General features: G+C 42.8%; 6 protein-coding genes across 53 annotated transcripts in view; 2 read left to right on the forward strand and 4 right to left on the reverse strand.

The window, feature by feature from the left end:
* rnd3a (Rho family GTPase 3a) overlaps window positions 1–8,719 on the reverse strand; it is a 12,498-nt gene extending 3,779 nt beyond the window's left edge. Inside the window, exons 1-3 of the mRNA XM_085796700.1 lie at window positions 8,408–8,719; window positions 8,031–8,118; window positions 838–947 (exon numbers count right to left, since the gene is read on the reverse strand). Of these exons, the coding sequence (XP_085652826.1) occupies window positions 838–947; window positions 8,031–8,118; window positions 8,408–8,557 (348 nt within the window). The 5' untranslated portion in view covers window positions 8,558–8,719. The remainder of the gene's footprint in view (window positions 1–837; window positions 948–8,030; window positions 8,119–8,407) is intronic.
* A 23,325-nt stretch (window positions 8,720–32,044) lies between these two features.
* Window positions 32,045–35,278, reverse strand: LOC146990659 (uncharacterized). 2 transcript variants are annotated; one of them, XM_085796860.1, is made up of 3 exons: window positions 34,962–35,278; window positions 33,532–33,620; window positions 32,045–33,425 (listed from the first exon to the last, which is right to left on the reverse strand). In XM_085796860.1, exons 1-3 carry the CDS (start codon window positions 35,149–35,151, stop codon window positions 32,070–32,072), a joined length of 1,635 nt encoding a protein of 544 aa, XP_085652986.1. In that variant the 5' UTR covers window positions 35,152–35,278; the 3' UTR covers window positions 32,045–32,069. The 2 variants fall into 2 exon arrangements, with proteins under 2 accessions (XP_085652986.1, XP_085652994.1); XM_085796868.1 differs by having other exon boundaries at window positions 33,532–33,691; window positions 34,962–35,072.
* A 495-nt stretch (window positions 35,279–35,773) lies between these two features.
* On the reverse strand, window positions 35,774–79,291 carry LOC146990660 (R3H domain-containing protein 1-like). 47 transcript variants are annotated; one of them, XM_085796718.1, is made up of 28 exons: window positions 79,163–79,291; window positions 77,666–77,763; window positions 70,947–71,106; window positions 66,433–66,637; window positions 62,651–62,668; window positions 61,951–62,040; window positions 58,703–58,826; window positions 57,210–57,288; window positions 56,341–56,400; window positions 55,601–55,741; window positions 55,231–55,339; window positions 54,964–55,059; window positions 54,466–54,491; window positions 54,128–54,181; window positions 53,082–53,314; window positions 50,873–51,166; window positions 50,146–50,300; window positions 49,237–49,371; window positions 48,044–48,427; window positions 47,011–47,188; window positions 43,941–44,098; window positions 43,510–43,643; window positions 41,351–41,454; window positions 39,868–40,046; window positions 39,190–39,343; window positions 38,143–38,240; window positions 37,895–37,979; window positions 35,774–36,991 (listed from the first exon to the last, which is right to left on the reverse strand). In XM_085796718.1, exons 4-28 carry the CDS (start codon window positions 66,595–66,597, stop codon window positions 36,699–36,701), a joined length of 3,546 nt encoding a protein of 1,181 aa, XP_085652844.1. In that variant the 5' UTR covers window positions 66,598–66,637; window positions 70,947–71,106; window positions 77,666–77,763; window positions 79,163–79,291; the 3' UTR covers window positions 35,774–36,698. The 47 variants fall into 47 exon arrangements, 30 of the variants coding, with proteins under 30 accessions (XP_085652844.1, XP_085652854.1, XP_085652873.1 ...); XR_015037552.1 differs by lacking the exon at window positions 49,237–49,371 and having other exon boundaries at window positions 39,190–39,338; window positions 79,163–79,286; XR_015037531.1 differs by lacking the exon at window positions 77,666–77,763 and having other exon boundaries at window positions 39,190–39,338; window positions 79,163–79,276.
* A 7,176-nt stretch (window positions 79,292–86,467) lies between these two features.
* zranb3 (zinc finger, RAN-binding domain containing 3) lies at window positions 86,468–159,719 on the forward strand. Its single transcript, XM_085796879.1, has 22 exons — window positions 86,468–86,501; window positions 87,758–87,947; window positions 96,242–96,260; window positions 96,552–96,730; window positions 100,296–100,527; window positions 104,337–104,422; window positions 105,685–105,856; window positions 109,338–109,472; window positions 115,084–115,203; window positions 118,238–118,357; window positions 118,775–118,954; window positions 119,333–119,506; window positions 120,025–120,496; window positions 126,314–126,628; window positions 132,047–132,201; window positions 140,383–140,487; window positions 143,685–143,827; window positions 149,881–150,021; window positions 153,658–153,825; window positions 154,698–154,890; window positions 158,145–158,276; window positions 158,975–159,719. Exons 2-22 carry the CDS (start codon window positions 87,802–87,804, stop codon window positions 159,071–159,073), a joined length of 3,486 nt encoding a protein of 1,161 aa, XP_085653005.1. The 5' UTR covers window positions 86,468–86,501; window positions 87,758–87,801; the 3' UTR covers window positions 159,074–159,719.
* A 15,587-nt stretch (window positions 159,720–175,306) lies between these two features.
* On the reverse strand, window positions 175,307–182,455 carry ccnt2b (cyclin T2b). The gene is made up of 9 exons (XM_085796889.1): window positions 182,252–182,455; window positions 181,597–181,678; window positions 181,377–181,505; window positions 181,016–181,076; window positions 180,711–180,773; window positions 180,520–180,565; window positions 178,747–178,910; window positions 177,970–178,040; window positions 175,307–177,422 (listed from the first exon to the last, which is right to left on the reverse strand). The coding sequence occupies exons 1-9, from the start codon at window positions 182,407–182,409 to the stop codon at window positions 176,340–176,342; spliced, it is 1,857 nt and encodes a 618-aa protein (XP_085653015.1). The 5' UTR covers window positions 182,410–182,455; the 3' UTR covers window positions 175,307–176,339.
* Window positions 182,456–185,044: 2,589 nt separating this feature from the next.
* LOC146990663 (transmembrane protein 163a) lies at window positions 185,045–204,749 on the forward strand. The gene is made up of 8 exons (XM_085796894.1): window positions 185,045–185,440; window positions 187,346–187,465; window positions 194,132–194,175; window positions 194,296–194,387; window positions 197,255–197,351; window positions 202,901–203,012; window positions 203,413–203,554; window positions 204,343–204,749. Exons 1-8 carry the CDS (start codon window positions 185,215–185,217, stop codon window positions 204,401–204,403), a joined length of 894 nt encoding a protein of 297 aa, XP_085653020.1. The 5' UTR covers window positions 185,045–185,214; the 3' UTR covers window positions 204,404–204,749.
* Window positions 204,750–214,171: the final 9,422 nt, after the last annotated feature.

A 214,171-nucleotide genomic window follows, 5' to 3' on the forward strand; every position in this document is an offset into this window, starting at 1 on the left:
GACCTGGACCACCAAAGACGTGCGCTGCTGCCCTCCTGATCTGTGGGCAAACAAGACCTTCCTCTGGACTTTCTCCCCGTGTTGACTCTCTCACTGATGTAAAACCAAACCGTGGGGAACGTCTACCAACCAGTGAACTTTTAAAAAACACCATAGGTCTAATTGGGACCGGAGTGGCTCCTATTCTCACAGGTCTTAGGTCTGCGTGTCAATGCACTTGAGCTTTATCAGCTTTCACATAGTTAACTGGTCTTAAGCTTTTACTTTAAAGCTAATGTGATCGGTTTTGTAACTTTCATCAAAGCAGCTTTGAAAAAAAATCATGAAAACAGGAAGTTCCTTTCAAAAGAAGAGCACACATAGAAGAAAACAATGCTTTGACTTTGGTTAGGAACCTCATGTCTCCAACCCGTCATCTGTCTGACGCTCCCTGACCTGCCTCATGTTCAGTACACGCTCTGACATGTGGTCGTCGGCCGTAGCCACAGTCATCAGACATGTGAGTAACTGCTGCTTCACCAACACCTCAGTGGGGCTTTAAAGCAGCGCAGAGTGTTACTTCCTTCTCCTCAGCCGCTCCGAGGGTTTAACCCAGCGACCTTCCAGTCACACCACGGCTTTACAACCTCACATCACAAGATCTGACCAAGGCTGGAGGAAAAATAAACGCCTTAAACTTTTGATCCTGTTTAATGCAAATATCCTTCTGTCAGCACATTAGACAGAATCAAAGTCTTTAAAGTGGAGGAGTGTTTTCGAGTTTAGAGGGTAAGATCTCCACTAAGTACAAATCAAAGGCTTGCTGATGAATCAATGAGGCCGTGAAGAGGAACAAACCTTTTTCAGAACGCTGTCGAGTGTTTCAGGGCGGCTGATGTCGAAACAGATGAGCACGGCGTCCGAGTCTGGGTAGGAGAGAGGCCTCACGTTGTCGTAGTACGGAGATCCTGGAACACAAGGAAGGAAAGCACAAAAACATTCAGATTCAATCGGGCTGCTCTTTGAAGCTGTTACACAAGAACACGGAGCTGCACACACCCAGGTTTACGCAACCAGTGTGACCCCTAGTTTCAGTTCATCCGTGTAAATTGATGCAGGAATCACTGGAACCGCGTCCCCCTTGTGACCATGCAATGAGCTTCAGGACACATCTGAAGAACCGGCGGCGGAGAAATTATCCAGATTCAATTTCCCATTTTCTAAAGAGGAAAAGCTTGGCATCCGTGCTTTGGAACAGAAAATTGAACAATTTGTGTCACAAGTCTGATTTAGCAGAGGATGTCCAATTTAAACCTGCTCTGTAGACAAAGGGAGGGCCTTTACATTTTTCCAAATCAATCTAATTGAGCACAGGAGAAACATTTTTTGCATGGCTGCTCTTGATGTAAAAAAATACCTATATTCAAATGAAGAGCAACAACCATACAGGGCCAAATGATTGGTTTGCATTGCAAAAGAATTCCTGACAGTCTCTTATGACATGATTGCAGCTCAGCCATAATCCATGGCAACCAGGCGAGAGAAAAAAAACAACAAATATGCCGCATCAGTAGAAAAAATGTGCTGACTACGACAAGATCACTTGTTGAAGAAATCCTCTCCGGAGGAACGGAGAACTTCAGAGCGAGGAAATGACTCCACTCCCTCCTCCTCCTCCTCCTCTAAAATTGGAACCATGTGTAAGAGGGAGACGCCCATCTCTCACCACCACGTTCAAGCATCTCCGGACAGGAAGGGCAAAGGAGGGAGGGAGGAGGGAGGGGGGAGGAGAGGGGGAGGTGGTGGCGTCATGTCAAGGTGAGTCAAGATCACATGACGACGAGCAAGAAGAGCTGACCACACACAACCCGCCTGCCAAAGAATCTGGAGAATTTTGTTTTTGGGTAAATGAAGGCTTCCATGGGAGGTCCTCTCCAAACACTGTGGTGGAGAAAAGCCAGGAATGTGCCGTCACACACACACACACACACACACACACACACACACTTGGAGATCGAGTGTTCCTAATCTAAACAGTCTGGGTGAGAGACGACACCGTTTAAACAAGCCACGCTTCCTTCCAGGCCCGGGCCTCAATCAGCAGAGCGCGACTCCGCCTGATGTGAGCACTGAGCACATGCACAATCTGAACTGTATCTACATCCATGATCAAAAAAAGAAAAAGAAAAAAAGGTACATAACATGTGTTTAGCTCTGCCTGATAACAGAAAAATGATACAAGAACAGGATAGGACGCAGGATTGTTGAGTAACTGTAGAATGGGTCGTCTAGATTGCAGCTAATTTGTGTTTTAATGCTTAAAAAAAACTGAAAGATGCCAGGAAGTACACGGAATAAATTGTTTTAAGGTCTTGATTGAAATATAATGTGTTTCAGATGGGAAAGCTGCAGACTTGCGACGACTTTCTGCTTTTCTCCTCCCTGAGAATCTCTCCGTGAGGTGACGGCACCTCAACAAAGAGCGGCGGCCGTCGACACAGGACAGGAAGTGCAAGGCGAGCAGGAATGCGGGATCCCCCCCACAGGAATTTATTTTACCGTTTTTCATGGTTGTCTTGCAATCAATCACAACCACATTGCATTGTTGGAAGTTTTTTCCCCCCACTTTTTTTTTTTTTTTTTTTTTTTTCCAGCCCTTGCTGCCTGGTACCAATCAGTGGAAAAATAAGACCGTGCGACTGACGGGATAAGCTGTAAAGTTGGTTGACATTTTGGAGACACACACACACTGGGTAGAGTGTGTGCGTTTTATTTTTTTTGTTGACATCTCCTGAAGTGTTTGCACATATTCCGATGAATTTACCTGGAGGTTTTAAGTATTTATAGCTGCAAATCCTCCCGAGTAAATCCTCGCAAACCGTCCCAGGCTTCACAACATAAACAGGAAAACAGAAGCAGACACACACACACTTCATGTTGGAGTGTGTGCGTGTGTGTGTGCAGCTCTCATTGCTTTCCAGGATCAGCGGAGTTGTAATTTGCATTAGAGGCCTGCGACTGGGACCAAACTCTGCTTTGAGGTCATCTTCCTGCCGACTGGAAAGATAAGAGGAAATCCCACAGCTAACACACGTACACACACATTCACACACACACAAAGACCTGGTGACTGTCATCTAATTAGCTCCTGTCATTGTTCTCCCACAGGATCTCTAAATCTGGAAGGAAGACACACACCCTGTGTCCTTTAAACACACACACACTCCTACAGCCCCTCTTTCCTTCGTTTAAACACATCCCCTCTTGTGCAAATGAACACCATTGTGCACAGTGACACGGGAGGATACAGTACAACGTGAGACAATAGCAAACTTCCACTGTGGTCTCCAAATGAATGAAAAACCTTTTTTTTTTTTTTTTCCATGACCGAGTAGAAGAAACTCTTCCAAGATGTAAAAATGTTCTTCCTTCCTGAGTTTTTTTTCTGCTTTCCACAACAGCTGGGATAAAAAGCACCACTTAATGTAATAAATATACATGAAACATGGTGGAAAATCTATTCATGCAGTGTGACTCATTATTCAAATTCCCAGATGTTTCCGGCGACTTCCATCAAAAAAAATGAAAGAAAAAAACCTATCCCATGATGTTCAAGTCAGACAACTCACGTTCACACAACGACGGTGAAATTAAACACTTTTATGTCCCACCACCAACACACATGAGGCGGGCCAGCTGCAAGCGACAGCCTGGAGGTACGGCCAACAGGTCTGCAGGCCTGCTGCTTTACTGCATAGCTGACATAACTGAGCCGAAGGGTGCTACGCATGTGTGTGTGTGTGTGTGTGTGTGTGTGTGTGTGTGTGTGGAGAGGCGTAAAGCCTGCAGAGACACCTGTGGAAACAACAGACAGACAGACAGACAGCGACAGGCTCGTCCAGGCGTCCTTTCACCATCCAGCTACAATATAAAACCCTCCCAGCAGCCAGACACATTCACCACTAAACAGAGCAGCTTCAACTGAACCGTTATCAGCTGTAGTTGCTGTGGTTACTGAGGGATCTGCTGCTTCCTCTGCCATCTCTGAACAGGCAACACTGGCAATGGAAACACAGTATGACTGTACAATACACTAGGATGGGTTAGTTATAATACCTTCAAAGTCCCATCTTGTCTATAACTGTTTTACTTTGATACAGATATGTTTTTAAATGTTATTAATCAGACCAACAACTCTTCACATCTCACATCTTCACATCCTGAAGTGTGCAAACCCAAAACACCTGAACAACCAGAACAATCTAGCTATCCATTTATAACCACAACGTACAACTCCGCATCGCAACTAGTTAGGGCTGAACGAGTTGGGAAATAAATCTAAATGCGATTTTTTTTTTTACCAATATTGCGATTGCGATTTAATATACAATTCCGTTATTATCTCATAGCGTGGTGAATGTCAGGTCACAACTTGTCCACCAGAGCGTTTTGGAGTTGTTGGATTGTGTATTTGATGAGGGAAACCAAGAAATGCCATGAGCATTGCCTGAGCAGCTCACGGCTCTGCTCCACCGTTCTAAAAACAGCTTGCACCGGCAATTAAAGGTAACAAACCTACTGCTATGGCTATAGGGATTATGGCAATGGGCCAATTTGCCAAAATGTTGAACTATCCCTTTAAGAGACACAAGCAATACCTGTTCTACATTATAGCCAACACAACAATCGAGTCATTAAACATAAATCGGTCTTCCCTGTAGGATTTGTTAAACTTACAGGCTTGTATTAATTATCATGACAACATAACAAGAACTAGTACAAAAAAACCACAAAAAACATGGATGACCTTTAAACAGGAAGTGGAGCTGGTAATGGTCAGCTTGGTTTTAATTTCACACCAGGTCCTTCCATGACATTAGCAGGACAGGAAGCCTATTAATCTCACTGTCCCTTCAGTTCACACGCTGTATTTGCCACCGCTGCTGCTGCTCGGCCAATTCCACTGTGATTCAATTTCCCCTTTAGAAGCGAGGTAGAGCTTTGGTGAAACCACGCCACTTGTCTCTGGCTCGGCTGAAGGATCTGGGGCCTGCTGGGTACAATAGGGGTCTTTGTGGAGGAGGAAGTAGGAACCTTTAGTCTGAGGAATGCCAGACATGCGGCTCCAATTCGCTGAGCCCAGAAATGTGATCCAATGCAACAATGGCTGCCGACGGAGGAATGAAGGGGGCACAGTGTGTGTGTGTGTGTGAATGTGAGCAGCAGAGGAGCTTACAGCGAGCATGAAAAAGTCTCATAACTAAGCTGTCCAGCGTTATACAGGGGAGGGAGGCAGCACATGCAACATGCTCCATGGAGACCACAGAAGGAAATGATAATGTGGGGCCGCTCCAGCCAAACTGTCATTATGCATCTTCCTTTTAAACTCCCTTTATCTGAATTTCTTCCTGTTTTCAAAGTAGGTCATCTTTTCATGTGCAGAGGTGGCAGCTGTTCAATAAACACACACAAAACACTTTCTTTTTTTCGCCCCACAAGGTTCCCAGGAATAAAATGTTGTCAAATGAGATCCACGGGGTCCAACGCACGTCTCCTGAGTTTCAGAGGTTCCTGTGTTGTTGTTTTTTTCTGATGAGATTGCTATTGGAGCTTGTGTTTGTCCTAGCTTTGGGAAATTTCCTAAGAGAGTTGGAGCGAACATCCTCGATTGATTCCTGCAGCAGGATAGGAAGAAGACTGAGCCAATTCCTGTAGAACAAGACGTGCAGCAGGGAGAGGAGTGTTGCTGTTGCTGTTTTAGCGTCTTTTAGCTCATTGTTTTGGTTTTTTATGCTTTTTTGCATTTTTGTTGCACTGTAATTTTGATTTGTTCTGTTGGAGACGTAACCTTTGGCACTGGGAGACTGTGATTGGTGGTATTTGCTTGCAGCCCAACCCGAGCCTCCTGCCCCGAGGTGCAACTTTTCTCATTTCGACTGTGGAAAATGAGAAGACGCCTGAGGCACACCGGCCCCCCGAGCCGAGCTGCTCTGTTTACCTTTGTTGGCTTCCTATCCTCATGTTTGACTCTCAAACAAACACCTATACAGCCCATTCAGACAGTCAGACAACGGTGAACCGCCGCTTCCTCTGCCGGTGAAGCAGCATCAAAGGCTGCGGCCTCGGCCCCCAGCGGACCCCACCCCTCAGGCTGTGGGAGGCAGAAGCCAGCACAGACAGACAAGCAGGGTGTGGGCTGGGGAAGGGGAGGGGGAGGGAAGGGGGAGACAAATGGAAAGCAACACAACTGGCAGGCATTTACCTTAATGACCCGAATTACTCTCATCATCAACCTCCCTTTTAAACACACACACCAGGCTGCTCATTAAAGCCAGTCATCACTGCAGAACAAAGACCACCACAGTGTGTGTAGGTGTGTGTTTGTCATGAGGAGGAGGAGGTGGAGAAGGAGAAGGGGGGGGGGCGAGGCAGTCTACCGTTTGTCTTCATCACCGCATCCTGGTCTTTGTCTGAGTGCATGCTGGGGTCACACACAAACACACACACACCTCTGCAGCAGCACACCTCCAGCAGATAAAGCCGATGGGCGTCTCTATAAAGAGAGCGGTCAAGCCTAAAGCTGTATCAATCAGTCACTGGGTGTGTGTGTGTGAATGCTGGCTGGGTGGGGGTTAGGATTGGAGTTGGGTGTGTGTGTGTGTGTGTGTGTGTGTGTGTGTGCGTGGGGGTCTTGGCTCTATCTCTCAGACTCAACTGATCTAATAGGAACCGCGTCCCACCACCCCAGGCCCCCCCTTGCTGTTTTATGAAGCTGAAAGAAAAAGAGAAATGGCTCCAGGCGACCGGCCAACACTGTGCAATAAAACATAATTCTCACTCTGGCCGACTTTCATTTCTTCCAATTTCCACTTCGACAACACACACACACACACACACACACACACACACTCTCACTCTCTCTCACACACACACACACTGTAGGGGTGGAGGAATTTGAAATCTGAGCTGGTTGTTTTGCTTGCTTGCAGTGTTACTCAGCTTGGAAATGAGTATTAACTGCTGATGCATTTATTTTCATTTTATTCTCAAAGGAGAAAAGAGAGAAAAAAAAAGGATATCAAACTTGAAGATGCTGCTTTCTGCTTTCGCTCCAGCTGTGGCTAACATCTGTGTCAAATGAGAATTTGTAAACCGACTGTGTAGTTATTTTGCTCCGTGCGGATTCTCCAACTTCGAGAAAACTCACTCACTAACTCAGGAATGCCAGGAGGCCAGAGACCCGCAACAGCTGGCTGTGCGCTCGTCCCCGCCCATCACACACACACACACACACACACACACACACACACACACAACATACGCCTCACTCACGCCTGACTGCTGTGCTATTCACTGCTGAGGCATTGATGGATGGGAAAGTGGGTTTGTTTACTTACACACACACACAGACACACACACAGTGGGGACGCAGCAGCTGGTTTGGACCCACAGTCCAACCACCAGGCGATAAAGCCACAGTACACATGTTGCACAACAACAAAACTCCCCCGAAACAGCAAGTTGTGTTCTTCTCCAGATGTATGAATAAGCGCCCAGCACTCTGCATGGTCATCATACACTATTTCCTGTTTCTGGTTTGGCCTCGCTCAGCTGGGGAAGAACCCAACGTGAAATCCATCGCACTGATGCGTTAGGAAAATAATACTGGACATTTCCATGTAGGCAAAAAAAAAAAAAGCAAAGCAGTGGGTGCCTGATAATCTGAGGGGGGCTTGTAAGAGCAGCGACTCCAGGATTAACCCAGCTTTATTGATTAAAATGGGTCAGAGAATAATTTCATTTATCAAAAATACAACTAGATCTGTTCATATGGTGGTTTTTACCCCCTTAAAGTTAACAATTATCCAGTTTGACATGAATCTTATCAGCTGTTTGCATGTCCTCTGAGGGCCACAGAGGAGTGGGGGTTGTGTGTGTGTGAGAGCTGCATGTCTGGACACGTCTGGACATTTCAGCACAACTGATTAGGTCTAATACACACACACACATGCACAAACACACAACAGTGTGGTGATGGACAGAGTGATTACCTGAGGTGTCCCACAGGCTGAGCTCGATCCTCTGCGTGTCAATCTCGAAACTGGCTGTGTAGTTTTCAAACACTGTGGGGACATAGCTCTGCAGGGAGGGAGGACAGGACAGAGGACATTAGGGAGCAAGAATTATGGGAAATGAAGTGTTTGCATATTAGTTTGCTGTTTAAAAATGAAGCTTATGTGCTATTAATGTACATAAGCTTTTAATACATAGGCAGGCATCATATAGAAAGACAGTCCATGTCTATTTCTACAGCATCTACCCGTCTGACACAGAAAGCACAAGGTGATAGGATGTCATGTGACTGTGTGTTATTAAAACCAGGTTAATTAGCGTCATGTTAATCAGTGTGAGGCGTTCAGGGTCTCACCTCAGGGAAACAGTCCTTGGCGAACACGTGAAGCAGCGCAGTCTTCCCGCACTGGCTGTCCCCCACCACCACTATCTTGCACTTCACACTCTGACTGGGCTCCATGCCGGATTTCAGAGATAATTTCTGACACGAGCGTCTCTCCTTCATTGATTTAAAACCGGGGTAATGTATGGGGAAAAAAAGAAAGAAAGAAAAAAAGAAAGAAAACGCGAGTGAAATCCTTTACAAAAGTGGAGTGAGTCTGTGAAAAAATGTCGAGATGCGGTCGTGGTTTCTCTCCTGTCCGTCCAAGCCTGACTCTGTCCTCCTCCCTCGGTGTCTCCGCCTGCTCTGAGCCGGTAAATGCCATTTGCCTGTATTTATAATGTCGCAGGAGCCAATGGCAGCCTCCTCCCTCCTCCTCTTCCTCCTCCTCCTCCTCCTCCTCCTCCTGCTGCTGCTGCTGCCGGGATGATGAGGCTCGTTCCTCCTGCGAGCCTCCACACTGGGGCTCTGCTTCCAGCATGGCGCCCCCTGTGGACCCTACAACTTCTATCAATATTCAAAACAATAGCAACATATTACAGAAGAAAGTTCAATAAAAACACACATTCATTATTTTGCTTGTGGCTTCCGGTTTGTGAAGCAGTGACATAATAAAACCAAAACAAACCAAAACAAAAACACCATAATATCCAGCAGGGTGAGCAGGCCTCACCATGAAGCCTGCTCTATTACTGCAGTTAGTTAGCTTTATTTACCACTTAACTGCTCTTAAGCATGTAAGTTGTAAAAGCACATGTGTTAAAACAATAATAAAGTGTAAAAAATGAATAAATAAAAATACTATATAAGAAAAAAAAAACAAGATATGCTGTGTTTCAATGAAAGGACAGAGAATAGCTACAATTCTAAAATAAATCCTATTCTAAATAAATACAACTATTCTCTATTTATATTCTCTAATTATCCCCCAAACTAGGTTAATTTTTTGTTTGATCGCACTGGAGACTACACAACTAAATCAAACACCTCAAAGGTTTTTAATTGGGGCATCTTCCCCCATCTCACATAGAGTAGATTAGAAGTAAATGTAGAATAAAGAGTAGCCTGCATGGTAAGAAATATAACATAAAAACATCTATCTTACTATTATGTTGTTACTATTACAAAAAAACATTATATGTTTATTATTTCCTCAACATTTTGACATTTTTGCAACATTTATATTATTTCAGTTTCAAAATTACAACATAGAAATGGAAATCCTTGATATTTAGAGCACCCAAATACTGTGAAGCAAAGTGCAGAGTGTATACTGACATCCTTTTGTGTTAAAAAAAAAATCTGTAACCAACAATCATCAGTTTTCAGTCGTTGCTGTTGCTGATGACGAGTCGGTGCAGCATTAAAAAGCTTTCTACTGTGGCAGAGCACAGCAACGACCGTGTTGAGGCTCTTCTCACTAACTCACCTTATTGTCTTCATTCTTTATATTGTACACACTGGCTCACACTCAGGCTGCTGAATAGTGAGCACGGTATCGATCGAGTCACATACATAATGTGTTTTTCCTTCTATACAACTAAATGAACCCAGTATGCTGTTTTTTTTCTACCAGGGAGCAACATAAGTAGTTTCAAGTGAGGATTCCCTTATTATCTGTGAGTAATACGTGTTGTCTTTGTACACAGCCAGAGAAAACACATTATCTTTTCACAGAGAAAAGGCTAAAATGGAAACTAAATTTCCCCACAGAGTTGATAATGCACCACCCGTCCCTCACCTTTTTTTTCCCCCCATCTTTTTCAGAGTGTGAACAGGAGCCCTTATTAAAGGCCTCATCTCTCAGCCTTCAGGCTACATCCCCAACTCAGCATCAGCACTAATTTTTTTACACAAAAAAAAGGGAAAACAACAGCGTTCTGCATCAGCTCTCCCCTCTGCGACAGAGCCGTTGGACGCTCGCTGTAGCTCTCGCTGGCAGCGTTTTTACAGTGAGACAGCTCCACCCTGCAGGCTGTGTGGTGGGAGTCCCGTCTGTTGAGTGGGAGCTCTGCCTCCAGGACACAACGCTGCCAGGAGAGAAGGGACGGGGGGATTTTACACACTCCAGCTCTGCTATCTGTGCAGCTATCTCCCATATGCATTTGACCTCATTCAAATTCTGGCTGAAACTACATAGACTGTGCAGTTTTTACCTGCATGTTATTTTGTGCTTTTTTTTTTAACCTTTGCATATTAAGTGATTTTGCTTTCTAAACAGGCTAATCTGATATTCTTTCTCTTATCTTAATGTCCAAATAAACCCAGCCACCCAGCTGTCGGAGACTGAGACTGAAGGGGAGAGGAGACAGACATAACCACATTAACTGAGGTGTTTACACATTATGCCTGTGCCCTTCCCCAGTTTTATTCAGGCTGCCTCCGTGTGTGTGTGTGTGTGTGTGTGTGTGTGTGTGTGCTCTGCTATAGCCTGCAGCGCTGACAGTCTCACTCGGGTGCAGCCAGCACATTTAGGCCAGAGTGAGACTGTGCAGACTGACATCATCCTGAAACATCTTCAGAGGAAAATTCCACCCATTTACATCTATGATACTATTAGTCTGTAATGTCTGATTCACGCAGGGCATTCATTTTTAGATTCCCTACATTTCCCAAAATGCATTGCAGCTAAAACAAAAAAACGAGAAGGAGGACAAATCTGCTCAAAAAACCACTTTAGGGAATTAGAGGGTAAAGATAAAGCTTATAGGTCAATATGTCATGTATTTGCAATGCATTCTGGTCTATCTACCTCCTTTTCAGTATGTTCAAGAAACAAGGGGCAAGACGGACACACGCAGTCCGTCCACATCAAACGGGGTCTTTCTGCTACTGGCGTTGGCAGACCAGTACAGTTGGCCCAACACTGTACACGGCTCCCAGCTCCCAGAATAGAAATGAGGGTGCCACCTGTTTCTGGTCACATGGTGCTGTCAATATCCTGTAGGTCCATGTGGACATGCTAACACAACCCCCCCTCCTCCCCCTCATCACATGAGCTTCACACTTTCATTGTATTGACATTTTCATTTTCATTATAGGCTCCTTAAGAGGCTTTTCACAGGGAGCAAAGTGAATAATCCTATAGAGGAAATAATGTGGGTCAACATACACAGCAGAGCAGAGCAGCTTGGCTTCATCTGACGGATGATGATGATGATGGTGTGAAACATCGATGAAGTGAAATACTGTATATGCTTCCTTTGGGATTCTCTGCAGCGTGTTTGAAGCTACCTATTATCTCCACTACCTGTCATATATGATATAATAACATAATGCAGAAGTGCCAGTGGAAACTAATGGATTCCTCTTATAGACAAGAGCTGTATATGAATACATTATAATTATGAGATGAATACCAGATGACCTTGCTCTCTGTTTCTCATTTTTAACATTGCTGTTTGGCGTTAGAGTAAATGTAGTAAAGAACGACATTAAAGCAGCATCAGATATTTCTACAGCAATAAATAATCTGAATTATTCACGCTGAAAAATACCTCAGAGCAGCAAAACTGTAGTTTCCTGTGATAAATTCACATTTCGTGTGCTTTGTACAGCTTCTATCTGTGATAGCACAGTTCAGGTCTGGGTCACGCACCGGTGCACACAATTCCTCCTCTCTCTCTGTGTGTGTGTGTGTGTGTGTGTGGGAGCGATGGCGCACCACAACAGAAGGGGGTTTTGCCATATTGCTGCAACAATTTCCAGAAATTCTTTTAGGCAGCTGCACGGATTAAAAAACAGTACCGGTAAAAAAAAAAAGGAGTTTCTCATTCACCAAACAGGTCAGAGGATGATGATGAAGAGTGAGTCACAAACAAGGCAGAATTTGACCCAGGTCTGAGGTGGTTTGGTTTCAGCCAGCAGGCGAGCAGAGCTGGAGGTGTGTGACGAGTCTAGGTCACTGGGTCTCTCTCTCTCTCTGTCTCTCTCTCTGCCCGGGCAGCACGTTGCCCCACAGTTATCTCTGTCGACGTGCATTCAATCAGCGGGGCACTGACATTTACTGCTTGGGCAAATACAGCATACATTCACTTGTTTCGGCTGCAGAGAGAGAGGGGTTTTCCTCGACGGTTAGTCACGGCGACTGGGAAATTAAGGGCAGATTCAAGGAAAAACAGCAATGTCTGCGTCTGCTTTGTTTTTGATTCAGAGGAATAAAGGTCCAGGTTATCTAACATGGAAGAATGGGAATTAAAAACATATGCAATCCACTTTCAAATCACTTTGCATCCACATAGTCTTTAAATAACGCTTTAACTGCATCGTCCGTCTGCCGGGTTAAAGGCCTCAATAAAATCTTCAAAGTCCTTCTGTAAAGTAAAATACATCTTGCTGAACAAGAGATGTCAGGGAGCGGTGTGACCTCTCTCAGTGCTCGGCCTAACTACCTCGGCTCTCGGCTCTCGGCTCTTGATCTCTGGCTGACAGCAGCAGGAGGCTTCGCTCTCAAAGTGCTCCAGTTTCAGAACAAGCAGAGATGTTATTTCACACCAGCTGGGCCGCCGAGTGACCCTCAATGACACATGTTAGTGTGTGTTTTTTCACATGTGTGTGTGTGTGTCAATACTCCACATGTAGATTACTGTTCCTGGATGGAAAGTAAATGTTTGCGGATAAAAAAATGATGATTTATCTGATTTAGTCGTCCCAAAACAAGATCATACAAGAGATTTTACAGCTCTGGAAAAAATTAAGAGACCACTTTCACAAATGTTTCTTAAAAACATCTCTACATGTATGACAGTCATTCTTTTCTTTTCTTTTCTTTTTTAAATACCAACACAAACACAACTCATTCAACTTAATGAGACACTGATGAGGTCATCACCTGAACCACATCTGGTTTTATAGGAAGATTATAAAAACCACTGCTGGGATTAAACCTTGACATTATCCCACAAAAGCTAATTTATAAACTCTTCCTGAGTTGAAATATTCTTGCTGTGTTGTTTAGGAATAAATATGAACATGTTTTCTTTGCATTATGATTATTCAAGGTCTGAAAAGACTTGATATTTTTTTGTTATTTAGACTAGTTTAGTCATTTTCAGCCAATAAAAGCTCCAAATGACAATGTGTTTATTTCAATTTTGGGAGAAATGTTGTCGGTAGTTGATAGAATAAAACAAAACAAAAAAGTAATTTCATTTTACTCAAACACAAACCTATCAATAGTAAAACCAGAGAAACTGATCATTTTGGGAGTGATTTTTTCCAGAGCTGTATATATGAACATGATGTATAAAGCTGAAGCTACTGCAGGAAAATGTGGTCAAAGGGTGTGGAGATGAAGTAGCCTGCAGTGTGGAGCCACAGTATGATAAATATAAGATCAGAGCATAATGTGTTGAATGTCAGATCACATACCTGAGCAGGATGTGTGCTGCTGCTGCTGCATGATCCAGTGGTAGAGAAACAGCAGCCAATCCTCTGTCTGTAAACAATATAAAGTAAATATGAATCTACAATATAGGCTACTATGAGACCAGTGCATCATGATGCTGTGCAGCACCAGGGGATGAAATGACTTCCTACAAGCAACAATAAAAAGTCAGCAGAGTGTGAATGCTGCCTCCAGGTAAACACACCTGCTCCCTGTGAGCCTTTTAATTAGTTTGCTGCGCTCTCATTGGCTGCCGCTCCTCCTGCCCGGCTCCTACGGTGCTACACTGATGGATAACAAGACTGGACGTATTTACAGTAATGAATTCCTTATGACGGTTGTTTGTTTTGTTTTTATTCGAGGGTTTATACTAAGTACTAAAACTTCTCTTTATTATTTCTTTTTCCAAATGACATCACTGGACTCTCCTGGATTTCACTGTAAAAATCCTCCCGTTGTTTTGACATCAGTGTTTCTCTGATATCATGATGGACACGTGGCTATATTTAGAGTTATCACTGCAGTGTAATAGTGACATCACCGTTACTATGAACACACTATCGTTTCATCTATCTGGTAAATCAGGAATAATATAAAAGGAATGTGGGTCGGAGCATCGTGAACATCTCTGAAAAACACAGCTGGGAACATTTCCAACATTCCTCTCAGTCTCAGCTTCAGAAATGTCTTGAGCAACAGTTTTTTTTTTTTTTCCAGAAAGGCTGTGAGTTCATCATCCTGCATCCTCTCTCAACGCCTGGTGACAGAGACACTTCCAAGCAGAGAGAAAATCAACATGAACATCTGCTGATTAGTGATTACTTCACGTTAACTCGGCTGTGTCTGATATAGATTTCATGATACTCCTTTAAAGGGATAGTTCACCCAAAATTCAAATTTCACTCATTATCTACTCACCCTCATGTGGACTAAGGGCTGGGAGAATCCTAGAGTCCTCCGTGCCTTCTCTGAGTTACAGCGGGGCTCGGCGCAGCAGTATTTGTCCATATAATGGTTGTTTTCTTCGTTCAAAAAGACACACCAAAAAACATCCAAATACCTCCATACTGCTCATCTGTAATGTCCATCTTGTATTGAAGCCCCGACATGAGAAATTGTTCTGCCGGTCAGATTTGCACTGACACAGGAAGAGCAGTGAACTGAGACACTGGGAGCTTCCGCTACAAACAAGCTTAAAACATTGACTTATTTAATTTTTTTCGAAACAATTTCTCATGTTGGGGCTTCAATACAAGAGGGACATTACAGACGAGCACTATGGAGGTATTTAGATGTTTTTTGGTATGTCTTTTTGGACGAAGAAAAGTGAGCACCATTCACAACCATTATACAGTATGGACAAATACTGCTGCACGGACCCCGCTGTAACTCAGAGAAGGCACGGAGGACTCTGAAACTTCTACCAGCCCTTAGTCGACATGAGGGAGAGTAGATAATGAGTGAAATTTGAATTTTGGGTGAACTATCCCTTTAACTCGGCTGTGTCTGATATAGATTTCATGGTACTCCTTTAATTTCCATTGCCAGCAATTATGAGTAACTAATCCAAGGGCCGTGCTGTCCAAACATTTCATGGGAGTACACAGCTTTACCAAATACAGTACGTTGTGCACTCTGTGAGTCAGCGGCTGTTATTCCAGATAGATTACATCAGATCAAATGCTAGAGTTTAATAGGTAGACTGCCAACAGTGCAGTCTCACTCCACTTGTAAAATTTACAGGAAAACAAAGAGAGTCATTCTTACATCTCGGGGGTTTCTAGTGCATGAAACAGTGGTAACTGACTGGAACCCCCTAATGAACCCTAATAAGCCTCCGCTCCCTCCCCTTTTCCCCTTGGCTCCATCCTACAAACACATGACATTTACTTTTAATAAACCATTAGCTTCATATCCTCTGCTGGACCTACTGTAGGGCGCCGGCGAGGGCACATGCAGCGCACACACACACTGCGATGGTCGTGCACACACAGTAGAGTACAGTAAAGTCTGCTAAGTGTCGCCCATCAGTCATTAGGTCCGTTCAGGCTCGGCTACACACGCTGATGTAATGAGGCACAGTGAATGTGTGCAGTCTGTGTGTATGTTTAATAGATTGAGGGATGAATCATTCCTGCGATGACCTGGTTCTTCAGGGAAGTTTGAGCATAAGTGTGTGTGCATGTGTGTGTGTGTGTGTGTTCCTTCTATGTGCACATTTGGGGGTTAATGGCGCATGAAATGATGTCTTCATTAGCATCTCCTCAAGATAAAACCACATGATGGGACAATAATCATATCTGTCAGTTACATGACAGGAACAAAGGATTCAATGACAACGCTGGAAAAAAGATCATTAAAAAATGTTGTATCTGTTTTTAATTAGACCTGAACTGATCAGATTGATCCACAGCTACATGCACACACTGTAGGATTAGCATTAACATCTTCACCCATCCTTATTGTAATTGTGAATCTGTTAAAGGCTATCCCACCAAAAAACATCCAAATACCTCCATAGTGCTCGTCTGTAATGTCCCTCTTGTATTGAAGCCCCAACATGAGAAATTGTTCCGAAAAAAATTAAATAAGTCTATGTTTTCAGCTTGTTTGTAGCGGAAGCTCCCAGCACTGCTCTTCCTGGTCCGTCCAAATCTCGCGCGATTTGCATTGACATCCAGTTCACGGCTCCGCAAATCACGCAAGATTCCGGCAGAGCAACACTGGGAGCTTCCGCTACAAACAAGCTTAAAATATAGACTTATTCAATTTTTTTTCTGAACAATTTCTCATGTTGGGGCTTCAATACAAGACGGACATTACAGACGAGCACTATGGAGGTATTTGGGTGTTTTTTGGTGTGTCTTTTTGGATGAAGAAAAGTGAGCTCCGTTCACAACCGTCATATAGACATGCAGTGCTGCACGGAGCCGCGCTGTAACTCTAATGAATTCAGGGCACGGTCTGGTCTTGGGATTATCCACATAAATGTCAGGAGTTTACTCCCTAAAATGGACTTAATTAAAATCTGGATACAGACAACCGATACTGATATTCTTGTACTCTCAGAAACCTGGCTGAATAAAAATGTTCCAGACAAGGACATCACTATCAGTGGTTATAATGTTTTTCGTTGTGATCGGCCCAGGAAAGGAGGAGGTGTTGCCATTTATATAAAAAAGAAATTTCAGGCCACACCCATTACCTGTATTTCCTTAACTAAACAATTTGAATTACTTGCCCTAAAACTTGAGTTTTCTCATGATCAGTCTCTTATAGTTATGGGCTGCTACAGACCTCCTTCAGCCTGCAGTGAGACCCTTTCAACCCTATCTAATCATGTGGCAGGGTTTAATTCTAATGAAATTGTTCTTGTGGGAGATCTAAACTATGACTGGCTATCCTCAGCTTCAGACTGCCTAAAAAGTGTCTGTGATTCTCTGAATCTAACCCAACTCATTGATAGCCCAACCCGACCTAACACAAAATTTCCATCTAGATCCTCACTTCTTGATCTTGTCTTGACCAATGTACCTCATAAGTACAGTAACATAGTGTCTTTGCGAATGATCTGAGTGATCACTCCACTATCGCAGTGGTTTAGAAATGCCAAACTCCCCAAGACCAAGCCTCGCATTATATACAAGAGAGATTTTTAAACATTTTCATGAACAAGCTTTTATTCGTGACGTGTATAATTGTAAATGGGACAGGATCTCCTTATTTGATGATGTGGAAATGGCCTGGAGTTATTTTTATGATGATTTCCTGAATCTAATTAATAAACACGCCCCCTTTCGGAAATTCAGGGTGAAAGGGCGTAATAATCCCTGGTTTCACCCAGAAATAGGAAATCTTATAAAAGACAGGGATGCTGCTTGGGCCAGAGCTCGGAAATCAAAATCCGAAAATGATTGGCTTTGCTTCCGACAGTTACGAAATAAATGTACGGCATCAATTAAGAAGGCAAAAGCTGAGTTTTATCTAACAGAAACTACAAATAACTTAAATGACCCAAAGAAATTTTGGAAGGTGGTGAAGTCAACATCTGGTGTTGTTCAGCAAAATGAACTACCAAATTTCTTGGTCCATGGCTCTGTCAATTTAACAGATACTTTGTCTAAGCTAAATTTCTTTAATGAGCATTTTGTCTCTGTGGGTCATTTATTCGATAATTGAATATTCCAGTCAATAAAATCTGACGTGGCGAAGGAGTCCTTGGATGAGGCTGTAATAGCCCCCCAGAGAACTCCTTTTACTTTGAACCTGTGTCAGCTTCTGAGGTGTCTAGAGCCCTAACTGGCTTGGATACTAAAAAATCAGCTGGTCCTGATAAATTGGACCCTATCTTCCTAAAGGTGGCTGCAAATTATATAGCTGAGCCCTTGACACACATTTTTAATCTTAGTCTCAGCACCAATACACTCCCAAAAGTTTGGAAATCTGCCTTTGTCCTCCCCCTGTTAAAAGGGGGTGACCCTTCTGACGTAAATAACTACAGGCCTATTTCAAAATTATGCATTGTTGCTAAAATATTTGGAAAAATAATCAGTGAACAACTAAAAGATTTTTTAGACTCAAATAGTATTTTAAATAACTTCCCAATCTGGCTTCAGGAAGCAATCACAGCACGGTCACGGCTGCCCTGAAAAGTTTTTAATGATTTAATTGAAGCACTTGATCTTAAAAAAGTATGTGTTGCCCTTTTTATCGATCTCTCTAAAGCTTTCGACACAGTTGATCACAAGATATTGATCAAAATCCTGAGAAAAATTGGCATTTCTAACCAGGCTTCCACCTGGTTTGCTGATTACCTGTCTAACAGGACTCAGGCAGTCCAGTTAGCCAATGTCACATCATCCTCACTCGAGATCACTAAAGGTGTGCCCCAGGGGTCGGTCCTTGGACCTATTTTATTTTCTAATTTATATAAATGATCTCTGTGTCAATTTGTCAAATGCTGCTTACCACTTTTATGCTGACGACACTGTCATTTTATTGTTGTGCGTCCTCTGTTGTGCATGCATATGAGCTGTTTACAGTCTGCTTTTAATGTTGTACAGGCCCCGACTACAAAGTCTCAAACTGGTTTTAAACACCAGCAATCAAAAATAATGGTCTTCTCAAAAGCTACCTACTCAACTGAAAACTTACCCTCTGTAATAACTGCTCAAGGAAACCCATTCGAGGTTGTTACTAAGTATAAATACTTAGGTTTCCTCCTAGATACGGAGCTTTCGTTTAAATTGCACATTGATAACTTGGTAAAAAAACTCAGGCTAAAGCTTGGCTTCTTTTATAGAAATCGTGTGTGTTTCTCTCTGCGTGTGCGTAAATTGCTTGTGTCGTCAACTTTCCTACCAGTAGTTGACTATGGAGATGTGTTGTACATGTGTGCTTCGTCCAAAAGCCTAGCAGCTTTGGACACTGTATATCACAGTGCATTAAGGTTCTTCACTGGCTGTGGTCGTCTCACTCATCACTGTCAGCTCTACTCGAAGTCCGGGTGGCCATCTCTGAGAACCCGGAGGAGAAACTCATTGTTTGCTTATGATCTATAAGGCTCTCCTTGGTATGGTTTCCTCCCTACCTCTGTTCACTCCTCCGTCGAACAGAAAATCGATATGCCTTAAGGTCCAGTGATATCTATTGTTTGAGCATTTCTAGAGTGCGGACCGAATTAGGGAAAAAAGCGTTCAGTTATGCCGCTCCATTAACATGGAACAACCTCCAGGCCGAACTGAAATTGTCTGAACTTGTATCTCTTGGTGTTTTTCGACACTTCTTAAAGGTCCGACAACAAAAATCATTTGAGCGGTGCCTTTGCTGACCAACCTTGTCACCTTGACCTCCTGCTCCCTGCACTTTTTGTTTTAACCTCCATTGTAACATGGCCCTATTTAATATAATGTAATACTGTAATGTATATTGTTGTATATTGTATTTTGTAATTTATAATGTTGACGACGTGTGCTGCTGCCCTCTTGGCCAGGTCGCCCTTGAAAATGAGATCTCGATCTCAACGGGTCTTTTACCTGGTTAAATAAAGGCTAAATAAAATAAATAAAAGAGAAGCCACGGAGGACTCTGAAACTTCTCCCAGCCCTTAGTCGACATGAGGGTGAGTAGAAATTTGAATTTTGGGTGAACTATCCCTATAATGCAGGGACATGACATTTACCTTTAGTGTTTTTTTGAAATTGCATGTTTTTATTCATATCGTTTTATTTCAGCTTTTTCAGCTTTTCGACTTTCATCTAAAATGGTTGTTGATGAAATGAAACGGTTGCTCCCCGGTTCACCCCGGCTCCTGCTGCCTGAGATCAAAACCAGCTCCTGCTGTTGTAAATTCCCCTTCATCGGAAATGTGCAACTGCCGCGCAAGGATGTGGCTTTTTTATTGTACAGACGTGTGTGGACCCACCACAGCCACTCTGAGGAGTCAAATCACATCATAGGGCGATACAGATCTGAGGTGGTGTGTATGTGTATGTGTGTGTGTTTGTGTGTGTGTGATGTGTGTGGTGGAGATCGAGGTGACAGCCAGGACTCGGCCTCCAGCCTCATCCAGCTCTTTATCACAGTAATGACAAATGAGAAGCTCCATATGTGCTGCGATGAGTTTAATGTCAGGACGGAGATTTGCCCTCAGAGCTCAAATTTGAATGTGAATGTATTCGCATTTAGACAAAAGGCAAAAAAAGAAAAGAAAAAAGAAGACACCATCAATGTCAATCTAATGAAAAGCTGTTAAATATTATAATTACCTCTGACTGATGCTGACAGGATGAGAAGGGGTTGATGTGGCCTTCAGGTGACATGACGTGCCCTCTGGCTCAGGTGTCCGCAGCTGTTGATGACAGACACAAGCTGATTGTATTTCTACATGTGAGACCATGCGGGGCGTCATCATCATGCATACAAGATTTAGACAATGACATCATCATGAAGATAACACAAATTATTTAGTGCATTGGAGGGAACGCCTGCTATTAGTCTGTGTTGAAATACACTGTTGAATTTCTTAACGACAGGCTTCGATGGAGCTCCTCCGCTGCTTTCACTCACTCGCCTGTTTTCATTTCGCATTTGATTTGAGGTGTTAATAGAAGTTTGTGGTGTCAAATCTGTGTGGAAATCAGCTTTAATCACACTTTAAATCAGGGCCTCCTGCGTCCTCACTGAAATAATCCGCTCAGATCGTTCATGTTCTTCTGACTAAATATAGCTATAGCGGACAACCAGGCCATCTCTCTGGCCCATATATATGTGCTACCTCTGCAGCAGCAGACCTATATGAAGGTGCCAGACGAGGCTGCCGGAGGAGCGGAGAGTCTCTACAGGGCTGTGATGTGTTAAAGCACACAGCCTGGTGATGAAGTCAACAACTGCTGTGGACAAACTTGGAAGCATGTAGTCAGACAAGATCATGTTTGTCTTTATAGCTTATGAGTTTATATGGGTTTTAAAGGGATAGTTCAACATTTTGGCAAATTGGCCCATTGCCATAATCCCTATAGTCGTTGTAGGTCTGTTATCTTTATTTGTCGGTGCAAACTGTTTTGAGAACGGCGGAGCAGAGCCGCGAGCTGCTCAGAGCTACGCTACGGAGGCTCATGGGATTTCTTGGTTTCCAAACTGAGTTGTTTTTGAGGTAGATGCAGAGACTGCTTGCCGAAAAACTGCCCCCGACGGGAACGTGCATCAGTGGTTTTGCATGAATTTACCTCTAAAACAACTCTGTCTGGTAACGTTCTGTTATTATCTCATAGCGTGGTGAATGTGCAGGTCACAACTTGTCCACCAGAGCGTTGTGGAGTTGTTGGATTGTGTATTTGATGAGTTTGATGAGGGAAACCAAGAAATCCCATGAGCCTCCGTAGCGTAGCTCTGAGCAGCTCACGGCTCTGCTCCGCCGTTCTAAAAATAGCTTGCACCGACAATTGAAGGTAACAAACCTACTCCTAAAACTACAGTATAGGGATTATGGCAATGGGCCAAGTTGCCAAAATGTTGAACTATCCCTTTAACCACTGGTTTCATTATTGATTGATTTGTTATCTTGCAAAATAAATTCAATTGTTATATTTTCTGAGTGAGAAAACTGTGAAAATAGCAATCAAATGTCTGAGAGGTGCACCACACAGGGCCACTCAGCTTCTTCCTGCTGACTGCAGTTTAATCAAATAGTACATCAATCAATACTCCAAAATCCAATGATATTCAACTCCCTGTGATACAAAAAGCAAAAAAAAAAAAAAAAGGCAACAAATCTTCGTTTTGTTGTTGAGATGATGATGTAAATTGCTCGGCTAAGTGTTTCAGCACCGCCGTTTAATGACAAGATGCTATTAGAGAGCAGAAAGTAGATCACCGCTGTCATCTGGATCCCTCGCTGTGGCGTGCCTCACACTCAGATGAGAGCTCCCTAATAACCCAGACCTCCCCCATCCTCCTCCTCCTCCTCCTCCTCCTCCTCCTCCTCCTCCTCCCCCTCTCTCTCCCTTTGTCAGTTCATGAGAAAGTTTGGAGCTCTTCCACAGCTCAACCCTCCCTCCCCATCCTCTCTCCTGGCAAGCCTCTCTACACCACCACGGCCTGGCAATCAGCAGCAGATATGGCGAGGACGCCGTGTGGCAAGCCAAACCATAATGCTGCCCAAACTGATGGAGGCAAGCTCAGAAAGAGGGAGGGGTGGGGTGGAGTGGAGGGGTGGGGGTGTAGATGGAAGGAGGAGGAGGTGTGACCGTGGCGTCATCTGTGAGTGAGCATTAATCTGCAGGACTATGTGGCGTCCTGCACAGGAGAAGATGAGAGTCTGGACGTCCCAGGCGGGATGCACGGGAGCAGGCGGTGTGAGCTAACGTGCATGCAGAGATGGACAGAGTACTCGACCCCAGTACTTGAGTAAGAGTACAAATACTACTGGTCAAAATTTACTCCGTTACAAGTAAAAGTAGCTCAGCTGACATGTTAATCGAGTAAGAGTAAAAAAGTACTTGCTTTTAAAGGTACTTAAAGCAGAAGTAGGCGATCCGGTGGTTTTAGCTAACTTCCTGTCAGCAGATGGAGTTAGCAGTCCCCGCCCTCGTCCCTACGTCACCACATTCAAGCGCATCCCTTGGCTGCACACACAGAGAGGACCGCCCCTTTATGCCGTTCTCTCTCCTCATTGGATAAAGGTTGTAGGATACAAGGAAAGTTTTCTCCTTGGCTTACAGTGACTGACAGACCCGTGTTTCAGACCAAACACTCTATATAAGTGATTGCTGTCGGAAGATATAACTATTTAAGACTTATATTAACACAAACATTCCGCTTACTTCTGCTTTAATTATCCAAAATTACATGCTTTTAAATTTACTTTAAGTAAAAGTACATTTCTTATTTTTCACATCAATGAATTACTATAGTTTTTTCTAAATGAATTTAAGGAGCTTTTAACTCTTGTTTCTGAGAATTCACTCTTAACCAGCTGCACTGATGTGCTGCTTTTAGGGGTTAGGGTTTCCTTCTTTGACAAACACAGCTTGTGTCCAATAGGATTTTAGAAAAAAAAAGAGCAGACCTGAAAGTAACGAGTACTTTTCAGCCTTCCTAGAAATTAACTCGAGTAAAAGTAAAAATATTTGTCTTGGAAATGTATTCAAGTAAGAGTAATAAGTACCAAAGATATCTAATACTCAAGTAAAGTACAAATCCTCTGGATATGTATTGAAGTACAGTACTCAGGTAAATGTACTCCGTTACTGTCCACCACTGCATGCGTGTGTGTGTAATACAAGACATAAAACCAAGGTTACACATTAAACTGCTACAACGCAGAGCATCACTCTGAAAGGTACAGTAATTGTTTTAATGAGATTATGTGTCAGGTGAGATTTATACGAGAGGCTGTTAAGTTCATAAATCTCACTTGTGCACACACAAACACAATCATTCCCTCTTACACAAACTCACACCAGCGACATGCAGATTATTAGTTTGTATTGTGACAGAGAATTAAATTGTTTATAAGAGAAAAACACAGCGTGAGTAGGATTTGAAAAAGGAGAGTGTTTGTGTGTGAAATGAAGATGAGTGTGACAGTAGGTTTTAATGAAAACAAATCCTGCACTTGCTTCCTGCTTTATGGATAATTAAACATTAACCAAGTTTAAATCTTTATAAGAGTAAGATCACATTATTTTGTTTTGCAGATTTTGCATTTTATCACAACCCGAGTATCTGCAATTATTATTATTGTAGCACACACCGGCTGAACCACACGCTGTGTCTGTTTCACGTGCACCTATTTCAATCTTAAATTGAAGAAATGAAGGAATAAATCTTACATTGCCCCTTCTCAAATTGAATAAATGTCATATTCATACAGTAAATGGATCAAAATCCAATCACAGAGATGATCAATAATGGTCCATTACCCACAGCACATCACTGATGCTTGTTTGGTAAATGACTCATTATTACCAAATGATTACTCTCATAGTGTTTCTTATAAGGATATGAATGAACCATGTGGGTTTGACGCATGCAGAGTCTGTGCATTGATGAGCTCAGGTTTGTAAATGTTGTAAATTATGAATGAGGAAATACATTCAACATGTTTGTGTTAAACTCACAACACATTTGGGAAGAAATACTGGATGTAAATATATAATTGTTCACATTTAGGATAAAAAACAACATCTTTTCCTTTAAGACTTGTAGTTTCTCCACAGGTAGTGATGTATGTGTGAGATTAAAACGCTGATGCTCAGTGTGATTGGCCTCGAATTACTGAGCTTAATTCACACTCATGGTGACGAATGTTTTGCCGGCCTGAAAGGAGATTACTCGCTCAGTGTGACTCGGGGCGCTGCAGGAATCTACCTTATCTTGCAGATGTGGCTAATGCAGAGAAAGTGCATTGAATGTAATGTACAGGGGGAGAGGAGGGGGAAGAAGGGGCGTGGCGGCACAGTACAGGCTGAGCAGACAAAGAGGGACTCCTTGTAAAACAAGGGTGATATCACGCAAAGTACATGTGACACATTTGCAAATGCAGCAGCGAGTTGGTGGGCCGAGGGTGTAGCTCAGAGGAGAGGGGGGGTGTCACTTGTCTCTAGCCCATTTTGGGCCTGTCTCCACTTATAAACTCCCATAAAAAACCAATAATGTTGTGCAGATGTAGACGTTTTGCCCGTGAGCTAACAATATAGAAGGAGCAGTATGCCGGGAATGTCTTTGATCAAGGTTTTATGAAGGAGACGGCCTCTTTGATGATTTTGCTGACATTTCCAGGAGACTTTAAAGACTCAGGGTCGGGCTAATCAAATCAGCCTGCTCTTTGAGGTTAGGCAGCATGGATGCAGCCAGGGTGGGGTCCCTTTACGGTTTGGAGACGAGGAGACATTGTGTCTAAGTGCTTTCTGAATGAATGAAAAAGACATTTGCATCCTCTGCACAGATGTGCGCGAACACGGTGCACATTTGCATTCTGCAAAAGTCACTTCATTCATTCCCACGGTTTATTTTCATATATTTGCATCTGTGTATATTCCTGCGTACAGGAAGTGCATGACCTACTGACCTGCTCTGACTCTCTTGTATCATCTGTTTACATTTGTGCATCCACATCCTTTGTCTGAGCTGTAACATTTCACTTATCGCCGCCGCCATTCATCCTCACCACGGTGCTGATTTCTGATGCTGACAGCCTACAAATGCTCTCATCAAACACACACGCACACACACACACCTGCATGTGCAAACACACCCATGCTGGCACGTCCTGTTGGCTCAGTGGGCCGTTAATGTATTCACAACCTTTTCTTACACGCCGCCGCCTCTCTCCTCTCCATCTGTCCCCTTCTCTTTTTCGCCATTTGGCCCAGACAAACCTAAACCGCTCAGATAACACTGGTGTGGATAGAACAAGCCCAGACCAATGGGATTCGGTTTATGTAATAAGTTCCCATTATGATTATGCAAATCTTCCCATTGTCAACTGGGACTGGATTTCTTGGATTTTCTATTTGGCTGTCACAGATATTAAAATGGCAGATTTATCACCTTTTTTTTTCGTGGAGGAGGTTTCTGAATCACTGCCTTTTTTTCCAAGCAGATGACATGATATGAACCTTCACAGTGTTATAATTTTATCACCAGCCTGGGGTCCTATTATGGTCAGCGCTGTGTGTGAGAGATGCTGCCACTGATGCCATTTCTGCTGCTGCTGCTGCTGCCGCTTCAATTTTGAAAAATGTCCAGGCCATTAAACAGCTCAGGTGCTTTCACACAAATCTAAATTATCAGACCTATTTGTGGAGCGTTTCCACCTCCTGGACACGTCCACATACAGTTTAAAACAAGACAAAGTGCCCGGGTCCTCTAACGGCCCACGAATCATCCGATGCCACCTGACAAATGTGTGTGTCTCTCTCTCTCTCTTTCTCTCTGTCAGGCTGCTGGTATCTTTTGTCGGCTAATGGAGCTGAGAGACCGGGGGGATAGGGTATTGGGGGATTGGAGGGGGGCAGAAATGGAGAAGCTCTCCCATGTGTGATATTTCGGGCCAGCTGCAGCGATTACAGCAGTTTGTGTATCACGTCTGGAGCAGCAAGTCTGACACTGTGTGACTTTGTTTCCTCCTTAAAAGTTGGATTCCTGTGCAGAATTCACCTGAACATGTCACAGTGAGTCTGTGCACTGTCATCATCATCCTCATCCTCATCACCAATGGAGGTGCTCTCTGTCTCTGTCTCAGGGTGTTTTAAATGGATATATCTGGCAAGATCTCTGGAGGCTTGAGTGCTTACAACAGCAGGTTTGGTAGTGGAGGGAGGCTCAAATACAGATACACACACACACAGACACACAAACGTGTTATGTACCTACTTGTTCTGAAGGTGTGTGGTTCGGTGGAGCTTCCTCCAGGGAGAGACCTTTGTTGTAGCTCAGGTCCAGCTCGTCTGAGGTGTCGCTCTTTCACTGTCTTCTTTCTGTCAGTGAAGACAAATCAAAGGTGAAATGTAGCAGCCACATGTAAGGATGAAGGATGCAAACGTGCTTCCTGAATCAAAAGCAACAGATTCACTAAGAATATAGACTAGACTCACAAAAAGAAAAAGAAAAAAGACAACAACAACTTTGAAAACCTCATTAAATCCAAAAACAACGTCAATGGGATAAATCTGGAGAGTTGGTTCTGTCTGAATTACACTGGAGAAAAAAAAAGAGCCAGCAGGGGGTCTGTGTCACTGTTCCCATAAATAACCGTACACCAGCTCCAGCCTTGACAGCTCCTACTTCAAATATCCAAGTGCTAAATAATAGTTGTATATTCAGGTGGTGGTGGTGTTGGCGACATGTGGTGCCCGTGTGTTGAGCGCTGTGGCCTGCGGTGTCCAGGTTTTAACAGGCAATCATATTTCTTCTTCACACCCCACTAACCGTAAAGCTTTTAGAAATGGTCAGAGGAGACGCTGATGATAATTACAACGACACTTCCTACATCGGCTCATAAAACAAGGCGATGGCGAAAGTGGCAAAGACAAGAGATGGAGCAGAGCAGATGATGTGTGGTAACAGGATAATACCATTTTATTATGACTGCAGACTTATTTTAAGAGGAGTTTCATTACTATAACAAAGACTGGTTGTAACTAAGCAATCCAACTATCTTCATCCTCAGGTTGTGGATAACCTGAATAACATTAGAGTCAATCAAACAACAGGTTCCTTCTGGTTCTGTTTCGTATTTTGCCATTAAAGCCTGGTGCATGCGCATGCAAACTGCACCAAGTGTTGATGAGGAGGTTGAATTCAATTGAAATATCATTTCATTATCTGGCTATATGAAAAGATGCATCCCCTCAGGGCTAATCGTCAGGCTAATGAGCAGAAACAATCCCACTGTGCAGCACCAACCTTTGAAACAGACTGTGTGAGTAATGGGTTTATTATTATTTGCTGCCATTCCCTCATCAAAATATGTTTGGCCAATTCAGGGTCTTTGTTGAGTATCATTCCTAAATCTCAACAACAGATATTAAAGGGATAGTTCAACATTTTGGCCCATTGTCATGTCAGTGCAAACTATTTTTAGAACGGCGGAGCAGAGCCATGAGCTGCTCAGAGCTACACTACGGAGGCTAATGGGATTTCTTGGTTTCCCTCATCAAACTCATCAAATACACAATCCAACAACTCCAAAACGCTCTATTATTGTCTCATAGCGTGGTGAATGTGCAGGTCACAACTTGTCCACCAGAGCGTTTTGGAGTTGTTGGATTGGATCATTGTGTATTTGATGAGTTTGAAACCAAGAAATCCCATTTGCTCTGAGCAGCTCGCGGCTCTGCTCCGCCGTTCTAAAAATAGCTTGCACCGACAATTATAGGTAACAAACCTACTCCTAAAACTACATGGATTATGGCAATGGGCCAATTTGCCAAAATGTTGAACTATCCCTTTAAGAAAGAAGAAACTCCAAGCTGTGAGAGATAAGAATCAAATCTAATGTTTGAGACAAAGGAGCCTGGAGGTTGTGGTGTACTTTGTGGCTAATGGGGCAATGAGGGGGCAGGTGTGCAGGCGGAGCAGCCAGCGTCAGGTGACTGACTTGCCCGGGGTGGGGAACTCATGGTGGAGAGATGGAAAGAGCGAAAGGGACACGAGGGAGGAGGAAATAAAAGGCAAGGAGTGTGCACCCCGTAAATCCAATCTGGCACAGACAGTTGTAGACGTTCAAGGTTAAACTGGTCGACCTCTGCCTCCAGCTCACACACCAGCAGCAGGTGGAGGAGGGAGGATGAATATTCACATCTCATCCTGCATCAAGAAGAAAACACATTCCACTAAATGTCACAGTGTTTAATTAACATGAAGACGCTGCTGGGAAAAGGTTGTTTTTTTTTGTGTGGAGTTGATACATGAACAGCTTCACACGTCTGCAGACGGGCCGGTCATTAATCACACGTAGGTCACATCATTTGGGATTGAGAGGCGACTCGGCGTGTTTACATTATGGGTCATATGTTGTGAGCCCAATTAAGCAACTCTCACACACACACACAAATCATTTTCCTGCTCTGTTGCCCCCAATTTCTCCTTCAAGGCTCCTCCATCAAAACTCCCTAATACCCCGAGTAGTGGGTGGGTGGTGGGTGGTGGGGGCAATCTCATATCCCTCCCCACTGTCCCTCTCCTCTTGTGGGCAGGGTGATGATCTGTAAAGAGAATCATTAAGAGGCAATTTGTGAGCACGACACGCACGCACACGTCGCCCGGAGAAGGCGATCCATCAGCAGCACCAACCCCATCCCTCACCGCCAAAAAGACGCACAGGCCTTGTTGCCCCACCGCCCCACCGACCGACCTTTAACCACCTGATATATGTGTTGCTGTGCATGAACACGCAGGCATGCACATGAAATATAACACAATGGGCGGGCGGTCCCATGATCCAGTCCATGAGACACTGTCCAACAACAACAAGCCTCCCTCGGGCACAAAAAATACAAATCATTATGTCAGTGACTTGGCAATTGTTTTGTCTCTTTGTGGTTTTGCATGTCTGAGCCGTTTAGTCAATGTTTTGCTTCCCTTTCCCCATCATTTTGCACGTCTTTGTGGTCATTCTGTGTCTCTTTGTGGTTGTTTGAAAAAATGTGCCTTTTTGTCATCTTTTTTGTCTCTCTGTGATCATTCTGCGTCATTTTTTTGTGTCTCTCTCTTCCAGTTGTTTGATTTTCAAGTCTCTTCACACTGCACTAGAAGCTCTGCAGCCCAGTAACCTTCTGACCTCTTTGGGGCTCCCGGGGGGGCTGTTCAGTAATCCATCCATGGATCCCATCGCAGGTTTGGTCCCCAGCAGAGCTTGTCCCAGATGAAAATGTCCTTGAGAAAGACACTCGGGCTTCCTTTTGTGTGTGTGGCCTGCTGCTGTTTGCGACCTCCATCATGAAAGTCACACATACATGCTTAAAGGGATAGTTCAACATTTTGGCAAATTGGCCCATTGCCATAATCGCTATAGTCATAGCAGTAGGTTCGTTACCTTTATTTGTCGGTGTAAGCTATTTTTAGAACGGAGGAGCGGCGCGGCAGGCTGCTCGGAGCTACGCTATGGAGGCTAATGGAATTTCTTGGTTTCCCTCATCAAACTCATCAAATACAAAATCCCAAAACTCCAAAACACTTTCGTGGACAAGTTGTGACCTGCACAACCACCACGCTATGAGATAATAACAGAACGTTACGAAACGGAGCCGTTTTCAAGGTAAATACAAGGTAAATACAGAGTCTGCTTGCTGAAAAATTGTCCCTGAACGCAACACGCATCAGCGGTTTTGCATGAATTTACCTCGAAAACGGCTCCGTTTCGTAACGTTCCATTATTATCTCATAGCGTGGTAATTGTGCAGCTCACAACTTGTCCACGACAGCCTTTTGGAGTTGTTCGGTTGTGTATTTGATGAGTTTGATGAGGAAAACCAAGAAATTCCCTTAGCCTCCATAGCATAGCCCTGAGCAGCCTGCCGCTCCACTCCTCCGTTCTAAAAGTAGCTTACACCGACAATTGAAGGTAACGAACCTACTGCTATGACTATAGCGATTATGGCAATGGGCCAATTTGCCAAAATGTTGAACTATCCCTTTAATATATTCAAAATGCAATTATACCTAATTAGAGTTTATGCATAATGATGAGGCAGGAAGAAAGGGGATGTAATGGAGGACCAGTGATGGGACCATTTCGGGAAAAATAATCCATGCTCTCAGCTTGTTGACCCTGCTCTGTTCCTCCAGCCCCCAGTTCAATAATGGGTAATTGTTGAAGACGTGTAATCAGAGGGGCAGCGGAGAGGCCCGGGTGTGAAGAGGCACCGCTCGTCGTCTGTGATCAAGGGTTCTTCCTCCTCCTCCATCCTCCCGGTTGTTGTCATTGTATTCAAGAGCTTCCTCTATATAACGACGCCCCGGTGCTGCTGCAGCTCAGCAACCTCTCCCCACCATGTTCCTATGGTAACAACCCAGAATGTGTGCGTCTGAGAGGAGATGAGCGATTGTCTGTGTTTGTGTGTGTTCATTACAGCGGCGTGGCTCATTTTTACATAATGAATCAATTATCAAGGCTGTGGACGAGCTCATTTGAATAATCACCATAGTAAAAACACACACACACACACATCAGGATTTAACTGAGCATCTTCACACATGTACAGATTAGACTTTCCCTAGAAAAAGACACAACATTCTGGGTGTGTGTATGTCTATGTGTGTGTGTGTGTGGAGGGGGAAGGTGTATTATGGGACATCCTAGTGACATCATTCGCCTGCCAATCTCCACCCTGCTTGCCAAACTCATCCGCCATAATTGCCTCAGTGGGCAGAGCTGTAGCATCTTAATGGTCCAACACATGGATGGAAGAGCCACACCGCCCCCTGCTGGCCAAACTGCTCCATGAGCATTCATGAACGCACCATCCAAGCACTTAACTGTGACTGTGTTATTTTAAATGTGGACCACAACCAGTTTAGTGGTTAAATATACAACTTAAAAGTAAGATATTATGTCTTTTTAATGATGGAGAAGACACTGATAATTTAATCATTTTTTATCATAGAAATTGAACTCCTTTATAGGGGGAAAAACAACAAATTATAATGTAAAGAATTCAGTCTTAAAAGAGGATGCCTTCAAATTGAGTTCTGTATTAAAACAAATTAAATAGAAAAATGGGATAAAGGGATGTAACAATATCTGGACCAGAAAACTGAAAAATGTGATTATGTTTGACAGGTTGGCATCTGTCATGTTTGCTTTTTTAATTAGAAGCTTATCTTTTGTAATTAAGATGTGAGGAGGGTTAATTAAGTCTTACCCCTGCTGCTGTTTGGTCTTTTAAAGGCCTAATTATCAACACATGCATGAAAAAGGGGGGGAAGCTTCACCATAGAAACAGACAAAAGCAAAAACACTGGATGGATGATGTTTGAATTTTATTTCATTTCATGAGAACACATAAACATTTCATAAACACAGATTCATTCATTTCTCTTGTTCTAATTGTTTTATTTACTCAACACAGGAATCAAACATGTGGCTGTGACACAAGAAGTAAATAAAAATGTGGATTTCATACACAAACTGAACTGTAGCTGCTTTTGTGAAGTCTCTGTGCAGCACAACTGCACCCCCTTGTGGTCAACGATTAAAATACAGTCATTGATTTCAGCTCCAACAACAATATTCACAGTGATTTACCAATACGTATTAGAGATCAGTCGGCGCTCCAGACTTTTAGAGGCGAGGAAACCACCCACTGAGGGACCGACCACTTTAATGCAAGAGTCTTCAAACAGGAAGAGAACATCATCGTACATTAAGTTCATATAGTCAAAGATCCTAACCAGTTCCTGTGTCGAAGGATGTTTTTTCTCATCATACAGGATCTGATGAACTCTTAAAGTCGTCGTCCAATTCTCCACCAAACTCATGATGTCTTTCTGGGCCTGCTGGATCGCCGTGGTCGACTTGGAGGTCAGTGATATTCTCATGAGGTCATTTCCCTCAGCACATCTGACAGACATCTTAACGCCACTCAAGCATCTGTCCAGCTGCACCTTATCAAACTTTTCGATGTACCTGAAGGTGCACGAGTCGACCCAGACGCTGCTATCGTCCAGATCCTGTGGACCAGCTGCAGACGAAGGTTCCTCTGTCTGCAGCGCGTCGCTCTGGGAGGACAGCGAGACATCTCTGAGTCCAGTCTGGAGTAGTCCATCAATGCCGCCGACTGCTGAGCTGCTCTGATCCCATTCTTTCAGATAGTCAGTGCTGTTGGTGCTGTCGTTGTGGTGGTGGTGTTGCCGCCGGTGATGGGAGCTTGAACGACTCTCTCTTCTGGTCTTGGTTGGTGAAGTCCTGTCTGCTTTGGTGTGTTTTTGTGAAACGTCGTCTACTCCTGGATGATTTGCTGAAGATCCAATCCCTGCATCGATCTCCTCCCAGAACATCTGTCTGTGTCCGTCTGTTGCTTCCTCGGTCCTATGTCCCGTTGGGCTTCTACCCGTGGAACCAGCTCGCCGCCTTTCCTCTTCGCCGCCGCTACCCGTGACAGCAAAGCTCCCTACAGTCGAGGAAACTTTTCTCCTGGAGGGCGGGGGTGTGTTTGGAGTGTTTTTTGTGTTCTGGCGCAGGCTTTGGACTTGAGTTGCTTCACCTGTGCTCTGCGGCGGCGGCGGCGTTGATAAGCTGTTCGAGTCCACTGGTTCCCGCTTAGCTTTAGAACTGCTGCAGCTTACAGGGCTGACAAACTTGTGATGAGATATTAGCCCCGGATTAAGAGAGGATTCTCTTAGCTCGACAGCAGCAGCAGCAGCAGTCGGGGATGAGGCGGCGGCGGCGGGGGCTTTAAGCTGACCGGCCCGGCGGATGAGGTCCTCTCTAAGGGCCTTGAGGGCAGCAAAGGGCCCTTCAACGCACACTTCTCTCCGGTGGGGGTCAGGCTTGAAACGTACCGACTTGTGAGCTGAACGAAGACTTTGAATCAGCGAGGCTCGATTGCTGCCAAACAGGGAGAGATCGACCTTCGCGTTGGAGACATAGAAAAACACCTGCAGCACAAGAACACATCTGGATCAGTCTAAACGGCTGGATTCTGGTACAATGGAAGATTATTTCTGGTGCCTTTTTTTTTTTTTGTCATTTATGGTTACTTACATCTCTGGTGAAGGGGAACACAGTGAGGAGGTAGTGTTCAGGAAACTCTGTCATGATCTGTTGCTCCTTCCCAACCACCTTCGCTGCATCTGTTCAAAGAGTTTGCACTGCACTGCTGTACTCGTCTGTTGTTGTTCCCATGTCAACACTCATAACGATGCTTCATGACCGCACACAACAAATCAAGTTGTTTCTCGTCACACAAAATCTGAATCTGCTCATTTTCTACCTGTCAAATGCCGCCCATAACAATGGGACAAATTAAAACCATTTATCAGCTCGGTGTCGGCACTTCCTGTAAAATAAATCTCCTACCTCACCTCTCCACAGTGTGAGGGGTTCCTATGGCAACTGCAACTCATTCCCCTGGGAACCAATTATGGCATAAAACAGAGGATATGACTGCAGATAGATTATGTTTAAAGTCTTCCTGAATTTCCATTTCCATTTCCATTCACTTATGAGGCAGCTTCAGTTTGTGCCCGTCGTGTATCCACATTACAACTGAGTCACAGATATAATACACACCACCTGGTTATCAGAAAAATATATACCTACCTAAAAAAAAATCTATCACAACCTTTTCTCAAATTCTGATTTTATTTCCGCAAATAACATCCTTCATGTTTTGTACAATAATATATAAAATACATAAAATATTTCATTACATTTCATTAATTTATGCACACAAACACAAAAATAACCCCTCAAAAGAATGTGTTTTGCTCAAACATCCGACTTGAATGTGTGATTGTCACTGTGCAGTTTGATTTCACAGAAGTCGTAGGCCTACTGAGTGTGCACACAACTTAAATCTCAGTCAACACTTGATCATGACATGAAGTACACAAGTTGTGCACTTTAAGGGCCTCCAAGCACACAAGAAAATGCTTTTGTGTAAAAAACAAAGGGAACAGTGTTGTGTGAAGTCACACTATTAGATATTTTTGCATAGCCTAATCATTTTTTACTGTGCATATTGTTGAGTTGGATGTTATTGTTGAGCAAGTTAAACGTTTATTTGTGGGTAAACCACTTCACAGACGACTGATTAGTTATCTATTGATCTGTCTGGAGGGGGTCTATACATTTTGGTTTTAAACAACAAGTGCACAGATTCCTATGGCAAGAACAGTTTTACTTCCTGCCACCAACTTTGTTTAAATATGAAGAAGCTCAGCTGAAGAGGAACATTGCACTTCCATATGAGATTTTAACAGTAACTACGTATTTATTTTTCTGAAAACCGGTGACTTGAATACTAAGTCAATGGAAAATGGAGCAGGAACAAACTGGAGCTTCTGGTGCAGCAGAGGGGATAAACCTGGATGTTTTTTCAATGCAGTTCGTCGTGCACATAATAAATATTGACCTGTTTAGTATAGCTTTTAGCTTGTTTTTTATTAGCTACGGCCTGTTTTTTTGTTTACCTTCAGCTCTGTCAAAAGTGACGAAGGCGACTCCCTCCATGTTGGTGGGGTATGCGACCACTTCCACGTCGCCGCCGTCGCTCCTCCGCCGGCTCTGGAAGTGAATCGTCAGCTTGTCGACCATCCGGCTGGCGGGGAGCAGCTGGCCGGGGACACCGGAGACCACCACGGTCCGGGACTCGGTCTCCATTGTGGCTGTGGCCGTGGAGCCTGGTGCACATTACAGCTACACTAACCCGCCTTTTTCCCCTCGCCACGCCGTTGCTACAGTTTCCCAAACACTAGCAGTTGCAGTTTCGCTTTCACTAGCAGGCGTCTTTAGTTTAGTGGTTGTAGTACCGCGGTTTGAACACTAGGTGTCACTGTTTCTCTGCGCGCACTGAGCAAGAGGCCTTCCCTTTGGAAAAAAAAAATAATAATAATTTATGCAGCTGGAAATGAGGCTACTAAGCAGAGCAAATATCTCTGCAATGCCCAGAAGGCAGAGATACAAACTTCATGGCAACATTTCCAAAGAAGTTGCCTCATCTGTTGCTTTTCTCTTTTCTTTTAAATCACACACTTAAAAAAAAGGCTCTAAAAGAAACATTTGAGGAGACTTGTCGATTTGCTGACTGTGGGAGACAGTTATGTCAACACATGTGATGAAAACATTTATTAGAGTCAAACAAAAACAAAACAAAACAAAAAAACAAACACAAAAAAGAAAAAAAAAAGAAAAAAAGAAAACCACACCAGACACAGATCACCTCTCATGATTCACACAAACAGAAATCTCAAAAGAATGAAGCCAAGTAGAGCGACAAACTCGATTGCATTTTTCTTGTGCATATAAACATTTTAATTAAATATAAAAGAAAGTGGCCTGGCTGAGTGCAACAAACAGGTATGAGGGGTTAAAAGAAAATCCAGGCCCTAGTCTCGACTCCTGTCAAATCTCCATCTTGGATCATCACTTCAGTGCAAACGCAACATTCACTGTGTATAAAAGTGACCTTAAATAATTCAGGTAGTATATCTATTATTCAGTGTTTATTATTGTATGGGCTCACATGGTACAAGTGCTGCGGCGTGTTATTGTAGAGAGCGTGTTACATGAGAGGAGAAACCCATTCCTGTGTGCCCAAGGTGAGAGAAATGCTGCTCACTGCATGGGTCGGCGACTGAGATTAAAGTGGGACACGGCTGAGGAAATGATTGATCAAACTCAATTAAATAAAACAAAGTAAAATACTTGCTCCGATATGAATGCTAACTTTAAATGCAATAGTATCCTCTAATTTTCAAAAGTGGGCACAAAAAACGTTCTTGAACCAGAGTCAAGTAGATTGTGTTGTGTTTTCTGCCATTAAAAGAGCCACAGTGGAGACACTAACATCTTAGCAGGCAAATTAATTCATAAACTCTCTGAACACTTTCACTTTCTAACAGCAAACTGGATCTTTTTTTTTTTTTCCTTTTTTTTTTAAAGAATAAAGGGGCCCTCAGCAGCCACAGACACGTTTTACAAAGAAAACTAAAGTGGTAGGTGGTGCTCAGTTTCCACCCTGAGCAAGACCTGTTGGCCAGAGAAGAGAAGAAAAGAAACTGAAAAGAAAGAAATGTGAACATTCATTCTTCAAACATTTGTTTTTGATTTGGATAGAGTCTGGGAGAGAGTCCAGACTGAGGCAGCAGAGGCAGGTGGTTGGATGTGCGTTCATGTGGCGCTCCTTAGATGCACCGAGATCGTAGCAGCTATGAGCCGGCTTTGTCCGAGTCCCGCGGCCCCCCTTTGTGTCTGGTACTAGTTCGGGGTTTGAAGGTGGCCTGGGGGCCGCCGTGGTGGTGGAGTGCGGTGCTCGACGGGGCAGCGTATCTGGAAGGGAGCATGGCAAAGATAGAGTATGATGAGGCCGGGTCTCCGGGCCGACGGTCCGACAGCCGCAGGATCAGTTCGCCCCCTCTGCAGAGCTCTGCCAGGAGGCGGTGGGGGTCTGTACAGCTGATCCCCTCCGGAGGATCTGTCACTTCCAGGATCTGACTGCTCACTGCAGACACACACAGACACACACAGACACACACAGACACACACAGACAGATCCGTGAGCAGCAGAGCCGGTAAAGAAAACAACTAACTGTCATGGGCGGAGAGAAAACTCAGCCCTGCACCATCGGGAGGCTTCAATCAACTGCTGCTGTCTGTCTGCGTCAAAGCTTTTACAATTTTCGATTGTGTAAAAATTCTCCAAATGGCACCAATTATCTGAATTATTCTTGACCTCATGTTTAACTTTCCACCAACACATCAGGGTGCATGTACTGTAAGCCCCCCCCCCTTCCTGTTGATTGTTGACAAGAGCACCTGAACAATGCAGAAAAACAGCTCGGCGAGTGCATTAAAAAAAAAAAGAAAAGAAAGTACGTCGCAATATTTGAAATCATCAGCACATTTCTTTCTGCACAAATACCGCCAGGGCTGCAGGTTCCACTGCCAGGTGTGGATTCTGCCCGGTCTGTGATTTATTCTGCTTACATTCACAAACAAGACGCTTTTTTTTCTTCCCACAGCTGTGGAGCGCAGCAAGCAAATTCTGACACCAGGAAAAAAAAAAAAAAAACGTGCTGTTATTTCAGTTAATCTGCAAAATAAACCCCACCGCAGCTGGATTTATCATACGATTCATCTCGACACCAGTTCCCTCTTGTGATTGACATCTGAACCCTGAGGTTTTCTTTCTTTCACATCGCCGCTCTCGCAAAGCGCTCGCCTGAATGTCCTACACAACACCGAGTAGGAAACACTTCATAACGCACCAGATTAACCTTCCTGCTTTTTTTTTTTCTGCAAGAGAGGAGGTGAAGTCACAGTCAAAAACGTCCGATAAAGTAAAAACGACTGCTGTTAGCTCAAGCTTCACTAAACTCAAGCCTCCCTCTGGACTTCCTATTACCTGCTTCACCTACACTGAGATCTGAAGACAAAGACTTTCTGCCGGCCTTCCTCCCATGACCGCTACGCCAAACCCCGAGTGGACCCTGAGGAGACAGAGGACAGCGTAGGTCGTTAGAAGAAGGCGAGGGACGGATGTTTGCTGACCTGAAATCGCATAAACCAACTTAAATTTGATTTTAAAAAATGGAGAAAATATAACAACGGTGAGACTTTTATATGTGATAAAGGACTTGGTGTGTGTCTAACCTGGTGTTTGGTCACCATGTGGGCAGTGTGGATCAGAGGAGGTCTGATGGAGGGTTTGAAATGCAGAGGTTGGCCCAGGAGGGAGTAGTGCGCCTCACCTGTGGGTCACAGCAGAAAACATCAAGCCATCAACCAGAAGAAGCTCGAAGTTAAAGGTCTAGTCTCGTTCTTGTGTTTGTGCGTCATTGCTGGGAACACAATGACTCATGATTCAAAGTTTTTGGGAGCACATGAATCATATTATGTAAAAAAAAAAAAAAAAGAAAAAAAAAAGTGAGACAAAAGATCCACTCAAAGTTTTTTCAGTTGATAATAACTGAGAGAGAGCACAGGCTGTTGTTGTTGTTTATCTGAAATGCAATGACGTCGTCTCTCTGCTGAACAGAATTAATTTGCCTCCAGACAAAAATCTCAGTGATTCTTCTCAGGACTGAGGCGCAAAATCTTATCTGGTAACACTTTACTTGACGCCTATCTCTATAATGCATTATAACCATACTTATAATGAGTTATAATGCAGTTATAGCAACTATAGTTATAAACACTCATAAATGATCATAATGCTTTATAACAATAAGCATACACATTATAAAGCATTTTATCATGACTTATAAGGTTAGGTATTATAATACGTTATAATTGTTAGTAACCTTGCTGATAATGCCCATATCGATAATGCATTAAAAATATAGTTATAATGTGTTATAATTGGCTTATAAACGTGTATAACTATCATTATAAACACTCGTAAATCATCATAAGGCTTTAATAAGCATAACACATCATAGAACATTCTATAATGGCTTATAACGTCAAGTATTATAATAGAGTTATAATGCTCTATATATAATGTGTTATGCTTATTGTTATAAAGCCTTATTGTAATTTATGAGCGTTTATAATGATAGTTATACAGTGCTATAACTGCATCATAACTCATTATAAGTATGGTTATAATGCGTTATAGAGATAGGCGTCAAGTAAAGTGTTACCTATTATTTACAGAGTTTTTAAATCACGTTGCTGTGTTGTGGATGAAGCTCTGACCTTGTCCACCGTGGCAGAAAGCTGTAGGGAGCTGCGGGTGGTGGTGGTGGTGGTGCGCCATGACAGGGATGGCCGAAATGCCTGATGGGAGGCCCTTGACGCTGGGCGGATGGCCGGGCGAGGGAGTGAGAGCCGGGGACGAGGGCAGGCTGCTCTACACGCAACACACCAGACGGAGGCGGCGAGAGAGAAAGAAAGAAAGAAAGAAAGAAGAGGGGAAGGAGAACAAAAACACTTTCATTCAACAAAAAAAAAACCCTCGGCTGCAGCTTCTGCTTCCACAAAGTCATTTTGTCGTTCAAGTTGGTGCATTAATGTCCCATTCCAGCCACATTAGTCCCCCTAATGTACCATTACACCCTAATGCTGAGGACTATTTTCTCCTCATTTTCAGGTTGCGGCAAGTGTTGACTTCATTTGCGGAGCCTATTCGCTACGACACTTAACCTGCCTGGCTGCAGGGAGGCTGCGTTTGGCTCAAAGAGACCAACCAAACTGAAGTGGCTTTAAAACTGTTTCCTTAACTTTTACTGCATCATTGTGCAACGTATTTGGAAACTCATCCCTAATATACAAATTCTAAGCTGAAATTTAAAGATTTTCCGTCTTGTATTGAAGCCCCGAAATGCAAAATTGTCACGAATATATATAATAATATTGTTGTTCCAGCCTTTGTACCTGGGTGCTGTCTGGGGGCGGGGGGAGCTCCGGGGGCCGGCGGCTGCGCTGGTTCTCGGGCCCCGGGTGTTTGTAGCTGGGCTGTTTCCGCTGGCAGGGGGAGGGGGCCCGGGGCTGCTGGCAGGGCGCCGTCATCTGCAGCATCACCATGCCGCCGCCGTGGGCCGCTGGTAACAACCCTGCACACACACAAACACAAACACACACACATGCATTTAAATAAAAAAAATAAAATAAAAAAAGACCAAAACTGGATATAGAGTTGTGGTCGACAGGAGGTAAATGTTGTCTGACTCTTAATACGACCCGTTTCTATTTAATTCCACACATCAGCTCGGGTTTATCCACCAGAGTGAGCTAACAGATTAAATGTGTTTTTTCGCCAAAAGCTCCTTTTCAGCACTTTTGTTTTGTTCAGCTACACACACCTCATCAGTGAAAACCCACTGATGCTCTCGCGCCGTTAGCTGCTGCTGAGCATTTAGGTTTCTAAGTGCCTTGATTACAACAGTGCACTCCCCTCGTCTCCCTGCTAAATCCACTGCAGTGATCCAACAGATCCAATTATTTAATTCATTCCTAATGCACAGCTGTGAATGATGTGACTTTAAAAACAAACTAACCATCAAACAATTCAGGTAGAGCTGTAACCTCCTGCTCTATGAGCTCAGAAAATACAACATATTTCCGTCTAATTAATTTCTGTTTACACCAATCTCAGGTTATTAGGGGGGAATCACAGCGCAAACTTTGCACAGCTGCCACTGCTGTTGATATATGAATTAATACCTAATAACAGTAGCAAGGACGGTGGATATTTGGGCTTAATCTGAGGATTATTTCTGGCCCTGGCCCGGCCAATTAAAAATGTTTACTGGTGACGCTGTAGGTGAGGCCGCCACCACGAGACCTTCATCTGACCCTCATTACCGACGAGCCCGCGATGACGGCTGCCTCGGTAATACAGCGGACATGAATAATAAAGGTCATTAGCGGGGAGACGGCCCCCGCCTGGGTCTCTGGCCCCACAAACACCAAACAGCTATCACATGAAAACTAGTTGGTGAAAAAGCACAAGGTTGAATTTTTTAGATATTGTCTTATCTGTTATGGCTGATTGCTATTACTGTAGTAAAGTATAAAGATGGACGACATGAATGACCATGAATCCACCAAAGCATCCTGATCATTAGCCCCGCCCCCTCCATGTTAGCAGATGGGGAAAATAATTTAATAAATAAATAACAGGATAAATCTGTGGTTCATGCCTAATAAAAAATATATCCCCCACAAAAACATGTTTTTATTATTTTAGGTCGCACTTCTCATCCAGTGCAACATGGCGGCCTCTGTGTTAAAGACCCTGAACCAAACAAACGTCAACACAACATTTAAAAGCTTTAACATGCAGACTGTTGAAACACGTTTTTTATTTTTTATTTTGAACAATTCAGAACTCAGAGCGGAGAGAGAGAGAGAGTACCTGCGTACTGCTGGCCTGGGTGCTGCTGGGAGACACACGGGGACGAGGTCTGAGAAAACTGGAGCTGCTCCATCATCGGGGCGGGCAGGAAACTCACTGTTGAACTGTGTGAATGAATGAACACACACACACACACACACACACACACACACACACACACAGGAAACCATTTTACAACAGGGCTTCTTCTCTTGTAAACAGAATCAATGAAAACCAGCAGGGGTGGTGGTAAGCATTCATAAAATGCATGAATTTATTCACATAAAACATTTTTTCTGTGCTTTCTGGACATATTGAACTATATTAGAGCTGTGAATAGAAATTGATTAGTCGATCGACAATTTATTTTGATAATTAACCAATCACTCAGGTCATTGTTGAAGCAAACATGCCATTTAATCGTTTTGTTTTTCTATTTTTTTTTCCCATTGTTGCACAGATTGTGTATTGTGAATTCCCTCATAAGCAGCACAACTATGAATTGAGAAACACACATTGACCCATTTACTTACTTATCGAGTCTAATATGATTGAAAAGCAAGTCTAATATGATTCTCACGTCGCATCAGCAGGTTTTTCTTTCCTTTTTTTTTAAATGATCAGAAAAATCCCTCCTAAAACCTGCACAGCTGAGGTATTAAACGTGAAATTTAGCTCTCCAAGTCCATCTGTACCGTCGGCGCTCTGCTCGGTAAGCAACCTGCCTGCAGGGGCCGGTGTACAGCTGGCGGAGGAAGCCGGCTGCAGGTGGACAGTTGGTCCTCGTGGGAGAAGAGTGAGCCGTTCGAAACGCTGCCGCATAAATCATTTCCACACCGACTGCCCTACTAACGCAGCCTCATTTTACAGCTGGGACAATGAGAAAGTGACCTCTCCTTGCATGTGTGTGTGTGTGTGTGTATATATGGGTTCATTGTTCTTCTGCAGGTGATGGTTGTGTTCATGTCTGGTGTTTGTTATATACTATATCTGGGTATGTGCATGCACAGTGGTCCCGGCAGTGCCCCCGCTCACCAGTATCCAGATTGATTGGGTCCATGGAGGTAGAAACTAATTACATGTTTTGCTTTCTGTGAACTAGTTCTATCAATCAGCTATAATGAGAGAGAGGGAGCACGGCGCTGCACACTGCTCCACTGCAGCACAGTAATGGAGGAAAATGACTCCGGCTCTTCGAGAGGGCGTCAGAGTCGACATTCATCAGCCGTACGTACGTAGGCCCAGTTCACCAAAAAGCATTCGGGTAATAACTTCATTTTTTTTCCCCCCGCGGTGAGCAAAGATGACCTTGGCTCGGAGGTGCGGTGGGGATTCACTCATCAGGCTTGTTAGGTCTATAAATAAGAGGCACCTTCAGCATCAAGTGCCTGCAAATCGGTTTCTGGGACAATGAACGTTTACAGCTGAGATGATAATTCAATCTAAATCCGATTAAAAGCAACTTGCTGCTATTAGAAGCTGTCATGATAGGAGGATGACCATAAATCACAACAAGTTTATCATCAGTGTAAATATGACTTGTGCTCATTTTGGAGGGGAAAAAACAGCAGATAATGTGATTAACTGGTAAAGATTCGGGCAGCTGCTTTAGGCCTTTACACTGATTATTAAATATTAGTAAAGAAACTGTGTTAATACAAGATACAGACACATTAATGTGATGCATCACTTTAAACTAATTACTCCCATACATCAAAGTCAGACTCAACTATTTCTTAAAGCACAACTTAAAGCACCAACATATGATTTCATGTTTAGTCAATTCAGTATTCATCAATAAATGCAGTTATATTGCAAATGTGTTTATTCCAATTAAGTGAAATATGAATTCATCTTGTTTTCATCTAGTGTCCAGGTGATGTTCTCAATCAATCAACGCATCGATTGTCTCAAACATTCCCTAATTTCAGCTCACTTTATGATCAATAAAACACTAAAGCAGCTGATAAAAGCGTGTGTTCACCTCTGCTTCATTTAAATGTTTAATCAATCATCATTACAGCTGCCCATTAATTTGCTGTCGATTGGCTAAACAAATCGTTTAACAATTATTTAAGCTCTGGTTTTATTTCCATTCACAATATAATGTGAGTTTTTCTTTCCTTCCGCTCGGTGCTGATAGTTTGTGTGTGGTGTGGGTGTTAGATTACGGCTCGTACCTCATGGTGGTGTGCTGGTTGGAGGGGAGCAGGCTGTAGCAGGGCTGCATGCCAGCAACAGCCACTGCTCCCTGTCCTGGCTGGCAGGACACAAACACTGGCTGCTGGTACGTCTGCTGTGGCACTGAAACCTGCTACAGAGAGAGAGAGAGAAAAAAAACTAGATGAAAAAGCTGTTGAAATAGAAGTAAAAGACAGAAAACATTGATTTATGAGCTAACCCTTCATTTTCTTAAGGACAAATAACTGAAATGTCAACGCTGGCATTCTCCATTCATAGAAGGCTCTCGCTCTTATTTTGAAATCTCTACATCGACACAAAGCTAGGGGAAGCTTCCTTTGAGTAGCAACAAAAAGAAGTGAATACTCTTTTTCATTTTTCGTCAGCTGATAGTAATCTATCTGACAGAGGCGTCCTTTATCAAAGATACCTGATAAGACTGCATTGGAGGGTACTGGACCATCATGCCTTGCATCTGGTTGCCCATATTGCTTTGCTGGTTGCCAGTGAGAGCGAGGTTGGGTGTTGGCTGCACGCCCACTACGGTCTGGTAGCTGGACGCTGGGTTTGGCATCACGGCTTGGTGCACTGGGGCAAAATGAGAAAAGGCACAACGCTGTGACTGGATGAAAAGAGACTCCTGATAGGAGCAGAGTGATAATAACACGACGGTCATTAATATTCAGGATTCATATGAAAGATAGAAGAGGAGGAGACACTAATAAAAGCCATGAGGGGGGGAAAAAAGCTTTGTTATCAAGAAAATAGTGCAGGGTTTTAATGATTTTATTGTGAAATTTGCTGAATACAATTACAATAAAAAGACACTGAAGCTCGATTAGAAGAGCAGGCGGCAGATTGAAGATTGTGGCGGATGAGCCTTGACTCGGGGAGTTGAGCTGTTACAGCTAAGCAGGTCTGATGCACTTGGAATAAAAGAAAATCAATATATTTGATTTCGCCCGCGGTGGCCTGAACCTGCAAAACCTGAGTGACCGAGCCACTCCTCTTCAGACGCCGCCACTTCGCCGTGTGATTAAGTTCGGAGGAGGGGGAAGAGGAGGAGGAGGAGGAGGGGGCTACAGTAGATCACATTTCTACAGTACTTGTTGAAAACCCATTTGGAGCGGCCAAAGAAAGCGCCCCACAAAAGACGCCACAAAGTCACACATCCAGCCATTTTCCCAGAATGGACTAAAATGGCGGAGCTTATTCCTTCGCCGGAGGGAAGGAAGGGGACAGTGGGGGTGTGTGTGTGTGTGTGTGTGTAGGGGGCGGGTGGACACTTAAATGTCAAGGTGACAAAAAGAGACATTTGAAAATACTGTCCCTGGCGACACACACATGTGGTAATCCAGGTGACAAAGGAGAGGACGTCCTTTTGTGAAGGTGTCTTTACAGTCTGCCGCCCTGGGAGAAAAGTACAGCGAGACAATGAAGGCGCTCCGCGAGGAACAGAACAGAGACAGGAGGAGGAGGACTATTTTTATCCACCTCCGTCTCCCACCTTCAACGTACAAACCCAAGCATGAAATGACCGTCATATCAAATGCAGACTGTTTTATTCCGTCCCAGCGCGCAGCAGATGAGGTCGGCGATTGTGACTTAGGAAAATTCCTCCACAGGCAGATAACGTCCGGACGCCGCTGACTGACCGCTCTGGTTTTGTTTTGTTTTTTTAGAGGTTTTTTTTAGAGGTTTCTGTACCGAACGTCCGTGCAGGTGAGGAGTGAAGGGCTGGAAAAGAGACCGGTTCACTGTGAGATTCTTAAAGGCCTCTCAGACAGCGTCCCGGCCCCGCCTCCCGCCTCCCAGGCTCAGCGCAACGCCATCTTGGTTGTTTTTTTTTCTTTTTTCTTATTCTGAATAAATATGTCGGACAAGATGCTGCGGTACAGGAACAAACTACTGTACAAAGCTACACTGGGAGAATCTGTGAAGTGAATTTCTCTATCGATTCCTTGCAAAAATATGAATGACTGATATTCACTGGATTCTTACATCTCACATATTAGATATCAGTCTGAAAAGTTAGACTATGTGTATATGTTTCAACTAAAACACTAAAACTCTTATAAATAAGATTTAACAAATTAGTTGAGGTGTTTGTCATGTGCTTTGTTTTTGTCTCGTAATGAGATTAAATTTCTGTCATCACCTGATTCATTTGGCACAAAACAAAGAAGAAAATATATAACATCAACATGGAGTCTAGGAAACTATCCTGGACATTTTCAATCATTTTGCTTTTTTTTTTAAATATCATGCAGCTTCACATAACCGTTAAAGAGTGTGGACGATCCATCATCAGCGGCCCTCATGTAGAATATTAAAACGCTTTTCCGGAATGACCATGACTGAAGCTGAAGCCCTGTGGTGGCGACGGTCTGATGCAAGTGAGTGGAAACATTCACTAGTGTGGTTTCTCTGTGGACACCGAACGACCGGGGCCATCAGAGTATTTCCCTGATAACGTATTTATTATGCGTGAAACCTGTGCAGCAGTGTCTTCTTCACCTTTAGATGGTCTTATATGTTTTTTTCTCTCTTTTTTTTTTAATTAATGCAAAGAACAGAAGGGAAACGAGGTGCTCCAGAGTCGTTTTTTTTTTTTTCTTCCCTTGGTTTCCCTGAGAAATAATTGCTTGTCCTTTGCCTTTGTAGGTCAGCTTCATTTGTCCGCTGTCTATTCCCCGGGTCCCCAGCAGGGAAGCCACATTTGCTGCCTACGGATGACAGAATAGTGCCGCAGCCACTTACAGAGACGTGTGTTTGTGTGTGTGTGTGCACAGCTGTACGAGTTACAACTGTACAAAGATTACATCCAGTTAAGCAAGACTGTGTATGTGTGTGAGTTGGGAGAGAGAGAGGCAGAGCAGGAGCTAACAATCTCAACTCCTGTGGTGAAAGGGAAAAAAGAAGAAGAAAAAAAAAAAAAAAACACCAACCCAGAAACAGAATAATCAAGCTGATGACTCCCGGGGAGACATCTGAACTTGTAAAAAACAAACAGTGAGCAAAAGCACGGGAGAAATATTTGTCCTTCACCGAGAGCCGACGGACTGCGGCTGGCAGGGCTCCCTTGTGAGGAAAACAAACAACATCAACAACAAAACAAAAATGCTATCTAAGAGCTGAAAGTGGTGGAGTAACGAAGTCTATTGATACAGCGAGGCCCCGGCTTTGCAGCTTCGCTTCTGACAACAGGAAGCCTGGAAATTCAAAAAGATAAATACGTCGCCTCACAACAGAGACCGTGGATATTATTCATTAAAGCCGCCTTTGATTTGTCCTTTTGGATCTGCGTTGTAACTATTTCAAAGCTTTGTTTTTAAAGGGTGACCTGCTGCTTTGTGCTATCCAGGTGCATTTGTCACGCAACAAGACTAGGAATCGGATATAATGACAGAGTATATATGCAAGAGAAGCTTGTTTTAAATCAGGCTGTGTGTCAGATCAGATGATGCATATGACACAATGGATCTTTTTGCAACACAAACCTTGTTGCTGGGGCAGGTTTTGGCTCTGCGGGCAGTTGTAGGGTTGTAGCGGGTTGACAGGCGGCCGGTAGTGCTGCTGCTGCTGCTGCTGCTGCTGCTGTTGTTGCTGCTGCTGCTGCTGCTGCTGCTGGGTGGAGCAGTGTGGGTGGTGGACTGAGGAGCAGTAACACGTGGACATCTGAAGGGGGGTGGGGGAGAAAACACAAATTCAACGACTTGTATTTTGCACATAGGATTGGATGGTTAAAAGTACAAGATCGAGTCTCTCTGTTACAGCTGTGGTAACGTCCACAGGATCGTTCTACTACTACTTCATTCATTATTTTAATTGGGTTACTGAGGTCCATACGCACTCTACCAGGGGCAGTTTGACAGATTTTGTGCCCCCAAGAGTATGGGGTAATGTGGGGAAAGAATCTTTTCTGTACGTTGGAACCATCTTGTGGAATCGCTTACCCAGAACTCTTAAGTCTGTTAGCAGCAGTACAGAAAGGTTTAAAAAGGAACTGAAAAAATGGCTCAGACACCAATCATAGTTCATTTACTGTATGTATGTAAACTCTTGGACTACTGTGATTTGTGATATTGTTTGTAGGGACCACAATGGAAATGGCTTTATTGTGTTATCCCGACCTTCTGTTTTAACTATGGTGCAGAAATGTATCATGTTTTCTCATGTTTTTTCATGTGGGCATATGTGAATGAATGGATTAATGTATATTTGAGGTTATGTGATGCTGATATGAATGTATATTTATGATTCCAGTTAGTGTAGCGGTGTGGATGCATGTGAATGGTGGCCTGAGTGGACGTTCACATCAGTTTGCCGTATGTGCGGGATTGTCCAGTGTGGTCTGTTTTTTACTCCACCAGTCTTTTAACCTGATGTACGTTTTGCACTGTATGTGTTTTTTTATGTATGCAACGTGTTCCCGGTCTCCGCGACAAATTTCTCCCTGGTGGAGACCAATAAACCTAACCTAACCTAATGTTTTATAAGAAAGTGTCAAATAAAATCAATCAATCAATCAACCTGCTGGACAGGCTGCTGGATGTACGCGTGCTGCTGCAGCAGCGGCTGGTTCAGCGAGGAGCCGGGGAAAGCGGCGGCGGCGGGGCCCGGCGTGGAGCTGGGGTAAGCGTGGTTGTGGTTGTGGTTGTGGTTGGGGCCCGGGGTGGGGAGGGGGACGTGCTGACTCTGCAGCATCCCGGGGTGTCCTCCCGACGGCCCCGTCACCATGTAGCCGGCGAGCTGCTGCGGAGCGCCGGCCTGCAGGACCAGGTGGGACGGGTGGTGGTGGTGGTGGTGGTGGTACAAGGTCGGGTAGTGGCGGGGGTCCTGAGCGGACGCTCCGCTGTCGTTGGGGGGCTGCTGCCCCAGCGTCATGTGACTGAACTGGGCGTTTAGGACGTCAGGCTGCGGAGATGAGTCACATTAAATCGTTAAATATGGATCAATACGGTCTAATCTGATCTCAAAGACATTCCATAAACGGACTTTCTTCACTCGAGAGTTCAGATCTGACCCAGGTCTCCAGTGAACTACTCATCTGTATCACCAGCGCTCACCACCAGTCCAGGTCATTTCTGACATGTTGTTGGAAAGTAGTGTTTTTAGTCATGGATTATTCAGCGCTAACATCTGGTGATGAATTAAATATTAATGGAACTTTCCACAGGCATAATTAGTCACAGAGGCATGTCTTTCACTAAAACCAGGTCAAAAATGAGGTTAAGCGAATGCATGATCTATATATGTGGGTAATGGCCCCTGCTGGATTTAGATGCACCTTTCCACCAAAAAAGAGAACAAAATAGCACTGGTAATTGGGGGATTAACAAGGTGCTTGATTTTAGATTCCACTAAAAAGACCTTGTGTCAAGACCAAATAATTAACGACAACAAATATGGCTACAAAATTTGATAAACTGCATTTTAAATAATCACATGATGGGATAGTTTATTTAGAGCTTATTCAAAAGGCACATTGATACAGTATGAAGACCTGGGTCAAAATAGAGCTCAGGGTGTTTCTTTAGTCTGACAAAAGCTTCTTTTTCTTTTGGACTATGTGGGACATCTGTGTCAGAGTTTTAATTCATTAATTTCACAGCTCAGAGAAAAGTCTCCACATCAACTCTTAATGAACCAGGTCTGACAGGAGATGGAGCAGAGGGGAGGGGGGAAGGATAATAAAAAATGGAAGAAGGAAAAAGGTTCGGTACCACAGTGTACTGTTGGTTAGGACAGATGGGCAGGAACTGAGAAGGAGGAGGAGGAAGAGGAGGAGGAGGAAGAGGATAAGAGGCCATTGGGTTGTGGACAGGCTCAGAGGACGGCTGGAGAGGAGGACAGACCGGCTGAGGAGGGAAGGGAAGAAGAGACGGACAGAAGGGGACAGGACGTGAGATTTCGACGAAAGGCGCTAATCGAAAACGGTGGGAGCTTCAACTGACCATTTGCTAAACCCCGCCCCTTAGTTACTGTTGCTATGCCTGTCATGTATGCAGCAAACAGGCACATGAAGCGTCCAGTTTTTTGTAATATTTGAAAAAAACTGGGCTTTCATATTTGAATATATGAGCTACAGCCAGCTCATTAATAAAATCTCCATATTGTCTCCATGAGTTTGTGTTTATTTCCATCTAATCTGTTTAAAATGTAGTCTGTTAAAGGTCCAGTGTGTAATATTTGTCAAGGTTTATTGGCAAAATCTGAATATACTACCAATGAATATATTTGTATGAGTGTATAATCGTTATAAAATAAAATCCGCCTTATAATTCCTCTTTTATATATACATATAGCAAGGGTCTTGCTTATAGAGTGTCGCCATCTTTGCCGCCATGTTTGTACGAAATGGAAAAATCCAGTCAACCAGAGAGCACCAAGAGTTTCACGTTCATAAATAAAGAATAGAATTATATATTTAATAGATAAATAATAGAATCGGCATGCTGGATGTCACTGTTTTTCCCTCATTTTACACATTGGACCTTTAAATGGCTCAGCGAAGCTCGAACCGACCATCAGCTTCCATTTGAACGCTGTAGGTTAGTGCAGTTAGTTAAAAGTCAACACTTCATTGTGAATGAGTCCAACTAGAAAATGAATTCAAAACCCCGCCCACTGACCTGGGAGTGCAGATGATTGGGTGGCTGTTGCTGGCTCGCTGCAGAGATTGGCTGCTGTGGTGTTTTCCCCTGCTGTGGGTTCCTGCCAGCAGCCGGCATGATGCTAGCTGGGTTATAGACTACAGTGCTGCCATCAGGATGGATGAAAGGCTTGCCTGTCAAATTAAATTCATAAAGAGACCGGAGAAAAGAAAAAAAGCACAGTGTTGTTTACTGTACTCACACTAATAATTCAGCATCGTACAAAGGGAAGCACTTGAATCGTGTTCCTCGTGCTGCTGCTGCTGCTGCTGGTGGTGGAGGACACACCCAAACATGGTGCACAAGAGCAGAGTCGAGAGGATTTGGCAGCGTCTGAAGTTCAGTTCGCAGCCCAAAAGTGCACAACTGTGTGTTAGGGCCCGTGATGAATATTTACAGATTTCTCCCATCTGTTCGATGCATTTTGATCAGCACGCTTTTTGGTCTGACTACTAATTTGACAGACAAACCGAGTGCAGCCCCATGCCAACCTGTAATTCTGTCCCCGAGTCATGAATATTCATTAGCAAACCAGGAAATTACAAGACAGGGAAATTTATTTTGGGGAAAATTTTACTTTGATTTAATTGCGGCGGATTGAGAATGAGCCATCGACCTCGGGAAAAGAAACAATTAAGACTTGTTTTCGTTGATTTTTGATGGAATGAAAAGCAAACTCTGTCTTTCATTGCACTGCGTCACCCACCTGTGTGTGGGTTGACCAGGACACTGCCAGGTGGTATCCCTGAGGCCTCTAATGGCAACACGTAGTAGTTGGATGCGTCTGTGGCTGGTGGCGGCTGCTGCTGCTGCTGCTGCTGCTGCGAGGGGACGCTCTTCATCATCTCAGGGTGTCCAGTGCCTCTGGTGTCGGCGGCTGGATGGATTAAGGACGCGTTGGTGGCCACGCTGGACCGGGACGAGGCTGAGGCCGGGAGGGGCAGCTGGGGACGGGATAGCGAGCTGGACGAGGACCCGACGCTACTACATGATTCTGAACCTGGAGGAAAAGGCAGAACAAAGAGGTTACAAAGAGGATCTCCACTTCCTACGTTTCCCAGAATCACCTGAGGAGAGAGAAGTTATTGCTTTCAGCCTCTCAGTTATTCACATGAGCGTGAAGAGTCGGCGGTGATAATGAAGCAGGGGAGAATAGTCGCAGTTGTGCCTCTTGTTAATAATAATGCTACATCTCCAGTGACTGCAGTGCATTCTGGTCTCTCCAGGCAAACTACTGATGGAGAAATTGGGTATCTGTGCTCCGCCCGTGATGGATTACTCCACTGTGTAATTACTGAACGCAGTTGCAAAATGGCGAGCGCACAAAGGAGCTCTTGATTTTGGGGAGGAGGAGGAGACTGACAATCGCAATCTGGTGTTTAGGGTGAGAGAGGATTTGATGTTCCCGTCGCCATCGAGCCACAACGTAACCGACTTTTCCAAGTGACTGGAGGAGGAATTCAATCTTTTAAAGCCTTTTTCACGAGAGGTGGAGCAGGTGTAATATTAAAAACTAACAAAATGTCATGGTTTGATTATATTAATTATTATTTCTGAGTCAAGATGAAGCTATTAGATCATCTTCTACGAGCTGGTCATATGGTTTAATGTTGCATTTTGAATATCTGTCAAATAAATGCAGTGAATTACAAAGTAGAAAAGAAAAGTAGTAAAAAAAAGTTGGTAGTAAATGTACAGTACTTTGCTACTTTCCACCACTGGATTCAGGAGGAGAGAAATTGCATGATAAAAAAGATTTATGTCTTAAAGCAAAAAGTCCAAAAGGCTCAAAATAATAAATACATTTCTCTCTTTAAACATGAGTTCATGTTTGAAGCTCGCAGCCTGTTGCAGAGCGAGGTTGTGTGAGGGCGAGTGTAGGAGAAGACGGCAGCACAGGCGAGATGTCTCCTCGACTTATACTCCCCAAACACACAGTGAGGGCAGCCAGCCGCCTCGTAAACAACTTAAAAAGCTGCTCAGGCAAGAAGCCTGCTGCTGCTGCTGCTGCCCCCTGTGAACAAAAGAAATCTAGGAGATTGGTAAAAATAGAAAAATGTCAGACGGCAGGCAACAGTGGCAGAGAACAAAATGGAGAGCAGAGGCCAAGAAAAGGAGTTCTACCCCGAGATAGAGGAGATGAGCCCACGGCGCAGTTACACATTTCATTTAATCTCAGCCAATCAAGTGGCAAACGGATCATATTGTGAAGTAAGAACTCGCAGCAGGAGAGGAGCTGCGGCTTCATCTGGGTGACGAGCACGCCACTTCTCCACTTCTCCACTTCTCGGTGCTCGCGCTTATGCATTATGCAGCAGCTGAGTTTTATGCTGCTTGTTGTTACAACACTTTTTTAAGGAGCCTTCTCCATCACCGTGTTGCTGCGCAGTAATTAGTCGTGACAGCTGTCCGGCTACGGCGGCGGCTCGTAGACTTTACTGACCACACGGCAGGACGTTCAAACAACAAACAACTTCTGATGAGACCTCAGGTGCCTCCACTGCTGCAGGATTTTGCTTGAATACGCAAAAAAAAAATGTATTTGTGTTCCCCTTCTGCCCACAGTCGCATTTAATTAGTGGATTTTTTCCTCTTCATGTTGGGATGTGGGTTTCCTTTCCCTTGTCTCAGTAACTGAATAAATGACATGTTCGCTCGCTTGGCAACCGGAGAAATCCCTCCCTCACCTGTACAAGATAATCAGCATCACTCACAGAGCAGCTGCATCTTTCTCCTAAGAAAAACAATTCATTAAAAATACCACCGGGATGTATTTCTGCACTGCTTCATTTCCTTTTAAACAAACTGATGACACCGTCTCCAGGATCTGGGCAAATACTAAATATTGTATCAGAGCTGAGATCCAGATCGGGCCTGTCTGCCTCAAGTCGCAGCTGTCTCCTCTGGTCTCTTGCCTGTTTTGGAGAGCCTCCCGGTGCTCTTGCTGCTGGCCGTGCTGTCCCCGCGGACCAGGCCCGGCGAGATGCCGCTGAAGCTGCTGGCCTTAGTGATGGCGGGCCGCGGGGCGAGCCGGTTGGAGCTGTCCGAGCTGTCGGTGCTGCTCCACGGCCGGGGCTCGCCGTGCCGAGGCAGCGTCTCTGTCTCGGAGCTGCTCTGCCGGCTGGCGCCCGACCGACCTGCCCGTAACCTGTACGAGGGAAAGGAAAAATAAAAGAAGATAAAAAAGTTGTTTTCTGTTTTTATTTTCAATGTTTCTCATTTTCTCAATTAGCTGACTAATTATTTTCTCTACAAATAAGCTGGTGAGGTTAAATGAATTGTTTGTGACCAGCGGCTGAAAAACAAAGGTGATTGAAATTAAAAAATGAGGGCACAGAAGAAATGTTTTAACAAATTCTGTGCTTCTTGTTAACAGGTTTACTGCTGCTCTGCCACCAAATTACACATGAAAAGGAGGAAGCAAAACAAGACACCTACGTAAAGCTGTTTTAAAAAAATAAAAGGATGTATCTGTGTTTTCTGAGGCCTCTGTCTGTCTTAAACATGGCCTGCAGTCATCTTGTTAAACCACATTCAGCCATGATAATTGTAGATTTAACCACAGCGGGGCTGCATCTTCCCCCACCAAACATTACAGTACATTCCTGTATGATCAATGCTCGATCAATAAAAGATGACATCTTCTACAAAACATTGGTTTGGTTTTAATTGGTAAAGCTTTTGGTCCGAATCGCCTGTCCCACATGAAAGGAGGGAGAGGAGGCCTGGGCAGAAAATCCTATTTAACAGAAGCTTTCTTGAGCAGCAGCAGCAAAAACAGAAAAAAAAAAAAAAAAACAAATCCTCAGATCAGCAGTCCTGTTCCTGAGCGAGCCGATTAATGCAGACGGCCATTCAAAGGCTTTTTTTTTTCTTCCTTGTCTTTTTTTTTCTTTTTTTTCTTGCCTGCGGTTCGGTCTCTGAAAGTAACTGAATGATGTGACAACGGGGGTGGTCGTACCTGAACATTTGCCGCCTCTGTTGGGTGCTCATGCATGTGTCTTCATCCTGAGCACTGAAGGAAGGAGGAGGAGGAGGAGGAGGAGGAAGAGGTGTTACAGAACAGCCGCTTGACAAAATGAGATATCCACCATTTTAAAAACATGACAGAGCTGACTCTAATTAAACCTCTTCGCTTTTACATGAATCACTCTCCTAGTTTTTTTTTTTTTTGAGGGGGGGGGGACTAAAAGGAGCCATTCATTAAAAAAAAAAAAAGTGAAGCGCTTTAGTTACAGAAATCAGCTCTTCTTTGGCCAATTAACCATCAATTCATCATCCACACCAGACAAAGCTTACCTTCTATCGAGTATGAAGTGATCTCCCTGTGGGTGAAAACGACATTTACAGTCAATTACAGTTCATTCACATCTTGTTCCCTCTGTTATTTCAAGCACGTCTCTTTGCATTTGAGCTCAGAGACCCTGAAAGCTAAGAGCCACATCTCTGAGGGAGGGATGAATAAAAAATAAAAAAAATCTTCTGTGTCCTTTAATCTATCAATAAAATATATTTAACGTTGCATCAGGTGCTTTGACCCTGATACACCTCAGAGGGGAAGAGGAGGGGGGGGGCTCCAAATCCAAATCGGAGCAAACCCCGGCTATAAATTCATAAATCCACCGGAGGTAATTGGTTGCAAGAAATCTCACTGAATTTGCACATGAATAGAAATGACACAAAGATTTGTGCAACATGCCCCCCCCACACTCCCTCTTCCTCCCTCCCTCCCACTCCCTCCATCCCTCCCCCCTCCCTCTCCAGCCCCCCCGGCCCGCCTACACTAACAGCTCTCACATCATGTGCAAATATCCTTTCTCTGGCTCGCTGGTACTCCTCCTCCCTCTCCTCCATCGATTTGCTCCTCTTGTCAGCTTTCAAACGCATTCGAATCTGGCAAGGACACACCACACATGCACACACAGACACACACACATACCGACACACACACACACACACGCTTCTTTAGCAGCTATGTCAGCGACGCCAGATTGTCCCACTCTTCCCAACATGTCAGAAATGAAAGTGACAGCTTGGTGGTGGTGGAAAAAAAAAAACACCTACCGTGCTGTCTTCACGATCAAAGCTGGAGTTGTCTCGTTTGAGAATGTAGCGTTTCTGAAAATCGTCCGCCCTGTCTTCCTTGATGTGCTCTGAGAATTTCTGATCGGGTCTGTTGGTGGGGAGGGAAGAGGGGGTGGGGGGTTCACAGGAGTTTTTTTAGTGGCAGCTTAATTTCATGCAGATGCTGACAGCAGCATATGTTAACCAACAGCACGCAGGCCAGGAAACCAACGTTATCTGTCGATTGATTGCAAAAAAACTGCAGCACAGTGATGCTATACTGTAATTCATGAAGTTTGGATTTGAAGGTTTCACTTAAAAACAAGGTCAAGTAAAGTTCACACAGCGGGGAAACGGACGAGAGGCTCACATTCTAGTGTTGGTGGTTTTGTTGATCACCACTGATTTTCCACTGGGGTCCACATTGTGGTCCATGCCGAAGTAGGCCGCCACTCGGTGTAACAGCATCCTGTGGTAGGAGGTCATGGGCGGGAACTTTCTCTTTTGGCTTCTGGAGAGAGAGAGACACACACACACACATCAGTCATAATGCTGAATGTCTGAACATGAGGAGTCCAGCGAGTGAAGCTTCATCTGTTTCATCAGCTCTCCGTCTGTTGTTGTTTGACCATGTAAGGGCGAATCTGCTCTTGGGTTTATTCTTCAAAAAAAAAAAATGTTTCAAAGCACAAGTTCACTGGAAGCAGAAGAACATTAAACTCTGAGTAACGCTGCACAAACATCAGAGGTACTAATTCAGACTCACAGAGACACTAAACGGGGGAATTTGAAGACCGCAGCCAATAGGAAGTTCAGTGACTCCTACTGTATCTCTACAGGCTCTGCAAAGCAGTCGCCGCGGAAACAGCTGGGACGACAAACAGCTGTGCGTCTTAATTGTGTGACATCAAGCACAGACCATTTCCAAGTATCTCAAAAACAACTTAATGTTACGAGTTTACAGGTTTTCACTTCTGCTAAACAAACAAAAACAACAACAAACACGACAGCAGCTGCGTTTCCTGTTTCCACTTCTTATTCTTCTTATTCTTCTCTAGTTAAATGGTGCAGTGGTGTTTTAGTTTGGGATTAATAATAGGATCATCTCACTCGTTATTGCTGATGAAGTCCAGGATGTCCTGTTCCAGCTTCAGGAGCAGGATTCGATCCCTGGAAAAAACAGAAATACAGCATGAAAGTGTGCAGCGTGGGCTGGAGGCGTTTCAGACACTTCAAACACAGGTTCAGATCCATACTGTACTGGTTTTCACTCCTCAGGTTGAAGAGGGATGTTTAGAGAGGGATCAAAACAACGCTACAGGCCAGGACACAGCAGACAGGAACACAGGGAAAACCACCTGGGAGTTCAGCTTCATCTAAAGTTGGTGAGCTTGTTTGCTAATGGGTCAATAAAGTTCAAATCGCTGTCTACACAACATTATTATTTCAACAATAGGAGATGAAATAAAACTGGGTGATGTAACACAACTAATAAACCACATTAGCTTTCTCCATTTTGGAAACTGTTTCTCTGTTCCATCAATTTCTTAAGCAATTACAAATATTTTACCATTTCAATTGAAACGGATTGAGTTAATTGCAAACACTGATGTGACAAAGTCTTGAAAGGGATAGTTCACCCAAAATTCAAATTTCGCACTGACCGGCGGAACAATTTCTCATGTTGGGGCTTCAGTACAAGAGGGACATTACAGACGAGCACTATGGAGGTATTTGGATGTTTTTTGGTGTGTCTTTTTGGACGAAGAAAAGTGAGCTCCGTTCGCAACCGTCATATGGACATGCAGTGCTGCACGGAGCCCCGCTGTAACTCAGAGAAGCCACGGAGGACTCTGAAACTTCTCCCAGCCCTTAGTCCACATGAGGGTGAGTAGATAATGAGTGCAATTTCAATTTTGGGTGAACTATCCCTTTAAAATGCAAGCGCATTTACATTCGGGGCCGGTGTTTCAACGTACCTGGGGTTACCCTTCAACGTGTTGACCAGGAACTCATGCAGATCGATGCCAGTTGAATCTGTGTAGTCTTGACTGGAATCTAATAAAAAAAAAAGAAGAGGCATAACTCGTTTGAATAATCGACATGGTGACGTTTGAAATGAAGGAAATGCATCATTATTTTTTAATCAGACCTAGATGAGGATGGATTCGTCAAATACGTCCTGATTTATAAACAGTCTGTGGAATTTTTTTGCAAATACAAATTTTATTTCTATGAACAACAAGGAGCTCCAAACGTTCCACCTCGTTAACTCAACGCAAATTAGTGATAAAGCGCTAATGAAACGCCCATTGTGAATATTGATATGCAAATGAGCCGGCCTGTCATTCAACGGCTTGTGAGGGGGGAAAAATGGAAGAAGTCAAGACTGCACATGAGAGAGTTTGATGGTGTTTGATGATCGTTACTAGTGAGACCAGTATGAAAAAAAAAACTACTAAACAGACGATGTGGCAGCTTGAATCTGCAGCGCCGTCAACTGAACCGTTTGAGAAATTAAGAAGTGGACACATGACGAGGTTGACACCGGAAGAAAAAAACAAAACATGTTCCTGAGCACCAACAAAAGGATGGGAGCCATCAGTGGGAGTCAGGGACCACCGGAGCTCCTTCCCCCTCGGTGGGTGTCTGGTTTCTATAATTGGAGGCTGCCTCATCAGGAGTGTTGCTCCACAGAGGGAAGCAGACACCTTTATACGCCTGTGGGAATCTGTATAATTGCTTCACACCTTGAGCTTGTCGCAATTAACTGAATCACGCCAATTATCGGCCCATAATGAGATATCATTTAAAACGGAGAAGTGCTTTTGGACAAACTGGAGGGCACTGCGCCAGAGGGAAAGGAAAAAAAAAAAATGTTTAGGACTGGATGTTCCTCGTGACATGGTAAAGGATATAATTATTAGAAGGCTGTAATTTGGCTGAGTGACATGGATTGTATGATAAGTATCATTAACGCATTTGGCTTCCTTTTAACACTTTGCCTTCAGTGCTGCCACCAAAATGATATCATGATATCATGGGCCGTATAAAAATATTCTACATATGCATATTTTATCCTGCCATATTTTCTATGTATAATTTCCAATATTTGGATGAAAAAAAAGGATGCATCTTCTGTGCACCTTTTTTTGGGAGTAAGCAATGTTTATAAATGAGGCCCCAGGTGTTTGTGATGTAAAGAAAGCTGAGGTGTTAATGGAAATGTCTTAGCTCCTGTGACCGTGATGCCAAATCTGTTTCACCGACATCGGTCCCATCAGGTCTCCATGAAAGTTTCTAACCTTAAAAATGAAATGAAACTCGTATAAAAAAAATCATTTCCCCCCCCAATATTTAAATAGAGCTGCTGCCACTGATGGCGCGAGGACATGAATATGTTAAAATGTGTCAGGAGGATGAGAGAGGAGAGGGTGAAGGCATTCAGGGGGAGAGAGTTGTGATCTCTCACCTCTCGACAGCCGTTTCCTCTGCGTTTTCTCAGGTTTGTCCACCTTGTCACAGCTCTCCTCTTTCTCGGCTTGGTCCTGCGTGGCTCGTTCTTCCTTTTCAAAGGGCTGGAGGAGGAATCCATCCTGTTCAGAGAGGGAGAAAAAAAAAGACTGAGAAACTGCAGATTGCAGAGAAAGAGCAATGTGTGTGTGTGTTTTTGGGGCGTCTTCCACTAGTTACCATTAACCACACACAAGTGCAATAATGTCAGCATTTTTTTTTTATAAGAGTGTCAAACGTTAAATGTGACCTGGGTCTGTTCTGAATGATGAGCAGACATGAGACATTAATTTAGAAAGGAGGCATTAAATATGAGGCATTTAATTCTCTCTGATCTTGCCTGAGGTTCTAGGTTAATTAGAGAATAGCACAGGCAAAAGAGGCCACTGTAAGACATTTAATAAACTCTCCTGGTTTATCATGGAAAACCTGTTTCCTCGCTGGTAATAACGCGCCTGCGTCCATGAATTCCAAATCACTATGGCAATTAATCTGCCAGATTACTTGTTTTTATTAAAGCACCTGAATAAAACATGAATTCTGGGGCTGAAGTTAAACAACACGGCAGATTTCAATCCTTCAGACTCAACAGAACGAGGAGTTCACTTCACTGTAATCCCTTCTCCAGTGTAGAGAAAATAAAAAATAAAAACCCTAAAATCAACGGTGTGGATTTTTTTTTTTGTGTGAGATTTATTAGAAATGGCCTTGGTTTACCCCCTGGTTCCTTCTCCTCCTCACCACACACACACACACACACACACAGTCAGACGCACACACACGACTCAGAGCGGTATCTGATTTGCTTTTCAGGCGCCTCTACAAAGGCTGAAAAGGAAAGCTGAATAGAAAAGAGGGGTTGCCAGTGCACCGTAAGTGGATTAAACACAACTCTGGAAAAGCTAACATCAGAGAGAGCGAGGGAGAGAGTGTGAGTGTGAGTGTGTGTGTGTGTGTGTGTGTGTGTGTGAGAGAAAGGGAAGGAAAGAAAAAGAGGGAGGGAAGTAAATGAAAGAATAAGTGAAGGGAAAGGGTGACCTGGTGGTGGGAGAGCAGCTCATATCCAAAAAAGGTCATGAGTTTGATGGCTGTAACAGCTGCGGAGCCAGATAATGAGACGCCATGTTTCTCCTTCATTCTAAGACGCTCTGAATCTATGTGAAAATGTAAAATGCTAATGAGAAACGTGACTGACTAATTGCCTGAGCGCGACTGGGAGAAAAGTGAAAATGAGTCTAGGATTGCGTGTTGTGAAAGTGACAGCGAGTACATATGTGTATGTGTGTGTGTTTTTCAAAGCAGTGGGATTTTTTCTCTCCTTTCTTTCTCTCTCTCTCTCTCTCTCTCTCTCCCCTGGCAAGACGCGGTGATGTTTTGCTACTTAATGCCACCCTCGGCATCACATGGAAGCCGCCTGGTTGATGTGCAGCTGTTGCGAGCTGCCTCATTTGTTTCCTGACATCCATTTACCTTGAGATAAAGGAAAAACAGCGTGAAAATGATGGTCCTCTGAATATGTAATGAACGTGCTGTCAGTCTAAAACAAAAAAAATAAAAAGCGCGGGCGCGTATTCAGAGGCCCCCTCGACTATCGGCCATTGATTGGAATTGACAGGCGAGGCGTGAGGCGGTGAGAGGACGGGCAGATGTAGATTTTCAGGATGTGGCGACGGCGCAGAGAGCCTATGGATCCATAGAGCCCCTTTGTTCGTGCTCACAGTGTGACAGTGGAGGCAATAATGTAAAAGTGGTGAACAATGGGAAATGTTTAGATTTGATAATCATGTGTTTCTCCACTAATGTGTTTTTTTTTTTCCTGCTCCGTCTTTATTGCTTTACCTTGGCCCTCTAGGTTAGTTCAGCACAGAAGGAGTCTCGACTCCGGGCCCAATAACAGTGGCGGGGGAAATATCAGGAGTATTCAATTAGAGCGCTCCACAGCTCTCTGTAGCTGACGTGTGGAAATTGTAATTTCCTCGACATGATTGATGGCAGTAATACAGGACGTCGTGTGAGTGCAGACGATGCGAGACTGTTGTGGGAATAACACCCGCCCTGCGGTTATGGGGCCTCGGCTGCTGACTGGCTGAAACGCCTGGAACAGATACACCTGTGTGTGCATATGCATGTGTATGTGTGTGTGTGTGTGTGTGTGTGTGTGTGTGTTAAAGCATGCCAGGGGCTGTGCAGAGTGGCATGTAATGGAGAAAGTTTGATCCGACGGGGGCTGTGCCCGGAGATACGGCGTGTAAAAAAAAAAAAAGGAAAAGGAAAGAGTTGATTTAGCAAAGTAACGTCGGCGGGCTCGCTGCTGGAGCTCTCAGTCTCCACTTTCTGTTTTGATGATGTGATGTTTTCATCAGGCGGTCACGGCCAGGTATTTAATCACAGCTGTCAGACGGAGGCCGCTAATCAAGCATCGTAGGTCTATCTGCTCAATTATAATGAGCTGCAATAAAGAACTCATCCCAGGTCAGCACTTCGGCGCAGTGTGTGCAGCGTTTACGCCGAGGCGTGTTTTTTTTTTTTTTCCCGAGAACCGGCTACGTCACACTTGATGAGATGATGGAGGTGAATCAGTCTTTCACAAGAAATTTCTACTCCATATGAACAGAGTGCGTTTGAAATTAGAGATGTGCCAGTGTGAGATTTTCATGCTGTGATTAAATAGTTTCAGAAAAAATAACTTTTCATGCATTCACAGTTAACAGTTGCACAGGATACTGAACCACCATAACCCAAAGCAGGCTGGTTGTTTAGAGCTGTTAAATTACTCTATATGCAACATCTGTTTCTTCAAATCCTGCACACTGGTCAAGTGTCTGTTCACATTTAGTCCAGATTTTAAATAAAATTCTCAGAAAATGTTCATAAGGAACCACACACTGCTGTTGTGTGCATATAAAGGAGATAAACAACTGCTGGCGCTGATTCTCTAATCAGATGTAACCGCAGGCAGAGGAAAAGGGTGCAGTCATTACAGGAGACTCAAACTAAGTTGCATATTGTCTCCCAGTGAATATTACAGTTTGGCATCGCATGACCTGGACTCTCTGGGTCCCGCTGTGGTCATCCTGCCTCTGACTTGTACACAGTTGCTGCTAATAATCACAGAAAAAGCAGATTTCGACACAGCAGATAGTAAAAAATAATAAACTGGCACATCTCTAATGTGAAAACACTCTGGTTATTGAGGGAGACTGTTACCTGAGGTGCTGCTGAAGGCTCAGGAATAGGGCAAGGAAAGGACTCTTCACACACTGCCAGGCTCCGCACGAGCTTTAGCCTGGTGTTGGACTAAGGGTTGCAGGTACAGTAGGTGGGCACAGTTAAAAAACCATGCACACACGAGAAACGGCATCAATATCATCACGCATCACAGTGACAAGCCAAATAGAAAAATAAAAAATAGAAAATAAAATAAAAAAAACAAGCCAGCGAGCACAATCAGTTCTTGCAAGCAAATCAAAAACACTTTCGGTGGTTCACATTTAAGCTGACAAATCTGTTTCCACAGTGACTGTGGACCTGTGGCTGCAAGTCCTCTCCTATAACTTCATCACAACAATCATAAGTAAAAAAAAAAAGAAAAGAAAAGAAAAATAACTAAGAGTAAGCAATTCTACATTCGCTCAATCCCTCTCATGGTTTTCCTGAGGGAGCATCAACAGCAATGCAGCAGGCACACGGAGACGTCCATTTCTAACTGTTTGTCCTCCACTCTCATTCATGTCAATGGCATCTCAACATATGAGTTCATTTTAAGGCGCATGATAACAACTTGCTTGACAGGAAACACAGGTACAACTTCCAAGTCAAATCCAAGCAAACAACGCAATCCAAAAAAGTGCACGAGACATGAGGTCGGAGCATCCTCGCACAACATGCACGTCGAACGTTACCGTACCTTAGAGTACTTCACAGGCTGTCCATAGGTAGAGGAGGGGAAAAAAATAAAAAAAAGTTTAAAAAAAAGAAATCAATCAAACAAACCAGGGAAGTTTGAAGGGGAAAGAGGACTGTTACTTTAAAAAAGAAAGTGGAGAAGTTTGAATTAAATATGACTGGCCTACATTTTGTGCATGCGTGCGCTACCAGCTCTGCAAAAGAGCACAGCAATTCAAATGACAAAAAAAAAAGACCCAAAACATATATCCTCCTGTAATGCCTGAGATTTAATGTTTGCTCCTTGGCTTATAAAAAAAAATTCAAGTGCACGGGACGAGATGTAGAGGGGAAAATAAAGTGAAAATCCCCTCTGCAGCATGAAATCTCAAGTTGAACATTCACAATTTCCTGGGAGCATGAATTAATTTCTGCAGAGCATATGGTACCAAAGCGGTTGCACTGTAGGGCCCCGTCCTCACAGACACACACACACACCGAGCACACATACACACACTGCAGAAAACAAAAGCCAGACATTTGGCTGGAAGTGATTCGGGTCAGTTTTATGCGTTTGCTCTCAGCTCCATTTAGCTGTCATGTGAATCAGACCCAGGCGCTGGAGGTGAGATGCAGAAAGCAGAGAGGAAGCAGCCACCCAGCAGTGTGTGAGACAGCTCGGTGCCTCTGTGCTTTACGCGCTACTGGCTGTGTGTGTGTGTGTGTGTGTGTGTGTGTGTGTGTGTGTGTGTTCGTGTACGTATAAACAGAAGGTCTCTCAGTAGCACGCAGAGGAGTGGAGGATGGGAGGAGGAGGGGAGGGAGGGGGGCGACCTGGCAGGAGCCATTTCAGTCTAAATTGTAACAGAGCCCAGTCCTCGGCTTCCTAATCCCAACATGCATCCACACGTGTGGCACACACACACACACACACACACACACACACACTCTGTCCTTCCCACCTGTCCTCTAAAAATCAAAAGGACAACCCCTCCCCCTTCCCTCCTCTCTCATTGAGCTCAAGGGCCAAGTAACACATATAAAAAATAAAAAAAACCCAGTAATGGACCAGTGTTCGCCCCGTCTCCAGTGCCTGTGACCTGCCGCACCCCGTCTCTGCATCAGGTAATATGGATGTAGGGGGAGGAGGAGAGGGAAGGAGAGGGAGGGCTGGGACTGTGAGCGCACCGCTACACCGGCTAATTGAGTGGCGTGGGGCCGGTGGGGAATGAACAATGCCGGCAGGAGATAAAGGAACGGGAGAGAGGGGGGAGAGAGAGAGAGGGAAAGGGCTGAAGTCAGCAGAAGTAGGACGGCCACCAGCCACCTGTCCTCCTGCCGCAGAGGACGGAGCTGGAGGCAGATGGTGGCAAAGTCACCCACTCTTTCCACCCTCCCTCCCTCCCTCCCTCCCTCCCTCCCTCTGTAGGAATGCTTTTCCACCTCGCCATCGTTTCTCATCCCCCCTCCCCGTTCCCCTTCCTCCTCCATTATCAGTTCAATGAGCAGTTTGGGCGACACCGAGCGACTGAATTCGCTGCACCTCCTCTGCTGCTGGAAATTACAACCGGAAAGGGGTCGGGGGGTGGAAAGTGGAGGGTGGGGGGGGGGGTTAAGTGCTGTCAGCATCTCTTGATACGAGGTCCCAAAAAACATTACAGAGAGGCAGGCAGGGACACGTGGGGATTGAACGACGGCGTTTTAATTGAAGTGATATGAACTGACTGTTTTTTTTCTTGCCCGTCTCTTTATTTCTTTTATTGTCTGAACATAACGGAAGAAAAACTATATAGAAACGACGCTGTCAGTTCCTCTGTGCTGTTGTAGCTTTTGCTCAACAGCAGCCACTGTGGCCACGTGGAACTACTGTATGCAAGTCTGGTTGCTTTTCCTCTGTTTTGCTAACCCTCCTCCTGGCCATGTGCATTTGTTTTCAACAACGTCAGCGAGAAATCTATCAATAGAGCCATACATAATGTTATATATCATATACGATGTTACAACGTGTGTATTTGTGTGGTCTTATCTGTCATAAACAAGAAATTACGGTTTACGGGGTGCAGCAATGATCTTGCAAAGTTGTTTTTCAGCCGGGAGACTCTAGGTGGAAGGCCTCTGCCTCCATTCTCCCTCGTAATAGGTTACATGTCATTTATTAAACCATCACAATTACTCCAAAGCTGTTTAATTAAGGTAAAAATGTAGCATACTTCAATCCTGCATAGTTCCTCTTTAAGACTGGAAGCTAGGGAGTAACTGTTGGAGTTTGGTCATCTTTCACTGTGAACCTGAAACTCATTAAAACTCTTGGCAAGAAAGCAAACAGGCCTGTGAACACGCTGACAGACAGACTGGAGTAAAGAAGTGGCGGCCTTGTGGAAACCGCTCGTAAAAACTTTAAAAAGCAGTATCTATGTTGTGAGTTAACACCAGCTGCCAAAAGTTAGTGCTCATGCTGTTTGCAGCGGAAAAAAAAAAAGCCGGGACTGTATTGAACTGAGTAATGGTGCGTTTTACTGCTTACAAAGTCGATTTTTTCATTTCTGAGAAGGAAAACGTTTCATCTTTCAAAAAGTTACGCCGTCTCTCTCGCAGCTTTGCTGGTGTGCGGCTGGTTATTTTTAGTCGGTAGTTAGAGGAATGATTTAAGGAGAAATCATTTTTCCTGCTTATTTTCCCTCCTCCCTCTGCTTCCCCTCGTGTCTTCTTCGACACCATGTCTGCCGTGTCCCTTTTACCTTCCTCTCCTCCTTACAACCTCTCACCTCCTCCCTCCCCTCCCTCTTACTCGCGGGTCCCCTCCTCTCGGCTGCGGCTCCCCCATGCTGGTGTCATTCTGTTCCTCAGGGTAACAAAGACGCAGGAAGTTGCTAGATAAGCCAGGATTTGAGCTCCAGATTATCTGCTTGCCTGACTCCCTCGCTCTGCCTGCCTCCGACCACAAGGCCAGATTGGCCTGAATCCTATTTTTAGGCTGCAGCCAAAGAGACAATCCTTTTCCTTTCCTGGATTTTGTTGCCTTGACCACACTTTGGATTTGGAAGATTTCTCATTGTGTCGCCCTCTTTTGCTTTTTTTTTCTCCTTCCATTATTTCCGCTCATCTGCGGGCACAAACCAGTCAGCACCAGTTTTTACTTTGAAAGCCAAATTAACAAGTGCAAATTTTCTGCGGTCCCAAAGCACATTTGTAGCGATGACACAGAGACCTAATTAATTAGCAGTTTATTTGAAAGTGATCTCAGCTGTCCCAAATCCCCAGCAGATCACCGCTTAAACGCCTCCCATGGAGGATACAGGAGATTTCACTTGTTCGCAAGCCCAAATGATTTTGTACAACTTTCTCAACAGACCGGGCAAGACGGGGAGCGACTGACCCTGTGGTGAAATAAGAGTCGAGCCCCGCATTATTATTTCAGTCTGAGCAGATTATACTTTTCAGGGATAATTTGGTTTGCTGAAGCAGCCGGGAAAATCATCTTGAAATGCTGCAGGTGACAGGAGATCCCCCGGGCAGTTTGTGTTTGACGCTGACTGCTACTGAATTTTGATGGCGGTGGGAGTTGGAGGAAAGTGAAAAAATATCTGGTAAAGTGTCAAGTGCCCTCAGCTCAGTCCGAGTTCGATCCGGCTGCTGACACCTCAAACCCTCCACGATTAGCTTCTTATAAGTAGGGTCGAGGAAACTGACACTTTCTCTCACAAAAGAGCTCAATCATTTAGTCAATACAATGCCAACCGGCCAGTGGAGGAGAATGAGGCCGTACAGGGGAGTTTCTATGGGGGGGACGGGAGTCGTCTTTACCTGGGTGTCCCTCTTGTTGCTGTTGCTGCCGTGTTCTTCTCTGCTGCTCTGGCTCTGCTGCTCCGAAACCTCAGACTTGGTGGCATTGTCTTTTGGAGATGACGCCGGGTCGGTGGCCTCGGAAACCTTCATTGTTTCAGTGTCAGCGGTATCAGACATTCTCATTGCAAAGTCTTACTGGGAGATGCTGGCAAATACAGAGAACCTGAAAGGAAGGAATATTGTCTGTAAGGACGCTTCTTTTTGGCAAAATCTGAAATGTTTAAAACATACAGGTTTATAAGAGGACACACAGGTTGTAGATCTTGATTTTTATAATCTTTTATTCATATTTACAAGCCTCAAGTCACAGGAACACACAAATAAAAGACAAAACAAGTTATAGTAGCTGGTGAAATCTCATTACCTATTATGACTGTTAAATGTAAAATATATGGATACATCATTATAGGAGTATTCAAACTAAAATACTGCTGTCAGTATCAGTCTCAAATTTCTGCATTGGTAGAGCTGCCATTAAAAGATTTTTTTTTTTTTACTCTCTATGAATATTTCAGTCTTTTTCCGTGTCTTAATTTGCTTTTTCAAACAGCACATGAAACTGGCTGTGAATGTGTAAATACCACCATCACTGTGCACATTTTCACAGATTGGATCTGATTTATCGTTTCAGAAATAACACGGCCTGACAAGTTAATCATTTCTCAAACGCAGAATTATCAACATATTGAACGAGGTAAAGATCAAAGCAGGAGCAGCTCTCGCTCTGCTGGTGCGGAGTTAGAAAATAAAAACATTGAGAAATTGGAGTGTGGAGGCATCATCTTCATCATCATCATCATCATCATCTTCTTCTTCATGCTCCTTGCCTTTAAAAACTGTGACAAAGATGAAAAGGGACATTTAATTTGTCTTATAATAACTAACTTGCCCATTTATTTTAAAAAATACAGACAGCTATGATGCAATAATATGGGTCTACATTTTGAAAAACAGCCTGTATATAGATTACAGTGTGTTGTTATGACATTAATGTCCATAAAAGGAAAAATAAACACATCTAAATAACATCTGTTTATCCAGAAAGTAAGAAATTAAACTTACTTGTCCATATTGGCTCGTTACAGCCGGCCCACAGGAAAACACCTGCTCTTCTTCTGCCGTGCCATCCACATGTTGGTTTGACAAGTGTTTAATAACGGCTGTTTCCTTTGTCTCATTATTTTTTCTTGTTGTCGGTTTTATTTAGAAAGACAAAGCATCGACGCCGCGGCAGCGACAACGACAACGACGACAACGAAGACGTCGAGCAGCTGTCGGACATGACGGATGCGTCGCGTGGTTATTATTACAGAAAAAGAAAAGCGCAGATGTAAGTCAGTAATGACGTGGCTGTAAATGTAATTCAGCCGTTATTAATGCTGTTAGTCACACCTGTGCTCGGAGACTCGGGAGTGAGTGTGGCGAGAGAGAGGCCTGTGAAGTAGCAGCGACAGAAAGAGGAGAGGGTCATCAGTCACTACTGTCTGTCTCAGCTCTGCAGCTGTTCACCACCAGACAATGGACATGACTGGACAAGACACAGCAGGACGGTTCTCTCCTATGAGATCAGACAGCTTTAGATTACAGCCTCTGTCTACACTCGGGGCCCCAAAAACAATATCGCTTTGACAGATCCACTCCCGCTGCCAAATCATTTTGCATTAAACTTACTTTAATTTGTGATATTTAAAAAAAAATATGATTCATTATGAGTGAAAAATGCAGACTAGGCCGTGTTTTTGAAAATCCAAAAACATTGTAAATTAATTAGCTGTTCCCATTTGATTTACATCCCCAAACAGAAAGTTTTTAATTGAATCTGTGCGTGCACTCACTCAAAACTTTAATTAATAGCAGAAAACAATATAAAAAGGTGATATCTCTGCAATGACATGAAGGTGAACGGCTCATATCTTGATGTTGCCCCCAAGCACAAAGGTTCATTTTCAATTTTCTAAATAAAAGACCCTCACGTAACGTTGTTGATCATGATGCTGCAACACGAGCCGTTTCACACCTATGGTCTGTTGTAGGGAAATATCTGTGTAATGCCACGACCTCCCTATGTTGAAGTCATGGTGCGAGATCATCCTGCTGATACACCCTAATTATGCAGTCAGACCCCATGCAGGGAAAACACACATGCAGACACACACACACACACACACACACACACACACACACACACACACACACACACACATAAGAAGGCAGGGCAGACATCTGGTACATGAGAGCTATGATTAATAGGTTAATTAGAAATGGGCTCATCAAATTCACTTTGCACATCAAACCTGGATCCACACATGACAGCACTTACTCTGTGCTCGAGTGTCTACGTGACTGGCTGCATGTGTGTGTGTTTCAGCCCTCACCAATCAGCGGGGGCCTCAACCTATTCGCCCGGCAGTGATCAGAGCCATTTTCCTATCTGATCGCCGAGCGGCAAAAGCGGCCGGCTGAGACCTGATTGTTAATCTCCGTCCCAAAAAGAGCTGAGACAGCGAGCGGGAGCCACTCTCTTTAAAAAAAAAAAAGGTGGCATCCAATTCCTCTATGTCAGAGTAATTGACTTCTAGTGGGGCCGCTGCTCTCCTGAGCTCCTCTGCCGGGCAAATGTATCGCTAACCCGACGCCACGTGAGGATGAGAGGTTAGCTAAAATTTAGCCGAAGGGCTGGAGAGTCAAGATGTTGAATTTCAACGACCTGTCAGAGGTTTGACAAAAGCAACGCCGGCTGCTGCTTTACATTATTTTTACATTCTGAAGGAAAACAGCTTAATACTCCAGAGTGCTGCGCACGCCTTTGAATATTTAGTGTCTGTTGCTGACATTTTGATGAGTGAACTCTCTTGAGTCGCTCAGTTGAAGATTTGCAATATTGGACAGATATTTTCAAGAGCCCGTGCTCGTGATGGATAGCTATTTTGTCCCTCACCGAATCATTCATTCTTCCAAACACATTTCATCATGGGACTGGAGCGTTGGACTAAATTTGGCTTCAGCCTTTGATGCATTTGAATTTTACCATCTCGTCTCTCATGGCCGAGGTAATTGCACCGTGTGCCTGTTTAGAATCCCTGATGTTTTGACTGCATAAGTAATATGGATCATTATTTGATCCGTGCCATTACATTAAAGAAACGTCTGGGAGTTTAGGCACTAGCAAATTGGTCTCTTAGGAGTGAGACTGAAAACGGACATCACTGGGTTTTTCTTATACATATATCTATGTCTATAATATTTATGACTCCCCTAATGTTGTAACGTCGTATTATGGATAATAAAGTCAGTGCGATGAGAGCCAGGCGCTTTCATCAGCAGAAAACTTGATGAAAAAGTGCTGCAGAGTTACTTCCTGCACCACACCTGCACTTCTTTACCGATTTTGTGTTTAACCTGCACCGAAGCCACACAAAGACGTCTCAGTGTCCAAACACAGAGTCTAACTGTAGTTTCTTTTAAGTTTCAAATAGAAACCACATTATGTTGAATTGGTGCAACACTGATAACAGGACCACAACACATCCTGCTCCTGTATACTTTCATGGTTTGATAAAACTGTAGTTTCCACATCTCAATGAATCTGAGGTGAAATGTCACCATGAGAGATGCAATTATGAAGCACAACGTTAGAGATAATTAATAAGATAGTAGATCTGTCCATCTGTTTTTATTTTATTATTTATAAGCATGTAACTGAAGGTCTTAGTTAGTTTTGTCTATTATAGATCAAGTCTAAGTTACATTAATACTGTGAAAGTATCAAAGCACTTAGTCCATACATAAATAGTCTGTATTCAGGACTTGTAACTTTGTGATGTCACTGCCTTCAGCTGTGCCCCCCCCTCCACCCTAACCTGTCCCAGCAGGACCCACCACCCAGCCTTGCAGGATTTGCTTACTCTGAGCATTTTCTTGAAATATGCCAGTCAGCCAGTCAGAGGAGAGGCCGAGCTTCCTTTCCTCTGACTGGCTGACACCAACCTGTTGTCACCAGACCTCTATGGTCAGTCAGCTTTAAAAAAAAACTCCCCAAATAATACATCTTCTCATGAATCAACACTTCAAATAAAACAAATACAGAGACTCAAGGAAGAATAGCTTTAGACTTAAACTTCAGGTCTGTGTGGAGCAACAAGGAGACTGTAACTTTCTTCACATTAAAACACGACACGTCGACTCCAATCAAGTTTTCCACCATTTGAGATTTGATGGGTGCTCTTATAATTACCATATCTCATTATGTTCTCTTGTTCTGCAGTGGTTTAATTGCACTGATTAGATTTAGCTCCACCAACTATTTCAATCTAGGCTCATCCTAATATTCACAGTGGATGGAATTTAATTTTGTTTGGTAGTTTTCTTTAAATTCAGTTCAAAGTCATGCTACATTTCCATAAGAAACTAAGTTCATCGTGTTCCCTGACTGACTATTCTTGTCAAATAGTAATCAAAACAGTTACACGTACTTGATACGTAGCCAGTGGTGGTTGTGGCAAAGGAGGATGTGGCTGGTGAAGTCGATGAGGCTGAGCCTACCGATGCCATCCGAGACTTCTCTGCCCATGTCTGCTTCAGCTGCTCTGAACAGCGACCGGGGCCTCCGGCGCCCTCATGACCCCTGCTGACCTGCGGATGAAAGAGGCGCAGGGTTAGCGCTGTGGTGTTTGAGAGGTCAGAGGTTTCGTAGCGCCACTGACACTGAGGTCGCGTGGACTGACAGCAGACGGGATGTCAGCAACTCTGACATATTCGCCAGTCAAAAAAAAAAAAAAAGTAAAACTGTGGCGAGCGTGTATTTCTGGGCCTGTGCGTGCCTGTGCGCCATAAATAATGGATGAACACAGAGATGGGAGAGCGGCGGAGGCAACAGGAGAAGGCACCCCTGCCAACCTCGTAAAAAACCGAGCATTAGGAATTCAGAGAACAGTGTGGGGGAAGATAGCGCTTCTCAGCTGAAAATCCTCTGCCATTTGGTGGCACATAAATTTCAAATCGCCGAGCGCACAATCTCTATTTTCCAGCAAATTCCTTTTCCGTGCTGAACTAGGGGGCGACGCCGGTTGGGCAGGGCAAACATCTGAACGCGCCGCCGACAACAAAGCAGCAAAAAAATTGACACAACATTAAAGAGGAAGACTTTTGGCGGTGCCACGGTGAAACATGACTTCCAGCTTCATTACTGTTTCTCCATGAACTTCTCATGACATTTCTACTGATCTTTAATTAACACCAGCCTCGTCCAACATGGCTGCAGATGTGGCCGCTAAATGAGGCTGCTAAAGATCAGATTATCTCTATTTTTATTATTGATTAATCTGCTGACTGTGTACTCTATTATTGATTGTTTGATCGATTAGATGTCAGAAGACTGGCTCAAATGATCATATTTAAAACATAAAAGCAGCTGAGACACCTCAACCACTGCTTGTCTGAGCTCTGCAACACATCACTTCACACATTCTCCTACAGCTAAGTCCATAACTGACCCACGTCCGGCTCCTCATTGTCTGCCTTTCTCCCCTCTCTGCCTCCTCCTCCTCCTCTAATCTTCGTCTCAGTGAGCAGGCGAGGTGCCACGCTGACTCTGGCACCCGACCGTGCCAAGGCCTGGCGGCTGCTCCCTACATGGTCTTGGTGCGACCCCCTCCGTGCCAGACAAAAAAGGTCAAGTGGAATCCCTGCTCACTTTCTAATCTTCCTTCTCGCGGCGCCCGCGGCCTGCGAGCCAGAGCTGCAGACCGGGATGATGATGATGATGATGATGGTGATGATGATGGGTGGGAGAGACGAGACGACGTGCCACGGAACGGTCGCCATTTGGTGCATCGCTTTTGTTCCTGTTGAAGCTCACGGGGAGACATTAACGGCGCTCATTAATGTTGATCTACAGCTGTTTAACATGCGAGACGGAAACGCGGCGATGTAATGTGAGTCCAAGAGGAAATCAGTCTTGAAACTTGAATATTAACACCCCCCCTTTAGCCTGGAACATTTCTACTTGGCATTGGCAAACGGTCGAGTGACGCCCAAGGCGGAGGCCATTCATCAATATTACATCTGGGGAGTGCAAGACCCAGTATGTGCAGTTTGCAGGCAGGTAATCTATTACTGTGTCGGACATTATCGCCTATATCTCTTTCCTCTTAAACCAAGATGCCCTTATCTTTACCCCCTGCTCCTCTTCCCCCCCCTCTTATCTCTTTCTAAATGCACCCGGCACTTTTTTTTTTCTCTCCACGGTTCCTCATGTGTGACAGAAGAATCATCTCTGAGCTGTGGCTCCACATTTTGCTCCTTGTTGAAAACGCCGATTCAAGCTGCCGCAATGGGATCGCCTGCTCAACGTCTGGAATAGGGGATGTGTAGAGGCTGCTCTGTAATTTGGTGTGGGTCCCGCAGCTATCACACACACAGACACACAGACACACACACACACACACAGACAGACACACACGCAGAGTGTAAAAGTTGCTCTGACAGCGGTGCGGCTGAGTACGGCCGTGGGCGCTCCAGGTTTTATGACCAGAGCTGCTGAGCGGACAGTGCAGCCGCGGCTTAGCTGGCTGGCTGCAGGACTTCACACTGGGCTCTGTGTGTGTGTGTGTGTGTGTGTGTGTGTGTGTGCAGTATGGTAGAGACAACGCTATGAATGCTAATGGCGCAAACAATGCTCACCCCCCTAAAAAATGTTTTGACAGACGTGGACAGAGGGAGACATCACCTTCTGATAGAGGCTCAGCAGCTTCTAACACACACGCAGCAGTGAACTTGTAAGGGACGCTCTGTGGTTGTGTGGTTGTGTGTCTGTGTGCGTCCTCCAGTATTGTGCTGTGGCTGACAGGGAGTGGTTCATTGGTATTACAGTCGCCGCAGAGCGCAGCAACCTTAAAGAGGCTCCCTCAGGCATCGTTCAGTGTCACGCCACCTTTATCGCCACGCTTGATGGCGTATCTGCAGCCTCACACACACACACACACAAGTATGCACCAAACCATCCTTCTGCTCTGCATACAATCAAAATTAAAAATATTAATATAGATAATAATAACCTGCACACATACAATCACAAAAAGTCTCTGCGCATTTGTTTTTTGTTGGAAATTAATTCTCAAAAAATAAAAAAAACATCCCAGCGAGGGGTCACGAGGGCGACCGTCGACTGAGCCGAGTTAATCATACACCGAGGCTCTTAACGCACCACTCTCACGGACAATTATGTTTGATGGCAAGCTAATGAGAAATTTCTCAATCACTGTGAAGCGCATAAGAGCCTGCTGGTGATGGCACATGCACACGGACACATGCACGCACACGGGAACAGGAAAAGCAAAAAGCACTCTCCAGTATACTTATTTTCTTTCCCCTTCACACAAGCACAAACACACGCACACCTGCCTCTCTTGCAAACGCTGACCTTTCCCTCCCACACCTCTGCTCTGCTCTGTTCTGTTCTGCCCAGCTCTGCGTGCATGTGGGTGGAGGGAGGTGGGTGGGTGGGTGAGGGGGGGGGGCTTTTGTCTGGGCTACAACCAGCTCAACTGGAGGTGAAGGACCCTCAGTCCCTCCCTCTATGTGCTGCTCCATCCCCGGCTCTATTCCTGGCCCCCGAGGAGCGAGGAGATGAGTCAAACACGGGGCGGAAAGAGAACGAGCCATCACCTTTCGCCCGCTCCAGAGCCATCACAAAGGATCCGATGATTTTTTTTGTTAAGCGCCGTGCGTTGGGGGAAATTAATTCATGCTTTATTGCGTATGACGAGTGTCACATAAAAAGAGGACAACAGCAGGCGCCGAGCCAAACAGCTGGCATATTGTATGCAGAAATGTAGAATACTAAACAGAGCTCCATTCAGAGACAAAAAAGCCGGAGGGATGCAGCTTCATGTCACCTGCTTCTTCTCACTGACCGGTTATATTCTTAGCTCTTTTCTGAAACTGAACATGCCAACCAGCGGGAAACACACATGCAAACATTTTTACAGGTTTTAAAATTGCCGACTTTCACACAAACGAACAAAGACAGCCTGGGAATAAGTCAGCTCCAGCACAGAGCGCAGGAACGTGCACCCCGGCAAATAAAATCAGACATCGCATAAACAGTTAATTAGGTTACTAATGCTGGTTCACATCCACGGTGCCACAATAAAATTGATTTCGGTGTTTTGCTTAACTGAGTAACTAATCTCCCATTTTCTAGCCATTTCTCCTAATTGCAAAGCAAGAAAAGCACTGACAGGGGAGCTGTATAATTGAACCCAAAAAACGATTAGTGTAAAGCCTATGAAATTATACCACTTTCGCTGCTCGCCTCAATTTCAAGGCGACCGAGGCAGAGTCAGTTAAAGGAAGCGCCTGTAAAAGCTCCGACTGAATTAACCAAAAAAAAAAAAACATAAACGGGCACAAATGAGCCTCTAATTGCGCTGCTCGCTCTGCCTCCAGGTCGCACAAGGCGGTGTGAGCGCGGTTGCGGTGCAGCCAGCCAGCATTAATAAATTAAATCCACAGCAGAGCATGTAGGTAATCCATTACCTGTCCCATAGGAGAGCTTCCAGGGAATATCAATCTAGGCAATTAGAGGAGAGACAATAAACACCGAAAACTAACATGCAAGTCTAGCAGTTTTAAGCTACGGAGCCTTATGAGAAAAGGAATAACTCAAAAAGTCTGCCAGAGTCATTAAAAGTCCATTTGCAGGCAACACCTGCAGAACAAACCAGGGGGAAACAGGGGAGACGGAGGATGAGCTTGGCTGGAGAACAATGCGGAGCCGAGCCTCTTATTGGCTCATCTTGGTTAATTATCCCCGGTAATGAAAAGCAGAAGCAGCACTGGCAAAACCGGCGTGGAGATTTCGAAAAAAAAAAAAAGAAGCTCTGGCTCAGCTCACTGCGTAACACGGCCCACTGTCGGCACACCAAATCTCACATTATGCTGAGTTTAACAAGCCAAAAAGAGGGGAAAAACAAGGCTGCACACTTGCTTACTGACTCGCTGCCATGCAGTGATAAAAAAAAAAAGAAAAAGACAGAGAAAAAGCTGAAGATTCTTCTTATGACAGCTTTTAAACAGGACATGTGTTCACTTTATGTTGCAATAAACAGCAGATAAATGAACAGCCTACAAAGGAAATGAAGAAATGAAATAAAAATGACAGGAAATTAGGAATGAGAAAGAGGCATGTGAGATCCGAGGCTGCAGGACCTACCTGCCCGGCAGCTCTGCCCTCCATCCCTTCTGCTACTCGACCGTTTAGTTTCCATTGTACAGGAGGCACTATCTGCTGGAGAGGAGGCTGGAGACAGTCGCCTTCCAGCTCGCTCCTCGGCAGCTGCCTGCTGCCTCTTGTACGCTCGCTCGACTGAGTGAGAGTGTTAAGACGGGGAGAGGGGAGTGTGAGGGAAAAGGGTGAGGGAGAGTGGGTGTCACAAAGAGAGAGAGAGAGGAGGAGGAGAGAGAGAGAGGGGGAGGGAGGGAGAGGAGGGTGCTGTGCGAGCACAAGTCTACCTGCCACAAGCCATCAAGCCAGCCAGCCTTGGAGACAGCGCCAAATCAACAGCTGGCCCCTGTGTGATGTCAGAGCCTGAACAGCCAGTCACGGCAGCCGAGGCCGGGCCGGCGCTACGGAGCACTGACTGAACCAAAGTCACCGGCTAAATGGGGCTCTTCATTAGCTACTCCGCTTTAGGATGGAGGCGGGGGTTGGAAGAAGAAGAAGAGGAGGAGGAGGAGGTTGGAGGAGGAGGAGGAAAGGGCAGTCAGGGACATGGGATAGATAGAAAGAGACTGAGAGGAAGAATAGAGGAAGATGAGGAGGAAGGAAAAGAAAAAGGGAGGGTGGGTGGTAGAGCAGCAAGAGAGAGAAAAGGCGAAGAAAGGCACAGAGGAGGCGAAAAGAGGGAAGCGAAGGAGAAAGAGAGGCAACACACAGCGAGGAGGAGAGGATGGTGGGGGGGGGAGCGGGAGCGACATGTCTACTCTGTGGCCAGCTAGGTGCTCAACGACCAGGTGGAGAGTCGATGGGGAGGCGCTGGCCGCTGAGAGGCCGAGCTGTTCGCTGGGCTACCTTCCCATTTCAGCTGGCACCCTGCTTTTTCCGCGCAGGAAGACAAGGCTACAGCTAATCCCACTGACTCAGAGAGGCAGGCAGACACCACCTGAATTACCACCCATTACTGAGACCGAGCGGTGAAAACACTGCAATGTAACATTTTGCTTTTGGGGGAACATTATAAGATAAGCTTGCAGAAAAATAAGAGGCATGTGCATGAAACCACACCCCTCACCTCCTCCTTTTCATCTCTTTCATAGGATTTAACAGTTAAAACAATAGGAGGGCCTCCACTTGTTCTCGCTTCCCTTGTTTATCCCAGTCGAGATCAAGCATCATGTCCAGAGGAGGAGAGAGCGTGGAAAACATAACTGCGCTCCTCTGAGAAATAATCTACTTCATGACGCTTTACTTTCATCACTAAGTGACTGACAGGCTGTCAAAGACACAGGAAGTCACAAAACAGGTCTGGAGAGCGCAGCCGAAGTCTAGACCGCCATAATGTGATTGTTTTTTTTTGTCCTTTCAGTCACTCAGACTTTAACAGCAAACACAGTGGGTGGAAAAGTTCCTGCTGTCACTTAGCAACCAAGACCAGGCTGCGACAACCGATCCGATCCAATCCTTCCTCATAATTGTACCATTCGTTATGCCGGGGTCTCTGAAGAATTTATTATTGTGCTTCCTTAATCCCATGAAAAGGTCACCAATTGAACAAACAATTTATGGATAGGCGGATGAATTATTTAATGGCCCTGACCAAATATTATAGCAAAGAGAGATTTTTTTTCTCTCCCCCCTGGAAGACGATGAATTATTTAGTCACTGGGCCACATCTTTGGTGAAAGCTATTACACAGCATCCTCAGCCTCAATATCTGATAATGTCATCAGTTCCAAATACGACCTAACCTGTGTAATGAATGGTCAACAGAGGGGCCGCCGCAGTGGCCCGAGCAGCAGCGGGTGAAAGATTTTCGACAAACAATTATTAGCATTTATTTTAAGCCTTTAGAGACAGAGAGAGAGCATTTGGAAACATAACCCCTGCAGGAAACCCAGATGATCGAGGACACACACACACACACACATACACACAACATTAAGAAAAGTGTATGTTGCACAGTTGCCAAACCTGTAGAGATGAACAACCACCGTCTCGGCTCTCTTAAAACAGCAGCTGCAGGGACTGAACCAGCATCCACTCTCCACCCACCCAGGCTCCGCTGGCACCTTAATGAAAACGATACCATCATGATACTCAGCCCTCTGTGGTAGCAACTTGTACGCTTTCACTTCCATCTTTTTTTCTTTTTCTTGTGTCTATATGCGAGCTGGTAATTGGTCAGGTTAGTAGCGCATCGCAATGAAAAGTGCATATGGTTACTGGGTAAACAAGCACATGAATGAGTTATTAGATGAATAATGAATGACGTCTAACTGACATAAATTTACTTCAAGGTTTTGCTGCGTTTAAAATCTGTCTGGCAGCAACAGTAACTAACAAAACACATACTCACAAGGAAGGTTTTAACATTGAATACATCTGCATATCTACACCTTATCATTCATTCATTTTAATTCATATCATACTTGCTTGGTATGACACAAATTTTGCTGATAGTGATCTTATTCTTATTTGGTAAAGTCTCCAGCTGGGCTCCTAATGCACCTTCAAAAGGTAAGTGTGCAGCATTATGTGTGTTTTATTAATGAATGTGCTTCACTAATATGTGTCTTGCTATGCTTTAAGTCCTAGAAGAAAAATGGTACAGGCACCGGGCATGCTGTCAACGCACCATAATGACAGGAGACCATAATGAGGTATGGTGTGAATAAACCATTTAGAAAGCAGTGGGACTTGAATGCACCACTTAGTTTTTGCTTCCTACTCTCCCTCCTCCCGTCACACCAGACTCCATTTACAAATTATGGCTGTTTAATGTTTCCCTAAATGTCGGTAAGCCCACAAACCACCGACAACAGGTAATATTGCTGTATGATAATTAATATAACGGTAGCTGAAATTCGGCCGTTAAGACATTTCGCCAAGCAACGCGAGGATGAGATGAAAGGTCAATTTATTGAAAATGGCTACCAGTTAACCTTAGTACACACTGTTCACTATCGCATATTGGCTGAGAGAGGAGCAGGCGGACCAGGCCTTTAAAGTTGTTATATTCTGCCGTTTTATTATTTAATTATTATCATTATTAATAAATAACTGCTGCTTTTTTTTTTCTCCAGACGAACGCCGAATTAAAAACATGGCCGCTTGCAATTTGGACACGATGTCTGTCTGCTTGTGAGGTGTGTGTGTGTTTCTGCCGGAGAAGAAGACAATATATTGAGCTAAAAAAAAAAATGCGCTAGATCGTGTCGGGGCTAGGCTAGGCTAACCATTAGTAAGTACCTGGTATTGTGGCTTTGCTAACGCCTTTAAAAAAAATGGCCAAACACCGGCGCCCCGAGCTGTCACGGACTAGCAAGAGAGATGTTTACTGCTAACAAGCTCGTGTTACATGATTACAACAACTATCCGGTGAACGTGTTTGTTCTCCTTTTAGCTAAACCGGTGCTGTCAGTGTTGTATGGGTTTCCTGCAGATGTCTGATGATGGATGTCGTCTTACCGCTTAGGTTTTTACAATCGGTGTCGGTACAGCCGTTGTCTCTACCGAGGGTGAAGTAGCTAGTGTTTGTGGCAGAGTGAAGGAGGAGAGGCAGCAGCAGCAGCAGCAGCCTGGGAGAGAAGCGTACGTATGACGTCAGCCCCTTACGCACGGCACGTAGGGGCGTTCATCCACTCATCACTCACTCCCTATTAGGCCGGGAGCCAGGTCCACCCCTCAGGATGTTTTTTGCTACCTTTTTTTCACTATTATTTCTTGTTATCCCATACATTGGGCCATCACAAGTTGATAACCTCCACCCCCAGCAAATGGCAGTTAATCCCCAGGGGCCAAATAAACCCCTTTTTGGGAAAAGCTTCTAAACAAATGATTTAATGCCATAAAATAGGGTACAGCAACTGCATACATGGTCAGATAACTCTGAAATTTTGCATGGTGTATTGGAAAAAAAAATCAATAGTTTTCCTGTTTACTGCCTTTCTATTTTCAATATCAATCAGTTTGATTTCAAAAAGAAAACGTCAGTTTCCGCCGGACAAATTGTCATCAAATGTGATCATTTACAAGAATTTATTACGTATCACTGCCTTAGATGGATATGAAAAACTTCCCACATTTGTAAGCCTCACATTTAATTCAATGACCTCTATCTAGAAGATGGTCTGCCTTGACCAGGCTCACACAGTGTCCTACGCCTAAATCAGAGAAAAACGGAACTTTCAGCATTACCATTCCAAATGGGATCAAGCATGATTTCTTGCACATATTAGTGTCTTATGGATTGTCTTAAAGCAGAAGTAAGTGGTCCGGTCGTTTTCGCTAATGCTGTTCCAGGCAGGCTTTTGAAATCGTAAATTACAGCTTCAAGTGACAACTTACGACTTTGTAGCGTTTCAGGCAACCCACTCGTGTTTTTCCGACCTGTTTTACCGGTGAAAGTCACTATAACGCCACTCGTAACTCCGACCGGTGAACTCGTACAGATTCGAACTGGTACTTCACGGTCGGAAAAATACGAGACTGCCTTGAACGCACCATAACAGTCCTCGTCCCTACGTCGCCACATACAAGGCGTCCCTTGGCTGCACAGCCCATTTGCATGCCGTTCTCTCTCCCTCATTGGATAAATATCCAAATTACGATAAATGTTTTCTCCTCGGCTCAGAGCAGAAAAAGTGACTGACAGACCCGTTTATAGACCAAAACACTCTATGTAAGTGATTGCTGTCGGAAAATATGTAACTATTTAAGACTTATATTACATACAAATATTCCGCTTACTTCTGCTTTAACTCTGGACTATAATCATGATGACGATGATAGATAGGGCAAAGATATAGAAAACTTAAAAACTCCCGAGAAATACAGAGGAATAAGCAGTTATTGACAATTCTCGCCTGCCCATGTTTCACTTTAAGACCCATAATCATCCACATAGTAGGAAATTATAAAGATTATACATTTCCTGAATTGTCACAGTCCTGTGTCTATTTCAGTTTTTGTTATTTGTGTCAGTGCTGTACATTTCACTGTGCTATAAAAAATACTACAGTTTAGGCAAAAATAGTGGAAAAATAGTTGTTGAGACAGATTGACCTTTGACCATGTGACCTTTATATTTTTTTTAGATAGGCCCAAAACGTGCGTCTAAATGAAACAGATCTGTGTGCTTTAAATCACATGTTAGTGTGACATGCCCTCATATCAAAAACATGAGAACAAGGTCTGAAAAGCACAAAACAAGATATGCCCCCTATGTTTAGAGTCCTATTTATTGCAGGGGTTTGATAACTTTGAGTGGATTTAACTAGTCATAAAGCTACCACTTAGTGATGGGTTATCATACCAAAATATAAATGTGTAAATGTACCTTTTCAAAAAATTGACTTAGATTTTGCCACCTGAGTGGTACTCAAAACGTGCATGACCATAGACTACTTTTGTTAAAGTGTGTCAAAGTAATGTGTAAATCGGTTAGCATTTACTTTTATATTGTACCCTGATACCCTGGTCCACCTGGGGTGTAACATTATTCACTTTTCATGTAATTAACTTCAGATATATTGATGAGTAGCCTACAACTTAAGTCTCCAATCTTGTTAATGATACAGTTTATGTGCAAGAAATCATGCTTGATATTTGGAATGGTAATGCTGAAAGTTCCGTTTTCTCTGATTTGAGGTAGGACACTGGAAGACTTTGGTCATAGCAGGGCAAACTCTTCCACAAAGGGTTTTGGGCTTAAATTGAGTTCCTACAAATGTGGAACAGTTTTTGACCAATCAAGGCAGTCTGACGTGAGATAAAATTCTTGAAAATGATCACATTTGACAAGTCTGGTGTGCACTGTTTGTCTTTTGGGATAAACTGAGGGTGACACAATTTGAAAATAGAAAGGTAAGCCCCACGGCTGCTCTGATAGTTTCACAGGTGTGTCAGGATTTGCCTCTGCACAAATTTAAGTGGGGTTATCTGACCATGTATGCAGTTGCTGTACCCTAATATGGCATTACATCATTTCGCCAGAATCTTTTCCCAAAAATTATCTTTTGGCCCCTGGGGCCAACCTTCCTTGCTGACATTCAACTTGTCGAGTCTTTGATGCAGATAACAAGAAATAATAGTGAAAAAAAGTAGCAAAAAACATCCTGCTGATCATGTGGCAATATCCCCTACATACAATGTAGGGAAAGAAGATGCCCCCTCAAAAATGTCAAATTTGGGCAAATACCATATACACCGTTGTAAATGGAAAAGTAAATCCCCGTCAATAATCTGTTTTAAAAATGAACTAAACAAATATTTTAGTTCCTTAAATTCACTGGTATGATAGAAATTGCAATACGATGTAATTTGTTTATTTGTGAAGAGTCCCAATAAGTACAATGCCTTCAACTTGTGTTATATCTTTTATTTTATTTATTTATTTTTTTCACACATTTAAAATAGCTTTTTATTTATTCAGTACCAAGCCTCGTAGATTTAATTTTCTATTGGTTTGGAAAAAAAGAATGCAACAGTTTTCCTGTTTGAGAATGTATGTACATTTTGAACACAATAAAGTTTGAAAAAAAAAATGTAGGGAAAGAAAAAACGATATACACGATGTAGGGCCTACATCGTGTATATATGATATCGTTTTTTCTTTCGGAGGAATAGGAAGTGTATATTTATCAAAAACTATATTGCATAAGAATATGCTATAGTTTTTGATGCAATACTTTGTGGTGTGATTTATGTTACTGAAAAATGTTACGTTACCTGAATCTGACCCTAACCTCTGGAGCCTGTGGCCTGTTGGTCGAATCTGCCACTCAGCAAAAAATAACAACAACCGTACTGTACGTGCATTATTTCAAAAAAAGAAAACGTCAGTACTACTCAGTGTCGTATCCATACAGTCTATGGTCGTATCATACTGGAATAGTGTATTCATAAACCTGGCGAGGCCATCCTGATCTCGTGAGCTCACATTCAATTCTGCTCATGCTTAAGGCAAATGGTCTGGCCTTGACCAGGCTAACACACAGCATACGCCTAACTAGAAAAACGTTATTTATAGATACATGATTACTTGATTTTGCTATTAGTTTATGGATTTGTCTTAGCAAGACGATCAATCATTTGTGACCCTGTAATTCTCATATTTTAGGAATGTGGTGTACTGGCAATACAGTGGCGGGAAATGCATGATCTGATTTTAATTGTAGGTTGGATAAGTTGGTAACACAACTATTTTTTTCAGGCTGAAGAGGATCATCCCTACTCCAACAGGAAGAGATTCCTTCTGCAAACCAAGAAAGTAGACTGCCCTGCCAAGATCTTTATCCGATATAGCCTATCACAAGGTAAATGTCTCTTAACCCATTTAATCCCAAATTTTTCCCAGACATGAAAATATCCAAATTATTATTATTTATTTTCATGGAAAAATAGGAGAAAAAAATGTGTTTTATAGTCGGTCACAATTGTGACCGGTGGGAAAATATGTATACTAATTTTACATACAGTATCCATCATAGCTATCAAATTGCTTATATTCAGCCCAATTTTAACTGGGCTGTACTACAGAACTTTTTTTTTTACTTTTACCAGTGCCAGCATACATAACAGATGCTTGTGTGCTTTATCACATGTTAGTGTGACTATTTACATATCAAAAACATGTAGAACAACTAAAAGCAAAAAACAAAAAGACACCTATCAACATTGCCATTATCACTTTTTGTGAAAAAATTTAAGACATGCATATTGTAACTTTGTTATTGGATTTCCATTTTAGTGCAATATTGCTTTAGTGTACTTTTCATTTTACCATTGTAAATGTGTAAATGTACATTTTTAGTGCAATATTGACTTATTGACCTAGGGGTCACTCAGAATAGAGGTAACCTGCATGACCTCAGTCTTACTTTTGTTCAGGTTCAAATGTAATTTCAAAAGACATAAAACCAACATGACTACAAAATGCACATTTTAACAAATTTGATGCAAGCTTTTAAAATAGTTTTTTTTAAGAAAATTGATGAATTGCTCATCTTGCCAACCCTTATTTGTCAATGAAGAGGTGGCTGCTTATGAGTGGAGCAGCCACAGAGAGTAGATGGGCCCCACCACTTCTTGGACCTGATTGAGATATGACACCTCATGAAGTTTGGTTTGTTAAATTTTTGACCACCTGCAACTTGGTCCTTGGCTCATCTGTTCCTGCATCCTCTGGTGCAGGCATGGGCAAACTCTTCCACAAAGGGTTGTGTGGCTGTAGATATTAGTTCCAACCAATCAAGAGCACAAAGTTTGACCAATCAACTGTCTGAAGACTGAGATCAGTTGATGAAATGAATCAAGTCTGGTGTGCTACTGCTGCTTGGTTGAACAGAAACCTGCAGCCACAAGGCCCTTTGTGGAAGTTTTGCCCACGGCTGCTCTGTGGGTACACTGAGTAGAGAGATTTGCCTCTTCACCAACAGTGGGTGGAAGTGGGGTTGTGATGATATATGTCAATACTAGACACCTTAAAGATGATGTGTCCCAAAAATCTTTCTCTTATCTTTATGTCAACCTTCTTTACTGAACATTGTCGAGGCTTTGATGCAAGCCATGCATCTTACAGATGGTGCAACCATGAAATGCATCAGCTCTGATAATGTGGCAATTTACACTTTCTCATATGAAACTGCACATTTGTGATCAGGTCAGGTTCTTTTAAGTATTTTTTGGAAATATGTTGATACTCCATTTACTGCTATTTTTAGGGCCTTTCAACTTGAAATATTTTTTACGGTCACTTTTGTGACCAATGGGATTACTGTTTACAGTGTTACACTTTTTACCATGAACATGCATGTCCTATCTCTACTGAGTTTTCATTTATGAAAATGTTATTGTTTCTTCCATATTAATAAAGTTGCTGTGGAGATCATAACCATAAAACTCCCTTTTGCAGACGCACACCAGAACCATAACTTTTGTGGTTTCTCAAATAATATTCATAGCTGAACGAGGACAAGATACAGTGGGTGACTGCAATGACTGCAATGAACAGGAGTGTATAGGAAACTGCATGGCAGCCCTAGCAGTTTTTTCATTGGGATGTCCGAAGGTTTTAAAGGATCTTCTTATCTTTGTAGGAGTAAGGATGCCATTCAGAATTGCAGTGAATTCGTAATCTTTCTGAAATGTTGAAAACTTTAATTGAGTGAAACTTCAAGCTCCCAAAGAATCAAATCAATGTTGAGCCAACCAAGAGAACAGAGGACCAAGAGAATTACTTCACCAGAGAAATTGAGTAAAAACGAATTGGTAACAAAAAATTTCTACAGTTTGGAACAGCTCTTTTTTTTTTTACAGTGCACAATTTTCATGATTTAGGCTCTGCATGTCACCACATTGGATTTGAAATGAAACAACAGATGTTGTGAAGTACAGACTTTATCATTAAAAGAAATAACTGGGTGGCATGCCCGTGAGAAATGCAGGCTCCATGTGTGTTCCCTTATTTTCTCCCATAATATCCTCCAACAGTTCCTCTTGGTGTCCACCCTCAGCTGCAGATGTCATCCTGGTGGACAAAGATCCAGAGATGGAACAAAGAGGCCCTGCTGACCCAGTTCATCGACGTGGCTCATGAACAGTCGCTACGGATCTCCTCACTCTCAGCAGCCCTCCAAGACACCGTGCCCTGGGATCCCTCCAGTCCACGGCCGTGCTCCTGCTCCTGCTCCTGCTCCTGCTCCTGCTCCTGCTCCTGCTCCATGGTAGACCACGACCACTTTTCCCACCCTCCACTGCAATCATAGGAGACTCGTACACCCTAGAGCACTGGAAAAGAGAGTAACGACACGCATTGGTTCAATGGAAGCGCCTCCTGATGGCGGAATATGGGTAGGCTATTGCAAAAGCGCCCAAGAAATGACATCTCTGCATTGTTTAATATAATACATCCATGGCATTTACCTGCCAAACCCCCTCACCACCTTCCTCTACGCCTCCCTCCCTCCCTCTGTACTTCCTCCCGTAACAGCTCCCCCTACAGGCACCAGCAGCCCACTGCTTCTCACTCACCACCACTTTTTTTTTTTTTTAAATTCAAAACTTTGTTTCACATTACAAAAATGGGTTGGGTGGGGGGTGTTTGTTTGTATATGTGTTCTGAGAAAAATCAAAAATATTGTCTTTTTATATTACTGTCTCTTTGTACCTTGTTTTCAATAAAAAGATAGTTGAAAAAAAGCAAAGTATATCTACAGTATATTATACGCCAGGGGGAATTTATAAGTTTACAAAAAAATGTTCAAGTTTTCACATATATTGATAGCCTTGGTCGCTTTCTGGTTGCTTGAAAATTTGATGGAGGTTAATTGCTTGAGCTCACCGCTAAGAGCAGTAAAGGAAGGTTTTTTTTTTAATGAACTTACATTTGTGAATATGAAATTTTGCCATTAAAATAATAAGGTTGATAATAAAAGTTATGTTGGCTTTTTCCTTGTTTTTTTTTTCAGGTCAGGGAGCAGGGAGGAAATCACCATCAACATTGATAGCAACAAAATTACAAATATCACTCCATAGTTTTTGCACAATAGGGCAGAGCCAAAACAAATGGGTCACAGTTTCAGCATGTACAGAACATAAAGTAGAATTCACATCAATGTCTTTTCAAATCTTTTTACAATGTGGTCAATGGATGGATAAAATCTATGAATAATCTTAAATAATAATCTTCTTTGGCCTCACTGTCTGAGGTTCCTCCTCCTCCAATCACATGACGTCAGACTTGAACGACCTGGGTTTCTTTTTACAGTCTTTGGTTTTAGCAGAGACGAGTCGACTGTATCCCCGGGTAGGCAAACGCACTTCGTGAAATAACATTGCTCCCTCCCTTTATTTTATAACATAAATATGTAAAAATGTATGCAATATGAATTAATAGTGTTGCTGCTGTCGGAGTCGTACAATAACAACAGTCCGTGCGTGGCCAGCTCGTCTTTTCGAGGAGCAACACAGAAAACACGGAGATACTGTTGCGTTAGCTTGCTAGTTACTAAACGGCGTTGCTAGGCAGGAAGTTGACAGCTATGCTGCTGGGTATGAGTTTAACCATCCTACGTCCAAATACATTCACGAGTTTAACACAATGTTTCTATGAACCAAAATATATTCCCGGTTTGAACATTCAAAATAATAGAGACAGCAGTTGTGAACACGAGTGGTGCTTTTATTTTTACAAGCATGTCACCCAACTTCCGGTTTGTGTTGCTAGCGCTAGCTAAGGATGCTACACAAACACAAGTATGTGACTTTTTTTTAACCAAGTTTTTAGATATTGTGTGCAGCTGTTCACTTTGCTGTAGGTCCTTTAGCACATTGGAAAGAATTATAAATATTTTTCCTTTTCTAAATGAATATATAGCTATAGTTATATAGTTATAATTATAGCCTATAACTGTAAGATACTGCCTTTAGGAATTAATTTGTTGGTTATTACAAAATTAAGCATTGTAGAAATACAGAAAAGAAGATGCTAATGTGCTTTAAATCAATTGAAAGTTATAGATTTTTAAGAGAGATGATAGGCGTCTTAAAACAAACACAAAACAAACAAATAAAACAAGTTTTATAGTAAAAAAAAAGAAGACATTCATGACGTGTGTCCTCAGCTGTAGACAGCATCTTGTGCTCCTCGATCTGGGCAGTTTTACATTTTGACACAGTACTGATTTCTGTGGGGTTATTAGTGTCCTGGATTGACCACAACTGCACCAGGTGTGGCAACACAAAGGAGATGCTGTTGCAGGGTCTGGAGGCAGCTGAGACAGGCAACTTTTACCATCTCATCTAAAATTCACACTTTCTTTGTCCACTATGCTGCATCATCCAGCTTCTAATAATGGTGCTCCTGTCAGGGCTCCTGGACAGCAGAGGAATACTACTTACCATTAATATAAAATATGTTTAAATCAGCAATATACAAAGTAAAAGGAATGCGCTCTTGTATCCTATAGATGTTTTGGTTAATATTTACTTGAATTAGCCTACATATACATGAATATTCAGATGGACGTTGTGTTTCAACTGTGTTTTTTTTCCCCTTCCCAGCTGGCTGACTGAGCAAGAACCAAGAAACTGATGAGGACTTACTAATGGAAATGGATGATAATGGCCTACAGACCTCTCACTGTGATACAAGATGGTCACAGCAACTGTCAGGCCTTCCTCACAAGCTCCTGCAGCGCCTGATGCCTTTCCAAAGAGAGGGTGTGGAGTTTGCTTTATCTAGGAATGGACGGTAAGCAGTTTGCCAGTCAATAACAAGAAAGGAAATGCACAAATTCGTAAACTAAACATAGAACTACAGATAAATAGTAAGTTCTGTTATTTGTTTTTGGGTGGCTCTATTGGAGTACAGCACTGGGTTTGTCCCACTGTGTGTGTGCAGCGGTACATTCGCCTCCACCACTGCAGAGTGTAAATATTGATTTATATTGCTATGAAGACGCTTTCAACTCAAGCCTATTGTCTGAGCATTTCAAAGCTTCTTGAATCTTTACTCAACACTCGTCTTTACACTTTACTTTACAGGGAGTATTTATCAGGCTTTAATGACAATCACAATGCTTCTTTATGAGAAACTGAATGTAACAGCTTTGTTTACAAAAAAAAATCACAAGTTACCATTTAAATATCAATAAATCCTGAATGTCAACATTCTTCAGCAAGATAAAATCCTTCCACGTTTACTAAACCCCTCAGTTTTTATTGCAATACTTCAAAGTTTCTGACATTTTGTGATCTTCCATTTCCTGTGGATGAAGATGCTCAGTTTGTGAACACACTTAACAGAAATTCATCTAGGCATGCATAACAAATGTGTAGCATAACACATTCCTCTCTCTATTGCTGCACCAGTGTGTGATTTAGTTTAATAGAATGGCATTTTTACTCAGACAATTTGCCTAATGGAGCTTTAAAGTAAGGAGCTCCTCCCCACCTCTATGGTGCAATGGGTAAAATGTGATTTCCACCCAAGCTACATGGCTCAGGAAGCAAGTAAAATGTCAAGAGTGTATGTGAATATATTCTAAATTCAGAAGGTCAGATAGAGTCCAGCTTATATCTTTGAAAGCAATTACCAGTCCACGGGAAATTTTCTCAGTTGCCCTTAGGACTGTAAGTGTTTGGCTATGGTGAGCATTAGCTGCAGGAACGGGCCGGGACTCGCCTTCCCGACCAGTCGATGTACACTTGGGTTTTTGCCGGAAGGTCAGCACAGGGGGAGCCAATCTGAACACTGCCCCTGTGTTGCGGAGCAGCCATATTGATTCAGGAACACTGGGAGGCACTGCTTTGTTACACGGGTGGGTCAGGAGTCAATTGGCTCACGCTGCAGCATGTGGACAGCTACCTCACTCAATTGGTGTTAGTGTGACAGTAAGAACAACAGATATAGGAAATCTGGAAGCAGAATTGAACTGACATGTTTGATGTGCAGCCGAGTTAGGTAGTTTACCTACGGTACAGATATAAACAACCAGAGACAGTTACAGGAATTATTCAGGTGGTCTGTGATACCATCTTACATCTAATCTTTAATTTAGGGTCTTTGTACCAGGCCAATGATTGATCTTACTTCCGACCTTGGCCCATTTTTCTCCCACTAAAACATTTACTAAGAGAGCCCTGCCTCTAACAAACAGGTGAGAGTTTGGAAGTCCTCGCTCCAACTTAAGCTTTCACCCCGACGGTCTTTATAGATTTAAAATCAAGACTCATCTTCCCCAAAAACAGAAGGAGATAAAGCACGTTTCACCATCTCTTACAATAATAGCAGCTGATTCACTACTGGAAACTAATCATTTTGATACAATAGGTCTTTGATTTCAGATAAAGGTAAGCAGCTCCTCATTTCTCGCTGATTGATAGCAAATGTGGCCTGCAGAATAAAGCGGATGTTTGCTCCATGGAAATACTGTCTCCAGCAGCTGTTGTAATAATGCTTTGACTACAGACTTGTTTTGAGACAAGAATATTTGACAAGACTCTTTAATCTGCACTCCATGACCACGTATAGGATGTCATGCTAAAGCTGTGTGCCGTGTCCCTGGTGAAAAGTCACTCGTCACCTGTTGATTAGATATAAGGAACATTTTTTGTTGTTGCACTGCACTGTAGAGCATGATGCCATACTTATTACATTCATTATTTTTATTTTTTCTCTACACAGTGTCATGAATTAGCATTAAAACGTGAAACCATTTTAAATCAATCATCCTCTCTACTTCCTTGTTGTTACAAACCCTTCAAGCAGTAATGTGAGACTGGTTTCCATCAAAATGTAGCATAAACCACCTGTTGAAGGATTTTTTATCGGCATTTTGTTTGAACGATTTTTATTTTTACACACAAGTGCTTAAAAGACGGTGGATTTTTTTAAAGCTCACCCCAACATCCACATATATCCACCACTGCACTTGCACATGCAGACAGACAGTGAGGGTGATTGTAGGCTAAAAATGATATGATGATAATGATATGAAATGTTATTGACAGTAATCTTGATCTTCCTAAGTATTTGAGGTTCCCTGCTGTTCTTTATTTGTTCACTCAATATCCTTGGAAAGAGCCTCAAATTGAAGCAGTCTCTCTCTCTTTTTTTTATTCTGATACAACAGAGACTTGTTGTAGAAATGACAATATTTCTGCCTGAACACATCAGAGTGCAATGGAGTTACAGACTTTTTGGATTTTTAGGAAGGAGCGTAACAATTGTGGGAAATGTAGGATATGACTAACCGAGGTGGGACCAGATAGGGCAGGCTGACTGACAACAAAAATAAATGTCAATGCTTTTCATTATGAAATAACTCCTGAAATGCGCTGAACATCACAGATTGATGTTGGATATCTACCAGTGTGGGAGGATCTGTGGGTGGATTTTTTCCTTTAAATCTCACAGCCATTGTGTCTTTTCACAACCAGAGCATCAAGAGTACCGAACCAAAACATCAAAATGTTGTTGCCGTACTTATGGAGCCCACTTGTATCCGTTTGTGTAGGAGGGTGGGTGAATTTTATGGAGTCAGATGAGGGATAATGTGGGAAAGTTGTTGTACAGTATGATGATAAAAAACCCTGTGAAATGTGATTGTGCTGTTTGGAAAGTTGAAGAGAGAAGTTTTTCATTTCTAAAATTCAACTCTGTAAAATGTCGACTCTAGATATTAAAAAATATATGTATCACCATTGAGGAAAAATACATCCAGCTTGCAGTTCGTGTCCAGCTCGCTCTGATTTACCTCAAATATTTTTGTAAGGGCTCGACTGTGCATCTTGTTGAACAAGGCCGAATCTGCTGATGCGATAGGGGATCAATAAGCAGACTGTGTCGTTTCTTTCCGCAATGCTAAAAAATGACTGAGAGAAGTCCATTCAGAAATAGAGTTTGTCTTCTATACACCTGCAAGTTGATGCATTTACGCAGCATTTGTCCTCCTGGACCACAGTTATTGTTCATGATACACTCAAGGACGGCTGCATTGAAGCGTTAAGGGGCCAGTCTGCTTTTTAAACACAAGTAAACCTGCTAACTTTGGTAGAAAAAGGTTCAAAAATGGTTAAAAAAAAACATAATATTCTCAGTTTTTCACGTCTGTGTCACATTTACTTTCAAACATGACAGTGAAATATGTCAGTTTTATGTGCTCGGTGACAATTTCAATGGGCCTGTCAACGGTTCTTTTCCCTTGTCAGTTTTTTTTCTTTTTTTTTTTTTGCTGGAAAGCGCACGTGTCGGTCTCGCCTTTAATGCGTGAAAAATAGGCGAGAGGGCAAATCCAGGCAGTGTGTCCACTCCACTCTAATCTGTTAATATGGACACCGGAACGACAACCACGACGTTTCACAGCCTCATGGAGCCTTCAAATTATTCATAGTTCTTTAAAACCTTAACGAAATGCTGAACGGTGAACTCGGGAGTGTGTTTATTAAGATTGTCATTCAAATTTGGTGCTTGGAAATCCTGTACGTTATGTTACCTCACCTTTTCCCGACTGAGGACCACCCACAGTTTCTTACTGTATATCCTACAGCCATTTAATTTTATAATTGCTTATGGAATCTCTTATTTGAAATGTAAATTAGCACTGAAGTCCATTTGTTTTAGCAGAATAAGGGGAAATAGTTAATTTTCTATCACAGGGAAGAGTCAAATTCGAAGCAGCAGAGGCAGAGATATTCTGAATTTTAGTGTCTAGTATGTGTCAAACTCTGGAAACACTGACTCCTACATTTCCTAGAAGGGAACATGATTTATTTTGTTACACCCTCCCCTTGTAAAAATGTGCTAATGTCTTTCAAACTCAATGTCCCCGACTGTATCACAGGTTTTCAGTTATAAATATGTAGTCACCCAGCCTCAGCTGAGGTAACCCTGATGACATCATCAGAGGATGTTTATTCACACCTTAGAAAGCCCCCCTCCCCTCCTCCTCCTCCTCCTCTTCCTCGATAAAGGCCACAGAGGACGTTATGGATCTGTTTTTAACATACTGAGCAGTCCGCCTCATGACTAAATTGATCTGATCTTCATGTGTAAAATCAGGGGAGTGCCCTGTAAATGGAGACAAAATGAGATTCAGTGCACACATCAGTCTGAAAGCTGCTTTAATGCTCCATGAATTATTCTTTCTTCAGTGACAGTCGTGGCCAGAGGCGTTATGTTTCCAGGTTGTCTGTCTGTGCATGTAACACCTTCAGGGAATTTCTGTAGACTCGCTTTAGTCAAAGGTCAGAGGTCACTGTGACCTCGCAAAAACGTGAAGGCACTTTCTCAGGGATGCCTTCATCTGAGTCCAGTCCAGTTGTTTTTTTATTGATTTAATGAGTAGGAGTTCATTTTCCTCCCTGTGGATGACAGCCAGGCCAGAGGGGGTCTCATGTTTCTCTGATAGCCCATCACAGGATCATTGTTTTGATGATGCTGAACGTCAGGCGATTGTAGCATCAACCTAATTTTGCCGAAAAAGCAGGAGTTTCCAGACTTTTCTGCCTCAGACAACTCCTGTCCGCTCTTACATAATGTTCACTCACCCGCTCTCATTAATACTTAAACCAGGAGCTTTTTGCCTCTTGTTTGATAGCAGCAGTACTGTTTAACGTCACAGTTGATGCGTAGCTACGAGGCACCACTGTGCACATGTTGCCAGATGTTATGAGCTAGTGATACTTTGTCAGAGTTCAACATGGCTGCTCAGCTACAGTATTCACTTTACTTGGGGCTGTAAATTGCATTCCCTTCCTAATTAAGCATGAAATCTATATAGGTTTTAATGTAATGGGATATTATATTTTGTGGAGATTCTATTATACAGCATGAAAAATGTAATTTTACTCATGATCAGTAACCCGTATCCTTAAAAAAAACATTTTCTATTACTTGTATGGTTCCCAGCCAGGATGTAAAGAAGAGTTGTTGTTTTTTTTTTTAACAAAAGCAAAGTAAAGAGGCAACGCATGATGAATAAACTTTGAATTAAGTTGGAGGGAAATACTTTCAGCACATTCACTTCACTTATTATCATCTACAGTTATAGATCCAGGAGGTCAAGGATTATAATTAATACATTTATTTGTGTAGTTAATTAAACACAGCAGAAGAAAGTTCAAGGATCAGTGAAAGACCAGTGAAAGAGTGCAGTCACACAACATCCACAGACCGTAAAGCAACTCACCAATAGTACAGTACAAGATGCAGGTTTTACTGACTCAATTAATTGCTGTACAATCTTCCCTGAAATCCTGCACATTGATATTTTAAAACTTTAAATCATTACAAGACTATTTAACCTTTTAAAAGGAGGAATTACACAGAAAAAAATGCAATCATTAGCAACTTGAAGGGCACTCAGAGAGCACAGACCTCCTGCTAGGAATCACTGTTGTAATACAAGACGAATATTTCAATAAAGATAACACATGATAATACATTTATTTCCTGCATTAAAATGTAAATCTATGACTAAACGACATGTCATGGCAGTAGCACAAAAGGAAGGTGCACAAACTGATTCAATGATGTCAGTTTCACAGCAATATCCAGTTCACCTTTGCTTACTTGAGCAATAATTAGCTTTGTGTCACCGAGTAAGACTGAGGTGTAAAGTCTAGTTGCAACAAACAATGATGACAGATGTCAGATGATGGAAACTGTGTTGCCTCTCCATGACAACTGGCAACCATAGCGTCACAAGCACAACTTCTTATTTACTTTTTTTTTTTTCATTTCTTAATAAAGTTATTGCTTATTTATTCTGTTTGGATAGGAGAGAGAAGTTAATATAAAAGCGTAGCTCATGTAAATGTCACCCTGTGGTGAAACTTTATTAAATATTTACATTAACTGACGTGGCAGACACTTATCCAAAGCGACTTACAAGTGAGGGACATCACTAAATCATCAGTGCAGGAGGAGACCTTGGTGTAAGTTCTGCTATGTCTCTTCAATATACAGTAAAAAATTGAAATGAATCACAGTGGAGAAGAGATGAAGCCGGAAAAAAGATGTAATGAACACTGCACAGAAGACCAGAAAAAGCTGGGGTGTGTGTCAAAGTACATCAAGTACTAAACTTTTTTTTTTTTTTTTTTTGAGTGTGTGTTTTTATATTTTAAGCACCACTGAAGTTTGAGGGGAAAAAAAAAAAAAGAAACGTAAGCGAAACACTAGTTGTGGACTGCCCCACATAGCTTCTCCTTTCAAAGTCATACACACAGTTGTCCTCCTACCAGCAGAGAAATAACTTTAGCCTCAAACCTTTTCCGCTAAAAGCTCCTTTATTTGGATTTTACGTCCGTACATTCAGAGTAAATGGTAAAAAAAAACCGCACTCTGAACCGTGACCGTGTGCGAGGAGGACCCAGTGGGTCTGAGCCCGTCGCCCTTTAACTCAGCCTTTTTGTGCCACGTCGTCCAACCTCTGAGCGGTTTCTCCTGCTGACCACGCTGCACCCAAGGTCCAGTCCTCAGAAGAGGACTTGGAAGATTGGGGTTAGACGCCGATGGGTGGATGTGGTGGATGTGGTGAATGTGGGGGTGGGGAGGGGGTGCACAACACATCACTGCACAGAGGTCAAAGCCATCAAATCGTCGTAGCCGGCTTGGGAGGTAGGAGAGCCCATTTCCTGACACTTTGGGGCTTGTGGGTTTCAGAGATAACATTAGAGAGAGAGATGCGGTGACGGGGACCGTGCCGTCGTCAGGCAACAGCACTGCAGCATCCTCGCAGTCTCAAACCGTCAAGACGACACTCAGGTTATTTAAAGGAGGATGATTAATGTGTTGAGAAATGGCAAGCACCTGCCCCAGCCGCACTCCCTCCCTGGTTTGTGAGTGTGTGGGTGTGTGTGTGGGTGGATGTATGCGCAAGCACACACACACACACACATTCATACATATATATATATATATGTGCCTGCATTTGTGCGTGGACTTCCTTTTGTGCATGTGCCTGTGTGTATTTTCTGCATGTTTCTTCCTTAGTGTCTATTTTTCACACACTTAATGCCTCTGTGTGTGTGTGTATTAGTGTGTGTGTGTGTGTGTGTGTGTGTGCATGCATTGCGCTGACTGGGCCGGTGTGCTGGCAATTAGAAAAACCACCAGTGGCAAGGTGCACATTAATCATGTTCCTCAGCTGAAAGAGAGAAATGGGGCGGAGATGGGGGGTTGGGGGGGTGGAAGAGGAGGAGAAAGAATAATGAGATAGTGTGTCTGAGGTATTCAGCGCCGCTCCGTTGCACTGTTTTGCTCTGACATGATGTTGGAAGCGTTTATGAATAAGCAAGGTCACGACAATAGGCTGAAACCCACTGGGCAGAGAGAAGCAGGGGTTGATCTATCTGTACAGATTCAGCTGAGGGGCCGTGTCGCACTCTCATTGTTCATTATAATGCGCACTGTAAAGAGAAAGTAGTTACACGGTTTCAAAAAGACCACGGCTACAGTGACTTGTTTAAGGTTCAGCTGCAGGTGAATATTACTCACAATGTTTTATACAATTCAATTTTTTTAAATGACATTTTCCTGTGTCATTATAAAAGCAGTATTATTTTATATTAAAACCAGCCATGTTTCTCTTATTAGGAACTGGATGAACCCGCAGACAGTCAGCGCTCTCCAGAGTCTCGCAGCTACAGTACACATGAGAAACACAAACATCCAATAGGAACAACAGCATAAATATTGAATACCAGCAACAGCTCTCGAACCCAAACAAAGTAGCGCTGCATCCTCCTCCTAAATCACAAGTGACAGACTTGAAATGTGTCCAAGACGAAGCTGACTCTGAGGTGGCAAGTGCCTCCCCGCTGCGACTCTGCGGGAGCCTTTGAGAAGTCAGGTTGTGACAGGAGGATTTCTGCCGTGCCTCCACAGTTACTGCCCTTGAGCAAGGCCCTCGCTGTTGAAGCTATAGACTCTGTAGCAGCTAGGTTTTTATCATCGCCTGCTGGTCAGCTCTACAAAGCAATTTCCTTCGTCTGAAACCCCCAATCTGATAAAGTTTTCTGTTTCCTTTTGTTTTACAGATGTATGATTGCTGATGAGGTAAGCACACACAACGCTGGCTCAGGAAATCTATTTTCCCCCAAAAAAACAAAAACCAAACCTGAGACTTCGCTGCATGCCTTCCAAATTAATTTGTCAGCCCTGTGCAGCACTCCCACGTGCCTAATCTGTTTTGACACAAGAATCATTCTGAGACCTTATTACTCTTGGGCCTCACATCAGCTCGGCCGTCATATGCAATTTATTGCAGAGTCTGTGTGCGATTGACTTGTTTTTCTCCCCCCACCCTCTCTCCAACCCCTTCGCCGGGTGTCGATTTGGTCGGTCCAGATGGGTCTTGGGAAGACAGTGCAGGCCATCGCCACGGCGTACGCCTTCAGGCAGGAGTGGCCCCTCCTGGTGGTGGTGCCCTCGTCCCTGAAATATCCCTGGATCGAGGAGCTGGAGAGGTGGATCCCCGAGCTGCAGCCCGGAGACATCAATCTGGTGGAGAACAAGAGCAGCACCATGTAAGGTCGTGGCACCACGCCACCCTCCACCAGGCTACTACACATCTCATCACATGAAGTCATCAGCCTCATTGTTTTCTGTTTGATCACATCTCTAACACTGGTTCTGATCCTCTTAAAGTTGCATCAGATTTGTATTTTTAAGCCACTTGAAGGCAGCGAAAACAACCCATAAACCCACTATTTGCACATTTACTTCTATATTCACACAATCATTAAATTCAAAGCAACTTTGGCATTGTGTCTCTGGCCACTAAGCCCACTGTTCACTTGCCTTTAATCTCTGTTTTGGTCTCCACTACCTCCTGAGGGACATATTAGGCTCTTTAGCTGCTAAATGCTGATTGCTCTCTCTGTCTGTGTGATGTTCTGCTGTGTAGCAGGTAATGTTCGGTTGGTTTTAGATAACAGCTGCCTGCTGCTGTGGGAAAGGACACGGTGAGTGAAGCCAAACATTAAATCAGCTGCCCTTAAAAACCTAAACAGTGAGCTTTATGAAGTGTTGCAGCATCATTTATCTTATTGTTTTCTACTATATGTTTCCCGTCTAGCAGCAAACACAGGAAAGATAAAGACGGTGACTCGCTGGTGAACATTAAGCACCTAGAGAGCTACGTATTTCCTCCACTCGCCTGATGCTTAACATTTTTCCATTTAGCTCACTTCGCCATGTATTTTTTAAATATAATGTGATTCTTCTACCACTTTATTCGCATAGGGAATGAAATCACAAGAATCCTCTTCTCACTTTATAGTTCACAGTTTTATTATGAAGACTTTTAGGCTCTATAATAAAGTGCATGTTTATCATCAAAATGGCTTTTTAGAATATATTTCAATTATAGGCTTCAAACAGACAATGAAGTTAATTTTATTCTCCATATCAGTTGTGGATGACACTGACTGGCCAATATCTGTTTTTAATGAAAGACTAATATTGGCAAACTGATAAAGTCTCAGTATGAGACAATGGTAGCTTGACAGTTTATTAAAGCTGTGGTTTCGGAGCCAGAGAGTTGAAATTTAAAGGGTATATGCAGAATATCATACAGTTTAGTATCATTTTAATGGTTTTAATGGGTTTTTGGCACATGTTCAATTATATAACCAATGATAAGTGACACATCTTATTTTTAGGGGGGAAAAAAGCAACTAACAATGAAATAAATTATCTATTGATTATTTTTGATTAATAATTAATTGAATATTGAGAAATATAACCTTTACATTGTTCTAAAACCTAAAGCAACATAAGCTGTCCACAACTGTATAACTGTATTCAGTTTGCGATCACACATGACTATAAAATCCAGTGAATATAAATACGTGCAAAATTAGAACCTGTGAATTTTGGTCATATTTGCTCGGAAAAAGCCTGAATGATTCATCATTATCGGTATTGAATTGACTCTCCATGTTATTAAGCAGAATGAGGCATGTTTTGCACATTCAGACCTGTAGTCAAGGTCTCTTTAGAGTTAATAAATGTGTTTGGGATATCTATGCAAAGGATAATCCACAGGATTATGGAGGCGAAAAGCTACAGCCATTATTTGAATTTCAAGAGGAAGTCGTTCCTATAATGAATCGTGCGGCAGCATCTCCACACAGATGGAATAAAAAAAACACAAACACACTTGGTCACACAGCGTAAAAAATGCGACACAGAAAAAAGTTGCAGCATGTGGCAAATTAATCTTTAACGTTTGACGACGCTGACAGACAAATCCTGTCAAGGTGACGTCTGCAATATTGGAACAAGAGCTAAATTTTTTCCAACGCAGGAGGTGTAAGGAAAATGTTATTGTCGTTGGGGGGGAGGGGAGGAGACGTGTTTCATTTGCACAGCTGTTTGTATCGATTCCAGTGTTTCTCTGCGTTGTGGACTAATGTGGAGCATCAGCCTCGGAAGCAGCTACTTCTCAACTTTCCCCCAGTTCTCAGAGTTTTTATTTTTTATTTTTGAATGAAACAAACTTTCTATATTTGTGGTTGTGATGGGGAGGAGGCGGGGGGGAGGCTCCCCACCTCACATCACAGATGAGGCGCAAAGAGGTTGTGAAAGCCCTCTAGGGGAAATGTGTCCTTGAACTGGATGTGTTAATGACTGAATGAGGAGGCAAGAAAAAATTATGCAGCGCCTCTTCTCAGTATTTTGACTCACTTGTTTTTTGTTGAACATGAATGGCACCTCAGCTTGGAAATGTTGTGTGTGTGTGTGGGGCGAAGGCAAAGAATTAGAGCCTGACAGATGCTGGAAATGTTTTTGATTTCTCAGAGATCCTTATTGAGTTTCATGCAGCTGAATGTCGCTTCTGTGTTTGTTTGTTTGTCTGTGACGGCGCCTGTGTGTTTGTGTTTGGGCTGCGTATAGCTTGGAAAATATAGAAATTGCAATGCAGCCCAGGAATGGATTTTTTTTTTTTTTTAAGCGTTCAAGGAGAGGAGGATTTATGAAAGAGCTGCGCCGGTGCAAGTTTGTGTTCGGCTCTGTGTCCACAATGGTGTGTCTCCCTTTGTGTGTCCACACAACCTCTATTTAAACGGTTTACTTTAGCTTGATGGCTCGGTTGCTTAGTCAACACTCGAGCACATGTTGAGTTTGTATTTAAGTATTGACACACACTTGTCAACGTTAAAGAGCTAATTTTATTTATTTTTTTACATGGAGTTGTTTGAAGTAGTCGTGCATATTTATATACAATAGAAATCAGATCCTGAGCAGGCGGCTCACAGGTAGGAGCCGCTAGCAGAGCCATGTGTTGCAGTGCACGGGGAAAAAGCTGTCTCAGACCCTTTTTACAAACACCCAACAAAACAATATTATATCCATTTAAGTGTATATTGTCTACTTGTAGGTGCCTATCATCATCCCCAGTAGAACACAGTGTATTACACCGCAGCTGAGGGAATTGGAAAGCGATATGTGTTTTGCAGCATCCCTTTAAGGTGACCACAGGAAGTCTGGCTGTGTTTTTCTTATCACCAACAAATCCAATATAGATTTGATCCAACATGCACTAATAACCATTATGTAACAATTGCCTGATATATCGTGAAACCTACAGTATGAGCTCCATTACATACCAGTAAATGAACACTCATAATGTTGACTCCATCCAATGTGTACTGTGTGTACTCTGTTTCTGTTTTCTATACTATATACTTAGTTTCCATTCATTCAAGTATAGTTCCCCAACCTCTTCTTGAAATTTTACCACTTTTTTCTAGAAATATTACATTTTTTTCCCAGAAATTTCTCTAAATGTTTCCAAAGATTCATGCCATTGGCCCTAATTTGAACATACATTGACTAAAAAAGTAACATTATTCAGTCTCAGAACAAATGTTTGTGTATTTCTGGTGTTTGTTTCAAAATGTTGTCCAATGGGGGGTCTGTGGTCTAATTTGTGTCACTGCTGTATCTTAATTTAAAATCCACTGGTTTTAGGTCCTGGAAATTTATTATCTGACATGTTATTAAACAAATAATTAATTGTTCAATGAAGAAAACAATCTGCAGAATATTTGATTAGGATATGTGTGTGTTTTTTCTTTCCTCCAGGGGCATCAGCAGCAGTAAGGTGACAGTGTTGGGTTATGGGCTGCTCGCCACAGACTCGCGCCCCCTGGTGGAGGCTCTGACCAGGCAGCGGTTCTCGGTGGTGGTGGTGGACGAGTCGCACTACCTCAAGTCCAGGAACGCGGCACGCACAAAGATCCTGGTTCCTCTCATCCAGAGCGCCAAGCGGGTCATCCTGCTCACCGGCACCCCGGCCCTGGGTCGACCTGAGGAGGTAAAAACACAACAACAACTTTATAACGTCTTCAACTGTGGAACAAGCTTCCATCGAAAAGGGATTGTGGGCCCAAACTCATGAAGATCTGCTCAGCTCAGCTCAGATTTTCCTTCTCACAAAGGTGTTTGACTCCACAGTGCAGGTGGATCGCCATAGTAACTTGCTCCAGAGCAGGTAATACTCAGATCCAACATTCAAAAAGCCAATTAACTCTCTCCGGCATCACTTATCCTCGAGGATCCCGTGGACTTATTTCAATAACCTTTGTTGCAAAAACTTCATTTACAAAGCCCGATATGAACAGACAGTGCAGCGCAATAAATGAGACAAGTAATAAAAAGAAGCACACAGGGGGGGCAAACTATTGAATTTAGAGACAATAAGAAGGGCTGTTCACAGGACAATGGTGTTTGGAGAGCAGCGGAGCCGTTCCCCTCTCCATAATGATTTATTATATCATTTTTATATATGTTATATTGAGGCTGTAGATCGCAGGCGTATTCCATCACTGCAGCTGCAGCGGATGAAGTGAACTTTGTGAATAGAAAATCTTTTCCCAGTCCCACTGTGAAGACACAATATGGCATCAATAACAAGCACTGCACGTCCACTGCATCACATAATAACAATGGGGCACTGATGGAGCTTTGTGCTTCAATTATCGTGAATATTTGACAAATAACTAAGAATTATGAGTTAGTGTGTTTAGTGTATGTATAGGTTACACTGTTGGACATACGGTACATACAATAGAGAACATACTGTTTATGAATAGCTCTGCTCTCCAGTATACAAGGCCTCATAATTATTCATAACCTACAATGCTGAATATTTTTTTGACTGTCAGTGTTGCATACTGAATAGCATGAAACTTTTCTTAACAGCCTCACAGAGTGCTTAACAGATAGAGAAAATATATTAACTGAAAATAGCTAAAAAAAAAAGAAAAAAAAAAAGACAATTTGTTGATTCACCTCTTTGGTATTTTTCTATGACAAAATATTCAGGATTGGATAGACAAAGTTCAGAAAAAATAACTTATTTGGGGATTTAAAAAAAAACAAACATCTAACAGTCAAGAGATCATCAGACTGTGTGGGTGTGATAAATGTTGCCACTGTGCTGATGAAGAAATACACTTTTCAATAATAGCATTACTTCCTGTCTCCTCTACCAGGTCAATGGCAGCTCACGCTCAGAAAGTTTGTTTTGACACCGTAGTTTGTCACTCTATAACAAAGACAGCAGTACAAGCAGTGTCATTGGTAAAAGATGAAATAAACATCCAGTCTACCAAGTGGGTGAAGTCAAACATAACAACAAAACAATACAACTCCTAATAGAGCACTCATTTGTGCCTGATCTTTTAAATGATAATAACACTAATAATATTATTACATTTAACTGTTAGTTGGCTGCTGAGACATAAGAGATTGGTCTCAAACAGAGTTATTTTTCTCCTGATTCATCTGATAAATGGAATTTAGAGTCAGAACGATATGAAGATACGTAGCTGTGGAAAAATGAGATCTGTATTTATTCCAGTGACTGCGATCTAAAGTGCGTTATCTTCTATCTCAACTCGAATGGCGCGTGCTCGGGACTATTTTCAGTGGCGGATTGATACACATTTGAGTGAGTTAGTATTCCCAGCAGCAGGATGTATTTGGGATTGAGCCAAAATAAACTACAGTGTGTGTGTGTGTGTGTGTGTGTGTGTGTGTGTGTGTGTGTGTGTGTTAGGATCAATTTGATCTTTTCATGGGATTTGTTGACAATGGTGGAAAATTCAGAAGAACTTGTTCTTATGAAAAAAAGAAATAATTAAAAATCTGATTAGAATCATAAATAGGCCTGAAAACTGATGTTTTTTAAAAGTGACTTAACAGCTCACAGCTCACACACATACGATCAGGACCTTGGCAATGTAATTAAGTGTAAGCTCTTGAATAATAATAATTATTATTATTCATAAAATATTGAAAACAATTCCTAAACTGCCCAGCATCTCCTGTTATCAAATCAAATCAAATCAACTTTATTTATATGGCACTTTTCATACGTTTGAGTCGCGCAAAAAACCATGAACACCATGTTCAGATGGTTATGTAAAGAAGATGGTGGTGAGCTGATAACCAGAGGTGACATCATAGTTTTGTGTTGACTGTGTTTAAGTATCACAGATGTCACTGTCGTCTTCGCTGCCACGGCGTTGTGAGCAAAACTTAATTATTGCCTAGACCTGATCTTGATAATTAACTGATGAGATTCAGGCAGCTAATTAATTCCGAAATGAAGTGAAGTTAGTAGTTGTAAGAAATCTCAGGAAGCTGTGAGTGTGTGTGTGTGTGTGTTACATAGCCTATAGCGCAGCATATGTGCATGTGTGATACATGCCATCCTGTCTGTGCCGGTGTCTGCCTGCAGTGGTGAGGTGAGCTCTCAGATATCTCTCTCTCCCTCTGCCTCTGCCACTAGACTCTGAAACTGAATATAACATTTTATCATCCGCAGCATAAACCTGATAAGCCCTGTCCCTGCCTCTGTGCAAGTCTCCTCACTGCCATCATTACTCACTGTGGCACTGACATCGAGTTAGCACACAGCTCAGGGCATGCTGCACTGTTCATGATGTGCCCTCATTCCACCCACCTATTATATCAACAGTGTGAGGGGGGAAAATGCAAAGCTCCTGTTGAACAAGCGCTGAATTTAGAATAGCACTCTCACAGTGGCTGCTTGTTCAGATCGCCTTGCTGATGATTACCTGTCATTACTTCAGAAATTGCTGCAAATACTGAAAATTGACAGGGAGGTGGTGTGTGTACACACAGAGACACACACACACACAGAGTCTTGCAGCCTCTGATGATGCACATGCAATCTTAAAGATACCGTATGTCCACCGATGACAGGAAACAGCAGCTTGAAATTTATCAGCGTTTCAAAAAAAAAAAGAAATCAAGATCTGGTGATGACTCATTATTTTCATGTCCAGCAGCAGTAGGTTGATATTCTCAGAGCGTATTTCATTTCATTTTGCGAATCAGTTTCGCCCATATCTGTGGCTGCGCCGCAGTTTGACCTGGTTAATTGGCGCTGACACAAATTACCGCGCGGGGTTGTACTACACAGGACCGGTAAACTAGGCGAAGGACGGCGGGACCTTGAATAAATTGCACACAGGATCCGCCTGGTGACAGCAGACTAATCGTGAGCACAGGTAAGGTCTGTGTTTCGAGCCAAAAAAAGGTTTGAGTTATGGTGTGCTTTTCAGCTCTCAGAAAGCGAAAAGTTGAGAAGTTGTGGGAACTAAAACAGTCTTCATGATGCATGACTACATCTGCCAGCCGAGACTTTCTATATTTATATGATATAATAGAGAAATAAGTCAAGGCAGTGAGCAATGGTTGAACTTATCCCATAGTTTAACCAACACCTGAATTAACTTAGTCATGTTTATTAAGTCAGAGCCATTCAGAGGGCAAAGGTCATGATGTCAGACGCCTAACCAGCCTCTTCATGTAGAGTTTCCACTTCTGCCACACTGAGGTGTTGGAGCGACTTGTTCTGTCGACTGTTCAAGTTGTTGGGAAACTGTGTTTAAAAGGAGAAGTCACAGGATCGGACTTCTCCTGAGATACTGTCATACACATCCTTCTGTGGCTTGTACAGAGTCTCTGTGTCTCTCTGCCTTAGTGACACACACACACACACATAAATACACACACAAACACACCCTGCACTGTTTGGTTTAGTACAGAACTGCGGTTAAGACCTTCTTCCCTGTCTGTGTATTTGCGCAGCTGTTCATGCAGATTGACGCCCTCTATCCAAAGAGATTCGGAACCTGGACCGACTACGCCAAGAAATTCTGCAATGCCCATTACAGGTAACATCTGATTTAACAGCTAGATATTTAAGCTGCAATAATGCAATTCATATTTTATTCTCTATTTCACATCTTGGCATGCTAATTCACTTTACATCAGCTGTGAAAAGGTGCTAATTTTGTAGCTAGAGCCAGATGACCATTGGCTTTGCCTTGCATCTAGTTTTGAATTGAAAGTCGATGGGAATATTTAGGATAATCTAAGTACACAACTCAAGAAATGTATTCTCTAGGTTTTTTTTTAGACATTTGAAGTTACATATTGTGCTTTTGCTTTGGTCTGTTTTCATTCATATGCTCCTAATTCCTGCTCAGTTGAAGTTTCAATAAATCTCACCTGCCTCAGTGTGGAGTGGAGCGGTGCTGCCGTGTCGAGGGTTTGTTGTCAGAGCCAGACCACGACCGAAGCCAAGCGTTAAATGCCAACTGGCTGCCAGTTGCCAGTGACGATCAGTTACATGTGTGAACAAACACATCAAATGCATTGTTTTGGACGTCCATCAAAGTCAGTTTGGGGATAGGCCCGGCGCCATTAATGATAACACTTTGTATATAATAGCACTCGGTGTGGCTGGGGAATGCCTACCTGAGCCACACACACACACACACACTGAGAGAGAGGCATCATCTGAATAAATCGTCCCTATTGCATCCCCTTCATAACATAACAGTGACAACCAGGGGACAGTGTGCAGCGGCGTTACAGCTGGACGGTTGTTGGTTTGAATCCCAACACCAGGCACAAACGTGATTTTGAGAAGGAGCTAGTTTGTCTTCCTTCAGCAAATACAAGTTTCAGCACTGAAGTGTGAAACAGCGAATGTTTGGCAGCGCCTTGTTAACTTTGTCCACACTTCCAGCCAATATGGCAGATAACCAGCCTTTGTATGTAGGGCCAGTTCTATTCTAAAAATCCATTTGGCTGATAAATTGTGAAAGTTGCCGGCGAGTTTTTTGGGATGAACCTGCTGCTGTGGCCATTAAACAAAATAGTTTCCTGCTCTGCAAATCGCCCTTAAGCAAAGAAGCGGATCCCCTGACTGCTCCGGCAGAGCTGCTCAGCAGTAAACGATGGGAGGCTGTTGTGGTGCTGGGCAGCTCCCTGGTGGGAATGTTTAAATGTGTTTAACTATTCCCTCAAGGCAGCGCTGTAAATAAGTATGTTTTCTTCTGCAGTTTAAATGCGTGTAAAAAAGAAAAAAGAAAAAACAAAACACATGCATCAGCAGGCACAGCTTCACTTCTCATTCACTCTCTCACAGGTACTTTGGGCCTCGCAGGCAGTGGGACTGTCGCGGGGCGTCCAACCTGGACGAGCTGCACCAGCGGCTGAGCCAGATCATGATCCGCCGTCTCAAGGCTGAAGTGCTGACTCAGCTGCCTCCCAAAATCCGCCAGCGCATCCCCTTCGACCTGCCCAAGGAGGCTGCAAAGGTGACGCTCAGGGAAACTTATCATTACGTATTCATACAGTATGTTTCCACAGTTTCTTACATGGACAGAAGTATTAATTAGACTTGCGCTGTTTACCAAAAATAAGAATTCTCCGGTTTCTGGGTTTGTAGATTTTTGAAACACACAGAGATTAACTGAGCTGCAAACTGTCTCCACCACCATTTGGTATTCTGCTTTCATTGTCTCTAAATTTGGATCAGTCAATAATAGTTTTAAATCATCATTTTTCTCTCAGGTGTGATGATGATGGTTCATAAGTGGTCCAGGACTTGTATGAGGCTTTGTGTCCTGCCTCTTAATCAACAGATAATCAATAGGAGGCTCATTTATGCCACGCAAAAATAGCTTCACAGATATAAAGATTCAATTCAGTCACACTATCTTGGGTTTTTTTTGACTGGTTATTCAGTGAAAACAAGACATTTGAAGATGAAAAATGTTGAAAAATGAGCAACAGATGAATCAATAATGGAGATAATCATTAGCTGTAGATTGAGACATCATAGCAGCATCATTTGTTTGGGTTAAACTGACTGCTAAAATGTTTGCAATGCTTCTTAAATACAACACTGCTGTAAAAAGGAGCTTATTAAGAAAGGATAATTCAATGATTCATCCATTCATTAAGCCCATAAATATCTGTGTGGTGTTTTTAATGCTGATGACTGTGCAGTCGGTAAAGCTGCTACCTGTGTTTTTCCAAAGTAGCCTGTCTTAACGAGGACGCCCCCACTCCCCTTTTTTTTGTTTTACCATCAGTTATTCCGCTAATATCCGTCAATCACTGCAGACGAGTCGCTGCTTTCTGTTCTGGCAGGATGCAACCTCTCAGCTGTGCGGAAACACACTCATGTGGAGGCGGCATGGATACAGACAGATTAGCACGTTTCTCTATCATTAGCATCACTGGAGGCTAGCGGCTGCAAAGCAAGAGCAACTTGTTAACTAGAATCAGCTGTTATGTCCGGCTGCCTCTGTATTTTCTTGAGTACGTGCACTGCTGTGTGTGTGGGTGTTTACAACTGTTTCAGTCGCCCTAAAGTTATGGTTGCAGTTGGTTCTCTCCTCCCACGCTGTAATGGATGCGTGGGAACCTCCACGTGAATGCTAATGCGGCTCTGACCTGGCCTTTATCGCCGCCTCTCCTCCACTCTCCGCATCGGGTCACCGGTGTCAAGGCTGGGATGGGTTAGCTTCCCATCACACACTGAGAACCCTTTGTTATATTTTGTATCATATCAGCAGGAATGCAGAAACACTGGAGGAGCTCTTTCAGCACTAATTATGCACCGAGCCGCCATCCCAGGAATAACACAACAATAAGGAAGCTACTTGGAGAAAGTGATGATGCAGGGGTTTTTTTGTTTTGTTTTTTTGTTTTTTTCGTTTTACCTCAGCCTCCCTAAATGTTAAAGTGACACTTTAATTGGGGGCTAAATATGGTCAGTGTTTCGACATAGTAGTGCCAATTAAGCCACAGAGCGAACATTTTGAACTGGTGGAAAAGTTCATGTCATGTCTTATAGTTGCTCTGTTATCTCAAGTTGGCTGAAACAGCAGCTTCCATGCGTGAGATCCTCAGAGGATTGAGCTTGGAGATCATTTGTCTTTGGTGAAAACAAAAAGGGAAAAAAAAAAAAAGACGCAATTCAGCTTCACAGTTCATTGCTTTTTTTTCCCTACATTTCCACTGAGAAAAACGCACAGAATTTTTTACTCTCACAGCTAAATAGCCTGTTTTTTTTGTAGAGAGAGATGAGAGGAGGGAAGGTGTGAAGTGGCCGGTTCAGCCAAATCTCTCAAATGCAGGAAAATATGAACAAAATGAAACAAACAAACACACAAAAAAAAGACCGTGTGGACTTTATTTTCCTCTAAACAAACTGTGTTGATATATGCTGTGTACCAGGACCATTCACCAGTTCATTCCTCCTATCTCATTTTACTCTCTAATGATGGCTTTTATCTTCCACAGCCAGACACTTTTTATGCCCCTCCTGCCCTTTACATTTTCAGGCTTGGCCTTTTGTCAGCGTTAGTCCAGTGAATATCCTCGAGGGTGGAGTGTTTAGCCATTCAGGATTTTTTTTTTTCTAGCCGATTATAAAGTAATGCTCCAATGTATAATTTTTAATTGGAGGAAGAAGAAAAAAAAAACAACCAAAACAGAGACGGACAAAGCTGTGTTTCTGCAGGTGCTGCTTCGTGGAACATCTGAGGAAAAACCTTAAAGGAAAAATGCAGCTTTGTGCTCCTCCAACGTGATACTGTTTATTCATTCAGCCGTCCTTGACTTTGACGAGGTTTGAATCCACTGAAATGCTAATTATTGCACTAAATGGTGCAACGCTTTCATGTTCCACCACAATCTTCTCATTGTACCTGTGTCGAACGAGACGCAGTGGTGAAACCTGCTCTCTGAGGAAGCCTCCATTGTATACGTGTGTGTGTGTGTGTGTGTGTGTGTGTGTGTGCATTAATAAGCCTTCACTCTCTCTTTCTCACCCTCTTCCCCATCCCCCCCCTCGACATCTCATCACATCACACCCACCCGTGATCCTTGCGGCTGTATGTGCCTAATCACGCGCAAGTCACCTCTGCCTTCAGCTCGCCATATGGTTCACAGTTCCTCGCTCAAAGGAAAGTGCTCATTCCAATCGAGATCTCACACATTAATGCTGAATTCAGGCAGATTCAATTGAGAGTTGTTAACAATCGGTGGAGAAAGAGCCTCTAATGACGGAGCGGTTTAAAGTTAGGCAATTTTCAAGAAAGTCAAGGAGGTTCACTGCTCTTCTGAAACTCTTGAAATTACACGCACGCTGTAGGGAAATCGAATCAAACTTGCTGCACGCTGCTTTTCATACATAACGTGCTGCATTGTCTTCCAATAAAATGACAAGATGTGCCAACGCCTGCTGTTAATGGACTGTTTTTTATGACAAACAGTGCTAAACCACATGCGGACGACAAATGCACGGCCTCTCTCTGTATGTCTTGTTTATTAACAGAGGGGGAGCATATGCTGCTCCTCTCCTGCAGCCTCTCCCACTGCGATCCTCTCCGCTCTCCACTCCTGCCTTTAAATACTCCTCGCCAATCACCTTGAGAGCACGCGAGCCGTTTTTGATTTATTGTACCGGCCCGGCTGCTTCTCCATCTTCGACCCCAGCTTGTCACAAGGCGGCTATAATTGGGAGACGCTCATGACCCACCTAACACAGCAGCCCAGTCAGAGGGGGTGGCATCCTTGGGAATTCTCCCTCTTTCTCTCTCACTCTCATTTTTTTTTAACTTCTTTTTTTTTCTTCTTTCTCTTCCAGGAAAAGTAGGACACCCAGCAACACTATTAATTGTTTTGCCCTTTATATCTCAAAAAAACAGCAGAAAGAGAGAGAGAGAGATGAAGAAATAAAGGACGCGGCCTCACTGTCTTTGCTCTCCCCTTGCTTGCTTGCAGGAGGCCTCGGCCAGCTTCGCCGAGTGGGAGAGACTGATGAGGGGCATGGGGTCGGGGGGCGCCGCCACGGACAACCCCTTCACTGAGGTCATGGGCCTGGTCACACAGATGTACAAACAAACAGCGATAGCCAAGGTAATGGGAGACCAGGTGGTGTGTGGAAGTGGGAGCGTACTGTATCTTTGTTTTAGCTCAGCTTATGTCATTACACTACACAGGAATCCTACTAGTAAATGTAGCGTGTGTTCATACTGTATTTCAAATGTGTATCAATCCGCAGCAGAAAATAGTGCCTAACTTCAAGATTTGCGCTGTTACAGTGAATTATTTAACCTTTAACAAATAACATACAGCTGTGGCCTATTTTTCAAAGACCTTTAGCAGGAAGTTTGAGGTTTGGGCTCCACAGACAGAGTAAGAAAGTCAGACAAGTTTTATGAGAAGTTGTTGGTTTTGGTCTTTTCATGGGCTTTGCTGACGATAAGAAAAGTGCAGAATAACATCAGCCCTCCCCTTTAAACATCGCAGTGGTTTAATGCCTCGATGCTGACAGTGATATTTCATCTCGGGGCATTCGTACATAATGCACTCAAGCCTTTATTGGCGGTGAGCTGCAGTCGACATCTAACATTAGCTGCTTTCACTGCTAGCCCCCGCTCCCAGTTTTACTATATAACAGGCAGTAAAAAAAACGGTGAACTTTTCAGCAGCTCAGAAAAGAGCAGCCTCGCTTTCACTTTGACCACCATGGATTGTAGATCATTATAGGCAGTGGGGTTTGTTCTCAAAGTGTTGATGGAGAGCGGCAGGCCAGGGGTGTGGAGCATATTAATCAGATACACAGAGGATCAATAAACACACGATCCAGGTTGAAGAAGATGAGAAGTACAAGACGGACAAATAGAAAAATCAAAATCCAGAGTATATGATGAAACTTGGTTTTAGGATTGCTGTCTGTCTAACAGGAGAGGCTTGTATCTTTTATGACTATAGAATTTAGCCAGCAGTGTGTGTGTCCTGTGTGTACTGTAGCAAGGTGAAAGGGGTGCATGGAGAGTGTTGAATCAGGAGACATAAAGGGATAGTTCAACATTTCTGCTAATTCTCCTATCACCATAATCCCTATAGTCATAGGAGTAGGTTCATTACCTTTAATTATCGGTGCATGTTGTTTTGAGATCAGCGGGGCAGAGACGTGATCTGCTCAACGAACACAGTGGAGGTGAACTGTACTGATCCCCTGTCCCTCATCAAACTCATCAAATACACAATCCCACAACTCCAAAACGCTCTTGTGGACAAGTTGTGACCTGCACATTCACCACGCTATGAAATAATAATGTAAAATTACGAGACAGAGTTGTTTTCAAGGCTGTAATGTTACGTAATTATACATGATTATTTCACAGCATGGTGAATGTGCAGGTCACAGTTTCTCCATTAGAGAGTTTTGGAGTTGTACCATTCACCTCCATTGTGTTTGTTGAGCAGCTCGCACCTCTGCCCCGCTGGTCTCAAAACAACATGCACCGATAATTAAAGGTAATGAACCTACTGCTGTGACTATAGGGATTATGGTGATAGGAGAATTAGCAGAAATGTTGAACTATCCCTTTATGTCTCCTGATTATGGATTATGGCGATAGGCCAATTTGCTAAAATGTTGAACTTTCTCTTTAAAGTTCAGTCTTATTACAGAGCTCATATTTTGATTAAATAAGCTAAGTCTTGTTCTTGCAATTGCTACATAGCCAGCATTAGCATTAGCATTAGCATCAGCAGCTGTTTACTTACCAGTCTAGAGGAATTCAGCATCGAACATCATTGATGCACTCACCAAGAGCCGTCTCCAGCACCAGTGTTAGAGGGGGCAGAGGGTTCGTTCTAACCTCTTGTCTTATCAACACAACGAAGGCTGAGGCAGTTGTCGAGTGACAGTCACCACCACCTGCTCACCGGCAGAGAAAACGTACAAACAGCATCTTTAACTATAACCACTATCTTTTCCCTAACCTCAAAGGATAATTTCACCCCCCCCCCCCCCCCCAAGTCTGCCTTCAAACAATAGCTGGGAAACAGGTTTTGCTTGCTGTAAACATTCCTCGTCTTCAAAGTGGCTCCTCCTAATGAGCCTCCAATGTAAGAGACAGAGGATGAAATCTGCAGCAACAAATACAATCCAAAGTTTATGTGAAGTTAATATGAGGCCTTGGCAGATAGAGTTGGGCAAATCAGATGGATGTCATCTAAAGTTGTGAGGGTTTTTTTGTACAATGTGTTTGTGTTACTATCTCCCATTTCTTACACTGACAGCACATTAAGTAGAGTTGCTTTAATGCCCAGTAATCTCAGTTTATTTCGAAGATTTCCTTTTGTTTTAAATGTTTGCTCACAACCAGACTCCAAAAATCCAGATAAACTTTTAAACAGAGAAACCAAACATGCTGTTTTTAATGCAACGGTTGGTCTGTCTGTAGGCCGCTTCAGAAACATTATTTGACCAAGGATATCTATACTCTAACTCATGTAATAGAGTTATGTACTTTGTCCACTTCTGTTTGTGGTTTACAAAAGTTAAATTAGTTCACAGAGGAATCTGGGACATGACTTTTATGACAGAAAAAAAATCTGGAAAACATTCTTCTCAGATATTTACATCCTTAAAATATCTCCTTGTAATGCTGCAAAGCTTGAGCTGCATCTGGGTAATGATAAAAAAGAAAACATGACGCATGGCAACAACAAAAGTATTCTTATATTTTATGGTTTTAATGGTGTTTGTGTTAAAAGTAGTCGTGGAGCTTCTCCGTAGCTGCAGAAGCTGTGCAGAGAAACAGGCGCCATTACATCATTAGTGCCGTATTGACATGTAGTCGACAAAGCAACAACACACACTTCCCTACAGCGATGTGCCCTGTGGTTAACATTACAAAAGATTTCTAACCTCTAACTCCCCTGAAAGCTGACAGCTAGAATAAACACACACACACAACACACACACACATACTATATATTATATATTATATATAATCCTAATTGGTTTACATAGATTGAAATTAGCTAAGGAATGTAATTTGTATTCATTTTGACGTTTCAGGAAATGGTGAATTGATGGTAGCTACAGCATCATGTTCTGAGCGCTTGGCCAACCACTCAGTGAGATCTCATGGGAATGCATCGCCATGGTAACAGAGCCTAATGGTCGCCCAGTGAAAGCACTTATACAAAGTAGGGAGTTATAACTGAGGTATTATTTAGTTGTGTGTGTGTGTGTGTGTGTCCAGCCTGGCATGATTACACCTTATCTCTAAAGTTACACACCGCACTAAAATAGCATTTCTGTGATGTTGTTGCTATGGAAACTTAGTCCGCTCTCTGTTATAGAAGTGACTTTTTTTTTCTTTTAATGAGAGAGAAATCAGCAGTGTGAAAAGGTGGCCGCTGGATGCATACAGTATGAGGAAGGTTGGAGAGGTCAGAGCGACTGGTGACAAGAATCTAACAAGCGTTTTTACATTCCCTCTTCCCGGGGAAACATCTTGAAGGCAGCGATACAGTTTTCAACCTCTGATCAGTTCCCAGCCTCTCTAATCTCAATACGCGAGGAGGAGAGGGGAGGCAGTTCCTTAATAATCTCTTATATTTGTAGCAGAGTAAACATTTCCACCAAATGTAGTATCCCCCTCTCCAATCGTCAGCCGTGTTCGAGGGGCTGGGTATTCCTCTCAATTAGCCCGGCGCCCTCAGCCATGAGGAGCGCGGCCCTGAGGTCAATGAAGACCGGAGATAACCGGCGAATGCAATCATCCTCACGCTACTTCCTCAGCCTGCCTCCCAGCTTGGATCTTTTTCCCTTTTTTTCTTTTTTTTTTGTGCGCTTGGCGTTGTTTGCTGATTGGATTTCTGCTCAGTTTAGCCTAACACTGGACCTCCTTTCATTACAAAGCCCCCCCCCCCCCATACACACACACACACACACACGCCACCCACCCACTCGCCCACCTCAAAGCCGATACTGTTGGCCCATTCTCATTTCCTCCCCTATTGGTTTTTAGAGTCAGACACACTTTCTCTACTTCAGAAAAAAAAGAAAAAGAAACGCGCTCTCTCTTCTTTTTTTGGATCATCGGGAGGGGTGGGATGGTGTGATAGATTCACACATCTATGTCACTCTGACGAGCATCACGGCCCCTGCCTGCCTGCCAGTCTGCCTGGCGACGGAGCTGCCAAACGCCTTTGGGGTATTTTTATTGCTTTACCCGCCAAGCATCTGCTCCCAATTACCCAGAGAGGACAGCTCTGATGCTGGACTTTAAAGCAAGCTAACGGGCCGCTTCAGACAGCCGAGAAGTTTGTGCACTAATTAAACTCAGCGGAAGGAAGCCGGCGGAGCCAAGCCGTCAGTAATGAGGACCCCCCAGATCAGAACGGGGTCGGCAGGCCTGGCGGAGAGATTCATTATCAGGCGCATCGGCTAATTATCAGCAAGGCAAAGCAGAGGTTCTCCCACCAGAGCAGGTGTGATGGCTGCAGAGGTTGTCAAGTTGCAGGAGGTGTGGGGAATATGAGGGTGGGGATTCACACCGCGGAGAAGGTCCTGTCTCCAAAACCATCCAGTAAGGGCTCTGTTTGACTCAAATCAAAACCTCAGTATTTCTCACTAGTTGGTGCTATTCTTGGCAGCTTTTTGGCCCGGGGGCTCTGAAATGAGCCGAGCCCCGGATGCTCAATGACACGCTCGTCGTACAGCACATCCACTCAAGCTTTGCAAGGGAAAAGGTGGCGGGGAAACGGCCACAGCCATCACAGTGTGATCGCTGGGCAGCAGCGCGCGGTGAAATGATAGATACGGATACCTGCAGGGTACGGTTAACTCGCCGGCACTTCTGCCCGCTTTCTCTTTTTAGATTGTTAGCTTCACGCTGTCAATCAAGGTCGCTGGCTTCAGCAGAAGCATGTGAGGTGCTATTAAATTGGGGCTGTGATGTTTCTAAAGCATTGTTAGCATTTGAAACCATAAATAAAAACAAAGCCAAGAGACAGAGATAAAAGAACCCAAAAAACTGGATTATGTAAGAAAAAGAAGAAACTCAAGAATAACATACTGTAGGTGAGAAACTGAACTTTTACTTCCTGAGGTAAATGTTACCAGCCGAATACATCTTTTTCATTTTTTGGGTGTCTGCCAATCCTGAAAATATCAGAAAATATTCAAAGTACAGTCACATATAATGTTTGAATATACATGAGCCCAGCCAGTTTCTCAAATTGACAGATTACACATGTTTAAATCTGCTGTTTAAGAAGACTTTAAACTTAATAAAAAAGGTGCTTTATCTTTATGAAGTTGCTGTAAATTCAGAGCTGGTTCCCGCGGAACAAAAGGTGAACTTCTGTGTATCTGGTGTCACCACAATCCCCTGGAAAAAAAAGGAGTGCAAACACCAATCATACATCGCGTTGTGAGTTATTGATTTGCTCTCACTATCTGCGCACTGACAAATGCGCCCCAGTCGCTCCGTGTGCTCTCGCCTTTTAAAGTCTGGATCCTTGCCATTCAATAGGGAATCGATCACACAGAAAGGATGCCGCGGTGATTAATTGACTTCTTCACTGATCTAGCCGATTCCTCCGTGTGGGGTCGACCAGTGAAGTGATGGATTCAGTAGCTCTCTTTCATCTGTGTCTATTTCTGTGTGTGTGTGTGTGTGTGTGTGTGTGTGTGTGTGTGTGTGTGTGTGGCCAGGCAGGAGCTGTGAAGGACTACATAAAGATGATGCTGGAAGCAGAGCAGCTGAAGTTCCTGGTGTTCGCCCACCACCTCACCATGCTGCAGGCCTGCACCGAGGCCGTCATCGAGGCCAAGGTAGAACATGTTACGTACTCGGTGATGATTTACCATCTATTTAAAGCAGACCGCTCACACACACTGGTCACCCCTCGACTACAGGAAGCTACAGCACGTCTTTGCAGGTTTCTTCTCCCCTGTCATAAAAGGCCTCAACACTATAGCTGCTTAATACAGGGACACGTTCGTCTACGTATTTATGGATGTACATGTACTGTTTATTAGTCTTTGTGTAAGTGTTAGTACTTAGAACTCTGCACAGTACTATGTGACTGTCATGTATGTTCTTCATACATGCTTCATGCACATAATTAGCCTTTTCACAGCAGGAGCTGCTACTTGGAAATACTGTACATTTGCATGGAAGTTTCCAGGAACTGGCAGAGCTGCTGATGGTAATGACTTCTTCACTTATACAGAAGACTCACTTTAAGTGAAGACTCAATGGCTGCTACATCTACTGTAGGAAGATAACTGTAACCATAACGATGTCACATCATTTTCTTGCTGTTCATCAATTTGCAAAAGTTTGCACTGCAGAAACTCACCTGCAAACACACGAGGCTCTGAACGCTCAGCTTTAGCACGTCTGCCTCAAGCTCTCCAGGCCACCGTACATGGTTCTGTCCATACTTTATCAACTGTGATCAGTCAGACTCAGGACCAGCTTCCTGTGCACTAAGCCTCTGTGTAATATAGTGCTCTTGAAATGTTTCCATCTGGTTTCCTTAAACCTCCAGGGGGTGGTTGTAAAAATCCTTGAATTTGTATTGTTCATATGCTATTAATCACTTTGCAACAATAGGGAGCACTGTATTCAAACTGCTGTTATTTCATTTCGACACAAATGTTCATTTCTGTCATTTCCATTTAAGGTTTTTCAAGTTTTTTTTCCCAGCCACAGACATGAATTGCCCATTAAGAGCAACCTGGAAAGTATTAAATGTGCAGAACGTATTCATATTTCACTCCTCCTTCCAGGCTAACCAGAGGTAATTGGCCCAACACTTACCTTTTATTCTTTCTTCCACAGCCCCGCTGTGTTTATAAGTCAAGTCCCTGCCATACCCATGATTAAGTTAGACAGAGTACTGAACTCTGAGCTCTAGAGTTGGGCTTTAATAAATAGTTGTTAGAAGTTGTGCAGTATTTGCTAAACATACATCCTAAATTCAGGTGTGCACTGTAATGCAGGTACGATTTTAGATAATTAACAAACACAGTAAAATAGGATTTTATTTGTCTATTTATCTTCATCTTCAGTGTTTGTTTTCTAATTTTTTCTAAAAGTCTACTTTTTCTTTCCAAGAAAGTAAACTTTACTTCCACATCTAATCTCTCAAGGCATATTTCACAAGTCGTCACAAGAAAACGGTATCTCTTAGTTCGGCGCCAGCAACCTGTGAAAGAGTTCAAGTGTGTGTCTGCGTACGTGTGCGCTGTATGTGTTCGTGCGTGTCACAGGGGTCGAGGAGGTGTCGACTGAACGTAGTGCTGTCGTACGACGTGTGATAACACATTCCACTGTGAGACGCTCGTTCTCTGGTGCGTTCGCACTCACCAATTAACTGAGATGGGCTAAAAAAAGCAACGACAAGCAACGCGCTGCGATGAGAAGCTTGGCAGAGACAAGCGACTGCACTCCAATCACATGACATTAACGCTGTTTTTATGCTCCTGGTTGGAGGGTTTGTTTGATGAAGCGTGAGCTTGTTAACATGGTGCGCTAAATGCAAGAGACAAACCACTCTGTCGAACCAGCAGGTTGATTTTTTTTGGAGCGTTTTTATGACTTTGGGATGTGGTTTGAATTTATTTGACCTTTTATTTCTGCTGGAGAAGTGGAACGGACCTCTGTGTTCTTCCCCAGCAAGGCTCTCCTTCATATTCATGCAGTTACAGTTACATTCACATGTGGGAGCTCCACAGCACCAACACACTCTGCCGCTGACGGCCACTGAGCAGCTCTGCAGGACCAGCGGACCAAAATCAAAAGAGTGCGGTGGCCACAGTGCATTAGCGGCTCAGTGAATGTCAAGTTCAAGTTCAGGTTTAATGAACATGGAGCCACTGCTGTCTTTGTGTGCTGTTGTGGAAATTTACAAAATATTGTGTTATTCCTACTGCTCTCGTTTTCTTTGAACGAAGCCGTTTTATTCACTGCAACCGGTTCAGTGTTTTCTTTTGTGCATTTATTCACATCTGTCATTGAAAAATCTACAGAATAGAAAACAGGATAATGAAACGCTCCTCGCCTTTAATGTTCCAACACAACTCAGCACCAGCTTTTTACAGACGGACAATACCGCCCCGTGAAAACTGTGTGAACCTTCAGTGGATTGAATGACACCTGCAAATAACCTCACGTCCAATTATCCTCTACAGATGCACATGCATAAATGAGAGAGAGCGCTAAACATCCAGGCCGGCGCATGTGGGACTATTAGGCACTAAAGATTTTGTTAACCTGGCCCTGAAAATCATAATTATGTTTGAATCCACATTTATAATGCTCATCTGGTCATTTTCCGGGTAGCAAATCAGTGCGGCCTCAAACCTGCTCTGGTCAGAGGGGGTAAGTAAGTTTTTCATGGCAGAAAAAAACATTCAAATAGCCCCTTTAATGTTTGCTGTTAGAAATATTTTGCATATCCAGCAGATACAGAACAACACAAGCATTTATTTGGAGTTGTGTTTGTGGCCAGCTGATGAATCTCAGCTATGCTTTACTCTTCTCCTGAGGGAAATATCTGGCTGTTCAGCTGCTGAGTGTGTTGTATTTAGCGCCGGGCATCGAGCAATACAGTGTGTTCGCCATTTGATCCATTGTTAATATCCGAACATGAATTACAGCAGCTTTAATATTCAAATCCATCGTGTTTATCCTACAACCGCCACAGCTTTACCTTGTTGATTCTCAAAAAAAGGCATAAAGCTACCTTTTCTTTCCTCAACTGACGGAGACACGATTCTGCCAATCACCGTTTCATTCAAAGGTTTCAGTGTCGCTTCTCCACCGTCTGAGTTTTCCTCTCGTCTCGTCTCTTGTCAGGCTGGTTACATCCGTATCGACGGCAGCGTCCCGTCCTCCGAGCGAATCCAGCTGGTGCACAAGTTTCAGAATGACCCCGAAACCAGAGTGGCCGTCCTCAGCATCCAGGCTGCTGGTCAGGTATTCACACACGGACACTCATTACAGCTCGACATATTGTTTTTGTTCATGCATTTTCTTAGCTGTTGTTACATATTTGCAATAATGGCAGCTATAACAGGTTGTAGTGAATCATAATCTGGATTTCTGTAAATAGAAATAAATTCTGAAAAATGGGTTTTACTCTTAATAACAAACTTAATAAACACATTGACATCAATTATTCCGAGTGACCGAATGTTTTGCTTCCCAGTCAAAGGAAGCGCGTGTGTGCTTGAAGCAGTTATATTGCAATTAGCATGTAATATTCTCTTATTAGATAAACAGGCTTTTACAAAATTGAAATGTCATCGGAAAGGGGCAGGAGAGTTTCATTTGCAGTGGCTGAACAAGGTGTTTTTTTAGTGATTGGGTAATTATTTTGTGTGTCCTCTCCAGGGTTTGACCTTTACCGCTGCCAGCCACGTGGTGTTCGCCGAGCTCTACTGGAACCCCGGTCACATCAAGCAGGCCGAGGACCGGGCCCACCGCATCGGGCAGACCGCCTCCGTCAACGTGCACTACCTCATCGCCAAGGGAACGTTCGACACCGTCATGTGGTCCATGCTCAACAGGAAGGTAAACATGGGAAGTGTTACGGCAGCAGATGAGCCGTCGAGCCTTTGATTTGTCATCGCGTATCCCATCAGCGATGTCCTCTTTAATGTAAATGCCTCCGCTTTGATTGCACCTCTGCTGCTTCATTAAGACACAAAAATAGCTTCAAACATGTCTTATACACTCTGTTTTTCTCTATATATTGCAATGCATCCTTGGAATTGTTTTGCATATAAGAGGCAGGCTTTGGAACTTCAGTAATAATGAGAGCTGTCATGATTTGTAATGATAATGAAAACTGATTCTGCTCATTATTAAACCATCACCATCAAAACAAGTAGAAACATGATCAACACAAAAGCTGCAGCGTGGAAACTTTAACGTCCCATCATCCTCCAGGAAACGGTGACCGGCAGCACTCTGAATGGGAGGAAGGAATACCTGAAGGCGGACGTGGGCGACAAAGACAAGTGGGAGTTCCTCAACTTCGCCAACGTGTGGACGCCGAGCGAGATGGTGCTGCAGCCGGACGGAAGCACGGGAAACCGGAGCGGTGATGTGTTCTTCACTCACGTGAGTTCGCAGAGAGACGACAGAGAATAAATGTGGAAATTAAATCTGTTAACGTCAGATTTATGGTTGCACCTTCGTGACTTGGCGCCCTTATTCCTCTTGTTTTCTTAGTTTGTTTTGTCTACTTAAAACACCATGGCCATCATATCATTTTTATCCTGTCATATTTCAAAGATTTTAATATTGTTATCTTTTCATCTGTTGGTGTCAGGTGGAAATTAGCAAATGCTGCTATAACCTGGCTCAAGACGTCTTTTCTTGTCCTACAATATTACATTATTTGTGCAGTGTCCCTGTTTTAAATAAATAAATTCCTATCCTATCCTACATGCAAAAAAAAATATTATATCAAAATTATATGGGCAGATATTGTGATGGTAGCAGAAGGAATGCATCTTAGCTTTGTGTTGATTTGTGTTTCCACAGGTGGAATGAAACCGATCATGCATGTGTGAAAAATCTCAACTGGGTGCCATACCAGAAGAGTAAAACTAACTTTGCAACTTTTATTTTCTTAGTTTGAGAAAGAGAAGCAGCACGACATCCGTTCCTTCTTCTCCCCGGGCGCCAGCAAGGACAAGAAGAGGAAGAGAACAGGAGATGGAGGAACATCTCCCTCCATCTCCTCAGAGACGGCGGCGGCTTCACCAGCCGGGAGACAGACACGCTCTGAAAACAGCGAGGAGAGAGGAGAGAAGTCCAGCTGCCAAACCTCCGCCACCGCCACACCCGACCAGGACTTCTCCCCCCACGTGAAGAGGCTGCGGTCACAGCAGCCCACTCCCACTCCCAGCCCCAGCTCTCGACTCAGGGGGAAGAGGAGGTCCACAGCCGGCGCTCTGGTCTCCGTCATGGCGCCGCGGAAGCTGTCTGAGCCGGAGCCTTCGACCGCGGCGTGGAGCTGCGGCGCCTGCACCTACTCCAACAGCAGCCTGCTGCCTTACTGCGAGATGTGCGAGTTCCCGCGCTCCTCTTCTGCTGTCACGTCAGGTACGATAAGAGACGAGAAACAAATAACAACAAATCACCCTCTCCTGATGTGTGTGTGTGTGTGTCCATGTGTTCCCATATTTTCTCTTTTTATTAATGCAACAACTTCATTTCACTGATTGCAAAACAAACTGGACTCCATTAAGAAAGAGACAACAATTCCATCGTCTCTCGCTTGAAATGAAGCACCTGAAGCCGAAATCCATTCATTGCTTTATTTTCCCTCCCGTCAATATCAATCGTAGCAGTCTGTTGACATAATACATTTGAACAGCATTACAGATTTCACCAGATGGAGATGCATGATAGCGAAAGATGGAGGCAGGTTTGCCAGAGTCTGAAATAGCTCTGTTAGGAGAATATTGTCTGTCTGCCGCTCTCTCCCTCTCTCTCTCTCTCTCTCTCTCTCTCTGCAGATGACAAGGACACAGTATAATTCTCACCTGTCAAGCTGAGGGAGAGAGAGAGAAAGCAGGCACCTAGTATTGCTGCAAATGTCTCGCACAAAGTTGGGAAAAGTTGAGCTGGCTCTAGTTGATATCTCTGACAGCCTATGATTGTATCTAGCGAAAAAAAAGAGGGGAGGGAAGTCATTATGACCTGGCAGACTGCAGGTCCATGCTCTTTAAATGTCTGAGATGCTTCAGATCAGCTCAGAGATGACTTAAAAAAAAAAAACCCTAAAATGTCGCTGCAGTTTCAGCAGCAGTAATATTTAGGCAGAATTAGTTTTAGTGCCTCTTTTTTTTAATGCAGTGTGAATTTTATGGTGCACTGACTCCAGTGGCCTTGTAATATAAAGTCATACAAACCTATGTGTCTTCACAGTCAGATGAAACTTTGCTCAGACATCCACTGAAAATTAGCCGGAAAAAAAGAAAAGAAAAAGCATGATTAAAAGTTCAGTGTTAGAAAAAAAGGCATGAAAAGGTGAGATACTAAACACAGAGGCTTCGCTTCCTGTGGCTTTGTGCAGCTGTTTTTATTTGAGAGTTCGCCGCCCCGTTCACATTTTGTCAATGCTCAACACCGCGACTTGTTCTGAAAAAGGTTCAGAGGTCAAAATATAAAAGGAAATGAAAGGATTCAAGGTTTTAGAATATTTACACGTCAGAAATGACAAAGAGAAAAAAAAATATTAATGTGAGTTGAGTCCAGGCCCATGAATTGAACCCAAAACCTTCTTGCTGAGAGGATTTTATGTTTCAAATGTGTCAAAGTGTGTGCACAGGGAAGCAGAGCAACCATAAATGATAAATACAAGATAAATACACAGTGATTAATAGTGACTGACTGCAGCAGCTCTATTATGAATTGCTATTTAAAATCAATAAAATGAGATAATTAGTCCTACTCCTGTGTAGGCGAAACATAAAATCCTATAACAAGTCAGCGTCATTATTTTACTAATAAACATATGGTTCATGTTCATTATGTTAATATTTTATTCATTACACATTTTATTTCTCACCTGTCTTTTGAAAAAAATAAAAAATAAAAAAGCTTGACGCTGCATTAATGACTCTCAACTCTCCTCATGCTAATATAGGATCTATATTTAGTGCAACAGCACAGCAAACAGTGGCTGAGCTGAAGGTCTGTTTGCTGCTCGGCCCACTGGATGTGAGCGCGGTGCACTTAAAACACACAGTTCAAACAGCCACTACCGCGGCTTTTGAGCAGCACACACACTCAACCGCCCACACACACACACACACACACACATACATTTTAACCAAATCTGCCCCCCCCCCCCCTTCCACCTCTCTTCCTCCTCCTCCACCCATTTCATGCTTAGCTACAGCAGATGCTTGATAACTATTCAGCAATCACACTCTTCTTTGTCACAAGCGCCACTCTGCATTCACAGCAGCGGGCTGTGTCAGCTCACTAGACAGGGAATTTAACAACCTGCTAAATTTGTAAATCACAGACTGTGCTGAAAAATAACAACTGTATTTATGGAGATATCTCTCAACCTGGCGCCGTCGTCCTCGGCTCGTGCAAATTTGACAAAATAATCAGTTCAGAGACGATGGTGTGACACGAGGAATGCGAAGAGCGACGTTTTAACGCTATACATATAAAGAGAGCTGTCACACCGTGTCACAAGTTGTGTCACTAGTATTAAGACATGATCTGGAGAATCACGGACCACCTGCACGTGGTGCCACGAGGACGTCAAAGCTTTATACGAATGTAAGGGAGCAGGTTTTTGAGGCATTTGGCTTCCACTGTTGGTGGATTTGAGCAGGATGGCAAAATACAGCACGCCGGCAGCTGTAGAGGAAGAAAAGTCAGCATGCAGAAGGATATTGGTCTGTCGCACCATGAGGCGTTTGTACCGGAATGAAATGTACCAGAATATGAACCATGACATAAAAAAGGAACGATTTCTATGATTTGATTAAAACCATTGAAGCTGGATGTGGGAATGGGCTGAAACGGCAGATTAGAGGCTGGCAACCAAATGTTAGAGTGGTATATTGACCCTTTGCGGAGCCTTGTGTTCCCTTAGCAACTGCTGCTACGTCTGTCAAGCTTATACAGCACAAATGCAGTTTACAGTGATTATGGAGGCAGATTTACCTCTCGGAAGCAAAAAAAAAAAAAAACAGAATCTCATCTCTGGACAAAAACTGTTTTAGCAACTTTAGCAACTTTAGTCAGCAGATTTCGTCAGCTGTAGCCACCCAGTGTTTGCTCATTCAGTGGAAATGAATTGGTTCCCCAGTCGACTTTAAATGATGCACATCATGTCAACATGTGTCACGCTGAAACACTGAGGTTAAAGCTTAATGTTGCCAGCCAAGCCTTGCCAGTCGGTTTTTTAGCAGGGTAGAGCCTGTTTCTGTAAGACAGGAAGACAGGAAATACAGGAAATACGCGGCTCTGCTCCGCCGTTCTAAAAATAGCTTGAACCGACAATTAAAGGTAATGAACCTACTCCTAAAAAACGATAGGGATTATGACAATGGGCCAATTTGCCAAAATGTTGAACCATCCCTTTAAAGTGTAGGCCCACTTTTTTTTTTAATAATTCAAAACATTTAAGACGTCTTTAGCTTAGCTGTAGCAGTTTCACAGTGTCCCATTATCTTTTTTGGATGTGGCATTTCTTTCTCCATGTCGGTCATCACTTCTTGTACTTAACATTAAAACTGATTTCCTGTGCAGCAGGTAGGAGAGCCGACCAATTTCCAGGTGTGAAATCCCTACAGCTTTCATTAATTTGATACAAATTGAATCACCGTTGTGCAGTATTGTCAGTGCTGGAGTTTTCCTTTTTAATCAAACTGTCATGGATTATTACTGCACCTCCTTGTGCAGCAGGGTTTGGCATCTCAGGTGCTGTTAGTCCGAACTGTTTCCCTGTAGTGGGTTTAGCACCGGTAAACAACCAGACAGCTTCTGTTCAACCATTTTCGGGTCAGATTGGTGGTGTTGAGTTCCTGTGTTTGCAGCTTTTTCAGGCTCGGAGCGTGGGCACGATGTAGTCCTTCAGCTCTTTCAGCAGTAGACCAGCAATTTGTCTCTTAGCACCTACTGTCAGAGAAGTACACAGGAAGAGGGCAATTTGGTTATCTCTTGGCTCTCTGCACCTCTCAGCCAGAAATCCATCTCTGCTCAGATTTTTTTTTTTTTTTACAAAGTCCAACTGAATCTTTGTTGGACAGTTTGATTTTAAAGATCATTTGAGGACGCACTACTTCCTTTTTCCTTGATACATCTTTTAGCCCAGGCTGCAGCTGTTTGATTCCCTGCAGACTGAGGATCACGTGTTTGTGTACAGTCGTAAATTGTGTCTGGATTCAAGACTCAAACCTTATCAAGCCACTACAGACATAATGGGGACCTGATTGTGGGGGGGGACAAGGGGGATGACTGGTGGAGTCGAGGCACGGCCCTGTAGGATTTCCCCGTTAACATCTTCCTCAGTGGGGACAGCTTAACACAAATTGAGCCGTCTCTCTGCGGTCTCGCTCAGCTTGTTAGTGGAGGGGGGCAGCGGTGGGGCCAGGAGCCCGGAGACTCAGATGACATTTGAAGAAGCCGACTAGAGGCTGGCCTTTTGAAGAAACGAGCCACAAAGAGGCAGGATCACTAATTAGCCCTCTGCGTCCCGAAGTCTCACAACTTACTGTCTTGTTAGATTTCACACCTCAAGTTCAACAAATAATGTGAAATATGATTTAAATTTTTTTTTTTTTTTACCAGAAAACTCGGGAGAAGAAATTGTGCTGTGCTACTTTTTGAAGAAGTTCTGTGCAACAGACTGAATGTGAGATTTCCAGCCTGTTAATTTTACCTTGAATTTTACCTTTACAAAACACTTATTTAAAGTCTGCAGTAATGGCATAATCCCTGCATTCATTAACATTTTTGTGGCTTATATTTCTGCCTGACCTTCATAGAGTTACAACATTGTGCATGAATGAAAATCACATGAATGGTCCGAGAGTGGGACCGCAGAAACAGGCTCGGTAACCCAAGTCCACGAGGTGCCCTGAGCTGATTTCCTTTAAAGCAAGGTCTGCGATTGGCAGTCGGCCACTATCAGCTGTTTGAGTTACCGCCCGGGCGCACAGATGCGGCAATCGCTGACAATTATTTTGTTTAGATTTGATTGCGCGTGATGCAGGCGAGCAATTAACAAAACAATGTGACACAAGCATAACTCATTCTCCCAGCAAATTATATTGGCTGTTTGATCTGAGGGGAGGAAGAAGAGGAGGAGGAGGAAGAGGGGAAGACAGGTGTTGCATCTGCAGCTCACTGCTTCACTGCCGGTGTGCTGCTGAGCAAAGGATCTAAAGACGATGTTCAGTTAGTTAGTTAGTTAGTTAAATTTATTTGTCTTGCAGGAAATTAGTCTAGGATATGCATGCAGGCTGCTACATATACGTACAATGGTGCATGGTGCATGTACAGGACATTAGTGCATGTACAGTTATAGTGCATCACAATACGTCTATGAATAAAAATACAAAACCACAATCATACAGTCACTATACATTATACTCAGCGTCGACACTGCTTTGAGTTCAGGAGACCCACCGGAAGTGGGATGAAGGAGTTCCTGTATCTATTGAGGTCACGTTTTTGTACTTTTAACTGGAACTCTACAGTATAGCGTCTGCCGGATGAGAGCAGCTCGTATTCACTGTGTAGGAGCCGGTGTTGATTTTTCTTTTTATTTCAGATTCAGATTCAATTTATTTGCCATTTTATGTGTTAACATAATAGGAACGTGCTGCAGTGATGTGTGTGTGTGTGTGTGTGTGTGTTAAATTCTTTTCACATTAATAAGTGCAGGACAAGACAGGACAGTAAAAACCACAATAACAATCAGTGCAATGCAATGCCTGTCTGATAATGATTGTATCAAAATGCACCGGTCTGCTGATTTGAGATCTTAACGTAACTAAATTAGTGGTTGGTTTGCAGCAAGTGGGATCGTCTTTTATGTGCTCTGTAAATGCTTCCTTTTAAAATGAACATCCTCCCAAACACACAGGGGTGTGTTTACACATTCCACTACATCCCTGCTAATGTCAATCCCATTCACACCTCTAAAATTGTCAGTAAAGGACTTATGATAGCTAATAACATCACTAATGAGCCATATTGAGTTTTACTTTCATGTCAGCAGTCATTCTGTCACACTGTCACACTCCTCAGATGATGGATATCTCGCTTGGGAATGAAACTCTTCAAAGTCTGATTACACTCTGTGGCTCGACCAATAAAGTCATCTTCATCTCTCCCTCCCTCCCTCCGCTCTCCCTCTCTCTCCATCTCTCTCTTCTCTCTCAGCTGGCTCAGAGCCACCCGGGCCTCAACAACCCCCCTCGCCGGAGAGGGACCAGGCGTGCGTCGTCCTCTCCAGCTCCGACAGCGAGCCAGAGCTCAGCCAGGGAAAAGCCCGGCCTCAGAAGCCATGCAAAGGCAAACAGATCCAGGAGGAGGAGGAGGAGGAGGAGGAGGATGAGCCTCCGAAAGACAAACAGAAACTAGGAGAGGCAGAGGAGGAGGAGGACCAGCGGCGGCTCAAAGGCAAACAATCAGCGGGAGAGCGAGGCGACAACGTTGCGGGCGCCGGCGGCTGCCTTTCCTCTGACCACACACAGGGTAATCCCACCTGCAATCTCCTCCTTTTCATATCTAGGGAAATTGGCTGGTGCTGCCTTGTCACCTGCCCATATAATGCTGTTTAATATCATCACTTCAAACCAATAAGGGATTATATCTCATTCCATATGGGGCGAGGCATTATTATTCTCACTATTATTAGTGTCTAGTTGGGGATGCGGCCTATTTCCACACTCAGGGAGCTACAGGAGATATTGAGTAAAACCTCACTAATCTCCAGAGTGCCGCTTCTGAAACAAGTGACCTGCTCAGTGTACCAAAATACACAGCAGGTCTGAGGTTCAATCACTGTCCAGCAGGTAACTGATGAGCTCCTGACTGGCTGTTTTTTAATAAAGCAGGGCTGAGGTCTAATTACACCGAAGGCACAGGTTCCCCCCTCCCTTGCTCCAGATGATGCCGGAAACACGACCTGTTTTCCCCCGTCCACTCCGGTTATATGTGTACATGTCTGCCCAATCTCTCAGGGCTGTGAGGAAACAAATTCCCAATTACACAGTGTGTAATATTGCAAATTAAGACCTCTGTGTTCAAGCACTCGTGTCTCAAAGGGATACACAAAGCAATAAATTGCGCTAATTACAAAGAACTAATTACACCATGTGCAATATGAAGAGCCCCTAAAAAAAATTGCCAGACTAGCAGAGTCTAAGAAAAGCTTGTGACCGGGGTGTTGCCTCTGAAACCGTGCAGACATTTTGGGTCAGAGGCACTGAAGGATGAAACTGAGCTGGTATCAGTTACTTCACATGAGAATGAATATTGGCCCAACCGTTTAGGTTTTAACAGGCCAGCCATCAACCCCCATTACCCTCTAACACCCCAGGATTGGTTCTGCAACAACTTGGCAGATTCCCTTTCTCTCAGAGCCGCACACACAAACACACACTCACACTTTGACGTCTATTAGTGCCCAGAGATTGTCAAGTGCTTAATTTCTCCTCCTTGTAGCTACATGTGGCCCCGGCGGTCTAGGACCCGCTGCCACTGCCCCCTCCCCTGCAGAGCCCTCTGCATTCTGTGCGTCCTCTCTCTCTCAGGGGGGAGAAAAAAAAATACTAAAGGTGAGTGAAAAGGGGGCCGCTTTCTTTCTTTTTCTTCTCCAAAACACCTCCGTTTAGAGCGACTCCAGGGGAGAGATAAAAGCTTCAGTGTCGATCAGAAATGGCAGCACTAAAGACACAGCTGGACGCCAAGCTGGCCCCTGTGTTGCCTTTTCCTCAGAGCCAACTAATATCTATCTATCTATCTATCTATCTATCTATCTATCTATCTATCTATCTATCTATCTATCTATCTATCTATCTATCTATCTATCTATCTATCTATCTATCTATCTATTATAAAAAAAGTGTTATCTATCTATTAAAAAATAGTGTTATCTATCTATCTATCTATCTATCTATCTATCTATCTATCTATCTATCTATCTATCTATCTATCTATCTATCTATCTATCTATCTATCTATCTATCTATCTATCTATCTATCTATCTATCTATCTATCTATCTATCTATCTATCTATCTATCTATCTATCTATCTATCTATCTAACCAACCATCCATCCATCCATCCATCCATCCATGTAAAAAAAGTGCATACTGTACTTCTTCCGACTTCTAATTTGATGAAACTTATAAACCTATGTGTATATATATGTATATAGTATATATATATTATCATTATAGACACGTTCAAAATACATTCATCTATCTCTCCTCCCGTCTGTGTGCCTGTCCCTTTGGTGGTTAGTCAGTGTGTTAGTTACATGCTGTTGTCAGTCTGTCTGTGGCAGTGTGGATTTAATACGAAACACAGCAGTTGTCCAATAAAAGTGACCTATGGGGTCAGGAGCGGTGCCTAATAATTTTCCCTCTACCTGCCCGTGGTTTTAGAAGGCAAACCGCAGAGCTGTCGGCCGCCCCCACCTCTTGATTGCTCTGAGATTACTTTCCTCAGAGCACAGACAGGCAATCACTCCTCCTCCTCCACCTGGTCTCTCTCTCTCTCCCTTACTGTCTGTCGCTCCGTCTATCTGCATGACCCAAACATCTCAACACGGATACTCAGAGTTTTTTTTGTTGTTGTTGTTGTTGGTTGGTTGTTTGTTTGTTTTCTAGGAGGCGACTTCCAACACTTGAGCCGCGCCAAAACGTCTTCATACTTGAGGAACGCATTTAGATTTTTTTCATATCTTTTTGTTTCGATCCTGCAGAAGATGAGATGACTCAGTCCAATTAGGCGTTGTTTTCTTTCTCTTGCAGTAAAATAACAGATAAATCCCTCGGGGTGTTCTGAAGGCACTGTTCATACTGTGTAAGTGACAGTCTAATAAGACGGCTTTGTAAGATGAATTGCCCCCATCGTATAAATGGCCCACTTAATGCAGCTGGCGTGTTCTGCCACTGCAAACAGGAGAAGGGGAGGAGGAGGAAGGAAGAGGGGGGTGCTTACTACAAAAATGGGGTGCACATTGCAGAGCTGCTGGGAAGCTTCATGACAGATGTGGAGGGACAGAAAGATGGGATTTTTGTGAAAAGCTAGTGTCTTAAAAATGTTTTGGCTCCAGACTTGTAGCCTTAACGCTTTTCTCTTAGCTGGTCGCTTTTATATTTTCAGACACGGAGTGGCTGGCCCCTTCACACGAGATCAGAACAGCTTGTACCAGATCGTGCAAAAAAATTACACCTCTAAGACTGGAGCAACATAAAAATGAAAGATATAGACGCGGTGCAAGCAAAGGTCAAGGGAAGGAAATTACTCATTAGGATGATCTCACCTTTAAACCTCTTACCTTAACATCAGATTGCATCACAAATATATATATATATATATAAAAAAGAAGCAGTGGGAGCAGCAGCTACCATTTCAAATAACAGCAAGTTTGAAACTCTTGACAGTCAAAAACGAAAAAGTGACAGGGATGAAATAGTGGATGATGGAAGCAGTGTTTGTGTTGAGAGACAAACGTGGAGCAGCGGGGTGGTGAGCATGACACGGCTCTGTTGTTGTGCTGCTGATGGAATTAATGCCGCAGAAATATACAACCAAAATACACTCCAAGCTGAATTTATCAAGGCAGCAGATAAAGGATGGGAAAAGCTGAATAGAAATAGAGTCTGATATATAAGTCTGCTTACTCTGCAGATGAGGTAGAGAAGAGATGATGATATAAAATATGATTCAGTGATCATACACAGCTTCCCCACTGTTTCTGAACTAGTTAGATGAGCTGCATCTCAACATTAAAGTGATAAATAGTTTGCTCATATCGGTTGAAAGCGGCCGTAATCTGAATTTCTTGGCTGTGATACTGGGGAGTGTATATATATACTATATATTTGGTTCGGTCTGGTTTTCCATCAACTCAGACCTTCTCAGACAGTGTTTCTGTACAAAAAGCTGATTTGTCCCATGACCACCGGAGACCCGGTTCAGGTACATGGCAGCACTTGTTCATCAGAAACACTCAGGCGTCAGGCTGTGTCGGTATTTTCACCCTATTAGCAAGCCAAATGGACACACACACACACGCAGACACAGGCGCGTGCACACAGACAAGGCAGACAACTGGCCACGCAGAGTGATTTAAGGCAAGTATCATTGGAGTGTTATAGGTCATTGTCTAAATGAAGCGTGGTCGAACGGCGGCGGTCTCATTTCCACCGCCTGACCTTTTCTTGCTGGATGCTGGCAGGATGAGCAAGCTACATCGCTGACATTAATGACCTACTCTCTCTTTTTTCTCTTTCTCTGTTTCTCTCCGCCACTGACTGTCGTTTCATCACTCTCTCTCTCTCTTTCACTCTCTCGCTGTCGAGTGAACTTGTGAAAAATGGATCGGGACATTTCTGTCAAAGAAATAGCATTACATATTAAACTTTGAAGGAATACTTTTTTCCTTTTCATTTTTCTGTCTACAGAGTTAGATTTAAGGTGCAACTAGCCTTGGTTAAGTAATTTGTTTAACCTTTACAGAAACACAGAGAATACACAACACACAATTCCTAAGAAAAACTTTTGGTAACACTTTATTTGACGCCTACGGTATCTCTATAACGCATTATAACCATACTTATAATGAGTTATAATGCAGTTATAGCACTGTATAACTATAGTTATAAACACTCATAAATGATCATAAGGCTTTATAACCATAAATGCTCTATAATGTGTTACACTTATTGTTATAAAACCGTATGATAATTTATGAGTGTTTATAATGATAGTTATACACATTTATAATCCAATTATAACACATTAACTATATTTATAATGCATTATGGATTTGGGCATTGTCAGCAAGTTACTAACAGTTATAACATATTATAATACCTGACCTTATAAGTCATGATAAAATGCTTTATAGTGTGTTGTGATTATTGTTATAAAGCATTATGATCATTTATGAGTGTTTATAACTATAGTTATACAGTGCTATAACTGCATTATAATTCATTATAAGTGTGGTTATAATGCGTTATAGAGATAGGCGTCAAATAGTGTTACCAAACTTTTTTTTTTCTGAATTATTGTTTGCTGGGGAAATAGGACAATATATTTTTTTCAAAGTGTAAAGGCACACTTCATAATTATGTTTAAATTGTGGAAATACATGATTCCTTTGCAGAGCTACTGTAATAATTTTGTTGCACAACACGAGCAACATCATCAAACTTCCCAATGACAGGACCCTCCATTAGAAAAGCATGATTCTTTTGATGCCAAGCTAAAATCTAAAATTGACATTTTAGCATCTGGAAAACACAGATCAACAGCTGTGTGTTGGACCAAGTATCAAATAGAGGACATGACTTGCTGCCTTTTATCACAGGGTGACAGGTAAAGTCTCAGTCATGTCTCATTTATCCGATCAGACTTCCGGTCTTTACCCGGTGCTCCTGTCTCTTCGTTGCTCATTGACAGTGTGGCACAGTCAAAACCACTGTGGGAGCTAAGTGGGCGGAAAAAAAGAGGCATAATTGAAGATTCACTGGGTTTTTTTTTAGACCCCTGCATGTAGGTTCATTGTTATATCACCTGGTGATAGCAACAAGCAAAGTCGTTTATATGACAATGTCACAGATAACTACTTCAGCATTCTCATTTTAGATTCTATGATCAAATGTTTAAAAGCATTAAACATAAATATAAGGTAATTCTTTGCCTTTCTCTATATGCATACACATTTAGATGTTCTGCTTCAAATGTCAAATCCTCCCAATATTGTGCTCGGTATGAATAAATCTGAAAAGCTGCTGGAGTTTTATGTCCCTGCTAGTCATTGCATCACCAGAGGAGCAAATAGAGGTACCAATAAAGCTGTGAAAGCCAGTAATGAGCCAATAATATATACTCTGTGAGATATTAGTCAGCCTCCTTCTCTCTCCCTGCAGACCGGAGCGCTGCAGTGTGTTTGTCTTCCACTGCTGATGCTAATGATGATGATGAGGACAATGATGGTGATGACGCCAGCACAACCCATCCCGTCTACGCGGGCCTGCAGTTCTGCGCCAGCCAGTTCACAGACCGAATATATCTCTACTCCAAGGTACAGTACTACACTGTGCACAAATTATGGATAAGGCGAGATTTTTTGATAATGATTTTTTTATGAATAGACGCTGTCATGCCTTTACCCCAAGCTGTGTGACACTTAGGTGTTGGTTTTGTGTGTGTGTTAATGCCAAAAACAGCAGCCAGGTGTCTGTGGTGAGATCAAACCCAGAATAAGAATTTAACAACAAACCCTGAGGTTTAGGTTCATGAATCGTCCGTAGAAAATCAAAAAAGGCTCACAACTCCACTTTGTCCGGAGTCACCAGTGACTTCGCTTGACTTTGAACGACTCGATATCTTTCCCAAGCACAAAGATTAGAATTTATGTTCCGCTCTGAATGTTTTCAGACCCTGGATGTACTTTGTGTGACTCTGACAGCAGCTAATCATCACGTTGCACATGCAGGCAGGGAAAGTTTGTTTTTGGCAGCGTTATCATATTCTGACAATCGACACATTCAGGTAAACACACTTCTGATTAAATTACTTCTTTTTTTTTGCCAGTTTAAATGACAAATGGCAAATATCAGCTATGGCTAATTGAGGTTAATGGCGTTAATTACATCCCCAAAGGCCAAAATGAAACTTGGCTGAGGTCAGAGCTCCGCTAAGGATCATTTGTGAGGGAAAAGAAGCACAAGTGAGTGAGTACACTGCTCATCACATCAGTTTACAGTTGTTCATATTTTCCAGTTCAACTTGACAAACTTAAAAAAAAAGTTCTGAATCAGGAGGGTAGAGTAAGTCACCTATGAAAAATAAGCCACAGCTCTATTTTAAATTATAGGCCCTCAGGTTTCATCTATGGGTTGTGACCAGAAATTATATCAGTCACAGTTTGGGTTTCAGGTTAGTGGAGTGTCCTGTAACGTTCAGGTAATGACAGGTACAGAGAGAGAGAGAGAGAGAGAGAGCCTTTAAAGAGACAGATGGACAAAAACCTCAGTTTTCCCAGTGACAGGTTTAACCATGAAAGCTGGTGTACACATGTAGTTACGTAGGTTAGGTTATACTTTATCCATCCCTGAGGAGAAATGTGTTTGTCACAGCAGCATCAAAGACGAAGAGGACATTTGAGTACTAAATAAATATCATAAACTATATAAAATTGTACAAAAACTAAAATACATAATACATAAAATATTGTGCTCTCTGCTTGCTGGATTGAATAACAGATTAAAAGTACTTTGGCAGTCAGAGTATTTATCAAGAGCTACTAAAAATCTTGCTTTTCGCCATGTGTCGCCACTTCCTGTTTCTGTAGTTTCACTGTAGGGTCATGCAACTTCATTACATTGCAGCAGACTTAATAATTTTGAAGCAGTGGATCGCTGCTACATGTGTCCGTCTCTACAGTGAAACATTGATTCATCAGAAATAATAGATTTCAATTAAATTTCTGACTCTCAGTAATGTTTTATTTGCATCTCCAATTTTCAAGTCAAAGAAAAATGGATTCAATAAGAGATGTAAGTGCTCCAGATTTGATAAAAAAAATGCTATTGTAGCCACAGGAATAGTACATCAAAGTACATCTGATAATATCACCCTAACCCTATTTCTGTAAATTAACTTCACTAATTGTTTCTGTTTAAAAACTGAAATTAAATCAGTTGAAGGACACATTTGTCGTTTTGTAAAATCGTATACAGAATTCAAAACCAAATCATCACTGAATCTCATATCAGTTTCCAGGCAGTAGCTTGTTTTTTATTTGAACAGTATCAACAGCCTTTACGTTCCCTTATGTAAACTGCACTGAGTCCTGCCAGTGAAAAACACAAGAGTAGAAACACTGGTGTGGTGGTCGGCCTGCAGCGTAGTAAAAAAACACAAAAAAAAACATAGTACCACACAAAAAAACAAACATCTACTCACATTCTGTGTTGCCACAAGGCCTTAAAATGGAAATGCATCACTGAAAGCTGCTCACATGTTTACAACTAAAATATATTGGAGTGTATGTGATCTATTGTTTGTCTTTTTAGAGATGCTACATCTACGTCTCCCACATCTCAAGTGCTAAGTGGGGCCAGTGTCATCAGACGCGACCTCACACATTCCCCACACATTGATCACAAGGTCATGAATGCATCCTTCCATTCAGAGGAAGCAGGACTCAACAATGTCACATTTATGCTTCAGCAAAGTGAAAAAATATTCAAATATTGGAGTAAATTCTTGTTGATATCTTGTCACGTCTGCCTGCTGGGCTTTGAATTAAATTTCACTTATCACTGCAGCCATTTAAGAAAAAAAAAGAAGCAAATGTGTAAACCTATCTCCAAAGTGTCAGGAAACAGGAGCTCCTCTGATTTCCTAAATGAAAGTCACAAGTGTCTGGTGTAATAAGTGAAACCCAAAGGGCACGTGGATTTTTGATACCCACTCAGTGTTTTGTTCCTTGCCGGCGTGTTCCTGTCGGATTCAGCTGAAGTGCGAACACAACATAATTAATTCCCTCTTTCTTTCTTTCTTTTTTTTTAAGAGGAAGTCTCATTGACATCAGGATCTCTTTATTAAAGATAGAGCTGTGAACAACAACTCAGCTATAAAAGTAAGAGACGTGGAGTTCTTTCAAACATTGCCAATTAGCAAATAAGACAGACGTGACAAAATAGTTAAAGACAGCATTAAGAAAGTCAGAGATTGAGAATGAAATCATTTCTGAACTAATATTAATTACAGAAAAAAAGCTGCAAATTATTCCAGTGTGTTTGTTTTTTCACTTCGGATTTAAAAAAAAACATTCGACAGTTGAGTGTCTGGCACAATAAATACTGAATAACCTTGAGACTTCATTCTTACCTAATTCACTCCTGCCTATAATGACAAGAACAGGAAGCTGCTTGAGTCTTTTCAAATGTTTTTTTTTCTTTCTAAGATAGTTCGAGGCTGTGAGGTGAAAGAGGGGGACAAGAGAAGCTCTTCAAATCCATTCCCATTCTTTCATTCAATGTAAATTAAAGGTTTAGGAATTACCAAAGGATTACCAGAACGATTTCACAAGGGGCCGCCCCTCCGTCAAACCCTCTCCCAACTATTTGTGTTTCATCTACACACCCCCTCCCCCTGTTAGTCCTCAGCACTCAGACAGTCGGATCAGGATTTTATTCCAGATATTAAGCACAGAAATAAGTAGTAGAAATAAGAAGTATTTTACATATCCAGACCATTTTACTCGACATAGGCCTTCTGGTAAAAGAAAATATTGAGAAAATAACCCATGTCATACCCATGCTCAATACATACCAATATCATGGAAAAGTTAATTTATTTCAGTATATTGTCCAATTCAAATAGTGAAACTCGCATATTAAATAGATAAATTACACACAGACTGGACTATTTCATGTCTTTATTTCTTTTAATTGTAGTGATTATGGCTTGCATTTAACAAAAACTCTAACATTAGTATCTCAATGTGAAAAAGTTCACTATTGTAACCTAATGATGTCATACTCTAATCAGCTAATTAACTCAAAACACCTGGGAAGGTTTGAGATGCACCAGTGTAGTTAAGCATCAAGTCTCTTTTACCTACAACAACACAAAGCACCGGACTGTAAGGTAGGCAATGTTTGCCTTTAGGAAATGTATACTAGTCTATATGAATTGATCAGCGCTGAGACTCATGAATTGTGTTTGCAGATGTCTAATATTGCTGGTAATGGCTCCTGGAAGGTAAAGGACAGAAGCAGGAATAGAGCAAATGAAAAAATGCGCAGCTCGGGTCAATACGAGTGACTAAGCCTCGCTGCATCGATTTTTCACCATTAATTTTTTATGCCTCTCTCAGGTCCCCAAACTTAATGCGAGTGAAATACTAAAACACCAGAGTACCGCCTTGAATATTACTGTTTCCTCTTTTACTGACAGATCTTTGTCGGGGTGAAAATGGGTGGTTGGTACTGTACTGTATGAACGCACGGTTCAAACTGATATCCTGTGACTGCAGCTTCTGTTGATTTATTTTGAAGGAGCGACCTATCGTGTAGCGGCAGACTGTCGCCTGCTGGGGCCTTTTGTGTGAAGCCTTCAGGGTTTCATTCAGTCAAATGCTCTTCCAGGAGCTTTTGTCACTGACATCTCAGGAGCTTCCTGCAGGACAGACCATAGTTTAACCCCAGTCTGGCTCTGATTACACTCCTGTGCATTCTTGGCACTCCTCGTTGAGTGCCACTTGCCAACAGACCCTCCGTATTGATCAGATTGTGACACTTGACGCCCTTTTGTTTCATTCATGAGGGATCAGATTCCTTCAACGCTAATGCAGATAAGAGACAAGGCGGTTTTACATAGAGAGGACCGAGGTGTCGGACTGAATCTCCAATGGAATATTACCCTGACGGCAATAGACAAGTGTCATGTACGCGTGGCTGAGACGATAAGCCGCGGAGATAAATGTCCCCCACTGTCGTTTAAATGATAAACTGGGGGAATTCTGGCTGGAAAGCTGTCACGTCGGGATAATCCTGGACCCGGCGTTGAATTCACACAGGGGGCCGCTCAGTGCACAATCAAGAGGAAGATTTGTCACCGGGGATTGAAAGAGAAATATTGAGAGTATTAGGAAATTTTATGTCCATTTTCTACACATCAAATAGTTGTTTTATTCAAGGATTCAGTGTCCCTGCTCGGAGGCAGGGTGGGCGTTTTTGTTTCATGTCAGGACGAGGACTAGCAGATGGGTGGGGCTTCCCACATCAGTATGATTCAGACACACATAATGCTGTGTTAAACTTCATTTGAAATCCTCTGCTGTGTGACTCCACATATTTTGTTTAACTCCTCACGATGTTGTCGTATCTGAGATGTTAAGATGACACTATAACAATCCATAATCACCACAGCCCATACTTGCAAAAAAAATATAGACATGCTGTATATATATCATGTTATCTATTTGGACATTGTGGCAGCATGCACCATGTATTATATATAATATAAAGTACACAAACACTGAGACACAACACTTTATATATGAGAAAGGACAATATACTGCACACCAATTAAATTGCATAACGCCTTTCCTTCAAAAATCCTTATTTGTTTGGATATTAGACTTCATGTCGTATTTTTTTGAAATGTTTGTTACCTGATTTTTGGAATGAAGCCATAATATTGTTGTTGCTCATGAGCTTGTTAGTGGGGAGGATAGTATGCCTCTTTTCAATCACATCTCGCACAGCTCTAATCCTGCTCCATGCTGTTACAGCACAACCCGCTCCGCCGTTCCCCTGACTCCCCATGATATTTATTTTACCATAATCCAAATAAACACGTGGGCCTCAGTGCACTGAGGGTTACAGCACAGCATAGGAAAAAACTTCCTAATGTTGATTTGTATCTCCAAATCCATGTGTCGGCTGCCAGCAGGTATTAACCTTTAGACTTCATCTTTTCTCCTGTCTCCCGCCTGTCCTCTCCGTCCGCCATTCCCGTGCCTGAAGTGGCTCCGGCAGCTGAAATCCAGATTGCGGCTTTTATGCCTAAATTCAACTGGTCAGCTCCTTCCTTGTGTCTGGCACAATCACTGTGGACTGAGTGAAATTAACACCGGGGGTAATTGGCTTCTCACGCTTCAAAATGGCAGTAGTTAGCACTAATGAAGCAGCAATAACTGAGAAAATGTTTTTTTATCATGGTTAGCTTTTTATTTTTTTACAGTGATTACTTGGTTACCTCCAAGGCGCAGCAGTATGATTACCTCTAATAACAGCCGAGCACATTCTTGTGGGTATAAGGTGCTTTTTTACACTCTTCATAATCCTCATTATTTTTTGCTGCGAATACATGTGTTCTGTCAAAAGAGAAGCATTATCTTCAAAGTAGCGGAGGTATATATTAGAGGGAAGAAAACAAGGGAGATCACTAACAGGCGCCTTGGTTACCACAAGGAATTGCCATGGCAACTGATAAAGAATAAAGAGGATGTAATTAGATTTAAGTTCTGCAAGTTTAGTCATTAAAGATCTGATTGCTTGGCTGAAGGTACCTGTAAATGTAGCACAAACCCAGCTACAGTCAAACTAATTACATGTAAACGCAACAAAACTGGTGACGTGGTGGTTTATTATCATGGAGCGACAGTTGATCCTATTTTACATGTTGCATCCAAACACATTATGTTTTACAGATGATCTCACTTCTGAACTAGTTTTGTAGCCGACTACAGTACAAATAATATTCTCTTCATGGTCCTACCTTGTAGTAATCAAGGTGATTCAGACAGAATCAACGTTCCACTTCTTACACAAAAACACAAGTGTCTTTGCAAGTTGTGTCTGTCATTTTTCCACCCGGCACCCATTGACATATAAATATCAAATCCACTCACACCTATCTGGTGTGTGATGAGGTGTGGTTGTTGGCCACACTGTTAGTTTGTTGCTATCTTGACTGTCCAAATAGAAACAAGGTCTGAAGTCAATGACGCAATATTTCTGTGATTCTAACCGTGCATGATGAAGATACCGAGCTAATTCGGCGTGGAGGACACAGACAGTCAGACAGAGTATGTGGTTTTCTGGTTGATTTTCATGGTTGAAATTAACATTTTTGGTGCTAATTTCTCTTGTTTTTTTTTTCATTTTGTGAGAGAAATAGAGAGTGAGCACCGTGAGCTATAATCAGCCTCCTGTTGTGTTTCCTCTGCAGAGAGACAGTCTGTCTTACTACCTGGACAAATCTACCAAAGCGTAAGCAAGACCTGGCTGCAAGGGGAATGGGAGATGCTGTTCTGATTGGCCGATTGAATGTCACACACCCAGAGTATCTTATTCCTATGAGTGATCAATTTAACGTCTTTTGGACCAATGGCTCTCTACAATTAAATCATAAGAAGTGGGTTATATCAGTCAAGTAGAGCCAACGGCCATGCCTTGCTTCTCTGTGAGGATGCTCTTGTTGTGTATCCTGTTTGGTGGCCTGATGGGATGCATGAACCCAGTCGTTAATTCTGTCCATTCATTTGATGTCAGCCGAGTTAGAAGCTCAGTAATTACCTGACCCACTGTGGAAACTTTTGAACTGTTTCATGAGCTCAGCATGAAGGGAAATGTCCCTTGTAATTTCTCATGACAGTTGTCTTCATGGCCCTTTGTTGACTCATAAAGGTGGTGCTTATTCGATAGCATCCGGTCGGTTTGTCTCCCTCCCTCTCCATTAGTTATATATCCACAATATTACACTGACATTTATTCTTGTCAGGCGAGGGAACAAAAACAACAACGTCTCTGCTGCCGCTGCGTCGTCATTCACTTCGAAGGACACCGAGCGAGTAAACGCGCGTGGTTGTTGCTGTGTGTCTGTTTGCTTTGATTACGCCAGTGAGTCAGCAGCAAAGTCCCACGCATCGCCAACTGTTTGGGCAGGAAAAACACGAGGAGCCAGGCAGGAACCTCCAAAGAACCATGAAGGGACCGTGTGTAGAGCGGTGGCGCCACCGAACGCAGGGACATTTACCGCTTCAAAGACCCACTGAGTGCATTTAATGGTGTGTGGGTGAGAGAGAGAGAGACAGACAGAGAGAGAGAGGGTATTTCAGCCGTTTACCTTGACCGTATCACACTCAGTATCATAATACGCAATGAATTTCCCTTTGGGGATCAATAAAGTTATTCCTATTTGACAATTTCAGCCAAAAATACTGATATTTCTCACTAAAATAGGTTTAAATACTTAAATTACCAGCTGCCATTTACCTGTAGTTCCTAAATCATCATCATATGTGTGCCTTTTTGCTTTTTTTCACTTTTAACCACATTTCTTTAAACATAAGTAAATATAATTGATATATGTCAAATTTAACATCAATATTCAATCATATCCTCCTTCATTCCTTCAGTTTATACACCACTACGTACCGAACAGGAGGAGTTACAGCTGCTTACAACCACATTAAAATCATTTATTGTCTTTATATGCTGCTTAAATCTGTTAGCATGTGCATGAATTAACCCCCTCAAGATCATAGCACAGTAAAAACGTTCTAAAACCAACAGACCAGAGAGCAGTACATGTGTATTTTATATATTATATATACAGAGTAAGAGGAGGCTAAGCCACAGTGAGAGTGATGGTGGTATAAGTAGGAGCAGTGGTGGTAATAGCGGTAACAAATCTTTGTGCTTAAGGCTGTCTTCTCCGTCTCTGTCTCTTCATCTGTTAGGACGGTACCGCGTTGAACTTGAGCTTCGTCCCTCTGGACATCAAACTAACCAACTGGGACGAGCTGCCCGAGGCCTTCAGCCGGCGCCGGGAAAATCGAATACAGGTCTGCCCTTCCCGCCAGGCTGCGTGTATTGTGTGTATTGTGTGTGTGTGTGTGTGTGTGTGTGTATATATATATGTGTGTGTGTGTCTCTTGCATGTGTTTTGATATTCATGAATGTGTGTGGGTGTGTTTACTCGTGGGAGGTGTACCCAGTTAATGTCATTACCGTAAAAACGCCTTAAAGGATTTGGCTTTTAGGTTGGTTAAAAAAGAAAAAAAAAAAGCCAATATTTTCTTCTCATGATTGATTAGAAAGACGGGTAAGCTGTGATGTGATATTGTTTCCAAGATGACAGGAAATTCAGCATATCCTCACGAGTGCAGTTGAAAGTTTTTCCGTTTGTGCGCCTGCAGGCTTCTTCAGAATCACCTTAATTTTAGACTAAGATAATTCAGAGTGATATCACAGTCGCAGGAGCTCGCTCCCCCACTTCCTCTGACCCGGTGAAGATGAAGATGAAGCTGTGGGGGTGATTAAACCTAACAGATATGTTTGTGTCACCGCCGTGTGAATCTAATGACAGCACCACCGATCACGATGGAAGAGAAGGAGGAAGAGGAAGAGGAAGAGTGCGGACGCCCACCTCCACCACTGCAGAGCCCGGAGCACAGAGGGAGGAGGAGGAGGGAGGATTGTGGGATGATGGAGAGAGGAGAAAAGAGAGGGGGCGGTTTGGGGGTTTTGAGCAGCCAAGGAGACCGGCAAAAAGAGAAAGTGCCGTTTTATGAGGGTCGTTAAAGGAGACGGCTCATCACCTCAAACGACCCCGCACGCCAACCAGCTAATATTAAATCCTGCAATCTGCTGTGGCAGTAATAGAGCCGCTGACGGACGCCCCACCTGTCACTTGTTTATGTCGGTTTGTAAAACCAAGGCGTGAGTTGCATCCCTCCCCTGACCCATCATTCACGCCCTGTTACACTCCAATCGTCCATCAGAATCAATACCGAGCACGCGGTTTAACGTGGGCAGCAACACGTCTTGTGCAAACTCAGCTCCACACTCCAGACCGAGGCTTCCCAACAATGGTCAGTCATTAGGAAACTGAATATTATAAGAAATGTGTGATACAAGTCTATTATAATTCCATATTTTCCTGCCTATTAGTTCCCACTGAAGCCACAAGTCTTTAAAATTAGACCTTGAATATATGGTTTTTGGCAAAAGGCGCTCAGGAAGATGATTAGATGGCTCACTATTCATCAACAAGCCTTAATGCATGTGTCAAAAGTTGAAGTCAACCTGAATATATTTCGTCCCTGTGAGTGAATCCACTGAGCACTGTAATTATGTGGAATGAGCTGATTTTTGCTGTGGAAATGTTATTTTAAACGCTGCTGTAATTGGGTCTTGATGAAGGAACGTGTCAGCCAGTGCAACAGTGTGGTTAAATCATGTCTCTTTAATAGTTTCTGGACAAGTATGGAGCATGCAGGATCTATTATGGACAGTAACTGCCCACTTATCCAAGAAAAGAAGAAAAATAAGACTGTATGTTGTTATTTAATGTTTAATTTCAATACAGCTGAGTTTACACTATTTAGATATTCCACTGATATCCAATTTTGCTTCATATGGGACCTGTTTTTTTTGTGATTAACATGCAGCTTTGTCCAGATCCTCTTTGATAAATCAAAGCCCTCCCGGTTTTTCCGCCCACACACCGTCTGACACTCACCTATTAACCCCTGTGACTTTATGAGCAGCTGGAGACAGGAAACGCCATCCCACTCTCCCCACTTAGTCACGACTTTTCACACCTGATTCGACTCCTTGACTCCTTCAGGGAGCGGGGCGAGGCCTCATGAAACTGGCACCGTCTCAGGGCATCGCTTAAGCTTACTGTACTGTACCTTCAGCGCACTGTATGACATTTACATCCATCCTGTCTGCAGTGTTTTGACATCTTCTTGGCTGTAAATGCTTCTTTAATAATAACTAGAATCTAATACAGCATCATTATGGTGTTACTTTTGGTGGTGCAGTATATATATCAGCTGTAATTAATCCTGGAAGAATGATTCTCATCACATATTGTTGTTTTATTTTCTTATTTGCAGTGTTTCCCACAGGTGCAGAGCAGGAAACCGGAGAATCCCACTTTACCGATGTTCCATAAATGCCTCAGACACACGATTTAATGGCACTTGCAGTAAAATAAACCTTGAAAAAAGAAAGAAATCGCCAAACCAGCTTTGATTAATATTTTAAACATGAGTAAAATATTTCACAGCTGTATTTAATTTCCACAATAAGCGAGGCCAAGGGTTTACATTTCACACTCACTCCTTGAGTTGCCTATTACAGCCTTTTTATCCTCTGTAGCGAGTGGGCAGCTGACAAATGACAGGAGACATGAAGAGAGGGAGGGAATGAAACGCAATATGTTGACAACAAAGGCATGAATCTTACCCATAATGCAACCTGAATGCCTGATACTTGAGCAACGGTTTCACATAATTATGTATTGAGTTGCTTGCAAGATTTACAAAGACACAAACATGTACTATAACTCGTGTTTTTTTTTCTTCTCATCTTTTTTTGTTTTTAATTTGTTCTCTTCTGTATCTGTGCTTGTTACAAGAGAAGGAATTTGTCACACTCCTTTTGGGATCGTTAGGTTCTTGAGTTTTGTCATATTTCTGTCAAAATATGAACAATTCGCCTGTTAAAACGCCAACAAAGCACAAACTGCTGTTATGATAGCTTTGAAAAGTGTCTTTATGATGCATATTGAGTTTTATCCTCACAGAAGTAATCTTTTTGTAAGCGAAGGTATCATTCATGGGGTAAAAAACACTCCTCAAGTGTAATATATGGAGGTATATTGCCCATTAGGACTTGGTGCTTCGTGTGCTATTTGTCATTTTGCCAGGGGATTTTCTTTGAATTCTTGATTTGGCTGAAAACGTATACGGCTCTCTCTGGGTTTGATGGCTTTTGTTCAGCTAGCTGGAAAACCTGTGTGTATCAGTGTGTGTGTGTGTGTGTGTGTGTGTGTGTGTGCTCTGCAAGGTTCAGATTGTTTGTTTTTAGCCCAAGTGTTTTTATTTTTTTCAAAATTGAAAAAGAAAAATGTTTTGCTTTTGAAGAGGCGCCAATGTCCAGACTATCAATTTGTGCTGAAGATGAAGGCTCCAGTGGTTTTTTTGGTTCCAGCCTGAAATTGACTATGAATGTTGCGTCGCCCCTGCAGGTGCTGAGGTTCGTGCATGAGTGGAGCAGCCTGGCAGCCATGAAGAAGAAACTGCTCCGACGCAGCGGCCTCCTCTTCCACAGCCCCACTCTGGGCTTGCAGCAGCTGGCCTCTGCCCAGCGCCCTCACTCGAGCACCAAGAGGTCAGATCCTAGCTGGAGATACCGCTCTTGAAGGGAAATGCGCTGCTTTTGACTTTCAAAAATCTTAGCTGTGATTCAACATTCTGGTACTAATTTATGGTGCGTTGAACCCTCCTCCCTCCTCGGAGCGGTGATTTTCTAAACATAGCGCAGCAACTGAGGCTTCTCCTCGCAGCTCTGTCAAAACTATGGATTTCTCCACATGTTGGAGTGTTTTTCTTGGGGCTATAGTTGGAGCAATACTTGGCATTTACAGAGTTTGGAGGGTTTTGACCCTTGCAAATCCAAAAAAAATACACTCAACACATAAAATAAGTTGAAAACTAGTGTAATAATAACATGCATAATAAAAAAATACACAATATGTGAATAGCAATTCTCATCATGTAATACAGGAGCAATGCTGATTCTGACTGACAGTTTAGCTTTGTTTTTTTGACACTGTTTCATGCAAGCATCTATTAAGAACTCATTTACACCCCCTTTTTTTATTATTATTTTCCTTAAAAGACAAACAAGTCCATTGGAAACAATCAAGTCACTCAGATGTGTTGTCAATTATTTCTTGGAGCTCACTTAATCAGAAAGCTTCTTAATTGAGCTTAAGTCGAAAGATCAAAGCTGTCAGCAGCAGTCGTCATTTTCTTGCAAGAATTAATGAATATTTTTCATGAGTGAATCAGTAAAGAGGACAGATTGTCTTCCCCTGGCGAGTCAGACATGTAGTTAGTTTGTAGCGTTAGTGTAAATTTTAAAACGGTGGATATGCTGATGTGAATTAGTTGCCGACGTTATGTCAGAATTCAGGGAGCGATGTGTAAGATTTGCAGCGAAATGAGAGGATTAGTAAATACTAACTGCCCCGAGCGTCACAGAAGGCTGAATAGAATTTGTGCATGTATGTGTGTGTGTGTATTTGTGTGTGGGTGTATCAAAGGGTGTCAGCTGAGGGATAAGAGAGGATGGGATGAACACTGTGTATGTGCACGTGTGTGTATGCATGTGTGTGTGTGTTTTTTGACAAACAAGCATTGTTGCTGGCACACTAATTACAGCTGGCGTGGATGGAGGCAGGGAGAGTTTGCCAATTACAGGGTAGACTGGTGTGTGTGTTTGTGTAACTGAGAGAGAGTGTTTCTCAACTGGGGGAACGTGTTTGGGTGCATGAACCTAATCAAGGTGTGAGTAGGAGGCAATTGGCCCGGGTTGATTTGATACCTGTTTGATTTATTCACTAATCAGAACCAATCAAGCTCCAGCTTCTGCTCAGCGGGGCGATCACGGCTCACCTTCGCAGCGCTGAGACGCTCAGTTTTCAACTACTTCAAACTTAATGCACTTTGCTGGGGCCTTCCAACGGCGTGGATGCTTTTCGCTGTGAGCCACTCGTGGTGATTTACGGTGATTTTATACGAGTTAAGCGCATTTTAATCTGGTTTGCATCCTGCCTAAGCGCGCTCCATTGCGGAAATTGCCGCAAACAGTGGTGATAAATGGTTTATCGTTTCTATTATCGTCCATTGTGATGAAGAAATGCACAGATTTTATACATATTGCTAAAGAACACAGTTTAATGTGCAAATTAACAGTTATTTAGTTGTATTTGTCACTGTGTACATCACCCATCACCCAGGTATTTCTATAAAAGTAGGATGCCATAAACTCACACATTACTCATCTACAAAAACAAGCACAGATGGTATTTGCCACCGTTCACATTGACAATTAAAGAAAAGTGTTAGAAACATCAGATGTAGTAGTCAAAACATTAGGTTCAGAGAAAGTAGTGGACAATCTGTCATAACAACAGGTTATATTAAAGCACTTATGTAAAGTTAAAGAACCTGTGAGAAAGAGACTTTTAAAAAGAAAAAGTCCAAATCGAAGCAACAGCAGCCAAGATATTCAGAGTTTTACTCCCCACCATGAATCACACCACGGAAACAAAACAAAATAAAGGCAACACTGGATCCTACACTTCCCATTATGCAACTTGATAGCATCTTCCTCCCTGATAGATGCCCACATCTTTCAAACTCCACACGCCCAGTTGGTAACACTGTGGCTCCTGTTGTAAATGTGAAGTCTCGAGCCAGAACAGAGAGAAGGCAGATAGTTATCGCAGCTCCTCCAGAGCCACACAAAACATTTCCACTGGCTCAGTGGCCCATCTTATGATGAGTGTAACTCATCCTCTAAATTCTTCTCATCACATCAGAGTCAGTTTTAGATACCGCATGTTTACTGGTTTTTGCCCGCGCTTCATTATGATAACTTCAAGCCTGCCATCGCGTCTGCCAGGTAAATGCTTGAACATATGCACCTCCATGTTTTCTTCCTCCGAGGCTGACTGAGAGCAGCAGCTTGTTAGTTTGATTTCACAGCTGAACGGGGTCTGCCGGCCCCCGGTGCTGAACCGCAGGTCGGCCTGTTTCGGGGGCCCCGGCTGCTGCTGCTGTCTGTCTGCAGCTCTGTGGGGCCGCAGGTACGTCGTCAGCAACCTGCTGCCACCACAGGCCTGCAACAGCACCCCTGCAGCTGGCCGCCATGTCCAGATACTGTAATCCAGTGAAGAGCACATGAGCTGCTGCATTTAGTCAGTGGAAAACGCTTTATTACTTAAAATACATACAGATTAAATTAATAACATATAAATTATTTAGTACTGAGCTTCAGAGAGGCTGATTGGTGGATGTTATTGCACTAAGAAAGGGGCAGGATACCGATTCCCCCTGTTTCTGGTCTTTATGCATTAGTTATCTGCTAGTATTAGCATCGTATTTAACATACGGTCATAGAAGTAGCATCTTTAATCTTGTCTAAAGTAGCAATAACATGAATTGTATGGCTCTCAAAATGTCAAAATCTTCTTTTAAAGATGTGAACCAACTGTGTTTACAATAGATTAACAAAAAATATTATTGCAAAAATGCCTTTTTAAGATATTTAATACTTGCGTCCATGTTTAGCAGCTTGCAGGTTTCTTCTCCTCTGTCTTTGTGTCTGTTGGCACATGATTATGCTCTGGTACATACCCAAAACCTCCACAGGCCAGCCTCAATGCATCATATTTAGCATTTTAATGGACTGCACCTTTAGTAGTGGTTGTTTACCCTCTGATGGAACATTTTCAAAAATGGTTTTGTTTCATACGTGTCTTAAATTAGACATGTCCTTCCCTTAAGGATGAGCCAGAGGAGGTTAGGATCGTGGCAGTGGTGAAGGAGCAGCAGTCACCTTAATGTACAGAATCGCTGTCCAAGCTCCGAGCTGTGTGAAAACATGCAAACACACAGATCCAGACTCTCCCAGAGGCGCAGTTGGACACCAGTTTAGTGTAAGGTATCTTGTTTCATGCAGCCTCTGTGCTGGGACTGTTTGAAGCAAAGGAAGCTCTTGTGTTTGATGGAGACTTACCTTTTTCCTCATCTCCCCTCAGCTTCCACAGAAACCTCTCCTCTTTGATGTGTCTCCCTCCTCCACTTTCTGCCTCCTGTCATCCATCTCTCCTTTATTTTTTTCCCCTACCTTCTTTCCATCTCCCTCCCAAAGAAAGTAGTCCGTCCAGATGGAGGTGTTGGAAATGCATTAAAATGCTGCTACACAGCCTGAAACACTTAAAGCAGAGTTTAACAGTGGCACTGCCTTCCAGTTTAAATAGCAGGGTGTTTTTCATGGAGGCTACAATTTCATTTGTAATCAGCACAGGAATGCATGGTGACATTTCTCAAGTAGAATTAAATAAGCCGTTTGCATTCAGACTTCTCTTTGAATGAAGTGATTACAATAAGTCTTTGATTGTCCTTTGAGTTGGAGAATATAAAAACTGTATATATATTTTTTTTTTTCTTTTTTAAATTATTATTATTTTTTTATATATATATATTAAACGCTTGAGCGTAGAGATTAGGTTATAAATTAGGAATACTGTAAAAGTATCAAAGTCTCAGTCCACAGAGAAATACACACAACCCGTATTCAGAAACTGAGCCTTAGAATGAGCTGTTAGGACTTCTGTAACTTTGTGATGTCACAACAAACCACCTGGACCGACCATTCAACACTTGCACGATTTAGTTTTTGGTTCTTAAAACCACAAATATTTTTTCTCATAGATCAACACTAAAAATAAATCAGAGGGAAAATGTACAATATGCCAATCCAAATTTTACTATATTTTACAAAATGCTACTCTTATTTATCTTAAAAAGGAAGATAGAGAATGTATATACATGTGAAAATAATATGACACATTTGGCAATCTCACTCTTGATAAAGGGGCATATATGTTACATACTATATTTCTGATTGGGGATTAGACCAAAGACTAAATAAGTCATTCTATATGTAATCACTGGAAATGTTTATGTCTTTTACTGTGTAGCAAACGTTTCCTTGTAGTTAAACAGTGTAAGTGTATTTTTCTACATGTCCTGCAGTTCTAGGAGCCGAGCCAGATATTGATTTTATTTCAGCGGTGGCAGAGCAACTGTTTGTCTTCCAGCAATAAAGTTTCAACAAACTAAGTTCAAGAATTGACGTAGCTGTCAAAACAAGTGCTGGGAAAATATACCATTAATTATTGATTCACACGACAATTAGTGAACAGTTTCATCACCAGAGTTGATTGTCTGTGAAATAGCCACAACACACCACAGCTGTCCCCCGGTCTCTCTGTTCATTTTCTTCTTAAAGCCTTTAAAATCCTTGGTTTTTTGCTCTGGCACCACCTCACAACCAATATCTGTTAGACTTTATCCAAGCAGCAATAGGTTGGGCACATTATAGATTGTCATAAATGTAATCCATCTCTCTCTCATCAATACAGCATTAACATTTTCTCTCATTTCATTATTGCAGAAGATGTTTATCCCAATAGACTCCCATGTTAAATCGACAAACATGTTTACAGTTCGATCCCCTATTTCAGTTTTTCTTACTTCAGAAACAGAACATGCAGCTTCCATTTTTACTCTAATGGTGTTTTACTGGCAGTTGGTCTTGGGCTGGGTAAAAAAAACACACACTTTGTACACACATGCTGAATTTTTGACAGTCATCCAGTTGGAATAAGGCTCATGCTGCTTCTCGAACGTGGAAACTTCAAAATAAAAGTCCAAAAATTTAAATTTAAAGCCTGGATGGCTTCATCAAATATCTGTAAGATAACCATAAAACACCAGCAGCTGCGTGATGTCTGACCTCCCTGTAGAGGAGGAAATAGAAAAGATAACTGCTCTACTGGGACTATTAGTTTGATCCATCATCCCTCTTTGCAAAGCCTTAATGTTACCTGGAGACATTTGGTCGTTGTTGGTTTCCTTTCTCTCAAGGTATTGAATATTTTTTTACACCCTGAACAAAAGAAGTCAGTGCTTCTTTCACCCCAAACCCCCCGTCTCCTGTATTTCTTGTCAACTCAGACATCCTTGGGTCATTTTAATCCTGCACAGATTGACATGTAGTGTTTCATGCAATTTCCAAGCTGCACACCTAGCATCTGTATTACAAGGGCCATAAAAAACAGTGGTGGGGCAGATGGATTAGATTAGATGATTGACGATGCCTGTGGGGAAATTAGATTGCTGCGGCAGCAATAGTAATGGGATTCAGCAGGGGAAGAGGACAAACAGAATATAAGCACACAAACAGAACAGAAAATAAGCAATGAAAGGAGGATTTTTTTTTTTTTTTTTTTGCATTTAAACACAGATCGGTGCCAAGAAAAAATATAAAAGTGCATCTGGCTCCGCACCGAGGGTGTTTGTGGAGTTTTGGCAGTCCTGTGAGTGTTGGTGTGTGTTATATGGATGCGAGTGAGTCCCAGAAAGATTACCAACAGTCCCGAGCAACATTAAATTCCCCATCTTGCCCTGGCCGGCGTTAACGCTATCAAGAGAAAGTTTATGGATCCATCTCCTCGCAACTGCTCCCCCATGCTCAACCTGTGAATCAGCTCTCTTCATCAGGCTCTCAGGTTATATAACATCCACAAAACCAACCGTCCACTCCGCTCTCACTCACAGCCCTGTTTATCCCGTTTTTTTCCACAGGTACCTGAGCAGAGACGAAGTGGCCGAGGCCTCGCTGAGCAAAGTCCAGCAGGAGGGGGGCAGCGTGCGGATGGTCACCAAGGAGAACTTCTTCACAAAGAGGAGGTCTGCCTCTTCATTAACACCGCCCGCTGCAGAGAGGTGGGTGAAGAGGGCAAACATACGGCTCTTTAAAAATCCTCTGCACTCAGGGTTCAACACAACTGATCTGTATTTTACACCCATTTAGATTTAAATCCTCCTCCATCTCCTCGCCGTGTCGTCCATATACTAAGTTGTATTTATGCTCTTTTCAAAGACGAGGTTTCCGTACGACGGCACACATGAAGGCTTTTTACTCTTTCAGGGATTCAGTGTATTTTCATTTTCCTTTTCCTCAGCTGTCGCCATGGAGACCTGCATGCGCCTTGCAGTGGAGGCCCACTCAGTGTGTTAGTACAGTAAATATAGACCATAATACAATCTACCGGGTGAGATGTAACAGCCAGCTCAGCTCAGGGAAGGGGAGGGGGTGGCATCACCATGGAAACCTGCAACAAATACACACACTTATTTGTGGAGACTGGCATATTATGGCACTGGTGTGCAATGGTTCATGGGATAGGATGGTCTGAGAAGGCGTTCTGCGTCGCCTGGTGAATGACGGACACATGAGTGAGTGGTGATGGGAACCGAACCCCAGTAGTCGTACCTTTACAACCGTATTGATGCCCATCTCCCATATCTGAGAGAGTTCAGGGTGGAGCAACCTCAACACAATCGGTCTTTGAATGCCGCCTTCTAAGGATAAAGCCCCTAATTAGAAAAAAACTAACAGCTCAACATGAAAAAAATATTTTATAATCTACGTTAAAGCTTTTACCTCAAAATGAAAAACCTTTTCTGTTTCTCTGAGGGAATTATAACATGTGTCTATATTGTTTTTCTGCCTGTTCACATCTCTAAAGCTCAAGACACACACACAACAACACGATGTTCACCAAAATCTCTTTTTTTAAACCAAAAACTTTGGATTTATGTGATTGAAGTGCTCACCCAAGGTGAAAGTATTGATACTGGTTAAAGTAACACATTTCTCACTCAGTGAAGCATAAACACCTTCTCTTACAGGTTTATTATTGCTAACGCTCAAACCGAGAGTCCACAAGAGGCGCTAACGCAAAATGTATAAAACAGACCCCTGACCAACAGTGAGCGAGCACCGCATCGACTGACAGGTGGACTTGCCCAGCGTAAGACCCCACCCCCCTCCCCCCTCCAGTGCCTTTGGTTTCCTTTGGTATGAAGCATCAGAGATGAGCTGCAGTGGTAAACATTAGCCGGCTGTGTGCCGTTTGCTGAAGGCATGTTGCGTGATTTCTGGGGTTTGAAGTGTGAGTTTTCAGAGAGTTACCTCATGCTGCGATGCAGAGCTGCCAACACGCTCAGCTGCTTTGTGCATATATGAATCTGAATGACTGTGACGCGTCATGTAAAGTATATGCAATTATTCATTTTAACAAATTGTCAGTCGTATATTTGAGGCGCAGTCGTAGTTTTCTAGCAGTCACTAGCAAACCAAGTATTTCTGGATTCGTTTTTTTTTTTTTTTTTTTCTCCAAGTGCCATGTTTTAACCAGTCTCAGTTTGGGCACACCAGTAAAAACTCTATTTCCGTCTCTCTTTCATCCACAAGACGATGCTGGCACAGCTTTTGTCTCTTGGTACTTCCAGTTTTTTTGGTATCTTCTCAACTTTGAAGCGGCAAGGTTCCTTTTTTTAGAGGGTTTTTCTTCTCCATTTCAATGATTAAATCTCCCTCTGTAGCGCTCTCTGTCTCCTTGGCTCTTTGTTCCTCTCTCTGTCTGTCTGAATTGTAAACCACGGGGAAAGAGAATTTAGTCCATCTGTCCCCCTCCATCGTCGCCCTAGCACCCTGCTGGGACAACATGGCAAGTGCCCAAACTCGCTGTCCTCTGCCAAAAGGGCGGACACACACACACACACACACACACACACACACACACACACACACACACACACACACACACAGAAACACACACACATACACATATTAGAAATGTTCTGGATCCCCTTCCACTGTACTGTACATACACACATTTCACAGCACTGTAGGTCTCTCAACTCTGCATCTGCAGCCCACAAAGCAAGCACAGGTTGTTTTTTTTCTTATGGGACAAATGGATATTGAACAGTGTTTGCTGTTCTGCTGAGGTTGAAAGAGCCGAGGTTTACATTGAATCTGGATGTTTCCCTGCAGATTGAGGTCTGTCAAACAGGTCAAGGTAGCTGCTCTTTGAGAATTTACTGCACAAAGGTCTCAAAACCTCATCATGTGCACATAGAATACATGTATTTAACAGCGTTTTATGTACCACACCTGTCTGGTCGATAAACGTAGACCTGCTGCAGTGTTGAGATGTGCACTGACCTCATAAATTCTCAAATATATTAGATTGTATCAGACAGAGGCTGTTCTAATCCTCACAGATTCACCAGTATGTGTTATTATATATTTCTAATATTGTTTCTGATCTAACTCTCTTTTAAATTCTGTTGTTTGATGTTGTTTACTGTCAATGCAAATCCAACAAAGCCTCTTGTGTTTACCTGTTAGCTTGATTTCAGCTCTCTTTAAAGGGTTACTGCTGCAGTTTTGTGAAGTGAGGGGACTTGAAAGAGAAAAGTGTCAGATATTTATTGCATAGTATTCAACCAAACGTATGAAAGTATGAAATCCCCCATCATGCAACACAGCAGTATCTTCACTTACATCGACTGCTCCAAGTGGTAGACTCGACTCTAGAAGGTCCTGATCATTACCGTTATTTCCTCTCACTCTCCAGAGCCACAGACGACATTTTACAAACTGTTCGCAGCTCGCAGAGGCTGAATTGTAGTTTCCATGACAAGTAAAACGACCTTTGTGTGAAATCGATGTTGTGACCCTTGAAGAGAACCACTTTTGTCCTGCGCTAACTCTTTCCGGTGGCTTCTACTTTTCTGCATTAACTCCACTCTGCTGTGATGATTTACATGATTCAGAGAAGTGAAAGTTATTTCACCTCATCCTGAGACGTTCCTGACATTTCATCCCCAGTACGGGCCCATCGCAAAAAACTCTGTGTCTTACACTTCCCATCATGCAACTCAGTAGCTCCTTTACTCAGATTCACCAGGTCTGTACCCATCCCATGTTTCCATCGTCAGGGTGATGGTGAATATTGGATCTATATTTTGTGTTGGAGGTCTGGCTTGATTTGTACGTTGTTGCTGGACTGCAGACTCCTTTTAAATTAAAAAAATGTTTTGTTGTTGCTGTTTGTAAAGAAAAAGAAACAGAAAAGGGACACAATTTATGTTTTTCTTATTCATGTAACTGTAATAATGTAACAGTTATTTGTATTTGCCTGACCAAAACATCAATAAAAATGATGATAATAATAATAATGATGATGATGATACTAGTGAGTGTTGTAGTGGCAGATCTGAATTGTGCTGCTCCAGAATCAGATACCTGCACAATGAGGACACAGAGGAGATGATTGTATTATTGTATATAATTCGACAGATCCTCACAGTGCTGCACCTCACACTCACTCTGCTTAAACCAACTCTCACATTAGATCTTTACATGCAATGTACGTTATCGACTCACTGATAAAACAGTGGTGGTCTCTCTTTGAGGTTAAGCTTGAAGGTGAAGATGAGACTGATAAGAAACTCAACTCCTTATCCAGTGTCTAAATGTGGTCACTCTATTTTCTGTCTCTGCAGCCGGGACAAGGAGGACAAGGAGTCCTGTAAGACAGCGGAGGAGCAGCCGCCAGGACAGTCCGGTTACCTGCAGGCCGTGGACAGCGAGGGCGTCCCTCTGTGTCTGTCCTGCCAGCAGGCCTGCTCTGCCACCGGCGGGGCCTGGGACACGCGGTTCTGCAGTCACAGGTGATGCAAAAACATCCAGTTAGAGGACAAATTGGAGAGTGTGAATCAAACAGCAGATGCATGTAACTCAACACAGCCTCAAACTGAAATGTAAATCACAGAAGAGCATGTTAAATTTACTTTGGAATAGTTTGTGAATGTGATTTATTAAACTTTCCACGACTCACTGTTCTCCGTGCCTTAAAGCCCGCCCATCTGGCACCAAGAAAATTCAATTACAGTCGAAGCTCCGAGGGAGTTTGCACCAAACAAACGGAAAAAGACAACAGTACAACGATGACGCCACCTTGGTTTGCTTTGTTGAAATGATGCCGTTTGTTGTTAGCAGACATAATCAGACTCTAATAGTAAGAATGGCTCATTACTTAATCCTTTCCTGTCATCCTCACTTCCTCATCTCTGCTTTTTAACACCAACATAAAGACTCTTTTAGCACTAAGTGGAGAAATATTGTAGGTTCATTGTCTGAATTTTTCTTTCTATCCTTGAGCGAGACCCTGCACCTTTCTTCGCTCGGTCTGAATAAGACTGTCTGCTAAATTCTTACAACTCGAAAAACGTGTTGTGTCCATGTGTGCCTTTAGTCTTGCTACCTATTTAGGGTGGAAATTCAATTTCCTGAAGTGGCTTTCAAGAGCCGACTGCAGGTCATTCAGTCAAGGTGATGCACTTCACTTCTCTTTGGCTGGATGTTATCAAAATTTAACACATGACTCTTCTGAAAGCAGCACAAACACAGTGGTATCTGCAGTCCGGTAGCAAAAACACACCTTTGTTTGTGAACAGAAGATGATTTTTTTTCATGTTAAAATTTAAAAAGGATGTAAATTCAGTCCAGATGTTGCCATGTTTTGTTTTTTTTCCACCCGTAGATGCCAGGAGGAGTTCCAGTTGCGCTCCAGTCAGACGTACATGCGCTCGCGGGTGCTGGAGGTGGAGCAGGGGATCTGTCAGCTCTGCGGCCTCCACGCCCACGACCTGTACCTGAAGGTCCATGACGCTCCGCCTTCCCAACGCAAAGAGATGCTGGAGAACACCTGGCTGGCCCAGCTGTCACTCAAACAGGTGAGGGAAGCCAATATTTAATCTTTATATACTTTATAACCTATATTAAAATACTAATTTCACATCCAGCACTTTACTTTTCTTCCTAAATCCTTTAAAATCAACAAATACAACGCATATACAAGGTTGTTGCTTTGAGAAACAAGCGCAGTGGCAAAGGTGTTTACATGATGGGAACTTGGTTTTATCCATAACCATAAAGCTGACCAGCCCTCGCTCTCCTCTAGAGGTATTTTTTACAGCGCTCCAGCTGTGATCTCTGCCGTCTCCACAACAAACTAAACCTCCATTTGCTCTTGAACTCACCTCTCGAGCTGCCTGTAAACATCAAGGCCTTGTGGGAGATGGTGTTTGTAGAAGGCTGCGCACAACAAGCAGACTACACAACAATATTAGATCGCTTTTCGAAAAAAAAATAGAATAAAAAATCTCTACCTCTTTAAAGCATTACATTAAGAACATAAATATAAAATACATTTTCTCTTTCCACTTCCTTGATGATTTCTTCTTTCTTTAATAACTGTCAGAGACCCAAAGATTTCAAATGAAGAGATCAGAGAAAAGGTTAAACACGTCTAAGCTGCAAAACTTGGTGTTTTTTTCCCCCCATGATTAATCATCTGATGATCCCTCAGATTTATTTCAATCTTTGGAAAGGTCACGACCCCTCAGCAGGAAAACCACTGGAGTAAACTCAATATAAAGTTAAACAAAGCCAAAGTCACAGCAACAGAAGAGTTTTTCCTTTCATGTTGTTGCATTGATATTAACAATAATGACGTATGTATACTGTAACAGTGTAAGCAGCGCTTTATTGGATCAACGCATTTAAAACACTACGATATAAAGACACTCCACCAGTCTCCTGATGGGAGCTAAATAACTGACAAGGGAAGCCTTTTTTGTCTTTGTGTTTGTGCAAGTGCAAAAATAAAAGTGCCCTGTGCTCTGCATCCCACCCACCCACGCACACATGCGCACACACACTGTTTCTCACACACACACACACACACACACACACACACAGGTTGATCTGCACTCCAAGGGGCCAGCTCCCAGTAAATGGATTGCTGGGCCCATTGATTTTTTCTCCCAGTGCCAGGCCTCGACCAGTAAGCCTGTTTGATTTGGTTGGCTGTTATCCTGCAAAGCCAGCCCCCCCTCCCTCACCTTAAACACACACACACACACACACCACCTTCCTTCCCAGTGCCGCCGGCAGCAGCATCAGCACCAATCGATGCACCGAGCTTTAGAGGAAACAAACTCAGCCACATGATAAGACGCCGCAGCGGTGGAGGAGCCTCAAGATTATAGGCTCATTCTTTGGTTCATGCTGGGGGTTCTGGTGTGTGTGTGTGTGTCTGTGTGTCGGTGTACTGGTCTTTATATGTACCTTGGGGTCCCTTTCTGTGTGTGTGTACCGTGCATGTATTGGTATTTTGGGTTGTATTGGCCTTCAGGTGCCTGCAAGCAGAAGTTTGTCTAAGTGTGTATCAGTGGGTCTGGTGCAGCAAGATTCATGGGTTTCTGCACAAAAGCAGGATGAATCGACTGAAATGTGCAAGAGTGTGTGTGTGTGTGCGTGCGTGTGTGTGTGTGTGTGTGTGTGTGTGCGCGTGTGTGTGTGTGTGTGTGTGTGTAGGGATGTGAACTCTGCCCCTGTGAGCATGCCCGGTCTTTAAATCTGTTGGGATCAATTCCAGCTCGCTGCCTTAATGTCGGCAGAGGAGCACTCAAAGCAGGAAAATGGATTTTTGGCCCTGAACTCCTCCCATCAGGCTCCGCTCTCTCTGTTTCTAATTCTCTCAATCATCATTTGCTCTTCCACTTTCTTCCTCTGTATTCTGTCCGTCAGTCTGCGTTTCTTTCTTTCTTTCTTTGTCCTTTTTTTTTCAATTTCTGCCTCTCCCTCCTCATTGTGTCTTTTCAGTTTTTCAAAATAAAAGATTGCGGTAATTCAATTTCCAGGTCACTTTTGTTCACAGTGTTTCCTCCCCGTTCTCATGGACCTTGAGGTTTATATGCAAAGAAACTGAAAAAAAAAAAAAACAAGGTCCTAGCAAGGTCGGCTATTTTGTGTCACAGCTTCGACTTCCATCTCATCTCCTTTCATTCATATGTATTTTCTGTGTGACTTCACTGTGACAATAAGTGACATTAACCAGGTAGGTATGCTCCATATTAAAATCACTGAGAAGCTGTGGCAGAGACTTTTGTTGAAAACATAAAGAAGCTGCATGAAAAGAGCTTTGCTATCGCTCCAACGCCAGCGTTAGCATGAACAGTTGTTCGCCTCAAAGTCCAAAAGAAAGTTGTGGGGTACTTTTCACAATATTCTTTCATTTTATAGACGATTCATAAACGACTACACACTATGTAGCCCATTAGTTCAGGATGCTAACATCAGCTCAGTGTTGGTAGGTTTCTTTCAAAGAGAAATTGATGGACCAACTTACGAAGGAAAATCAAGAAGCGTTTTGTCACAAATTGACAAAAATGTGAACGTAGGAGCATGCATCCTGTTGTAAATCGTTATTCCCTGTGGTTTATTTAACCTCATTTCTGTGCCTTTGTCTGTCACACACTCACAACTAGTCACTGATTAAGTTTCCCTACAGCTGCCCATTATGTAGGCCATAAGCATTTTGGTGATTTATAAGGCTGCACCTGAGGCATCTGCTGGGTGTGATGGATAATAGAGAGCTAAAGTTCACTGTCATCGATTTGGTGCAATTATTATTTTCATCAACTGGTCTTATCCTCACAGTCACATGGGCTTACATTAATCTCAGCATTTAAACCTTTATCAGAGGCATCCTGCGTTTTGTTTTCATTATTTACTGCTGTAGATTTCTGACACTTATGTGCTTTGCTGTCTCATTTATTTTTATCTTTTTGTTATTGTGGAGCACACTGCAGAAGTGCCCCTGCGGTGCAGAGATTTGTTTGATATGAATGATTTTGTGTGTGTGTGTGTGTGTGTGTGTGTGTGTGTGTGTGTGTGTGTGTGTGTGTGTGTGTGCATTGGTGTGCTGTAAAATAACAATTTGGGTCACTATAGAGCTCAGAAACACTGAGCTCTACTGAAGAAATAACATCAGTTCAACAAAAATTAACTCCAGCATAGATGGATGGTTTGGGAAGGCCGTGCAATCACAGCTTGTTTTGGGCAATTTGGAGCGCTTTATGGAACCATCCAAGGGTAGTCAGTGTACCGAGACGCTCACTGCTCCACTCTGTGTGTTTTCTAGCTGAATGAAATGATCCGCGCTCCGGTCGAAGGGGATTTCTGGCAGGTGGACCACATCCGGCCGGTCTACAGCGGAGGAGGACAGTGCTCTCTGGACAACCTGCAGACGCTCTGCACCGTCTGCCACAAAGCCGTACGTGAACAACCCGCACCGCTGCACCCATAACAACCCCCAAGGGCTTAAGGGGCAAAAGCAATTTATCTAACATTTAAGGTGCACACTGTGGATGGACCTCTCCTTTATCCACGTATGAAAAGAAAAACTCATCACTCATGTTGAGGATCATGTGCGATGGCAGTAATGTGATACATGGTCAAACACATAGATCAAAAGTCATACCATCGCTCACAAAGCTATATAGATATTCTCTGTAATAACATCACATGATGTGGTTGTATGACATATTGATATATAGCGTTTGTGGCAAAATACTATATATCTGTCTTGGGAACATTTTCCTCTGTGGGCATCTTAGGCCAATTTTTCATAATCACTGGCAATTCACTTCTTAAAAACAGAACTGATTTGAGCCGCAGAGGTTTCAAAATAAAATACAGCTTTTATTGTAACCATAAATGTGCTTTATTGTCACGCCGGAGAGCATTTTTGTCAGAGTGGGTGTCAGTTTGGACGGAGATGCTTCCTCCATTGACGTATATAAACTGATGTGGAGAACTGGGCGTTCTGATAAGGGGATCCTCTTCGCTGTTTATGCCACCGCTCAGACACTTTAATCTAAAGATGCTCGATATATTGATCTCACTTTTTTTTTTCCTTCTGCGCCGACTGCAGATTTAACCTCTTACATCATGTTCCATTTTTCTCCACAGAGGACGGCTCAGCAAGCCAAAGAACGGAGCCGGATGAGGAAGAGTGCCGCTGCCTCCAAGGTTGCGTCAGACATCAGTAGGTTCTTCATCAGGAAATGAGACGACACACAGGTTTAGTAAGGGTTGTATAGGTGTAAAATCTCCTGAATCAAATTGGTGACATGATTTCTGACAGTTTGGACCAAGATGCATCATGATTTTTTCAAAGACAAGCTTCACATTACGGTATACCGCAAATGCCATTCACTGTGACAGATTAGGATGAAAGGCCAGCTTTTCTTTTGGAGTCGCCTCTGCTTCTTCTTCCTCACTTTCCGATGATATCACTGGGCGCCCTGCTGGACCCCGCTGCAGGGAGATGCTGTAACAGTGGAGATTTACCTGAAATAAGAAAAAAAAAAAGGAAAGAAAACACTGACGACTACATCAAATGCAAATTCAGCCAGCTCCTCTCTCGTCCCCGAACCGTCACGAGTGCGGTAGTTTTGATTTATGACGGCCCCCTTTTTTGCTCGAGGCTGAAATGGAGCAGGTTGTTTAGAAAGATGCTGCTATTTTAAGATTTTGCAAACTTGGTGGAAAGTAGCAGGTGAGAGATGAACCAGGGGGGGCTTTGCGATTAAAACTCTACGCCAGAAAGCACAACCAAGTGTCCTCAATGACAACAAGTAGCACCTTGCGAATCTTCCACCCCTGGATGATAGATGCATTCTCCTGAGTGAAATAAAAACCTATTTTCATCATGTTGCATGTGTCTCCTTCTGTTCTGCCGGTGCTTTAACCACGGTTCGGACTGTAAATACACCAAGACGTTGGTTGTTCTGACAAGCTCGCAAATCGTTTCATTGCCTCAAGTCAGGAACATCATTGTCCACGTCCACGCATCTACCTCCTCTTCAGCTGTGCTTGATGATCTGAACAGAGCTAAAGTCAGTCAGGAGGGCTATGTTTAGAGAGACGGAGAGCAGAGTTACTATGGAAACAAGGCTTCAGGTTCAGCGATGTCGGGAATATTGAATCTGTTCTTGTGAGAGTTATACAATGAGCCAGACAGACATCAGAAACTCCAATCAATACCAGCAGGCTCCTGTGAAAATGAGGCCGTCACATTCCTCCGCAGCAGAATTTCACTTCCCCCCTCGGAGGCCGAGGCTCCGTCGACAATGTCGCAGATGTTGTCATGTCACGATTTGTCTGTTTGTCAAACTCCCCAACTCAGCACATTCCTGCCATCGCTGGAAAGTTTCAAATTTTTCTGGCAGGCCCAACTTCTCCCGGCCAATGGAAGCGCTCGGTGGAAGCCACAGCCTCAAACTTTCTCAGAGCCCATGTGGGTGCGAGCGTGGGTGTATGTGTATTTCCCCTACGGCTGCTCCAGGTCTCCACTTAATAAGACCGTTGTTCCTCTCCTGTCCAAACCGACAAGCTTTGTGAGTAATGAACATCTCCCAGGCAGCCTTCCAACAACAGCAGGTTTCAGTGTCAGTCCCTGTCAGCAGCCAATGACTCTGATCTGCTGTTTTATTACACCCAAAAGGTGTGTGTGTTTGCACGTGTGTGTGTGCAGAAGAAAGTGATTGAAGAAGGAAGGCGGAGAGAAAGTGTAGCCAAGTGTGTTTCTGCACGTTACACAAATAAAGCGTGTGTGTTTGGCAGAGGAGAAGTGTATATTGGAAGAGGGAGGAAGTGTGTGTGTGTTTGTCAGATGGAGCCATAATGAGGCAGCGCCCAGATGAAGACGTCTCATGTTCTTCCCAGAGGGTCTGCTGGGTAAAGAGCGGTTATGCATCCGCGTGACACTGTTTGCATTGGACAACCTATCAGCCCAGAGGAAAAACATTACCTCTGCAGGTGATGACAGTAATAAAGATAGACTGGAGCACCGACAGACGGCTGCAGAGGTCTGCCTGTTTGCTCTCTGTCTAACACACCCCTCCTGTTTTTTTTTTTCAAGTCAGCATCACAGCAAAACCCAACTCACTTTTCTTCTTTCTTTTTTTCTTCTCCATCAAGTGCAATCAACATCTTTGCCTCCGCGCCACTGCTGCAGACATATTTCAACATGTTCCATAGCAACACGGCATACAGTGAACGTCACATGGCCAAAATTAGCGGGGGCAAACATGTAGCGGAAATAATGACTTATAGCTCGAAAAGGCACAGAGTATAGTGACATGAGAAAGACAGAGGAGGGAGAGAAGAAAAATAGCGCCACCTGAAGAAAATCCAAAGCAAACAGAAGTCAAAGGAAGTGCAGTGGTGAATATCAAAGTTAAAGACAGTTAATACAAGAGCAATATAATGGTGCTTTAATATTAATGTATATAGAGCTGAAAATAGTAAAATAATATAATATAATAAATCAAAAAATCCTATTTGTGCACTTAAGTATCAAGAAACATTTGGATATCAATGCAACACCTCATGTTAACATCAGACTTACACCCCCAGTGTGTCACAATGTAGGCCACTGAACCTCCAGGGGCCTCGGCAGGGCTCATGGGGGGTCCAAAGAAAATTGAGAAATAGATTAACATCGTTATGACTCAATTCCATATAGGAATTTACTCAATTAAAGACGTTATATTATGTATAAAAATGTAATTGTAGGTTTCACTCTCAGCACCATTCCCCTGTAGGTTGTGCTGCTAACAGTGTGTCCTTTTAGGGGTCTATGACATGAAAATGTGTGCTGCTCCGACCAGGCAGGAACTGACAGTAAACTATACAAATCATTCATAATTCAATCATGATTTGCATTCAGACAGCAAGGCGTTATATTTGGCGCCATTCCACTGGTTATTCCATTTCAACCTCGCCTGCCCTCATAATCTACTTTGGCCTTTTCAAGCTGAAGGAAGCGCTTCTACAAACCCAATCTTGTGTGACAGGTGTGATGGAGAAGGGCCAATAAAAGCCTGCACAGAGCGCCGCGTGCAGCCGTTGGCTCTCCAATCCGTGGCTGAATCCTGCTGTGGTTTGATTCCTGGCTGCCATACTCTCCACTGTGAACCCTCTGTGCCTGTGACCCTCGCTGCCCTTCAGCAAGGAAGAGGAAATAGACGCGAGGGAGGCCCGAAACCTCCCCTGCTGCGCTCTTCCAGCAGTGGAATAAAAAAAAAAAAGGGGATGGCAGCTCTGATGTTCTGTCGTCTGGAGGAATGTGAACTAGAGAACCTCATTACAGAAAAGGAGCGGACCTTTAGTCAGACCTCTGCGGTGTTGTGTTTCAACAACCAGAAAGCTTGTACTATAAAAGGCCGGACCTGTATCGTCTAATTGAACTCTCGAGTCAACACCTAGGAAGGAAGTCTTGGCTTTAAACAGCCGCAGCCGACGAGAGGCTTTTGTCTTTATTGTCACATTATCTCTTGGGATGGTGATGAGATGATTAATCATCTCCTGCTGCAGCCTCGTGCTGGCACCGCTCGGCGGAGCGCGACGCCCTGGGTGGAGGAAAATGGTATTATGGCCCAGGTAATTGGTGGAGGACCATCACTCATAAGCGATCTAATTAATCTCATTAAAGCACCCTCTCTGGTTGCACGGAGTTTCTTGAGGCCCGCTGCAGCAGAAGGCGTTTTTTCCAAAATGATACTCCAGGAGGAAAGGAAAGAAGAAAAAAAATGCAGCTGAAGCCAGTAACAGAGCAATCGATACAACAATCCCATGTAAACCGTGGCGGGCTATTTTCTAATGTCATCCGGCATAGTAGGGGATGTGCAGTGCTAAAAGGATGCTTTCTCATTGCTCAGCTGGAGATGGCTTTTGTCAAGTCCAAATTCTATTTATTCAAGATGGCTCCCTGGTTGTCTCCCAAGATGCATGGCATGCTGCGGATTAAGACCAAAAACGCAATCAATTCACCCAGCAGGAGATCAGGGGAAATAACAGATAAGGTTCTTAGCATAATTCATACAGTCCCCAATCTGGCTAGGATTAATGTATGTCTTCACTGTAGCTCGCTCTCATTTGTATGTTGGAGCTGGTGTGGGGCTAAATTGGCGCCTCATGTGGCCCATTACAATCAGGTTTTGTTTAGAAAGGCGCCTGTGAGGACTGGATCTGACCACATTGTTTTACATGGCATCTGTACCTAATGCAATTCAGGACTGATGTGACCTCATCTGCATTTTATTATCATTAAGAATTTATTCTCTTGTGTCAGTGTGTTAATCAGTGTAGAAGCAAATGATATATATGTATATATAATGGAAAAGGTCACATGCATGAAATATTTAAGCCTCATGTTTATGGCATTAACACGATATATCTTTGATCGGTTAAAGGGTTACAGTTACGTAAGTGAGTCCTGGCGGCACTTGACATCAGAGGGAAGAAAGCCACAGTGGGCTACTCTGTTATCGCTCTCCCCTTTCATTTATGCCATGTTCAGATGATTGGGGTTAAAAATGGAAAGCAGAACAAAACCCCCTCCAACAAGTTTCCTTTTCATGAGCCTTAAAAGTCGTCTTTTCATCTCCTGTTTTATTTTGCGGCCATTGATCAGCCATCTTTCATAGATTGCTTCCAGACATCTATTCAGCCACTTTGTCGCTGCTCAGCATGCCTCTATTTCATAGGTCTTAATGGCAAGGTCTGGCTTTCTTTCTTGCCTCGGATTAAAACCTGAATTGCAATCACTTTAATTGCCAGCAAATTCACAGGAAAGGGTCTTTGTCGATTTTTGTAAAAAGTGAATAACACAACGGAAAGTTTCACAGAGCATGCTGATGGAAAAATGGGCATTTTTTTCTCATTTGGGGGCAAAACAGGGGTTCTCTTGCCTCATTCACTGAAATTAGGATACTTTTTTTTTTATCCCCTTCAGCGCATGAGCCAGAAAAAGGTCATGTCAGTCTTGTGACAAGAGTGACAGGTCTGGGGCATCATTACTGAGACTTGGAAGGTCTGTGTAAGCACCTTTGGTCACCTCAGGAGAATAGATCCCCACTGCGCTGCCGCCGGCCTAATGAGCACAGTCAGCCCTGCATCTAATGAGGAGAGGGCGATTGCGACTGTCTTCCATCAGACCTCCTCTCCGTCCCTACAACATCCCCATAATGCCTTGAACACACAGCGTGAGCAACCGAACAGCGCCTGATATCTTGTTACAGATCAATGCGAGGGGCTGCTGCAACGTCTTAAATCGCACGCGTACATTGTGACTTGAAGTTGCCTTCAGGTTCGACTCTTCGACGGTATTTACCCGCGCTTCTTACACAGTCACTGAGATCATGTGGTGGCGGTGTGTCTGCGCACGGCTGTGAGGAATAAATCAAGGCGCTTTCAAGTCATTGTGAAAAAATATCAGCAGCCTGTCCTCTGTGCCATCACTTCTCTCCAGTTGGCAAGACATGCTTGTGGATTACATCTACTAAAGCAGTCCTTTTTTAGCTCCTAGTCAAACACTTTGTGGATTCTTGGCACGTCAAACTCTTTTTAAAAAAAACAAACTCCACACTCCTGATAACTTACTTTTTGGTTGTGTTCTCAGGCTCTTTGAATTTCATATTGGAGTGTGTGTAATGCTTTATAGATGCCAGAAGGGAACCTCATCCCGTCCAAGCAGCTGAAAAACAGCTCACCTTCTCACACATGTTGCGAATCATCCTGCTTCGTCTACAAACACAGCTACAGGTTCGCCACTTTAATATTATATTTCAGCAGAGTTGAGCAGCAACATGAGCTCTTATCTCTCCATTAGGGTTTTCTTAAAACTGGATGAACCTCTTTCAGTGGGTATCGGTGGACAGATTGGCTTTGGACTCTGCAACAATTGATTTGCCTTTGGTGGTGATCCAGATCTGGGATTTCTGCCACTAGATGATTATCACCTTGTAGTCATAATTATAAAACTAACAACAAAAACACAGAGTTGACTCCCAAAACTTTTGGGATAAGTTTGCAGAGGCCAGGGTTTACACTTGTAAAGTGTGAGGAACACTTTCTTGGGGTGTAAGTTGGAGAGTCGCTCAGCGTTGGCAGAAGATTTCTGTGTATTTTATAGTTTATAAATTAGCCCAATTAAATCAGGAAGGAAGGAAACACCTTTTGCTTTTGCAAACACAATATTGTACATTTTTCATAGTTAGGCTGGCATTTCAGTGTAAACAGTTGGCCAAAGCTTTTTAAAAAAGCTGTGTCCCTCCCTCATACGGCAGCAAAGAGTTGGACCTGTTAATACACAGTTGGTGCATTTACTGTAACCAGGAGCAGTGTTTAATTTGGCTCTTTCCTTTTTGATTTTCTATGACTTAACAATATTAGAAAATGATGGTCATTCTCAAATTAGTTTGTAAATGATCTCATTAGCTGTTGCTACACAACCCGGCGCTAAAAATACACATGAATGAAAAAAAAAATGTGCAGCCACGTGAAATGCAACCAATCTGTCATCAATCTTTCATCATACATATTAATCATGCTCCATGCTGATGCAAAACCAATTATACCTGTGTCACAAATGTCTATTGAAATTTATTGATGAGCACTTTCACAATTGGCTTTTCGAGTGGGTTGAATTTGGCCACTTCAACCGTGGACATCTTCACACCCACACTACATTTTCTTTTTCTTCTTCTTTCTCTTTTTTTTGTATACACAGTTATGCCAGTTTCTCAATTACTGTGTGAGTGGGCTGGTGCAAAAAAATAAAAAAAGAAGGGGGGAAAGTTGGCTATAGCAACGTTCACCACCGGCCCACACAGAATTATTCTATGTGATGATATAAATCTTATTTAATTATATGAGAGCGGGCCGGTTTGCCAGCAATGATGAAAGGAGCGAGGTGTTCAGATATACCTGCAGAAGCGAGGGCTTTTCACGTGGCAAAAGCTTCGGCGCTAATCCTGAGAGTGTAAAAACCAAGTCAGCACGGTGCCAGCGTTTATATAAGTCCACACCGTTGGATAATTTAACTTTTAGTTAGTTAGTTTTGAACACATGATGTCCTTGATCTGTGTTGGGCGCGTTACAGAACAGGCAGCGCTGGTACCAGCAATTAAGCAGCAGCAGCCACTGGTGTTGGCTGTGTGGTAGCAGCTGGGTGGTAACATGGGTGTTGTGATCCACTTTGACATCAGACGTATGATAGTCGGTGGGGATTTGAATCACGTTGGTGTGATCTAACATCTGCCTGTGTGTGAAGAACGAGAAAAAGGGTCTCTGCCTCCGAATCTTTAAAGACAAGGACGACTTCAATCACAAAGTCGAGCCGTAACTTTTCTGTACTTGCGGTCTTGTTCACGGCAGGAGTTTTCTTCCAGTGAATCGCTTTGTGTGACATGATGTCTTAAAGGACGGATGGTTTAAATTCACCATTCGACATCTTAATCCATGCTTACAAGTGGCGAAACCTTGATGTACTGTAAGCACTAAGCATACATCGGTTTAACAAGTGCAAGGTAGAGGTAGAGAAGTGCATCGTGAGTGCATCTCAGGTATGTTGGAGGAGATGAGGAGATGCTTTTCACTTGTGCTGAATGGCCTCGAGTTAAATGAGATCTGAGTCTCATCTGTCGACAGTGGAAGATGGCACAACCAGGATTCCCTCTGGGGAGAGTGACTCTGCAGCAGACGCAGATATTCATCCACACTGATACAATAACACGCTAATTTTCTAACACAGACACTCTAAACACGCCTGTCACCACCTGTCCAGCACAGTCTGCATGAACCGAGGAAGTCGACACGTCTTTGTTTTTTTAAAGTTGTGTAAACGCCCAGACAAAGCCCGATGTTTTTGAAAAGGTGCGAGCAGAGGGAAGTTTCAATTATCCGTCAAACACTTTGAAACTTAAAAAAAAAAAATTCCCTGACCTTCCCATCTTCTAAAAAATCTCTCTGCTGAACGTTCCTCACGTCTTTGAAGCCCACAGTTGGTAAATTGACAGAAATATTAGGTTCAGCTGCCTTTTCTTCTTCTGGTTTGTCCTTGTTAGTCACACACTGATCACTCCTCTATTCTCTACAGTTTCTCCCTTCAGCCTTTGCCAAGTATATAAAAGGAAAAAACACACAGAGGCATATATCGGAAATAATAAAATCAGATTTTTGAAAGAGAGACTCATTCATGTCATTCTCTTGTTTAATTAGTTTCCTTAACGAGAGCTTAGACAGTTTGTTCACTACACTAGAAATACATCGCAGTTTAATTATTTGATCCATTTATCTGTACACATTGAACTTCCAGTGCATTCCTCCATGTCTCCACATGCCGTGCAGCGTCGTGGCTGTGGCCCTTTAATAGATTAGCTAAGTTCAGATGAAATTTTAATAATGTCTGTGGGGGAACTTTGCTTTAGCTAAAGAGAAGAAGAGCAATAAAGATGATACAACCGGTAAATACAGCAATCAAACACACTCAGGGAAACGGAGCAAATGAATAAAGATACAGCGTCTTTGGTTTGGGCGCACTGTATCAGGAGGATGTCATATATATAAATATATCCGCACATGGCAAGCGCTTCATAAGCTATTCATAGCGTCACATGTACTGTAACATATGTGCTGGAATGAGTTAATGAGTCGTTTTAAGTTAATGAGGGGCTGATTCAAAGAGAGAACGACGACACACTGAGGAATTATCCTGCAGCAGGTGCCTCTTTGGGATATTTCTCTCAGACACACACAAAGGATTAAGCTTTGTTACACCCACAATGGACACACAAACACGAATCACTACCTCACACACACATACACACACACACACAGACCTCTGCTGTTAAGGACATGTGGACAGATGATAAATAATCTTTTGGCATCATTATCTCAATGTCAGCGTTTTCGGGAACCGTAGGCGAACAAAGGCAAACATGCTAAATATGAACACAAATACAAAAACCCTTTTAGTGTTGTGTGACAGTGGCTGCTTTTTATTTCCTGCTGTGCTTGCCTCTGCACAGCAGGAAATAAAAATATATAGATTTTAGTGTTTTTCATTATTGTGTAATATATCTTATGAAACCGCAGTAGTTATAGAAGCAAAATACCATTATCATATCTCAAACCCAAAACCAGAGTCACTATTTTCATCTGTGCTGCTTCACCTTAAAATATCAATAAACCCTTGGCAGCACCCCCACTGCTTCACCCGACTGCTGCGAACACAGAGGAACCAGATTTCTATGCTCTGTCGACCCAAATCCAGCTTTGGAAAGCCTCAACTCCTACCTTTCCAATTCAGCTTTCTCAATAACCAACTCATCCTCCTCCTCACACTCCCACTCGGCCGCATAATCCATAGCGTTTTGTTTCGCTGCTACACCGATGACACCCAGCTGTATCTCCCGCGGAAAACCTGGCGATCCAAAAAACGCTTCTGTCGCGTCGAGCACATAGGACGTCCTGGGACTTGTTGAGATTTATTTTATCGGGTCGTCTTCTCCACAAAAGACTGATCCTAAACAAACGTCACAGTGAAAATGGCAACTTAGGAGAATCTCGTTTAAGTCCTTGTGCAGCTTATGAAACATCAAAGGCTGTTCGCTTTAGACTATCAGAACATTTTACCAATCATTATCAATTCATGTCAGTGTTTTTTCCTGCTGTGGAACTAAGTGCCACGCGAGGTTGCTTGCATAAGTAGACTCCAGATAGACATCAGAGCTCATTTTGTTACACAAAGCTGTCTAGTCCTGTCTGCCTTTTTTAGCCTGGGCAAATAAAAAACTATATATTTTGCCTACTGACGAGCGTCTTTGAGAACAAACTAAATCAATTATATTTGTATATTTCTGCAGAGTTTGTGAAGTCTATAAAAAAAAAGTTTGTCTCGTCTTTACTTCTTACTTCATATCTATGGTAGACAAGGTCAATTTGTTGCCTGGTTTGATTGAAAGAAGACAAATAGTCGGGGATTTCAGTGTTCAGTCTGTCTGGTGTTTTATACTGTAGGTACTTTACAGTCAGTGAGGTCTATCCATTGTTGTTGTTGGAAACCATGCAGGTAGATGAGCATGAAAGGAAACTAGAGGCTGTGTGAAGCCAAAACAATGAGCTGAAAGATACTAAAACGCTGCAGAAACGTTGATGAGTGCAGCTTTAAGTTTTGCAGCTCTGCAGATACTTCTCCCAAAATCGATAATTCACCAATTTTCTACTCACCGTCATGCCAAGGAAGGGTTCGGAAACACTTTTGGAGTTCCAGGGCTTTTGTGCAGATAGAGTTCACTTTTCAATCGTCCAAAACACACACTATGAAAATACCTCCATACTGCTCGTCTGTACTGACCCAAGTGTCCTGAAGCCGCCACATGAAAAAGTTGTTAGGAAAAACTTAATTTGATCTCTGTTTTTAGCCTTGTTGTAGCAGTAGCTTGCGAGATGTTCTTCCGTGTTTACATCATGCATCCAATGGTTTACAACGACGAACGAACATCTCGCAGCAAATCAAGATCAAATTAAAATTTTCCGAACAACTTTTTCATGCCGCGGCTTCAGGACACTTGGGTCAGTACAGACGAGCAGTATGGAGGTATCTGGATGTTTCGTAGTGTGTGTTTTGGACAATGCAAAAATGAACTCTATCCACCGCCATTATATGAAACCCCGTTGCCAGCCGGACCCCCCCTGGAAATCCTAAAGCGTTTCCGAACCCTTCCTTGGCATGATGGTAAGTAGAAAGTTGGTGAATTATCAATCTTGGGTGAAGTATCCGTTTAATATTTTAAAAGAGCCCACGCTCTAACTTCTCCACACACACCTGGACCAACCCAACCCCCCACAGCCCAGTCCACCCTCGCCACACACAATCAACCGACCCGTGGCGTGCAGATGAGGTCGGCAATGTCATTTTATATTCCAAAAATAAGTGTAAAATGTGTTTTGATAAGTTGACTCACACGGTGAAACACAGTCAAACAAAACCAGGTCACTGTGACCCGTGAAGGCCGGCGGCGTTACGTGGACTGTTAAGTGGACTCTGCAGTGACTGGGTTATCAGAAAGTGACAACATGGGACAACTTGACATCCATCCATTAGTAAAAACCACTTATCCATATCGGATTGTAGAGGGGCGATTACAACACACAACGACACCGACTGTGTCTCTGTGTCTTTGGAAAGTATCGAGCCACCGGCGACTTCAGCGTTACTTTGCATCGACTCTCTCCAAGTCTCTGAAACTCTGAGATTTGTGACAGCAAAGGCCATTCATGTAATTTTCACCATCATTAAACCACTCAGTGAGGCATGTATGGACGTATGTATACTCATTTATTCAGTTTTTTCTTTTAGATTTAAAAAAAAAGAGAGAAAAAAGACACACAGGATTTTTATTATTGGCTGCATGACTACAGTCTTTTCAGTTGTTGAGGCGCTGATGACAAAAGGCATAGCAGAGTATAAACTGAACCATTAGGAGGAAAAATAATTATCAGGGTAGGTATTTTCTTGGTGTTGTGATTGCAGGGTCATTATGCTCTCCCTAATGAAACAAACCAGCAGAGAGCCTCCATCTCGGCTCTAGCCGTTATTGTCGCTCTTCAGAGAATATAAAAAGGAAAACACTTCAGCAGCAGGCTAATTAAAACCAGAGAGGTCTGGATGAGGAGGCCAAACAACCTACACAGGTGGCGAGCATGTCACTGTGAGTGTGTGAGCTACTGTAGCATCATGTTTATGCATGTCTGTATGTGTCTGTGTGTGGCAGTGATACATGTATGTATGCGTTTCTTTTTTCTTTACTTGCGTGTGTCAGTGTGGTATGAGTGAGGCCGCAAATGTGTTTGTGTGTAACAGAAGCAGCAGGTCTCATGTATGTGTGTATGTATGTGTGTGTGTGTGTGTGTGTGTGTGTGTGTGTGTGTGATTGTTAGAGGTGCTCTCCATTCATTTTAATGGCTTCAGCCTCCACCGCTGTCGTTTCGTTCCGCAGCCTCCACCGCTGACAGGAAGGACCTGGCAGCTTTCATCTGACAGGACCCTGCTCAAATAGGCCATTGGTGCACCATAATTAGTTCAAATGTCGAAGCTGGTGAAATATTGATGATTGGGGACGAGTGGGGAGGAAGACATTTCACATCAACTGTGTGTGTGTGTGTATGTGTGTGTTTTTTTTTAGCTGTCTCTTTTTAAAGGACAGCTGGTGCTCTGCGGTTCCCACCACGAACATGAATCTCTGGTGTTCAGGCCACTAGAGGATGCATTTGCATCGGGCAGAGAAATAAACTGGGGTAGTAAAAGGAATAATTACAGAGGAAAACTGTGAAATAATGTCTTGTTTTTCTCTGAGAACAGCTGGCTGAAGAGAAGAACGCTGCAGATTTTTTCCTTTTCTTTTTTCACAATGAGAAAAACAGATACCTTAGCACTGGTTGGAAACAAAAAAAAAAAAGTATACCACACTACGAAGACAGAGGCTAATTTATGCTCCTGCCAATCATTGGATATAATTGCGCTACCATGGCATAATGGCAGCCCGGGCCCAGTCATTTTCCCCCTCCGGCTCTATCTCAGGTACTTAGAGGGGTTTCCATCAGCTCCTGATTTTTCAAGAGAGACCTCTCAGACAGGAATGACAATGGACTTTCAATGGCTTATAATTATGCCACTTTCCTGCGCAATTTCCTGGACATCATTTGCATTAAGACTCATATGGATATAAGTGCACGGAGTGCCGCTCTGCCGAGGCCTTTTGATCAACTCCACCAAGTGCCATGACATTTCCTGGAATGTGTCTGAGCCTCCGCCGTCCGACGGTTATCTGAATCTGTTAATTAGATGGATCACATCCAAACTTTGTGACAGTCTGTGTGTGTGTGTGTGTTTGTGATGGAGGATCACTGAGTGTGCAGAGAGACACCTTGGATTTATGGCATAAAAAGCGGCGTCCTTTCTTCAAGGTTATTGAATGCTGCATCTTGTTTGCTTTTTTTCTTTTTCTTTTTTTTTTAAAAATCCTGTAAAAACAGAGGAAATGATGCTGGATGTTTGTGCTGTCCATCTGCTCTGCTGCCACTGAAGGCCAAAGGTAATACTGCCATCTAGTGGACACGAGGCAGTAGAGCAGCAGAGGAATTTGTGCTGAACACTAAAAACCTGAATTCAGTATATTAAAAAAAAAGGGCTGAGATTGCTCTTATCCAAAACAAAATGAAGTCAAATGATGCATCAAGTATTGATCTGGCAGAATATTTAAAAGCAGCATCCTGGCTTTGAGTCAGCCTGTAAAGTTGGATCATGTGTTCATGTGCTGCTCACACAGTCATAGCAGGGGTGCAAACTCATCAGGGGTAAAAAAGGTGACAAGATACCGACCCCCTAGGGTGTCCGGGGGCATGCTCCCCCGGGGAATTTTTAAAAAAAAACCAACTTTAAAGGTGAATTTACAGTCAATTTTAGCATGAGACTAGGGTCCAGATTTACTCAGGTTTGCACAGCTTTTGCTCCTGTTAAACCTGCACAATCTGTCTCTGTTTGGTTTTGAAACATGTGAAGAGGGTCTTCAGCCTGTGCAGGTTTAGCATGAGTAAAAGCTGTGCAAAACTTGGAGAATCTGTCCCTTGATGTCCATCAGATCAACCTTGCAAACCTTGCCTTCAAACTAAATAAAATTTAATACAGACTGATTGGTTCATTGTGAAACATTTATTTATTGATGTAAATGTGTTTTCTGTACGTAGGCTATGCTCTGAGGCAGCGCTGCTCTTTCTGTCCAATAACACGCATGAAGCTTAAAAATGCCATAGGTTACATAAAACATATTAAGCGGCAATATGTATTTAAAAGATGTTCAAGCAAACGGTTCGGTTCACGGTTTTGTGGTCATGGTTTTCGGTTCGGTTTCGTATACTCTGATTGTTGGGAAAATCAATCATGTCTTTGAATATTCAGGTTAAAACTGAAAGAATGAGGCAGTCTGACATCTGATCCATCATTGTGACAGTCTGAGGTTAAAAGTAGCTGAGATTCTGGCTGCAAGAGAGGAGACATTGATAGTTCCAACATGTTTTAATTTATTGGGCAAAGAAAGTTATCTAACAAATGCTAAGAATAATTAGATATTCACTGAAATATATAACCTATATTTATTAATTGTGGTTCTTACAAAAAATATATCTTATAAAATATAAAAGCTAAAATATCTCTTAAAGCTCTGCCCCTTTAATTAGTGCATACAAAATAATTTAACTTTAGCCTACTACTTTTACAACCACATTATTTACCAGCAACATAAAGTGAAACAGAGGCAGAGGTGTCCTGCCACAGTCAGTCAACCTCCTCCTCCTCCTCCTCCTCCTCCTCTGCTGCTGCTGCTGAACAGGTCGCTCTGGAGCTAGTCTCGCTCGCCAGACCCTCCTCCAGAGAAGAGGGAGACACTGGAGCTAATAAATGCTAAACGCGCTAATCGCTAATTGGCCGCGATCGCGATCATCACACACACGCGGTCCCATACAGCACCTATACAACGCTGCTGGCGCATCTTCTAGCTCCGACTCTTTCACTCGCCATGCTCAAAAAGTCGCGTTAGTTAGTTAGTCTGTATTAAAAGAGAAGCTTCAGGTGTGTATTGCTGGACAGAAGAGCAGCGCTGCCACCACTTGTTGTCATCCAGATAAGGTGCATGCGCCTTAAAGAGACAGGTGCATTGCTTCGCCTCGCTTCGCCTCGCCGGACCCCCCCCCCCCCCCCCTCTCAAATTTTTTTTATTGCGGATTTACACGAATCACACAAATGACCAATTTGGGATCCAAAACGGCGAATTTCGCCGAAAGGTGACAAGTTTGCACCCCTGCATAGTGATGATAATAATGGTATTTGTGTGTGGGACCTCTGCCTGCACTCGGCTCTGTGCGCTCCTGTTCTTTGAGTTGTAATTAGAGCTTGGCCGCTAGTTTTCCTTTCAGATGGCTTCTTAATTCTGGGATTTGCTGCTCACAAAAGCCGCTCTCATATCTCCTCCTCTCTGCGGATTTTCGAGCAGTAGGCGTCTCTTATTCAGCTTGAGAGGATGCTGAAAATAAATCATCACCCTCCCACCAGTACGCGAGAAATGTCCAGATGGTTGAGTTTTCACTGACATCCTCCTGCTGAATTTCCCCATTGTCTTTCCACGCTAAAATTAGAAGGTAATACTTGGTGAAAGCGCTGCGTCTGCTCTGAGGGTGCTAGTTAATTATCAGGAACTGGATTTATGTTCCACCCGCAAATGAACCATCAGCGCTGTATTGTGTGAGAGTGCAGAAACAAAGATAAACCTTGAAAGCCCCTTGAGGTTCTGTTGAAGGGACCAAATAGCAGGTTTCACTGTCAAACACAAAAGTGTCTTCTGCTTGTTTCTTTTCCGAAGAACAAAAGAGAGGGGGGAAAAAAAGAAAAAATGCCCTCAAGGTAACTCAGCGATGAAAAGAGGATGAACACATTTTTCACCCACAGCTCCGATAATTATGAAGACACAAAAATCCTGCTAAGATGCAAAATGCAAAATGCAAAAAAAAAAAAAAAAAACCACTCATCTGAATATGGTGCTCAGGCAGCAGCTCAACATGCATCTCTAATCATTCACATTAACATTTCTAATACAGTGGCACAGCAACCCAACTACTTACTAATCACTTCAGCACTCCTCTACTTATTGCCAATGATGTGGTCAGTTAATGTAATCAGCATTTTTAGGGTTATTGACCTTTAACAATCAATTAATCAATCAGCTTTCTGTAACTAGACAGCAGGAAATGACCATTATGAGCCGCGTTTTGATGAGAATTTTCCTTGGCGGCGTTTGACAAATGACTGTTTTATCTTCAAATGCAGCGAGGGCTTAAAATTCAATGGAGAATAAATCCAATATTATGAGGCTGGGATTAAACCATCAGCATGATTTGGCAGTTCTCTTCAATTTTTTCATGCTGCGTGTGTTTTCCAGGCCAAAATTAAGGGCTTTCGTTTTTTATATTTGTTTTTTCTGCTGAGTGCTGTGTGCAGAGTGTTTTTACACTCAGCAGCGAAAGAATCCCAAGTGCTTCATATCATCGATTTTATAACGAGTTTAGAGGTGAAGACTTTGCATGGCTGTCAGACCGAGATTGAAAAATGGTGAAGAGACAACTCCGTGTGAACAAAAAGGTCCATATTTAGCTTATTGTACCAACTGTAAATGATACATAACTCAACTTCCACTTACTACCTTTTAAATATTTTGCCAGTGAGTCGGAAGTGGTTGAAAGATAAAGATAGTCGCACTTGAGAAGCTCAAAATACTTCACTTATTATCAGCTGAAACCGGCTATAGTAGCTTTTAACTGAACATTGTAAAGGTAAATACGCTTCAGGATTCACACCACACACAGAGGAAGAGAAAATGTGGTGTAAAAACCAAAAAAACCAAACACTTTTACACCTTTATTTGGGCTCCCAATACACAAATCGAGGATATGTTCATCAATACAGTCTGCTTTAGATCTCATGATACACTGAATGGAGGAAGGTCTGGACTGATGCAATAAACCAACAGTTTTTAAATCTGAACTACAGTCCTATATACACAATTGTATTTTAGAGATCTGTATTTTCTGATAGTTAACATTTATCATACTGAATAGCGATTGACGAGGTACAATCACAAGGCCTTTTTGCAATTTTTAGCCGATATATCTTGAATGCACTTTCACAGCAGATGTAACGTAAACTTCATTTGTAGCTCTATAATGAGTCTGCACATTAAGTTCAGGTGCGGCTTTGGACGTCCCAATAGACAGCAAATAGACAGCAAATGGAGTCGGCCTCACATTTGTATTCGTATTTTTTTGTCGTTTTTTTTCTTTTTAAAACTATCGATGCACTCTCTTGAAAAAATAGGCAGACCACGTGTTCCTAAGACAGATAACCAGAGATCTGCCGTCTTCGTCAGCAAACGGACGAGGTGATAACATCTCCACAGATACAGGTAATAAACCCAAACAGAGGAAGGTTCGTTCTCATATCAAAAAAGTTCAAGACCTGAGATTTTTAGTGGAACATAACATCTTAACGTACAAAAAAAAAAAAAAATGAAAAAAAAAAAAGTAACTGTCTGTAAACTGTCACAATGGCTGCGAACACTAGCTGTCTTCCCTTTTGTGACTGAAAACATGCACGTTAAAATCATGTCATCTCGCCTTAAAACATTTAAAACTCAGTTTTTCCAGCCGCGTTCTTAAAACTTCTCCATGGTTGTTTTTTTTTTTGTTGCAAGCTAGTAGTACACAGCTCTATGCATATAATTTTACATTTGACAGCTCAACGAGGATCGTCAATGATCAGTGTGTAGACACGACTGAGGGTGATGCAGAATTCAAGATAACTTAAGACAAATAAAATTTTTTAAATTCTATTAAACATGGTAATACCTTATTCTAGACAACACTGGGGGCTCTCCGAGGGTTACAGGTTCATTCCTTGGCCCCTTAGTAAAGAGTCCAGCATGTCAAAAGTGTCTTTGTAGTCAGTGTGTTGGCCGTTGGTGGTCAGCATGCCGTTGGTTCCGTCGTGGCCGTGGTGCTCCATCATCCGCTGGCCGCCCTCCGAAGCGTAGTGGGCCGAGCTCAGGCCTCCTTTGGAGCTCCTGCTGCTCTTGGTCGAGTGGTGGTGGTGGTTGTGGTTGCCGGCGTCGGAGTGGGGCCTCTTGCGGGACGAGCCGCCGGAGGAGCTCCCGTCGTTGCCGGGAGCTCGCAGAGACAGCGAGGCGTTGTTGTCTAGCGTCCCTCGGTTGTTCCCGCCGAGGGAATACGAGTGCGAGTGTCCATGTTTCGAGTGGCGGTGGCCGCCGTGCTCTTTGTGCTTGTCTTTCCCCGGCAGAGTCCCGCCCTGCTCCGAGCCGCCGTGGCGCTCCGACGAGACTTTGATTCTCATCTTGAGCTCCTCGCTCGTGGCCGAGCCGTTCTCGGCGAAGGACGAGGGCTGGCGGGGCTTTTTGGAGCTGGACTTCTCCCGCCGGCCGTCCCCTGATTGGCCGGCCTGCTGCGGCTGAGAGCGTTTCTTGTGGTGGTGCGAGGAGGAGAGGGCCGGCGGCGGCGGCGTGTACATGTCTGTGTTGAGCTCCTCCTTGACGCCGTTCTGCAGGGCCAGCTCCGCCGCCGCGTGTTTCTCCCGGTACTTTTCCAAACTCAACACCTTCTGCGAGCGCGATAAAGCCGCGGCGGCGTTCGCACCGAGCTGCTGGTTTTGTTGTTTACCGCTAGACCCGCCAGACCCGCCCGCGGATTTGTGTTCGTGTTTGACCAGAGTGAAGTCCGAGTGCGGGGGCTGGGAGAACTGGTCGTAGCCGCAGCTCTTCGACGGGTCGCTGAGCGGCTGGAAGGGGGGGTAGGGCCCGGCGATGCTGGTCAGGGAGGGCATGTCCGAGTCCGACGACGTGGAGGGGAAGAAGGAGCCGGCGACGCCAGAGAGACTGTCCAGGGACGTCCCCTGGAAGGCACTGTCCACCGCCGAGCCCTCGGTCTTTGGCTTCTTGGCTGCTTGAATGGCCTGAGAAACAGCAGAGGAGCAACGATTCAACATCACATAGTGACACAGACACACTATAAGTCCTGCACTGCCCTCGTCGTCGTGGTATTAAACGCCACAATTATTTAATCGTAAAGATTCCCAAATACCGTTACTTTCACAAACATTTGATTTTGGAACCTTATTGGCAGATGTGCGCAAAAATAAAGGTAAATTTAACTAATATAACACTGAATTGGTAGGAATTTAAATGTTAGCGTGTCATTTTTAAAGCAAAACAAAACAAAAAACGATTAAAATAAACGCAAACATTTGGTATAGATAACAATTCATGACCTGAATATTTCAAACATTTCCCCTGGGGATTAAGAATTGGTCATATAGTAATAGATACTTGAAATATTTTGCAATGAGTAATGTAATTATATATTTTTTATTTGATTTTACACATTCATAGTGTTGTGAAATGCATAATAATCATAATTATTATTATTTATCTGGCAATAATCGTACCAAAAAAAATGTATAATCGTGACATCCCTATTGTCGTCTAACATTCATGACGTACCCTCCAGTTTCGTATCCTCTTCAGCCGGCTGGGCGTCTTCTCCAGGATCTGAAGAAACTCGTGTGTGAGCTCTGAAAACAGTGCGGACGGAAAACCACGTCAGTGACTCATTGACGGAGAAAGCTAAAACCAACTGGCGTGGCTTTGTCCTGCTACTTTCAAGATCTTGTCACATCTGATTGTTTTATTCTCCAGGATCTATCCCGACAAACCAGTTCACGCACACACAAAAAAGAAAACACAAAAGGTGTTTAAAAAAGCAATTTCACAGTCACAATTTCCTTAATCCCGATGTGATGCCTTCAATGTCTTTTTGTAATATCTGTCTTTTAAGATGATGAAACAAGTGCGTGTGTGGCATTTTTAATAGTGAAATCTCCGAAACAACGGATTGATGATCAAAACAGTTCCTAATTAATTTTCTCACTGATCGTCTAAGCCAGAAGCTTTCGTAAAGGACAAGCCCGCTCTTCTATTAACTCTGATGTAACTCATCCCCAATACTGATCTGAAGCACTCAGTCCAGACTGAGCGCCAGTGAAGGGAGCAGCTCTTCACTTCATTAGCAGCAAGACAAAATTAAAAACGATAAATGATGATATTTAATTTGCAGATCCGGTTCGAATTGAGCTGTTGGAACAATAGAAAAACGCTGCTGCTTCAGAGAGCACAAGGCTTTTATGTGACTATTAAACAACATTTTATTATTTGTGACAAAAAAAACCGCAGCAGTTCATGAATGACAGTTATCTTTCAGGGAGGATAAGAGGCGCTCACCGTCCAGCAGCTGTAATGTTACGGTGCGGTCCACGTACTCCCACCAGTGTTTGCCATCTGTGGACACGGGGATCTCCCAGTTGGACCACTTGCAGGCCAGGTGGATGCAGACGCACGCGACGACCGTGGGCCGATACTGCAGGCAGAAGGTGGTGAGGTGCAAACTGCGGGAGACAGGAAACACAGGAGAGACATGCAGACGTCAGCTGAAGAGGTTTTACACTAAGACACAAACACATTACACATTTTAAATCAGCTTAACAAGGCACTAAACACACCATCAAATGAATAGTTTTAGAAGTTTAAGCCAAGGCTGACAACCCAACGCAAATATGTCCACGTCACATACACACAGCCTTACCTTACAGAACAGGAACATGTAAGAAAACCTACGTTTGTTAGGACATGTCCCTAAATGCCTGAATGAGACAGTTTCATATGATAATGTAGGGATGTAGATAATCTGAACCTCTACTGGGCTTCATTGGGTTTTGATTTAATATAAAGTGGGGAAATTATCAAACATTAAAACAGTGTTTCTCAGTCTCTTCATTAAAAGTAACAACATTTTTACAAAAAACTCTCCACTCAAGCATTAATATAATATATTTACTGAATTTTAACTGTCACAACATCAAACATGAGAGCGTTGAGCCTGAGAAACACTGATGCCGCTGGCCAAGACAGTTGATTATTAGGGTTTAGGTTTATCAAGGTTAGTTTCCCCTGCACCTTGAATCCCAAACTACACTGCAAACCGACTCAAGCACTCCAACTAAAACGTGAATAAAAGCAACATGGCGACACAATCTAAAATAAACTGACTGAAGTTATTTTACCACATTGATGATTATTATGTTTGATTTAATAGATTTAAATCTAACTAGAGGCAGATCTTCATCCACTGCGCATTTAAGTTGTGAAGACCGCCATCATCAGTCTCTGAAGTGAGTGAAGTAAATCAAAATCATTGTGTAGCAAATCTACCACAACTAGTTCCTCTTTAAAAAGAAATTGAGCCTCATGCATGAGAAAAAACTACTTTAGCATTCTCCATTAACAGCTAATATCTAATCTTTTTACTCTCTGGGGACATTTGTGAGTCTGCGCTGTGGCGTTATTTAAGCTAATGATCAACTCTCTACACTCAATAACACCCAACGATCCGTCTTGGGACACTTGGGTGAACAAACCTCACAGAAACTGAGATGTTTAGATTGAGAATTTGAGCAGGTTTTTGCATGAGGCTCAATAAAGCGAACACAGACGTGCACTTGCACTACCACAGCATCTTCCCCTGAATCAAAAACCAAAACCCACAGACAGCACATCCAGTTTGCAGTATAGTTTGGTGTTTCACTGTTAGCTATTTTTGGGGGGGTGGAAAAAACCAAAAAAAAAAAAAATGAAAAATTTAAAGAGAATTGCAAACTATACTTACCAAAACACTCTAAAAGTTTAAGAATCTTTAGTGGCAATCTATATTCAGGCTACCGTTTGAGTTTTTTTTTTTTAGACATATGCACTCCGTACCAAACAACCTTGAGAGGTAAACAGCACCACTACACTCCACATTGTGCATTCAACCCCTCTGTGCCAACACAGAGCCCTTGTACAATACACCGCACACAGCAGCCGGGCCGGTACTTCCCCGACTCTGGGGGTTCCCAGGACCCGGGCGCAAACAGGGCGTTGGACACAGGAAGGGGGACCCTGCAGGACAGGAAGCTATAGTGTGCCATTACAGTGCAATAATGGGAACAGGGTAATAACCTGTTGGTAGCCATGAAATAGGAAGTCTGTGCCAAATCCTTGCTTGCTGCAAAAGAAAAGGAAAGGTTGTTTTAGAGCTAGGACGTCACTTCATTTAACATTCATATTTCCACATTTCTAATTGGATTTTTGAAAAGGCTTCTGTAAAAAAACTGATAGAAGAAATTAAATGTAGAGAAAAAATGTTATACCTCGCACTAGCTGGGAACACCTCACAACATCTGTGTGTGGATGATCAACTGTTATTTCAAAACCTGCAATCAAGAACGTGAATGACATTGGTCATCATCAGCCACTGGTACATAGAGATGTGAAAAAATATATATAAAAAATAAAAAACTTCAAGCGTCTGATCAGTCGTTGAACACACAAAATGGTGCTTGTCTCAATTTCTGCTGCAGTAACGACTGTGAGAACAAGTACCGCAGTTCAATACACAGGAAAAAGAGCAATATACAATGTCAATGCAGCTCTGAAACTTTTTAAGAGCACTCACCCAGTGTTTGCAGCACTATTGTTTCCAGTGCTACAAGCTCTTGTGCCTGCTGCTGGAATGCCTGGGGAAGATAAAAAAAAAAAAATCAATAAAGAATTTAAAAAACTGCTTCCCTACAACTAGAAAACACACAATTCAGCTTCTTATCAGCAGCTACGAAAAGAAAAGCGCTGCCAGCCAGTGTACAAAATTGCACAGGCTACTTAAGAGCTTAGGACCTGCAGCTTTTAGCCTTGACGCACTGCTTGTGGTTTAACATCCACACACTGTTTTTTTTTTCTTGTTAGTTTTTGTTGTAAGAGATAATCAGTAGAAATGGCAGCAGTAATTTAATTGAAAGCTGTGTCTTTACTGTACTTACATTGCCTTTAGTGTCTAGGGCAGGCTCTTGTGGGTTAATGCAGGCATGGGCTATTTTAATGACATGCTCCAGCTTCCTGGGCTGCTCTTCGACTTTAGCTGCCAGGAACAACGTGGTTTGGGAAATAATCTATAAAGAGAAAAAGCTTGGTTAGTTTTTTTTTCTAACCCACCCCCACCTTAGTAATTATAGTATCAAGCAACAATGCTGTGGTACTTACATTTCTATGGAATTTGGAGAAAGAGTGAATCATATAAAACCTGTGCATATATACTATAGCAGTGTTGATGATCAGTTGAGACCTGGGTGCAGCAGAGTCAAGGCAAAACACGTGGATGATGATGATGATACATCTTAAATATACAGTGACAAGCCATTTTTTTAAGACCAAAAAAAAAACCCTTGGTGCATGATGAGCATCGTGCTAGCAAGCAAGCGTGTGTCCTGTAAGTTAAAACCAAGCGTGGGATCAAATCACTAGTTAAGCCTGTCGGACGGCGTGGGAGTCGATCAGTGACACTGGTTTATAGGTTTATAAATAACGCCGGTGGTGTTTTGTGAGTGTTATCTCTCAAGACACCGCGCTAACAATAGGACCTGCAGCCTAAAGAGACAAAACAATAGCTAAGCTAAGCTAAGCTAAGCAGGCCTCGGCACTTCAAATTGAGGCTTATAATCGTTGATTTAAGCAAAAGAAAAGGATAGATCCAACAGTTTTAAGAAATAACACATCTGGGGGTGAGAACGACGCGTTTTCGGGGCATTTTAAAACGCGTAATGATTGATTATAACGAGCCTTATCATCCCCGGATCAGTCTATGAGCCGATGCTAACGATGCTAACAAGGCGCTGCTTCTTCCAACTAACAAGGATACACGTTGAGTCTCTGGCCGATGTCTTGGATGAGGTTGGCGGCCTGTTGCCGGTAGGAGAGCTCCCTGTCGGCCTCGATGCCGCAGCGTCGCGACGGGGTGTTGTCCAGCTGCTCCCGGGTGAAGAGCCATTTCGTAGAGGGTCCCCGGTGCACCGCCATTACGCTCCCACAGCCAAGCCCGACGGCGCTAGCACCGGGAGGGAGTGGGGGGCGACGGGGGCACCGGAAGGACGAAATGAACGGCCGCAGCTGAGCCAAAACCGGTGCTGTGGTTTCTGAACAGCGGCCCCCGGCGGTCGGAGGTGCAAACAGCCGTCTCCTAATAATAATAATAACAACAACAATAAAGATAATAATGTTGATGATAATAGTAATAATAATAATCAAAGCGTTATCTGTCTTATAATTAACATAATATACTATATAGAAATGTCATTAGAGTAGAGCTCTGAGATCTACTGACTCAGGTCAGATAGTGGAGCACAGAGTTCAAACTAGACATGGTGAAGCAGCATTTGTTAGGCTGCTCACAACAAACTACCAGCAGAACTGAGATCAACCCCAACTGTAAGCACTTTTATATCCAGGTTAAAAAACATTTCCCTTTTCATGTGCTTATAGCTGAGCTCTTTTTAATAACTTTAAACTTTATCTATTTTCTTTTATTTTACTTTTTTATTAATCTTTGCTCCTGCTTTTAACTCTGTGTTTTTTGTTTTTATGCTGTTTTATGCTGTTCTTTAAAAAAAAAAGAAAAAAGTTTTGTCTTTATGTAAAGCACATTTAGTTGCCTTGGTATGAAATGTGCTATATAAATAAAGATGCCTTGCCTTGCCTATTATGGATAATAGGTAACATGTTTAGTTTGGGGATGGGGGGACATGCTTTTTTTTTATGGATCCCTGATATGGCTTCACTTCATTATGTCATCTCTGCCCTCAAAGCTTAATTTCTCCCTCTTTCTTTCTTAAGTTAATATATAAAAAGTACAATACAAATTAATCTGTACTTATAAATGAATAAAAAGATAAATATGCTCTTGTAAGGCAGTTAAAATAATTAAACAAACAAAAACAAAAAAACAACCTAAACAATAAATCCAAATGGACAATGGACTCTTGCTGTGGCCTTGTAAACTGGTCTGGATTCTTTTAACTTCCCTTTAATCCTTTTAAACCTTTTAGGTTTTAGTATTGTAATTTATTTGCTGTCTCTTTTTTATTTATTATGCATATTGTGGAGCATCCACCCAACTCAAGCTTTTCACAATGTATGTACTTGTACATCTGAGTGACAAATAAACTTCTTGAACTTGAACTCTTGAACTAAATAAAATCATGGCAGTGCTAAAAGTAGGAAGGGAACTAAACCAGCTAAGGGAGTAAGGGTACATTATGATGGGGGATAAAAGTGATTGGAAACAAAAGAAAAACAATAAGAAGATGATTAAAAAGAATGAAAAAAGAGAAGATTTCATCCCCAACAAAGATGTTCATTCTGATCTGTTAGATGCACATAATCAATACTTAAGCCAACAGGAACTTTATATGTCCCCTGGTCTTATTTTAAGTTTATCACAAGAGGGGGGGGGGGCAGTTAGTGTTGAAATATCCAGATTCTCCACCACAGGGCGTAAGTGGACTTTGGCTCAGTCCTGCGTGATGGTTATTGTTAAGAGAATTTTTAATGCATTTATTAAACAGAATTAAACAGAATTCTGCATTGCTTTCATTTCTCTTTTTAATGAATAGTTCATTTCATTTGAGATTTTTTTTTTTTACATTTATTTTTGTCAAGATGTCAAGGTTTAAAACATAAACTGACACAATACAATCAAGGAGTGTCAAGGCATCTTGTGTTTGAGCTTCATTCCTGTGGTGTCCACCAGAGGGAAGCAAATACTAAGATAAAAGACTTGGATCTCCTGCTGTGTAAGAATCTACTCAAATAACTACATCTAATCATGCCATAATAAGGGTGGAAAGCATCACAAGTCTAAGGCACAACAACCGGCTTCATTGACAGAGATTGAATATGTAGTTTGCATCTGTTTTACCCTGAGCACCTTGCACATGTGTGACAGACAGGTGAGTTAACAACAACCGTCTGCCTTGGCACCTTGGCACGAGACCTCGCTCACGTGAACCACCACCGGGTTTAGTGGGCCTAATTAGAGACCAGGTGTGGCATTCACGACATCGCGACTTGCAGCCTGTTGAATTTTTTTTTTCTTTTTCTTTTTTGCTCGTCCAGTCTTTGCGCAACATCGATTTTCAGGTGTGAGCACATAGAGATACTAGTTCCGGTAAGTACCTTCAAAATAAAGAGCCAATACTTTAGCGCAACACAAATGTCGTATGTTAGTCTCCACGTTAATGTATTCATAATATTAGATGCAAAATTGTGTAGGCTTAATTATTGAAAGAGAAAACAACACGGTTTCTGTTTGATAAAGTAAAAGTTCAACTCATTTTAGCAGCAGCCCTTTGGTTATTGTGGACTTCAGGTAAACATTAGCTGTTAAACATAGAGTATACAACTTTAAGATAATGTTTCATTTATCGACTGATCTATTAAGCGGTATTATAAGGCTGTCACTGGTTCAACTGTGGTTTTAGTGCTTGATACTTTGCAATTCAAAATGTAATCTGAAGTTTAGGTAGCATGTATTTATCAATGCAAATGTTGTTGTTTTTTAATCAATGCAAATGTGGTGTGGAGTAAAACGGAGTGGTGACGGATTGGCGTTTGTTTTTCTGTCCACATCTCCTCATTTCCGGTCTCATTCCACCTTACAGTGTCTAATTTGGCGCAACTGGACCTGCAGCCGTGCGAGCAGCCTCCCAGCCTCCCTCCCTCCCTCCAGCTCCGTCTCGGTCTCTCCCCACCAGCTCACCGCCCGCACTTCTCGCCCAGGTGCGAAATTGTTGGAGTGCCTGACTTGAACCGCAGCCTGCCGAGAAGATGATGACGGACTGCACACAGCCAACTAACCCCACCGCCGCCGTCCCATACCCGGCTGTAGTTGTGGACCCCAACAAGGCGGCGAACGGCCAGTGCGAGCAGGCGGACTCCCAGCAACAGCAGCAACAGCAGCAACAACAGCAGCAGCAGCTCAACCCCGAAAGTCAGGGAGAGGGTTTCAAGATGGACCAGGAGATGAAGATAACAGACAGCATAGATGACCGAGGTACAGTAGGCGGTGTGTGTGTGTGTGTGTGTGTGTAAGATAGCCTCAAAGTTTAGGATTAGGTGTCCAGGGTGCGCGCTGTCTGTGCGTAATGCCATGGAGAGAACCAGACAGACACATATTTTACTGTATAGCTGCAAATCTGTTTACACTTATCTCCATTCACCTATAGTGATAAATGTTGCAGTCTCATGTCTTATAATTAACCCTGTGAAAGGTGGTGTAACTAATGATGGCTGATATGGTCAATATGTTAAATACTTTACACAGATAAGTAGACATAGAGTGGGCAGATCTGCATTCTGCTCGACTCATATGTTGTCTGAACTCCTGTGCTGCTGCGACTCCAGATTTAGTGAATAAATTAGTGGGGTTGCCTTTGGGGGAGAGAGAGGAAGCCACAGGCAGCCATTTGAACAGTGGCAGGTGCTGTGTTAGTGTTTCAGATCAATCAGACCACAAAACATAACAAACTCTGACATAAATACAAGTGGATATTCATTTTAATGGATTTTTATTGTCAAGCATATTCAAGCTCCTTCAGACTCTTTGTCATGGAAGTGAAAACAGTGGGACATCAGCACACATCTGAAGGACTGCTGCAGCATTGCTGCTTTTGTTATTTAGTGTGAATGAGCTCAAATCACCAGGATAGACGGAAACGACAGCCTATACCTGCTTAAACCAGCTGTATCCACACAAATTAAGGTCAATAACAACAGTGATGGATCTGAGTTTATTGTTGGTGCAAATGTCACATGCTACTTTCAGAGTCAGGGAGCAGAGATGTTCAACAACACCAGCAGGCAGAGAGAGAGAAACCATAGTGTGTGGAGATTCCTCTGGTTCAGCTGTTAATCTGTTACTGGTGACAAGCTTTTCAATGATAAGCAGTAATATGTTAGATCAGCTGATAATCACAACTACAGTTAATTATTTGCTTTGAACTCACAGCAGAGTTGTATAGTGAAGCTGCTCTGACCAAGATGCGGTATGTTTATGTAAGTATGTTTATATGATGTGTTTAACCCAGAGAGAATTATCATCCAACATCATCCAGCTCAGTATTTTAGTTTCCCAGGCCTTCCCATTTCACATTGAAGGGGGTGGGGGTCTAAATGGTGGACATGATGGAGAATACTGGGCCCAGCGCCACGGTGTCCACTCCCACTGACCCACAGACCCTGAGGGTCCCGGTCGGTCTCAGTGTTAGTGGTGCACCAGGAGACTCTCCAGCAGACAGTCTGGGCCCCTCGTGGACACTTTTACACAAATCAGAAACATTTTTTTGCATTTGCTTGAGGCAATAACCTGAGGTTCATGGCATTGTGACATCATTGTGACATTACCGTGGTTACCACAAGTCCCCAGGCATGTTAAAAAAAAAAAAAACGGTCCATAAAAAACAGAAAACAGACAGTTAAACACAGGGCTGAACTCCAAATACACTTTTCTTTTCATTAAATTGTATCATCGTTGGGGCGGTGCGTGGCGCAGTGGGTAGAGGCTACAGTCCTCACTGCAGGCGGCCCCGGTTCGAATCCCACGTCGGGCAGCCCTTTCCTGCATGTCATTCCCTGTCTCTCTGCCTTCCCCTTTCCTGTCTATCTCTACTGTGTGCTATCAATAAAAACGCAAAAAGCCCCCCCCAAAAAAAAAAATTGTATCATCGTTATTGTTTGCAAACAGGAAGTGAAGAAAGGGAGTTAAAAAAAAAAGTAAAAGTCCCAAACCCACAGTTGTATGCAACATGTTTTAATTTCTGTCCTCTTCCTCTTCATGCCATTTTGTCTCCATTTGTAACGTTGCAGGAAGTGAGAAAGTGACCACAGCCAGTCTGAGTGCTGCTCTTTGAGTTATACCTGTGGTCTATGGGTCACTGTGCCCTGTGTTGTGGTCTTGCAGGTCTTCTGGAGAGCAGCATGCGTCTGAAGCCTCACGAAGCTCAGAGTTACCGCAAGAAGGCCCTGTGGGTGTCCTGGGTGTCCATACTGGTCACCATCATCCTCGCCATCGCTGCTTTCAGTGAGTAACTCTCTCTCTGTCTCTTTGATCAGCCTCACAGGAAGAGTTGCTTTTTACATTTACCAGTAAGAGATGCCGGTGCCTGCTGGCGCTGCTGCACTGTCCTTTAGGTTTGTCAAATACTGTGACCCCCTGTTGGTCGATGTGACACCCAACAGTGTGATTCAAAGTGAAAGACAGCATGAAGGACGAGCAGCACTTCATACCTGGCTGCCTTCCTGCGTCTCTCCACAGCTCCAACTTTAAATAACGATTTCTCTCAGTTACGAAAACTAAATCAATTTGAGCTTTACTTGACTTTTATTATGGATCCCCATTAGCGCTTGCCCAATAGACAAAATAGAATAGAAAAAGAAAAGGGTGTGTCATAACATCTTACATTATTTGGTCATACGCAAACCGATTCTGTCGAGGCAGAACAAGCTTGAGCGCTCATGTTGATGTTTTTCCTTTTCGTTGAACCTCCACATGTCAAGGATGAGACCTTTCATATCTCTATGGATATGGTGACTCATTCTCGGTTTTTTAAATGGAGAATTGGAGAGATGATTACTTTATTTCCGGTTAATTTCTCTGTGTCAGAGGTTTCTCTCTTTTAGTCTAATGTGGGATAAGAGACTTGGTTGTGTTTTTCACTCTCAAAAGACTATTTTAGAAAATCTTCCAGATGTTTTGGAGAAAGTCAGAGACGAACGTGTCAGATAGTTTTAAAAACATGGTGTAAAATTCAACATTTGGCGTTTGAAATCGCGATTCTTTTGATGGTTGATGATCAAAGACTGTGTCAGTTTTGTCTCACACATCACTCACCATCACATACTGTGATATTTTCCACTGATGCTTCTTCTTTCCCTCTGCAGTAAATGCAGATCAGAGCCTGACAGACACACGAGTGAAGAGCTGCTGCAGCGCAGTTTATCACCTCAACACTGGTTTGCAGATGTGCAGAGACAGTGATAGCATTTTATTCTCCTTCATGACTTTGACTTTTACATTTTCTTTTTGCACAGAAAAGACAAATAGACCATTTTCTCTCCACTGAACATTTTCTCATGCAGCGTCTCCATTAGACATTCTGACTGTAGCCCTGCAGTCGGACCCCTCTCCTGTCACATCCTGCCTGCTCTTACTCATAAATGAAACATGGCACTGCTTTCAAATCAGCCGCACAAACGAGCGAGAGGAAGAGATGAATGAGGCCGGTGCAGCCGCAGTGATTCTGCCTGCATACAGTGATCTGACTCGGGAGTCAAACTGGCTCAGCGTCATTTACACGTAATGGTTGTATTTCGATTTTGAGCGTCCTCTGGGAAGGTAACAGAGTCAATGAAGAAAATGCCGTTGTTCAATAATTAATCAGGGTTGTATCAGAGGATGGAATGAGAATTGGACTTCGATTTGTTGCGTCTCTCTGTTGGAGGAAAGACGCTAAAGAGCAGTGATATTTTTTGTTTTGGAAATCAAAACCTCTTCCTGAGTTACTCCATGTTGTTTCAGGCACGAAGCCCACTTCCTGTTCTGATTAGGAAACGCTGGTCGAGCAGCCGGACGTGTCAGGCCCGTCTGACTGCTTCCCTCTTTGTCGTGTGCGTATTGAGTTACTTGAGTGATATGAAAGGAGTTTAGTCCCAAATACAATTTAATGGCTCAATCAATGTGTGAACAATGTGTTGAAGATCATATTCATGCATTAACAGCATGATAATACGACTTTATTTAACTCTGTGTGGATAAATGTTACATTGGCTGTAAGCTGAAACTAGTGTTTTGCTATTATGTGTGATAAATTAAGTCATCATAATGAAAATGTTCACCCGATGCAGTCGATATTGACATCAAATCCGTTTTGAATTCATTATCCCAGTTCACCGAAGCATGAATTAATCGCTGCACTGCAGACTCACCTTCTCTTTGCTTTTCCATTTGATTGACACTGTAATAAAAGTTAACATTTATAAGCAAACAATCAAACGCACTAGTTGCGTGATCGCTCATTAAACTCTTGTTAAACCCCCCCCCTGTAAAACCGTCACTGCCTCTTTGCAAACACGCTAATGTGTGCTGAATGTGTAGTGTGCAGTGTAGTCCCAGGCAACAAGTCGCACTGTAAATAAGAATATTTTTAATTTGCAAAGGCCTCATGAGAATCGTCATATTAACAAGCAGAGGAGCATCACATTAATGTTTGACGTCTCGGTGCTTTGTTTTCATAAGGTGCAAAAAAAAGGTGACAGCTTTTAGTCACACCAAAGAAAACATTTGTAATTTCAAAGGAAGCTAAATAAACAGAAAGAAAAAACACACTGTCCATCATTAGGGAACAAAATTATAAAGAGTTGACTGAAGCATTGGAGACGGTGGTGCCTTTGCCTTTGATGCTGCACCAGCAACAGGCCAGTCACGGACTAATGAACTGTTCATCTCTGATGTCCAAGTAAAAGCTGTTCGCTGTTATTTTCTTTACATGTCACACAAACATTTTTAAGAAAAAGGAGGAAATGCATGAAAGAACCAACATAGAGGAGAGTCCAGGTTTAAAGAAACAACATTATAGAAAAGTGTTTTCTACACTCTTGGCATGAGCTGCAGAATATGATTAGCTTTGAGAAGACCACTGTTAAATAATGTTTTTTTTTTTCTGTATGCAACCATCTCCGTACGTCACCGCTGTGCAAACTGCACTTTTTTTTTTGAGTGTGACATTCCTCACCAAAGTGGCGATAGTTCAGAAGAAAAAAAGAAGTTATTTTTAAGAAGATACTGTGACTCATGTGCTCAAACGTCAGTGACGGTCCCATGGTGAAGGATTTAGAGGCGCATCTCAATAAATTTGAATATCATGGAAAAGTTTATTTATGTCAGTAATTCAATGCAAAAAGTGAAACTAATACATTTTATAGATCCATTACACACAGAATGAAACATTTTATGTCTTTATTTATTTAATTTCTTTTAATTGTAATGATTATGGCTTACCTAAAATTCAGTATCTCAAAAGACCAAAGAGAAAAAGCATTTTGAATATGGAAATGTTGGCCTTCTGAAAAGTATGTCCATCTATATGCACTCAATGCTTGGTTGGAGTTATTTGACTGTATATCCTTGGCCGACTGCAGTGGATGTAGAGCAGCGGGGGGTCGGTCCAGTCACCACCGCCACCTGCTGCTGTTCCCTGTCAGCGCCACATGATGACTGAGAGATAGCTGCTGGGTAACGCACCCTGTAAAACATTTGCATTATTCAAACATCACAAACACCTGCATCGACTTAAACAAACTGTATGTGAATCTGTGTGCGTGTGAGAATTTCATTTCAGGCAGACAGGTGCAGCTTTAAGAGTGAATACATCTGAGTTGTCACATTCATGGGCTTTAGTTTAGTTTAGTTTAGTTAATGTTTTTGGTCCAGGCAGCTGATTTATGGATAGAAGAATAAAAAATATAAATAAATAATGACATAAATAAGTTGATATCCAGGTTTTAACAACAGTTTACTTGTACTTATTGCTCAGTTGTTACAGTTCAGACCCATTTTTTTACTCAGCTTTCATTGTGAACCCAACGACATATCTGTAAAGTTTTGTGTACCTAACACAACTTGTAGGAACAATCTTCCCGCGTATAAACATTAAACAAAGTGCTGAGACCGCACTGCGAGAGATCCAGTTACAAATGTTTGTACTCTGTTCTTTTCATTTATTTGTTTATATCTTTTGTGACACACACTCGACACTCGGCCACATGCCTGTCCTGGCTGATAATTAGTGGGGGAGCTGAATGAAGGAAAATAAAGTCAATAACACGGCGTATGCATTCATTGCTACAGCAGAGACAAACACCGTCAGTCCACCAACTGGAAAAAAAAACAACAGCAGAGTGTTGCACTGATCTGCATAATGCAGCTGTAAAAACCAGAACGCTCTGAACGGTGTTTTATCTTCTGTTCTCCTGCTTCTCTTGTCAGATTTGACAGGGAGGGTGTGTATGTTAGTATGTATGTATGTATGTACTGTACGTGTGTGTGTGTGTGTGTATGTGCACGCAGCTCCGTCCCTGCTGACATCCACCCAGCTTCCCTGGGAGCCAATTAGCCATCGCTGGGCTCAGCTTTGACGACCGTGGAACCGCGGCAGATTCATTTGAACACGATTTCTTCTCTCTGCTCCTAATGAAGGAGTGAGGATGAGAGGAAGAGAGGGAAGAGTAAGAGGGAGGAGGAGAAGTAGATGTATAATCCTGGGTGACAGTAGGCTAGAGTAGATCTGTGGGGTCCAATCCCAGACTAGATCTTTAAATACTGAAAGAATAATGAAAGCAAACTGTTATTTCTCCTCCATTCATTCTCTCCTCAGTCCTTCACATGCATACAACAGACCAAAGGCTGGCATGGCTGCTACTTTCTCCTTGTTAGGTCACACTGTGTCCACACAGTCCCTCCCTGTGTCTTCACTATCATTTGAACAGCTGACAGCTTATGTTTGCATAAGTTTGTAACATAAGTCTGTTCCCACTTCCCAAGAACGCAGGGTTATCTCTCCACCCGGGCCGTTGGAAGAACAGGTTAACCAGGCAGCACATCACCGATCTGTGTCATTACACATGCTACACGCAGTACAGTGTGTACTATGTGACGTACAGTATATGTGTAGGATGATGCTCAAGTTTAACTTGAACTTGAATCTTGAAGTAGTTTTGCATTGTTTGCATTGTAAAAAGGTTCTTCAAGGTTATGCGGTTTGCTTTTAATGACTTGTTTGTTTGTGGAGGTTATGGAATCTTTGTTGTCATGGTTACAACAATGACATAATACCACACTTTTTCTCCCCGTGATATTGTTAAGATCTTAACTTCACAAAGCGCCTTGGGGGAGACGCTGGTTGTGATTTGGTGCGACGCAAATGATTTAGAATTTATTCATTTTTTTTATCTGTTTATTTAATTAGCTTATTTGGATCCACATTAGCCACCAGCGGAGTGGCAGCTAGCTGCTCTTCCTGCCATCCACTGAAGTAAATATTACATCATAAACATAAAAACTAAAAACTGCATATACAGAAACTGGGAAAAAACAAAACACCAAGAACAGATGAAATGAATTGAACGGTCTCTGTTATTCAACAGTGCAACATGGTTTGGAGCGTTTGCCACAGATTTCTTTTTTCACAACACACTCTGGTTAAAATATTGTTTAATTATTTAAAACCTTTAATGTGTGAACCACAAAAATGAAACTAGTATATGATTGACAGTCGTGAGGCTAGGCTTGTTGGGATGATGCTGTGCAGGATTCAAGATGAAATCAGGGGTTTCCTTTGTTATTTTGATATATTTAATATGATACTGATGATGACCTCAAGAGAAAATAATAGTAAAAACAGGTTTTCATGTTGTTTCATTTTCAAAATAAAGCACAGCAGAGCTTTGTGCGTCAGCATCTAAAAGGAACCTGTTGTGTGTTTGCCTTTGTGTTGTATTTCCTGACCAAAAGTTGTTTTTCGGATCATTTTTAGAATCAGCTGCTGTCACTGTTTCCATGCTGCCTCTCTGCAGATCTCTGCTATCACACTCATTTGTATTCAAGGCAAGTTCGTGTGTGCTTAAGTATTTGCAATGTGCGACTGTGAAGGCAGCACTCGTCTCCTGTTCTTGTTCTTGTTTTTGTTTTATTCATTTATTTATTTTTTTCTTTTGGTCAGGGCAAAGGCAGGGGAGCGGATGATGATGCTTGTGCCTTCAGCCTGCAGAGAGCAACTGAATGGAGGTGAAACAATAAAGGGGGGAAAAGAGAGGATGAGGAGGAAGGAGGGCAGGGGATGTGGTGGAGGAGAGAGAAAGGGGGTACAGAGAGGGGAAAGGGAGATGAAAGGACGAAGAAATGAGTTGTTGTGCAGCAGAGAGCAACCGAGGAGTAAAGGAGAAACACGGGGAGAGATACCACACGATGCTGTGTTTCCTGCATGCAGGGCTGAGGCAAGTTGCTGGCCCCCAGTGGGTTTGGCTAAAAATAAACCTGGGAGGAGAGGAGAGGATTCCTCCCCTCTATCTATCTGCATCTCTGTCTCTCTGTCTCTCTTTCTCTTTTGTCTCTTCCTCCCTCTCCCCTCATTGCAGGTGTGTGTGTGTGTGTGCTTGTATGTCAATGATTACACCTGGTGCTGGTGCTGCGGCTCAGTGTTTGTTTTCAACACATCCAACGCAGCTCCCTTTCATTTCTACACAAAACTAATTGGAAAAATAGAGAAGCAGACAGCGCCGCCGGACCTCAGTGATGATCAGCTCATCTCACTGCAGTAAACAGAAGGACCCAGCCGCTGTCCTGCAGTAAAACATGGAGTTTGAATGACGGACACTTCATCTTCAACCTGCTTTTATCAGCTCATCTTGGTGTTTTCATGTCTGCTAATGGGGGTGTAACACATGTAGAGGGTGTGCTCAATAATAGCTGCATAATAGGAAGTACATGTAACATACAGAATGAACCCACAGAGACACAGTGCACCAGCAATGGGATAGATCCTCCGATACCATCAGGCAGGGTTTCTCTCTCATCTTTTCAGATGTAAACAGTGAAAGCATTTCTTTCCTCACTGCAGAAACATGTTGCATCTGTTTGTTACCTGCTTATCTAAAGTCACACTTCTCTCCTTCTCTCTGTTTTTCTCTCCAGCTGTTTCCATCATGCGTCACAGCGCCTCAGCTTTTGGATTCGCTGTAAGTCACCTGTAAAGCCTGCACTTCACTAAAGCTACGCTGCTGGAGAACACTGTGTGTGTGTGTGCTGCAGGGATGGAGAGAGAGAGTGTGTAACATGTCTGACTGTTCTCTCTGCAGTTCGATGCTATGCTGGATGTGCTCTCCTCTGTCATTGTGCTGTGGCGGTACAGCAACGCCGCCGCTGTTCACTCTGCACACCGCGAATACATGTAAGTACAGTTAAACCACATCCACCCAGATCTACTGTGGTCTGGACATGTAAAACTACACTACAGATGATTCTTTTTGTTATTAAAACCACAAATATATCCTCTAATAATGGATCAACACCTCAAATCAAACAGATACGATCATGTAAATAGATAATGATGAATGCAGTGAGTCAATCTTGTATGTTATTATGAAATGTTATCGTCTACTGTAGTATTTATAATGATGACTAATTACTTTTTGGGATTTTCCAAATCAGTCTTCAGGCAGCTGTGGTGTTGTTGTGATGTTTTGTGCTTTTTTAGTCTTAAAATGATGTTGGAAGATTATCTGCAGACACCCTGCATCTGTTTGAGCTTTTGTGCTGGCCCGCCCACAGGATGAGGAGATGAAATCAATTTCAGTGTCCACACAGTCTGTGAGTGTGTGTCTGTGTCTGTGTGTGTGTGGTCTGCTTTGTCCTGCAAAGGAGTGTGTCAAACAGTCTGTCTCTTCAGCTCTGTCAGCCTTGGCCCACTGGGACCGATCACAAACGAGCGCCTCAACGTCTTATCTCTACCTGGCTGAGAACAGTGTGTGTGTGTGTGTGTGTGTGTGTGTGTGTTCAGGGAGCTGGCAGGACTCAGGCGACTGAAAGAAAGAAAGAAAAGAAGCTTGAATCTAACTCGTCGTCTCTTGATTTCTGCTGGTCTGTACTAGTGTACAAAGACGTAAAGAAACGACAACTGAAGTCACGTGACGTTTTTATTCACACAACACCAACGGGTCGATCTATAAAATAATTCCACCAAACCAAAAACATCTGTTCCTGAGGTGAATGAATATTCTCAGTGTCTTGGCCCCTTACTACAGCATCTGGTAGCTTCATACACACATTCACACATTCAGGAGTGGAAAATGTGTGGCGGTCTCAGAGGAGCGACTGCTAATTGCAGCAGAGTCGACAGATGAGAGCACGTCGTCCTCTGGAGATGAGACAGTCACACAGAAAAAAAAGACAAGGATTCATTAAAAAAAAAAGGTTTAATGCAAATATCTGACGATAACATACCAGGAAGTAGCATTTCCTTTAAAACTAAAACAAAAACATGAGCTGTGTTGCTGATTCTGATACGACACAAATGAGTATTAAATATTTACACTAATCCACTTGACAGCAGTTTGCATTTTGTCACTTCATCGGCTAATTGGAGAATTTGGACCGAGTTCAGGAAGCTGCTTCCCCAGTAATTGGCTTCACCAAGAGACCAAGCTTACACACACACACACACACACACACACACACACACACACACTCGCAGAATCATACAGTATCACACACCTTTAACACCCACACACAGTTTTTCATGCACTCAACAAGACATACAGTATATGTACACACACACACTGTAACTGGAGCCTTGTGTCTTTGTTTCTCCTCCAGCAGTTTTTATTTTGCATCTTTGATAGAGAAGATTTGGGTGAGTAGTCATGCCCAGGTACAGACTAGTTGCCAAGGTAACAAGCCCCGGATATCACAACAAGACAAATTAGGCGGTGTGGTGGTCTGCACATCAGGACGTGGAGCTTTACAAAACAAAAACACCTTCATTCACTTCCCTGTGGCTGGTTTAGAAAGGTGTGCTGTTTGTAAAGCTATCGATGATGTCATCCTCCTGGTGTACGTGTGTGTGTTCCTGTGTGTGTGTCCCGCTGTGGATTGCCCAGAGTCATGTTGGATGTTGCCTTGGTTACCTCGTCCGGTCAAAGCCCAGGATGCAGAGTGTGAAGGCTTCAGACTTGAACACACACACACACACACACACACTGTGGTAGCCGTGCGTGACCAGAGGCATATGCTCCAGTTGTTGTGTGTCTCCCTCCAGACTTTGTTAACTGGCTAAAGGTGTTTTAGGATCAATCTGGAAAGAAGATCGTACTTGAAGCTCTGCAAAAACTTCACCCATGATTGATCCGTCCCTGTTTCAGGCTCAGAGAGCGATTGCATTGAAGTGGAAAAGTATGGACGGCCCTACACCTGAAATGTGGTTACGGGAAATGGCGTCGTGCTTGGCACTGGAGAAGTTAACTTAAGTTGCTGAAGGGAAACTAAATAAGTTCAGAGAAATATGGGACACCTTTATGCAGCTCCTGGAAAGTGATCAGACTGAAATCAATCAGTAAATTTGATTGGCAGCACTTGTGGAAACTGGCATGCCTCTTATCAATAAACAGGATTTTGTGTTTTATTTTGTTTTCATTTCTACTTTTTTCTTTTGTTTTGTTTGTTTTTTGTTTTTCTTTCTTTCCCTCAATGTGTGGAGGAGGGATGTTCACAATGTTCCTGTCCGTGTGACTGTATATTTTCTGTGTCGAAAACAATACATACTGTATATTGTAAAAAAAAAAAAGGCAAATGTGGCAAAATGTAAAGCAGTACAGCAGGACTGTGGTTAAAAGACACTGACGCTTAGTAGGTGTGATGAATATTTACCCTGTTGATCTATTTGCATGCTAATTAGTAGCACTAGCACATGAAGTCCAGCTGAGCTATTGCACAGTTAAGTATAAAACACAGGTTTTCTAACAGAGTTTGGTTGGTAGATACTTGAGCGTTGCCGAGGTGGTTTTTGGATTCTGCTGGGGGATTTTATTTCTACAAACCGAGGCTCCGTCAGCGCTGCAGGTAGCAGCTGTGCACCACTCTCACCACTTCTTGGGTATTGATCCAGGTTTTTCCAGCGCCAAGGTCGAGAGTTGCATCAGGCTTTGCTCAGTTTCAAATCCAAATGTCTGGAGAGTGAAAACCTAAATACAGAAGAAACTTTTGCCTCTAGGAGTTTTTCATTCTCTCATCACAGTTTTCTCCTTTTCTTCCCCTCTGCAGAGCCTGCATCGTCCTCGGCGTGGTCTTCATCCTGTCCTCCCTGTGCATCATGGGTAAAGCCATCCATGACCTGGCCACCAAGCTGCTACCTGAAGTGGTAAGTTCACTGAGCACTGACACACTAACGCTATCACAAAGCTTGTATTGGTTGATTTGTGTTTGTTACACAACAAAAGACGGGATGAGACTGGATTAGTTGACCAACACGTGTTATTTCCCTGCGTGACAGAGTACAGTATAAACGACAGTGTGCAGGAGATGGCTCTGCTCGTGGTGCAGGGGTCAGGAGTTTGACTCAAATTGGAGATGGAGGAGATTTGGATTAAAGCATCCACCATATGGGACAGATTATTCTATCCATTTAACACTCGACGCTAGAAAAAAAAACCCTAAACACATTAATATTCAGACACTGTAGTGCTCTGATAGCCGTATTACTGTCAGCTGAGCAGTCACTTAACAGGTCTGTCCATCTCTCTGACCTCAGGCTGCACAATCGAAGCCAAAATTTGGTGCATAATCAGATTTTTTGGAGGAATTTGCAGCTGTTTTTAAAGCTTGGCCAGATAGTAGCGACCATTTTGTTCAGCACCGGTCTGCCAGAGACGAGGATTTCACTTGGAGCCTAAAAAAAGCTGCTGAGTTTGTGCCCACATCTAATAATATCTTAACATCCAAAGACAAACAGCGTGCAGTTTTTTTTGCAAGAAGCAGATTCTGTCCCCGGCTAACAGTTTGAGCTGGCGGCGGATCTCATGAGGCGATGTAGTTTCTGCTTTTCTGCTGCTCACTCACTCACTGAAGAGTTGGTGGTTCGGGTCCAAGCAGTAAGGAGGAGAGGGGCTGCAAGCCTGCAGAGCTGTGACTGGACAGATGGAGGGTTTCAGCTTCAGCGTGGAGTCTCCAAGCAAAAGAAATAGAAAAATCAAGTCTAGATGATTTGGTTTTAATTTGATTTAAAGTTGAGAAAGTTCGATATTTAAGTTAGGAAGCATGACTTGTGTTGAATACTGTAGGTCAAGAGGTTTCACTTAGTTTCAGTCCAGAGTCATGAGGGATAAACTGAGCCACCTGTTTTCTGGAGCGTGAATTTGACAACTTATCTACAGGATTCAAATCTTGTAAAAGTAAATCTGATGTTGAGGTGGAAGTGGAAGATTTCATTTTTCAGGGTTCTTGCAAAAATATGGATCATAACAGGAGGAGACCTGGAGTTTTCTTGATGACATCTTGTCCAGTCCAGATTTCATCATTCGTATGGCGTCATGGCAGCTACAGCTCCACATCCTGGGGGTGTGTTTGCATAGATGAGGGCTGCAGCAACACACACTGAGCTGAGAGCAGAGGAGATGAGATTTTAATGACTGGCTGGTTGAGATCTGATCGGCCACTGGATGAGAGAGGGAGAGCGAGGGAGGATTTGTGAGTAGACAATCCGACACAGACCTCAGCAGCAACAATATAGTTGTAAACCAAAGCATCACGCTCCAGTGTTCAGTCGTTGCCATCACCATCACGTTCACATCCTTGTACAGAGACGACTATTGCCAAGCAACCGGGTGATAGAGCTATTTCAGGGAGTGTGAAGCTCCTGAGCCTTCACACCTGAGATCTATGACATTCCTCTGCAAAACAAGAACACACAGCATCAGACCTAAAAGACATGGAAACTAAATTAAACTAAACTCATCTACGTAGCTGGACGCACTTTGATCATATTGTTGATATTCTGGGATGAGCAGCAGAAACAGAGGTCTAATATGTTGAGAGATGCACGTTTCAGCTTCTTCTGTAACTCTCTCAGGCTCCAAATTCAATTAGTTTTCAGATCCTTTATTGATTTATTGGCCCAACTGAGTTTTCCATCTCTTCATGTATGGCTGCAGCGAGGCAGGAGGAGCCGGGACGGACAGACAGACAGACAGACAGACAGACAGACAGACAGACAGACAGACAGACAGACAGACAGACAGACAGACAGACAGACAGACAGCAGCGAAGCACCAAGGCGTAAACAAAGGCAGAATGTGGGATCAGCGATGCAGACAGATTGTGTTGTTGGGAGCCGACCTGCTGCTCTGCTGTCACACAGGCTGCTTCGTGGTGCATCATGGTTGGAGATATATATACAGTATATACAGCGGGGAAAGTAAGTCTTGAACGCATCAATAGTCTTGCATGGTGAGCAGCATAGAGGCCATGGCGGTTAAATGCATTACTCATTGTTGTTGTTTTATACCTGTACCTGCTAATTGCAGGTCTGTCTAAAGCTCTCTATCAGTGATCCTTGGCTCTTGGACAACTCTTCTTAGTTTCAGTATGTTCTGCAAAATAAGTTTCTGAAGGTCTGGTGAAGCTCTTTGCTTTCCCCCGTCATGAGACGCCTCTTGTGTGACACCTTGGTGATGAGAAACCTTTTTGTAGGCGTCAGTTTGGACTAAAGCAGCTGATATGACTTTGCACTGATAAGGGACAGGATGACTCTCTAAATACTGACAGACTCCAGCTGCTTTCTGGGCTTCCCAAACCTTTCTGCACCTCCTTTTCTTCATGTGTTCAATACTTATTCTCTGTGTCATTTCACTTTATTACACATTACTTAATTTGTGGACATACTTAAATGTTTGGATTTCTTTGTATGTGTGCATTACTTGGGTTGTTGCCAACATCTGGTGAAAAATTCATGTCAATAGCTCTATTAGGAATATATTTTCTGAGAAAAATGTTGACGCGTTCAATATTTATTTTCCACGCTGTATATACGTATATATATATATGGCGTGTGGCTCACGGTCTTCCTCAGCCTGCCCATGTTTGAAATAAGAAGTGTTTCCAACCACGTCTCTCTCTTTCCTGCTCGCTATGAAATGTTAATAAGGTGAGAAGCTGCTTCGGTATGCAGCGGTGGGGCAGGGAGGGAGGGAGGGGGGAGGAAACATGTGGAGGAGGATGTTTGGGTTTCGACACCTGACTGTTCCTGCTCTGCTTAATCCTCTGAGCCCAATTAATGTCAGTTAATATCTAAAACGACACCTTCGCTATTCATACAGGCATTTTCAACAATTGGTTTGTGAAAAACGTTTCACTCCCAGTGGGTTTCTTTTTTTTTAGTCTAATTTCATTTTGAGGGGCTGCAGTGAGAAAACCTCACCTCACATCCCTTAGGCCCCTGAACGCCACTCAAAGGACACCGGGAAAGATTTTAAATACACAATCATCAACCTGGAAGCTAATTTCACTTCTTTAATCATCTTATGCAAAGTCTTATTTTGAAAAGAAAATAACGTCAACATGTTTTTTTTATTCTTCTTATTTCAGTTAAGAATCTTGAATCTATCCCTTTTATCCCTTCAAAATGGTCTGTTTTATTTTGTTTGCCTGGGTTTATTTCCCTTTTTAACAGTCTCCTGCTGCTTCTACTCTGACTTTATGTTCGATAGTATCAGTTTCCTCATTTAGTTTTCAACTCGACAAGATTAATTGTGTTTCCCAAAATGCCTTTGGGTTTTGTTTTCTGCCTCACACATTATTAATCAGTGAAACATATTTGTACCACTTGACCTGAACAATCAGTCTAGATAACACCTGTTGCACCTGTTGCATTTCACTTTGATCCTTTATTACTCTTAAAAAAACAACCCATTGAACATTCATTTCCCTCTGCTCCCTCGGTCCCAGTCCGGCTCCTTCACATCCAGGTAATTATAGATGATGATATGTTTCCTAACTCCTCCTCTAAAACCATCTTTATATTCTGCAGCGGGACCTGGTTGTCAAATGTAAATGTCAAGCACAGTGTTCACATTCAGGGCAGGGTCTGTTTGTCATGAGCCCGATCTCTGAGTGTGTCATGTTTGTGTGTGTGTGTGTGTGTGTGTGTGTGTGCATCTCCCTCTCCCACGGGCCAAAATGTCAACCCACCCAGTCTGAATATTGATCACTGAGAGGATTTCCCCATGATAACAGACTGAGAGTCTCAGTGAGTCATCCAGCATCCATCACTGGAGCGTCTAGAAAGTAGAACTAAATAAATAAGAGAAGACGAAGTGAAATATGCTTCATCTAATCAGATTAGTGAGTTTTGAAGGGTGTGATGTCCATCTTTTCTTTTCTTTTCTTTTTCTTATAGTTTGCTTTGTCGTCTCTGTGGGTGTAAATAAAGTTAAACCTGCTGCAGCTGCTGCAGGAAACATTGAGTTTGCACTGGAAGACAAACAAACAACACAAATCGAGGGAGAGCAAATCAATCCAAAATGATCTGAGATACAAGGCACAAAACTACTGCACAGCACAGAATGAAATCAATAACAATGAGCAGAGCTTATTCAAAACACTGCTCCGAATGATACTGAAATACAAATACAGACACTGTTTTACATGCATTGCTTCTGTTAAGTGTTTTCCTGTCTTGTATCTCACATGATGCAGCGATCTGAACTGATTTATAGCTGAAGGAGGCACATCCTGGACTCCTGCCTGAACTCTGGCTATAACTTACATCCCAGTGGACGTGTCATGTGATCGCTCCCAGATCCATGATGCTGTGACGGTGAATTATGAAACCTACCCAGTCTGTCTGGGCTCTAATGCCTCATTTGTCTTTGTTGCTAAAGGAATGTGTTCAGTATTTTGTGGATGTTATCTCCACAGCTGAGTCACAGGTCTGAGGTTTTCTCTCCATCTGCTCTTTGATGTCTGTGAGTTTCGCCAAATTAGCTTTTCATGGCTCCAAGGCCATAGTGCAATATTAATGCTGCCGCAGAGGCACCGAGTGCTCTGCAGCTCTCCTTCTCCTTCTCTTTCTCTTTCTCTTTCTCTTTCTCTTTCTCTCGTCTGTCCGTCTCCGCCTCCATCCCTCCTCTGTGCGCTTTCGTATTTAAAGCAGAAGTAAGTGATATATTTGTGTTAATATAAGTCTTAAATAGTTATATCTTCCGACAGCAATCACTTACATAGAGTGTTTGGTCTGAAACACGGGTCTGTCAGTCCCTCTGCTCTGCTCTGAGCCGAGGAGAAAACATTTATCGTATCCTACAGTTTTTATCCAATGAGGAGAGAGAACGGCATGCAGGGCTGTGTGTGCAGCCAAGGAACGCCGTGAATGTGGCGACGTAGGGACGAGGACTGTTATGGTGCGTTCAAGGAAACTCGTATTTTTCCGACCGTGAAGTGGTACCACTTCGATCTGGTACGAGTTCACGGGTCAGAAGTTACGAGTGGCCGTTATAGTGACTTTCACCGATAAAACAGGTCGGAAAAACACGAGTGGGTTGCCTGGAACGCTACAAAGTCGTAAGTTGTGACTTGAAGCTGTAATTTACGATTTCAAAAGCCTGCCTGGAACGCAGCATTAGCGAAAACGACCGGACCACTTACTTCTGCTTTAAGGATTTAGCTGCTGTTGCTTCCTGTCCACATCACAACAGGTATAACAACAACAGGTTATCTTCAGGTTCTTCAAAGACAAAAGAGACAGAGCATACTGAACCTCAGATTAATAAAGAACGTTATTCACATGGAGCCGTGAGGAGACACAGACAGAAATGTAATAAATGTCTCTATATTAAAGACTAATATTGCCACACACAGATTTATTATTATCATTATTATTATTATCTCACTGTCTCTGTGTGTGTTTCCTCTCAGGACGACTTCCTCTTCAGCGTGTCCATCGTCAGTGGTTTGGTGTGTATCATCCTGGCTGTGATCAAGTTCATGCTTGGGAAGGTGCTCACAAGCCGAGCCCTCATCACCGATGGTAGGTCAACACATGCACACACACACACCAACATCTCCACTGCTTTTGTATCTCTGCTCCTCTCACACAGATTTAACAGCGTTTACATGCAACTTCCTCTGTGACACATTATCTGTATTACATCACGTCTCATTCATGATATCACCGCGGCCTCAGACGATCGTGTCCCGGTCGTCACAAATGTGATTCATCGGCCAGAAGACGACCTCTCAGGCTCAGCAGGAATCTTTGTGTAGCAGTGCATAACCCAGCAGTCAATATCACACGTCCTCTGGACTCTTAGCGTGTGTCCGAGGGAAGCCTGAACACGGCGAGCGCTGAATTCCAGCACCGAGCCTCCAAAAACCCGCTGCTCAGCTGACTTTTCTTACATCAAGCGTTTTTTTTTTTCTCCTCCCAGGATTCAACTCGCTGGTCGGAGGAATCATGGGCTTCTCCATCCTCATCAGTGCCGAAGTGTTCAAGCACGAGCCCAAGGTGTGGTACCTGGACGGGACAATAGGCGTCCTCATTGGCCTCATCATCTTCGCCTACGGAGTCAAGTGAGTTCCTCATGTGCAGTTTGTGGAGGAAAGTTTTCAAGTTTTATCTGTTGCCTCCAAACGTTTTATTATTATGTATCGTTACAAAGATTAAAGCCAATTAGTTTCAGCGAGGATTAATTTATTTTTGTGTGTTGAACCATAAAGTTCTGTGTCGACACCTGATGTGTTTATTTATAACAGAACATCCAGCCAAGTCTGTGTGGAACTCTTGTTCTTGCTCCATTAACTCCTGTTAAGACTAAATTATGCTCAGTAACTAATTATCTTGTGAGGAAGCCTGAACCCAACTATGCACTTTATTTAATTCCGTTTTGAGAAAGAAAACCCTGCATATACATATAGATTAAAAGTAGAAAAACTAAAACTAAACTTTTCTCTCAGTCTAAGCTTTTAATTTCAGTGTGAATTTTACATTTATTTATTGGCCTTGAGCTAAAACCTTAAAGGGAACATATATCTTCTGGCCCCCAAAATGTGAGAATTTAGAAAAAAATCTGTAATTTTCAGGCTCCCTAGGTTGAAGTGGTTTTACGAGCTGTTCCCTTGGTTGTCTTCCAGTGATGTAACTAGGTTTTGAATTTGGCTGTTTTGAGAGGATGAAAAGAGCTGTGATGTTTAATCCTTGGGGTATTTTGACCAAAGCATGTTAGAGATACGTCTTTAAGACACTGGGAACTATTTTGTGTAAAGGGGGCATAATATGTCTCCTTTAAAGGTGTCAGTAAGTCAGAGTGGGATTTGTAGTTTTTTCCTCAAATCTAAATATTCCACCTCGTCCTGTGCAGGCTGCTGCTGGACATGGTCCCACGGGTCCGACAGACCAGGAACTACGAGCGCTTTGAGTGACGGGTTCAGGTGGGACAGACGGACGGACAGATGGACAGACGGACGGACAGATGGACGGACAGACGGAGGTGTTGGGGGGCGGGTGGGAGGTCAGAGGCTGACTGACTGACTGACAGGAGTGGGATGGGGCTCTCGGACCCCCACCGTCCACTCAACAGACACAACAGACAATCACATTCAGCCCTGGAGGAGTCGGTGGCCCGAGGACGACGACAGCGTGAAAACTTCTCGGCACCTTTTAAGTGTTTTACAAATGTGCTGTACATATAATATATTAATGTGTTTTCAACAGTGAGTGAATGCTCAGTCCGCTCTGTCATGTTCTCCATTATATTGAAACATGAGGTGATTTTGAGCCTGAAACACGAGTAGAAACGACCATTCAGGAGGATGGAGATGAGCGGCGTCTGTGAGAGAAGACGTGTTGGACCCCTGAGCGTCCCCGAGTCCATCAGAGCTGCAGATCTTTGTGCAGCTTGTGTGGCTGACGTACAACACTCAGCTACACCTCATCACCCTGTCAAAACACAGCCGTTTATATTTCCCATGGTTCCTAGAGGCCTTCGCTCAGCCGTGCTATAAAAACGCTGCAGAACGCAAGGTTGACGTGATTGATGTAGCTGATGTAGCCGTGGAGTATTAATGGTGTTTTAGCCCTTTTTATGACTAGAGGGAGGATATATCAATACAAGGCCCATTTGGCAAAGGAAGCAGGTACACACACACACACACACACACATGCACGCACACACACACACAGAGGCTCACTGCTGTGATTTGCTGTTTACAATATTTATCTAGACTTGTTGTTGGAGCAGGGAGGAGAGTTTGAGGGCACAAGAGACTTCAGGTAGCCAAGTGTGGACATTAACAACGGCGCCATCTACTGACCAGAACAGGTGAACACACACCAAACAAAGAACACAACACTTTTATTTTACTTTTTTATTTTTTATTTTTTTTGCTCCTGGTTTTCATGAGTTGAAATTTGAAAATGTGCAAAGTCACGTGTTTAAAAGTGTTTGTGGAGCCTCCATGCAGCTCCGTGCTGTGGCAGCAGACAGAGAGACAGGAAGTCAGTGACTGCTCGTTAGATGACACCAGGTGCAAATGATTAGTTTGTCAGGCAGTGAGGTGGATGTGACACAAGTCTGGACTGAAACTTTGAGGACATATTTCAGATTCTGAGTTGTCGTTTTTGTTGTCGGTCCGTTCCTCTTCGACCTCTGGAGATGAGATGAGCAGCTCAAAGGGAAACATCATGTCTGAGAGGTGCAGCAGCAGGCTTTAGCATCATGGTATGTCTGTGTATGTGTGTGTTGTCTGCTTTAGGAACAGTCTGGGTTTTACTCCCATGTTTCATGAGTTGAAATCAAAGGAAACAACCAAAGTGTTGCTCTGTTTGCAGCTCTGTGTGAGTTCCTGCACGTTTTCAGCTCTAAAAACTCATCAGATTCATCAGATTCACCCTCTTGTAGTGGAAGGCAGAGATGAACGTGTGTGTGTGTGTTGTCTCAGGTGTCACACTCATGTCTGAGCTGCTCATGTGTTGTTTATTTTGGTTCAACTCTGATACATTATGTTTATTGAGTTAAACTCAGCAGAGGATTAAACATTTAGCTTCAGCAGAAGTTTAGTCTTGGTTGGTGTTGAGTCTGTGATGTGACAGGAGGAGGTGTGATGATTGGTCCAGTCTGGTTTTAAACCCTGGCTCCAGTTGATTATATTATGTGAATAAATGGCCTCTTAGTTGTGGATTTTAACCCTCACTGGGTTTTTGTTTGTGGTTTTGAAGCCTGATGAAGATCAACGATCAAAACATTGTGTCTGTGATGAACTCAGAGCTGAGTGTGTGTGTGTGTGTGTGTGTGTGTGTGAGAATCAAACCTTCTTGTTTGTGTAGTGTCATTCATTTAGTTTTAGTTTTTCAGTGAATATATAGATTAGTGCTGGGCCGTTAACGGCGTTAACGTGCTGCGTTAACGTGAGACTCTTATCGCGCGATAAGAAAATTATAGCCGTTAATCTATTCTCAAAGTTGTCTGGGGGCTGGGTCAACATGCACCTTGTACAAAGCAGGTCGTGGAGCTGTGCACCGTGGACGTGCACGAAAAAAACAAGAGTCACACCGAATTTCCCTCTGCTGTATTTTTTATTTCAATTAAATGACAGGTAGACCGCTCGGTTCATTGTAAAACATTAATTTATTGACGTAACGTGGTGATTTCTGTACAGAGCCCTGAGGCTGCGCTGCTCTTCTGTCCAGTAAGTTTCACCTTTCATTGAAACTGCGGCTTCCACAGTTGTTAGGTTTCATCAATGAGACCAACATTTATATATTTAAAAAGAATTAAACCACCGGCGGAAAACCTCTAAAAACCTGCGGGTAAGTTACTCTGCTCGTTTTCTCCCCGAGGGATGCCGACGGCGACGCAGGCTGACCGCCACGTCAGCTGACCGGTGTCACCGGAGGCAGCTACGTCTGTGACGAGCTGCTGCTGCTGCTGCTCCCGGTCGGCTGCTCTCACAACGTCGGAGCAAACAGGCGTTATTTGGATAAACTAACCACAAAGTGGGGATCTACACGGTTAGATTCCCTCTGAAAAAATATTAAAACGTAATAAAGTGACATATTAACAGCTCCACAGCGGGAATTAAAACAGCTGCTTTACCACTGTCGCTTGGAGCGAATCACACATGTACAGTAGCCTACATAGTAGGAGTCGTTACATCCGCGCATGTTGGAAAAAGAAGAGCGTCAGGTGCTGCACAGTGTCAGGTAGCCTATAACTTCATATGAACGCAGCTCAAAGCGACCCGGTGCCTCTCGCGGTGACCAAGCTCAGATAAATACATTGGATCAGCTGTAGCACTGCGTGTCCTCCCGCATAAAGCCGCAATATACCGCTCCTATAAAAAAAAAAAAAAAAAGATGCACGTCTCAGACTGTCTGCTTCCCAGATGAACAGCTGACATGTGGTCAAGACGTACAGAGACCTGTCACAGTGTCACCTGTGCATTGATATAAACTTCAACCTCAGACTGTCTGCTTCCCAGATGATCACACAGGGAGATCATGAAGCTGCTTGTGTGATGAGTGTGTTACAGAGTTCTGTATCAATGTTTAGGTTTATTCGTCAGTGCTATGTTGTCATGATAATTAATATATGCTGAGAAACAAGCTTTTAAATCAAACAAATCCTACAGGAAAGACCAATTTATGTTTAATGAATCAAATATTGTTTTGGTCATAGTAATTGATAATAAATAGCCTGGGTTAGAGCCTATTATCTACAAATATGAATTTATCGGTATCGGCAATGAGAACCAGGAAATTATGGGTTATTGGTAGAAATTTTTCATATCGTGCATCACTTGAATGCCTTCATCAGAATTCAAATGAGCCATTTTAATCTAGATTAATCTAGATTAACTCCAAGATTGCAGTGAGATTAATCTAGATTAAAAAAATTAATCTATGCCCAGCACTAATATAGATTAATATATACTGTGAAGGATTCAGTCTCCAGCAGCTTCAGCTCTCCTGTGTGTGTGTCAGTGATGAATGCTGTGTTTGTGTTGCTGTCATGTCTGATCACACTATTGGCTCCGTATTAGTGAAACAGGCTGATCAATATGTCTTTTATCTGGAGCTTCAGGTTGTTTTAAGGTTTTAAAAAGGCCTCTGTTGATTCTGCAGGTGAATTAACTTTGTGAAGCTGATTGATGTAAATCATTAATTTCTGACATAGACTCAGTCCTCCTCAGTGCGGTGTTGTGATCCGGTGGTGGTGTCAGCAGAGCCTCCACTTCAACCTGCAGACAAACTGTTTTGATGTGTGAAACAGTCTAAAGTACCTGATTAACAGAGCAAAGTGAGAAGTTCTTGTTCCCATACACTGATGTAATACATGTACAGATGTTGAATTTCTATATACGACCTACACATGATATAAAATAGAAACAAAATGTACAAATGATACATTAAGCCTGTTAGAAATTAGACCAGTTTCATATATTGACTTTTATATTGATATTGATATGATATTGTGTTAATATATACTGTACATCCATCCAGAAGCCTTTTAGTTTAGACTGATCTTATGAAGAGGCTGACACCTAATTTCTAGGTGAGCAAAATGTAGCAACCGATAGACTTGATTATATTAAAGTGAATGATACTTCATATTTAGTTGAAAATCCTTTGCGTACAGTTATTTATTTATTTTTCTTCTTTGCGTACAGTTAACTGCATCAATCCTGCCACTCAGTGACATCACCAGACTTTTGCATTCTTCTTCTGGCGCATGCTGCATGATGAAGGATTTCAAGATCAGTTCCTCTTTCAATCGGCAGACAAATAATATTAATAATAATATCGACTCCAGTTCATATATATAATGTGTTACATCAGAGGAGCTTGTGTGTTTGGGATCATGAGCAGGTCCTTTTTGTAACTTCGTCTCATCATTTCATAAAACTTTTGTCCCAGGACGTTTGAGCCTCGTCTCTGCACCTGTACTATCCCCCTTCTGTTCTTATTGATCCCCCATAGAGGTCATGTAGAGGTCACACAGGGTCGCAGACTTGATGCAGTTATTGTAAGCAAATTGTTTTAATAACTTTAGTGAAATAAAAACATCATATAGATATTTTTAGCACATGTACATTGGTTATTTTACATGTGTTTTAAACCTACAGTATATCTTCATGTAGGCTATATAGGTCGATATGGGAACATGTTTGTCATGTTACATTTCTGTATGGGACCAAAAGAAATACAAATTATTATTTTTTAAATTGATAAATGGTAAAATGAATCTTAATTCATTGGGACTTATTATTCAGTTTGTTTGATTATTTTTTAGATTTTTTTCATCCGACACCGGTTCATTAGCACGTTTGATCCTCTATATTGATCTTTACACCTGTGTGCAGATTATTTTTCTTATTTTTTACCCTAAAGTTTCAGTGTGAAGGCTGCAGCTGACTACAGTACATCATGAATATGTAATATATTATAATATAACAGCTGAGAGTGTGCAGTGTTCACCTCCTGGTCTTTAACTCCGAGGCCTTAATCACACTGATCAGTGTTTGGTGACTGTGGAACATGAATGTAATTTATCAGGGGGAGTTTGAGCTGATTGACAGATTACGAGGGAGGGGAGGGGGGGTCGGGTCCTCATCTTTTCATACGTTATCCTGTAACTGAATGTACACACTGTGCTGTGAGACTAGTTTCTATGATGAACAAACAATGTGACAGTGCTGTTTGGATTTGAATTTGAATACTAAAAGTGGTATTTTGAGACTATGAGTCACATTTGTGTCAAATATCTGAGCGTTAAAGGGATAGTTCAAATTGGCCCATTGCCGTAATCCTTATAGACCTTTTCAGAGAGTATAAATAAAGACAGGTGTGGCTCATTAGAAAACGCTCTGGTACACTAAATTGAATGGAGCCTTAATTAGTATCCTTGGTAACACCTGTATTTGTTTATACTCTCTGAAAAGGTCTATAGTCATAGCAGTAGGTTCGTTACCTTTAATTGTCGGTGCAAGCTGTTTTTAGAACAGCAGAGCAGAGCCGTGAGCTGCTCAGAGCTACGCTACGGAGGCTCATTGGATTTCTTGGTTTTCCCTCATCAAATACACAATCCAACAACTCCAAAACGCTCTGGTGGACAAGTTGTGACCTGCGCATTCACCACGCTATGAGATAATAATAACACAACGTTACGAGTTGTTTTTGAGGTAAATTCATGCAAAACAGCTGATGCGTGTTCCTGTCGGGGGCAGTTTTTCAGCAAGCAGTCTCTGCATCTACCTCGAAAACAACTCTGGTAACGTTCTGTTATTATCTCATAGCGTGGTGAATGTGCAGGTCACAACTTGTCCACGAGCGTTTTAGAGTTATTGGATTGTGTATTTGATGAGTTTGATGAGGGAAACTCAAGGTAACGAACCTACTCTATAGGGATTACGGCAATAGGCAATTTACCAAAATGTTGAACTGTCCCTTTAAGAGCACAGACAGATATATTTCTGCAAATTATGGGCTACAGCTCATGATTAGGTTTATTATCAGTAATCAATAATGTGTTTTTGTTCTGGTTAAAATGCTCAGAATCGAGGCATGAATGTAACTCTGTCCGTCTGCTCAGTTTTGTATGACTTTATGAAGTGTATCCACACAGACACACACACTCATGTTGACAGTGTGGGTCCGTGCAGTGACTGTATTTTTCTGTGTAAATAGTTGATCTCTATGACTGTGATGTTAAAAAAACAACTGTAAAAGAAGAGAGAACAGAGTCTTTTGTCACAGAAAAAAGGTTTATTTAAAAATAAAGTTATATCCCTCTTACTCATCAAAGACTGTGAAAACAAAAACAAAAAAAACAACAAATGAACAAAAAACATGTTGTCAATGTGTTTTCTCACTCCTCGCTGCTTGGACCAACGCTCTCGCCTCTGCTGTTTCAGACGAGGTCCAGACTGAACAACGGGCCGATGACGCACGTGTGACTGTGAGAAGCTGCTTTTTGTGTTTTCTTGATGCCAAGGTCGACAAGGACGAGTAGATGTGGTGAGGAAACCGTGGCACACACTCTGCACACCCTGTCAGTCACACCCAGCTGCTGATTTCTCTGAAAACCAAAGGCGTAATCGATATCTAACGAGCTTTAAAACCGGCCCAATTAGCATAAAGGAAATAAGGCTTTTATTTTGTAGTTGCAACAAAACATGTTTGACTGATCTGATCTGTTTGAGTCCAGACGTCGGCATTATAGTCTGATACATTTCTACAAATTTGAACACGTGTTGACAAGAGTTACATCAACAGTTAAAGGGATAGTTCACCCAAAATTCAAATTTCACTCATTATCTACTCACCCTCATGTGGACTAAGGGCTGGGAGAAGTTTCAGAGTCCTCCGTGCCTTCTCTGAGTTACAGCGGGACTCCGCGCAGCAGTATTTGTTCATATAATGGTTGTGAATGGTGCTCACTTTTCTTCGTCCAAAAAGACACACCAAAAAACATCCAAATACCTCCACACAGCTCGTCTGTAATGTCCCTCTTGTATTGAAGCCCCGACATGAGAAATTGTTCCACCGGTAGGAAGAGCAGTGAACAGAGACACTGGGAGCTTCCACTACAAACAAGCTTAAAATATAGACTTATTTAATTTTTTTTTGGAACAATTTCTCATGTCGGGGCTTCAATACAAGAGGGACATTACAGACGAGCACTATGGAGGTATTTAGATGTTTTTTTGGTGTGTCTTTTTGGACGAAGAAAAGTGAGGTCCATTTGCAACCGTCATATGGACAAATACTGCTGTGCGTACCCCGCTGTAACTCAGAGAAGGCACGGAGGACTCTGAAACTTCTCCCAGCCCTTAGTCCACATGAGGGTGAGTAGATAATGAGTGAAATTTGAATTTTGGGTGAACTATCCCTTTAACCCCAAACCTGAGCAGCTTCAGCAGATGAAGTGCAACAGGTGCAAAAATCGTCAAAAGTCGTTTTAGATAAAAACAGATTGGAGTTTTTTTTAGGTTAACATGTTCAAGTGGTTGTAGTGAAACTGGACATGTCACAGCTCGGAGCCTAACTTAACCATGAAAAGGCACATCATCATCATCATCATCAAGTTGTTGGAAACAATAAATTGGCAGCAGATCTCTGACCTGTTCAAAAAAAAAAAGAAAGAAAAAGGAGGAAACAGTCTGAGCTGACACAGTGAGGAAGAGGAGGACGGTGCCGTTGAGTCTGAAGTCATTTGTGTGCAAAAAAAAATAAAAAACTGAGATTGGAAATCAAAGCACAAAGTGTACAAGTCTTTCACAATAAAAGCAGGAACATTTGTCCACTTCTGTCCGTCCTCAGGAGACGCTGACAAGAGGAGGAAGACGATAACAAATGATCGTTAAGAGAGAATTATTAATTTGGAAAAACAAATCCTTTTAATATTTGACTCCTCGAGGCTGAACAGAAGCAGACAACGCCGTCCTCTCTCAATCATAACACTTTTTCTTTATTTTTTAGATAAGCACGCAATTTTTTTTGTACGCTTTTCTTTAATTTCTCTCCATAAATAAAAATCTATAAAAGGAAAAACAGAAAGACACCCTGCCATAAATAAAAAACCAAAGATTTCCAGCCAAACAGAGATAAAGATCTGTATACAAAATAAATAAAAAAAAGAAACCCATATGAACAATATACAGTGTTACTAATATCTTGTTAAACCTCTGCAAATAGATAAACGTAGTGCATTTTTTTTCCATTCACCACAAAGAACTAGAAATGTTTCACTTTTTGTCTTTTTAATTGTTTTCTTTGCAAATCTGCAGGCAAATTAAGATCCTAACCGTTTATCCAAAAAGAAAACGAGGAGATGCGAGGTCGTGCGTTGCGTTGCGGGAAACGTAATGTCGTTGGTGTGTTTTTAGTTGTGTACAGTTTTTTTTTTTTTGCTGGAAGGGATGTTACAGCTGTTGTCCTCCTGTCTGTCTGTCTGTCTGTCTGGCAGATGTGGGATGAGCGTTGTCGACAAAAAGACGCAGACGGTTTTAGTTTTCCTGCGTGGTGCCACTGCTGCTACTGACGACGACCTATCATCTACGTCACGTCACGACATCCTACCACACTGGCGACTCCGTACACGACAGCTTTTAGCTACAGAGAATGACCCCTGACCTCTCGGGCCTTTTGTGTGTCGTACCGAATGCTGGCGTGCTGATTCTCTCTCTACTGGCCTTTTTTTTTTTTTACTTACAGAAACACACACAGTTCTTCTTTGCAGCTTTAATTTAAACGCCCTGTTTCAAACTGTGCAACGTAAACATGAGAAACCGAGGAGGAGGAGGAGGAGCTGTGACTTCATCCACAGCCGGACTTTTTCCCTCTGACTTGACTGGATGAACGAACGAAGCTGCTGCTGCTTTTAGGGTCTGGGTCACGTGACAGGAAATGATAAAACTTCCAGAATAAAAATCTAGACATCTATGTTACATGTCCGCTCTCGACACGCGTCGGTGCGCGCCAGAGGAACGAGTTGGTTACAGTGTAAAACTGGGTTCGTCTTCAACCAACATCTGATAGGCCCCCTCCCCTCTGAGTGTGTGTATAGAATATATATATATGTATACTGTATATTGTATATATACAGCTTGGAAAAAATTAAGAGACCACTTCAAAATGATCAGTTCCTCTGGTTTTACTATTCGTAGGTTTGTGTTTGAGTAAAATGAACACTTTTGTTTCATTCTATAACCTACTGACAAAATTTCTCCCAAATTGAAAATAAAAATATTGTCATTTAGAGCATTTATTTGCAGAAAATGGCAATAATTCTGGTGTTTTCAGACCTTGTATAATGCAAAGAAAATAAATTCATATTCATTTTAAAACAACACAACACTACTTTTTAAACTTAGGAAGAGTTTAGAAATCAAAATTGGTGGAATATTTTTTATTTATTTATTTATAATCTTTCTTTCTCATTAAATATGATTTGGTTCAGGTGATCAGCTAAGTAGTGAGGTGTGCTTGTGTTGGAGTTCAATAGACACTGGAATCGATTTATAGGTATGTGTTTGAGTAAAATTAAATTTAAAAAATGTTGTTTTATTAACTACCGACAACATTTCTCCCAAAATGTAAATAAAAATATTGTCATTTAGAGCTTTTATTGGCTGAAAATGACTAGTCTATATAACAAAAAATATCAAGTCTTTTCAGACCTTGAATAATAA

Source organism: Trachurus japonicus, chromosome 2 (genome assembly GCF_045865225.1).
Source record: "Trachurus japonicus isolate A0001 chromosome 2, Traja_1.0".
NCBI classification, from domain to species: Eukaryota; Metazoa; Chordata; class Actinopteri; order Carangiformes; family Carangidae; genus Trachurus; species Trachurus japonicus.

Bases quoted from the DNA above. Each gene is read 5' to 3' on its own strand.
- LOC146990663 (XM_085796894.1), top strand. From the start codon at position 185,215: ATGATGACGGACTGCACACAGCCAACTAACCCCACCGCCGCCGTCCCA. The intron at 185,441-187,345 runs GTACAGTAGGCG...GTGGTCTTGCAG, and splicing joins AGACAGCATAGATGACCGAG to GTCTTCTGGAGAGCAGCATG. The intron at 194,388-197,254 runs GTAAGTACAGTT...TCCCCTCTGCAG, and splicing joins TCTGCACACCGCGAATACAT to AGCCTGCATCGTCCTCGGCG.
- zranb3 (XM_085796879.1), top strand. From the start codon at position 87,802: ATGGAAATGGATGATAATGGCCTACAGACCTCTCACTGTGATACAAGA. The intron at 104,423-105,684 runs GTAACATCTGAT...ACTCTCTCACAG, and splicing joins TTCTGCAATGCCCATTACAG to GTACTTTGGGCCTCGCAGGC. The intron at 140,488-143,684 runs GTCTGCCCTTCC...TCGCCCCTGCAG, and splicing joins GCCGGGAAAATCGAATACAG to GTGCTGAGGTTCGTGCATGA.
- ccnt2b (XM_085796889.1), bottom strand. From the start codon at position 182,409: ATGGCGGTGCACCGGGGACCCTCTACGAAATGGCTCTTCACCCGGGAG. The intron at 181,679-182,251 runs GTATCCTTGTTA...TGCTGCACCCAG, and splicing joins ATCGGCCAGAGACTCAACGT to GTCTCAACTGATCATCAACA. The intron at 181,077-181,376 runs GTAAGTACAGTA...TATCTTCCCCAG, and splicing joins CCCTAGACACTAAAGGCAAT to GCATTCCAGCAGCAGGCACA.
- LOC146990659 (XM_085796860.1), bottom strand. From the start codon at position 35,151: ATGGAGACCGAGTCCCGGACCGTGGTGGTCTCCGGTGTCCCCGGCCAG. The intron at 33,621-34,961 runs GTAAACAAAAAA...CTCTTTGAACAG, and splicing joins CACTTTTGACAGAGCTGAAG to ATGCAGCGAAGGTGGTTGGG. The intron at 33,426-33,531 runs GTAAGTAACCAT...CTTGTGCTGCAG, and splicing joins TGTTCCCCTTCACCAGAGAT to GTGTTTTTCTATGTCTCCAA.
- LOC146990660 (XM_085796718.1), bottom strand. From the start codon at position 66,597: ATGAGAATGTCTGATACCGCTGACACTGAAACAATGAAGGTTTCCGAG. The intron at 57,289-58,702 runs GTGAGAGATCAC...TTTTTTTATTAG, and splicing joins GAGGAAACGGCTGTCGAGAG to ATTCCAGTCAAGACTACACA. The intron at 56,401-57,209 runs GTACGTTGAAAC...TGTTTTTTCCAG, and splicing joins ACGTTGAAGGGTAACCCCAG to GGATCGAATCCTGCTCCTGA.